This window comes from Tachysurus fulvidraco, chromosome 17 (genome assembly GCF_022655615.1).
Source record: "Tachysurus fulvidraco isolate hzauxx_2018 chromosome 17, HZAU_PFXX_2.0, whole genome shotgun sequence".
Classification (NCBI taxonomy): Eukaryota; Metazoa; Chordata; class Actinopteri; order Siluriformes; family Bagridae; genus Tachysurus; species Tachysurus fulvidraco.
Genome location: NC_062534.1, coordinates 11,350,736 through 11,556,891, shown reverse-complemented (window position 1 = coordinate 11,556,891; position 206,156 = coordinate 11,350,736). Strand labels below are relative to the sequence as shown.

Here is a 206,156-nt window from a genome sequence, read left to right as displayed (position 1 = left end):
TCGTACTATTGTAGTTTCACTCTGTTTCTTTCTGCTTCAGGGATTGTGTTCCTCTTTCCTTTGTATCATTTTCCTTTGTACAGTAACATAGTTATTGCACAATATGTAGTTTATAATCAATCAGTGGAATAGTTGGAATCTAGGCCAAAATGACTGTGGGGCATAAAGGCTTCGATTTTTTTTAACACTGTGCATTCCAGATGCTCAGACTGCTTTTATTTTTTATTTGGAACTGTTTCATGGAATTAAGCACAGAATCCAGTTGATACATGACCTAAAGGCCTACTTTCTCACTTTTTTCTCTCTCTTTTTCTCTCTCTCTCTCTCTCCTGTACAGCGATCAGTGGAATGATCGTTCCTCCAATGTAGTGGCTCCTGGGCTGCTGATGAGACACGTTTTATATCAGCTCATGCTCTAAACCCCATCAGCCTGGACCCTGAAGCTCTGCCTGTCTCCATGAGGACAAGGGGGAAAAGAAAACAAGATAAACCCCAACTTTGAAAACTCAGGCCTTTTTACAAGGAGTTTGAAATGAAGGGAATAGTGTGGGGTGTTGGTTTGATTTTTTTTCTAAATTCATTTATAAAATCAAAGTCGTTTTGAAGCGAACATTATATGCATTTTATACAGACTGTACCATACACCCAGACACACATACACACACACACACACACACACACACACACACACACACACACACACACACACACGACACTATGAAAGCAGCTTCATCTGTAACGTTCCTGTTGTACAGCAGTGAGGGGAAAATTGCGGTTCTGTTTAAAAAGTGAATTTATGTTTTATGTTTTTGAGATGTTTAAGAAATTTATAATACTGGACAACTGTGTAAACAGGTGTTTTTCTGTACAAACTAAATGAAAATGAACTCTTTATCATGGCGCTAGTCCATGGCCAAAAACTGATGTTTGCCATACATGTTGCTTTTCTATTTTTTTGTTATGTTTTAACCGCCATATTCGTAATCTTTTGTATTGCTTGTCCAGGTACATGTTGGTTTGATCATCTGTTTTTATGGACAAGAGAACAATTTAAAATGCATTCACAAGCCTTCTTGCCCACTGTGAAGAGCCCAGACCCACATCCTGCTCCCAGGGAGGAGTTCCTCAGGAGTAGAGATTTTGTTTTGAAATGAATCCATATTTATATTTGTTGAAAAATAATTTGCTGCTCATCAGTGCCAGAATCTGTAGTGAGGAAAATACACTATGAGTTGCTATGCTGTGTTAGCTTTGAAAATCTTTTTCCATGTCCTAAGGGATGTTTGTTTGAGGCACCATAATGAAGTCATAAGAAACTTGCCAATATATTTGAATTTGAACGTTTACTGGTTTAGTTCAAAGGAAAAAGAACAAATACCACAAGCTTATGATTATTACATTTTGTCCATGTGTCATCTTTGCTGTGAAGGATCAGATGAAGATGAGGAAGACGTCCGTTCCAGCTGCTAAACCAACCATGAAGAAAATGAACAGAGGATGTTACTGATCAGTCTGGCACTCTAACGGCCTGCTCTTTAAAAAGTGTTCAAACCTTCAAAAATTTAATCAGTGCTCTCTGCTAGTCAACTCTTTTGTATATATATACTTTTTTTTTTAATGGTTACCTATATTTATATATTGAAACGTCTTCTGGCAGCTTTTCAGTTCAGCCTCCCCAGTGATCTGTATTCTAATCTGATCATACTAAATCAACCCTCTCACTGACTGTAGTAAGGAAAGAACAACAGGAACAGGAAGCAACATGAGTCAACAAATTACAAACAGATTCTCTAAAATATTCATATACACGCTGTATGTAAAGTTTGTACATTGCTTTTTCTCCCCTCATTTCATTCGACTGTGTAAGTTTATCTGTGATCATGTGCTGTTGTACTTGCCACCTTCGTTTGTCTTTTTGTTTGCTTGTTTGTTTGTTTGTTTGCTTTTAATGTAAATCATGGATTGTTTGTGTTTACTTTTCATGTTTGCCATGCTCTCATTTTTTAGTTACATTCATGAAAAAAATCCATTGTCTATTTTTGTATAATTTGTAAGTTAAGAATTTGTTTCATTTTTGGATTTTTTTTTAATGTATGGAAAAAAGTAGCATCTTATTCTGATAGCATTTAGTAGTGTAGATTTTTAAAAATATATATATATGATGAATATATAAATCTATAACTTTTTTTTTCTCGTTGAGGCTTACAGAAGTTGATACTGTTAAACTAATAATATGCATGGGCTCTTCTCTCCTGAGAGTGACAGTTCCATTTTGTGTGTTGAAACCGGAGGGGAATTTTTTTTTTTTTTTTTTTTGATGAAATATGAAAATACTTTCTTTCTCTTTTGGGGTTTACTTTACTATGCTTCTCTATTCTTTTTATTTGACAATTATTTATGCCTGCTTGTATATCTGTATATTTCTGTCTTAATCTTTTCACTTTACCAGTACCAGCAGTTTAGATGCCTTAACAATGCAAGCTAATAAGCATACAATCACTTGCACAGTCCCATCGCCACCATTCAACAACACCATCAACTTACATATGGGACAGTTTTATCACATCGGAAAAAAAAGCACAAATTGGGCAGTTTTACATAAATACTGTTAATAAGACCCCCTAGTCAAAGCAGGGAAAGGGTAAATTTAGGGTTTGAGGGGAATCATTTTATTGTATAATTTTTTGTATTGGTTTGGATTATGAAGGATAATGTGGAAGCTGATGTTGTGTATGAAGAGACTGGATGATTCATATTTAATGTGTGTAGCTATGTATTTTGGAAGGGGAAATTGGAGCACTTTATTATTAATTTAAAACAAAAACTGCATTTTTTAATTTTGTTTGTGTTTTATTTAGTGTGTGAGTGGGGAAAACCCTAAAAAAAGCCATAGCGTTTAAGCCAGGAGTTCACATTTAGCTCACAGAGTGCCGATCTGATGGTGTAACTCTGCAGATGGTAGCACACTTTACTCTGTGTGTGTGTGTGTGTGTGTGTGTGTGTGTGTGTGTGTGTGTGTGTGTGTGTGTGTGCGTGTGCGTGCGCGTGCGCGTGCGTGTGTGTGTGTGTGTGTGTGTGCGTGTGTGTGTGTGTGTGTGCATATGTACAGTATGTATGTGTGTTTGTGATGTTGTCTTAGCGCTGCAGTAAGTAGCACTGACACATTTCTCCCTCTGGAGTGAGAGGTCTGAATGTCAGAGCACAACATGTTGCGTCTCAGGCTCTTGCACTAACTGTTTGCGTCGCCATTAACACACTTTCTTCTGCCAGCCAAATTGCCTGTTGGAACAATATTGCCAACAGAGCCTCAAGTGTTTAGGCTTTAAAGTGCATGGCCCTTTGTGAGCAGAATAAAGTGCTCCTTTCCATAGTGTGTTACCATCAAACACATTCCCTGAACCAATGTTGAGTTCCCATCTCTCTCTCTCTCTCTCTCTCTCTCTCTCTCTCTCTCTCTCTCTCTCTCTCTCTCACTCTCTTTGTGTGTGTTTGTGTGTTTGTGTGAATGTGTGTGTGTGTGTGTGTGTGTGTGTGTTTGCTCGTGTGTACTTTATGACAGAAGCCACTGATGAAAGAGCAGCATTTGGGCACTTCTTTCACATTCTGACAGTTTCTGAGTGAAAACAAACCTTTCCTTTTATATAAATTAGAAATCTGTGGCTGTCCTGCAATGGCCTCTTTACTCACTGTACATGTTTCCATTTTAATGATCAGGATGCACAGCTGATGAAGCAACAAGCATTTGATATAACACAATACTCAAACCAAAAAAAAGCTGGTCCCCGTTTTTTTTCCTTTCCTCTACTCTTTTGTTTTTGCTCTTGTTTTTTTTTTTGTTTGTTTGTTTGTTTGTTTTTGTTTTTGTTTTTTTGTCATGTCTTTGAATGGATCCACACTGAGCAGTTCTGTTGACAAAAACTACTGTATAGATTGTTATCATTTTTTTGGATGAAGGCTGTAAAATAACTTTTAAAATTAACAATATTAAATTAAAGTTACTTCTTGTCTGTGATTTTACAAGTATCATTTTCTTGATCCAGGTAGTGCTCCATTGCTACATGTGCAAATGGATTCACAAACTTAATCATTCCTTCATTCATTCATTTTCTTTACCGCATACTGGGATCCTAGAGACTATCTCGGGGAATTCTCAATCCACAAGCTGGGGACACCATGCACAGGGTACCAACCTATCAAAGGACACAATCTCACACTTTCATATTTAGATAGACTTTATACAGACCATAAATCCCCTTTATCATTCCTAAATGCTATTACCAGAATAGAAGAATAGAAGCCTTTATTTTGTCACATATACCTTACAGCACAGTGAAATTCTTTCTTCACATATCCCGATTTTTGAGGTTGGTGTCAGAGCACATAATCTGCCATGATACAGCCCCTGGAGAAAAGAGGGCTAAGGGCCTTGCTCAAGGGTCCAACAGTGGCACTTGGGCAGTGATGGGACTTGAACCCCAATCAACAACCCAGAGCCTTAATTGCATGAGCCACCACTTACTGTATCATTACACTATTATTATCATATACTGAAACAGTAATGAAATGTGAGCCAGGACATCACAGCGTTGCATGCTTTCAGCACTGCTGGGACGATTTGCTTTTCTGATTTGTACTGAATAAAGGAATGATGTAACTGAATAATGAAAGAGATGGGGTCAAAAAGCATGAAACACAGACTTTTACATGACAGCCAGGTTTTTAATCATTTACAGATCAATAAGATAGATTTATAGCTATGCTCTGTTCTGGTACTAATATTTCACAGTGAGTTAGTCCTGCTGTTTTAGTACACTAGTAAACTGAATGAAGAGTAAAGTGAAGCAGTGCGTGCTTCCTTCTTCAGCTTAAGCTGAGTTTTATTGTTCAAACAGCTGCTGTGTATAAGAAGGAGGAAGAGCTTTAGATAGCCATTAGCTAATGGATTATTGAGACACAACCACCACCCTCTTCACCTCCAGTGTGCACCCCTGCTGTGAGCCACTTAGCACACAAAGCCTGCTTTAAACATTATAGATCCCTGGTGTGGTATCAAGCTTCTGCTTCTGTTCTCTCTCTCTCTCTCTCTCTCTCTCTCTCTCTCTCTCTCTCTCTCTCTCTCTCTCTCTCTCTCTCTCTCTCTCTCTCTCTCTCTCTCTCTCTGTCACAGAAGTTTGCATGCAGGTGAGTGCCAATGTCACTTATCACTGATGACATTCACAGATTCTTTATAGAGCTGATTTCACCAGTCATGGTTAATGACACTGTTGATTACTTTAAAATTACATTTATAAGGGTGTTATCAGATGTCAGAGTTCAAATCTTTATCCATGTTATCACTGCAGTTCTTACAATATCAATATATCATGAACTATACCCATATAGTATTCCTGGATATACCTATCAATCCATCCATCTATTTTCTGATCCAGGGGACTTGGGGCACAAGGACTCACATGCTATGCACTCACACACCATGCAGTTCCTGGAGGACATGTAAACTCCACACACACAGGGCAGAGACAGAGAAACTAAATAGACTATTATTATAATATAAACAAGGTTTATCCACACATTCTCCCTCATTATCTCACTTACTGCTATTTGAAAACAACAACAGTAGCAATAATATAATATTAAAACAAGTTTATCTTGTGTAACATTAATCCAAAAGTAAGGGACAAAACACAATATTAACAACAATACAAGCAAGGTTTTAGTTTAAGAACACTTATGAACACTTAGGTGTTATGTGGCACTTAACCATGTTTTAAAACCATCTGCTTAGTACTGGTAGGTTCCCTTGTGCCACCAAAACAAGTTTTTAACCCATTGTGGCATGGACTCCACACGATCTCTGTGGCGTCTGGCACCAGCAGATCCTGTGTGGATCAGACTTTGTCCAGCACATCCCACACATGCTCAATAAGGTTAAGATCTGGGGAAACTGGAGGCCAAGTCAACACCTTGAATGTTTTGTCATGTTCTTCAAACCATTCCTGAACAATTTCTGCAGTGTGGCAGAGTGCATTATCCTGCTGAACGAGGTCACTGCAATTAGCAAAAACTGTTGCAATAAAGGAGTGTAATTAGTCTGCAACTGTGTTCAGGAAACTGGTACATGTCAGAGTAACATGCATATCTATGCCAGGACAAAAAATCTTTCAACAGAGCATTTGCCCAGGTTTGGGCAACATCACATTAACTGTCATCTTGCCATTTTCTCATAGTGCATCCTGATTCTATCTCTTCCTCAGGTAAGTGCTGCACATGCAACCGATCATCCACATGATGTAAAAGAAAAGGTAATTTGTTGATCCAGCCTTAATAATTTGGCCCTTGTCAAAGTGACACAGATACATACCCTTATCATTTTTTACTTCACCTAACAAATGAACTATAAGTACTGTCTGTTCACTGGATGCCAATGTAACATGAAAATCAGTGTTATTCTCTTCAGCCATTAGTGGTTTTAATGTTATGGCTGATCTGTGTACTGTAAATGATTAACTAAAATGTACCAAGAACAGATTCCATGATATAACAAGGACAGTAGAGAACGCTGACAAAATGCTGCCTGTTTAATTGGTATTGTAATTGTTATAATTATATTAATTATATGCTGAATCCACACTCTTATTTTTTTTGTACATAGACAGCATGCTTACAGTTACTGAACTCAAATTTATCGTTCTCAAATATTGTGAGTAACAGACTCGTCATGTGAACATTGTCACAAATGTCAGTCTTATCCCTCTCTTGAACTTTCATCATTAATAATTTTTCAACTCCCTAGATGTTGGTCTGACTATAGTTTTAAAACCCTGTGACATTCTTCAGGTTCACTTGTGTTCCCCATAAACCTGGCCATGGCAAGTATCAGGTTTTCACAGTACCGAGGAATATATAGCCAGCAGTTGTCACTGTAAGGTGTTCTTGACTATATGAATAGCCCTCCCCGGGCAGCATACTTTTACTTAATACTTGGAGATCAATAGAACTACATGGCATGCAGGAGCTAGCCTTGCCTGTAGCAGCAAAATAAATTTCGAAAAGCGGAGCGTCTGAGGCTTCTTGGATGAACAGCAATGGAGGATAGGGAGAGCTGAAAAGCTCCTTTGAGGGGGAAACAGGAGTCCCACCAGGGAGCTCAGGTAGATGGGAGAAAAGGGCCAACAAGGGATGAGCAAGACAAAGATGGCGAACTTAAGAGGGGAAATAAAACGAGAAAGAATAACAAGGCAAGAGAGTGGAGGGGAGCTGCCAAAAGAGGAAGAGAGACTGAAAGAGAGGGTCCTGTGAGATCTGTGAGATCAGAGAGAGACGTTGGAGACAATGGGGGAAGGCGCCAGGAGAGAAAAGAAAGCGACCAGACTCTGACTGAAATGGAGGGGGTACAGGTGGTGGTTGGAGGGGAGGGTCTTCCCAAGGGACACATGCCTGTCAGTGCACAACACAAAAACACAGGGGCCAAGCTATAGAAATGGGGAAGATGGGGAGAGTGATGGGAAGAGGGGGGAGGGACAGTGTTTCAGCCCTTTGCTTCTTTTTGCATCACACTCACTGACACATACACATGTGGTGCAGGCATCGCTTGTCTTCCTGTGTACATGGCACTCTTCAGAAACATCTTTATAAAGAGCACAGAGGAGCTGGTGGCTGGTGGCATTAGGGTTAACAAAAGATTATGGGACAAAAAAATGTCAAGACATATTCACTGTCATGTCCTGCTTGTGACTCTAGTGTTAAAATTTTCTGATCGGATGTTACCCACAAGACAATGGGAGTAGAAGAATATCTCAACACCTTGTTACATGTGAAAAATGCCCAATTGTCAATTTTCAGATTTAATTACTAAATAAAAAATAATTAGATAAAGTATTAAAATGTCATGCATTTTCCATTTTTTCAAAAAAAAAATCTTTTTTTTTTTCAAAAACATTAAATTAAGATAAATTGTTATTTTATTTCTGCTTAAATGTACAGTTGTCCCAGCCTAAAGAAATACACTCAAATAATTCTTCAAAACAATTTTTTTAACCGTTTATGTAAACATTTGCTCACTGGGTGTGTTATGACAATAAAAAAAACATTGAAAAAGGTATTTTTTGTTGAAAAAATATAGACTCATCTTCCATGACATTAAAACCACTGAGAGCTGAAGTAAATTATATTGATTGATCTCTTTACTGTGGCACCTGTCAAGGGGTGAGTTATACTGTATTAGGCAGAAAGTGAACAATCAATTCTCAAAGTTGATGAGTTGGAAGCAGAAAAATATAGGTATGTGTAAGGATATAATTGACTTTGACAGCGGCTAAACTGTAATGGCTGGATGACTGGGACAGACCTGGGTGGTGAACTGGTGAACCGGCGATAGGTTCATAGACGCACATGGCCCATCAATGCATGAGGGAAGCAAAGTGAGGCAGTGTGATGCTATGGCCAATAGTCTGCTGGGAAAACTTGGGTCTTAGCATTGATGTGAATGTTACATTGACACATAATAACGTCTGTCAGCTTTGTGCTCGTGTCTTCCTCAGTGAACATTTAAAGATTTCTGCAGGAAGGAGTTATTGTTAAGTCTGTAATTAACTCAAAAATTGCTCTGACCCATTAGTTCCTCAGGAGCTCTTAGGTTGCAAAATTTCACTTGAATATCAACCGTTGTAGAAAGGACATTATTAAGTTTTACATTATTTACTGTTCAGTGTCACCCAAATGAGGATAGGTTTCCTTCTGAACCCGGTTCCCCTCAAGGTTTCTTCCTCAGATCATCTCAGGGAGTTTTTCCTTGCCACAATTACCACTGGCTGGCTCAATAGATTTCAGGGATAGATATTAGAGATAAATTTTATTTCATTAAAATTCATTTAATTTTAAACCAAAATTTTGTTTCTATACTTCTGTATATACTTCTATGCTGCTTTGAGACAATGTGAATTGTTAAAAGCGCTATACAAATAAATTAAATTGAATTGTATTGAGTTCACATTCTACCAACCTGTGCATTTCAACAGTGTGTCCTAATGGCCTAATGGTGAATAATGCCACACTGCAGAAATTCTTCAGGAATAGATTGAGGAGCTTGACAAAGAGTTCAAGATGATGACTTGGCCTCCAAATTCCCAGATCTCAATCTGATCGAGTAGCTGTTGGATGTGCTGGACAAACAAGTCTGATACATAGAGGCCCCACTTTTACAGGACTTAAAGGATCTGCTGCTAACATTTTGGTGACAAATACTACAGCACAAGTTCAGGGGTCTAGTGGAGTCCATGGTTTGAAGGATCAAGCTGTTTTGGTACCACAAGTTTGTTTGGTGGCCGATACAATATTAGGCAGCTGGATTTAATGTTATGAGTGATTGGTATATTATTGTAGTATGGACATGAATGTTCATATTTAATGTCCTACTGACTCAATTGCATATTTGTATAAACAGTTAACATATAATAGTAATTCTTTAAAAAAAAATTCTTATTTTGTTGTATTTGACTAGTAAATTTCATTCTGGTAGGAGGCATAAGAAGAGAGCTATATAATTGATCTTAGCTACTGTTGGAATGGAGGAAAAGAAAAGGACACATTAGCACAATTTGACTGGATGATGTCACATGAAGCCTAGTTGTTCTTTGTTATGTGAGGAACACAGCGGCAAAACCTGAAGCTACTAGCGTTGTGAATTTTATGGCTTCAGATTATCCTGTCAAAGAGTCGTATTTTTACTTTATGCATCCTTGAATGGTTTTGTACAATATAGATTTGTAAAAGTGTGCCTATTTTGCACTGTAGACACTTTTTTCTCTTCTTATGAATGTAGAGAGATTTATAGCAGTATAGAGAGATACAAGGAAAAGGGCAAAGATATAAATTGAGATTTACTTCTGAGCTTCATATCAGACCATTTTTGGGCTGATAATGTCTGTATTGCATAAGCACTTTTCTTTTATTGTCTGCTACTAGTACAAGACAGACTGTGATATTGTTATTTGTGGTTTCAATTATACAATGATGAACGTTAAAGCTGCCTGCTGCTCTGCTGATCTTTATATACACTTGGAGTTTGATAGTGACACATTCTGATCGAAAAGCACACTGTTAAGCACATAATTGTGTGCATGAGATGCCTGAAAAGGATTGTCTTCTCATTCGGGTGAATTCCTGTGTTATACTTTATAGTGTACCAGGAATAAATTATTACTGAAATTAAACAAAAAAGTAGCTCATTGCTCACTGCTTTTCCACCACTTCAATGACAAAGAGTTGACTTACCTGCCCAGTACAGTTTTTTGTCTGCATCTCATAATCTTGCCCACTCAGGACCTTACTGCATCTCTTATGAATTAAAATCTCTGACTCAGGCAGAGCAGAAAGGCCAATGTGAGCCTTTTAAATGGCATGTGTTGCACGGCACAGGCTGTGGGGTGTTGATGTAAATTTGCCTGATCAGTACACCCACAGTAGGTGTTGCTATGTGCCCTCAGACTCTGAAGCATCTCTTGTTGGGTTTGATACATATTCTAATTGCCATGGGTAATTTGTGGTGAGTCGTACTTAATGAGAGGTCTGAGGGACCTAATGGATGATGGAAACTGCATTAGCTCTCACCCATGGCACCAGTGAGGGACACACGAACTCTGTTAGATAAATTCATATTATATATTTATGGGCCTTTTTGATGAGATTTTTTTATTATTTATTTATTTATTTATTTAAATCTGCATATATTACCATTCTTTTGATTGCTGTGGATAAAAAAACAAGCATTTTCTTTTCTCGTAGCTGTAGCTGCTGCCAGTTGGCAGTGATTCAACTCAGCAGATGAGAGACGAGAGATGGCTGCGTAATGAATGCAGACCCATTAGCACAGGTATCAGTGTGTTTTTAGCAGTTTATTCTTTTTTTTCACCGTAGGTAATTATTTATCTGAATGTGTTTTTATGATTAAAACACCATGGCTTTGATAAATGGACAGAGATCACAGTAAATACACAAAGCTAAGTGGTTAGGTCATGGGGGCATAGCAATAATATATTACATTCAGTGTGTTTGATAGCTGTCATAGTTTAGTGATTTTTGCCTTTAGCTTTTGTATAATATTTAGCTGCAGCTTTTGATGAATTTAAACCATTAGCCTACAAAGTTCTATTCTGAAAGAGAAAGAGAGGGGTTGTGTGTAGGGGACACAGAGACAGAGAGAGAGAGAGACTGGCATCATAGTTTGATCCACTGTGAGTAGTGGCCCACATATACCACATCATCTGGCCCACATACTGTATTACTGTGAATTCACAGTGACAAACTCATCCAAATCTGTCTAAACACAGTCGCAAGTCACACGGTGACAGAGCAGAGCTTACAGCTTTGTAACCTTTTGTGACCTTGTTTAGCCCAAACTGTAAATGACACGCAAGCAGTCTTTGTATTTGAACCATTTTTGAACCTGATTAAAAAAACCTTCAAATGTGCTGCTTACAATTGGATCACTTAAATAAGCACCATGTCCATGATATTTACATGGGAAAGTGATGTGTGAATCATTTAAGGCTCCAGCTCAACTTATGCACTTATTTATCTTCATTGTGAAACAAATGAATTTTCACAGTTTTCTATTAATCTGCTTAATCAGTGTTGCACAACAGCAGTCATTACTGTGGCACACTGGTCCGGCTCTGAAGGACGTGTGCACAGGGCCACATCAGCCGTTGATTCACTCCTAATGGGGTCACGATGGTGCCATATTCGGCTGACTGGAATCTTGTGCACCCAATTGACAGAAACACGTTGATTGATGCTTGGTGGCGCCTTCACATGTTATATATTCTATTCATTTAATTAAGTTTCCTAAGCATCATTAAGTGCCATTATATTGTAATAGGAGAAATGCAGAGTCACAAGTCGAGCTAATTTGTGATTAATGTTGTGTATCAGTGAGAGCAAACGGAAGGTTTGCAATTTAATGAGACAATTCTGTATTTAAATGCTGAATTGGTAAAAATGCAAACAGTGACAGAAATTAAGCCAATTTAATGAGGGTGGCAGCATGTTTTACAAAACATAACAAGACCTCTTACTTTGATACAAATGTGCTCGAGTTGGTTCTAAAAACAATACACAGATGCCTGTGAAAGGAATTATGGTTTATTAGGGGAGAGAGACATTTGCCTGTTTTATAATAAACAAAAATAAATTAAAAAAAATTATGTGCCTAAAGACTCATTTAGTTTGTAAGTTTTTTTGTAAGATCCCATTCTCAGTTTTACTTCCCTTGGGCATGTCTTCATACAACTCATTTGGTCCTTCCATTTCTGTTGTCTATCACGGATGTGTGTCTAATTGTGAAATATCTCTCCCCCTGTCCTCACGTCCATCTGCCCCCCATCCTCTTCTTGGCAGAGATCATGCCTAACTCCTGGCTCCACTCCTCCAGGCTGGAGGGCTTGTGAAAGCTTCGTGTTTACAGGCCCTGTTGCCCACAAAAAAAAAATCAGCTACAGATTGCCATTAATCTATGCTTGTTGCTGTTGTAGCTCAGCCAATGAAGCAGTGTGTGACCACGGCACGGCCCCATCCACTTTGGAGCTGAGGCTGCCAAGGCGCTGTTTAACCCCGGTGAGCCAGAGAGGGCACGAACATATAACTCTTCCTAATGTATTGTCCCTCTCGCAGGTCTCAACAAGCCCCTTCTGCTTGCACGCCGCTATTTGTTACCACTAATTTGACGTGTTTATGGCCTGCCTCCCTTATATTAGATACTCAAAGGAATCGATTGGGTTTAAATCGAAACACCTACAGCCACACCGGCACATCAATACAGAGATGAGTGCTTAATCTCGAGGACCAAGGAACACATTGTCCAGAGGGAGCAAACTTTGCACTTCTAATTTATGTATGTAAGTATCTCAATTACGTTTGAGTGTACATGTTTGTGCGAGTGTTATGTGCTTATTGGAGAGGTGAAGACGACTGTGATTTAACTCCCAGACTGCAGAGGTCAGAAGTCACTGTAAGGAAAAAATGTTGAATGCTGGCACGATGCTTGTCATGATTTTTATGAAGTTGTATAGCTTAATGTGACTGTGATCCTGTAATGTTGAAATGAACTTCCAAATGTGTTCCAGGCTGAATGTTCAACACTAAAAATTCACTGAAACATTTGCTTTCTACAATATTGTGTTATTTTTATATATAAAAACAAAGACTTCCAAAAGTTCACAAAAAGAGTGAAGCATTCATTCATTGCTGTCCCATTTGCTATGGGTGAATGCTATGGACCACGTCTTGCCTTGGACTGGTCTAATGGCTTCCAGACCAGCAGGTCGACTGCGTGATCCTCCATTACTCCTGCCGTCTCGGGTGTACAGTTTTAATAGCAGTACCCCAAAAGCCCCGCAGCCTTCATTTGGCCTCTCACACTGAAGCAGTAAGAGTCAGAGATCACTGCAGAGCTCTTGCCAGATTGAGATGTTTCCGACACTAAACTAAAATGTTGGAAAAAAGAATAAAATAAACAAATAAAAATCATGCTATCTTGTTATGCTTGCCTAATTTTCTGGAATTTGCTATTTCCTCTGTGCCTTGTTTTGTTTGGATTGTTTTTAATTTTTTTTCTGCAAAAATTATGATAAATGTTTGATTCTTTGATTCATCACAGGATCACAGCATGGGAATCAGAGTCTGGAAAGTGGACACTTCACGCAGACTTTCATAATAAATGAGAAGGCAGTAATTTGTCCATTGACCCTACTGCCCCTCCTGCCACAGCCATTTGCTCTGCTACTTTTTGAGCTGGTGCACTTTCTACAGCCCACATACACTCAGTGTTTTCTCTGCATGGTCTGGAGGAGGGACAGGGGACCCTGAAGAAGAGAAAATAGAGCACAAAACATATTTCAAGTTTATGAAGCTTGTTCACTCCTCACGTTCCTGCCTGATTACTCGGAGAGAGACCGCCCAAAAAAAGAAGACAGAGGAGAAAAATCCTCATCTGGAAATGATTAGTTCCTTTTTTGTCTTCATCTCAGCATTAACACAACGTGACAGGCTATAAGCATTTAGTGCCATATTTCAAAGTTATGGTTTATAAACATCTGGTGAAGCTCTCTCACGCACTCTTGGGGGAAAGGAGATCTTTTTTCCACATTGCACTGTGTTTGTTTTGGGCTCAACAAGGTGAGAAACTGCAATAATGTGAGAGGCCATTGTACAGGAGTGCAATAAGGAAGATGGGATAGAAGCAGGTATGTACCATGGCCTTTGTAAGAGCTCCAGATTCTTCAAAAGTCCTGTGGCTGGGAGCCATTGCACACACACACACACACACACACACACACACACACACACACACACACACACACACACACACACACACACACACACATAGGCCACAGCATTTAATGCCCTAGGCAGCAGGATGGAGGGCGCACCTGGCCGGCCACAGTCACTGCAATGCATGAATCAACAAGATTGATTCTCTCTCTCTCCCTCTCTCTCTCTCTCTCTCTCTCTCCCTCTCTCTCTCTCTCTCTCTCTCTCTCTCTCTCTATCTCTCTCTCTCTCTCTCGCTCAGTCCTTTACTCACTGTGTCCACATTCATCAATGACTCATGAACTTTTGGAGTCAATTTCACAGGACATTCAAACACTCTAAAATCTTCCTTTTTCATAAACATGTACAGTACCTATTTTTATTGCATATAAAATAATAACCCAAAAGACCCCAGATGTTGTTATTATTATAATATTTGTATTACATATGCATTCTAATGATATTTTAAGGTTCATATTTCACTCCAGCCATAGCCAATTAACAAAGGCCACGTTGATTTTGGTTCTAGAGAAATGTTCCTCTTTCCATGGGATGGTGTCTGATGTGCTTTTCTTGGCTTACTCAAGTGAAACTTTTGTCATTCATTCAGCATGTTTCTAAAAAAACTAGAAACTTTAGAAACCCAAATTGCAGTCGTGTTTTGGTTTCAGTATTACACTTCCACAATTACATTTCAAAACACAACCAACCTGTTTGACGGCCAAATTGAAAAACCTAAAACAACATTGTATATTTGAAACACATGCTTTTCAAATTAGAGCACACCATTATGGTAATGGGAATATGTAGTGCTCTTGCGCTGTTACAGGAGCACAACTGGAAACATATAGACTTGTATGATATAGATGGCTTTTGCTGTATATTCTGACACTGAACTCCACAGGGAGCATACCTGTGTAGGTACAGTATGCACTCTAGCTGACCTTAAATGCACAGACTCTCCTCTCTGCCTCACTCTCTTTCTTTGTGAGTGTGTGTGTGTGTGTGTGTGTGTGTGTGTGTGTGTGTGTGTGTGTGTGTGTGTGTGTGTGTGTGTGTGTGTGTGTGTGTGTGTGTGTGTGTGTGTGTGTGTGTACAGAAAAGAAAGAAGAGATCAGAAGTTGAAGAAGACAAATGTTACACTGTACTCCATACCCTATTTTTGTCCCATGATATTTTTTTGCAGAGAACTAAACTTATATCTGTGCTTCTATTTTAAATGTCTAGGAACAACAAAAATAAAGGATGGGAGGAGCAATAAAACAATGCACACATCTGGGGACCCACATGCCAATACATTTCTGTAGTATTTCATGCCGAACAAGATGTTTTTATTTTCCTGAGTTGTACTATTCATGTAAGGTCTTTAAAATCATGGACGGTTTTAGATCATGGAAAAACTTTATTTAAAAAAAAACTGTTTAAAAAAGAAACGAAAAAGAAACAAGCAATGTGTTACACCTTTTGTCAATAAAAATAATATATAGTCTATGGCTCAGTAGTTCCTGATGTGGCCTTGGGAATATCTGCTGCTCTACATCGTATATCTCCACAACGTCACTATCGCTCTCTGCCTAATACAAATCACACGCACTAATAGCTGCAGTGAAATGATGGCTTGAGTGATCCATGCAGATATCAATGGACAACAATGCTCTCCAGTCTCCACAGACAAAGTACATCTCACTGGCATGTTGAGTGGAGCTTTAGCTGGGGCTGTTTTCTTGTCAGGGGGTCTTGTTTTCTCTGGCCCAGTTCAGAGGTTTGTTTTGTAAAAAAGCCAGAGAGATACATGTTACACATGGCAACAACACACACACACACACACACACACACACACACACACACACACACACACACACACACGCACATATGGACACACACACACACACACACACACACACACACACACACACACACACACACACACACACACACACACACACTCACACACACTAAGTGTATTGAGAGTGTCCACTTCTAACAAGCTCCCAAATTTAGCAGCAGGTCTATTATCAAGCCCTTTCCCATTCAGTCACCCATCTCCATGCCCTCTCTTATTTTACCCTCGTCTGTAATAACTCAGTGTGACTTCATGACCGATGTTCCAGTGATTAAATCTCACATCTTTGTCTCCAGCTGCTCTAAGGCTTGTGCAGTACAGATGCTGATGAACTAAGTGCTAGTTCAGAGGTGGCCAGACTGTGTTGTGTTTGTATTTTGATCCCTTGATTGTAGACTAGAGCTGCTGCAACACTGGGATTATGTAATCATAAATTCTGCTGTTTTATTTGTCAGAAGGCTGAAATAGATGAATGTGTAAAGAAAATGTTTTATAAAATGGGGAGAATATTTTTTTTCTGATGATGATCTGTTTATAATTTTACAGGATGATACAATGGACAACTTGATCAAATTAGACTTTGCTTCATTTTTCTACTGTTGACAAACAAGAATACAGACAAGTACTGTACCGAGACTGTAGTGAGTAGGCAGAAGTAGACTTACAAAAGTGCACTGTGTGTGTGTTTGGATGTCTCTCTCTCTCTCTCTCTCTCTCTCTCTCTCTCTCTCTCTCTCTCTCTCTCTCTCTCTCTCTCTCTCTCTCTGTCTCTCTCTCTCTCTCTCTCTCTCTCTCTGTCTTTTCCATGTCCTGGTTGAATGCCAAACAAAAGCACCTTAATATGTTGGGAGAACGGGATTATAGCATTTTCATTGAGAACATGTGGAAATGATTCGCTTGTAATTCCTGGTAATTGTAGCTCTGATACAAGTAAGGTCTGGAATTCATTTTCATTACTGTCCTGAGTGTTTGAGCTATTATATCACATTTGCTACACAATACAGAACAATGTAGGAATTTGTAACAGGAGGGTATTTAAATGTTTGTTAAAATCATTTCTAGAAAAGCTGATGCTTAAAGGAACACATTCAAAGCATTAGTATCCGTTTCCTACTATCTTTCTCATTGCTGCCTGAATATTTGGGGTTCATTTCTGATTGTACTGGATATCCATAAGCCAAGGTGATGTAGGTAAAATGTCAACTAATCAGAGGCTTTAAATTATTTGAGCCCCTGTCTGACTGTTTGATTGACAGGTCATGAGTATCCTATAAATTCATGCAATTATGTGAACACCTCTATAAACAGAGATGGAGTTACTGGCTATAAGAACAATTTCTCTAATAGTGCAGATTGAAATAAAGTTAGGAATATCACCAGCATGGGAATGATGCAGATTATAGATGTCTTTCATTGATAGTATTCTTATCTTATGTGTACTAGTGCTCCAGAATGGTCAGTAAGTGTAAATGTTTATATACTACAGAGCTGCTAGTTTGGATAAAAAAATCCACTTTACATGACACAAAATTGGAAATGTTGAAAAGCCCTGATAATTTTGTCCCCTTATTAATTACCCTGAAAATTAAAATGGTTGTAAGACCTAACTGGAGATATAAGAGTCTTTATAAAGATGTATCATTACACAGCATGAGTCAAAAAAGGAAGATTTGAACCATCAGCAGTAATCTGTATATGGTGGTAATAGATGTCTTATAAGAAAAGTGCTGTATGACATGGCCAGATTATTCATCTCTCTCTCTCTCTCTCTCTCTCTCTCTCTCTCTCTCTCTCTCTCTCTCTCTCTCTCTCTCTCTCTCTCTCTCTCTATGTCCCTGTCTCTCAACCCTTTTACACTTCTTATTTCTTAATATATGCACCATTTTGATTGCCAGGCTATGATTTGCTTGGGGATCCCTCACTTCTAAAGTTGGATTACAGCAGAGGATCATTGGATACCTTTTCATCCATGTGCAACACGGACTTAACATGTTTTACACACAAACACAATTCACTCCTAACCTTTTATATCAGTACTACTGACTTTATACCTCAGCAGGAAGATGACTTAGTCTTGTTTATATTGAGCTTAATGAGGCATGAAAATTGCCCAATTCACCTCCCCATCTGAAGCCCCCAACTATGGTCAATTTGCTACAAATGCAATGGAACACTTAGCTCTGAGTATAATGAAGACAGATAATTATACAATATCAACCCCTCATTAGTATACCTTAACTGAGACATAATGAGGAATTTATTACCGATTTCCACATTCCTCTACCTCGTTCCCATGTCTTGAAGGCACAAAATCAGCATACATTACTTATGTTCCTGTCACCATCAAAGAAGACTAGGGTCTTTTCTTTCTTTCTTTCTTTCTTTCTTTCTTTCTTTCTTTCTTTCTTTCTTTCTTTCGTGGTTACTTCTTTCCTTGCTTCGCTATATTTCTGCTTCTTTCCCTCTCCTCTCACACCTTCTTGCTCTCTATCTCTCCTCCTGCCACTGTAATGACAGTTTGTTTTACATGAACAAGTAAAAACCCCACTTCAGGCATCATGCTGTGCCCTAGTAAAATCTTTAAATCAGTGGCTTCACAATGTCTACCATAAAATGTTAATTCCAGCCAAATTAAATGGAGCAGCAAGAGTTGTGTACTGAAAGGTTGCTTTCCCAATCGTCATTAAAAAATTTGTAAAATCACTTTCTTTCACATTTCATTCTTTGATACATTAGGTTATGAATGATAGGCCAAAGACCTCCCTTAATTGCGTTTTTTTTTTCTCATTGGGTCTCAATTTATTTCTCAAAAGCCAAAGTACACACTCTGCTTTTTTATGATTGATGATGCTGCAAAGGAGCTTCAGCTCCAGTAAGGCATGAGGTACTTTGATTAACGATGCTGCATGGGATCTCTCAAGAGCCCCCGAGAATAATATAGTTGTGTGGAAACAGCTGCTATGGTGAGAGGTAGAGAGCTCCGGCAGGAGGCGATCATGCCGAGGTCTGTGTACCTGTCCAAAAGCACCCACAAGGAGAAAAACAGCAGCACTGGCAGCACTGAGAAGATAGGATTTGGTACAAAAACTAGGATTTGGAGATGTTTCAACAATAAAGAAAAGTGCACAGAAAAATTCTAGGAGATATTCTAGGAAACTGTAATCTGTAAATCCCCAAAATATACCTGGACTTCATAGCGAATTCATGAGGGTTCATTGTGCCAGCCTTCAGTGTGACACCAATTAATATTATGTAGTGTCCAGCTCATATAGCAGACACAGTGAAAAAATTCAGTGTCTCGTATTTTGACCGAGTACATTTATTAAGCTGCAAGCCTGGGAAGGCAGATTTTTTTGTTGATTCTCGATCTTCTAGTTGGTTGCTCTTTAGGGTAACCAGGATTTGTTCAGATCAGAAATAATGGTTATATTTAAAATTATTATTATTATTATTATTATTATTATTATTATTATTATTATTATTATTATTATTATTATTCACAAACAAAACAATTAATATACACAAGTATTATTATTATTAAACGTCTATTATCTGTTTATGTGCCATGTTTTTTTTTTACAGTAGATAAGTCACTGCTTTTAATGTAAGACAATCTGTTATAAATAAAAATCATATCAAACTCATAAAATATATTTTATTATATCATTAAAATTATTATTTGACAGTGTTCAATTATCATTGTATTTTGTTGATGTGGACTAAGGAATTAGAAACAGATCAATCTTGGAATTGCATGGACAGGCACAGGTCAGGTGATCGGCCAACATGATAAATGGGATTAGGCAAAAACACTGGTATAGCAGGTAAAAATGGGGTTAAACCAGATACACCAAAATAAATACAAAGGCTTGGTATCAGAACACTAGAGAAGCTGAGTGTATACTGTACTTCACAACATGAGAATGGGTCTCTTGTGAAACGTGAATGTGAGTATGAGTGAGTGTGATTAGAAACAGGTGTCTCATCAAAATCTGGTAACTGAGAGCAAGGCAACGTGTGTGTCTGTGTTCTGGGAGTCAAGTTCAGCCATGTTTGTAACACGTAATTTATGATTGGAGTGGGAGGTCGAGGAGTTAAACAGCTGGTAACTGTTCACACCATGCTGGATTTTTTTTAACAGAGATATCAACATTATACCACATCAGTGAATTGAATTCTTTGGCAAACCACCACTTTTCTGGGCAGCTACTGATGCCACACACAAAATTTGCAAAAACATGTTTTCCTATACGTAATGACCTGCAGGAAGAGCAACAGAAAAATCTCCCTCCTCCATATAAACACTTCATTTCTTACACAGGAACTAGGACACACTGAGAAAAATGCAAATGGAAAAGAAGGTGATAGATTTTGATAATGAGACCTTTACCATGAAGTGTTGTTACACTTAGATCAATTATATATATATATATATATATATATATATATATATATATATATATATATATATATATATATATATATATATATCAGTAATGAATTACTCTGTGACTCTATGTAAACATGCAGATATTTTCATGCCCTATAGAATCTCGTTCTTTCTCTTGTCTTCTTTCTCCATTCTTTATCACTCCTTGTGTTTGCTTTGTTTATACTTGCTAGTTGAACACTAAACAAGTGAGTGAACAAAAGTGAACATACTTTGCTCCTTAATCAAATTCTAATCAAAATGAAATCTAATCAAATTAATTTTCACTTTTTTCAACTTGTGCAATGTTGTACTGAAAGCGAGCAAGAAATACACACCGAATGCATGCTTGCATCACATACATTACAAACAAACACTAAACTGGAACTAGAGACTTCATTTCACTTCACCTTGTTCTGAAACCATTACATAGTAAATAATTTTGCAGCTTTAAGAATACAATTATCTGCTATAATTAAAGTACTTTAAGTGCATGTCTGATGCACTTCTTTACTTCAAAAACTAAAAAAAGTGTGGAATGTTAGAGGCTTCATGTACTCAACAATCGCAGCTTTGCTTGCTTAGAAAAAGAGGAGAGGGGCTGCCAGGCAAGACAGCAAGATAGCTGACGACACTCTGGTGGACAAGAAATTTTACAAATTTCTTTTAAATTATGCCACATTGTGTCAACATTTTTAAAATTTACCATATTCTGCTTAAGCTGGTGGCAGCTTATACTTCCAGTTGGCAAAAAATGTTTGCAATTCATTAAGCTGATACTACTCTGTAAAATACATACACTATGTGTTGGAGTACATAGTGCATAGTTTACTACATCATTTGGGAAGCTGCTTTAGATATAGGTCTGGGCCCCACAAATAGTTTAAATGTGGGGAGAGAAAGTTGGTGTGCCAAACCAAAAGGGAAAGTGAACAAGGACTGATGGTACATATACCAAGTGATAGTTCTGATCTAAGAGTGGCGAGAGAGAGAGAGAGAGAGAGAGAGAGAGAGAGAGAGAGAGAGAGAGAGAGAGAGAGAGAGAGAGAGAGAGAGAGAGAGAGATTCATAGAAAAAGGGAGGGGATGAGAGAGGGGGAGACTCCCTATTTTGTGATGATGATGTGCCCTGCTGCCTCAGCTGTCTGCACCCACTCTCTAAATGTTTTTTTTATGACAGATAAACACAGCGATCTAAAAGGCCATTTAAAGCTGTCAGGGTTTGACAGCCATTACCCTTCCATTTATATGTCTCCATGCATGCAATGTTTGTGAGACTCAATATAAGTACACTTCCTTCTCTCTCTCTCTCTCTCTCTCTCTCTCTCTCTCTCTCTCTCTCTCTCTCTCTCTCTCTCTCTCTCTCTCTCTCTCTCTCTCTCTCTCTCTCTATGGATGTGTTTCAAATTGTCTTGCCCCATTCCCAGCCACCTTAACTGTTCTCCACCTAGCAAAAGAACAGGACCCAGTGTGTAACAGCTTGTTTAATTGCTAGTCATGTACTCGACAGCTTTGCACATTCATACATGTTGCTTTTATAAAACTGAGCTCCAAAACATTAAACAACAACATTTAATGCCAACAGCATATTTTGTTGCTTTTATTCTGCTGATTTGTTTCTTTCTTGCTTTTTTCTCTAAGCTCTTCGTTACCTTTTTTTTTTTTGGCCAGATGTTTATATCTGTCAAGTCGATCATGACAAAATTTTTGTTCAGTAGTAAATAGGAAGTACAGTTTTTAATAGATCTTAAATGATAAACATAACTATTTAGGACTGAACATGCTATATATTATAGCTATTGCTAACAAATCAATGTCTTTTACTGACATAGGTGCATGTAAGTAAAACCTTAATCTTCCAATTCCAAGTTGCAGGATTTTTTTCTATTTTACTCCTTTACCCCCATGCATTTATTCAGTTATCACAGATTCACGATAGCTGCAAGTACATATACTGACTACAAACCAAAACAGCAAACAATACAGGCTCTGAAGTCTGTGGACATCAACTGAAGCATGACTAAGAGGTCCTCAGAAACCAGAACATAAATAGTGGTGCAAATCAAAGTGAAATGAGAAACAAAAGTGATCATTGAGACTCATGACAAGAAAACTTGCAGGGGCTGATGGGAAATGTAATTCAAGCAGCAATACAGCATTAGCATGATGCCAATGTTTTCATTTTTCCACTCAGTTTTTTTTTTTTTGTTTTGTGTATGATTGCATAACTGACCAATACAAGTGAACTTGACCTATTGTTGGTGTAAAAGTATACTGCAAATGTCAAAGCAGAAACAATATTGTTTGGAGATCACAAGTTCATATCCCACAGTGCCACAGCCATGTATGCTGAACAGGGGAGATAGCACTGTCTTTTGAATGTGTTATGCTGCACTTTGATGCTGCAGAAATTGTGCAGAAATCAATCTTTGACCTCATTATTTGAATCCATTATTATATGTTTCTCTGATCATGGATTTTGGATGACAGACATTAACAATCAAAACATTTTCACATTTGTGATGCCACCACTACCAAGCTGGACTCACAGCTGACTCTCACTTCAGTTTACTAAAGGATGCTATGGTTTCACTGGTGATGCCAGACTAGTACAATATACAGCTGAAGCTTGCAACAGAATGTATAAGAAACTATGTCTTCACTATAAACCTACAATTCTAGCTGTGAATATGCTTGTGGATAAAATGCATCCATGCACTGCAATCATGCGTATTTGTCTCAGACGGAAGTTTAACACTACATTCACCATCTGACGTTTAGCTGTCATAAGGAAATGTGCAAATGCTTGTAGAAAGGTGAGCAGAAAGAACCTGGAGATTGATCAGTGAATGAATGAATGAATGAATGAGCATAATTAATTCGTTCTAAATCCCAAACGTAAAAGTATAAAAGTATGATAAATAACATTACATGATCTCAGTTTTCTCAGTATTTCACTGTCACATTATTCATTCATTCATTCATTTTCTACCGCTTATCCGAACTACCTTGAGTCATGGGGAGCCTGTCATCTCAGGCATCATTGGGCATCAAGGCAGGATACACCCTGGATGGAGTACTGTCACATTATGTTCTGTCCAATTTAAAAATTATAAATAAATAAATAAATAAATAAATAAATAAATAAATAAATAAATAAATAATGACCATGTATTTTTATGACGCTTTCAGTCATTTCACTCATTTTTCATTCCTGTCTATAATAAACTTCATTAAAGTTTATTATAGACATTTTATTAAATGTTAAAGTGACTGATTTGATGATCGACATAATTATCATTAATAGGATCTTATTTGTGTCCTGATCATGACAAAATTATATATTTAGTTTGTATATATTTTTTATTCACATAAACAGATAGTTTTATTCAAGTTTTATTTGGGTTGTCAGAACAGGGGTTATTATCCTGTTTGATTTCATTTGTCTTCTCTTCTGTTTAAATCTATTATTATTTTACAAATTATTATTATATTCATCAAAGACAGATTTTGTGTTCTAATTACTAATGGTACTGTCAGTCACTCTTACTTATGTACTATTCTATTCTTCCTCGAGTTCTTATAATTGTGACTTTTTCTGTAACAGTATAATACTTGAATGAATTTTAAACACCACACATAGCCTTCAAATCTACAAAAGGTCTGTGTTGTGTACCAGTCTTCTGGATTTTATAGATTAGTAAATAGTAAATTATTAATACATTTTTATTTGAGGTGTGACTCAATATATATGTGCAATTAAGATAATAAGACTGAGGCTTGGGCTCATTTGCCCAAAACGTTTGTACGGTGTACAATTAGATGTTTATTTGAATCTTTTCTTATTATATGAATGATGATTAATGATCATTAGCATCAACTGCCTCTTACTTTTGGCCCTTTGTATTACAATACATCAACCCTGGAAAATGCTATTATTTTTTACAAAAGCTGCACAGTGCCAACTATGTCCCAGATATATACACAAGAAAATAGAAATATATTTACTACAATTAATTTTAAAAAGAATGATTTAGTACATGTGAATTCCACAAAACATATTTACATTTTATCAAATTTTACCAGGTTATTAGCTACACTGATTATTACAAAATGCTGAATGTAGCATCTTACTGAACTTTGGTCCCGTCTCCTAACTCCAGGGACTACGGTTCAGGGATTTTGTCTGAATTTGCCAGTAGATTGAGTGGCTACTCTAAGCTGCCTTTAAGGGGTGAATGTGTATGTGGATGGTGCCCTGCCATGGACTGCCTCATGCCCAGTTTGCAGGAATAAATGCTACTTGTTCCATGATCTCAAGTTTCTTCAAAACTGAAATCGTAATCATCAATCATCATCATAAGGCTGCAGTGATCAGTGACATCCAGTCTTCCCACTGAACAACTAATGCCAAAGAACTTCAGTATCTACCTGAATCCATAAGTACATGGAGTTCAGCTCTCTATGGCATTGCTGGTGCTGAGCTTTCACGGGTCACTGCAGTTAACCTCTGTTTAGTATGTATTTCTTGGTACCCAGCTACCCCAGGGGAAAACACCATATAGACATGACACCTGTCTGTAACTCCTCTGCCATGATCCGACCCCTCAGCCAATGAGAGTGTAGATGGCAGCTTGTTTACAAAGGAGAGGAGAGTCGAAATAGGAGAAGAGTCGAGATGAGGAGAGGGAATCTTGCCAGATCATTAAGACAGCTCATGACCCAAACAGAGTCTCTGTTTCCACTAATCATCATGGTAGCTGGAAAGAAAGAAAGAAAGAAAGAAAGAAAGAAAGAAAGAAAGAAAGAAAGAAAGAAAGAAAGAAAGAAAGAAAGAAAGAAAGAAAGAAAGAATGAAAAATGCACAACACAGTATTAGAAGACACGCTTATACAGAGCTTTTCCTGATTTTGTATGCAATTCATCTCAGCACTTATTCATTTGCTAAAAACATGAGTGTTAAACAACAAAGGCTCTGCACAATGTAGTATAATGAAGCATGTTCCCTTGTATGGCATTATATGTATCATGGAATTCAGATTTCCTCTGCTCCTGCCAGTGCTGCTTTCACTGCAGGTCTATGAAATGTAGTTTCTTTCCATTTTAAATGCAAAGTAGTAACCCAGAGGCAGAGCAACAGTGCTACAGGAACAGGAGAAACAGGCACTGGTCCAAACTGTAAGGAGGCCATAAATTGACTGCTTAAAAGCTTTGTTTTCACAGGAAGCACTTGCCTAAGATGTTGTAAAATGTGCTCCTGGCCCTGTCACCACATTAGAGCACAGACCTTAACCTTGACAATCCGGTACAATATCTTCCCCACTAGCTCAAATGACACGTGTGCCCACACAGTTTCAGAGCTCTGCCAAGAGAAACAGAGGCGAATATCACACAACCAAATCTTGAACAACTACCATATGAAATAACTAAAGAGTGATCTCCCTGTTCTGTTTGAGAGGATTTCAAATAAATATTGTTATAATCATGGCCTTTTCACATTATTGTACATGGGGAGGGAGTTTTTTTCTTTACAGCATCAGAAAGACAGCTGGATCTAGGAACTGCATGGTGATCTCATCAGCCAGATCTGAAGTGGAGGGGCTTTTGGGTAATGTCTTTGTCAGGATAGCTCATTCACCACTTGCTCATAGTTTGTCAGTAGCAGGAGGACACATGTGGCTGCACTATTCCAAACAAAGTTAAAAAGAGCTGTTCAAGGTGACAGGCAGTAACGATGGCTGGGTGGGTGAAAGATGGTGGCTGGAGAGTGTAATTGTGTAGTGTACCATGCTTAACCACCACACGGATTGACAGGCGAACAGCAGATCTATGGGTCCAAATGAAATCCTGAACCAAAGGGCATCTGCAGGCAGCCTGAGAACATATAACTGCTGAACAGATATGTCTTAATTAGCCTGAGCTGTTAGGCCTGGTCACATCAATGCCTGGGTATAGAACTTTAATTGGTTGTTACTTTAAAAAGACATTCGTTTGACTCCTTACTGTGACTACATACAACATTAGTGGTACTGTATGACTTTGCTCTTAAAATGAATTTGTAAATAACTGTATGTTAGTTAGTACAACTCCAATGACTGTATAACAGTGATTGTAAGCAAGATATGCCAGTACTGGAGGTAATTAAATACAAAATAAATCATATTACATAAAAATGTGGGGTGCACGGTGGCTTAGTGGTTAGCATGTTCGCCTCACACCTCCAGGGTTGGGGGTTTGATTCCCGCCTCCACCTTGTGTGTGTGGAGTTTGCATGTTCTCCCCATGCCTCGGGGGTTTCCTCCGGGTACTCCGGTTTCCTCCCCCGGTCCAAAGACATGCATGGTAGGTTGATTGGCATCTCTGGAAAATTGTCCGTAGTGTGTGAGTGAATGAGAGTGTGTGTGTGCCCTGCGATGGGTTGGCACTCTGTCCAGGGTGTATCCTGCCTCGATGCCCGATGACGCCTGAGATAGGCACAGGCTCCCCATGACCCGAGAAGCTCGGATAAGCTGTAGAAAATTAATGAATGAATGAATTACATAAAAATGTACGCTGAACTAAGAAGTCTTCAACCTGGCAAATAGAGTTCAGTGTTCATCTTCAGTATTCAGCCAAAACCATTTTACACATTGTTGCCATACATTCAAATGCAGGTGGGCTTTAGGGATAGGCTTGTGAAAGCATATCAAATTAATTACTAGCCATTAATACATTCTGAGTGTTCCTCTGACGTGCTGCACCATGTCAGGGCCAGAAAGTTAATGGCCATAAATTATTTCCATGACCATCTCTCTGTGGATAAGCAAGTGCTGCTCTGTGTCGACTGGGAGCGATTTTGTAACCCACACAGTTGTATAGCAGTAATGGAACACGCCTCGGCTGAAATCTGCGGCTCCACATTAACCTTTAAAGCATGGGCCTGGAGCTTGAGAGTGGGGGGCCACCATGCACTCCTTCTTGCAGGAGGGGCCGTGCTGAAAGACTGCACAAGCCAGCTGCCCCTCAGTTATTTTTAAAGAAGCATTTGTCCCTTCTACTCCCCGGTGACTGGCTCAGCTAACTATCCGTCCCAAAATGCCAGACACTGCCGAACACACCTTTTGGCTCTTTACACTGAGCTCGGAAAGAACAGGCAGCTGGATAACTGTTGCATGGAATTGCGTGAGAGGCCCAAAATCCTTCAGCCTTTTTTCTAGGCCTTTGGATGGTGTGTGAACATAAATTCCTATGTCTATCTGTTTTATTATACACCATCAGATACACCATGGATATAAATCTTTAGATCCCTCGAATGTTGCATCTTTGCTGTGAAATAAAAAAATCAAATAAATCCACTCAGCATGTGTTTATTCTTCTAATCCAGCAAGATGTAGAACAGGAAATACTTTCAACATCAGGAAGTATGTGAGCCTGTGTGCACCCATTCCTCATGCACATTTAACTCTAAGCTTATAAAACCAGTAGTTGTTGTCACATTTGCCAATATTGCATTGTTCCACTTTTACAACATCGCCTCTGCAGCTTTGTTTTTTTTTTTTGTTTTGTTTTGTTTTTTAAGATGAAGACCTAATGTACCATGTCCATAAGTGCAGACATAGGTTGTACAGATCATCATCATGTGAGTTCTGTCTTTCTACATAGCCCAGCTCAACACCCAGAGTAAATATGAGTTACAGCTCAAATATCAGCTCTGGATCAGCAAACAATGAAGCCTATAACCTCATTAAAAAATTATTTATTTTCATCGCTGTGGCAGGCGAACTGGCACTTAAAATCTGTCAGCGTTGTGAAATGTCAAACGATTGTGCCATGGCATGATTGTGCCATTTTTCAACAAAAATATGGCCTATTGTGCATAAATAAATACCAGAGCCTAGTATGGAATTATAAAAATGTCACCACAAACCAACAAGTGCAGCTGATGCATATTAAGTCGCTGCAGCGCGAGAAAAATGAAAAGAAAAATGTGACGCTTAAGAGTCATTAAAATTGTATGATGTTGTTCTGCACACAAGTCAAATATGGATATGACTTCTTCCCTTCACAGTGTAGAGGAGGAATAAACAATGCAAACTGCTACATGGCCTGCTCCATAAATGTATCTAGAATAATGTTTACGTCCAAACTGATCCGTCATCAGCCAGAGCTGTGTATGGGCCCTCATCCCATGCAACTCTGCTCAAATAACATAGAGAGAGAGAGAGAGAGAGAGAGAGAGAGAGAGAGAGAGAGAGAGAGAGAGAGAGAGAGAGAGAGAGAGAGAGAGAGAGAGAGAGAAATATTCTGTTCGGCCATTTCCTGAATTCTCATGATTTGCTTCCTTTGCTCTTTACAGTGCCAGTCAAACTACAGATACGTGTCTCCACTGAAATAATATTTGATTTATTATCACATTTTTTACAATTATTACAAGCCATCTCATATTAGGCAGAATTGTTTCTAAAGGCATCTTAGAAAGCTATATATGATTTTTTTTGTAAAATCCACATGCAACTGTTTGTGGTTTTATTTTTAACATTTCATGTGATTTTTGTTTACTGTATGTGTACTTGTGTGTATATGTGCATACAGTATATTGTATGTGTATGAAATGATTGTTCAATTCTGTATATTTCTAGCTTTTGCAGATTAGACAGGGCTTTATTCTGGGCTTACATGTATGACTACAGTCAGTGCGTATAAGTGAGTGAGAATAAATGTCCGTGTGTTCGTCAAGCATGTTTCTAATTTAATACATGTTTACTTGTTTTGTCATTATTATAATATTAATATTATAAATTATTATTATAATAATAAACTATTTACTTATGTATGTATCATGATAATATTACTGTCATTTGTATTTCTTTGTTTTTTATTTCTCTTGAAAAGAAAAAGTAAAAAAATGTGATTTTCACAGCTGTTGCTATACACATGATGCAAATAAATGCAAAACTTCTGTTTAACTGATTTTAACAAATGTATATGGCAAAAAGCTGGTGATGAGCCCCTGTAATTAAATTCTGCAGCCCAAATATGTGAAGTGCTTCAGCAGCAATCTGAATTACATCAGTGGAGTCAGTTACAAAGTACGTGTGTGTGTGTGTGTGTGTGTGTGTGTGTGTGTGTGTGTGTGTGTGTGTGTGTGTGTGTGTGTGTGTGTGTGTGTGTGTGTGTGTGTGTGTGTGTGTGTGTGTGTGTGTGTGTGTGCTCTGTAATAAGTAGCTCTATGCTGCCCTCTTTTGGCTTTATGTGCTTGGGGAATAAGAAGAAGGTTCCAAGCTTGTTTAATATACACAGAGAAACAAATAGAAACAAATGAACAAAGGAACAAATATCCAAAGATTTTTTACCAAAAAAAATAAGAGACTCAAAAATTAAACTCACCTAATTTCTTGCATAATACAAAAATGTCTACTGTGTCTGGACCAAACTGTGTTTGAACTGTGTGTGAACAGAGCTGTGTGGACTCTGCAGTGTGTGGACTGAGCTGTGTGTGGACCAAACTGTGTGGACTGAGTTGTGTTTGGACTGAGGTGGACTCTGCAGTGTGTGGACTGTGTGTGGACTGAGTTTGGACTCTGCAGTGTGTGGTCTGTGTGTGGACTGAACTGTGTGGACTGAGCTGTGTTTTGACTGAGTTGTGTGTGGACAGTGTGTGGACTGTGTGTGGACTGAGCTGTGTATGGACTAAACTGTGTGGACTGTTAGGACTGTTTGGACAAAGTTGTGTTCAGACTGAGTTTGGACTCTACAGTGTGTGGACTGTGTGTGGACTGAACTGTGTTTGGACTGAGCTGTGTTTTGACTGAGCTGTATTTGGACTGTTCATGGACTGAGCTGTGTTTGGTCTGCGTGTGGACTGAGCTATGTGTGGACTAAGCTGTGTTTGGACTGTGTGAGGACTGAGCTGTGTTTGGACTGTGTGAGGACTGAGCTGTGTTTGGACTGTGTGAGGACTGAGCTGTGTTTGGACTGTGTGAGGACTGAGCTGTGTGTGGACTGTGTGAGGACTGAGCTGTGTTTGGACTGTGTGAGGACTGAGCTGTGTTTGGACTGTGTGAGGACTGAGCTGTGTTTGGACTGTGTGAGGACTGAGCTGTGTGTGGACTGAGCAATGAGAAGGATTAGATTGAAAGCTTCAATATTGGGAAAGTGAATAATGTATAGACGTGTATTTGTCTATATGTCCATTCAGTCCACTGGTGTGATGAATCCATTCACTCTCTGTTGTCCCGGCCATCTTGGCTGTCTCATTTGAGTGCTTGAGTCCCCGTGTAGACAAGGATAATCTGGCCTTCTCCCCACCACAGTGGGAAATCTTGTGCACTTAGGGAATGGAGCCCATTCCAGTAACCCTTCTTTGAACTCTCACATCAAGCCTGTTGTGAAAAACATCTGCCACCAGGAGTGACCCTCTCTAGGAGGCCTCAAGTGTGAAAGAAAGCACAAAAGAGGAGAAAGAGAGAAACGTTGATCCTGTTTTGCACTTGTTATTAGTGGTGGTTATTAGTGGTACTTAGCAGGCTTCTCTGCTTCTCACTAATAAAGGCAGACAAAAGCAGCATTAGCATGGCTGCTACTTAGACGAGAGAAGAAAAAGTAGTTTTCTCAGGCTAGATCTTACTAAGCATCCCACCAACAGAGGAGTTCGCGAGTAGCATTCAGAATGTGATGAGACTAAGAATCCTGAGGTTCTGCAAGCATTCAGACAGCCATGAGAAGAACAATTGGGAGCGTCCTGTGAGCATATGTGTGCTAAGGGTGAATTATGTAAATGGGAAGAGGAGCAGCTTGTGTGATTGTATTTAACTTGCTTATTGAAAAAGTAAGACGTATGTGTATGTGGTATGTCACCAACTCCTTCTTCCAAAAGAAAATCTCAGAACAGTGTGTGACATCAATATCCATCAAGTAATAAAGCATAATGTAGGCGGAGGGTTTTTGTTGATGTTGATAGAATGATTTTTTCCATAAACAGGTAAAACTCTTTTTTTTTTATGTTGTTGTTCATTCTGTGTAAACAACTAAAGAACCCTAAGTGACAGTGTGTGTGTTCGTGTGTGTGTGTGTGTGTGTGTGTGTGTGTGTGTGTGTGTGTGTGTGTGTGTGTGTGTGTGTGTGTGTGTGTGTGTGTGTGTGAATTTTGTTTGTTGTTTGTGAAGTTCAGTAAGCTTTTTTTCCACAGATATCAGTTTCTACCTCCAAATCTCAAGAGTCTCACCTTTGCAACTGTTTTTTATTTTGTTTCTCTGTATCCTAAAAAGATTATTTTTGTTTGTTTTCGTAAGCCTGTGGGGTTTTCTAAAATAATTAAAACAGAGGCGTAATACAGTCACATCATTAAATATTCACATTCGGCGGTCAGCCATGCATGGTTGTCTCTCTGAGGTCTTTTCACATGCTAAGTGTTAATAAAATCCCAGAAGAAATCCGACTTGATTGAAATCTCCCATGGACCGCAATGGTTTAGGCCTGTCGAGGCAGAGTGCACTCACCGTAATTGTTCCTGATGCGCTCATACTAATTACCAGCACCCCGAGTAGTCTCCCAAGATTACAGCAAGCTGTCACAAACAATGCGGCAGTCACACGGTATCGCACCGAGGGACAGAGGTCTGTCACTTTTTATTGTTGCTCTACTTGCCATGACAGTGACGACCCACTGAATGCGAGGTTAATTTCGCTTGTGCTAAAACCTCCCCAGATGTACAACGCTCTGCTGAGGTTTCTCCACATTTTTAAAGAAATCTAATTGAAATATTTTTTTTTCTGTCTGACACTTCCTTCTTGATGTTACCAGGATGGATAAATACGATTTGACATGTTTCTGAGGAGAGAAAATTCTTTAATCTGACTAGTGAACTACAGAGAATGTCTCTGGTAGCCTTGTATATTGCATGTAGATGAATTGGCAAAGCAGGCTGATTGATGTCAGGAAGAGAACACTTTAGTACAGTGCAGATATATATACTTGTATTACTAGAATCCGTCATACTGGCCTACATGATCACATCAGTGTTCTAAAAATATATGTGTATGTTCTTGCACCTTTTTCTTTGATGATAAAAGGAATAGCGCTGTCTTGCTGTCAGTGGAGAACCGAGTAGAGATGAAGATAAAGAGAGTAAAGACAGAAGCAGTGCTTTGTTCCATAAGACACTTCCAGTGACACAGACTGAAATCAAGTCTGCTTGTTTAGACCTTTTAAAAGTCACACACGTACTAAATACAGTGCCATGAAGAAGTTAGTAACATATGAATCAACATCTGACTTTATTCATGAATTTATAGCATTTTCATTTGTGTTCAAAAAATGATCTTAATCATATTTTGAACCTAGTTTACAATGTTCCACTCTTTGTTCAGGAAATCAATTATGTTCATATATCAAGTATACGGAAGAGTGCAGATGGTGCAGTGTGTGTAGTTTTATATGTAGTGTTAGACCATCTGCATGTGCCTATACTTTTATCACTTTTACTGTAGATTAAATTTCCAGTACTCACACTAATTAAGCTGACAATAACATCACCATCTGGGTCACCATTACCTAGTATTGCCTAATTAAAACATTTTAATTGCATGAACACAATACAGGTATGCCCAACCTTGACACAGAGCTTCAAATCACTTAGTCTGAAGTAGCACCATGTGTCCAATTTCCAAACGTTTCCTTAGATGCAAAAAAGACACAAAGTGCTGTGATTAAAACAAGCATTTAACATATCACATATCCCCAGTGAGTACGTTGCTCTTCAGATCTGACTTTTGCTTGACCTCTGACCTCTGCCTTGTTTGCGACTAGGAAGCAGAGTAGTGTGACAAAAGCAGCTCCATTGCTGCGCTTCCCTTTGCAAAAACTCTGCAATAAGCCGTTAATTCTTCTTTTGTGCAGGGAAATGGAAAAGATCCCCAGTGTGAGAGCAGCAGCATGGATGAAAACTAATGCATTCTATTCAGAGGATGTTTTCCTTTGCAGGATGCATGCAAAACTTTTCTTTCTGAGACTCCAAATGCCATTACAACTCAAGAAATCCAAACAACAGCCTTCAATAATGTTAAGTGGACTAAATGTTACAGGACTAAAACTCTCCATCACTGTATCGCTCATACTACAACAAGACAATATAAATTCTCCTAATGTTTATTATAGAAATAAAATTAAGCCTGACACATTTTTTGGTAGGTGCTGTCATAGTTGATTTATGATTGTACTGTGCTATTTGTTGTATGTAGTGAGCTTCTTCAACAAAGAATTCCGTTCACTGTTTTTAATTCTCCTCATTTCATCAGAATCCCACAGTTCCTCAGGAGCTCTTGGTTACTTAATTCCACTTAACTCCAAATTTGTTAAATAAATAAATAAATAAATAAATAAATAAATAAATAAATAAATAAATTATTTACTTTGACATTATTTACTGTCCATTATCACCCAAATGAGGATGAGGTTCCCTTCTGAGTCTGGTTCCTCTCAAGGCTTCTTCTTCATATCATGTCAGTGAGTTTTTTTCTTGCCACAATCACCTCCAGCTTGCACATTAGGGATAGAAGTTTGACATATACAGCAACTTAACTTTAAACTTTAAACTTATTATTCTGTTTCTCTTTTAGCTTTTTATTCTGTTTTTATACAATACGTATGTGAACTGTTAAAAGTGCTTTACAAATAAATTGAATTGAATTAATTAAATTATACAGCACTGAAAAGAAAATATAACGACAAATGAAAAGAGAAAAGCATACTGTGACAATTAATAATTAAGGATGAGGATAGCTACCAAATCTTTTGAATAAATGTTTTCACTGAGAAAATGTGTGGAATTATTTAAAAGCTGAAGAGGAATTGGTTCTGAATTTATTCAGTGTACATTGGCTCGTTCCATAATGGGGTGTGATGAGGGGAAAAGTTATAGTTAAGGATTTTATTTGATATCCACCAAGCTGTTAAGGTGGTATTTATATTGTTGAATTTTTTTATAGCAATTCTCTGTCTTTATAGTTTTGTCTACAAAGGAGATGCTCCTAATGTCCACTTCTTGAACTGAACTTTCTATTGATGTCTATTGCTAACTGCTTTGATTTACCCATTTTGGTGTCTTCAGCCTAGGAAAGTCATGTACTTAATTGCTCATATTTAATGAGCAATCGTAAAAGGCATGCTAGAAGAAAAAGCATGTGCAGTTTGTTCTCATCTCAGAGGCAGCTTTGCAATACACATTGTCCTTTGCATGTTTAGAGAGCATGAGATTAATGCTACGTTTACACTGAAATAGAGATTTTTGCTGCAACTTGCTGTACTAGGAAGTCACTAGTAGCCATTCCTATTACTGGTTGCCATAGTAATAATGTATATTAGTGGGTGACACAGCTACCACATACAATCATTATTCTTGCCGTTAAATGAAGCATTCGGAAGAGAAAACATTTGTATAATAAATTTGCAGTGTAAATATGCATATCTTACAAGATGAAGGAAAAGCAGTGTGTTCTCTTTGTCACAGATCACATGCTCTCTATTGCATCTGCACCAAGAGGCTCCATATTTTCATGAAGTTAAACCCACCCACCTCTAGTTGCCAAATGCTATCACTCATGTCTGAAGATGTCAGCAGTTCTGATTGAAAATGAATGATACATTTTACTGTCACTGGCACAATAAGCTGTTTAAAGTTGGTACTAGCAACTGTGCTACCATGACTAGTTATACCAGCCATTACCAAAATTCACCACCACTTAGGCTGCAACCACAAGCACACATTTTATACATTTATCACAAGACAATTTTATAGCAATACTAGTTATAGTGCATACTAGTCATATACAAATAATAAAAATGAAGATACAGCATATAAGTCATGTGTTCATAACCTGAATTACACCATGGGTTTCCACATATCTGCTCACAGCCACCCCCTCATATCCCACACACCATTTGATCTGTTCCATTATCAGGACTATTGATGGCCATTTATTACCAGATTCACAGTGTGATATATACTACAATATAACTGAGCAGTTGAAGGGAGTAGTATGGCATGTTCAACCATATTGATTAAATCTTTGTCCTATAGAAGGCAAAATTCCTAGGCCCCATGCCAAAGAGGGGTCAGCACAGGAATTGGACTGTGTAAGGTGCTCAAAATGTTCCAGTGTTTTTAACACTCCCCAGCAACAAGTGCTAAGGGTAAAATGCAGGTGTGCTGCCACTGTCTCATGGGACAAACTACTTTACTAGAAGACCACAGTGGAAGTGTGCATTTGAATGGGAAGATCAAGGACAGTACAGGAAGATCCTTTCTCCCACCATGTTAACACTCACCTGTGACTTTAGGTACAAACTGTAGTCAGCTTAGGTAACCTGCAGATGATTCTGCTATTTTTGTTGCCTGTCAGAAGGATAAGTGGTGGAGTATAGAATCTTGTTTGACTACTTTGTTGGGTGATACGGACAGAAAAATCTGCAGTTTAATGTGGCAAAGTCCAAGGGGCTAATGGTGAGCTTCACAAAGAGGACTACTCCTAATCATGTCTGCATTTTAATGGGGTGTTGTTTCGGAGTGCAAGCATATGAGTGTAATTCTGGACATACTAGAATGAACCATGAAGGACATCTACAGCAAGAGTAATAACCAGCACTACGTTTGGAGGGGGAATGTTATACAATACATTACAAACTCCTTTTACTCTATTTCATTCTGATATCGAGGACCATTAGTTGATGGTGTATACCACCTTGAGTGGTATAATCTACAGTAGTCTATAACACATATGGTCATTTGAATTGGTGTTTTCCAAATACTGTGAAAACAAGTTCCAACAACATTACTCTTCTCTGTCAGCAGAAGCTGTGAACATTTGGGTTGCTTTGAGTAACATGGCCTTTGACTTCTATTTCATAGTTGCCCAAGGTGAACATAAACATGCAACTCTAGTTATTGTTACTAAAGCCTTCCTGTATGTGGATAGAAAACAACCTGCTGAGTTCAGTTTCAGAAGAGATGCAGTCATGCAAGTTTTCTCCACCAAAGATTACTTAATCTAAGGCTGTGGACATGACAGTTCACCTTCCCAAACTCCAAAAGCCAATGTGTGTCACTGAATACCCAGCATTCAGTAGAGTGAACACTTGTCCCAAAGGGTGACGGGAACAATTCTACCCTCAGAACTGCCTTTCTTCAAGGTATGTATAAAAAGTTACATCAAATTATCTGACGATGTTTCACTTAACACGTCATTAAAACATTCAATCTGCATATTTTATCTTTGCTTTGGAATCCAACACCACTTCAAGCAATGGATAGTAAATGCTTTATGCAATAAATATTATGGAAGTGCATCAAAATTACCCACAAGTGCACCTGCCCACAACCTTTACCTGGAAGCAGTTGAACACTGGATGAAGACCATTACACAGGTCACTTTAGGGATGAAGAGATAATCAAACAGTCCTCCTGGGAAATGCGCCCTAAACATTCATGCAATACATTGTGAACATTTGTGGAGATGATAGTGGGCTTTAGGAAATACCCCTCAACACTACTGTACTTCCCCTCACAACATCCAACAACCCTGTGTCATCTGTGGAGACCTTCAAGTTTCTGGGCACTACCATTTCCCAAGACCTGAAATGGGAGTCCAACATAAACTCCATTCTCAAAAAGGCCCAGCAGAGTATGTACTTTCTATGCCAATTAAGGAACTATGGTCTGTCACAGGAGCTGTTGATGCTGTTCTACACTGCAGTCATTGAATCTGTCCTGTGCACATCCATCACCATCTGGTTTGGTGCAGCAACTAAACGGGACAGGAACAAACTGCAACGCACGGTTAAAACAGCAGAAAAAATAATTGCCCACTCCCCAGGACTTGTACCATACAAGAACCAGAAACCAGGCAGGAAAAACCACTACTGACACTTCGTACCCTGGACACAACCTCTTTCAGCTCCTCCCTTCTGGCAGGCGCTACAGAGCTTTGTTTACCAAAACTGGCAGACACAGGAATAGTTTCTTTCCACAGGCAATCACCCTCATTAACAACTCACCATAATTATATTCCCTGCTTCATATCTATAAGTACTGCATTATCAGAACTGTCAGTCATCATATCATCCGTGTACTGTATGTTACACACACTACTGCTGCTGTATATTGTACAAAAGTTCTAAAGTAAACTCTTTATTGTACCTGTTGCACAATACTGTTTATTTGCACTACCATGCATTCACACTTTATGTACATGTACTGATCTGTCATATACTCTGTATTCCTATTTAATACACGTACTGTCTATATTGTCTCACGTTGTCTGTGTTGTCTCGTATAGTCTGTTTTGCCTTGTCTTGTCTGCTTTTGTCCAATCTAAATGTATAGTGTCATCTAGGCTGGACTACTGTAACTCGCTTTATTTTGGGATCAACCAGACAGCTTTATCCCGCTTGCAGCTTGTCCAAAATGCTGCGGATCGACTCTTGTGTGGGGTAAAAAAGAGGGAGCGTATTATTCCTATTTTACGCTCACTACATTGCTTGCCTGTTTGTTTAAGAGTGGATTTTAAAATTTTGCTCCTCGTTTATAAATCTCTTAATGGTTTGCTTAAAAAGTTTGCTAATGGTTTATTTAAAAAGTAGTTCCTTATGAATAATTTGTTTGTTTTTTTTAAAACCTGAAGGCCAATGCCCGGACCCAAGTCCACAAAGTGACTAAACAATAATTCCATCGTCTTGCATCTTATTGCACCTATTAATTTGAAAAATATGGACAATATCACTAGCATGCAAAGAGAAGAATCTGCATCCCTGTCTACCAAACAACATTTTTGGACCCCATTTCATATTCAGCATATTCAGTGGGTCAATAAATCCAGGTATGAAGCATCAGCTTCATGATCAATAAACCCTGGTGGCTGTCTCTCAACCTAAATGTAATGTGATATGTCCCATCATGCATTGTGTGTGCACTATCCAGAACCTCATGTCATTTAGCTGCTGGTCTGTTCCTTACCACACCAGCACTTTACCACTGGCCTCATCTTATATGAAGAGTGCTCAACTTTAAGGGGTGGGGTTGTACCTTGTGGCCTGGGAGGGGTATGGTCCAAGCAGAGCTCCTTGATCATTGCTGCAGATATCTTAAACGCATCTCTAATAACAGACTTGCACAAAGAATGGTACCTGACTACACTTCGGACTAGCCTTCTAGTCATAGCTGATAGTGTTTTGCATATTAAACTGTGTGTTATAAATAATAATAAAGCATTCCTGCACACAAATCTTAAAACAACCTCTTTGACTTGAATCTAATAACAATTTTAATAAAATACGTTGAGTGATCAGGAATACAAATGTATGGCTTCAATAAACAGTCAAAATATTGTGTACATATAATAATGTGTATCTCAGTATTTTAATAATCGGAGGTTCATAAAATAAATCTATCCTAAGATCCTAAGTCATTGGATTTGTTTTTACTGTTAATGGGTCCCTTGCTGCAAAACCTTAGAGAACCCTAGCTGTCGGTTAGTTTATTTCAATATATTGCATAATAGAGGTCCCTCAGCAAAATGGGAGCTTTAAGTTTGTTAATTTGTGAATGTTTCAGTGTAGAGCTTTGTTCTCAAGCATGGTACATTTGTCAAACAGTGTCTTTCTATAACCATAAGATGATGAAGGTCAAGGTTAGCAGGTGCTTTAGTCCATCGGCACTCCTATGTGAATATACAACTCCGACACCGTCCAGGAAACTCGCGACATCCTGTGTTCCCACAGAGGGGGAGAACAAAGTCAGCCACAGAGCCTCAGGTCATGGGATGCAGTGTATATGACGCATATGCTAGAGTTTGTGTGTGGGTGGAATGAAAGGTGTCAAGAAAATAATGTGTAAAATATTTCGATATGCTGATAGTTACTTACTGTATCATACTTTTATAAGTTTGAAACCTCAAAATGTTCTTTGTGTGTGTGTGTGTGTGTGTGTGTGTGTGTGTGTGTGTGTGTGTGTGTGTGTGTGTGTGTGTGTGTGTGTGTGTGTGTGTGTGTGTGTGTGTGTGAGTGTGTGTGTGTGTGTGTTTTGCTGGTGTACAGCTGCCACTCCTCCATGCTCCTTGGGTCTGTAAAGAGGGGCAATTAAACAGAGAATATCTTTCTGTGAGCAGTTAATGAGGTTTTGTCCCAGGAGGAGGCAACTGATTGGCTCAGACTATGGACTGAGGAAAGTCAAGGGCACAGGGTGAAGCAGTGCATTGTGGGAGATGATGACATTGTGCACCAGGAGACTAGAATGCTTTTCTACGATGGCAGTCAGCAGGTTTGTTTGTGTCTTATGAAAACAGGTGCCTGATAATACAAAGCAAAATTTCACATTAATATGGAGCTAATGAATGATGGTGAATGGCCATTTCTATACCGAGTCCACAAAAAATACATACATGAATAAATATGTTTACACTGTTTTTATATGCATAACTGGTATAGTATTAAAACTGTCTGTCAGAAGTCAGCAATAGCATTCTTCCAAAGTATGCAGCATTAGCATCACATCATCATGAGAGAGTTTTAAATCTCAGCTCTGCACTCTAGTTTTAGAATGAACTCCATTATGTTTGTTTCGTGTCTAGTCTGTACTTTTTTTAATTACAATGTCACTGACACACCATATTAAATTTAAGAAAAAGCCTTTTTTTGTAGCTAATAAAAATGAATGAAACAATTCATGAGGTATTATAAATGGAATATCATATCATTAATCAAGTTAATTAAGTCTTGTCCTCCCCATGCTGTTTCTCATGGTGAGTGTTGCTGTCTCAGTGAGCATTAAATCCAATTCAACCAGCTCACACCCAAAGTATGGAAGTGTTTTCAGAGCAGACTATAAACAAAGCAATGGTTAAAAAAGTACGTTTTCAGGGACGTTTTAAATGGGTTTATTGTAGAAGAGTATCTGAATAAAAAAAATTTTAAAAAGCCACTAAAGAATAGACTCTATCAGTTTGACTGAGAACAAAATCTGAGTCTGGGATGAAAAGGCTTTAAGGCATGGCTTTAAAAATAAGCAATACAATTTAAAGCCAGTTCTGCATTCTCCAATAACCAGTAAGACTAAGATGGGTGAGATGTGCTTTCTCTTTTTAGTTGCAGTCAGGAAGCGAACTGGAGCATTCTGTACAAGTTACAAACATGAGAGCGAAGACCAGGACACAGGACTTTGCAATAATCTATTAGTGGATAAAAAGCTCAAGATCTTTGAATGTAAGAAAAGGTTTTATCTTCTGAACTCTCCTAAGCTGGAATAAACTCTAATAACAAAATATATTTTAATTTTGGATCAAAACCTACCCCTGAATTATTTCATCCAGATTCATCCAGAATGTTGGCTTGTAGGGGGCTGAAGGAATAAGGTTCAAGGTTCATGGTTGTGTATTTGTTGCATACATATTACATATGTGTGAAGTGGTCTAAATGTAATAAATATATTTAGTATTAAGTATATTAGAAATATATAATAAATAATAGAAATATAGAATACAGTTAAATATGAAATATTTTATTTGTTTGTTTGTTTGTCAATTATATTAATAGACATACAGTAAAATGATGGCTGGTGAATGTAATGGGTATAAATAAAGTGTAGAGGAATTTATACAATTTATACAGAACTATTTAAAAAATGATGTATCGCACTGTTTCGTATATTTGTGTCTGTGTGTGAGGTAGGTATTTTCTAAAAAACATGACTATAATCAGATTATTATTAGATAATTATTTTAGATACAAGAATTTGACAGCAAATAAATTATTCTTCAGTCTGTGAAACTCTTAAAACATCCCTGACAAACTTTTTTCATTTACTGATGATTGTATTTATTGTTCTTGGTTTTCCTTTTCATTCAAGCATTGTGCATTCATTTGAGAGTTTGAAATTACTGTATAGTGTAGAACTCTTAAAATTACTATAAAAAAACACACACACACACACACACACACACACACACACACACACACACACACACACACACACACACACACACACACACACACACACACTTGGGACATTCCAATGACTCAGTTATTAATTCAGTTAATCATTCTAAATCTAAAACCTAAATCTAACCTTAACTTTAAACTCAGTCACCCAGTGGAAATCTTTAAGGTTTTTTTTTCTTTAACAAAAGCTGCAGTTCTTGTGTACCTCATGGGGATCAACTAAATGTCCACACAAAGTCAAAACTCTCAGACATTCCTATTCTAGTATGGAAAGTTGTTTCCAGTCCATATACATTTTGAAACTTAGATATTAGCATGCCATGTCACTAAACATTATTTTATGCTAAAGACTCTGCTGCAAAATGCAAAATGTGCACATTTGCTTGCCCAAACCTTTACTTTCATACAAGCTTCAGATGGTTCAGACTACACAATAAATACAACAAACAGAGTCATTCACATTAACAGAGTGGTTAATAAGTAACTTTAGAGTAAGTTTTTGTTGTTTTGTTGTTTTGCTTCTATGCTTAATTGCATGGGTTTTGAAATCAAACAAGGGGCTATGAGGTTACAGTGTAGAAATTCAGCTTCATTTGAGGATATTTACATCTCTATTAGATTAGCCATATATTGTTTTGCTTCAAATACAATGTGCAGAGCTAAAACGCCCAAAAATGATGTCACTGTCCAATTATTTACAACCCAAACTGTATATAATTCAACTAACTGCAAAGGAGAACATTCTCCTAGGATTTGTGTTAATTTTATAATAGTTTAAACCCAACACTGAGAAACAACCACTGCAGCTTTCCTGACCAATTTCCACTGCTTCTACTTTTTCCATCCATTCCCAAATTCCCAAATCTTGTCCTTCTCTAATTACCATATCATCTCAGCCCCCATGCACGCCTCCTCCTTTCTTTCTCTCTCTCGCTCTCTCTTGCTCTCTCTCCTCTGCTTTCTGTCAGTAAAGTTGCCCCATTAGCCCCAGCACAGGAGTGTTAAGAGTAATGGCCCTGCCAGTGAGAGAGCCAACACAGGGGAAATAACGTTTCCCTCACCTGGCCTGGAAACCTCAGTGCAGGGTAATGAATCCTTATGAGAGCCAGGCAGGGGGATATTGTTCCCTCGGTTGTGGATGGTGGGAGGGGGAGACAGGGCGAAGGCGAACCGGGGAAATTCACAAGCTGGCTTGTTTTTGCAAGTCATTAAGTCTGTGTTAATCATCTTGGAGCGTTTTCATAAGTTTGCTGGGGAAATGAAGAAGGATGAAGGGAAGAAGCGAGAGAAAAGGTTGTAGGAAGAGGGAGTCGGTTAGGAGAGCTGATTTGTGTGGAGTAGCTGTAGCAGGTTTCCTGACATATTTATTATGATGACTTTTCTCTCTAGATAAGATGGAATCACTGCTTAATTGAGATCGCTTTAGAGGACTTCAGCTAACCACATTGTCTTGGCTGTGTTTACAGTGGCTAGAAAACATATTCGTTGTCTTATTACTAAAATTATTATAATGTGTGGTTTGCTTTGAATAAAGTTATGGCAAGAATTAAGGACTTGAGTAGCCTGGGCGGGTATAGAATTTGTAAAAATAAAAAATAAAAATAAAAAGTGACTTTTTTGGTATTTATGCTGCCTACATTTGCATTGTATGGGCATAGCCATCTGTGACTAGTTTACAAACCTCGTTAGTTTACTTTTTTCTCACCATAAAGCATTCTAAACCATAAAGAACATTATATATACTGTGTAGGGCTGAGAACAGGTCTCTGTGTTTAAAACCAAAGGGTCATAAATGTCAATGTCACTTCTTGACTTGTTGACTTTTAGTGCTGAGGATTCAGCACAAGTTCGCTCATAACATGACTATTCTTTGTGCATTGATTTGCAGCGATTCGCTAATTTCAAGTACACAAAACAGTCCTAAATTATAGCTCCAGTAAACAAAAACAAATCACTATTAACTTTTAATAACACATTCCACCAACACCTTTTATTGTTTTATAATATAAATAAATATCTTCTGTTCATGAATAAAGCCCCCCATGCCTCTCATATTTGCTTTAAAAATATTTTCCATGTTGAGAACATTTCTAATTGTGGCCTGTAAGCAGAGCTCCAATAAACCTTCCTCAGTGAACCCTGGTTCTATAACTGTGGGAGCTGAGCATCGTGATATTGCTGGCTCAATAAATCTCTACTGTTTATATAAAACTTACGTGATCCAGATGACATCATTCACATAATTTTGCCTATAATTTCTGCCACAATTTTAAAGCCCCAGTCAGGAATTACTACAACTATAAGGCCTGGTATTTTGGTACACAGCACTATAGTTACACCCACCACAATGAAGGTCTGTTTTTATGGGTTTATGATACCTCAGGCAAGTCCTCAGGTGGCCATGCCCAAGTACCTTTGTTTACTTTAACATGTTTAGTTTTTAGTAATAGAGTAAATGGTCTTTCTTTTGTAGCAAAACACTCTTATACCTTCTTGTGGTTTAGCTAATTATGCATCTGCTTGTTAAGAAATCTTCTTTTACACTCTCTCTGCAGTGGCAGAGCTGGATCTGCAATCATCATTCTCAAATGTACATTAATTTCATATATTGTGTTTTTTTTTTACTGTTACAGAGTCTGAGGTTGTGAGAAAAAACACACCCACATATCTGTCAGATTTACTATACTTTACATATGCTTCATACAGTTTTGTGTGTGTGTGTGTGTGTGTGTGTGTGTGTGTGTGTGTGTGTGTGTGTGTGTGTGTGTGTGTGTGTGTGTGTGTGTGTGAATACCTACAGCTAAGATTTCTTTAGGTTACAGGTTACTTTCTAATAGATGGCTATCCGTGTGTGTGTGTGTGTGTGTGTGTGTGTGTGTGTGTGTGTGTGTGTGTGTGTGTGTGTGTGTGTGTGTGTGTGTGTGTGTGAATACCTACAGCTAAGATTTCTTTAGGTTACAGGTTACTTTCTAATAGATGGCTATCCGTGTGTGTGTGTGTGTGTGTGTGTGTGTGTGTGTGTGTGTGTGTGTGTGTGTGTGTGTGTGTGTGTGTGTGTGTGTGTGTTTATAATTTCATTTGAGTGTCAGTTCACACTTTTTCAAAGTCAAAAAAAACACAGTTTTTTTTTCCCTCCTTATTTGTCAGTAAAACACACTTAGCATGTATTATGTGATCTCTCAGCATCCATGTCCTTGAAAATCACACAGTGACATATTTTCCTATCTTGCTCTTCCCTCAATTTATCACATTAACAAGTAACGACTCCAGATGTTTTCTCTTCATTTTTTTATTCAGCTAAATTGCTAATTGAATCTGGCTATAAAAGAACAGATGCTTTCATGCTCAGAATGCAGTATTTCTAGGTGCAGGCATGACAGGACACTGGAGAAAACTGGCTTAAAATTTAACTCTGTCTATGCCGAATGCCATGAAATTGAGCCTTAATGTATTTTAGATAATTTATAACAAACTTTTGCTTTTACAATATTGTTATACAATGGCTAAAACAACAAGACTATATTATATTATATTATATTATATTATATTATATTATATTATATTATATTATATTATATTATATTATATTATGTCTTGTGATATTATTGCTAAATTCATTTAATGTTAAAAGAAACAATTCACGTGTTGTACAATAAAGTTTACAATTTCACTACACTAAACCACACATAATACTTCTACACTGTCATGAATGTACTTGATCCAAAAGGAAACAGTAGAGAGAGAGAGAGAGAGAGAGAGAGAGAGAGAGAGAGAGAGAGAGAGAGAGAGAGAGAGAGAGAGAGAGAGAATTGATCCAGTGGGGAAATTGTTGCTACAGCAGGATACATTTAGCAACAAATATAATACAATACTGAAATAACTGAAATTAATTATAAATTAATTTATTAATTAACCTACAAAAAGAGTAATAATAATTAAAAATAAAAATCTAAAAAAATAAGAAGTAAAAAATTACTGAAAAATGAAAAGCTATAAATAAAAGATCTCCATACAGACTGTTAATGCAAGCTTTCTGACAGACAAGACTGTAGTGCATTCGGACTGTATTAAAGAGAAGTGGAGGAATACAGAGAAGTGTTAGTCAATTTCCATGATTGTCATAAAAGGCAGTTTTATAAACTGCTGAAGTTCCCATGACAAATGTGGTTAGAACAGAGAATATTTTCCTTTTTTCTTGAAAAAAAATTAACTGAGTTTTTTTTTTTTTTTGGCCACCATTTGTTTCCAATTTGCAGAAACTTTTGCAACATAGCTGTGGGTTTTCCCCATTTTACAATGCTATTACAGAACAATGTGCTTTGTTTGTAGCTTTAACTTTCATATTACTGTGTTTATCCCTGAACCATGGCCATCCCTTACTTCTCAGCTTCACTATCTGTGGATTCACGATGGGATACAGGGACTCTTTCCATACTGTTTTATTTAAGGATGTTATTCTTGGCCTCTGCATAGCCCAAAGTCAGCCCCTGGGTCTTTTTCCCAAGTGACTGAACCGCCCACATGTCATCTGTCATCTGACCCTGTCTGCTTGACAGGTCACTCATGCCTTTCCACCAGTATTGTGTGTGTGTGTGTGTGTGTGTGTGTGTGTGTGTGTGTGTGTGTGTGTGTGTGTGTGTGTGTGTGTGTGTGTGTGTGTGTGTGTGTGTGTGTGTGAGAGAGAGAGAGAGAGAGAGAGAGAGAGAGAGAGAGAGAGAGAGAGAGAGAGAGAGAGAGAGAGAGAGAGAGAGAGAGAGAGAGAGCATTCAGTCAGCTCATAACTCATAACACACACATTGCTTTAGCAGCAGCAAGATGTTGGACTTATCATTATTGCCATTTAGAATGTTGTCATAGTCACACATAATGTCATGTAAATAAGCACAGAGCTACCAAACAATAATTTCCATAAATTTTGGATCACAATACAAAAAATTACTGAATAAATTATTACTACTATTACTAATTATTAATAATTATAGCAGTAAGTTGACTACTTCGTATTAAGGCATTTCAAATTGTTACATAGGTTTACCTGAAATATATGAGTGGCAAAAGTGTGAATATTAAAAGTAGAACAAGTGCAGTAGTAGCAGTCATTTGTGCTGTGATGTGATACTGCCCCCTACTGAATTATCTTTACCATGTAATAATATTTTTGATATAATAATGTTTTTGTGTTTTGTGAGGTTCAGTTAATGATTTTTTTCTCTGTGACAAAAGGGAAAAAACTGAAATACTTTCGTAGAAGACTTTGTGGAATTAGGCATTGATAGCAGCCAAACAATCTCTAACATAGCACCTGCCATGATATTAGAAAAGTAATAATAATAATAATAATAATAATAATAATAATAATAATAATAATAATAATAATAATAACATATATAGATATATAGTAAATATTTAAGCTTTTTACATGTTTTTGAATTGTGCAGCTGAAGCAAAGGCTGATTCCACAGAATAGCTACTAGCACAAATTGCTGAAACATTTAATGCTGGCTATGACAGAAAGGTGTCACAACACACAATGCATTGCAGCTTACTACTGTACGTGTGGTGCTTCATAGCCACAGACCAGTCAATGTGCTCATGCTTACCACCTACACTAGGCATGTGAGCATCAGAACTGGTTCATGGAGCATTGGAAGAAGGTGTCCTTATTTGATGAATCAGGATTTCTTTTACATAATGTGGAAGTTCTGGTGCATGTCTGATGCTCACCTGGGGAAGAGATGGCACCAGGATGCACTATGGGAAGAAGGCAAGCCCGCAGACACAATGTGATGCATGAGGCAACGTTTTGCTGGGAAACCATGGGTAATAGCAGGATAATGCACTCTGCCACATGGTTTGAGGAACATGACAAAGAGTTCCACTGATCCTTTGAGGACTGACTGACTTAAACCATCTGCCACTAAAGTCTTGGCAGCAGAAATAACAGCATACATTTAGAGATCGTGTGGAGTCCATGCCTTGACAGGTCAGAGCTATTTTGATGACACAGAGGGAACCTACACAATATTAGGCATGAGCTGTTAATGTTGTGGCTGACTGATGTGTATGTAAATATACTTCTGGGTTTTTTAATCAAAGGTCTAATATTTACAAATGAATGAGATTTATGTGCACTATTTATATTTTATATAATTTATATATGTGCACTATTGTGGTATACCACTGTGTACACATAATCTCATTCATCTGTAAATAAAACTAAAGTCTGGCTTTGCTTTAGAGGCTGTTAAGTTTAGAAATACTTATTTTTAATGACATCCCAACCATTAAAGCTTTATTAGGTGCTCAGTGCAGTTTCTACGAATGGCTCTGTCAATCAATGACACAATTCACTTTCACTAAATGCATTTGCTCCTTTTGAAGATTGCTCTTTGCAATCACTCCATTCCTGTTTTTCTTCTAAAGACATGGAACAGTAATTGAGGCAGTTCCCAAGGGTGTGGCACATTTGGGAACATTAAGTGGTGTCTCTTGTCACATAATAAATATTTTTTAAAATTGCTCTGTTTTTGTCAGTTGTGTGCGCTTTATTGTATCGTTCTTCTTTTCTGCTTATTTGTTTGTTTGTTTGTTTGTTTGTTTGTTTGTTTGTTTGTTTGTTTGTTCGTTCGTTTGTTCGTTCGTTCATTTAGTTATTTTGTTATAGTGTGCAGGTGGCTCTTAATGCTTGTTTTCCATTTCTATCCCATGGGGGAATGTCCGGTGCTGGCCTGGAAGGGCCTCCATTTTCACCCGTCATCATTGTGGCATATTTACCAGGACATACATACTGTAAGCATGATGTTGCAGATCCTGAGAAATGGACTGTTTATTGGAGCTGACACCCAGAAACTTAAAGTTTTTTTTGTCTCACTGTTGATGTCTATCACTTGTCCAAGGTGTGTGAATGATATGGGATGGCAGATGTGCATTCAGTAAAAAGAATATACCAAAAGTATGCAAAACTTAAAGCATTGTAAGTCTTATGATTAGAGGAGTATTTAAGTATAATTTGAGTAATTTCATAACTTTAGCATTAGAGAAAAAACAGAGAAGTGACAAAAAACATTACACACATCTAAGCCTAAAGTTAAATACATGAAAATTCAATTCTATAGCTTAAGAACTTAAAAATATGTATTTATATTAATAAGGTTTCAAGTATTGCTATCATTTAATTAGGTTTGCAAACATTTTATTTGAACTTTTTCACACACAAAGTCAAAAAAGGACAAAAAGAAAAGGTATTAACCTTACAATTGTACAGCTGAGTACTCCTACGGCTGTAGGAATATTCATTTTAGCATTGTTTTACTTGATACAATTGTCCTTCTGATGGACAGTACCACTAAGGGGTGGACTTGAACATGAGTGATGGTTGGAGCCCTAAACATACAATAACATACCCCCTCAACTTGAAATTTCATGTTGTCATCTTGGGGTAATCTTCTCAACTACTAGTTCTTTTATGTGTATGATGTGATGTCATATCTACTTGATTATGATATATAAATATTGGTTAGCATATGTTTCAATGAAAATAGTGCTGCTCTTGCATGAAGTTGTTGAAGTTATCAACTGTTCACAGATGAAGACTAGAGAACAAAACTGTTCATATCAATTAAAGTCTAATGCCATGTTCATGGATTTTAAGTGGTACCATCCACAGTAATCTCTTGCATCTTTATGCAGTCCGTGTGGAGCCATCCGCAACAGCAGCAATTGGTTTCTATTTGTTTGTTATTTTCCAAGTGATAAGAAGAGCAACTAGAAGCATGGGCATCAGGATAGATCAGGCAAGTCCAGGGAGCAGAACGGGTCAGGATCAGTCGTGTCTCAGGAACAACATGTGTAGTTCTACAGAGAGAGAATATCAGATAGGTATGGCTATGACAGCATAACTTAAAGTCAGAGTCAATCAGTAACACAGACATAAGGGCATCCTAGAACATAAAGTGGCTACCACACCACCGTCAATTGTGCTGAGGGATGATGAGGGATGGTGTTAAATATCAGAGTTAAACTCTTGAACCTAAAGCTACACACAAACATTACAGAAGAATCAATTGTTCTGAGAACTACAACTTTATTGTGTACATGTCTTTCACATTTACTGCATCTTTGGTAAATGTGCAAAACTTTGTACACCAACACAAGCTTGTCTGTTAGCCATCATTAGCTGGCTATCTCTCACAGGGACTGTAGAGAACAGCATGGGAATCTACGTTAGATTGTATTGTGGACTTGATTTGACCCTGTTCCGTGCCCTTATTAACATTACCTGCTATGTTTAAATATTGGTTGGAAACAGTGTATTTCTTTCTTATGAGTAAAAAATAAACAGTACATTACTTGCTGATGCACAGCTCAACCTACACAGTTTTATACTGACAAACTTTATAATGAGGCAAGAAATATAGTAAATAAATAAAGAAATTCCTTTAAATCTTTCTTCCAAATATTGATATGGGTGCTTAGTGCTTCTGATCTAAGTTCTGATCTATCTAATCTAGTTACATGCCAGTGAAGTGTAATAAGTAACAATGCTTATTATTACTTATTACATTATAGGTATAACTAGCTTCTTGGTGCCAGATACCTCAGCACACCTTTAGTTCAGGTCTCTATAGGTCTGAACTGATTTTTGGCACAAGGGAACCTACACAGTGGTAGGCAGTGTTGTATAAAGTACTAGAAAGCAATACTTGAGTAAAAGTACAAGTATTGTAGTAGAAAAAGACTTTGGTAGAAGTGAAAGCCTTTTAGAATATTACTCAAGTAAAAGTCTTAAAGTATCTGATATTTACTGTACGTAAGTATCAAAAAGTAATTTTCTGATATTTAATGTACTTAAGTATTTGAAGTAAAAGTAAAAAGTAAAATTTCAATGATTTTCAGTAGGCATAAGAGCAGGGGCGGTTTTACGGTTTCATCTTTAGGGGTTTTAGCCCTTAGTGAGAATTTAAAACAAGAAGAGTTTTATATTATATATTATATGACTACATAGTAAGCCAAAAGTTATGGCATTATTAAATGGCAAAAGTGGACACCAAAATTTTATGCATGATGTAATGATGCCAGTTTTGAATCAAATCAGTTCATGTATGTGTGCATTCTCTACAAACAGCGTGTCCAATGAATGCAGTCATCAATAAAATATATATATATATATTCACAAGACAAAGACCAAATCAATAAATGTTATTTTTATTTAGTATTGATATTGCATTAATATTTTGTTTGTCCTATCATCTCTGGTAATAAGAATAGTGACATTTTACTGCTTTTGGTTGCTTTTGGTTGCCGCCGTTATAGATAAATGCCTCCAGCTCTGACTGCGCGTGCATGCTGCGCGTGCCTGTGCTTCTCCGTAGAGCGTGCGGACGTGCGGTGATTCGAGCGGACGTACAGTACAGTGACACCCTAGGAGCAGTGATTCGCCAAACCTCCCTTATTGCAGTCGCACACATTTCTTATGATTTTATTTTGTAGTAACGAGTAACGAAGATGCTTAGTGGAAATATGGCGGAGTAAAAGTATACATTTTATCTAGGAAATGTAGTGGAGTTAAAGTGAAAGTTTACATAAATTTAAATAGCGAAGTAAAGTACAGATACGTGACATTTCTACTTAAGTACAGTAACGAAGTATTTGTACTCCGTTACATTACAACACTGGTGGTAGGCAAGGTGTTTTAATGTTATGGCTGATCAAATAGCACTCAATCATAAATGCAAATAAAATCTAATTTAAACTTAACACACACTTGTTAGCACTTTGTTGATGTGTAATTTGGATGTCACAGATGTTGCAGTGACCTCATTAGCTTGTTGGAAAAACACTGGCACAATGTTGCTATCTGAACATAAATTGTTTGCTGTCATTTGGGATTAAAAATTGTAAGACAGTATACTTGCTGATGAGGTATTTAATCTCCATACTCTTCAGATAAACAGGTTCTCTTAATTAACAATTAATGGAAAAAAATACTTTACTATTATTTAAGCTCTAAAAATTGTATTTAAACATGGTAGTATCAGTATTAATACTAATATATTACTTCTAAAAGTGAAGTGCTACCTTGTATTTACAACATTTGGCAGATAACCTTATTCAGAGCAACTTACATTTATTTTATTTATACAACTAAGCAATTTATACAACTAAGGGCCTTGCACAAGGGCCCTGCAGTGGCAGTATGGTTGTTGTGGGATTTGATATCATTACCTTCTAATCAGTAGACCAACATTTTGCCACTTCCCTGGGAATACATGGGAATAAACCATGATGTAACAACCTCACCTGCAGTTCTACTACCTCCCCAACAGAGGGAGCCCTCTCCTGAATATTCCACAGCCACCGGGTCAAGGGTGACTGTTTAAACCACTTCCATGCTGAACTTTAGTATCAACAATTAATTGCGTACTAAGCCGTTACTTGTTTTCTGTGAGTTTGTATGTGTATGAACTTGTTCTGTTTCTCTGTTTTTTCCTGCTGTTTGGATTGTGTATTTGGATTTGTTTCCACATTGCCTGCATGTTTTCTGTTCATTGTTTTTTTGACTATGGATATGGATTATGGCTTTAGTTTGTATGCTTTGTGTGTTTTGTAAATAGAACCTCTAAGGGTTCCTTACAGAATACTTTGCCTACCTTAAATCCAGAGCAGGTCTCGTAATTTCAGGTTATAACCCTTAACCAATCACTGCACCTCCAAGAGTTGGGTATACCATCTCTTGGCACCTGAAACTGAAGCCATGGAGAATTAAATCGAAGAAGCCCTAGCAGCAGGTTTCATTTGTCCATCCACCTCTCTGGCAGCAGCCAGCTTCTTCTTTGTTGAAAAGAAGGATGGGTGGCTGAGACCCTGCATAGACTATACTGGGCTAAATGTGATCACAGTTTAGTACCCCTACGCACTACCAAAGGCTGCATGAATGGGGACGAATGGAAAAAAAGACATTTCTGACCACTAGTATGTGCTATGAATATTTTGCAATGCCGTATGGGCTAACTAAAATAACAGCGGTATTTCAGTCATTTGGTAATGAAATATTCTGAGCTCTGCTACACCAATATATCATTATGTACATAGCTGACATTTTTATTTATTCAAAGTCCATGGAAGACCACACACGAACCATATGCTTATGACTACTCCAGCACCAGTTCTATGTAAAAGCCATGATTTACCATCTTGGGGTATGTAATCAGCCATTGGGGTACAGTCTGTGACGGGATGGCCCACTCCTTGCAATGTTAAGGAACTCCAAAGGTTTCTAGAATTCACCAGTATCTATCTAAAATCCAACAAACTGGACTGGTGTGAAGCTGCATAGAAGGACTTTGACCATCTGAAACAGAATTTTACTACAGCCCCAAGCCTCCAGCTGCAGCAAAGGGGCAGCCATCAACATAGCAGTCCAGCCCAGCTCTTCCCATGTGCTTTCATACCAAGGAAGTTAACCCAGGAAAAGGCAAAATACAATTTGAGAAATAGAGAATTACTATTCATCAAAGAGGCATTAGAGGAATGGAGGCACTTGTTGGTGGGGGCGTGGTGCCCATATCAAGTCACCATAAAAGACCACAGAAACTTTGATTACATAAAACAGGCCAAGCAAAAGGGCCTTCTTCTTTATATGCTTCAATTTTACAGTTACATACAGGCCTGGAACCAAGAATAGCAAATTGGAATCTCTCTCCTGCCATGAACCTGTGTGAAAACCTCCCCCTCAAGCGCCCATTCTGCAACCATCAGTCATCAATTCCCCTGTATGTTGGGACATCATGGAAGAAATTCTACAGGCGCAACAGGCCGAAGCTCCACTCCCCAATTATCCACCAACCAAGTAGTACATGCACACAAGCCTTTCCAAAATGACCATCGAATGAGTGCACTCCTTCCCAATCTCTGGACATCCAGGTATTACACTGGCCTTCACTTACACTTCTTCTCACACCACAGCACCCCTGATCTCAGATTGCTCACTGCTAAGCCCTGCAGGCTGGTGTCTCTTAAGAGCCGCCATACAGCTTTGGAAACTGGCACATCTTTGGGTCCCACAGTTTTCCTGAAGACATTGTCTCAGAAGATCTTCTGCCACCAAGTGAGGGTGAACATCAGCCTACCACCACCAGGCCACGTGCCAGGCTGAATGCCTTAACCAAGGATGTTATCTATGATCTTACTGCAGCCATGACTAACGTCGATGGAGTGAGTTCTTGCTCTGGGCCAAGTACATTCAAAATTCACTCACGCATTAGTCAACTGGCCTCACACCCTTTCAGTGCATTTTGGGTTACCAGCCTCCTCTGTTCCAGATACCATCATACATACCAGTTGTAGATGACTGGTTCTGTAGAAGCTGTGATGTAGAAGCCTCTGCAAAGAGCCATTTGACAACAGTGTCTGTAGGGCAACCGCTGGAGAAGACCCCACCTTACTAGCCCAACATGCCGAAAACCAAGCCCATGCTATACTGGACCCTTCAAAATAATACCCTGTCATGTACAGACTGAATCTTCCATCCACTTATCGGATTTTCTCATCATTTCATGCCTTGCTTCTCAACCCAGCTCACACCTCTCCTGCCAGTGAGAGTGCAGACAGAACCAGTTGCCACTGCTAGAGATTGAGGGATCACCAGCCTAGCTACTCTATTGTCATATGAACTCATTGTCTTTGGATCTGTTTGACATACTGACTGCTTTTCTTCTATTTTGATTCTCTACTTGTTGGATTACGGCTTTGGATCGTATGCTGTGTGTGTTTTGTGAATAAAACTCGTTAAATCGATTCTAGCCCTTCTGTCTTTAAGGGTTTCGTACTCAAGAATGGCCTCACATGATTTATGCTGCCTTGATGTGCTATCAGAATGATCGTCCTTCCCACTTCTGAATTGGTAATTACTGTATGAGTATGATGCATTCACATGTTTTATTGTCAAAAAACATTGACATTTTGACACATTTTTTTTCTTTTTTCTTTTATTTTTATTTTGACACCATAACACATCAGTTAGTTATCAGCTGCTAATTTTATATAATTCAGAATGGTTACTGATATACATAAATGAACATGAATAAAACAGCAAGCGATAACATTTAACGGTATTTTCGAAAAATGAGCAACCTGTTTTTTAATTATCAAAATTGTCTCTGAGAATTCCAGTCACAATTTAAACATAGCAACCTCCTAACTGAAGTGTGGGAAAGAAATTGTGTGTTCTGTGAAACCTTGCATAGAAAGCAAACACATCTAGCTAATGACGGAACAACATTTGCAAACTTTAGCTCATGGATGTGATGTAAGGCCTTTGCTCATTATACAGACATCAGCACTTTTTGGGACACGTATCAAATCTAATTTAAATGCATGTGTACTAATGAGAGGAGGGATGGTTGAAATCTTTGTTAAGATGTAACAGAGAAGAACAACAAACAGGTATAAGCAAGAGTCATATGATTACTATTGTGCTCACTCTCTTAAGTAAAAAGTGATAAAGCTAAAAACATGCACTAGATCAAAAAGTAGTCTTTCATTTTTGAACGATACGCTTTGCATTTTACAGATTTTGCAATTAATATTATATTTATATAGTTCATATCATCATATCAGTCATAGTATATTATTTATTTGCATTTGTATTATTATTTTTTTATTTTACTTTCAAAATCCATTTTGAAATTTCCAAAATCCAATAATTGGTTTGTTGCAGATTTAGGAAATACTATCCCCACCCTTAGCAAGAGATAAAAGGAGCTCCTTTTACAGTACACAATGGACCACCTGGGAGTGGTAGAGCCTCTTTGGGGGAATGCAAGAGGATGATTTCCTCTTGTTCCACATGCAATGCACACAAAAGTAAAAGATAACCACAGTTCATATGTTTTACTGAAAGCAACTGATTACTGCAGGGCAAATGAAACTGTGCTGCTCATCTTCCTTTCACTCCTCCATGTCCTCAATGACTACTTCAATATGTCTACAGTCTTTTTCTGCAATTGATATCTGGATGAGCATAAATCCTGACAATGCACAAGGATTTGGCTTTTAATAATGTGCAGTTATTTTTCAGAAATTTCCCTTAATATTATTAAGTAACTGACCAAATCCCCCAGCTTGTTCAGCATCATCACTTCCCTTCAGATCCGCTGGCTAATTTTGCCTTATATCCTGCTCAACATGCCACATCAACTGCTCAATTAACCATCTCGGCCACCTCTAAATCTGAGGAAATACACTAAAACCAAATACTTCAGCCTTTATCTCCAAAAGTATTTAACCCTTTTACAATTTCACCAAGAAAGTCTATCACTGAGACAAAGAAAAATGAGACAGACTGAAATACCTATTGATTCATCCTTTGTTAATTCAAGACCCAAACATTTGTGGGTTAAGTGCAGTGTTGTATAAAGTACTAGAAAGCAATACTTGAGTAAAAGTACAAGTATCGTACTAGAAAAAGACTTTGGTAGAAGTGAAAGTTACCTTTTAGAATGTGACTCAAGTAAAAGTCTTAAAGTATCTGATATATACTGTATTTAAGTATCAAAAGTAATTTTCTGATATTTACTGTATTTAAGTATTTGAAGTAAAAGTAAAAAGTAAAATTTCAATGATTTTCAGTAGGCATAAGAGCAGGGGCGGTTCTACGGTTTCATCTTTAGAGGTTTTAGCCCTCAATGAGAATTTAAAACAAGAAGAATTTTATATTATATATTATATGACTACATACTAAGCCAAAAGTTATGGTAAGTGGACACCAAAATTTTATGCATGATGTAATGATGCCAGTCTTGAATCAAATCATGTATGTGTGCATTCTCTACAAACAGTGTGTCCAATGAATGCAGTCATTAATAAAAAATTATCCACAAGACAAAGACCAAATCAATAAATGTTATTTATATTTAGTATTGAATGGATTGTTTGCATTAATATTTTGTTTGTGCTACAACTCTGGTAATAAGAATAGTGACATTTTACTGCTTTTGAATGCCGTATTTGCGGCTTTCAGCCGATTAACGTTATAGATAAATGCCTCCAGCTCTGACTGCGCGTGCACGCTGCCCGTGCCTGTGCTTCTCCGTAGAGCGTGCGTACGTGCGTAATGCAATCTAGGAGCAGTGATTCGCCGAACCTCCCTTATTGCAGTCACACACATTTCTTATGATTTTATTTTGTAGTAACGAGTAACGAAGACGCTTAGTGGAAATATAGCGGAGTAAAAGTATAATTTTTTTCTAGGAAATGTAGTGGAGTAAAAGGGAAAGTTTACGTAAACTTAAATAGCGAAGTAAAGTACAGATACGTGACATTTCTACTTAAGTACAGTAACGAAGTATTTGTACTCCGTTACATTACAACACTGGCTAAGTGTCTGCATTGTAAGTTGCACCCCAGTACAAGTATATATGTGTTTTGGTATACGTTACTATAACCAAATATATTAGAATCTATACACACTACAACAACTCGGGGAATATCAATATATTTCCCTAGAGCAAAGAAGAAGAGTTTTATTCACTTTCTAAATTTGTCTATGTTTTCTGAAAAGTTTATGTTAAACTTTAAAAAACAAAAGAAAAGGAAAATGTTTAACACAGCTGTAAAAATCTGGCTATGAAAAAGGTGGCTTTAAAGATAACATCAAGGTCATTTCATGATAAATGAATACTTAGCAGTTTCTATAGACAGACACAGTTAGGTGATCAGTGAAGTTTTGTTCCTTCTCACATTCTGGGAAAACTGATTTTATTTAAAATGATATAAATGTGCTGGTGTTTGAGATACAGGTAAAAAAAAATGACTGCGGTTCATACAGCAGACAATAACAACGTTTCAAAATATGAAGGGATTTCAGTGCCACTACACATATTTTAAAAAATCATGTTTAATCAGACAATAGATTAATTGATAAATTTAGTGAATTTGATGTGAATTAAGATTTAAGTTTTTTTGAGATTTAAATAAAATGCCTTATATTCCTGTTCCTTTTTATCCAGCTCAAAAGGATTAGCTAGATTAAAGTGACCCACACACTAACAGACAGCCATGTGTTTTCATTTCATTCTTTCCTCATTTAAGCGCTTATTTGGTTCAGTTTTCAATTTCTGCTTCTTTTAACAGTGGCATAATTCATGATGGCTGTATACATGCACAGGTGAACTTCTAACGAAAAGGTGAACTTCTAACGAAAAGGTTTCATATGTGAAAATTCTTCTTTTTTTCATGAAATCATTTTTTCATAAAATATTGATTCGTTTTTAATTGTTAATTCTTTAACCACACAAAGTTGAGAAATCATAAACCTGAACAAAAATTGCAGTGTTAACAGAGTCAACGTGGAAGTGCAAGTAAGCTATTCTACAGGCTGTCCTCTAGTTATGCTATAGATTATATTCAGTATAAATAGCTAATATAAATTGGGATGAACATGTACAGGAGATAAATTAGTATTTTTAAAATATATTTAAACTGCAGTGCCTAGGAGGTCTTGACCTCCTGTCTGTTGTCATGTCATCCTTTCATCCTCTTCTATTTTTAGAAGCATATAGTGATCTGTATTTGCAGGACAGCAGGTATTAATAGTGATTTCTAATCTATTCTTCCTTGATACCCTGTAGCTGCTGATACACAATTAGGTAATGCAAACTCAATCATTAATATAGCTGCAAAATGAATTTGAAATTGTGAAAATGCGAAAGCTTTTGATAAAACAGTCATGCAGACCTTTTTTGTGATTTAGCAACAATAATAAGAATAAGCAATAAAGATGAGAAAATGCAAACAAAATCACATAACAGGTGATACAACAGTAAAAACAGTATGAAATCTCTAAATATATATTTTTTATAATCTTGACCTTTACTATGAACCTGCATATGCAACATGGCTGTGTAACTTGAAATGAAAGTGCTACATTTTCCTCTTATTATTTACAAGAAAATAATTAACAGTAAGCACTGCATGGCTATTCTATTGAAAACAAAAGGGTGGTACTTTTACTGCTCAAGATCTGGTAATATGTACTGTAATCTCAGTTATGCTTATATTCAGTACAACAGCATTATTGTAATTGCCAGTGCAATATTTATACAACAGTTTTGTAAATCAGGAACACAACGCTTTATTGCTCACACATACAAGGATTTTTTTTGTTGCTGGAAAATAAACAGAACATTAGCATAAATTTAAATATAAAAAATACAAGATAGTAATAAAACAGAAATAGAAATAGGAGGCATATACATTTGCAAAAATGTTCCAAACTCAAGGAGCCAAGTATGATGGGTGTGTGAAAGTGCTGAGTTGAGTTGTCAGCATAAAAAGAGCTATTCATGGAGCATTTCACTCCTTGATTGTGCAACTTAAACAAACAATCAACTATGGTGGTGGTGCTGGTGGTGGTGGTGGTTTTAGTGGCAAGACACTGTCAAAAGATCTCCAGGATAAAGCTGTGGACAGGCAGAGGTCACGAGATGGATACAAAAAAATTCGAAGGCTTTATCGATCCCTAGATATGCTTTTTTGGAAGTCTATTGTTAAGAAGTGGAAGGTGTTTGTAAGGAGGGGTCATGGGGTGCATGTGACAACAATATCACAAATTCTACACAAATGTGGCCTTTGGGAGGGTTGCAAAAAAAGCCACTCATCAATAGAGGCCAAATGCAGTCATGACTGGGCTTTGCCAAAATGCACAAGCCTTCTGAGGCCAAGTGGAAATGGTGTTATGATCAGATGAGACTAAAATCAAACTATTAGTGAACTTCTTCCTATTACCCTTTATTTGACGTGATATTTTTTAGGTCAAAAGTTAAATTCCTGTATTGTTTGTCATAGCATTATTGAGCTAACCACTGCTAGGAGGAAGAAACTTACTCGAAAACACAGACGATTGAAGTGATCCACACAGTGAAACAGTCCAGTGGGGTTATTCAATTCAATTCAAATTTATTTGTATAGTGCTTTTTACAATTGACATAGTCTCAAAGCAGCTTTACAGAACATAAACATAGAATAAAAGGTTATTATAAAGAATAATATAAAGATTAATATAATACAAAATTCAAGACTATTATTAGATATCTAATTGGGATTGTTGTGAATGAAGCCGCCCAGAGACTATCATGCCTTCTTTTGAACCAACGTTGTGTCGGTCAGCTGTATGGTCTGGTATTTATCAGCAATCAGGTCTGCGCTGAACTCAGAGTTTAAGATGACCCATTAGTTCCTCAGGAGCTCTTGGTTGCACTATTATAAACTACTGTAGAAAGGACATTATTTGCATTTACACTATTTACTGTAGAGTGTCACCTACTGTACATGAGGATGGGTTCCCTTCTGAGCCTGGTTCCTCTCAAGGTTTCTTCCTCATATCATCTCAGGGAGTTTTTTTTTGCCACCGTCACGTCTGGCTTGCTCATTAGGGATAGGTATAGATATATAATACTTTAAATTTTAAGTTAATCTCTTTTAAATTAATTTTGAACTTTAATTGTATACATCCACTTATTTTTATTCTTATTTTTTCTGATTATTACTATTATATATTTATTTCATTTTCTCTCTCTTCTGTTTCCATACTTCTGTAAAGCTGCTTTGAGACAATGGGAAATTGTCAAAAGCACTATACAAATAAATTTAATTGAATTTCATTTCATTTGAATGTGTTTGTATTTATCCCCAATGAGCAAGTCTGAGGTGACTCAGGCAGAAATGGCAAGGAAAAACTCCTTTAAAGGAAGAAAGAAACCTTGGGAGGAACCAGACTCAAAGGGGAACCTCATCCTCATATGGGTGAAACTGGAGGGTGTGATTATAAACATACAGTCTGATAAATCTAGTCAAGTCAAGTCAAGTCAAGTCAAGAAGCTTTTATTGCCATTTCAACTGTATATACATGTAGCTGTTGCACTACACTGAGACAACGTTTCTCCAGGATCATGGTGCTACATAAAACAAAGACAGGGATAAGGACTTAGTAAGTAGTCCTAGATACATAAAGTGCATCTGTGCAACCTGGTGCAAACAGAGCAGGACAAGACAGACAAGAGAGTGCAGGACAAAAGACGGTGCAAACAAAAAATTAAAAGACAACAGCTCTGACCAATGTAAATATTGTATGTTCAACAATATTGCGTGTGCCGAAATACTGGAATGAACAGAGTTATAGCAGCAGTTACCTGAGATATGGAAATATTTATTCGATTATCCAAATTTTTGTTTATTTTTTAAGTTTGTACAATTCTGCTATTCGAGTGCTGAATCACTGAGCAAATGTATAATAAGTTTATTTTAGCATTTCTAACCTATACCGTACCGTTCACTGATTTGATTTACACTTTCAAACTTAAACCATCTCATTCAACATGGGGGAATAACTGCTTCCGTACTTTGCGCAATGTACGCAGGTGACGTTGCAGACATCACTCGTAACCTGGCGCCGGCCCACTGATACTCACGCAGCCTGAAACTAGTTTGGGGAGTTGAAGGTTTTGCTTTCGCGACAGCTGGACTTTCCAACTATTGGATTAAAAGGGCTGGGTGACGTGTTACCGCGACGGAAAGCCTTGATCCGTTGAGTCAAGATGTTGAATATGTGGAAAGTTAGAGAACTGGTTGATAAAGCGTAAGTATTCGTTTTATTTTCGACGTTATTCCGCTGCTCAGTCGAGGCTCAGCCGAGGCTCAGCCGTTCTACCTGTTCGAAAAGAGACACGTACTCATTCCCTGACGTCACGTCGCACTTTTTGATAGTAGCAGGCTAGTTAGCGTTAGCTAGCTAATTTCAGCGGCAAGTTAATTAACCTCAGTGTCTAGTTTAGCATTTTAGCTATGGAGCTAATTAGCCCAAATGAGTAGCTGGCTTTGACTTGTTAACGACATTACTCGAGGTCCTATTGACAAGCTTATTTGTTTTCCACTCAAAAAAGGTTCACTTTACACACCATCCACCAACCAAGTTGCTAGCTTTAGCTAAAACGTATCGACGTTAAGGTCGCTATAACGACCAAATGCATTTATAACGACCAAATGCAGATCATTTATTTCGAGGTTTAGGGTTTGTACTGGACCAATTAGTCACGAAAAGCGCACAGATCAACAAGTTGGCGATCATTTTAAGTTATAGTTTATTAGCACAAGTCCGGCTAACTTAGCTCTGCTAATTTGACACTGCTAATATGTATAAGGATTGCAAGGATTGCAAAGAAGCCTGTAGTTGATTACCACTTGGGTTGTCTCGGGCGTTGCCTAGTTACACGTAAACGGAATTAGTTGTATTAATCGGTTATTATTTCCTAATCCAAGTTTGAATTGTTACCTAGTATGTAACACCGTGATGTCCAACACATTAAGAGGCAAGCACTATGTGTAGCTAGGTTGGTTTGTTGATTAAAAAGTACACTGACACTTTTTGACACATTTTGATCTGATGAATTCTAAGTTTAGTCACATATTAACTTGTTATACACGTGAAGTGTCTATCATTTCCCATCATTATAAAGTATGGGGGGGGGGGGCTGAGACAACATGGCCTACATTCGAGCTTGCTTCCTTAAACACATGAACAAATTTTTCTATTAACTACTCAGAAAAAACGAAAATGACTATGACCTTATGGTTTTGGCATCTAATTGTGAAGAGCATAATAGTCTTATCTTGGTCTTTGATATGTGTACAACAATGTGTCATGGCGAGAGTTCTCATTTCACAGCTAAGCGTCTCTGGCTATGTCCCTGTCTAAGACTCTGTGTCCCTGTCTCTGAAACTGTCTCTTTCTTTGATTCAAACTTTTTCCGTCAATCCGTCTCTGACTCAGTGTCAGGTTGGTTTCCTCCCACCTCCCAAAAACATGGCAATAGATTTTAGTTATAAAGCATCAAATCACTGTTTGGCTTTAAAGCACTTAAATGCAGTATTTTATATTTTCAAATGTTTTTTACGACCTAAATCTGGTTATGAACTGAATTAACGCAAATCTTGTTTTTGTACTAAAGAGAAAAGATTTAATATGCACATTACAATAGAGGGCTGATTTCTAGAAAAGTAAAACCTTTAGTTCACTTCCAGTTTAGAAAACTGAAGGAATTTTCTTTTCTTAAATGTCTTCTCCTGACTTATTACCTGCAGTGTAACTTTTGCAGCATGCACATGTTCAAGCCAAGAGGAACTTTCTTTATTTTTTTAATATGTAGTGAAGTCTAGTAAGAACATTTTTTTTTGTTTGTTTGTTTGTTTTATTTCACATTAGGAGTGTCACAGGAAGCCATTTGAGAATGCATGTTTTGTGCAAACAGCAGTTGAGTATTATGAGTCTTGACATCAGGGAAGTTGACAAGTCTCATGAAAGCCACTATCAGCAGGAAGTAAAGAAGCTGCAGTATATATCAATGCAACCGATCTTTGTTGTTGAAAGAGCAAAGCCAGCAGAAAATGGTCTAAAATGATCTCCTTTGAAAATAGTAATTTGAAGGAATGGTCTGCATTAGCCTGTTTACACTTAAATTTGTTTGTTCTTCTTGATCGTTGCTATCTATGTGATTTCCCAGGACTTGATGCTTTAAAAAAAATTGCAGGTTGCTCAATGCTCATCTGCATATTGCAGACTTCTCAGTGAAACAAGTGTCTACTTTGGAACAGTGGGTGTGTATTTTACATGCTGTTATATGTTCGTTAGCTTGGCTTAATCTTGTCTTTGTTACTTGGTCTCCTAAAACTGAAGTAGATTGTTGTCAAACCCACAGGGTTACATAGGATGTTCTTTTGAACCTCTTTACTCTGAAATTTCTGCAGCCACACCTTTCCAGCTCTCACTTCTTGTAGAACCTGACTGCCTGTTTTGTGTCATTCATGTCTCTTTAGTGCTTAACAGGTTTCAAATAATAACCTATGCTAAGGACTGCATGGACCTGCCCTTTTAATAAGATATATCAATACAATACAGAAAGTTATCATTTCAGCAGTGTTATTTGAACAGTATTTCTGTTTCCCACACAAATTCAGCAGGAAGAACAGGTTGTGGTTGGGGAGTGAGTAGTTGCAGTTTGGTTAAGGACATGTTAGGGGTGTTTGTGTGCAATGTTTTTAATATCTGATTCTACTTTAATAGCTAGCCACTAAACTGAAAGTAAGTGCCATTGCTAATTCTTATAATGTTTTAATAGCAGCATGCAATGCAGTGGAGTCATGTGGATTGAGGCAGGCAGGATTGAACACCATTATCTCTATAAGCCAAATTATATCTCCATTATGTGCTCATTCACAGCTCCATACATCTTGTGAAACACACATGAGCACAATTGTAAATTGTTTTAGGGGCGGAACCAAAAAAGTATATTTCTATATGTAATTGTGAGCAAAGTATGGTCTTTAGCTCCTTCCTGAGTTATGGATGGTACAAACATAGTGAAGATGGTTTGCCTTAACTAGAAGATGGCAGATTTTATATGGCCCACAGGGAAGAAGATGCTATGATGCATAGCAATGAGACCAGGCAATGTTACTCATGGCAGAATACCCCCCCCCCCCCATCAGTGAGAAATTGGAAAAGCTATGCAAATCCAGCACTGTTCCTCTAGCCTGTCAGTATCTGTAATATACCATGTGCTGTGTAAGAAAAGTTTAGATTGTTTAAAAGTGTTTAATCTGTAGAACCTGAAATGCTGCAGTATTACATTATTCTTCAAAACTGGCGCATTTAACCTACAAAATGGGCAAAGTATAGTCAAGAGTTAAGAAGTCAACTCAAGAAACTTTTATTTTTTTTATTTTATAACATTTCAGGAACAAGTTGCTACTTAAAACAACATAAAGCTAAGGACTAAAGTCCTAGCTACATAAAGTGCAACATGTATAACAGTGCGACACAAAAGACAGTGCAAACTGACAATACAAAACACTACAAGACAAATACACAAATTAGACAGAAATAGCGCTGACCAGTGTGCATATTGTATGTTGTGCAACTAGAGCAATTGTGAGTATCATGTAAGCTTGTCTTTTAGTAGGAACAAGTCAGGCAGCTAATGAAGTCTTGGAGTTGCGAACATCCCTCACCCCATATTAATAGCAGGAAATTCAAGTTGAGGTGGCATTTGCTCATTTTTATACTTTTTTCAGCTTTAGTTATGTTAATTGTTGTAATAGCACTCTCATTTCAATTTGTTCTCCAGTAATTCATAATTAGCATGTAACCAACCTTGCTTGTTTTGTGTGTTGTTTTTTTTTTCTTTTCAGAACCAATGTTGTTATGAACTATTCAGAAATTGAATCTAAGGTTCGAGAGGCCACAAACGATGACCCATGGGGACCCTCCGGCCAGCTAATGGGAGAAATAGCAAAGTAAGTAAGAGGTACACTATGTGGCCAAAAGTATGTTGATATGTGTCCATCAAACCCACATGTAGTTCTTTCGCAAACTATTACAAGAAATGCGTGTAGAATGTCTACATTTGTATGCTGTAGCATTATGTTTTCCCTTCACTGCTATTAAGGTACACAAATATATTCCAGCAACACAAAGTCCTGTGCAGAAAACATGGCTTTTTATGGCTTGTGGAAGAACTGAGGGGCCTGCATAAAGCCCTGACCTCAACCCTACTTATTAGTAGACTCCAAAATCTATGGAAAGCCCTCCTAGAATAGTGAAGTTTATTATAAATGCAAAGTATCACTAAATATATAATTAAATATTCAGCAAGCACTACAGCAAGTAATGTAGCAATGTAGCAATCTTCTCCAGAGTCCCCATTTAGATGGTTCTAGTGATCTGTTGCTGCACTTTTTTTACAGTATCTGTACATTGAGCACTTGTGTCTGTGTATCTGCACAGAGCTACATTCATGTATGAGCAGTTCCCAGAAGTAATGAACATGCTGTGGTTCAGAATGCTAAAGGACAACAAGAAAAACTGGCGGAGAGTTTACAAGGTAAATGTAATGGTTGAATATATTTCAGCATAGTCATGAGAGGGGACATCACTGTAGATTTATTCAGATGGGGTTAGTTTTCCACATAGACTTGGGGTACTCCCAGCATATCTTTTGGATTTACATTGGCAAAGAAAATCTAGCTCAAATTTTTTTTCCACCTTCACTGGACTTGGACATTTTAATCCTGACTGGGATTTCATAGACAAGTGTCATCTCTTGCAATGAGCAAAAATGTGACTGTTACTCCCTGTCTTTAGTTATTCTTTTTAAAACTGCATAAAAGTCATATATTTTATTATATCAATTTTCACCAAGCACAAAATTGCCTGTGCTTTTTATTGTTTTTTGGACTGAAACTTTTTTTTTCTCTCCAGTCTTTGCTGCTGCTGGGATACTTGGTGAGAAACGGATCTGAGCGGGCGGTCACTAGCACACGAGAGCACTTGTATGACCTGCGCTCAATCGAGAGCTATCACTTTATAGGTGAGGCAGAAGCATCAATGTAGCATGCTAAAATCTGTTTCTCACTCTTTCATTTTAGAGTCACAATTATTTTAAGATTCTATTCTATGCAAGTTTCTATCTAAGAATTGTTTAGAAAGATGGCAAGAGGTTTGTCAAAGCATTGTAGGGTTACCAGTAGATGTGCTGTTTTGCATTAAATGTTAATTCTTCATTAAATAAAGAAATATTTTCTAGCACCCATTATTAAAACTTCACATTATCAATGCTCCATCTTTGCAACCTCAAGTGTAGACTATCATTTCAAATGAAGGTGATTTCTGCCAACGGATTTCTGCAGATTTCTACTGCAGAAGTGTCATAAATATTACATTTCCAGTGCAATGAAATGTTGCAGGGGTAATTCAAGATTTAGGCCAAATGCAAAACTAGTTCCTTTTGACAATTTGGCAGTTTCATGTTTTGACTGAATTCTGCTTCATGATACTTTCGTACATCAGATGTTGCTGTGCATCAATATTGGGTTGCACAGCAGGAGGTACGGTCTTAAAGAGATTAAAGTCAGCAAGAGTTCATTTTTTCAGATGAGAACGGGAAGGACCAAGGCATCAACGTGCGTCAGAAGGTGAAAGAGATGTTGGAGTTTGTGCAAGATGATGACAGGCTGCGAGAGGAGAGAAAGAAGGCCAAGAAAAACAGGGACAAATATATTGGTGTGTCGTCTGATAGCATGGGGGACTACAGATATGGTGAGTCCTGCTATCAGAAACGATTTCTTCTGTTTTCTCTCTCACTCGTACTCAGTCTCACACTTTCGGCCTAATGCTCAGCAGGGACTCGCACATAGTTGGATGTGGATGACTGGGGAGTTGTTTATCATGTGTGATTCCATGGTGGTTTTCTGTCTTCCTTATTCTTCGATTCTCTGTTCCTCCCAGTTGGTTTGTTTTGCTAGATGAATGAACTCAGGCTTTATTTTAATAGCCAGGACTTTTTTTTTTTTTTTTTTACCAGATCACACATACATTTAGATATTTGATGTTACTGGTTTAATGTCCCTTTTAAATTTCAGCTTTTAACTATACATCAAGCTACATGTTTCTGTTATTCTTCTTTTCATTGTTTCATTCAATCATGATGAATTAATGTTTCCAACTAAATGATGACCAGTGGCACTAAACAGACAACAAAGCATTATAAAGTCCAAACCATTCAACCCAAGTAATGTTTTACTTTGGCTGTACGTTTTACACATTTGTATTTTTTTTTTTATATTTTTTTTTACACATTTTATCCAACCAGTATCTTTTTATATATATTTACAATTCACAGAAATGCAGAGTTTGCATGATCGCCTTGTGATTCAGTATTTTTGTCTAGGTACAGTCTCCTCCCCCAGTTCAAATGCATGTGCTGTAGGCTGATTGGCATCTCTAAATTCTCTGAAGAATGTAAATGGTTTTGTGTGTGTGTGTGTGTGTGTGTGTGATTGACACCTCATTCACGTTGTCAACTGCCTTTTTCTCCAGAGTCCCCTAAGAAAGGGTCCAAGCTCCCTGGCACCCTGTGTGGGAAAAGCAGTACAGAACATAGATGGTTAGGTATCTTTAAATATCATTAGGACTTGTCTGTTTAAGAAGCCAAGCAAAAAGGAATCCTATTTCTGTATGTATACAGTATCTCACAGAAGTGTGTACACCCCTCACATTTTTGTAAATATTTTATTATATCTCACTATTTCATGTGACAACACTGAAGAAATGTACAACTTGTATAACAGTGTAAATTTGCTGTCTCCTCAAAATAACTCAACACACAGCCATTAATCTCTAAACCTCTGGCCAAAAAGTGAGTACACCCCGAAGTGAAAATAAATTGTGGGATGGCCCACAGAGGCTAAATAGGGTTAGGTCTGGAGACATGCTAGGCCAGACCATCACCTTTACTTGTTTGCTGCCACACACGCTTGACACCATCTGAACCAAATGAGTGTATCTTGGTCTTATCTGACTTCTGCGACTTTGATGCAGTGTCTGGCGTGTGGGCTGAGCACAGACAAGCTGACCCCCCAACTACGTTGTTATTTTGAGGGGACAGCAAATTTACACAAGTTGTACCCTCACTAATTTCCATTGTCTCAATGTGTCATTTTTTCAGAGTTGTCACATGAAAAGCTATAATAAAATATTTACAAAAATGTGAGGGGTGTACACACTTCTGGGAGATACTGTACATAGGTAGTGCCTTGCAACATTTTTGTTGATTTTATTCCTCCCTCAGAATATGCTAATTTTATTAAGAATAAGTTATGTACACTTCCGCATTCATGTAATTTTTCATGTATTCTGTGTAGATGGTCATGCAGTTACAGTTCAACAGCTTGCAAGAAATCTTTACATCAAACAGCTTTGAAATGAAGTAACCTCCTAGTTGTGAAAGATGAATAGTGCTAGACTATTTCGAAAGAATGATCTTGAGTGACTCAGCTATTGCAGTACAATACAAAACAAACATTTTGCAGTCAGGTTTATTATCCATCTTTGAATATATCGATCTTCCTTTCTGTCTGTTCAAGGTGCTGACCGGTACGATTCACGCTCCAAGTGGGACAATGACTGGGAGAGTAATAAAGGTGCTTTCCCATTTAGTGAGAAACTGGGAGAGATCAGTGACAAGATTGGAAGCACAATTAATGACACTATAAACACGTTTCGTCGGAAAGACAGAGATGACTCGCCAGACAGATTCAGGTCAGTGCCTCGGATGGTGTCAAATTTTCTTCTACTCAGACAAGCAGAACAGAACTGACCAAATCAACCTGAGATTAGAAACAATAATTAAAAACAATAAAACAATAATTAGAAGGTTTCTTCTCTGTACTTAAAAGCTAAGTATCTTAGAATTGTCATTTGATTAAACATCACTGGGTTAGTCACTTCCTGTTTGGTGTTTTTATGAGTTATTTATTATTATTTTTATTTGCTGCAGCATTTTAATTTACAGATTTCTAAACAGATCATTTCAAAATTCATTGAGTTTTTTATCATATTGTCTGATTGTGACCAGCTGAAGTATAATCTGCACACAAAGAATACATACAAACACTTTTAACTGCCCTTTTTTTTCCAAGTGACCCAGATGAGGACAAGAATAGAGATATCCGGAACAGGCAGTCAGGCAGGAGTGAATTTAAAGATGATGAGGAGACCGTGACCACCAAAAGTGTTCAGATTGTTCAGGCCACAGAGACTACTGCCACACGAAAAAAAGGAGGCACCCCATCAAAAACTATAGACCTGGGGGCAGCTGCCCATTACACTGGAGATAAATCTGCCATAAACACAAATGCCACCAAGGTAATAAAGTTGAAGAATTTCTTTGTGTAGCCATTTATGAAATAGTTCATGTTATGTCAGAAACCATTGAAACCTGCACTTAAAAAAACTAAAATCAAATAATGAACAAGGATAAACACTGTAGTCTGAGAAGCATGGAGGAATGAATGTAATTGAATATAAAGTTGTACACGTTAATTGTTAGTCATATAGTGGTTGCTGTGGATTTTGTTTAATTGTTAAACTCTTTTTTTTCCTGCAACAGCCAACTGTCTCAGGTACAAGTCAGTCCAGTGGTGATCTGGTGAACTTGTTTATGGCAGATTCTACATCCATGAAGCCATCTTCCACAGGTTATTTCACATATATTTAATATATTTTAATGTAGCTAAATATCTTGGTGTGGAGAATGGTAATTAATGCAAGAATTAAATCTAATATTCATGGATCATCTATCTTAAATCATATTATTTGCAGCTTGGTTATATATAACTAATTTGCTGAGTTTAGTGGTGTGAGTAGTAGTAGTGTTCAGGTTGTTCTGATCCATTGCTGAACTAAAGCAAAGATACTTGAGTTCACAAAGATGAATAACAGTGTCATTACATGGCCTTGTGGTTTTGAAGGCCTGGAGTGTGTGTGCACAAAGTGTACCAGATGGGATGCCCTGTAGCCCCTGTCCATTGGAGCAGTTAGTTGCCAGGGCCAGATGTTAGAGTGGTCCCTTGTGGAGGTGGAGTGCTGAGCAGATGTGTTGTTCCCATTTCTTACTATCTCCTTCTTCACTTTCATAATATACATCAGTTGAACAGCTGCTTCTGTCCCTCAGCCTCAGTTTTCTAACCACATTTCCCTAAATCCAACAAAAAACAAGGACTGTGTGGGCAGAAAACAACCTTTATTTACTCTGAGTTTATTCATAAAGCAATGTAAAGGAGTGTCATATTTACAGGAAATAATTTTTACACTGGATATAAAAAGCAGGCTCTTGTAAGATAATGTAAGGTGGGACATGGCGGTCCCCTTTCTGTATAGGTACAGGGTTTGGGAACATGTTGGTTCTGAGGAGACTTTGTTTTAGAATCAGTTATACATTAATAATCTATTCTTTCTGTTTTTATTGCATTTCCTACTTACCTAGGTTTAAGTTCAGACCTGTTTGGAAGCTTTGCAGATTTCTCATCACCTGCAGCTACAGCTACTCTTCCTTCGGCAGCTGGTATGCATGTGTACATACTACATCAGAGAATTTAAGAATAGCTCTGTTCATTGTATTGTCATTGCAACAACCCAATAAGCAAAGAAAAAATTGTGATGTTATAGATGCAAAACAGAATATAAGCATATTAAAAACGGGTAGTTTATTAATAGCTCACACGCTTATGGAAGTCAGTAATGTTATGTATTAGATTGTTTGATTAAAATGGATTCAGTAGTTTCAATAGAAGAGAAACTTTATTCCTACCAACACTCATGCACATTTTTTTGCTCCAGCTATTTCAAGCAAGTGACACAAATGTAACAGAAGGCTGTTGGTATTTGCAATGGGGCCACTGCTTGTTGTCATCTGCCCTTTTCTGAAAACCAGAGAGCATAAAGCTCTTAAATATTGAAAAGGAAAGGGAGGGTAAGCCATATGGTTGAACCCTGTGCTAAAGCTAATGGGGACAGACACATTTCAGCTTACATTGAGCAAAACATCTCATACTATCTCCATGGTAGAAAGGGGAAAAAGTAGGACTAAATTTGATGTTCATGTGATGCCTAGAATAATTCACATTTGTCTGCAGATGCATTTTGGGTGGCTTATTTATACATATTTATACATATATGTTCTAGACATTCTAAAGTTTTTTGAAGGTGTTTCATGCCATATTAGAAGTATAAAACTTGACTTGAATGGTTTATATACAAACCTCATTTTGTAGTTTGTGACTTGAATTCCTATTAAAGCCTTTTGTCCACTTAGCTTCAGCACCTAGTGGAAATGCAGACTTTGGGGATTGGAACACGTTTAAAGATGCTCCGCCAGCCAATCCGCCTGTGAATTCTCCAACAACAGACATGTTTACACCCACTTCTGCCTCTGCAGTGCCCTCTGCTGACCTTTTTGACCTCATGGGTCCTTCTCTCAGCACCACCATCAGTGCTTCCCAAAGCATAAACTTCTCCATGACCAGCACTCAGAACACAGGCCTGCCCTTATCCAGATCTCAGGTGTGTGTAACCTCCCTTTATTGTCATGGTCATGTTTTGGAGTTCACTGATCTTTAATAAATTTGTGAATCTATAAACAAACTTTTTTTTTAATCCACTGAATGTAATAAAAGCTATATTCTTTCAGATTCAAGTATAGTAACAAGTTATTCTTGGTCTGATTAGTTTTCTTTTTTAAATAGTTTTCCCTTTAATATGCACTGATAATTTATTTCTGGTTTTACATTGACATACAGAGTTTGTAATGTGTTTCTCGATTTACATTCCCTTCACATTTTGCATCTAAAAGGCATTAGGCTATGTGGAGTGTACTGAGTAAAACATCTGAAGCCCTTTCTGTAAAATAATTAATACAGCATGTTTATAGTGAAATAGCTCACTAAACAAGATTTACCCAAGGAAAGACAATACTGTTTGAGATTTTGAGCAGGCTTTGAGAGCAGAGGAGGTTTTTAGAGCAGAGGAGCATGAAAGCAAGACAAAGGAGGGTTAACATACAGCACTGGTACAATTTCCACCCACCCCCTTCACATTATCCACCAACCCCTGCCCCCTGGGACACCCATCATAGAGACTAGCAGAATGAGGAAGAACAAGTTTGAGTCAGAAAATCATTAAACTGAAACAAAAGCCTCATGTAAAGATGATATTTGCATGCTTAAAACCTGACCTACTTTAAAATGGCAACATTTGTTTGGCTAAAGAAAAAAGTAAACCCCCACACATGCAAACAATAAAACAAAGCTTCTTAGTCATCATTGTTATAGTCTAATAACTGTCAAGAAACCTGAGAACCTCAAGAGATTTTGCTGCAATCTCTAGATTTTTTTCACACCAACCAATATTTTGTCCTTTTTTTATTCCTGCCTTAAAGAATTTCATATGCAAGTGATATAAAAAATATATTACATCCTTAACCATAACAAACTCTTGTAATTACCTTGTAAACAATAGCACCACTAGTATAGATGAATGAGAAGACTGGAATAGAATAAATTTCCCTCCTTTGTTTATTGAACCTCTGTTGTTTTCCCCTCTGTTGGGTCAGACACTGCAGAGTATGGGGACTCCACTGATGCCTCAGCAGTCTATACAAAAACAAGAGGGTAAGAAAGCCTCCATGCCAGCCACTTGGTCTGATTCCAGTGTCAACATCAGTCTGGACTACCTGGGACCCGGCATGCACCCTCCCAAACAAACCCAGCCAACACTCAACATGATGCAGCAGCATGGTAATGACTCAGCACTGTACACACTCAGCCATACAAAACACCTGCTTCTGATAGCCTGGGTAACGATCCGTCACAAAACTACCTGTAACCCCACATGCTTACACTGTCAGAGTTCTAATTGATTGTTGATTGTTAATTTGTGTAACATAGATCTATAATCTAATGACTTTAATCAGTTGTCTGAACTCAAACATACAATATCAAAAATGTTATTAACAATCGTCATAGTCATCACTTACAATGACCTCATTGTTCAATTATTTTTATATTCTAGCCTGTCCCATTTAAATATCATCAGTAATGGTAAATTATGGCAATCATAAAACAGAAACTGCTATTTCTTTATAGCAGAATGGCTATGAACACTGCAGTACACTACAAATGTTAAACTGATTAATAAATCTAACCTTGTTAACAAAATATTGTTTAAAAACTATAAAAAAAAATATTTGTTCTTTAAGACACTTGGTTTTTCTTTTTTGTTCTGTAGGAGGCCCAGTCAACATCATGACACAGGGTTTTGCTGGCATGAACCTTGGCATACAGCCCAGCCCTGCCTCTGTGCGACCCCCCGTTAACCCCATGGTGGGAAACCTGGGCATGCCACCTGCAATGCCAGGCGGGGTTATGGGTGTATCTCCTGTGGGAGGCATGCCACTCAATCAGGGCATGATGGGAATGAACATGAACATGGGAATGCCCGGAGCTGTTGGCATGGGGATGGGAATGTCGGTGCCAGTCATGAGCATGAGCCCTTCCGTGACACAACAGAAGCATGATGCTTTTGCTGACTTTGCCAACTTTGGCAAATGAATAGGAGAGATGGAGGTTGTATGCTAGGACAATCTTTCTGGAAGGCAGGAGCATGAAGGATTTTTTTTTTTTTTTTTTTAAGAGCTGCAAACAAAGAGTACTTGAAAGATGTCAGCCACCCAGAATTCTATTGTTACTTATGCAATACTGATGTGTAATAAGGTGAATCTTAAAAAAAAAAAAAAAAACGCCCTGGAGCCACATTGACAGCAAATTGCCTTTTGTATAAGAGGGAAATATATGATTGCACTTCCACTTAACATTGTTTCAAATCTTAAAAGAATCTTAACTTCAGGATCATATATGACATTGACTGGTCCAAAATATTCTCACACCTTTTATGTCCTTCCTGGGGATGCTTCCATTTGTTTGATCTGATCTGAAGTTATTTCCTGTCCTTTTCATTCTCCTATAAATAACCGTGTAAATATTATTGACAATGGATAAGTTATTTAAATCTGAGATTTATTAATTAAAATATTAATAATAATGGGGCTTTTCAAATGATGTGATTCAGTGCAGAACTATAGCAAGATGGCACGAGTGAGAATCATGTTAAGAGCAACCTCTGTGGCCTTTGGAATGGGAATATATTTTTATAGAATTGTGATCTGTTTTGCATTTTTCAAACAAATGTATATCAGTCACACACAAGCTTTGGTCATTCAATGTCCAGACATACACGGTGCCTATCAAGCTGTTGCCTATACCTTTTACTCTTGAAAATTTCTTAAGACAATATGAAATTACAGTATTTTGTATGGTACTGTAGACATTTGAGCATATATGTATGCACAATTTCTTTTTTTTAATCTCTGTTTGTTCCCCCATTTTCACTGCATGGCTAGTGTGAATGATAGAGTTTTTTCTTCTTTTTTTTTTGACCTGAACCTCATGGGATTCAGCATTTCATTATGCAAGTTGGGTAATGTTGAGGGAGTTGGATGAGGATGTATACTGAGATGAGTGAGGATCACTGTGCTGTTCCACTCACTGAGTGGTATGTTGCGTCTCTGTATTGTCCGGAGCAGGGACTCAAACTGAAGCCTTCTCTGCCATTCAAAAGCAGCACATGCAAATGACCAAATTCTGCCTTCTCTATTCTCTTCTTTCCAAGGGATTTGTATCTGTCTTTCTATTTTTTTATTATAATTTTTTTTTATTTTCAATATAGACTGTAGGGTATCTGTGTAAGATAATATACGATTGGGGTGATGTGCAGGGGCTATGGATCTTTACTAGAAAACACTATACTTTTTATGCAAATCTCAACCATCCAACAGATCTTTCCTTCTATTAAGTGTATGTCCTTACATTCGTACACTGCTTTGATTGTACCTATAATGTCTTTTATGTCTGAGATTAAAAAGTTGATTTTCATGTGAATTTTGAAGTTTTCTGTAATTAATATGTAAGCATAATTTCATGATAAAGCTAACTCTATAGAATTCCACTGAACCTTTCCTGTATTTAATGAGTGGTGTGAAATTACACAAGGCAAAGGACAAAACAGCTCAGTTAACTTTGCAGTGCTTAGTAATAAAGTTGTAAAGCGCACTGAAATTTAGAACGTTGGGCCATGGTTGTGCTTAGCCATAATATGAATATAACGTGAAGATGCTGTGCTCAGCTGAGATTTCTTGTGGTAAGAGAGTGATTGGCTGTGCAGGAGAGCCTGCATCTGGCCACGTGTGTGTTCCCATGGCCATATCATTCATGTGTGTAAAACAGCCATTTAGGAATAATAAAGATGTAAGATGGCTGGACAGAAAAGTTTAGATAGTGGAGCTATGAACAGTTTGCTAGGGAGTTTTAACACCACAATGTATTTCTCATAAGGTTCATATTAATCCTGTACTTGGGTGTAATAGCTGTAGCATGAGATCATTCTAAACCCTCTAGATCAATGGTCCAGGTCAGGTGTAAACATCTGGAGAAAAACCTTGAAAGATTTGCTGTCAAAAATTGTATGGACACTGGGGAAAAGCACCATTAGGGTTTAATCTACACCTTTTTTTTTTTTTTAAATAAAATCTGTGAGCTCTTGTTTGGTTAAAAATGTATCAACTGAATATGGAAAATATTGTTGTTTTGTCAACATGAAAAAAAATACAATACAAAAAAAAAATCTTTGAATATTAAATGTGAAATACTTTCGAGCCTTACAGAAGTAGGACCGATCATGAAGCGTAATGGCTTCCCTAATAGACTAAAATGCACTTTATATGTATGCATTTGCAATTTTTTCTCCAGGAAACATTTAGGTTAAAAAAACAGAGTGCCGTGTTCAATTTCCTACTTTAAAAGCTCAATTATTCACGCTGTGCTTTACAAACTCTACTGAGACTTGTGTCATTTCTAACAGACAGAGATTTATACAAAACTAACAGGACATTCCCGTTTCTTTGCCTCTTTCACACTTATGTTTGTCTGAAATGAGAGGAAATGGCTACTAATGGGATTTAGAGACAGGCTTTTAGTTTCAAAGTTGCTCTTATAGCATTATTGTTAAACTCTTTTTAAATGTTTTTGTTCAAATGTTTCCAAAAAGTATCTAAAATATAAGTGATGTACAGACTTTAGTGAAATATCAAAGATTTGTCCTTTGCCAGATAAACGTAACATGTACCCGGTCTCACAGCACCACCTAGTGGACATCTGTGATGAGTTTAAAAAGATCATTGCAAAGAAGTATGAATTGGGTTTATTTTCTCCATTTCTTCAAGTATGATTATATTCATATCAATATGATGCAATAAAAAAACTCCTGTCCAATAAGAACCAGAAACACTATCTATTCCAATAACCAGCTCATACAATGCTACTAGTGCTGAATATTTAGAAGCAGGACATTTTCTCCCCGGATAAAGAGCTGATTCACGTGACGCCGATGCACTTTTCCATACTCCACTCTTGGCTTAGACGTCTTTGGTCTCTGCTTTAACCCAGCACCAGATATATGAGATATGTCTGTGCCGGTCACTGCTAGGGTTTTCACACATTGTGCCAGTCTCGCCGTTGCTTGTTTGGACTTTGGGACACTGGCAACACTGCTTGTGCTGACGTGGTGTTGCTCAACACACAGCTCATGTATTTTTGAATCCCCAGCCTCCGCTGCTGCTTTGTCAGATGCAGCTTGAACTTGCAACTTTTGGAACAGCTGTAAACAGGATGAAGATCACAGATACAGAGCCATCAGAAGACGTCCCTAACCCTCAACAGAGCATAATGGCAGTGGTCTGTCATTTTTCACACCATTACTTGTAAATAATTAGCTAACTATCCTGGGAGCATAGGCATGATGCCAATCCTCACGTAGACACCCACACACTTAGGGGACATTTATAAGCTAATCCACCTACTGGCATTTTTCTAATAGAAAACCCACATCCTCACAAATTTTACACCTCAATCAGCTCAATAGCTTCCTAGTTTGAGACTCAGTATACAGTATACAAGAATTTGGCCACTGGTATCTACTCTAACTCATTACACACTGGGACACTGCTAACTTTATATATCTCTCAATTTTCTTAGCATCTCTGTACTGATACTTCAAGCAGGAGGCTGTATGCAAGCAAATGGTATTTTTTAAACCATTAAATAAATGAATCAATGAATCATTCATAATTAAGTCATTATATTCAAACAAAAAGCATACAGAATCTGTAATAAATTTAAACATAATTTACGTAGGTAATTATTTGTGGGCTACTACTCTGATAACAAGCTGACTACATCTGTGGAAGAATTTAGCTGAGAGTTCATTTGTTCATCAGATCAGGGAACAAATTGTGCCCTGTTTTTGAGGTGCATTGTGGATTGTGTAAGGGTTTCCTGATTGAGGCAAATGTCCAGCTCCCTGATCAGTTCCCTGCCTACTGAACTACAAAGCTGATTGAGACCAACACTGAGATATAAAGTCACCTAAGAATCAAACTCAGGTCCTACTGCGGAAAAAAAAAAACTAAACTGAAAAACAAAAACTGTCAGCAATTCTATAAAGACAGTAAATATTTTTCTGTACAAAAGCCTTACCCTTGTAACAGTCAGTGCTTTTTCATGGTAGAAAGCCTCTCCGAGTAACGGCTCCCTGTACGTTTCGTCCACATCCACCATCGCCTAGTTACAACACAAATGAAGAGTCAAAGCTACAATAAATGTGAGAAAAAAAGTGCATTATTACAACAAATGTAGTGACAATATGATAAATTTACAAAATAATTATCAGTTTTTTTATACATAATTGTTTTAAATATTTAATCTTTGGATTATCTGGTTTTAGCACGCTTCTGTGTTCCACTGTAAAAACAAATTCTACTGGATAGAACACACCAGTGTTGTGTATTCATTACAGAGGGTGCATTGGGAGTTTAAAACCCTAAATGATTTTCTTTAAAAGTTTTTAAAAAGATTTAAAGGATCCTAATAGGAAATTTGATCAGGGTTATAAATAAAATTTCTTAATATATATATATATAAGGGAATTAACTGAACTGTCAGTATTGTCCCTTAAGTATTTATGGTATTATTGTCCTAAGATTTTTTATTGGAATCCTAAAAATCCTTTAGAACTAGATTTTTTTTGACAAGCTTTTGACAAGGCCTCCACTCATTTCCTTCAAGCACAACACACCAAAACAAATGCTGTCTTTCAGATATTCTCCTTACGGCATATTCATTATGACACATAATAGTCACAGCTCAATATGGATGTTTAAAACTAGATATTGTCTTTTTTTTTGTTTGTTGGTGTTACCAGGTTCCAGAATTTGTCAAAAGCCACCACAAAGCCGGTACAGACTCCGCGCAGACCCTTAAACGAGCGAATGTGGACTTTGACTCGGAGACGTTGCTGGACACAGCGGTTCAGTTCTCCTAAAGGACTGCCTTCGTGCACTATGGGGGGGAGAGAGTGTAAGGGGGGAGGGGGGAGAGAGTGTAAGGGGGGAGGGGGGAGAGAGTGTAAGGGGGGAGGGGGGAGAGAGTGTAAGGGGGGAGGGGGGAGAGAGTGTAAGGGGGGGGTGTAAGGGGGGAGTGTAAGGGGGTAGAGGGGGGGTGTAAGGGGGGAGAGGGAGAGTGTAAGGGGGGAGAGGGAGAGTGTAATGGGGGTAGAGGGAGGGTGTAAGGGGGGTAGAGGGAGGGTGTAAGGGGGGTAGAGGGAGGGTGTAAGGGGGGTAGAGGGAGGGTGTAAGGGGGGTAGAGGGAGGGTGTAAGGGGGGTAGAGGGAGGGTGTAAGAGGGGTAGAGGGGGTGTTGAGGGGGGGGGTAGAGGGGGGGGGTAGAGGGGGGGTAGAGGGGGGGGAAGAGGGGGGGGTAGAGGGGGGGGGTAGAGGGGGGGTAGAGGGGGGGGGTAGAGGGGGGGTTGAGGGGGGGTAGAGGGGGGGTAGAGGGGGGGTTGAGGGGGGGTAGAGGGGGGGTTGAGGGGGGGTGTAAGGGGGGAAGAGCACAAAGAACACATAATTTTACAGTGTTTGTAAGCTATGACTAGAAATATTTGCACCCCTCCACACAGACACATACACGGCATCCTCGTGAGCACATTTTTTGGAGTTGTGCGTTTTGCAGGTCGCTTCATTCCGCTTTCTTCTGCTTCTCCAGACGGATTTTTCACCATGAGTTGTTTCAGCCTCTCGATTCTCTCTGGATCTTTTACTCCCCTTTTCGCCTTTCGCATCTTTTTCTCCACATTTTCAGGTTTCGCTCTTCCGCGGCCGCCGCTCATAAAGCTCTCATATTCCGCGAGGTTGTTAAAGCACCTGACGTGAGGGAAAGGTAAAGGGACCTGTGATGAATACAGAGCCAGCAGCGGATCAAACTCATCTGAACTAATGTCCAGTTTCCTGTCAGTAGCAGCTTCATCCTTTCCGCCGGTGTTCTGCTGCTTACACGCGGTTAAACTCAACATTTCATTATAGCAACCGGAGCTGAGCTCCTTCCTTATTTCCCTCTCACTTTCCTCCATTTATTAAAATCAGCTCAGGGGGAAAGTTTGTTATCGTGAAGCTCGAAGCTCGCGCACAAACTAATGCTTCAACTTAAAAGCTGTTACAACTATAACAGCATTAGTGACGAATAAAAAACAAAAAAGTTTTAGATTTATGCTGTAAATATTTATTTTGGTTTTCTCATTAAAATAATTATAGTGTTAAATATGTTGTTGTGGTGTTTTTTTTTGTTTTTTGTTTTTTTGTTTTTTAAACAAAGCTTTCGTTATATACCGGAAATCATACCCGGAGTTTTAACAACGTCGGACAAGCTCCATTTCAAACCAATAGGTGGCAGACCCGAGCGAGTTCCAACTCAGAAGCCGCTCGTTTAAAAACGCAGTGCATTATGTTCTGTGTAAATGACGTTATGTTGTGCCCTTCTTAGTGCACTATGTAGGGACTCGAGCGCTTATGGAGATTCAGCCAAGGAATAACAGCTACGTTAGCAGAATGGTCGTAGCTTCGGTTCGGACCTCGTTCTGGTTTTTTAATTGATTTTATTTAACTCAACACATTCATTTGTATTTATGCAGCGAAAAACTATGAAAGTATGTAAGCAGTATTATTTTATTGTTTTGGGTATATGACGTTTTCTTTGCTAGCTAAAGTGAGTTTTTTAAGCTATGATGTTAGCTAAGGTTAGCTAGCTAGTAACTAAAGTGGTTTGTTGTCATAGCATAATTAGCTTAATTAGCTTAGCGTTTTGGCTCCCTGTGAACAGTCAACGGACATATTCTGTAAGTTCAAGCTGTTAGACGTGCATTAATCCTCAGATGTTTCCTAACCTTACTGTACTTTTTTCCCCGACGTGTTGAAGTGATTGTTTCCGTTTTGTGGGAGATAATTTTTAATAGCTTGAGTAGGTTCAGATCTTTCATTCTGTTGTTTGTTGTGTGAAGGCCTACAAAGGGACTGAAGAACCGAAAACATTGCTGTAAATTAATATACACTTAGTTGATCATCTGAGGTATTATGTTCAGTATCTCACTATATGATTATATGGTTCATGTGTGTTTTATCCTCCTGTGTATTCACTGTTCGCTGATCTCTGTCTCACTTGTTGCAGTTTGCCATGGAGTTCCCAGGTCATAGTCAGCAGCTCTTGGCCAGTCTACGCTCTCAGCGTCTACAGGGATTCCTGTGTGACTGCACAGTCAGAGTTGGATCCACTCGTTTTCTGGCTCACCGTGCAGTACTGGCCTCCTGCTCACCGTTCTTCCACATGTTTTACTCTGAACACCCAGTAGGCAGCAAGTCTACAGTAAACGGTGGTCCAGAGACAGACAGTGTCACCATTAATGGAGATATAGTGACCCCTCCGGCATTCGGGTTGCTCCTCGATTTCATGTACGACGGAGTGCTACAGTTGGCAGCTCATCCACCTCCGGAAGACGTTCTTGCTGCGGCCAGTTTCTTGCACATGAATGACGTGGTCCGTGTCTGTAAGAAAAGACTGCAGGGTCGCGGACTGGCTGAGGCTGACAGCACCAGGGCAGAAGAGGGAGCAAGTGAAACTGGGGGACATGGAACAATGTATAGTGGGACATCTAGGGAAGGAAGGTCAAATGGCGAAAGGGAAACAGTGGAAAGTGGACTAGGAGCCATCAGGGTTTCAGCATCACACCCAGCCTTGTCTCCCTCAATAACACAGTGTCCCCAGTCAAGCCAGCATTCAGCATCTCACACTGACACTAAAGTAGAGACAAACGTGGGAGTACCTAACTGCATCACACACAGCATTAATCTAGGAAGTCCCGACATGGCAGACACTACTCAACCAGGCATGGACTCTCTTTCAGCAGTAAATGATTCTGGTCCAGGCTTGTACTGTTCTTCTCCTGGATCTGCTCGGGCTGGGATGTCAGCAGCTGCTAATATGGAGTCTACACTTTCAAGTCCTTGCAGCACCACAGAACCAGTTCATACAGGAACAGAAACTCTGCCCAGTGCATCCACTGTTATGGTTCTGGTTCCTGTGGAGCACAGACGAAATAGAGATTCTATTCAAGAATCAAGCAATGTGTTTAGGGTTGCCACAAATCATCCTGGTCAAAGCAAAAAACCCATGTTATTTCAACGTAATGGACATAGTGGAAGTGATGACGTGAGACACGGTGCCAGAGGTTTAAATGAACAGCCAACGCTGCGGTCAAGCTCCTGCTCTCCCACAGCCTTATATTCAGCAGGTAGAGAAGATGGTAGTGAAGAGACAGCAAACGTGAAGGTGGAGGCCATTGTAATCTCTGATGAAGAGCTAGAAGACATTGAAGATATGCCAGTTCAGGTCAGAGAGCGAAGAACAGAGAGTGATTTGGAAAAGAGAGAGAATTACGAGAGCACTAATGATGTTGAGATCACCAATACTCACTTCATACCTAGCCACACATTGATGCAGGTCCCCCATAATCACCAAGAGCCTCTCTCTTTTCCTTTTTCACCACAGGGTCCTAGTGCTTCCTCTTCTGACACACCCAGCTTCCCATCTACACTCTTCACAGCAGCTTCTCAGCAATCAGAGCAACAGACTATCTACTTTGAGGAATATCACGATTCTCTTGGGAATTATGTAGAGGATGTGCCTACATGTGCCACTTGTGGAAAGACATTTTCTTGTGCGTATACACTGAGAAGGCACGCAATAGTGCACACACGTGAGCGTCCGTATGAATGCCGATACTGTTACCGGAGTTACACACAGTCAGGAGATTTGTACAGGCACATAAGGAAGGCACATGATCAAGATTTGCCAATGAAGCGCAGCAGGACAGAAACTGACCCTCCTCTATCACCACCTCTTCCTCAGCCACCTCAAACATAACGTGGTCAGTCATACCGCACAGAGTACTAAAGCTATTGCAAAGGATAAAATTGTGCACTTGAATCTTTGTGTTGTTTTTACAGGTTGTGTTAACCAATTTTGCAAAGGACTGATATAGTTAGCCTTTAGTGTCTAAGTGAGCATTTATAGCTAAACTTAACCTGCCATTGGATAGCATTATGTCCAAAAACAGTCCGTTCCTTTCAGGACAGATCATAATCCAAATCACTGATTATGTGCTCAGTGTAGATACAAACAGAATAAGTTTTTTAAATATTTTTAACAGAAAGTATTGGAACAGCCAGGCCAATTATTTTCTGTACACTGGAGACATTTGGGTTTGAATGAGCTGATATTTCTTTTCCTTCTATTTACATCTTGATGTGATAAATAAGGTAGGACATGGCACCTTGTGTTTGAACAATGGCCATGGACATTTTTTGAAGGGTACAAAAATATTAGAACATCTGACTGTTGCCCAGTCGTGTCCTGTTAGATTTATATTTATTATTTATTTATTTATAACACTAAATAGATCTAAAGCACTTGTGATGACTGCTTTTTTTGTTAAAAATTATAATCCAGCATGCAGACCAGAGAGCTGTCTATGAAAATCAAGTCGTTTTGAAGCTGAGAACAGAGGGAAAATACAGCAACGTGGAATGTCCAGAAGATGAATAAAACTAGTTGAATACTAACAACCAGACACTAAACAGGACAGCCAAGGAAAACAGCAGCAGCTGATGACAGAAACATTACGAGAGCTGTGAAGATAAACCCCTCACAGCAGTTGGGGACACAACCAACAATCCACCATTCAAAAAAGACTTTGAGAGCAGAAATAAAGCGGCCACATTATTGGATGGCTGCTTTTGGAACAGAAAGAATGAATATACATGTTTACAGAACCTCATAATGATCCAAAACACACTGACAACACAATTAAGTGCTTCATCAGGGGAAAGTGGGAGGTTTTACACTGGCTAAGTCAATCAAACAGACTATAACCCAGTTGAGCAGCATTTCACCTCCTGAAGAGGAGACTGAAGGGAGAAACCACCCAAAACAACTGAAAGAAGCTGTGATACAAGATTAGAAAAGCATCACAAAAGAATAAATCAAGTGATATGCTAACAAAGGTGCCTTGTTCTAAGTAGTTTAACACATCTAGATGTAAATGTCAGGAAATTCAGATTTTATATATATATATATATATATATATATATATATATATATATATATATATATATATATATATTTTTCCATACACAGAAAATGCTGTTCCAATATAGGAAACAAGGTTAACACCTACATTGAGGAACATGATCATTTGAATAGCATCTTCCCTGTATTGCTTTAAGTAATGTAATGTACTGTTTTGACCTGTTTTTAAAAAAGCCAAATTCCCCTTCATTGAAAACACTATTTGGGGTAAATAGTGTACCTCACTCTGTTATGTAAATGTAATAAAACTTTTATCTTAGCTTTTTTTTTTCCAAGCACTATCTATCTACTCAGCCTGTTCTCACAGATGAGTAGATACACCAGTTTCAAATATTTTGTGTTAATACTGTGGTTGTTGACTATCACTGTATATCATTTATTATTCATTTTGTCATATTAAGTAATAACTTCATCCTAATAACTGTAGTGCTGGATCCAGAGCCTATCCTGCGAATGCTGGAAAAGACGTGGGAACATACCCTGGATACGACGGCAAATTATCAGTGAGCACATCATTTATCACAGCAGTAGTGGGCTTGTGCAAGTCTGCATGTAATTAGGTCTGTCTCATGAAAAACATCTCATCCACTCACTCAATGCTTTGTGTGTAGACACAGTTCTCTCAAATGAGACATTAATGCTAAAGGGTACAGTAAAGCACTGAAATGCTTACATTTACCTTCTGGGTTTCTATCTTTAACGTGAAATCACGGTCAAACATTTGAATGGATAATGAGTTTTGCAAACAGAAAGTGTGTTAAATATATACATGCTGTATTTATTTATCACAAACTTATAGCACTGTTTGTTGCAGTACAAAGGTACAGTTGAGGACTGGGCTCTAAAGAAGCTACACATAAGCTCATGAAATGTATAATAAGGTTTGATAAACGTTAATCATTGTGAAAATAGGTCATGTGTTTATTTCTAAATGCATAAAGATGGTTTGAGTATAAACCTGACACCTGCCTCACCACCTCAACACAACAGTAAAATTCAGTCAACATTCATGCACTTTTTAATTGAGTCACCAATTTCTTGCAAAATCACGTTAGCACTATATTTCTGTGTTCAGTCATACATTTGATCTCAAGCTCACCTTTTTTGTCCAGAATTATTCATGTGAAATAATATTTCAGCATTTTAAATTTTAAAGTATCTCAAACCTTCCGATTCTGATCTGTTTCAGGTTCTCACCATGTTAATCGTTTAGTCTGTAAACAAAACCCAGCATCTCAAATTCAGCTCTTTTGACCAAATCAAAGGTTTTGACTTCATGCAGTAATCTGTTCTGAAATGTGGTGTAGTTTTGTAGTTATTCAGATCCAAAATGGGTCCTCATTTTATTTTTATTCTAATTCACTAGATACACAAAATAAATTCATCTGATCCATGACGTAAACGTTTCATCTCAGTATGTAAAACAGCTTAATATTGTGAATAAACCTTTTAATAATTGCCGCTTGAGTCATCTACTGTTCTGTGAAACTCGGACTACTGTGTATACATATTATACAAAACTGTGTGTAAAGGCCAATGCAGACTGCATAAATATAAAAAGGATAAATCAAGTAGGTGTTCAGCTAACACACACAGGTGAAAATGTAAAAGTGTCCTGATAAAGCTTTCAGTCCTCCACTGGTGCATGTATCTGAGGAAACAAAAGTGACAAACTGGATTTGTAATCAGTCAAAAGCCAGAAGCCAGTTGTGGTCTAATCTGTCAAAAGTAAACTCACCATCTCAGCTAATTTTGGCCATGCCATTGCCATCACCACTCGATCATCTGATGTGGGAGGAGTCTCCAAATTCCAATATGTGAAATTATGAAAAACTGAAGAAACCTTAACAATTCTGTCCTGGGGTTTAGATGAGAATTGAAATGATAAAGATTAGTGCTAAAAACAAGCAATCGCAAAGTAATTTTCTTAAAATAAAAATTTCACTACCTTTAATCTACCTTTGGTTATTAATAGATGCAACAAATTGAGAATTGTTCTGGACAATGCTATGCTGTGTAATAACACTGGATTTGACTGACTTCATACACCTAAAATCCTGCACTTAATAAGATACAGCAATTTTGTCAAATGCACTTAGTCGAATCAAGAAACATGCGCATAAGAGGCATCAAGATGAAGAATCCACAGGTCCTTCCCGTGTGGAAGAATGCCAGGGAAGATGATATGAAGGAACATGATTTTCAGTAGAAGACTAAAACCTCAGCAAAATGGGGGATTTGCATGCTGTATATGAAGAATTGTTTTGCTCAGTAAGTCAGGTTGTTTTAGTCTGACAGTTCAGTGAATGAAAACGTTTCAGTTAACCCACAGAATCTAGAGGGTTTTTTGCTAACTACGCTTGAAGAAATTAATAGTTGTATTAATATATAGTAGTATTAATAGTTGCATTAATTAATAATTGTGTATTAATAGCTCTCTAATGAGGCTTTTAATAATAAATAATTCAATGCTTGAACAATGAAATAATACAGACATTTCTCACTCATCTGCCCTGTGTGATGCTGACATGGTGATTTCTCTGGCAGTTCCACAAAAGCTGACTGCCAGCTATACACACATCATGACTGCCACTATGCTCTTACAGCAAGATTCAGTGTACAATTCATTAACTCAAAGGAAAAGTAGTTCTAAATATGTTTAATAAAACAGAGGGACTCAGAGGAGAATGGCCAGACTGGTCTAAGCTGACAGGAAGTCTATAGTAACTCAATAAAGCACTGTTTACCACCACAGACAGTGAGTCTGTGCCCATGATGGCCTCAGAGTCCTGTTGTTGGCAGAGAGGAGTTGATCCCAATGTGGCCTTTTGCTGTTATACTGTAACTCGAACCTGAAGATTTGATACGTTACTATAGTTATTTGTAGTTGCTATATCCCAACCCTACTGTATAGACTCTAGAGACTGAAATTCTCAAAAGAGCAGCACTTTTTACGATACTCAAATCAGCCAATATTTCACAAACAACCATGCAATGATTTAAGTAACAGATCAAACCTTTTCTCCATTCTGATGTTTATTAACTGAAATGAGCAGGTGGTGTACAGGCGTTCCTAAAATGGTGGACAGTTATTGTATCTAGTCATAAGTTCTTACTTGTGATCTCAAAAGAGAGCCATTGGTGGCACTTTTTATGAGCTTTTACGCATCCTACCCATTTTGCTTTGACTGTATTTCTTTTTATTTTTAATACTAGTGAATGACTTAACTGCTGTCTGTTGTATACTAAAGGCCAACACAATGTGCAAATCTTTACAAAGGTTTTAAATAAATGAAGAGGTTAAAGTTGCACTTGTTTATAAAGAAAACTCAGGCTGTATCAGTATACTTACTTCTTGATCAGATGATGGTTTCTGTACCTCCTTCAGCACCAGTCCTGTGTATTCCTGAGGGTGCGTTACTTCCTGACCTTTCAGACCCCGCCCCCTAAACGACACTGTCTTTTCTACAATGAAACACACACAAACATATGACCCTTTTCTGAAATGTAGTGCATTTATTAACCATGAACTAAAACTCGCATGGACGACAAACCGTGCTTTCTCTCCTTCACCGTCGGCGTGAAAAACGTGGCCACTTGTGCAGCTCCGTCGTGCTCAACGTCACAAGGTAAAAGATGAACATCAGACTGATGGGTCTGACTCACAGAGCCGAGTTGCACCACAGTCACACAACTGTTCACTGCCATCTGAGGACACAAATACACAGGGCACATTCAACACCCCTAGATTAGCACTCTATGGATGAATTGTAAAGTAATGTCTTCTAAAGCGTATACAATTTCTATCTTGTGTATATTAAGCATGAGTTCGAATCCCAGGTCCACCAAGCTGCCACTGTTGGGCCCCTGAGCAAGGCCCTTAATGCTCAATTACTCAGTTATATAAAATGTAAGTCACTCTGGATAAGATAACTGGATGACTATAAATGAGTTAAGATGCAATTTGCGGCTAGTAAATGACCAAAAACACAACTGAGCCACAGACAGTCACATTTTCACTCGGTATATTTATGATACTGTCTGACTTTTCGGTTGCCACAATGATTCCTGCTAGTTTTAAACCATTAAACTAAATCTTACCCTTAAAACAAACTCTTCTCTTTAGGTGAGAACGCTGTTTACAAACTGCATGAATTAAAACGAGGGAGTTTTGGCGGGTGTTACAACAAACATTGCCCTCTAGCGCACTGGAGTTTAATTGTAGTTTTGTAGATTGAGATTTTGTTGTTATCGCCAGAATTCGCATTTAAATTTGTCCACTGTTGGCAACAGTAATGGAAATGTATTATATATATATATATATATATATATATATATATATATATATATATATATATATATATATATATATATATATATATGAAGTATATATATATATATATGAAGTATATAGATTTTTTTTTAATCTAAACCCGAACCTGACGTATGATGTGTAACGCATAAAATGTCCGACTAGGAACTCATCTCGAAACACGACTTGTGGCTCAAATAACATTCTGAGTTGAGTTAATACATGAGTTAATAATGTATTTAAAATATGGTCTGTGTACTACTTAAAAAAATTCTAGCAAAAAAAACGCACTTTATATCAGTTTATATGAACGATTTGTTACATTCGAACGCTAGCTATGTCGGTGACGTGCAGGTCAGCTAGTCAGAGGTAAACATTGGCGTAGTGTGGATGTGTGTCTGCTGTTTGTAAGTTTCAGTGTAATATACGCTCTTTAACGTATTGCAGTGTAGCAAGATTAGTGCAAAGGTCTACCTGCTATAGTAATAGCACACACACATACATATATATATATATACAGATTGTTTTTGCATTATTTTTTTCTTAGGATTTTAATACGCAGGGATCATGCATGTGTGTATCAGACATTCACGTTGGCTCTTTAATGTTGTTTTCATAGAGACAGCTCACAAATGGATTGCATCAGGGCTCTGAAGGTGCCACAGCGTTCTGCAGAGCTTTACAGGCAAGTGATGTCACTTACATGATACATGACGTCACCCGTTTAACACATCACTAATGTTGTATCCACGTATAAACTATATAGCAGCCACCTTCCTGTTCATTTATTTGTTTATTTTTATAGGAAACATCTGTTAGAGAAGGGCGCTTTAGATCAGCAGTACTGCGTACAGAAACACTCAGATGGAACAGTGACTCTCCCGGTCTTTCCCTGGGCTCTGTCTCACCTGGATTCTCTCACACTGCACAGCTCTGTGGATCAGGACAGCTCCTGTAAAATCGTTCAAATGCAGGTTGCCATAATCACATATATATGATATATAAGGTTATATACATGTTTTTAGATTTGTCATTGTAGGCCATGAATCCATTTACCTTCCCTGTGTTTGTTGTTTATGATCATGATTAGGTTCCTCAGCCGTCAAAGAAAAGCAAAACGAAGCCTCATAGAGACAGAATGATTGAGGTTGTGCAGGAACTGGTGGCGACTAAAGGAGTGCAGTGGAGTACGGAACTTGAAGATGACCTGCCCAGTGGATGGCAACGTCATGGAGATCTGCTTTTATTTGGTGATGGATGCTTTTCACAAGCAATCTGGAGAAAATTTGGTACGACAATTTCTTTCTTACTTTAAGGGCTAGTTTCTCTTGACTTATGATTATTGTTCATGGTGAGGTGGTTTCCATGATGACCCTATTTTCTATTTTATAGACTCATAAATAAAAAATATATAATGGTTACAAATATAATTTCATGTTTTTTCATAACTACATTTATTGCAATTTATAAATAGGAAGTAAAGGAATTCTGCTGTGTTCAGCTCTCTTTAAGTCATTCTACAAGTTTTTGATAGAATTTAGATCTGGACTCTCTTACTTGGCCATGCTGTAATGTTGATCATCTTCAAAAGCTGTTCCTCTATTGACTTGGATTTGTGCCTTGGATTGTTATTGTTCTGGAACATCATCTTCAGCTGTCTAACAGAAACCTACAGGTTTTGTACTGAAATTGTATTTGCAGATATTCATGATTCCTTCTGTATTCATTGTTGCCCCAGTGCCAGCTGACAAGATTCAATATTTGATTTTTAAGATGTTTGTTTACCACCTGCATAGATAAGGACACAGAAAAGAGCTCCCATGCTTCATTCGAGATTGGTGCTCTTTGGGTCTTGTTTTAAGACAAACCTATCTTTTCACATTATGCCTAAAGAGCACTCCTTATGTGTCATCAGACCATAAAACATTTTGCCACAAGGTTTTGTTGAATGTGAGCAGGTTTTAGGTGGTTTTTATTTTTGTAAGAATGAATCCTGCCCAATAACTCTTATATGTGACTAATATAAAATGCTTTTTAAGATACAGGGTATGACCAGCACTTACCATATATTTCAGCATCTCTTCTTCTTGGCAGCCTTCTCAATAGCTTTTCTTGTCCTCTTGTCATTTTTGGAGGACATCACATTCTTCTGTCATTCTGTGCCAACTTTATTTTCCTCTGTTTATTGGATATGGCCTTCACAATATTCCTGTTCAATGTTCATCTAATGTTTTGGTCATTTTTTTTATACCCCTCTCTTGATGGATACTTACAACAAAGAGGTTACATGTGTGTAAGCTTTTTGTGGACCATGGCTTTAGCAGTCAAATGAAACCAAGAAGATGTGAAGAAAATCTTACAGAAACAGATATTTATTAGTGGATAATCAGAATCAGTTAATTGACAGATGTATAATAAATGGTCCTGACCATGAGCTTGAATGTGAACTACTGTAGTTCTCAGTGATTATTTATGTTACCATGAACAGAAATACATGGGATTTAATATAACAAATATATACACGATTGTTAAGTTTTATAATCGTGTATATATTTGTTATATTAAATCACATGTAAGATTAAAATGTATTTGTAGACTTTTTGTTTTAAAAATGCCAGAAAATCCAGAATCCAGCTGCTTAGGCCAGAAAAGTTTGTAAGCTACTGATATCATCACATACCACAAGGGTTTTTTGATGCATACTAATCAATTGCAGTGACTACACAAAAGTAAAGATTTCTACAGTAATCGCAAAGTTTATCATGATTAGCATATCTCATATTTGCATACCAGTTAGATTACCTCTTAAGCTGGTTTCTCACAGGTCCGAGATTGTCCAATTGTGTAGGCTACAGGTTGTTACATCTGCTTTCTGTGTTCACTGCGTTTGGAAGCAAGATCATTATTGAAGCATGTCAATTCAACAGCAAACCATGACTGCCGGAGTAACACGTAAATGGTAACATAGGGAGTTTACTGTGTACCCTAGCTTATATTTATTCAGATCTTTAAAAAAGGTGTGCTGTTTTGCATTGTAAGTGTATGGAATTGTAGACGATACAGTAAATAATACTTAAATACTTAAATACTTTTTAAATACATAAATACTTTATGTAGTCAATTGGAATATTGTAACCAACAGCTTTTGAGCAACTTGTAAATCAGCATAATTTCTGAGTTTGTTATAGATTTAACATATTTATGGCCAGTCATTGTATAAAGCTGCATGGCTCTTATCTAACATATAAACCCCAGGCTTGATCACTTCATGGAAATGTTATTACATACAAGGGAAGTGGCAGGTCAGCAGTTAAGGTCCCAGGACCCCAAGTGCTCAGTAAGAGAAAAAAGTGATAATTTATTTTGAGTAATGGTGTCTTCAAAATGTAACTGCCCTGAAAAGAAAAAAGTGTTTAAGTTGCTGTTACATTTAAAACATTTGCTACTATGTTGTATATGGTAATACAGCCGTCTGGTTCTTGTTTTGTTCTCATTCTGTTCCTGTGATGTTATAGCCTTGTGTACCATTCTGTTCCTGTGATGTTATAGCCTTGTGTACCATTCTGTTCCTGTGATGTTATAGCCTTGTGTACCATTCTGTTCCTGTTATGTTATAGCCTTGTGTACCATTCTGTTCCTGTGATGTTATAGCCTTGTGTACCATTCTGTTCCTGTGATGTTATAGCCTGGTGTATCCTTCTCATCCCTGTGATGATGTTTAGCTTAATTTTGGGTTTTTCTATTTCTTCTCAGAAACGCTGCATTTAGCTTAGCATGAGAAATATACTATAGTTTCTGTTAAAAACTAGGATTTCCTCTTGTTTTTCACTAAGCAGTGCCCACAATTTGACAACTATTCCATATAGTCTGCCTTAGTTTTCAATGATTTTTTATTTATTTTTATTTTTTTTTAGTAGAAACCTATTTAGTATTTGCACAGGACCCATTAAGCCAGTCCAGTTGTTCTGGACTGATTTTATCTTTGTTCATTCCCCCAGGCTCTGAGTTGTGGTTGGCTGTTGCCCAGGCACTAGGAGTGAAGCGTCTAGCACGAAAAAAACACATTTCCCAGGATGGGTGGCGCACCCCAGTCATAACAATGCTGTTAGGAGAAGACAGCTATGTAACTCACATTGATAACCACATCAGGTAAAGCTTTGCTTACAGAAAAGTCCTGTTCGAAGTGTGAAAAATTAATAATATCAAATGAATTGGAATGAGGTGTATCTTCAACCACTTACACTTCCTAGATATGAATTTGATGTCACCAAGTGCATGTTCTCCTTCGGAAACATCACAGAAAAACTGCGAATCTCGTCCTTTGACTGCAGCGGGGAGACAGTGGTTGACCTGTATGCAGGTATGCACTACATGCTTGTTAAGCTCTGGCATACAGCCAAAGCTACACTTTGTGAGTTGAACCACAGATTTGTCTTCTCTGTCAGGAATTGGATACTTCACCCTGCCGTATCTGGTACATGCCGGTGCTGCCCATGTGCACGCATGTGAATGGAACCCACATGCAGTTTCAGCACTGCGAAGAAACCTGCACATTAATAAAGTAGCTCATCGTTGCACTGTACATCAAGGAGACAACAAACAAGTAAGAATTTGTTTTTCCACATTTGCTTCACAGACAGAATGTGAAGAGGAAATTTTACACAGTGGTGTCGACTGCAAATAGAATAACATGTTCATCATTTCATTAGTAACTAATTTAATCTGTGTACTATCCAGGGACTTGTTTGGCTAGCACATAATCTCATAATTCGGATTTAAAACATGCTGTTATTTAACAAAGAAATACAACTAATTTTTAATATGCTAAAGGAGGCTTAAGGGGAAGTTTATTTTTCAAGTGTCAGTAGCAGTCACGGGAAACGCTTCAGCATAGAGTACTCTTGTACTTTCCAGTTTCATTGGACATGATATTTTTCCTGTTTTGTTAACTTGGAGACAGGAAAAAAAAAGGCATTGATGCGGCTTTTATAGCTGTGGTTACATAAAAGATAACAGAAACCATTTTTACAGCCATTCGTGAATATTAAACATTGCTACATTTCGGGTCATAGGTTAATCTACATTGAATAATCTGGAAGAATCTTAGTAAATAAAAATGTGCAAAAAGATTGATCTGAATTATTAAGGGTCTTTTTACACCTGGTCACTTCATGTGTTTTCTCTGATCTGATTTGTTAAAACTGTTCCATTTACATTAGGTCACATAAATGCGTCTTGGCGAATTGTATATCAATCCGATCTTTCTACTTCCGCCCAAAATGCAAAAATATTTTACCTCCTTTCCGGGGTAATATTTGGTTTCTGGCGCGATGCACGACTCATGAGTCACTTGTGAGTGACGTACTTCCGTTTGGGAGGAGTATAGCACTGATGTATGTGGCTTGAACAACCACATTCATTTACACCTGTCCAGTTTCATCTGAAATGCGTCCCAGACCACCTCCTGAAGTGGTTTGAGCAATTGGATTTATATCCGTCTCGAAAACGTTTCGGAGGGCATTTAGACCTGGTCTTTTTACGATCGGATAGCTAGCCGATCACAGAAAACGCATGAACGCAAGTGACCAGGTGTAAAAACCCCCATAGTCGTTTTTTTTTCATCAGGTCAAATATGCAGAAGGTGGTGGAAAGAAAATAACGTTCAGTAACTTTTGTAAGAAGAGCAGGCAAGAAAAGCAAAGGGCTCATTAGTAACTATCACAAAAACTAAAAACAGTCGTTGATCATCCAGGTCACAGTATTAAAAATCAAGCACATGTTCAGTTCAAGTTTATTTGTATAGCGCTTTTTACAATAGACATTGTCTCAAAGCAGCTTTACAGAACATAAACATAGAGAAAGTAAACATGAGGAATAATAAAAGAAATAAGGAATCATCAAAGAAAAAGAATTAACAATAAAAATTGAAGATTATTATTAGATATATATAGTTCACAATCTGTATGTATTTATTCCCCTATGAGCAAGTCTGAGGTGACTCAGGCAGCAGTGGCAAGGAAAAACTCCCTTAAATTGGTAAAGGAAGAAACCTTGACAGGAACCGGACTCAAGGGGGACCCATCCTCATATGGGTGACACTGGGGGTGTGATTGTAATATACAGTCAAACAAATGTTGTATTGGTGTAAGGATCGTGGACTTTAGATCTCCTTAGTATCACAGAGTCTAACTGGAGATCTCAGGATTCTTAGAGTCGGCCTTGGCTCAGTGGACGTCCAAAGGCTTCGTCCCACAGAGGATGTTGGGAGCTGGTACAATGAATGGTATATGGTACATGTAAACTATGGTACATGTTACATGGTACATGTATACTTCTTGTAAACATTTGAACATTTTACAGATTCAGCAAGGTGATTGCAAATGTATAAACTGATGACATTTGTGCCATTATTTAACACTTAAATAATTTAATACTTAGACTAAAAAATTTGTCTTTGACAAGTTACTGTGATGTAAGAGAAATAAAACCCTTTTCTGCACTGTGTTGGGCTGCATCACATCACATCACATCACCTCATTATTTACCTATAAGAATATTTTATTCCTTACTCCCTAAAATGGGAACAGTACATTTACTATTACATACATTTACATATTGCTCTGCAGTTAAGTGCTATTTCCTGGTGAGGATCACTGTAGATTGTGATCTAACAGACTGGACACACAAACACATTCACACACTCATTCACACCTACAGGAAATTTAGCATAGCTACTCCATCTAACAGCAAAGAGGGAAAGAAAGCGGAGAACGTTGAGGAAACAAAACAGAAACCGGGAGAACACACAGAAACTTCATACAGACAGCAATTATTCACACGTAATAATTCTAAATAAAACATACCATTAGCTGAAGTGCTGACAATTGAATTGTATACAGTTATAGTAAATGAAGTTAATATAATTTACACCACTGACGAAAAGAGTAATGGTCAACACTAGAGTTACATTATTATTGACTACATTATGTTCAGTTTTTATAATAAATGCATTATTCAACATTGAAATATGCTGTGAATTAAATGCTTTCTGCACACTCTCCCTAGTTGTCCCTGAGTGACTTAGCTGACCGGGTGAATCTAGGGCTGATACCAAGCTCTGAAGAGGGCTGGTCAATGGCATGCCGTCTCCTGCGGAGAGACACTGGTGGAATGTTGCATATCCATAACAATGTCACCACACTTATCCAGCATCAGAACCTTCAGCCATCTTCCAATTCACTGAATGAGGGAGAGGGATATGTAAATGAACCCCTAAACGTTTCTAGAGACAAAGAAGCATGGAACAACTGGGCCAAAAACACAGTGAGCCATATCGCCCAACTTCTGAGAAGCATCACCCAAACTGAGTGGAGAACCAGCATTAAACATATAGAGCATGTGAAATCTTATGCACCGCACATAAATCACATAGTATTGGATCTGGAGTGTACACCAGTCTAATAAGTTGATTGACTGTCACCTTTTTGCGTGCAAAAATATTATTTTTTAATGTTTAACTTTGCTTAGAGCCATGTAAGCTTGAATCAAGCTTGTTACTAGTAACAGTAAACAAATGATTACAGTGGCAGTCTGCTGTGTAGCATTCATTTGAATATTCCATTGAACAGTGAAATGTGTGTGTGTGTGTGTGTGTGTGTGTGTGTGTGTGTGTGTGTGTGTGTGTGTGTGTGTGTGTGTGTGTGTGTGTGTGTCGATCAGTGTGCGTGTCGGACAGTATGTGTGTCTCAGACTGTGTGTGTGTCGGTGTCAGATACCTGCACCAAACCTCATACGGTTATAAAATTGCTATAAATTAATCGTTTTCATTTGTGTTAAGGTGTGTGTAAAATGTATCCACTATAATAAATATTGTCAATACTGTGTGTTCATATTTACATTTGTCTGAATTAGACTTTAAACCCTTCATCAGAGCTCATCTGAGCTTCTATTGTATTATAGTTAAGACATGTGGCAGAGAGGCTCCGCTGTCGTGCACCTGCTCTGTGTCGCTCTGTGTGTGTGTGTGTGTGTGTGTGTGTGTGTGTGTGTGTGTGTGTGTGTGTGTGTGTGTGTGTGTGTGTGTGTGTGTGTGTGTGTGTGTGTGTGTGTGTGTGTGTGTGGGAGAGAGAGAGAGGTGGGGGGAGTTTTCCCATCTTCCGGCATTGTACACACTTTTTCTTTTACCCAGACCTGGACGCTCGTAAGGACGCAGAAGTGCATAAAAACTCAGCAAACGTCGGTAAGTGAACCACAATTAAAAGTTACTTCTTAGGGCGTATAATAGGCGATTAGGGACGTAGCGGTAGACGCAGTAGCTGCTGTAGTTGATTTAAACGTTACAGATGACCAGTGTGGATTATGTGTGTTGTGTGTGTGTTTTCCTCTGACTTCTTCACATCGTATTCATGAGAACTTTGTTTATATTCTATAATTTTGCGGTGTGTCTGTGAGACTAATCAGATGAATTCACCTTATGTTGGTGTTTTAACTTCTTTAACTTCATCCACAAACACACCAGCTTCATCTGTGCCCTTAGCAATGTGTTGAGCTTTCCTGGTGTATTGTTTACTTCTCACTCTTTCTCACCTTTCCACAAGTGTTAAACAATGAGGAAAAACCTTGGCATTAATCATGTTATAGGATATGTCCCTCAAACCAGTTTCTCTTTACGGCTGGCTGCTTATTTTTGTCATTTCCTCACACTTTGCTTAGTAAAGTCTGGTGTATAACTGAGTGATTATTAACCACCCAAAGCGACATCATTAAATAAATGTTAACCAAAGGACTCCACCCGAACTTGTGTCTTTACAGGGAGGGAACTCTGGGATGTTTGCTTTTCCTTTTCACTGCACTGCCTGGTACAGTTTATCTGCTGCAGATCTGTGCTGTTTAGTATCTGAACATTCTTCACAAAGTTCTACACATAATTCACATAGTTTTTCAGAACCAGATGATGTCTGAATTCATCCCAAAGCTTGTAGCCCTGGCTGCGTCCCCAGCTCGTGCTGCCCATGCGAACGTGGTAACTTTTTAATCCATTTGACATTTATAACCACCATATGTAAATGTCCCATGAGTTGGGCATACAAATTTGTTTGTGGCCGACATGCAAATACAATACTAGTTTTGAAAGTATAAGTACCTGCTCTTCAAAGAGTGAGTGAATAAAGAATCTCCTCTTGTTAGTAGGCACTTTTATCCAGAATGACTTACAATTTTTTTATTTATACAACTAAGCAATTGAGGGTTAAAGGCCTTGCTCAGGAGCCCAGCAGTGGCAACATAGGTGGACCCAGGATTCGAACTCACAACCTTTCCCGATTCATAGTCTAACACAGATTAGTACTCCAACACCTTAACCACTAGGCTACTACATCCCACAACATTCTTGTTAGATCTGCAATGTTCCCAAGTTTCTGCCCTTTTTCTAAACAGCATGGACTGCTACTGTGTGTGTAATCTCAAACATGCACATGCGCACTCAGTCACACTGCTAGTACAAGTGTCATTTCTGTTGACATTAGAGATATTTTGTTGACTTTAGGCATTAGTACAGGTGCCTTTCTGCAAAACGTAAAATGACAAAAATATCAATAAAAGAAACATAACAAAACCTCACATCAACACACTTTGTATTAACAGTTACATTTTGTCTCAGTTTTTATTTCTTTGTCTATATTTGGTTATAAACAATTGGCTAAAGTTTATATATATATATATATATATATATATATATATATATATATATATATATATATATATATATATATATATATATATATATAAACTACAGGAGGTGTAAACAATCATTAATAAAATGGTAAACCATTGGCATTTCGATAATATTTAAACCTAATTTTCTTTTGCAATTGGTGTGCTAATGCATCTCGGGACAGTGCTTTCCATATACTGTACTGCTTCTTTAGTCTGCTCTTCTGAGACGAAAGATGGCAGTAAGAAACCACTACTGTGTTCATCCTGTAGGCCACTTTGGGAAAATTGAATTAAATTTATATGAAGACGAAGCTTCATTACAGCTTATTTGAAGACAAAGCTTTATTACAGCTCAGACAAGATCAGTAACAAAGCTAGTTTGTTGTTATCTTCAAATGTAATTAGTTGTGTGTGCCTTTTGTATCACCAGGATTACATCATTATTTAACTAGCAGAAAAACATCCCAAGCCATTTTTGTTTAAATATTGAATGCAGTGTAAATATTATATTCTTAAACATTGACTCTTCTTTTGTTGCTGCAGGCATATAGACCTACTAATGGTTTTTTCTAGTTCTTCACTTAAGGATTAGTATACATTTTCTGGGGTTATGTTTCTTTTCTTTTTTTGGTGAGTTAACAGCAAGCTTAGAAAGTTTGAGCTGGTGCAAGCCATGGAGACCATCAACATGTCCTTTTTGACTGACTCAGAGAGGGATCTGATCTTAAAGGTGCTGCATCGCGATGAAGAGCTAAGACAGATAGAGGAACAGCGAGTAAAGTAAGTGCTAAATGTTCACCACAATGTTTTATTTAAGAGTCTGTTCTCAGAATTATCTGGGCCCTGTGCTTTTATTAATATTGGATACCTACAGCTGTTTGTACTGACATGTGCAGATGTATTTGCACACTTGCATGCAAATAGAAAAAATAGTATGTTATGACAGTCACCCACTGTTTCCTTGTTTACAAACCAGTTGAAAACGTATTTCTATTCCCTGTTTTTTGTTTAATTATTAATTATTGCTGTTATTTTATTTTGTTACTATTTAATTATTTTATTGTCTGTATTTTATGATGTACATCACTTTGTGTTCAGCTTCAGCTATTTAAAAGTGCTTTATAAAATAAAGTATTATTATTATTATTATTATTATTATTATTATTATTATTTATCCTACACAGTGGTGCCTTCCAATTAAGTCTCCTTTTTAAAATCCAAATACATAACTGTAAAATATATACAAAAAAAGACTAAAATTAGAGAAGAATTTTTGAATTAGTGGAAAATTTGAACAATTTTTTTTTCAGAAATATTGTTAATCTTCAATCGCTCAAAATGTAAAGTAATATTAGCTGTGGATATGCCATTGGCACTTCAACACAAAAACCTTTTTTTTTTTTTTGAGTGATCAAAATTGCAATTATGGTAGCAACCAATGAAGCACAAAATAAGATTACAATTAAAAATTTAAAGGGTTACAGCTGTCAGAAATTACTAGGAAGCATAGAGGTTTTTAATAAATTCAGCACATCTGCTTACACCACTGTTTCTCACATTGATACTTCCACTTTCTTTGGGCTTCTTAGTAATAACTTTGACGCCCACTACATTTACCTCAGATTAGAATAAATGTAGACCAAGATCACACCACAGCAGTATGAGAAATTAGTGGACTGGTTACTGTTCTCTCATTTTTATCGTATTTTTGTTCCACAACATAAAGGTTTTTGTTGAAGTGTCTTGGTTATTTTGTAAAACATGCTAGTAGAAGAGTGGTATGTCCTCAGCTAATATTACTTAAAATTCTGAGCGATGAAGATTATCCATATTTCAAAAAAAGTCATGTGTATAATTGTTGATTTTATATTGAAATTAATAATAGAGGTGAGACTGAAAAACTGGTAAAAAATAAATATCATATAGAGAAAGATACATCTTCCAATTCCAAACCTTTTGCTATATAGGAGACTGAAAGCAGAGTTGCTGAATATCAGGAGGAAGGGAGCTAAGCGCAGCAATGGCAGCTACAGCGAGCACAGCTGTGGACGATGTCAGGAGCCCCTAGGTCGTCTAGTTGCCAACTCCGACCAGTGCCCAGTGTGTAAACACCAAGTGTGCCGAAACTGTCGCTCGGTCCGTGGCAAAGACTTCTGGCTGTGCAGTGTGTGTGCCAAAGAGGCGTGAGTACAAACATATAATGCATTCCTCTTAGTTCAGGCTGAGCTGAGCTCAGTCCCTTGGTTTTAATGGAACAGGTTAATGGTTAATAGAAGTACTTTTTTGATCTTTCTTCCCAGAGACCTAAAGATGTGCACAGGCGATTGGTTCTATGATCAGAGGGTTAACCGTTTTTCCACAGCTCCAGGACATGATATAGTGCGAGCCTCCCTCAGGAAGCGGCCTCCAAGTAAGTGCAGGAAACAGATACCAGACAATCAACTGTGCTTTTACTATATTTTAGAGACAGCGGATGCAAAAGATAAATAACTGTTGAACTGTAATTTCTAATATTGACAAAGGCTGTTTGGTAGGTACTGGAAACTGTAGACACAATACAATTACTTAAAAACAAAAGTATAAGACTAATAAGTTCCTTTGCCCTCTCAGCAAAGAAGCGTGAAACTACAGGGGAAGTGCTGCTGAACAGTCCAGAGTTGAACTCCAGCCAGACTTTACCAGTTCCAAGGCCCAGACTGAAGGATCTTGCTCTGGGAAATAAAAGGTAAACCCACCAGGTGAAAAGGTGGGCAAGATTTCAGTATATAGGGCAGCAGTATATATAATTTATGTATTACATTACTTTTTATTTGTTGTATTTGCCCTGATAAACATTTGTTTTTAAAATTGTCAGCACCTTATTAAGAGAAATCCCCATGAAACGAGGGAGAGAATAATGACTCTGAGCTTCATACTTGGAATACATCTCCATGTTGAACAATCCAAGTTCCTGTATAGGTTGGTGCATGTAGACTGTCCTTTTCAATGTAGATTCAGATGTTTTCTACTAACCACTTTAAAGAATTCCAAACCTTAAAATGGCCTTTGTAAACACAGATTTTTGGGTTCTTCAGTGATTTCTGTTCTTATTTGTATGTATGTATAAAGTCATTATCTTGCTACTTCCACCATGGTGCTCGGAATTATTCATGATTTTTTTTCCTCGGAAGATTATATTCCACAGTCCATATGCCAACCTATAATAACCTATGTCTTTATGGACTTTGTGCACAGTGGCATTGTCATCATTCCGGAACAGATGGACAGACAGACCCTTAACAAATTATTGGAATGTTGTTGTTTTTTTATTTGAAATTTGTTATTTTATTTATTTTCAACTATTTGACGTTTATCTGGTATCTGTATAAATATCAGGAAATGAAAGCTGAAATTCTGATCTATCGTTGCATATTCATAGATCATATACTTTTGATATTTTTATCCCTTGCATCTGCACTCAGCCCATCCGGTGAACGCCTGCAGCAGAGTGAAACAGATACGGTAGAGACTGCCAGCCTCAGCAGTAGCCGTGCTGACACCGACTCTGTTTGCAGTACTCCATCGGCACAGACATGCAGGTTTACCTAACTACTGAACAAGAAAATATTGTGTATTTATTTGTGAGCACATCAAACAGAATCTCTTTGAATTTAGAAACGAGGTGGTGAACAGGACGAGTGAATCACTTTCTAACGCATCAAGTGTGTCCTCTTCCACTAAACCCCACAGTCCTTCTGGATCCTCTGTAGGCACTGAAACTGTGAGTGAACAAACATGCCTGACTCTCCAGCCATTTATATAAGTATTGATGGACACAGCACTGCACTTTGGTGATGGTGTTTTTTTCCTGATCTAAGTCTCCTGTCCCTACATCTTGGCTTATTACAAAGTGCAGTGAAACACTGGGGCATAACTGTGACTTTATTTAGCCTGACATCACTACACTGAATTTGTTTCCATTTTTTTACTTGCATACCATAATCTCTCTTTTTACTTTTTAAAGTCATCTTTAGTTCATCAAATTAATACATCCCCGGAGTCCTTGAATGATGTTGATGGCCTTTTCAAGAAGAGTGTAAGAAGAGTGCACAAAATATCAGGTAATGTTTTTTTTTTTTATTTCGCCCACATTAAATATTCTTTAAAAATATATCATTCCAGTAATATCAGCTGTTCTCGAACTAACCATAACTGACTAATTTTAACTGATAGTTTGCATTACTGGACATTGGAGTTGTTTTGTTTTTGTTGGCAGCACCTGTGATTTCAACTAAATCTAAGTCTAAAAATTCTACATTCCTGTATCCAATTTATCCAGCAAACCTCTTAGAAAAACTGCTTAATGATATAGTAGGGAACAAAGGGAAAATCAAAATGAAAGAACTTAATTTTAAACAGAAGGCTTCACTCTGTTTGAGGAGGGAATTTTTTACACTTTTTGTTTTTTTCAGTGCATCTCAGTGCATTTGTCAGCTTAAGGATGCATTGTCCCCTTCTTCCACTCTCCCTTTAGCCCAAACGAGATTTTCTAAATAAACCCAGATATTGTAATAGACTGTGGCTAGTGTATTTAAACATATACTATATTGGCAGAAGTTTAGGGACATCTGCCTTTACACGAACTGCAGAATTTTGTGACTACTGTGCACCTCAGCATGCACAGACCTCGCTCTGTGATTTATCACTTCATGGCTGCTATTGTTGTTCCAAACTGTTTCCAATTTGTTATAATACCACTAAAAGTTCACCATGAAATATTTAGTATTGAGAAAATCTCACGAATTGACAGCAACCTATTAAGCAGAGAGACACTCATTCTTTAGAAAAATGTACGTAGAAGCAGTCTGCGTGCTTGGTGCTTGATTTTAAACAACTGTGGCCATGGAAGTGATTGGAACACCTGAATTCAATGATTTGGAGAGGTGTCCCAAAACCTTTGGCAATAAAGTGTATTTGTTTCTGGCAGAATAACCCAGCCCTTGGTGTGAAGCTTAGAACATGTTGTTTCACTGGTTATGGACACGCTCCTGATAAAATATGCTTTTAAAATTTTATATTTCTCAAAAAATCATAAACATCAATCACTGTGACATGTTAATTACATGATTAGACATATGAATAAAAAGAGATATATTAGGTATCATATCCTAAACAACTCTTGAATTCACAATGAATTTACGATGTGTTTTCTGGTTTTATTCAAAAGGTTAAATTCAAATCAGTTTATTTGTATAGTGCATTTAACAATTCACATTGTCTCAAAGCAGCTTTTTAGAAGTATAGAACCAGAAGGGGGAAAATAAACATATATATATAATAAGAATAAAAATATGAATTAAATAAATACATACATACATACATACATACATACATACATACATACATACATACATACATATAAAGTGTAAAATTAATTTAAAAATATTGTGGCAATGAGGAAAAACTCCCTGAGATGATATGAGGAAGAAACCTTAAGAGAAACCAGGCACAGAAGGGAACCCATCCTCATTTGGGTGACACTCTACAGTAAATATTGTAAATGTTAATAATGCCCTTTCTACAACGGTTTATAATAGTGCAGCCAAGAGCTCCTGAGGAACTAATGGGTCATCTTAAACTCTGAGTTCACCGTGGACTCAACAGTGATTCCTTCATGTGAAAGTCTTCGAATTATTGCTGATACAGACCAGACCTTTAAGCTGACTGACACAACAATAGTTCAAGGCATGACAGTCTCTGGGCGGCTCCAGCCATCAATCCCATGAGTTCACAATAGGATCCATTTAGCTCATTGCTGCAAAGTAAAGAGCTGAAAAGTTGAACTACTCCTTTGTTTGTTTAGATTTTAAGCCAGCCTCTGTTATGGATGTACGCTATGATGGGACTGAGAACTCTGTCGCCTCCATGGGAGACAGGAGCAAGTCAGTTCCAGGTCTAAACATGGTGAGTTTTCTCTTTTTGACTGACTTACATAGCAGTCTGTCTCATGGGATGCCTCAACTATATTGCTTTGGCATTTATGCAGTATTTCTTATGGTATATTCCTGCAGGATGAAGAGGAGGAGGAAGAGGATATTGATAACTTGGTCAGCATTCACAGAAGGACTGTGGGTGAATGCACCACCAATATGCGTGGCTCCAGTGTAAAATACCATGTTACTTGTTAATTGAACAACTCCTTTTTTATTTAAACCAGCTCCTGCAAGAATGTTTTTGCATTTTTGCAGAGCACTCTGGGAAGCATGATGAGTGTATACAGTGAGGCAGGGGATTATGACATTGTGGATGTCAGTGGGGACATCATCTTCTCTCTCCGCTATGATGAGAGCATGCAGAGTCTCTCTGTTTTGATCAAAGAGTGCAGAGGGTTGGCTTACACTGACACTGCCAAAAAGAAGTGCAACCCGTAAGTGTACACCAATAATGATGACTACGAATTGAATAGTAAAAAGTTAATGAAAAGTTTCTTTGTAAAAAAAAGTCTACACATTTTACACTGTTAATCAATGTTATTAATGTTTACTATGATTTACAAAATTATGTCACAATGGAAGTAGTAACAAGTAAAATCCAAGGCAGGTATAATTAGGGGAAGGGGGAGATTGGGGTGGGAATAGAACAGGAAGTATATTAAAGGGGGTGGTAAATGTCTCATAAATACAGACAGAATTAGATGAGCTAATAAATTTTAATCTTACGATACTTACTAGCCAGCACTAAAGGTTAAGTACTTTTGTATAACCACAGAGTTATTTATTTTATTTTTATGTTGTTTACTGTCATGAGAGTTTTTTACTTGTTTTTACCGAGTGTTTTATTAGAAACACACGTGTACATGTACACATTCATGTAATTATCTAATCAGCCAATTGTGTGGCAGCAGTATATGACATACAAGCATGTATATACAAGCCAGCAGCTTTCATTAATGTTCACATCATCCATCAGAATAGGGAAAAATGTGATGTCTGTGACGATGGAATGAGTTGTGACCAGAGGGTCTGCAGGCTGAAATACCTTGTTCCTGGGATCACATTAGAGGAGAACGACCAGACTGGTCTGAGCTGATAGGAAGGTCTATAGTAACTCTTGTAACTCAAGTAAAGCTTGTGGTGGATAAGATACACCAGCAGAAGACCACATCTGGTTCCACTCCTGTTAGCCAAGAGCAAGAATCTAAGGCCTTCATGGACACAGACTCACCAAAACCAGACAGCTGAAGGCTAGAAAAATACTGGATGTTTTTTTTTTCTGTTTAATCTACTAAGTTTTTCTGTGTGCCTTCGTGTTCTTGGCTGATGGGAGTGGAACCTGGTGTTCTGCTGTTGTAGCTCATCCACCACAAGGTTTAATGTTGTCCATTCTGAGCTGTATCTGAGAGTATGAGTCACTCATTTAAGCCAAATTAAGAAAAAATAATCTGCAATATGTCTTACATTTTAGCTATTCACATTAAGAAACTATTTTAATAATCTAAATGCAAATGTGAACCACTGTGCTGATTGTGAGAAAAAGAACAATTGTGTGTATATTAAATTAAATTCTGTGTTTTAAACCACACAGTGATCTTTCCAGCTGTTTTGCTTTGTCCCAAACTGTAGGTATGTCAAATGTTACCTCCTACCAGACAAATCTCGTCAGAGCAAGAGGAAAACAGCCATCAAACATAATACAATCAACCCCAGTTACAATGAGACTTTAAAGGTAATACTTTTCTCACATGTTGCAATACTTTTTAAGAAAATATATTCAATGACCTTTCTTTAAAAACTTAAAAGTAATTGTTGTTGTCAGGGATGCGGGGATAAAAACAAACTCAAATGCAGGATAGCTAAAATAAACTGATTTATTAACTTAAAAGAAACAAAAACCGAAATACAGACACAACAAAAGACAACAAAGACATGACATGAGACGACAAGGATTCCATAGGCAAAGTGGAACGGCTAAATAGACATGACAATTAACCACATAAGGAACAGTGCAGAGGCGGGAGGAATAAACAAGGCAGACACGTGACACAGAACAGACAAAGGCACATGGCCAAAAGTCTGTAATCCTGACAGTTATATTGGTTGACTATTGACTGATTACCTGTTAATGCATACATTCACTCCAATCTCATTTCAGACTATAATTGCTTTCTTTTTAATCTACTTCAATACCCCATTTATGCTGAATTATAATTTTTATGAGACTTCACCGTTTAAACCCGTTATTTCAAAAGCAAAGCCTCAACATTCAATCGTTGATCTTCTGTAATAATATAATGTAGATTATTTACCTCTCTTTGTTCATTTTCTTTCAAGTACTCCATCACTCGCTCCCAGCTGGTGTGTCGTTCTCTTCAGCTCTCTGTCTGGCATTATGACCGCTTTGGGCGAAATGCTTTCCTCGGTGAGGTGGAGATACCAATGGACTGCCATGACATTGATTCTGGCCAAGATGACTGTTTGACACTCAAAGGAAAGGTAGTGTAACAGATGTGCAATGGTCTAATTCAGTGTAGTTCACGCATGTTGTGTTATGTAAATTTGTGTTATGTATTTCTTTTGTATCTGATTAAACTGTGCAGTTTTAAATGTTAGTATTTTCTGTGTGCAGGTGAGCTGTCCTTTGACACGGTCACCATTTTCCCAGTACAAAGGAGAACTGGTGATTTCTCTGAAGTATGTCACAGGTACAAAGGCAGCTGGAGAAAAGCCACGAGGTGAGGGAACAGCTCTCCAGTTTTTTTCTTCCAAGTTCTTTACTTGACCAAAATGTGCACTTCTTTAAAGAAAGAATCTGGCAAAGGTGTTTACATATATTTTAAGTCATTACTTTTACAATTGTGTACTACAAAGTCAAACATTTGTTAATGTTACAAAGTGTCATAAATGGATGTTCAGTATGACCAGGGTCTGTATGAATACAACAGAAGTCTGCTGTATCTATGAAATGTTTAAGGAACTGTACAATTCAGTACAAAATAGCTTTTATGTTTCCTAATATCAACTGCTTAAAAAATCTGTAATGTAGCTAACAATAGATTGATATTTGTAGTGCTATAATGTATATAAGGACACTTGCATCTTTATATATTTTTATATTTGAGGATAATTCTTAAAAGTGAGAAGCTTGTGTACTTTCAATTGTTCTTGGTTTAGTACAGATTTGCATGCACAGGGCACAGATCAAACAACAAAATTTAGATCTGCTTAAACAACTGCTGATAGCAGTCTGATGAAAAAAAAAAACATTTTATATTTTCTTTTAATATTGTCATGAGTACTTGTATCAACAATGTTATTGTAACTTCATACCACTGCCACAGTAAAGACAAATGAGAAATGAAGTTATTATTTTTAATTTGTTCCTTGTCACCAGGCAAAAAAGCCAAAGTAGAGGATGGTGGAGAGCTCCATGTGTTAATAAAGGAGGCTAAAAATCTTTGTGCATTGAAAGCAGGCGGCACATCCGATTCCTTCGTGAAAGGGTTGCCGGATTAAATTCATTCTAATAAACATTTCATTACCTGATGAAGTTAAACTTTTTAAAATAATTGGTAATTGTAATTGGTTTTCCATAATGATACTGTGCAGATACCTGCTGCCGTCTGCAGGCAAGTCAACGAAGAGAAAGACACAAGTGGTGAAGAAGACGGTGAACCCACACTACGACCACACATTTGTATACAAAGATGTGTGTCTGGAGCAGCTAAAGGGAATGTGTCTGGAGCTCACAGTCTGGGACCGAGAGGCCATGTCCAGCAATGATTTTCTGGGAGGAGTGCGTTTGAGCTCAGGAGCTGGTGTGTGTCTAGCTATGCTTCTTTTAATCATTCAGATGAAACATTTCCCCATTATTACTACATTATATTTGATTCTAGTACACGATTCTTGTACACATAAATTACAGATAATACTTTAACTTAGTAATTACTTACTACATTGATTAGAGTTATTTGCTACAATGGCATACTGTGGTGTTACTGTGTGGTGGACTGTTTTTGACTCTGGCTGCTTTGTAGAGAATGTCATGTTAGTGTATGTCTGCAGTGCGATTGAAGGAGGGGAAGCAGGAGTGGGTGGCTGACTCAACAGGAGAGGAAGCATCTTTGTGGCAGAAGATGATGCAGTTCCCAGATTCATGGGCAGAGGGCAGTCTCCCCCTGCGTTCCTCCATGGGCAAGCGAAAGTAAAGATGCTGCCAATGTGACAAGACTAGTACTGAGCACCTGGTTTGGTATCAAATCCTACACTCCAATTTTCAATATTATAAACACTACAGACCAGGTGACCACAGGCAAGTTAACTAGAGCTATGGACTGGATTTAGAGCTAACAGGTGCAATTTTTTTTTTTCGTTTTTATGTATTAACATAAAAAAAATGCAATATTTTTCAAATTAGAATTATTAAGGCTAGAATTATTTCCTGCCTGTAATGGCACAAAGCTCAGTTATTGTAGGTCCTGACTACAATGCACAGCTTTTTAAAACAGTTATATACAATTCATTTAATAAATAGTATATAATATTTTGCACTCTTCCTGTTAGCTGTGATATGTACAAAATACTGAAGATTATGAAATACATTTAGGTCTAAAAACACAACCAATAAAAGGGACCTGAATCTGGTTAATACATAGGATAATGTTGACATCTACAATGTGTGTGACAAACACTATACATTTAGAATGCAGAATCCTCACAAAGCACAGCTTTGCTGTTCATGACCCTTAGAAGTGTTGATCATTTCTGTCTCATTCACAAAGGTCTCTGTTTAGCTGCAGCCTCTCTTGTTCCTCCTCTGTGAGAAGATACTCTTCAATGTAAGTGTAGAGTTCATCTGATGTGGTGGGGTTAATGAAACGTTCACGGTCGACACCAAGTTCATCAAGCAACACCATGTTGAAGTGGGAGCTGGTGATGTGTAGAGCCTGCCTGTAATTTACCCACACACAGAACGGAAGAGCGTTTCATTTTTATGCTATTGATTATCCTTAATAGTCAAGTTATAGTGTGTTTTAAGATGATAGCAAGTGATACTGCATATGTTATGCATCTAACCTGAGACCCTCAATGACCTCTGGCTCTAGAAATTGCTCTTTAATTCGGCCCACTTCTTGAGGTGGAATTCCTATCAGTTCAATCACCGTCACATGTCGAAGATCCAGCCCACATCCAGCACTCTAAGAGATTAACACTGACATGGTTGATATGTATTTGTATTGTATTTATTTAATGTATGTGAAAATATGGTTAATATATGGGAAATAATTTAATTGAAGCCTTAAAAGTAACAGACCTGCAGCATGGTGTTCTGAAGCTTGTAGTATTGGTCACTTGCACTTGGAGTGGACACAATGAGGAGTCTCCTCTTTTCATAGAACTGGTCGAGCAGAGCACCAGCAGACCTCACATCAGTTTTAATCTCCATCACTAATTAAGGCACAGTACCATTTGCAGTGGGTGACCCTTATTACATTGACTCTTATCAAAAAATAAACAAACAAGGAATTTTGTTTCCTTTTGGGGGAAAACACACTCTCAAAGAATATATCCTCTACAGTGAAATGAATGTAAACTGTGTAGCAGATGAGTTTGTGTTTCCCCCAATGATTGAAAACAATACATCTGCATAATAAAAATATATAATGGCCAAAATATGACTGCTTAAACATTACAGACTGCAATTGAAAAATGTATTCAAATAATTTTTAAAAATAGACATACATTTTCTATAGCAATTCTAGCTGTGTACCAGATGTTTCCTATACAATCCACCAATGTTCCCTGCAAATTAACATTATTTCACCGTGTAAAGTATTTTATGCATTATGAAAATGTGCAATTTTATTTTTCTATGATCATCATATGCAAATTACAAAATATTTTGTATATCAAATAAATCATGTATCTATAAAAATAGTGCCACATGCTGCATTCCCAGAAATCAATCACTTCTTCCTCACTCACACGTGCATTCTGCAGCTTGATCTGACCAACTGCGGTTGAACAGGCAGACTCGGGTGGTGGTGCCACTCCTCTCATAACCAGGATCACAGTGATACTCGCACACAGCTCCATAATTATTGTTGTCGGATGAGCAGCTCAGGTATCCATGCAATGGGGCCTTTAGCAAAGGACATCTCCTGACTGTGGAGCAGGAAGCCATAGCATAAGGCTAATATGTTACATAAAGTTTATAAAGCACAGGGCTTTGTAAAGTGTGTATCTGATTGTCAGTCCTGCAATTATACCTTCAACATGCACTGTAAACTTGCAGGTGGCCATGTTCCTGGCCTGGTCATAGACTTTGTAGCGAATTACATACTGCCCTTCTGTAAATTCCGAACCTGAGTCTGGTCCATTTCTCAAAATCCTGTGAAAGAATGAACATCATTAGTTTACCATTCCCCAATTTTATTTTTAGGAAGAAAATATGTTATACGTACTGCAGTGACGTGCCGGTCGTATCTGTGGCAGTGGGACGCTCCCAGGACACCGTGGCAGTCAGTTTTCCTGGTTCTGCTACCTTCACTCTGGATAAAGGACATTTCAGTTGGGGGGGGTCATGATCTGAAATAATTGAAGTTTGTTGCAACATTAACAATACAGTTCTCTGTTTTCCACATTAGAAATCTGAAGAAATTTGTATCTAATGTACAAATGTGCCCTTTAATTTCCATAGAGATTATAGGAATGCCTTTGTTAATCATGTGAACTTTTATTTTAAAATACCCAATATATCTTATCATATTATTAACTATTATCTATATTATTAGAGTTATTAGTTGTTCTGTGTATGTATTTTTTTTTTATTTTGTAAAGGTAAAACTATCAAACTAGTTCATATATACCTGCACATGTTGGCTCTGCACCACTCCAACTTCCCCCTGCCTGGCAAATACGATAACGATCCCCTTCAATCTGGTAGCCTTGAAAGCACGAGTAGTCACATTTGGAGTGAACCAAAAAGCTCCTACTGCAGCTGTATGTACCATGCTGGATGTATGGAAGGACACGGCAACGTACGGCTGAGAGAAAACGGGTAGAAGGATAAAACGGTAAAACATATTAGTAGTAGTAGTAGTAGTAGTAGTAGTAGTAGTATTAAAATGGCAAAAAGGTTAACAGAACTATAGTTGGAAATAGAAAGCCTTTATTGCCATTGTGTGGCTCTGCATACAGTGAAATATAGAGCTTTAGGGAGTGTTGAAAATAGTTTTCATAGTGCCATAGTTTCATAGATAGAAGTGCAGCACTGGAGAGATTAAAAAAGTAAGTTGATGTTCACAAATTAAAGTGCCAAGACATAAAAAAATACCTGTCTCCAACTTGATACTGTAAAATAGGGGATAACTAATGATTACAAATACAGATATAAACCACAGGCAGAGTATTTTTATTTTCTTGATAGAGAGACCAGAAGAAAGAAAGAAGGAAAACATGGATGAAAGTCAAAACACACAAAATGTCAGGTTTTTATTTTAATGTTTAACTTTAAATAACGGCCCGTTAGCTTCTGGGTAGGGCTGCCAGGAACATTCCTACCACAGTAAAGCTTTTATTTAACAGTAAATCATTATTTAATTGCAACTCTAATGTATTGTGGTTGACAGTGAAAATAAAAACTTGTCAGTGTGCAAATACTCTCAGCATTTACTTTAATAGGAATACATTTACATGTGCACATTTATAGAAGTTATCCAGCCATTCAATCATGTGGCAGCAGTATAAAATCATGCAGATACAGATCAAGAGCTTCAGTTAATGTTCACATGAAAATGTGCAATACCTATGACTTTAACTGGGGCATGCTTGTTGGAACCAGATGGGCTGATTTGAGTACATAAGAAACAGATCTCCTGAGATTTTCAGACAGTCTGTAGAGTCTACACAGAAAAAAGCAATAGAAAGTACAACACATCAAACCTTGAGGTGAATGGGCTACAACAGCATTAGAAGACAGCAGGGTCCACGTCTGTCAGTCAAGAACAAGAATTTGGGGCTGTCGTGGGCATAGTCATGGACACAAATGCACTGAAAACACAGAATTTTTTTTTATTCTTGAACAGCCCAGTTTTTGTTGGAGTTTGAATTCTTAAACAGCCCAGTTTACATGTCTGTGCCCATGATAGCCTCAGATTCTTGTTCCTGACTGACAGGAGTGGAAACTAATATGGCCTTCTGCTATTGTAGCCCATCAAGGTTTGATGTTTTTTTGTATGCTGAGATGCTTTTCTGCTCAACACAGTTGTAAAGGGTGATTAAAGTAACTGTATCCTATTGTATGCTATATCAGTTTGAAACAATCTGACCATTTTGACCTTTCATCAAAAAGACATTTCCACCCATAGAATTGTCACTCACACAATATAAGCTCGGGCTCTGTGTAAACTCTAGAGAATGTTATGTGTGAAAATCCCAGGAGATTAACAGTTTCTGAAATACTCAAACCAACCATCTGGCACTAACATCCTTCCCCCATTCTGATGTTTGATGTGAAGATTAACTGAAGCGCTAACTGTATGTGCATGGTTTTATGCAACGCTCTGCTGTCACATGATTGGCTGATTGGATAACTGCATAAATGAGCTGGTATACTGGTGCTCCTAATAAAGTGTTTGTATGTTTTTATGGTTTATGGCCCTGACTGTAGCTCACACATGCTGTGCATAAATATTATTAATATTCTAACAATAATTTAATAATTTTTCTTATGAAATAAATATTCTTGTAAAATTGTACAGGCATTATAATGAAGCGATATTTTGACTGCAGCATTTTTATATTAGATTTGGACAATGTGCCAAACAGATTTCTCTGAAATTTCTGTACTGTAACAAACTTTAAATGCTGAAGCAAATCTGAAAAAAAAAATTTTGCTTCAGGAATGAAGCAAATGAATGAGGAATAAGCAGTAAGCTAGATAACCAAAGTTTAACTCAAAGTAAAATTTTTCTTCTTTTTCTTTAAAAAAGTAGCAGAGGCAGGTAATATTACAAAGGCAAGTGAAGGAAACAACATTTTATGTCTCAGGTAATATCCAGATTTCACACTACACAGGAGGGTTAAATAATAACACTATCATCATTAAGAGTGAGGTCTATACATTTGGACAATAGGGTCCAAAGACCAGGGCTAAGAACTTCAACCATAATTTTCTATATCTCAAATGTTATATCTTGAATTTAACAGCAGGTGATGGTATGGATGTGGTAGATTCACAAATGAGGATATCAACAGTGAAAACTCTATTTGAGAGAACATATAATGTTTACCTAAAGATAATACATGAACACAGATACATGATGAGAGCCAGGAACTGATCCCAGCAAGAACTATAAGTCTATAACCCCAGAAAGTGACAACGAGATCAAGAAATTGATGGGTCAATATTTTTAAGTAAGGCGGGGGCAAAGCAGGTTTCTAAGGAAATCTGGGCATGACATGTATTTTCAAGAGCTGTAGGATTATAACATCAATCAAGTGATATGTTCATAAAGTAAAAGCTAGGGGCTGAGTTGATAAAGAGAGAATTCTTTAGAAGAGGAATGAGGGCAAGATTAAGCAAGCAGAAAGATGCATTAGATTTTGAGATAAGTCAAGAAATATAGTTTGGCAAAATTCCTCTGGTGATTTAAGACGTTTTTGTGTTTAGAACCCTCACAGGGTTCAAATGAACTAGAGACTGCACCTGAGGACACTAAAGGAATTAGTAACCCTAAAGAGAGTTTGGGGTTTGAAATCAGTGCCACGGATTACAGATGAAACATGACAGTGGAGAAGCATAACGGTGGAGAGGTTGATTGAAAAAGTCTAGTCGTTAAAGGGACCAGCTTATCAAATGTCAGAAATGACGCTAGATCCCGAGACATCCAAGCTCTGATGAGGACCGATTATCTTATGTCTAGCTGGAAACTGGCATTATTGTCACAACACAGCTTGTGGTTCACTTACTCCGGCAGTAAGCAGTTCCTGACCAGCGGCGGCCACTCATGCAGTGTATAGATGATTGCCCCAGGAGCTTGTATCCTTGTTCACAAGACAGTGAACACCGTGTGCCAAATGTGTTCCGATGGTTCCCACCACGTGGGGACGAACATTTCATGTGCCCATTGTGTAGTTTAAATGTTTGACACCAATGGGGATCTGCAGAAATAGAGCAAATTTTAAGTAAGTGTTCAGTTATGGATTCAATCAGATCAGTGTTGTTTATCCTAATTTTCTGTTCTCTGCATCTACAAGTTATGGCCTTTTGACCCTGGCTCTAATCATTTAATTTTTATAGCAATCCAATATTATATTTATAGCAAAAGCTATTTTAAAGCATCCAATATTCTGTATATCCCCAGTGAATTAATTATCAGCAAAATAACCTGCCTGAACTTGAAGGATTGTCTTCATGGCAAGTTGGTTCATCTGACCCATAGCGGTACAGTATGAGGGAACTTCATACCCTTTCAATTCTGCTGAAATACTAATTACCTCTGTTAAATGACAAATTATTTAAACTGTTGCTAATAGACCCCTACCAGGTCAGGAATCATACCGTCGCATGCTCACTTTATGGACATTTTCATTAGAGGAGCAGGAGACCAGAGAGTGAATGAAAGAGCTGCTAGGGTTCACTGTGTTTATGCCAAACTAGGCTAGGTTGAAAATACTCAGCAGCTAATTATTCGGCAAATATTTTGAATAAAATCTAATCCATTTCTGCGAATTATAAGGCAAAATGGTAAGTTCAGACAGTGTGTTCATGGTGTACAGAACCATTATCGTTGTAAAATATACTGAAGATTGGGAAGGGGAAATGTGGTTTATAGAGTGGGTCATTTCTGTACATCAGAAACTTTGTGTCCCTTAGAAATTATGATTTTGAGCTAGAAATTTTCCTGAAACCTGACAACCCTGGTTAACATTATTATCTCTTTGGGAAGCATGCCTGCTATATGGGACACAGTTGAACAAAAGTACATTTAAAACCTATAGCAGCGGTTAAGTGTGATAGACTCTTTTTGCCTGAGGTTATTTTGTCATTGTCACGAGTTCTTTGCTCATGAGCTCCTACAGATGTAATGGTTCAGGCATAAGTAAGAATAAATCACCTTTATATTCACAAATGTAACTCATTTGTTCATAGTATTATTTCCTTTAATTAGATCATTTTAGTTTAAATGTATGTGAAAATAACCAATGTAATATACATTTGATTTTTAACTATTATTAATTATACTTTTTTACAGATAATTTTATATTTTGTTACTTACACTTGTAGTCCAGCTCTGGAGGGTAATATGTCTCCTCATGCACCACATCATTGTTGCTGTTGGGATAAATGGCCCCTGAGCCTGTAAGTAAATAAATGGGAAAAAATATTGTCTGATGGTAACAGTGAAAACAGTGACTTTGGAAGAAAATTATAATGAGTTATAAAAATCTAGGTTCTGTATATTAAGAAGGTAACAGAGTGCATATGTTTAAAGCAAAACACAGCAGCCAAAGAATTTTAATTTATACAAACATCTGGTTTAATAAAGAAAAATATGTTTGAAGTGACATAATTTACTACACTTTTACTAAACTTCTTTTTTGTTTTTCATTTTTAATCTTTTTTTGTATTTATTGTCTAACTCTTGCTACCTATTCAGTGTCTATCTTATTTTTAAAGCCCAAGACCAAAACTCCAAATGAAAACACTGCAGACTAATTACATGTCACTACAGGAAGTACGGTTTTGGCATTTTGCTTTAGTGTCCAGGGGAAATTTGGAAGCTTGTCTTGAGAATGGGCTCAGTTTAGACCCGTGGAAATAAAGCTCTAAGAAGAACTGACTTTTCTGAACAGAGTGGTATATTGTCTTATCAATGCAGTAATTGTACACAGCAATATCCTTCACTGAAAATTTGAAAACGGGTTAAAAGATTTCCAACAGTGTGTTTTTGGGCATTTTGTGTATATATATGTATACTTGTGTATACAAATGTAATATTTTAACTAATAACAGTAAACTGAAAACTGAAATTTGAAAACTTACATTTTTTCTTTTAGTTTGAACCTATTCTGAACAAATTTTGTAATACAGTTTTTCCACTCAAATTCCAGCAGCTGTCAGAAATGTAGCCTGTTACCTCAGAAAACTCCTGACTTTGCACTAGTGTTCACCTACAGTATGTAGTGGATGTGAATGGGTTTTGGGAATGTGGCTTTGGAGGCATGAGTGAGGGGTATTTTAGATTTTAAAACCAGTTAACTTATGCCAAAATCTGTTACCAAATCATTGAATGACTTGGGATTTTGTTCAAGACTGAATGTTGTGGGTAAGTTACAGATGTCTAAACAGTCACAGAAAGTTTGAGGTTGGACAAACACTTTTTCAGTGGTCTCAGCATGAGGACTATATGCCAGTTTTCCATGTTCTCAAAGGGACTGGAAACATGCCGTGGTCTGATGACTGAGAGATTCTTACATACCAAAACTGTGACACAGTCTGCATCAATGACTCTGGTCTACCTTAAGCAAACACCTAAGACTAACTCCATTTGTAATTACAGTGATATAAATGATAACAATATTTATTAAACTATATAGTATTACAATTGTTACTTTCTTTACTGTATTGTTTTAAAATGATCTGACAAATTAAACCTATTCTGAAGAGTTAACAGGGACTGGTCACATCTGGTCTGCATGTCCACACTTAGCATTTCAGCCAGATAGGAGTCACTAATTACAAGGGATTGAGCTCTAAATAATATGGGAGGTAATGATACAAAGACCACAAAGGGACCGAAGATATTGTGCAGTCGCTTCTATCAACATCATACTGTCAGAATTCAAAAGTTCTTACCATCCGATGGTTTTGATTATAGATTTCTTCTAGTACACATTGAATTGCATTGTTTCAAGGCTATTCAAACAGGTAGTCTTTAAATGGCAGCTTCAGAATGATAAAGATCCCGGTCCTAGATCATCTTTTTTATGCAGAGTCAGCATTTCCAGAGGCATTTCCTGAAGCCCTCCATAAGAAAATCTCAAAGTTATATAAGAGATTCAACTGTTTTTCTAAAGAATTGAGAAAATGAGAGGATCACATCACACTGTGAGATTTTGCTATTCTGTCTTCTTACTTTAAACAGTTGTGGAGAACAAATGACGCTTAGACTTGTGTTTCATTCTTATCCATTCGGTCAAATCAGCAGATTTAAAAAGAACAGCTGTTTTTCATATCGCATTAAGGCTTGTAAAAGTATTTCCCTTTAGTGAAAGCATGATGAGAAAGAAACGAACTGGAACACTGCAATGTGATTACCGCTTTAGTTCATTTTATTATTATTATTATTATTATTATTATTATTATTATTATTATATAAATATAAATACATATACAGTATATCAGAAGTGTTCACATTTTCACTCTACTTATGCAGCAGAACCCATGCATTTGCTCTGTAACTTACCTTCATAACTGAGTCCCAGAGCCTGATATACTGTAAACAATTCCACAAACAGAAAAGCGGGGAATTTCTTCATATCCTCTTCTGGTGGAAACAGTGAGAAGAACCGAAACCACTCCCGAAAAAAGCCTGGAAGTTTCTCGGAATGAAATGGAGACCCTTGCTTGGGAAGAGTCGCAGTGCGGGATGACAGTGATTAGGGCATTAAAGCTCAGTTCCACTATACCACCACCATCGAATCTTTGTGATTCAATTGAGTCAAAACTCGCTTTGTGTGCTGATTCGATTCTTCCAAACCGAATCAGCACACAAAGCGAGTTTTGACTCAATTGATTCACAAAGATTCGATTACGGCCCAGAAGATTACGCATTTCCACGAAAGAATATCAGTGAGCAACTATATAGTTGTGCATGAAAATGTCATTGACTCTCTGTAAGTCTGCAGTATTTACAATTAGCTTGAATTTTTTTAGTGGAATATAGTCCAGTGACTATAGTTTTTGCTGAGTAATTTTACTGAGGTCAGGGATGCTCATCTAAAACCTGAGTAGTCATGACTGACTGAGTTCTAATTGCTGATTCTGTTTTTACTACACTGATTAACTTGGATGCTACAAATGACTGGATGCTAGCATTTTAAATCAGTGACTCTTTTACAAGGTAGGCAAGGATACACTTTGCTGTTTTGTCCCCTCCTATCTCCACTTTCCACCAGACAGTGAAGCAAACCTAGCTAAGGAAATCTCCTGTAATCCACCATTTTGTCAGTATTTCCACTACCAAACAAGCCATGCAAATGTTACATTACATTAAACACCCCCACCCCAACCCCTAATCAATAAATTATCTATCTGCATTTTAAATACTGCTTCAATAAGTATTTGACCCTTTGAAAAAGAGGTAGAACTAGATTATGGTTACTAGATATAGTTACTAGATATAGGGCTCGAAACAAAGCTGCAAGCTGAACTTCAGCTACAGCTCAAATCCAGCCCCAAAAAGAGACTATGCTACAAAAAAAAAAAAATTCTAAATTGTTCAGGTATAAGAAAATGTATACAAATTTGTCTTCTTTTTCTCAGTCCTTTTGTGGTAAACAAGTTACCATTGGTGCACAGTTCTGATTTGCAGGACATAATTGCAAGTTAAAATATCAAACATTGTTTTCTTTACTTTACACAAAAACATCTGCTTCATATACCCCATGCAAGTATTAGATTAGATTTGATTCAACTTTATTGCCATTGTGCAGAGTGCAAGTACAGGGCCAATGATATGCAGTTAGTATCTAACCAGAAATGCAAATACAAATATATAATGTACATATATATTATTGTACAGAGTTGAATAGAGAAGCAGAGACCAGCTCAATGCAAATACTGTAAATATTACATAATGTGATTGTGCAAATGAACAAGTATAACACAGAAGGTACATTATCAGAGTGAGGTATACTGATGCTGTAAATTATATATAAATATCAGCTTGTACATGTAAAAACCTAATGTGTAGGTGGTAAGAAGTACTCAAGAGAAGTACTCAACTTTTTAAAAACATTGTACTTCTTTTATTTTTGGTTTAATCTGTTTCCTTTTTTTATAGCTAATGCTTGACCATGGCCCCACTGCCACTGCCCACTGGGGGTCCAGTGTGCAACCAACCATAAATGTAATGATGTCTGGCAGTAGAGGAAACCTGTGAACATTCATCAATCAGGCTTTGAAAGACGGTGGTCTGGTTAGAACTACCAAGTCCACCAAAGCCTGATGTTGATGTGTACTCCCTTGTTTACTCACTGTATCGACATTTATGAGGATACAGTGAGTAAACAAGGGAGTCTTCCTTTCTACACTAGCCAACATGCCTGGGTATTTCAAAAGTCCTGGTGGGCATGGGAACTTCCCAGTTTGTGGAGACAGAGTATGGTGAACATTATAGTGGGATCAGCAGGGTGTGAGGGAAAAGCAGTGTGAAAACTAGGTTTGAGGGACACCTCAGCACTGTGAAGAGGAGAAAAGGATTTTAGAGAATGGTTAGCCACCTGTTTCAGCGATCATTGCCAGAAGATCCTCCGATGACAGTTTGTGGCACTGGACCCACCTAGAACTACGTAAGCTGCTTTCCACTATATACTCATCTTTGGCTCTGAGTAATTATGCCATACTGAGGCCAGAGATGGATGGCGTCATGACAACAGATGTGACAACTGCCTTTGCATCATTGACCGTAACAGAGTCAAAATATTCTGTCTGTCCTTATGCTTATTCCTCAGCAATGCTGATGCTGACATGAGCATGAGAAAAATTCAATTTAATACTGAGCTGATAAAACAGTCAGAGCCTCTCTCAACGAATGCTATGTTTGTAGCTGCATTGGCCGCTAAATGTAAACCAAAACCCTTCAAGTAAAAAAAGCTGCAGAGAAACTATCTGTGCCTCAATGTATGACAATATGGAGATCATTGAATGTGGTTTTAAAACTGACTAATGCAATGCCTCCAGGCTTGGAGAACTGAAAAAGGGAGAGAAAAGTCAGCGGAGTGAAGCAGAAGGCCCCACAAAGGCTCAGTGGCCTTTTTGGTGAATAATTAGGAAATGTGGAACTGTCTGCTTTCCTTTTTAGTCTTGGGTCTTGGCTGCAATTTTGTAAATTTGAGTATGCATCTGCCCATGACACATGTAGAAGCCCTGATACAATCCCTTTACCCATGCAATTGCTTACATAACAGGATTCTCCATGAGGCTAGCCTGTCTCAAAGGCCAATGACATATTCTGCACACACCAAAATTTGTACTATAGCTTATTGTGTAATCCAAACATGTTGTGGCACATGCGCCCATATGTAAGCCATCTATCCAATCTGTTTACAGATAACCAGTGTTAATAAATGCTGGTGCTAATTGTTTTAATTAATTTATACAGCTTATGTAGTGTGGATTACATAAGTGATTTTTGTTTGAGTCATCTCTTTCGGGATCCCAACTTTGGAGATTATTTCTAACAATGTCTCCACTATGAGATTCACATAGATTGTTCTCAGCAGCAATGCTTTGGGATATCATGTTGCAAACTCCAACAGAATAAATGTAAAGAAACATAAATGCTGACTGCTCTAATGAACACTTTTAAGGTACATTTTATAGAGAGGAAGATGGCACAATAGCACATAAGGGATGAACAGTGGGTTGACCAGCTGACATTCATGACATAATACACACTCAGTTCATCACTGGGACAATGATCCAGGATGGCATGCCATGGTCCTAACTCAGCACACACAGACATGTAATCCACCAATAGTTGGACAGTGAGTCTGGTTGGTGGCACTGGACCTATATCAACATTCCTGCCAGCAGTTGGGTTATGAATTATTCCAGTGCCACCCTTTCGGTGAGCTTCTGGATGATCAGGTTCAAGTTCATCCAGTGCTCACAAAGGGTCAATGAGTCATTGGGCATATGTGAATAGCCAACCTCTTTTTCTCCAAAGGTGATATTCTCTGGCTCTCAGCATGACCCCATAATCCAACTGGTTCCTGGGTAGCAGACTGCAGGCTGCCAGATGGCTTGCACCTGAATACAGAGCTCCCCTTGAGCATCCATATGCCATGGCAATACACTCAAACATTTCTGGGTATGCCTCTGCATTATTCTGGAGAGTCATACTGGTCAGCAAGAAGCAGTTTAGGAAAAAGTTTAGAAATTCAGTATACCCATAGCACATAAGAAATAAATATATGTCTACTGTACAAATAAGCAACTGCACACTGTTAATTGACCAGTCCACCATACAACTTCTGCACAGTCCCAATAAATGAAACCCTCACTTGTCACAGTAACCCAATGCTGTGATGAGTAGAGGAGATGTACTATCTTAAGAAGATATAAAAGCAGACGTACATATGACTGGAGCAATGTAATTGTAAACTGTAGAGGCTTTCAATGCTATATGGACTGTTGTGTTTGGATATATTGTGTCTAAGGTCATTCTCTTGCTGCATGATGAACTTCCCACCAATTAGGCTAAATGCAGTTCTGTAAAGACAGAATGTTTCTGTAAACTTCCGAATCCATTCTGATGTTACCGTCATGAGTTACATTATAAATAAGAATTATAATGTTTGCTATGACTCCACCACACTTGACCAATGCGCTCTTATGTTCCCTTTCCCCACACTTTAGTCATTCTGTCATCAGCTGTTGTTGTTTTCCTTGGCCAACCTGTTCTGTGTCTGTTGTTCAGTACACCAGTGGTTACTTTTCTTTTCCGGACATTCCAAATTGTATCGGCTATGCACGGTTTTTATGCAATGTGTTAAAATGGCTTGCATTTCATATACAATTATCCGATTTTCAGGGTGGCAACATATGCAGCCTTCACTGGTGAGACTAAAGGCTAAAACAGATGTTCGTATTATGTACACAATCAATATCATTTAAAAACATCGATCAGTCACATGATTGAATATTTTGCTTGCCTAAACAATTGGGTGGTCTGTGCTATATTCTATATTGTTTCAAACATATACATATAAATAAACGGAAAATCCAAGATGAAATTCTAAACTCCATTCTCAAATGCATCTTTTGATCTCAGACCCAAATGTCCAAAAGGATTTGCATTTTCGTTTGAATGTTGTTGTTTTGTTTTGTTTTTTTACACAGGGGACTGCATGCTGATGACACACGGTTCAGAAAAGCCAGATGAGAGACACCAGTTTAATAACGCTGATGACCTTGTAAAGATCATTAGACAGTGGATGCTTATTAACTTCTAAATGCTTATTAACATACATAACTCTAAGACAAGAATACTTGTACTAGGACCACAGACAGTTATACATACTGTAAGCCTTTTGATTGCACAGCATCTCTGGACGGTCACTCAGTTACATCATGTACAGCAGTAAATAGGTGTAATTACTGACACCAAAATATTTATTTACTGAAGTCTCAATTTACTCCCATTTCCCCCCACAATTACTCAAGAACTTGGTATATAAATGGTGGTACACATTTGCAGTGAATTAGAATTCATCCAGTTTAATCCTGATATTTTTTTTTCATAAATATGGTACCATATGACATATGGTTCACTTTTGTTCAAAACAGATTGAATGTATTTTAAATTACAGCCCATCATTTCTGTTTAGAAATAACACAGCATTAAGAAAGCACAGTGTTAAAGCACTATTTAGTGGGCACTAGGTGTAGAATCGCAGATCCAGACATATAATTGTTTATCAGGTTTGAGTGTTTACAAAATGTTGTCTGAGGTGACTACATAGTCTCCCAAACATGGCTAAAGTGTAGCATAGTGCTGGCCAACAAAGTTCAAGCTCAGAATTAAATCCTTTACTTTATCCCTCTATGTGATCCTTCTGACGCATTTACTCTCCCTTCACCCCGGAGGTACAGCCTCAGAAGCGTCTACGACATTTCCTTCCCTCTCAAAAGCACTTTTCCAACGGGGAACAAACCCAGTTTTCCTTCCTCCCCCCTCCTAACATCAAACGAGCAAAATCTGCAACACGACCAGACTTAGAAACCGAAATGTCTCCTCCGTCTAGAAGATTGCAGACCAAACCTGTAATAACATGTCTAAAGACATTTCTGATTTCTTACAGCCTTATATTTTGGGTAAGTTTCTTTTCGTCTAGTGCGAAACTTCTCTGAATTAGACCCTCTGCTAGCCTGTTTAGCTAAGCTCCGATGTGTAGCACACAATGAGCCTGCACGCTCACTGCGATGGATGGACGTAGAACAACTGTTTGACTAGTTGTTTTCTAAACTTATTTTAATCTGAGTGAAACAAAACAAACTATTTTTTCCCTGCATTTCTTTTCTTTCGGCTTATCATAATGAACGTCAATACTTGACCAAAAGCTTCATTTAAACGGTCCCTCTGAAATGGCTAGCTAACTACAGCATAGTTTGTTATTTCATTATGCTAGAGAAGTAAACAACAGGCAATATTCAGTCGTGTGAGATTAACGACGATAACACCAAGAAAACCCCAAAACAAAATGGAGAGGCTGGAGTGAAACAAACGGAGTCCTTTTGTTTGTTTTAAACTCGTGTCCTCATTAATCAGTAATTATTGTAGTAATTATTTGTTTGTATTATACGGAATACTTAAAAAAAAAAGTACTGAAAATGCAGTTGAAAGGTATTTATTGCTATAAACGTGGCCTTAGTGAGTTCAGAGTCCAAATTTTAAATGGATTTTTATCACCTTTACTAATCTCACCTCGTGAAACACACTGAGATGATGTTGGATTTGTTAGATGATAAAAAATATTACACAGTAAAATATAAAAGTAAAACATTTAGAATAACTAGAACTTTGCATCAGTGCTTTATTCACAATGTGTCATTAAAAAGACAACCAAATCACTAAACATACATAATCACCTAAAATATAACAGAAAAAGTATGGAGGTATCAATAACATTGATTTGTAATGTGTATGTCTTTATCCTTAGCTCATACTGTTTTAGCCTCTATACTTAGTTTCCACTGTTTGTATTTTTGTCTATGTCCCCAGTTCATCCTGTTTTTGTCTTTGTCCCCAGTTCACAGGGGTGATCCTGTTAGCAGTGGGGGTCTGGGGGAAGGTTAGTCTGGAGTCCTATCTCTTGCTAACCTCAGACATAAGCACCAATGCGCCATATGTCCTTATTGGCACGGGTGCAATCATTGTCATTTTTGGCCTGTTTGGGTGTTTTGCCACCTGCCGTGGTAGTCCATGGATGCTGAAACTGGTCAGTTCCAAAATTCGATTAAAAATTCACAGAAATGTAATAAATATGAATGAGCAAATTTGTTGTTGAAATGATATTCATAATATAACTAACATTAAAGGGGAAAGTAAAATTACTTTGTGTAGCTTCCTATTATTATACCAGAAACCAGATACTAGATTGATAGTCTAACTTTTAATTTTATTCACTGATGGAGGGGTGAAGGATTATTTATGATATGTTTTGTCCATATGTTTCTTGTATATTTTTGTTCTGCAGTATGCTATGTTTCTGTTTCTGGTGTTCTTGGCTGAACTTGTGGCAGGCATTTCTGGCTTTGTTTTCAGACATGAGGTGATTTTATTTTATTAGCTTATGAAGGTCTACAGAACTGTGATGTAAAATGGATCCAATATTAACACTATTTTCCCCTGTAGATCAAAGCAGTACTTAAAGACGTATACTGGAAGGCTGAAAATAATTACAATACTACAGATGGCAGAAACCAAGCAGTGGATTCCATGCAGGGATCTGTAAGAGTTTTTGTGTAAACTTGTCAACAAAAATGCAGTAGACCTTACAATAACTAAAATTATCTGTCTACAGTGTCACCATGTATACGGTTTACATTTTGATGTTCCAAAGGTAGAGACGAGTTTTGGTCAATAGGTCATACTCCCTAATGCCACTCAGTCAATATAGTGGCTAAGCCAAGATAACTATTTTTCAGGTACTGTTAAGTTAAATAAAGGTAGAATAGTATATATTAAGTGCTTCTTTTGTAATAATCTGTAAGTGTTAGGTGTGTGTAACTGAAGGTAATATTCGCTAAGTATGCTTGGATGCTTGCTGATATATTTTTAAATAATCATTCTTAAGCTTTTCATTTGTGTGATATAGCTCTCTGTTTTTGATACTTAATTTTTTATGGAAAAAAATGGAAACATGTTGTGCAGCAGATGCTTATTGTGCCATGCATTAGTATCTATTCTATATCATTTACAATCTTGCCTCTTTTTTTTTTTTTTTTTTGGTTATTGAAATCCATAATCATGCCAGTAATGTTGTACTCCTGTGATGTATAGCTGAAGTGTTGTGGCGTATACAACTACACCAGTTGGGGACAGACAGAGTACTTTAAGCAACATGGCATACCAACAAGCTGCTGTATGCCACTGGCTAATTGTACCTCTGAAAATCTCAAAGATCTCAAGCTGGCTCAAACTGTGGTATACCAGCAGGTGAGATTCCAGCCTACTGTCTGTGAACACAGAGTATATAAAAGTGTAACATATTATACCTAGGCTATGAAATTAGAAAATAGACTGGTAATCGAGTGGAATAGGAAAATTGTTTATGTTGTGTTTAATTGCTGCTGCAGGGCTGCTTCTCTCTGGTGACTACTGCAATGGAGTCTAATTTGGGGATCATTGCTGGAATATCTTTTGGAATAGCATTCTTCCAGGTAAAAACAAGTTTATTTTGTTTGTTTAATTTGATTGGATGCTGTGTTAGATGATGTGTGTTTATCCCTCATACAATTCCAAAACCCCTCCCTCCTGAAACTTGTGCACATGTACAATGCCTTGATAATGAATGACAGAAAATGAGTGCAACATTTGCACAAGCTGGTTTCTGCCAAGCTCATAAGAAGCTTGATAATTTTGATACTATTTGAACTTGTGGGACCAGCTTGGTGTGCTTCTGCTTGTTTGGATGTAAAGTTTGTAGCCACAGCAGCCCTTTCATAAACTATCCCAAGAAAATGGCAGTTTGAGCCTCTCACTTGCTGTTAATGTAACTGGCTTGTGATAAGCTGGCCTAGCTAGAGTACATCGTGGCTGATTTTACTAGTTACCTAGTTATCATGGCATTTCGAAAGTACAGTTTGGGAGGATGATTTACACCAGAACCTTCAAAATAAAACAATGATCTTTCAGGCAGCAAAGCAAGCTCGCTCAAGTTCATGTTGGATTTAGTATTTGGTTTTCTGTTAAATAGTAATAATTATACTATTCATATACAAAATAATTGACAGGCAGAAAAAAACACTGACTAGATCTTATTAGGACAGAAAGAGTGTTTTGAAAACTTTTAGCTGCTGATCAGTCACCAGGGCATTGATAGATAGTTTTATTTCTGTCACAGCAGTTAATTTGGTCAGATTGTTAATATGTGGTGAAACTAGATGTGCCTTAATATCTATTTTAACTTTCATCACAGCTGATTGGTGTATTCCTGGCTTGCTGCTTGTCACGCTACATCACCAACAACCAGTATGAAATGGTTTAGTCATTTCAGGTAAAGCATCAATTGTTTTCCTAGGGCTTTTGTTAAATGTTTGAATTTTTATGATAATTTTCTTCTGATTTACAGTTGAAACCAGATATTTACATATACTTCAGAAAAAAAAACACAAACTTTTATTTCTTTACTGTCATACATTAAATCAGAGTAAACTTTAGTTTTTACTTTTTAGGTATTTTTATTATCACTTTCATCAAAGTCAGAAGTATACATACATTAAGTTTATCATGCCTTTAAACAAACAAAAAAAAAACTCCAGATGATTCCATTCTGAGCTTAAGAAGCTTCTGATAGGTTAATTGATTCCATTTGAGTTAATTTGTGGCACACCTGTGGATGCATATAAACTCGCATCTCAAGCACTGAGCCTCTTTCTTTGACATCATGGGAAAATCAAGAGAAATCCACCAAGACATCAGAAAAGGAATTGTTGACCTCCACAAGTGTGGCTCATCCTTAGGTGCAATGCCTGAAGGTCCCACGTTCATCCGTTCAGACAATAATACGCAAGTATAAAAAACGGGAATGTACAACCATCATAACGTTCAGGAAGAAGACGGATTCTGAGTCCCAGAGAGGTACGTTTTTTGGTGCAAAATGTGCAAATCAACCCCAGGACAACAGCAAAAGATCTTGTGAAGATGCTGGCTGAAACTGGTAAGACTGTCATTATCCACAGTAAAACGAATACAGTACCGCCATGAGAAGAAAGGTTACTCTGGGAGGAGAACGCCATTAACCAAAACCACCATAGAAAAAGCCAGACTACAGTTTGCAACTGCACATGGGGGAAAAAATGTCCTGTGGTCTGACGAAATAAAAATTTAACTTTTTGGCCATAATGATAAACAGTATATTTGGAGGAAAAAGGCCAAAGCTTTGAAGCCTCAGAACACCATCCCAACTGTGAAGTATGGTGGTGGTAGTATAATGTTGTGGGGCTGCTTTGCTGCAGAAGGGACTGGTGCACTTTACAAAATAGATGGCATCATGAGAAAAGAAAATTATGTGGATATGTTAAAGCAACATCTGAAGACATCAGCCAGGAAGTTAAAGCTTGGGTGCAAATGGGTCTTCCAAATGGACAATGACCCAAGCATACCTCCAAATTAGTTATAAAGTGGCTTAAGGACAACAAAGTCAAGGTATTGGAGTGGCCATCACAAAGCCCTGATCTCAATCCCATAGAAAATTTGTGGGCGGCACTGAAAAGGCGAGTGCAAGCAAGAAGGCCTACAAACCTGACCACCTTACACCAGTTCTGTTAAGAGGAGTGGGCCAAAATTCCAGCAAACTATTTTAGAAAGCTTGTGGAAGGATACCCAAAACGTTTGGTCCAAGTGAAACAGTTTCGGGGGAATTCCACCAAATACTAAGGAAGTGTATGTATACTTCTGACTTTGATGAAAGTGATGATAAAAATACCTAAAAATTCTCCCTCGCTCGATTCTGACATTGAACAAATGCAAAAAATATGTTAATATTTATTGATTTAAAACAGAAAAAGTTTACTCTGATTTAATGTATGACAGTAAAGAAATAAAGGTTTTTGTGTTTTTTTTTTCTGAAGTGTATGTAAATATCTGGTTTCAACTGTACAAATATATACACACACAATTGATTTGTCTATAAAAACACAATTTTTATATTTTTATTTCCTGAATGTTGTCAAATAGATCTAACCTTGTCGTTCTTGTCTTTTGTAGGGTGGAAAATTGAGGCCTTCTGTAATGTACAACACAAAGGGAAGCCATGTAGTTTTAGATTTGTCTTTCATTTTAGAAAATCCTCCAGCTACCATTTTATAAAAGTTTCCAACTAGATTGAAGGGAATGAATTCAATTTGCTATATATGGGATCCAGTGTTTTCACAGTTCATCTTGAAGCAATTATGTGCCTTTTGTAGTTTGTAAATGAAAATTCTGTAAAGGATTTACTCAGTTTGTGCAGGTTTTAGCCAGCGTGAAACTTGTGAAGTTGTTGGCATATACACTGACTGAATTGCCTTTGTTAGTTGGTCCTAATACTATACATTTATCAGTTTAGTAAATTACAGGTTGTATCTGCAAACAGTAGGTCAAATTATTTTGAGTGGAAACAAACTAGGGTTATGTTGATATGAGGTGGCATTGTATATTCAAGCATTATTTAATGTAATATTGTGTTACCAAACAAATGAACTTCAGATCCTTCTTTATGGGTCAACATTTAATAATGAATTTGAGGTTCACTTACTTTAACACAGTGATTTATCATAATGAGAGTCAGTGTATTATAAATATATAATGCTTTTGTTGATAATCTGGCTTTATGGGGAGTTAAATAAAATAATGTTTAGTTAATGCACATTTCTATAAACACATCAACTGTGGGCACATCTGCCCTGATAGAGTGCTTAAAGAACGTCATTCCTTTTTGTGAAACACTGGCATTTCCAAGTCTGCTGGAGTGATACATAACCTGATCGCCATTATCGTTTATGTCTGAGTTAACATTTTAAGCATGTAGTGTCTGTATTTTTCTCTAGCAGTGTTAATAGTTTGCTTTGAGTTGTGTGAACATCAAAATTAATAAACAATCTTATGTTAATCTATGTTTGTGTGAAGTCAGTTCGACGTCCTTAAAAATATCCAAAACCAGCTCTGACATCAAGTACACAAGGTGGCAGCATTTAGCCAGTCTTTCCAATTCGCATACATTTTTTAAGACTACTTATGCTAGTGATCTCTCCCTCTACTCTCTCCGCTTCTCTCCTCTCCTCCTTTCTCTTCCCTCTACATTCTCCCTCTCCTCTGTCTCCCCTCCTCTCTCTTCTCCACTCTCCCTCTCTTCTCTCCTCTCTCTATTTTCTCTTCCTCTCCTCCTTTCTTTTCTCCCTCTTCTTTCTTTTCTCTTCCTCTCCTCCCTCTCCTCTCTCCCCTCCTCTCTTTTCTCACTCTCCCTCTCCTTTCTTTTCTCTTCCTCTCCTCCCTCCTCTCTCTCCTTCCTCCTCTCTCTCCTTTTGCCCCCTCCTCTCTTCCCCCCTCCTCTCTCCTGTCTCCTCTCTTTTCTTTTCTCTTTCTCTCCTCCCTCCTTTCCATCTCCTCCCTCTCCTTTCTTTTCTCTTCCTCTCCTCCCTCCTCTTCCTCCTCTCTTCCCCCCTCCTCTCTCTCCTGTCTCCTCTCTTTTCTTTTCACTTTCTCTCCTCTCTTCCTCTAAATCTAAAGTCTAAATGAATGGAAACTTCAGATATGAGGAGTGAAACAAACATGATCCGTTGCTCTGGTTGAAAACGTGATCAGTTAACAGGATTAATAAAAAGCAGTCTTAATTGTTTTAATGCAAGGGTCCTTAATGTATTTGTCAATTGTCAGTCTGACTAAATAAATATATATTATATATATTACAAAGAAATCTAGATTTGTTAGCTAGCTAGTATGATATAATGCAATATCAGCCACAGTTCGGCCAAGAAGAATAATCTAAATGATCTGAGTAACTAAAAAGACCCCAAAACGACGACAGACCAAATCTCCCTGACCAATGGCTTCGTGTTCACGTCTCAGCACTGAATGAAAGATAATGATTGGTCGATTTTGACAAGAGAGCGTCTCAATTCATGGGCGTGTTCTAAAATAAAATCCCGGTGCTGATTGGCTTACTGCGTATGCCAATCATGCTATGACTACTACAACATTGAACGAATCGCTCGCTCGCGACGAGTCAGAGCTATAAAATCCTGCTGCTGCAGTTACCGACAGAAGAGCCGTTCTTCTCCGGAGTGTGGGCTATAGAATAAAGCAGAAACTGCAAATTCAACCACAGCCCCGAGGACATTTGTGCTCCAGGTGTCGGTTCCATCCAGGTTAGTGTTCGTTGTGTTGTCTGTGTTTAGCATCTCCGTGTTCAGAGCAGAAGGGCTTGGTCACCAGGCTTGTGTAAATATTAACGTTAATTCAGGGCGTCAGTCGGTTTCATCGTCTTACACACGCTTTTCTTCTCACTCGAGATGCTTCGTAAATGAATTAAAACCACGGCAAAACAACTTTAAGCTAGTTTATACATGCCAATGAAGCTATGATCGCGGTTTCTTCTTAATCGTGCGTCTTTTCCTGATTACAGAAACGAAAGTTTATTTTATTTATTTATTTATTTATTTATTTATTTATTTATTTATTTATTTATTTATTTATTTAACCTCCCCAGGTTTTACAGCCATCTGCGGAACTAAACCCGTCATTTGTTCTAACTCTTACCACCATGATGCAAATAAACTCGGACGCCAGCTTTCATAAGCACTCGCTGCTAAACGTGATGAACCGCTTCCTCGCCGCGGCCAACAACATGGACGAGACCATCATGGTGCCTAGTTTACTGCGGGACGTACCACTGGATGGACAAGAAGGGGACACGTCGATGAACAGCAACAGCGAGCTGCCCTTCCCCAGCAAGCAGAGGGACATGTACGAACACTACCTGTTGCTGAAGTCCATTAAGAATGAGATGGAGTGGGGTTTGCTGAAACGTGACCTGGGTGGTGGCGCCAGCTTCCTGGAAATGGCAGTGAAGCAGGAGGAACAGCAGGTGCCAGACGGACCAGAAGAAGACAACAGCGACTTAGAAAGCCAGTTCCACTTCCATCTCCGTGGACTTTTTGGTGTCTTGTCCAAGCTTACAGACCAAGCAGATAACCTCACAAACCGCTACAAGAGAGAAATTGGTGGTGGGAGTCTGTTAAGATGAGACTGACCTATAAAGCTTAGCACTAGACTGCAACTTACACTTTACTGAGGGATGACGCTCAAGGCTTTGGGCTCTTGCATCTAGGCTTGACTGGAGTCTTGCATAACCTTTTTCTTTTAAGCAAGACCTAGACCAATTTCAGTGGTGGGTGTCAAAAGAAAAGCTGTGCTATTTGAAACTTAACTTAAAGGCTCATATTGCTGTTGTTCCATTAGGTTTCTTCACTTCAGTTCAATAAATGAACTACTGATCCTTTTACCATGTAGCTTTAAATGTTAGAAGTGGTCCTATAAAAGCTTGTTCCAAGTTTGGGTTGTGTTGGAGAAAAACTGGAATGCTGGTTATTCTGTTTTTCTTTCTTCACGTTTGAGATTCTGTATAATGTGGTCCTGTAATATCCCCAGGCTAAGTTTTAACAAGGCTTGCTCTTATGCACTCCAACCAGAAAAGATGGTTTGTTCTCTCCATGGAAAAGCTAAATGTTGTTGTTTGTCCTGTCAGAGTACTACTATTGCCACACTTTAGTTTTTGTTTTGCCCTAAATGTTTACTTTTGATAAATAATAATGTAATGAGAGTATAATGAATAAAGCAGACTTTTTACAGTGTTTTTTGAATGCCTTTCTCAATTAGTTGGAAACTAGCAATCTAAACTTGAATGGAGCTTCTGTCTGTGGTTAACCTAATAGGCTTTGAAAGGAATGTGCCCTTCTGCTGGCATGTTTGAACCTGAAAGCTACCTCACTGGCCATCAATTGCCAAACCCTTCCTAATTCACACATGCCTAAATCTGAAGTTGCTTCTGGTAGATTCCCATGCCTTAGCTTTGGGCAAAATGCAACCATTAATTATGCCTTCATAAACATTATTGGCCTTGTTATCCCTTACACACCTGAGTCTTTCTCCTGGCATGTTCTCATAGCAACAGTTTCCTCAACTGTGGCTGTTTATTTAACAATGCTTTCATCGTGTAATTGGGGTGTTGGCAAGAAAACAACAGCAAGAAAATCACAACCTCAATGCAAGTGTTAGACTGGAAGTTTGTAGTGACTTGATCTCTATCTTGTAATAAGTGCATGCGTTCCTGACCAACATGGAGAAAAAATGGAGGCAACGTGTTAAAATAAATTAACACATGAACATGATGCACCTTTCTGAGTATTGTAAATGTCAATCTATTAATAACTGTTATATATTAAGTGTTTTGTACCAGCTGTTTATCTAGTTATAAGCTATATAATTTTATACATACACGTATATAAACAGCAAGGCCCATTCTTTCTAGGTACAAGTAATCAAAGTAAATAACACTTAATATTTGGCAACATATCGCTTGCAATGACTATATTAAGCTTGCGACTTACTGAAATCACGAAACTATCGATTTCTTCTTTTATGATGCTTTTCCAATCTTGTATCACAGCTTCTTTCAGTTGTTTTGTTTTGGGTGGTTTCTCTCTTCAGTCTTCTTTTCAGGAGGTGAAATGCTGCTCAACTTGTGCTGCTCACCTCTGTTCGACTTGGCCAGTCTAGAACCTTACACCTTTCCCCCTGGTAATTTGGACAAGACTATATAATATCTAAAGCCTCTTCACAAAGTTGCTGTTCTCGTTAGTTCCTGGAGAAAATGTATTTGAACCCCCAACACATTGCTCCATTAGTAGTGATGAAATGATTTACAACACACTGGATTGGAGTTGCTGCAATTTTAGTTCACATTTACAAAATTCCAGTTGAAACGTGTGCTAAATCAGCATCTAAAGATGGTTGTGTCAACACGTATAAAAAGGTCACTGCAGAGTAAGCTTGCTTCTCACTCATAAACTGATCCTGCTTTACATGATCATGTTAGCACTTAAAAGGAAATGAAGAGTGTACACAGAAGGCTGTTAAAAAGTGTGGCAATATTTGAGTGGCTCAACGAGACTGCATGATCATTCAGGCAAGACATGGCACTGTGTTTCTCAGACAGCTCTCTGGGCTGTAATTATATTCTGTGACACTCATCAAAGTCAATTTCTCAACAGCTATAAAGTAAATGACCAAGTTATGCAAGATGTGCCTGTGCTGTGTGTGTCAGACTACCCAAGCACATAAACACCCAAAGTATTGGTGATACAATAGTAAGTACAATAAAGTAAAGTACAATAGTAAGGCAGATGCTGAAGTGCCTGTCGGGTTTTATAATAAAATATTTTACTGTCATTTTGCCTCTAGGGCAAGTGGCACAAGATCAGCTGATATTAGACAATGCTCACCCCACTGGCCTTAACAATACTTAGCCTTGTGTGTAGAAGGAGAGCTGTAATGAGTGCAATACAGCACAGATCCTCTGACTCAGTGCAAACCTACACAATAATCAAACAAGCCACACCTTCAGTTTTGTTCATGCCAGCACAGTGCTTATTGATGTGGCTGAATTTTAGTTTATTTACTTTAGAATTTCAGTGTGGGCTGAATTTTAGTTTAAATTCTAATGAGTGTTGGTGATCAATTTCAGTACATGGGATATCATGGAAACCATAACTTAAAAAATCAACTAAGCCTAATAACTCTACAGACTAATAGTGTTTACTTTTTTACTTTTGTAATTTTTATGATTACCATCAGTACACCTACAAATACAGTATCTACTATTTATTTTTCTGTACCAGGTATGTAACAAAGAGGTATAAAAGTATAATATGGTTATAAAAATATGATGCTATAGTTGCTAGTCATTGCACTTCAAAATGATTTCATGCAGCTGAGATTGATTCAAGACAGCTGGATACAGTAAAAGTGTAGAGAAAATACAGTAATGCATTCATTGCTCCCTATGCCCAGTCATCTGCTTTCAGACATGGTGTTTCCCAATTTTCTGATGTCCTTCCCACTGAGTTCATATTGCACATATTATGTGTCCCTTCTGCGCTTTGTCATTTGACACATCTGGTTTAACTCATGAGTCAGTGCATAGCTTCAATCAGCAAAGAACAAGCTTTGATAATGACACTTCTTTGTATCACCCTCAAATGACACAACACAAATTCTGAAAACTAAGAACTAAAATCTAAAGTTATTCATCATTAGGGCGGTGCTAGATTACAAGTAAATAAGGTATTGACAGAAGCAATAAATATAAAGCAGATTTCTTAGATGTTCCTGTCTATTTTAAGAATCCCTGCTCAAGTTACCTTGTCTGACTTAGAGCCAAAATGTCTAAGCATGCTCCGGCTACAACACGATCATGCTCTCTGTACCTGATCAGAGCAAAGAATCTGATTGGTGCACCATGCTGTTGGAGAAAGTGCATTGGTTACACAGAGTGGGTGTGGAGCTCAGCTGTAGATGTTTAGGGCCTTGGTTCCCTCCACTCAGGGTTTATGTGACCTCAGCAAATAAGCCTTCAGGTCTGACTGGTTAAATCCACTTCATTCTATCTGAGTCAGTAAACAACATGCTTTTCAAGTTACTTACACTAATAATTTTTACTTACATGGGGATATGGAAGCCTAAGGCCTCCCGCTCAAAAGGCTGTAAACTCGAATCCTAGCTCCACCAGTCTACCACTCAGCTTAATTAAATGAGATAATATGTAAGTCGCTCTGGATAAAGGAGTCTGTAAAGGAAATCTAAGCGAAAAAAGTAGCATTTTCAAACATTTCATACTAAATGGCAAAACTAGGTTCATTTTCTATCAATATTGTAAAGCAATATGAATTTTCATTTCTTTGAGATTTTTACAAAGTGATATTCAATTCTAAACAATGTGAGCTCCTCTGTAATCCTCCTACCACCTCTCATCTATCTTGCTCATTCAGCAACGATTTAAATCTGTCCAGATTTCTGCAAAACTGCTTTGTGTTACTTACATTGAACATATTTAAAAAAAAAAAAAAAAAAACTCAGTTGTGTGTGTGAACAATCATGGCTGGACAAGAGTAGAGGATTTGTCATGCACAGCACACACCGGTCATTCAGCCTGCCTACACTGCTGCAGTAGACAATCGGAGGAGTGCAGTTGGAGGGGGAATATTTTACTTAAAGTTACTGAGTTGAAATCCCTCTTCTGAAGGTAATATAAAGGGATATGTGATGTAACTTTCTTGTGATTCAGCACAAAGTGCTGCACTGGATTTGGGCTTGTATGGACAATAAAGTGTCAGCTGTGAATCAAGCTTGACAAGTACAGTAAATGGCAGTGGGTAATTAACAGTTATTTTAGTTACACCTATATATAGCCTTCAAAAATATTTCGGTGGCAAAAGTACACAGAAAGATTTACAGGCTACAGATTATGTCCTGTAAAAAAAGTTTAATAGCAACCGTTACTGAGGACATGTTCGGTCAAAGAAAATTAAAGAAACCAAACTGATTTGATCTCATAATTTGAGCACAAACACGGTATATTCTTTAACATGTATGCAGTGTTTAATTTTAGTTTTCCTTTAAGTGGTGAGAAACTTATGCCATCTTTAGAAATAAATTATTAAAATGTGAAAGAGCAGGAAAGGAAGCCTCTGTACTCCCAGCACTTCATTTCAAAAGGGGATTCTTACAAATCAATGTTTTAACAAGGAAAAGAAAGCCAGTTTGTGTATGTGGGGTTGGCTAGGGCTATGTGGGTTTGAGTACAGGGTTGAACTCCATGAACTTAGGAACAACAGGGGGAGCTTCAAGAATAAACAAAGACCAATTTCACCTGGGGCTTTGGAGTTTTCAGATGTGACACAACTGATGAAGAATTTAGAGCTGTTGAAGGCAATTCTTTAAGTTGAAGTGTCATCAATATTATTGTATTGCATTCTTCGTTACTTCTATCATCTATCTTCAGTAAGCGCTTTTATCCATTTCAGGTTTGGGTAGGATCCGGAGCCTTGCTCCATTACACCCAGTTGAACAGTGTAGTGTAGCGCTCCCAGGATTCTGTTCGGCTATTACTTTCTTTAAGTGGCAGTCAGGCAGTTTTGTTTTTATTCATTCTGAAGTCGTTTCCCTTAAGGGCATATAATTTATGCATTAAAGTAATAAAAAATGTACTAAATTAGGAGCATTTTGTTATATTATTAGTTTAAGTTAACTAAATCTGTATTCGCAGGTTATTCCTGTTCGTAATTACACGCTAACCTAAATGTGGTGTCTGCTTGGTGAGGTTTGCACCAATTTATGCCAATCAGAGAGATGAGCCACGCATCAGCTAGCCAATAGCACAGTCTAATCTCAGGGCTTTTTCCAAATTCCTTGCATATCTCAAATCTTTCTGTACTCCTTATAAAATTCTAAAATGTAGTAATTTGGGATTGAGCAGGTATATGTGAAACCTGAAGTCCTGGATGTAATCCAAGTTTGACACCACGTTAGGCTGATTATAACATCATAAATCCATTGAGGCTTTTAAATGGAATTGACAACCTACTGTGCCAGCAAACACGGACTTCGGACCCATACTGAGGGAAAAAACCTTGAGAAGTCTTTAGGCCGTTTTGCAGACAAAAGCTCTTGAAAAGACATAGAAACACAGTGAAATACCACAACCATGGAAAAATAAAAGTAAAAAATTGTTATTTATTTTTTTTTAAAAACAAAACAGTGAACTAATTTCGCATGTGTCATATTAGAAAAACAAGTGTAAAGCCAGTTCTACACCTTCGAATTCAGAGGGTGCATTAAAAATTTCTAAATTGCTCTGTACAGTGTGCCAAACGTCTAGTTTTATCATTTGAAAGATTACATCAATCGTATTTACAATTATTTCAGCTGTTATCAAGAATGATAATGACATCACTTATCGTGTCCCATAATTCTGATCCCATTTTTGTTATTGGCATCCAAAATATATTGTAGTTTTTGCATGTTTCTTGTCATGAAGTTTTTTTGGAAGCATAGTGTGATTTGTGACTGTAAAATATCTGGATAATATTTTTCCACTGACTGAGTGACAAATAAAGGGCGTTTGAGCATGTCTATAAAAAGATTGTTTGAAGGCACGTCTTTTCACAGACAAGCCATCGGTCTCGGGCCACAGTAAGGATTCTCAGCCACATAATACACTTGTATTTTTATTCTTTTAGCATATTCTACAAATTTCTAAAATTAAAAAATTAAACATTTTTAATAGCCTATTGCACCTTCAGTTAACCTTTAACTCTCACCACTGTGTTGAACTCAGCTATATTAAATCACTGCACGCATTCCTTCTGCATGCAGAGGTGTTTTTAAAGTCCCCCAGTTCATGAGTCAGCACTGCTCAAAATACAAGTTAAGTAATTAAGTGAAGTAATTAATCAATACTGAAACATGGACCATTACAGCTTTTGAATTTCACATAGACATTCTTGGACATCACAAAAATCTACTTAAAAATCTCGGACACCTAACACGTCAGTGTTAAAACTGCATCTGAAACATTTGCCGCTGCAAAACAATCACATATGGTGGCCTCTGCTATTATTCATTATTTCTAACATTAAAAATGGTGTGAAGATTACTCTTGTGTCACCAAAACAGCTCTTCTGTGGGATTGGACAAGACTGCTGTCCTACACTCACCACACACATCAATAAACGCTTAACGTCCACGACCCTGTCACTGGTTAACCATTTGTTCTTTCTTGGACCATTCTGGTAGGTACTAACCACTGCATACCAGGTACACCCCAAAAGACCTGGCATTTTGGATATGCTTTGAGCTAATACAGTTTTGTCCTTGTTAAAGTCACTCAGATCTGTACTGTAGCCAAAACATCAACTTCAAGAGCTGGTTGTTCATTTGCTGCATAATATACCCTACAGAACTTTATAAGCTCCTTGTTACCTTGTTCATACAGCAGGCTTGCAGTAAAATTTAACTACAGCTAGTGTGTGTGTCAGTGCATTTATTTGAAAGTAGGTTTCGATGATTTCAACTTGTTGAAAACTTTTTCTATGAAAAATCTGAACCTCCTGGCAGAGGCAGTTAGGTTATGGGCTGAAATATCCTGACAACTGGGAGAATTCTTGGTGCCATCTTCACAACAGCCTGCACCTTGGGGCATTAGTGATCCACATGTTCCAAATGTTTGATTTTTGTCTCATCTCTCCATAGCACACATTAGATTTCTCATGGCTATTGTGAAATTCAGGCACTACTTCTTGAGATGGAACAGTGTTTTTCCAAAAAGAGTTAAATTTGAGAATAGACAACTGTAGGAATCAAGTGAACTGTGCAAAAGCTGTGGTCGTTTTACCTCTTTCAAAATCATGCTCATTGTTTAAGGAATTTTGGATACTGTGGGCAAATTAAGTACACTTTACGTTGTAAACAATGAACTACTGAAAATATGTTAGGAATTTCTATTATTTTGGCCTATGTCAAGAAAATCTGTTTTTTAAAGTGGGATTTTTTTTTTTTTTTTAATTCAGGACATTTTCGTTAAAGGTGCCAATAATTTTGGAGAACACTGCAGATGAGTCACACCATGAACTCTCACCTCTCTGAACAGACTAATGAACCGCCTAATGACCTCTGTCCTCAGACTGTGCTTACATCTCCACTTTTGCAACTTTTCCTTGCCTCTTCTCTCCTAGAGTGTGGTAGTGGCAGTTTCTCAACAACTGGGTCAGTGGCTAAATCACAAATGGGTCCTTGCCCCTGACAGAGTTGTACTCCATCAGGAACTAAACAATTGATTTTGGACCAAATGTTTGCCCTATCCAACAGGTATATATTTAGACTCAACCAATATGCTTATGCTTCTTTACTTTCGTACATTGGCCAACTGCACAATTCCTGCTTTTTTTTAAACAAGCTTCAATTATAGGGGGAAAATACAATTGTGAGTCAAAACTGTTGTTGTGTGTTCACTGAAAATAACAATATTTTCACTAAAATAACACTACAAGGCATATGTTTGTGTTTGTATTGGTACATTTGTCCAAAAGAAAATATGGCCACCTATGTCTCTGACATAGGTGGCCATATTTTCTTTTGGACAAATGTCTCTGACATTTTTTATTTTGGACAAATGTCTCTGACATAGGTGGCCATATTTTCTTTTGGACAAATGTTTTCCCCCCAATTGTTTGTGTCCAAAAACATTGCAATCTTTCTTTAAACCATTAAGCAACATGTGAGACATGGCCAGGGTATGTATTATAGGCTTAGCTCATTTAAATGCTTCTTTATACAACCATAAATCCTCAGAATGTAGCAAAACTTGTACATTGCACTGAACATTACAAGCAAAACTTGACAATCATGCTTTATTCTGGTTGATTTCTTTTTAAAAGGAATCAGATAAACATCCCCTTTGCACATCACACAGACAAAAAAAAACCCCTTCAAAATCAAGTACTTTACGGCTTTGTGGACCTCCTTAGGTAATGAAACTAAACTCTCTTTACATTTATCACTCTTCAGTTAAATAGCATTTATTGGTTTCAGTTCAAAAAAGGTCAGTGATTGTCAACACAAAATCTATCTTAGCACCAGTACAATAAAACTGTACTTTTGCTTGTTAAAACACTGTTTGGAGTGAAGAACACAACCTTAGGGCAATGGGATCATTAATTGTACATTTCAAATAAAGCACCAACCATACAAAGCAACTTTCATATATCATTTGTCTGATACACAAAAAGTCAAATATATTAATGACTATTAAATTAAACACAAACAGTCAAACCATGTAAATAAAACACACCATGCACCACAATGCCTCACTGGTACACTGGGAAAACAAGGGATGCAAGAGAAGTCTGCTCTCATGACCTTAAACTGAACAAGGTGCTAGGCAACATCCAGAACAAAGTCCCTAAAAATATTCCACAGGTTTGTTTTGACATCTTGCTTGAACAAGGAACTTCATACCTTTGATATCAACTAATCTCTTGAGGTTTTGTAAACATAAAATGAAACTCCTCATTTATGGATATCTCTATACCTTGTCTTGAAAATCAGAATTAACTGGGTTTTAGAAACACGAAAGAATAATCCTTTACCTGCTACAGTGCAAAGAAACCAGCCAAGATTAATACAACCATTGAATATGTCAGAAGCAGAGCTTTGGTGGCAATGTGAGTTTAGGTACAGTGAGGTAAAGGACGGCAAGGCCAATTGATATTTGTTCTGGGTTAGGGGTCCTCACAGAGAGAGTGTGAAACAGGCTCTCTCATGTTTACAGAGGAACCATCTGTCCCAGTGTCCTTCCTGCCACAATGAGCTGGCCATAAAACTCTTATTTCCCCAAAATTAAACAAACAAACAAAAAAAAAATGCCTTAGGCACCTTGTCATAACTATTCACATAACCTCAGGAATAAACAAACATTAAAACATATCAATGATAAATTACAACAAAACTGGGCTCACCCTGATGTCAATATATACATATATATTTACATATACTTATAGGTTTATACATATAAAAAGATTTGAGAGAAGTTACTGGACAGTGAAAAATACCTAAAGGTTGGGAACAGAAATTTACATTGTCCACACTGCTAGTCCTCCCTTCCCTGCTGAGTGATTCCAAGGCAAGTCAGTCTAAAAAGACCCCTTCTGTTGCTGTAAAGGAAGGTAATTCTGCACGTAGTGCGTGTTCTGCGAGGATCTCATCTGTTTTTGATGAGTCCTTCTGTGTACATACAAAGTGCTGGTTTTAGTAGCAGTATCTACCAGTAAATAAGGAGTTGCAAAAGCCTGTGAACAACTACTCAGTCAGTTATTCACAGGCATTTGCTTCCCATGAACAGCTACCCATCGCTATCGGTTGCAGAGGTCGCTATCGCTATCTCGGTCTTCTGACTGCTCATCATCATCGTCATCTTCTTGTAGCAGCTGGATGGATGATCCTAGCAGTCCCTGCAACTCTGGTATGCATCGCACCAACTCGACTGTCTCTTCATCCTCCTCCTCATCAACAGGTCGCAGCTCATCTGGGGCAGTGCATGTCTGACTAATGCTCACCTGCCTCCAAAGCTCTGCCCTTGTGAGGATTACCACCTCAAACTGAGGGTACCTTGCTCGAAAGATGCGAGCTGAGACCTTCAGGCGCTTCAACACATCCATCAGTAGAAACCAGTTGCAAAAACTGTAAGTGGAGAGACATAGAATTAATAAAAAAGGGCTTATGCATGTGTAACAGTGTTAAACTTCAAGAGTTTTTGTCACTCACCCTTGTGTTAGTGATACTTGAACATGGTAGCAGGGTAATAGGGGTTCAGAGGAGAACTCAAACAAAAGGCAGTCCATGTCCTTTTCTTTTCCCTGATCTCTCCATTCTTCATTGTCTTCCTCTTCAGGTTGAGAAAGTAGGAAGTCCCAACAGGCCTTCTGATCCGTCTCTAAAAAGATTTACAGACAGACAGACTGACAAGTTAACAAACCCCTGTAAGTAGAATGTGATAATGCTCCCCCTGTTGGACATCCAATTCAGTAAAAATTGTTCGGGACAAAGGCAAGTCCCTGACCTGACCTGATGACCACAGATATGAGGCTAAATTAATTTGGTGGAAGCTCAGATTATTAATTAAATTCTGAATTATGCATTTATGAAGTTTCTTACCAAACACTGAGCTGCTGTAAAAATCCCACTGTCGACTTGGATCCTGATCATGGCGTCCTTCTAGGTCAGTAAAGTACTCTGAGAAAAAAAAAAGATACAGTGTACAGCTCTGTTTTAAATTAAACTCTATTTTGACTGTCCAGCCCAATAAATCATAGGGACATGTTTTTCTTTTTTTCCCCACATTTCTTTCTCCAAAAACATAAGTAAAATGTTAAACTATGCAAAAAATGCTACAAATGTGATTACATATGCTATTAATATGGGATCTTATCAAGAGTTGGTCAAAAACTTAATTCAAAAACTTAAGTCCAAAATTCATTCAGTATTTACACAGGTTAAGTTAAGAATTCAGTATGGGCTAAGAACCTGCTTAAGTTCATTTGTGGCACTTTAAGATTATGAAAATTATTCAGGTGGTTTACATTGATTATCTAAATTTGCTGATGCTTTTATCAAAAGGTGACAATTTAGACAGGAAATATGAAATCGGAATGTTTACCAAGGATGGACAGTCCCTGGCCACTGATCATTATAATACCAAGATTTGTATTCCTGCTTGTACAAGCAAACAGCCAGTACAATCAGCACCACATTACATCTTTTTCAAGTGATTTTCCAATTCTCCTCTGTTTTTCTATGTCATGGAGATACAGCAAAACTGCACGACAAGTGCGGGTTAAACAAAATACCTGTGAGCTTGTACTGTAACCTCAGATGTCTGTTTGAGCCTGACAAGATTAGAACCCAAAGGCTCATCATGGTTATATACAGTGGTTATTTGACTTACCTTTCAGCACAAACCAGTAGATGAAGGTGCAATAAATACGCTAATATCTTGCAAAAAAATGTCTGCATAGACCTCAAATCTTAAGATACATCTTGGGCTTAAATACCCATTTCTGTACAAAAAAATTCATACTAAAACATTTAATTCAACTTAATTATTTTCCAGCTATACCTACCCATTTATATCTACATTAGGGCATGTACTCAGAGTTGATGGAGGTGACATAAGTCCAAAAGTCACAGCAATATTTAGACTTGGATAGTAACATCTATTAAATACATTTTTGGGCTTCATATTCCAAAATTATGTAATGTGTTCTATTGTCAAGAAAACATTGCCACCACAGACAGAATAAGCTGACTATGCAGTAAACAACCACATTTACTGCTCACTTTACGTTAATGTCTTCCATAAAAAAACAATGCCTTGATTAAGAATTCTTGGACCTAAAGGGACCATACTATTAAAGAATTAATACTGTCACATACAATTGTGCATGTAGAGCCTAAATTTAATTTCAGTGTGACATATTCGGGGTACAAAAATAAACTCTAATTATAACTATGGATAAACTTTACCTTTGAGGAAGGTTTTCATGCTGGGACTTTGGGCCAGTTTAACAGCTGTTTGGCCAGAGTAGGTTGCCAGCGTTGGATCTGCACCGTGGTTTAACAGCATCCACACTGCTGCCAGGCTATCAGCCGCAACCGCATCATGAATGGGGCTGCAAGAATTCACAGAATCATTGAGTTAGTATGGTTCTGTTTAGATTAAATACATAAAATCCAGACCAGTCTCTATGGATTCACACTGGATACATAACATAGGTATTGTGTCAAGTCTCACATCTATTAACAAATGTAGAGTTTCAGCTGGGATTCTATGAGTTACTGGCAGCAGAAAGCACAACAAGGCACTTCAATTTTAATGTTAAGCAACTCCATAATTTGATCAATTATCTGACACCCAGATTAACTGTTTAATGTTTTAATATTGAATAGAACATATAAATGAATAAGTCAAGTTTGAGATCTGCTAAAAACCCACAATTAATCATGCCTCCTCTTGGCCAAACAAACTAAACTTGTTTGCACTTACCTGTTGCTCATTACATCACTAGTGACCTTTAAAATGCATCTCATTTTGTAACACACAGCTACACAGGATCAAATAACTATTTGAAATTAATAAATTTTATTTGTATAGTGTTTTTAACAATGGACAATGTCAAATCAGCCTGATTATAAAAAATCTAAATAAAAATAACAAACATTTAAAATTAAATTTTTTATTTATCCCATATAATCAGTCAATATAAGGAAAAAACGTTGAGAGGAATCAGACCCAAAAGGGACCCCATCCTCACATGGCTGAGAAATTAAATAAAAAATGTCCTTTCTACAGCTGCAACAGAACAACAACAGAATATAACCACAATGCGTAACCACAATGCGTAAATCTGCTTATTACTTATTAGATGTTCTGAAACAATCTGAAGATTTGTGTCAAAAGACAACTTTACATGTTTTCATTGTACATCAGTCCACTTTAGACAGAGTCCATTAATAAGGGTTTGATCTCTATTTATTTTATTTGTCCATAGTGTTCTGGTAGAAGTATCAAACCCTTTAACCCAAAATGTGGCATGAGTATTAATACGATGAGCCTTTAATTAATATGATTTACATGTTAAGATGGCAGGTGTGCACTGTGATTTTACTGATAAAAAATGCATCTTGATGCATCACAGCACACAATGCTATACACCTACAATGCATCTGCTGTGAATGGGCCTTTAATAGATATATCAGAAGCAGACCTGTAAAGTACAGTTGAAGTAGGCCTATAAAATTCAAAATGCATTAGACTGGCCTACTGCTGGTATTGTGTTTCTTCTGCTTACCGTGTCCCATCTTGTGCACTACAGTTGACATCGGCACCATGTTTCAGCAGCACCTGCACAATGTGCGTCCAACCACGAGCACATGCCTCATGCAGTGCTGTGTAGCCAGCATTGTCCCGGCGGTTCACCTCTCTTACATCCTTCTCCAAGCAATACCGCACCACTTCCTTTATGCAAAAAAACCCCCAAAACAAACAAAAAAAAAAACAAAAAAAAAAAACAACAACTTTTAAGCATGTTGCATTTAATTATCATACATGACAATATCTAAAATATGGCACGATGTAGTTAAGTACCTGAATCCAGCAGTATTTGTTCTACTGTGTACCTGTCAGTTATCCATCTCAACAAATACTTGTAAATGTAAGACGATCTGACTGAAAATTGTCAGGTAGCCACAAAGGAGATACCTAAATGTGTCATTTACTTTCTTATTGGTGTTGGGTTTTATATGAACAGAGATACACTATGATGCCCATTAAAGAACTTTTCACTTTGTTAATGAACTTTGTTCATTATCCAACAATCCGTATCATTCTAAGATCTGTAACATTTTAGATCTGTAACTATACGTAATTATTAGAACACTTACTTTGCTGTTTATTCTGTTGCAACATTATATTAATGCCTATAATTTTGGAATATATATTGAGTCCATTTTATTGGATGTAGGCTATAACCTCTACACAAGGGGCACATTCAGCTAAATGGTTGGGCACTGTGGCTTGGGTGAGAAGGCCTGGTGTACGGTTGACATTCCAATTCTTCTTAAAGTTGTACAGTGGACTCTTTGCAGGCCACATGAGTTCTTCCACACCAACTTGCTAAACCATGTCATAGAACTTATTTTGTGCAAAGAGGCGTTATCATGCTGGAACATCTTTGGGTTAAGCCTTTTAGTTCCAGTAAAAGGAAATCTAATTGCTACAAAAAAACAAAGAAATTCTTGACAATTGTGTACTTTCTACAGTTTGGGGAAGAACCACAAATGGGTGTGGTGGTTAAGAGTTTTCACAAAGAGATTTCTCTGGATCCCTGAATCTTTTGATGACTTTAATGTACCCCAGTGGGTGAGATTCCTAAACTATTTGTGATTTTTTTTTGTGACCGCAACAATGTTTTTGGAACAGTTTAGCATATTCTTACAAAAACAGAGAAACTGACCAGGTAAAAAATGTCATTGCTTTGAGCTATACATAACATACTGCTTCTGTTTTAATTTTCACATACTTTCTGCAACTTTGGAATTGAGGTTTACATTATGACATAACAGAAGTATAGTATAGTTATAGTAGTATACAATTTGTACCACTCTCTGGTGATGTAATGGCCAATCAATTGTTCTCAAATATTTGTATACCACCCTGTTCAGATACACTAACAAAAGTGGTAAATAAATTCAGTACATTAAAGATAAGGAATAAACAATTAAGTATTGCAGACAATGGCAAAAGCTGGGATCACCAATTTGTTACCATATGCCCTGCCTGGTAGAAATACATAAGTCCTGTGAAACACCACAAGCAGGTATTTGCTGTTCCTTAAATATATATTTGTCATGGACATATATGAAAAAAATACAATACCTGGTATCCTAGCCTAGCAGCTCTTTGTAACAAAGTTTCCCCTGCATTTTTGTTCACAATCAATCGGCGAACCTCTGGAGGTACAGGACGGATTGGTGTGGATTCTGTGATCCCGACCTTTCCAGGACCTTTCTTTTTAGGAAAAGGAGATGATGATTCCTTTGGAGCAACGAATGTAGTGGATGTTTTTTTGGCCATAGGGCTATCCTCATCTGTAGAGAGGCCTGTAGAGCGCTTTCCTGCAAGGCCCCGTTTGATCTTTTGCTGTAATGAAAATATCAGGTACGGAGAAAGAAAGACATAATATTAAAAGTAATGCAGTCCAGCTACTCAGAAAGAGCAACTGATGACCTTTGTAGGAATTTCATGTGTCAGCAGAGGGCACTGAAAGACCAAGTAACAACCAAGCACCTTCCCCCATTATAGACTTATCAAAAGAAATTATCTGTTATAAATCAGATGATATTTATCAAACAAAGAAATTTTGCCAACCTTTTTCTGTTCCTCAGCATCACACAAGTGCTTGCTCTTAAATTTTCTCTTTCCTGGAGGTTTGTCATTAAAATCAGCGGTGGATGGACTCTCCTGAAGACGTGTAACCCCTGAACGGGTGTTCAGGGACTTCTTGGGGCTGATGTCAGGATTGAAACCTTCACATGGCAAAGTGGAAGTAAAAGGAGGGTCCACATCTGTAAAAACACGGCAGGTCCTATGAGTCAGCCTTCCTATTCATTTTTACTACAAGTTGTGCATCTGGTTATCTTTGGCTTAAGTAAATATATCACAAATTTTCTACCAAATTTTCACCAGTATTCCAACTGACAATGTTAACAAACTATGCAGCAAATTCTAACACAGCACTGTCTCTAGTACATTCACTTTTGGATACCAGTCCCAATTCATACCACTATGAAAATTAAAGTGTGTGAATAAGTAAAGTATTAAACCACTGCAGCTGTAGTAAAGGGATGAATGTCAATCCTCCAAATATTCCAACTGGTGTTTAAGAGATATCAAACACACTGCTTCAAAGTCTCCCTTGAGTGTTAATTTGGGTTAGGACAGAGAATATGATTTAAAACATTTTACTACTCATCAAACAATTCAGTGTAACTTTGTACCATGTGGATGTGGTACTGACAAGGGCCACCATATCGCATCAGGATGTCACCCAACTGTATATGCATATACTGTACATGTATACTATACAATATTATTCATATACTTGCTACTTAAAAGTAATGGGTATCTGCAAGGCAAAGGTTAGTGGGACAGACAAATTGTGCATAACCTGCAATCAGTAACTGTTCACCTCGAAAGTAAACAATATATTTTAGTTATCTGTTAAAATAGCCACTGATCCTAATTATAAAAAAGGAGCTACTGTGGCAAATTAGCATATGATTCTAAATGGAGTTATGCGGCATATAAGAAATATGTGCTTATATACACTCAGAGAGCACTTTATTTGCCTTAGCCTTACTTTGCTCTCAAAACAGCCTCAAATCTTTGTATCAGGAATGCCACAAAATGTTGGTAATATTATTTTTGAGATTGTGGTCCATTTTATCATGCAAATTCTGTAGGGTTTTCAAGTGCACTTTCCTGGTGTGAATCTCCTGTTTTACCAGGACATTAGATTCAGATCTGATGACTAGGAAGGCCACTAAAGGACAATGAACACACTGTTGCGTTCATGAAACCAATTGGTGACTACTTTTCTTTTGTGACATGGTGCATCATCATGCTGGAATAGCCATTAAAGATGAGTAACTTGTGGTTATTACGAAATGTGCATGGCCAGCAACAATATGCATATGCTGTGGTATTCACATGATGATTGATCCCAAATTGTGCCATGAAAACCTTTCACGGCACCAACTCACACACAAACCGTTGACACAAAGCAGGATGGGTCCAGTGAATCTGAAATTGAGGTTGATCAGATCAAGCTACATTTTGGTAAGATTGCAGCCATAGCTTTCTTCTCTTGGCTGACGAAAGTGGATTCGGACAATCTTCTTCTATTGCAGCTGATCTACCTCAAGAGTGAGGTGGTATGCATCCTGAGATGCTTTTCTGAAATCAGCTTAAATACTCAAACCAATATCTGCATGATTTTATGCACTGCACTGCTGATATACAATTGGCTGATTAGATAATTTCATGAATGAGTAGGTGTACAAGTGTTCCAAATAAAATGCTCAGTAAGTATACCAAATAGCACATGTGATGGAAACAGAAATTTTAAGCTGAAATCAGGTTGCACATAAACTAATGTTAATTTCTTTATTCAAACCAGCATTAATACCATTCCTGTCTGTTCGATATTACTTATGAATTGACTCAGGTCATCTTTTCACATAATTAAATCTCTTCATCTTACTTATATTATTTGCTCATTGCTCACTGTAAAATTGAACCATTCTAAGAGATTCCATATAGCAGGCATCACCAAATGGCGGACCGCGGTCCGGATCCAGACCGAGTGACTGGTCTGCCCGGACCCATTGAAATTCTAATATTATCATATTAAGCATCTCCTAATTATAATCTAATATTATAAGATTATATAAGCTCTTTGATATTAATAAAAAGATAAATCTTTCTTTCATGTGCAGCTAATCTAGTTATTACGACAGGAGCGTCATAAAAAGCCAAGGCAAAAACAGATTGTTTCTGTTCTATACTCCAGAGCAGAAGGTGGCAGTAATGCACCTAATTATGCTGGCAGGACAATTACGATTCAATCTGCTGGAAGGACAGTTACATGCCCATTTCTCTCACTAGGAACGGAAGATGGAAAGGGAGTAAGAAGAGGTGGAAAGGAGAGAGGAAAAAGGGAGCTGCTCAAAGCTCTGCACTTTTCTTTTATTCAGTAAATTCTGCCCTGTTCTATTTGCCTAAGGTTTCTGTGTTATTAATGTAGTTAATGTTTAAAAAATGGGCAGCTCAAAAGTCTTTTGTTTAATTTTTTTCTTAAAGATTAAAAGCACTTTTATTTTATTCAAAAGATTCTGAATGTTTTACATTACTTGAAATATAGGCCCTAAGTTCAGGCTGCTCAAAGCTGTGTTTGCACTTTTTATTTATTTTATTCAGAAGAAATTCAGTGTCTGTTGTCTGTTACTTGACATGTAATAAAGACTACAGTATTGTTTTCCATTCAAGTGCCATACAAGTTCAAACTTTGAAAACACTTGAAATTTAACAATAAATTATATAGAAATGTATGTGTTATTGATTTTTTTTTTTAACAGGGTACACTATTTTAAGTGACAATATAAGATTCGAACCTTTGCTGGGAGGAAATTTTAGTAACTGGACCTCTTTGAATTTTAATTGAATACCCATGCCATATAGGCATGGCCATTAATAAAAAAGTAAATGTGGATTTAGATTTCTAATGATCATGCCAGAGTCTAGGGTTGCAAGGAAAAAGTTTTTAGAAGGGATCTAAATAAAACCAGTCCAGCTTATAGATTTAAAGAGGAAGAAATTTGTAGAGTCTGCCCTACTACCCATGGTACAGAGACACCCAAATGGAATAGTCTGTAGGCCAGAAGAGTAAGGATCACAGGGTGCGAAAAACAATTTCATGCTCCCAACTTTGTGGGAACAGTTTATGGATGGCCCCTACCTGTTCCAAAAGGACTCTGCACCAGTACACAAATCAAGGTCCATAAATACATGGATGAGTGAGTTTGGTGTGGAGGAACTTGACTGGCCTGCACAGAGTCCTGACCTCAACCCGACAGCACACCTTTGGGATGAATTAGAGCGGAGACTGCGTACCAGGCTTTCTAATCCTACATTAGTGCCTGTCCTCACAAATCTGCTTCTGGAGAAATGGTCAAAATTTCACATGAACACACTCCTAAACTTTGTTGAAAGCCTGAAGAGTTAAATCTGTTAAGCTGCAATAGGTGGGCCAACTCCATATTAAAGCATGTAGCAGACATCTAAAAACTTTCAGCAATATAGTGTATTACAGTAATCAGTTTGAGATTTTGCTAAAAGCTCATATCAGAAATTAGAGCATAGAAATATTACATAGAGATAGCCTTTTTTATGTGTGTTTTGCAAATGAGTGTATTTTCTAGAATGACACCAAGGCTCTTGATCTGAGAGTAGGAAAGTACCAGACAGGCATCAAGTACCAGACCAGTACCAGACATCCTTTGTGTTTTTGTTTGCCTACTGACTTTTTATTGCCATTTAATTTGAGGAAATGTTGGTCATCCAGGATGTGATGTCTTGAAGGTAGCTGGTAAGAGGGAAGTTCAGTGGATTTAAAGAGCTCAGTTTGTCTGTGCAAAAGTGGATTTGACCATTATCGTGATTTTGTCCAGAGGAAAAAAATGAATAAATAGCAATAGATCCAGAACTGAACCTTGGGTTACACCCTGTGTAAATGCAGACAACTCAGTATTGGAGATCTTAAACATCACAAATGGCTGTAGGTTGATTAGGCAGGAGGTGAGCTACAAGTGAGCAATGCAAGTAACTTGAAATTCCAGCAAGGCATCCACAAAAGTATTGGGCAAATGGCAGTACTGAAAACAGCATTGAGGTCAAGTGGATAAGGACTGACAGTAGGCCCGAGTCAGCAGCACAAGGACATCATTAGTGATTCTGACTGGAGCAGTTTCAGTGCTGTGCGAATTGCATATTGGTCCTGTTAATATTAAAGTTACCCTGATTAGAAACAGGCTTCTTGAAAATAGGTGTAACTGCTGCAGTTTTTAATGAGGACGGTACGTACTACAGGCAAAGGAAGGGTTAATTATTGCAGAAATCAGGGGAACAGTGAGGCTTTGAGTATATTTGTGGGAAATGGATCATGCTGGCATGTAGATGACTTAGATTTCTGAATCAGCTGAGAACCACAGTTATATGTTTGAAGAGAGTGAATGAGGTAATAGGTGGCAAACATGGAGTAAAAATACATTTTTGATAATCGACAGTAAATACATAATACTGTAGGTGGCACAGTAGTGTTTTTAAACAACCAGTTAGTAACAACCACACCAAACTTAGTAGAGAGTAGCTGAAGATGACAGCCTGTGGCTTTCAATTGATTAAGTGATATGGCATGGTGGTGAGTGAACGAAAGAGACTTTTTGGGGCTATAGCGTTAAGTACAGCAGAAAGGAAGTCATTCTAATGATCAACCAGGTCACCTTGGTTATTGTGTTTGATATCTTTTCCAGGGGAACAAATGCATCAAAAAGCAGAATTTCATGGCCAAAGATGGGAAAATTGGGAGAAAATATAATCTCAACACTGCAGGCAAGATCCCAAATATTGCCTTTGTTGTGAGCTGGAAAATTTATTGATGCTGGGACAGTTAAGAGTGGAGTTAAAATCGTCTTTAGGTCTTCGAGGAGTTCATGAACCAGCAGAGACTTGTGAGAGAACACTGAACAAAGCAAGTCAAGACTGTCGGCAGGAGCATATATAGTTGACCTGGATAAGGGAGTCAATAAGTTATGATCAACAGTCAGGATGGGTGCATCTGGGGACAGGGAGGTGTGGACCAAAAGGAATGAATGGAGTTCTGTTCTAACGCTGTTCCAACAAGATCCAAGATTGTGAACTCCTAAGGATATCCAAGCAGTTAAACAAATCTTGGGGAAAATTGTAGCAGCACCAGACTTGAAAAAGTTCAGTAGCTCCCTCACACACACTTACACTCACACCATGTAAATTGCTATTTGCATAATTTATTTTTTTAATTGATAAATTTTAGATTGCTTTTCTATTCGAAGTGGATGTAAAATTGTAAATCAATGCTGCCATATTGTTTGCCACATTTCTTGAATCAAATAGTTATTTTCTTTACACCCCTACTTGAAAGAAACCAGATACAATAGTACAAAATCATCTTAGTATAAAGTTTTAAAAGAGAAAATATAAACAATATTGTGTATTGAAAGAATGTTTGGTATGAACATATCCTATTGAACTTTAGTCCTTGGCGGAAATGTCCAATCCTGCCATATATTTTTTATTTATTAGCACAACTCTGCGATATACAAGTACGATTATCCACTAAAGTAAGTATGTGGCTTGGGCTTTAACTGTTTTTGGGAATTGCAAATCTTTAGAGTCCCAGCCATAGTAGCAGAAAGTGAGTCAGGATTTTGACTAGGCCACTTTGATTTTCAGAGCAGAATTTATAGTCCTGTCAATTAGTTTGCTAATCCCCACACCATCATACTACCACCACCATGTTAGACTGTTCGTAGGATGTTCTTATTGCTTAATGAATGCTATGTAACAGGACCCATGTCTTCCAAAAGTTCCACTTTCTACTAAATAAGTCAACAGAACTTTCAGCTTTTCCAGTAAGGGGATGCCACAGCGAATCATCTGTTTCCACCTAACTCTATCCTCTGCATCCTCTACATTTGCGCCAATTAACTACAGGTCGTCTTTTAACACATCCATATATGTCCTCTTTGGCCTTTCTCTTGACCTCTTACCTGGCAGCTCCGTTTCCAACATCCTTCTACCAATTTAACCACTCTTCCTCCTCCACACATGTATAAACCATCTTAATCTAACCTCTCTCAACTTATGTCCAAAACAGTCAACCTGAGCTGTCCCTCTGATGTGCTAGTTCCTAATCCTTCCTCATCACTACAGTCTCTAATCCATACAGCATAGCTGGCCTCACTACTGTCTTGTACACCATCTTTTGTCACACAACACTCCTGACACTCTTCTGCACCCACTCCAACCCGCTTTCACTCACCTCTTCACCTATAAATACTTAAACTCCTGCACCTTCTTGACCTCAGCCCTATGTAACCTCACTGTTCTACTTCCCTCCCTGCAGACCTCCACCTTTAAAGGTGTTTCGCCACCTGCTCTCTGATCCTTGATGTAACCCCACCTCCACCTTGAACTCCTCTGTCTGACCTACAGCACATCTCACTGCTGTCATACTCCTTTCCTACATATCCTGAGCTAATCTGACAAACTTCTCTGCCACTCCTGATATCCTCAAACATTACCATAGCTCCTCTATCGGCACCCTGTCAGACGGTTTCTCTAAATCCTCAAAAACGCAGTGCAGCTCATTCTGACCATCTCTGTACAGTACTTCTCCATTAACATTCTCAAAGCAAAAATTGCATCAGTAGTACTCTTTCTGGGCAGGAAGCCATATTGTTGTTACAAATATCCACTTCCTTTCTTAGACTAGCTTCCACTACTCTTTCTCATAGCTTCATTGTGTAACTCATCAATTTTTAGCCATTGTAGTTGCTACTGTACAGCTCTGCACATCTTCTTAAAGATCGCCACAAGAAAACTTCTCCATTCCTCTGGTATCTCATCACTCTCTAAAATCCTGTTGAACAATCTAGATAGAAACTCCACTGCTGTCTCTCCTAGACCCTTCCACAGGTATTTCATCTGGACCGACAACCTTTCCACTCTTGATTCACCTCAGAGCCTTCCTCACATTTCTAATCTTTGCTATTTCCTGCTCTACAATATTTAACTCCTCTCTCTGTCTTTCCCTCACATTTTCCTTAATCATCAGCTCCTCAAAATATTCCTTCCATCTTCTATGCACACTCTCCTCACCAGTTAATAACTTTCTATATCTATCCCTCTGTATCGATAATCTGTAAAAGTCCTTCTTGCCTCCCCTTGTGTCCTCGTTCCACCACCATGTTTCCTTATCTTCTTTTCTCCTTCCAGATGACATACTTAGCATGCTCCTACCTGTCTCCCTGATCACTTCTGCTGTAGTTTCCCAGTCATCTGGAAGCTCTTCCTGACCACCCAAATCCTGTCTCAGCTTCTGTCTGAATTCCTCACAACATTCTTCCTTTTTCAACTTCCACCACATGGTCGTCTTTTCTATCTTTCCTCTCCTTCTCTTCCTGACCACCAAAGACATCTTGCAAATCACCATCCGATGCTGTTTGGTTACACGCTCTACACTCTCTCCTACCACCAGTCACTGATCTCTCTCAGATTGCCTCGTCTACATAGAATGTAGTCTACCTGTGTACTCCTACCTCCATTCTTATATATAAATCTGTGTTCCTCTCTCTTCTGGAAATAAGTGTTAACTACGGTCATTTCCATCTGCTTAGCAAAGTCCGCCACCATCTGTCCTTCTAGGCTCTTTTCCTTTACACCAAACCTGCCCATCACCTCCTGATCACCTCTGTTCTTCTCACCAACATGCCCATTGAAGTCTGCTCTAATTGCTAAGATTGAATCCTCCCCAAATTGGCTTCCCCATCAAACACCTCTAAAATCACTAAGATAAGAGCAGACTTCAACGTGGAGCATAACCACTGATGACATTCAACATCACCCCTTCAATTTCTAACTTCAAACTGATTACCCAGTCTGACACACTTTTCACCTCTAAAACATTCCTCACAAACTCATCCTTCAGGATTACTCCTACCCCATTTCTCTTCCTATCCACACCATAATAAAACATTTGTGTTTGTGTTTTCCTCCTCCAATACTATGTACTTTGCTCCCGACCTGGTCTCCTCTACACACCTAAGATCTACCTTCCTTCTCTCCAGCATGTGCACCAGCTCTCTATCTTTCCCTGTCATTGTAGCAATTTAGTGTGTCTATTCTCGGACCTATACACCTGCCCTTCCTATTCACTCTCTGTCAATGTACACTTCTCCCTCCTCTCCTTCATCGACCAACAGTAGTCCAATTTCTACTGACATTCTGTAGATCAACAGTGCTGGTGGCGGTCGTTGTTAAACCGAGCTAAACCCGGGCTGTGGCTAGATTCCTGATGTTACTAAGCAATTAACCAAATTGATTACCTGTTTGAGGATCTAATTAATTGTGACATATGTAAAACAGATCAGTAAGGGGCAAATACTTTAACCATGCCACAGTACAGTAGCTCCTCATGACCCAAACAAAAGTAAATTTTATGGCTCTGAATCAAAGTAAGTTGCTCGGCATCCAAAGTCTACTGTCATTAACATATTTTTGCAGGCGGCCTTCACAAACACTTTGCTAAAACATACAATGGGGTGTTATCAGCATAACAGTGAAAAGTACCATTATATGGTACTACTTCTGGTCTATGGGTTACTTCTACTGATGTAGCCACAAGGGTTGGTGTGGTGTGCTCTAAGATGCTATTTTGCTCACCATGTTTGTAAAGGGGGCCTATTTGAGTTGCTACAAACCTCCTGTCATATCAATCTAGTCTGGTCATTCACCCTGGATCTCTTCCATAAACAAGGTGTTTCAGATTGCAGACCCCCCACAAATCAAACGATTCTTGCTTTTAAACTCGAGAGACCGTTTTGTAAAGATCCCAGGAGATTAGCAATTTTTGAAATACTCAAACCAGCCCAGCTTTTACCAAATACGTCAGCGAGATCACAGTTTTTTCCCATTTGGATGTTTGATGTAAATTGATGCAAACTAACTATCTACGTGCATGTTTTATGCATTGTGGGGCTACTACATGTTTTGCTGACTACATAACTGCATACACAAGCAGCTGTACAGGTGTGGACAGTAGAAGTAAACACAAACAAATGGGTAAAATGCAACAGCATTAAAAAAATACAGACCTTTGGTTCATCACATGAAGATCTTATTACTAAACTTTACAAACTGACAATGGTCACTCATAAGATGGTCAGATAGATTATTTGGAGAATATTCTGATTCATAGCATTCCTCTTATTCAGAGGCAGGTAGCAGTTTACTGTGATGAAGCTTGACTAAAAGACTTCATACCAATTAATATTATGCATGTATGAAAACTACATTTTTAGAATATTTTTAGGATACTAAAGATAAAGGTGAGTCTGATGCTATTTACATTTTAAATGGGGTAATTTTGACTGTAAGCAATTAGGTACTTCATCAAGATCAGTTAGAACAGTGGTCAAACAAATAGATAAATGTTGGTAGCATTTCTTACTGTACTTTGACACAGTAGTGAAGTAAACGGCATACATTATGACCAAAATGCATTTTAAATTTTAGATTTGTGTACGGAAATTGGTTTTATGTGTGTCACATATTGTATCAGCATTATATTAAGAATATTCCTTAATGAGTGGATCTTATTATTATACTCTGACACCTACTGAGTCTAATACAACCTCATTCAAGCAATTTCTTTTTAACATTAAATTTATAATCAATTATAGCTTCCTTTACAGAAAGATCACTTATGATTGGGGCTACAACTAGCATGTAATCAATCATTTATTTTTCATACTAATCCATCAGATATATATTAAAAACCAACAATGCTAAAAACCAACAATGAGATATATATATATATATATATATATATATATATATATATATATATATATATATATATATATATATATATATATATATATATTACAATAAGAATTCTTACAGAACTCTTAACGAGGCTTACTTAAATAAATTACATAGTGCAATGCAGAATTACTGACACTTGTCAGACAGTTTGTTACAGCATGACAGCATTAAAAATGAGAGACCCCTTACTATACGTCTTATTTGCATATCAATCCCCCAAAAACTTCTGAATCCAAACTCCCATCAACCACCATGTCTCTCTTGCATCTGAATCCGTCTAAGCTGACCTGGTAAAAATAGCCTCCATTTGCATTTAAAAAGAAACACTCATTTAAAAGAAAATGTAGCAACAGAAATAGATGAAATGTAGAACCTGATAATATATAAACCTTCAAAAATTCCTAGTGGTGAAAAAAGCATAAAGAATCATCTGGCAAATGGATTTTTAGGAAAAAATTAGGAAAAAAAAAAAGAAAAGAAAAATTATGTCAGCAGTCACATCCTGTGTGTCCTTGTGTGTGAGTAAACTAGTGTTGAAAACCTTTTCGCTTGTACAGTGTTCATATACAGTACATTAAACCCCAGGTCTAAAACAAGATTTTTGCTGACCTGTTTCTTCATTATCTTCATCCACAATCCTCTCATTCTCCCTGTTGGCTTCCTTTTCCTTATCTGTTACATACTCCCCATTCTGGTACTTTCGGTTCCTGCATCGCTTTCTCTTTTTTACAGAGGCCTGGTCTTCTCTCCCTGCCACCTGGGCAGGTTTAATGCTGTCTGTGTCTGCACCTTCGGGCAATGGATTAAGACGAGGCCTGCCCCGAGGTCGTCTAAGTGGGAAAACAAGACTTGGCAAAAGTAGGGAAGAAGGGGATTCTAGGGGAGGAGAAGGTGTAGGGGGAGAAGCAAAGCTCCAATCTCGGAGTAAAGCATCATCAGTACGTCGGCGCCCTCGCTTTGGCCTTGGAGAGGACACTTGCTGCAAGTTAGATTTCTTACAGGGCTGATCAGTCTTGGTGAGAAAAGCAGGATCCACCTGCATAGTTCTTGCTGGGCTGTTTTCAATATCTAGAAAAAAGTGAGGACAGACGTTCAATACTGATTGAAATTATTAGCAAAGTAAACAAAGGACATAAGCATTCAGACACTTATGTTTTGCTATATTATTATATTATATATTAATATTACTATATAATATTTTGCTAATATTATGCTTTTTGTAATTATTTATATATATATATATATATATATATATATATATATATATATATATATATATATAACATAACTATTGTGCAATATTATGCTTTTTGTAATTATATATATATATATATATATATATATAAATATATATATATATATATATATATATATATATATAAAACATAACTATTGTGCAATATTATGCTTTTTGTAATCAATATACAGCAGCAGTAGTGTGTAATCATCTGTATATTACACACTACTGCTGCTGTATATTGTACAAAAAGCATAATATTGTTATTTACACTCCCACACTATATACATAACTGATCGTCCATATTTTGTATTTATATTTAATACTCATTCTGCCTATATTGTATCTCATCATTTGCATTGTCTTGTATAGTTTGTATAGTGTCATTTATGTCTGTACTTTTGAGAGTCATGAACTGCTGGAACCAAATTCCTTGTGTGTGTCAACACACTTGGCCAATAAATCTGATTCTGATTCATATACACACACACACACACACACCACAGATAGATTGATGGTTAGATACATAGATAGACACCTGTGGTAAATTAAATCGACTGGACATGATTTGGAAAAGGAAACGCCTCTTTATAGAAGTCCTCACAGCTGATAATGCATATCAGAGCAAAAAACATGCAGAGCTAGACTGAAGCCATTTTTCAGTGCAAAACACATGAAAGCCCACTTGGAGTTTGAAAAAAGAACCTGAAAGACTCTCAGACTAAGGAACAAGATTCTGTGATGAAATCAAGGTTGAAATGCTTGGCCTTAATTCTAAATGTTGTGTCTGAAGGAAACCAGACACCACTCATCACCTGCCCAATACCATCCCATCAGTGAAGCAGCATCATGTTGTGTTGGTGTTTTTCAGCAGCAGGGCCTGGGAGACTGCTCAAGTTTAAGGGAAAGCTGAATGGAGCAAAGTAACAGAGATATCCTCAATAAAAGCCTGTTCCATAGTGCTCAGGACCTCAGACTAAGCCAAAGGTTCACCGTCCAACATGACAATGACCATAAGCACAAAGCCAAGACAGCTTAGGAACATGAACCTTATTGAACATGAGAGACCTAAAAACATGTTCACCGATGTCCCCCCCCCCCCTTTACAAAGCTTGAGAGAATTTCACACACACACACACAAAATACATGTGTATATACATGAAAGGGTCATTAAACAACGCTGATGCACGACCAGTTGCAACTTTTTCTGGGTGTTTCTTTTCAATAAATTGAGAAAGTCTTTGTTCGGCGACGGCGGCTCGGATGCTCGTATCTCAAAAATATATAGTCTATATAATAGTCTATATAATATACTCTTTTTTCTAGTCTTCTGCTGTTCTGCTTCGGTGAGCCTGTGCCCACTGCAGCCCCAGCTTTCTATTATTGGCTACTTATAGAATTGGAATCCAATGTGGTTCTGAGATGCTTTTCTGCTTTACAAAATTGTACAGAGTGTTTATCTGAATTACTGTAACCTCTCTGTCAGTTTGAACCAGTCTACCCTTTCTCTATTGACCTCTCTTATCATCAAGCAATTTCCATCTGCAAAACTGCCACTCACTGGATATTTTTACTTGATTCCACCATTCATAGTAAAGTCTACAGAAATTAAAGAGATCTTCAGTTACAGAATTACTCAATTCAAGCTTGTCTGGCACCAATTAACATAAGACAAGCATGCATAATGCAGAAAAAAGGTCATGTTGAGTTCCACTCCTGTCAGCCTATCACTTCTATCACAAGTTCATCAAAACTGGACTGGTGAAGCAAAAAATAAAATCACCAAGTCCTTTTCCAGTTTATTAAATAACAAAAACAAAAGTGTCTGTACACTTATTTCCCCAAACTGAAACAAAAACAATTCATTACCAGGTTTGCCACCAGGATGCTGCGCTATTTTAACTTTAGGACACTTTCCTTTGCGAATCTTAGCCCCACCTTCAGGGCCTGGACATGGTTTCTCCTTCAGTGGGCTCTGCTTCAGTGGGCCCTGCTTCAGTGGGCTCTCCTCTGCAATAGATGATATACCCTTGAAAAAAAAGTTTATGTTAATGTTAGTTAAATGTCTGTTATTATTTAGTTAAAGAAAAAAATACTTCTTTACATAACAATGTAGTACATAAAGTATTTTGGAAAATTTGCACACTTATTTTATGATTACATTTTGAGCTGACTTTATTTGACTACACAATTCTTCTTTGAACAAATTGGTCTATGTTCATTTTGGCTATAGTGCTGTCAATCCATGGTGGTGCCAATGGGGTTTAGCCCTTGTTACACCTAAAGAGACTCTCTGATGCAGTAGTGTTTTAGTCATTTAGTCTGTCCAGTTCTCTCAGCTTCTCATCTGCATTCTGCTAATAATACAAATAACGTTCCAAAGCTTCAACTTTCACTCTAATACCGCTGTCAACACCATCACGCTTAACATATCTACGACAGCTAATTAAATACAGTCTCGGCTGTAACTCGACACAACTGCATCATATACTGTAGCTGCATTTTATTCAAGATCTTTGAGTTAGTGGTCTCCACTACTTCTTGTTCAATAATATGACACTGAATGTCACTGGAAAATGGCAATCCTTAAGTTTGAGATACTTGAATTATAACTGTAGAGATAACCACTAATTTCTCACAGGAATAATGAAAGTTCAACATCAACCAGAATTGCTAAACACATCCCAAATATTCCAATATATACATATTTAATGTGTTTGCTTTCAGCATAAAACCTAAGTTACATATAATTAGTTTATATAAGTTTTACATGAATATATCTCACTTTTTTAGAGTTAGGGGCTTGAACAACTGTCGAACTTTCCTTCTTCCGAGGTTTTTTCTTCAGTATTGCAGCCTTTTTTAATGTTTCAGCAGAGGTCTTCTCTTTCTTCCGTGCTTTCCTCTGTTTGGTGACAGGTAGTTTTCCTTTGGAAACACTACAATTTTTACCACCATTAATTTTTTTCTCTCCTTCTGCCTCTGTTGTAATCTGGTGCTGAGGAAAGGATATGCTCTCCAGATTTGAATTAGGTGCAAGTTCGCTTTGCACTGCAGGGTTTTCTCTTGTTCTCTCCTCAGGATTTGGAGCCAGCATACTATCCTTCTTGCCAGCTTTGTTACTGGATGCACATCTTTTCTTTGGAGTACTAAGCTCAGTTTTTTGGCCTGTGAAATTTTCGGTTTGCTTTTCTTTTTTGTCATGGCACTTCTCTTTGGGCACAAAAACAATTGTGGCCTCCGGCCTGTTGACCACTGTTGCATCTGTAAACAGAGAATTGCTTCCTGTCTTAGTGTCCTGAAGTTCTGACGTTACACAGGGTGTAAAGCCAGTGGCCACAGTTTGCTGCACTGGAGGATTCTGAGACCTGCTGGGCAAGTTGACCACCTCAGGCTTCCTGGATCCCATAGATGACAGATTGCAGTAGGTTTCACCAGTCAGTGCAGTAGTCTCAAGAGCTTTCTGTTTTACTATTGACTCCAAGTTGGATAGGGGCGAATGGGTTTTCTCCATTTTTCCTTTCTTTACATTAGTGTGGGTTAGTTCACATTTATGAAACAAGGGGCCATCACAACTCAGGCTGTCTATTACCTTAGATGGTTCTTGGTTCTGAGATGAGCGCTTCTGCAAAGACATCCCTTGAAAAAGTGGTTGGTGCCACAATGGTTTACCTGGAGGTGTATATGGAATCCCTGCTTTTCCACCCGAAGTCCTAGATGATTGTGAGTTTGTAGAAGTAAACAGTGGACTGGATGAAATCTCCTGCTCTGCAGGGGTGGTAGTACTAGCAGAAGTACTACCTTTATTTTGCCCATCACTCTTAACTGTGAAAGGTGTCTTCTTGCATCTGGAGGCCAACTGTTCACCTTGATCAATAATCGAAATAGTCTCTTGCTTAGCAAATATCTGTACGTCTTCAACAAAAGCAGCATTTTTCCCATCTTTGCTACGTAAGGTAGAAGCTAATATAGGGCTTGCTACCCCTACATACGTTCCTGGGAGGTTGTTTAAGGAACCTTGAGATGAGCTTTTGTCCCATGATGCACTAGGTTCCAAATTGTGATTGCTGAGTTTTGAGGTGGATCGCTGGGCTGAGCCATTTCGTTGGGTATCTGGTAGAAGAGCATAATTAGAAACTGAACTAAAAGAGGAAGTCTGAGGCCTTTTGGATGGATGTGAATTCTTCTGAATGGGCTCAAATAAGCATTGATCAGTTGTGGCAGCTGGGCTGTTTTGACCATCCTTAATGCTTTTTTGGCGTTTGGATTTTGAAGATAAGTCAAGAGGTACATCTCTGGCCTCTGGAGGACACAGAGCATTATGTTCTTCAGTAGATGATACAGACTTCGGTTTTAAATATGACACAGAATTCTTTTCGATTGCTCTGTATGGGGGGCATTTCTCTACAAGGCTTAGAAGCCTGCTCTGAGTGGTAATGTTGGCCAGTGCCGAGCTACAGCAGATGGCAGCAGTGGGAGAGATAGTATAATGAGTCAGTGGGGCTGAGGCCTGTGTGGCCTGTTGCGCTGGGAGAGCAATAGTGTGGCTAACAGAAGAGGAAATTGTTGATTTGTGCTCTCCTGCACCTTTACAGCCCTTTGCGTTAGATCCATGGTCACATCTTCCTTTAGATGCTGATGACAGTGGTTTCTTCTCAGTAACACCTCGTCCAACAGAAAACTGATAAGGGAATGTTTTGAGCCTTGGAGTCATACTTGAGCCAGAACATGGCACTGGACTGTCCTTTTGAAACTGAGTAGCTGTGGCTTCTCTCAGAGCGGCAATCTGGCCCAGTCCTGGAGGCAAGGTGATTTTACAAAGGGAAGAAGCAAAGTTTGCAGATGGAAGAAAAGCAACAGGTTGGCCTGCTTTAAAGGTCGAACACTGAAATCCTTGTGAACGACTGATAACAGGTTGGGTAGGCCCAGTGCTCTGAGGAGCTTTTTTATTTTGGGTCACATTATTATGAACCAAGCTCATTAAGTCCTCTGAGCCAACCTTTTTACCACAAGGCCAGTGTTGATTTGGGCAGGCAGCACCTCCTTCAGCCTGTGCTTTGGGAACTTCTAATCTATCCTGCAAATGTGTGCTAAAAGAATCCGTGCTGAACACAGGAGGTTTGTTGCAAAGTTGGGAAGAAGGGACTTCAGGACAATGGTTTGAATTGCTGGTCTTGCTAGACTTGCTGGCATCAGAGCAGACCCCAGGCATTTTGCAGTCTGTAGATGTCCTCAGCTTGTTCTGCTGACCATGAGGCACGTCTCCTCTGAGTTCAGGGGGCAGTGTCTGCTGTGGATTCCCCACCATGCTCTCTGACAGCTGTGTAAGAGAACTGCTCTCTTTGCTTACCGTGCCTCCATCCCCTACATTCATTGGTGAGGGATCCACCTGGAAAACATAATAAGCAAATTTGCAAAATTTAAATCTTATTTGTAGCAAATAAGTAAATAAATAAACACTGTTGTAATAACACATATGATTATCACCTGCATAAGCGTTTTTTTTTTCTTTTCAACACAGCATTCCTTTGACTGTGTCGCAGATGTACAAGAATTTCTTCTATATATGGCACAAAGATAAAAGGACAAGGTCAATGTAAGACAAAGACAAATTCTGTAGCCACTTCATACGTTTAAATTATTAGAGTCAATCAAATATTCTGACAAGACCATGAAGCACTAAAAAAATAACAAAAACATATTCCATAAGAGACACCGTGGTGCACCATAAATTGCATAACTAAAACCAGCCATGTCTACAACATTAAAATAATTAATGTTAATCTAAAAAAGATTTATAAAAGCAAACACAAACTCAATGTGGAGAGTTTACAACCTCATGGTGATATCTGGAATATTAGAAACACAAAATTGAATTTACATTGCAATCATTTAGTGTTTCATGCATTTCATCTACTTAAAAAATGATTCAGATTGGCTAGCTAAAATCTCTCAAACTATGACATAAAAAATGTAAATCTTTGAAATCTATTCCATTTTAAAAACTGTGTACACATTTTCATACCTTTACAAAAATTACTTTTTTTTACTTTACTAAATCTCACAGGAGGCCAGGGAAAGTGCCTTTTCAGCTAAAAACCCTTTCAAATTACTGTTTTTGTGATATGTTCTAACCATATAATATATTATTGTTTTGTATTCTGTAAATTACTTTAGAAAATACATCTACAATTTTAGAGAACAAGGCCAAACAATTAACAGCAAAAAACTTTGCAGAAGTTGCCATAGATTAAAAATCAGTACAAATTTAACTCTAATGTTTAAATACTTAATTTAGGAATACATAAACCAGCCATAAAGGTATATAAAACAATTTGTAAAATAATAAACAAGCATTTATTTTTAACAAATCAGTATCTCTGCTGTCATTAACATTAGTACATTACTTGAAAGCAATTAGTTTTAAGATTGGTTACAGTGTTGGTTGGTACCAATAACAGTGTTGTGGTTACACTATTGGTTATAGTGTTAATTCTGACCTTTTAAATCTAGAAGATGACACTCTATTGACACTCTAAGATGATACTCTAAGACTTAAACACAAATAAAATGAGCTAAATTTGCTTAATCTGATTTTGAGACCCAAAGCGTGTGCCTGTGTTCACCAAGTGGACGCATTGCTCAGTGAGACAGTGAACCGTGAACAGTGACCCTACCATTATCTCAGACATGTTATAGTACAATATTCTAAATCATGGAGTAACTACAAGGTGCTCAAATCAGATGTAAATTAGGTTGAAAAACCTTTAAAAAAATGGTTTTCATAAATCTTTCATGTCAGAAATCATTTGCTGCTCTGGTATAAGCCCAACTTTCACTGTATTGCGGTGGTGTATTCCTTCATATTGGACACAGTCAAAGGTACTCAAGCTTTAAACAAAATGGCTTAGGCCTTACATGACAGTGATTCTTGCAATAAGGGCTGCTAACTGCAGACATTTTACAAGTATATTGCAGTTTAAATCTGATGGTAGATGAATGAGTGAATGAATAAATGAGTAAATGAATTCATTAATTTTACATGACGGATTCATGCTCGGAATCCATTAAACATAACATCCCCCAGGATCTACTGACTAAATGTATAAATATTTGCTAAAAAAAAAATCAGTCCATAAAAGATTTGATCTAGGGTAAATACTTCTGAATAAGCTTGATAGTGGCAGATAGTATTTGAATTTTAAAAACTGTAAAAAGTACTATTTAGATTGGTCACAGGTAGGTCATAAGTCCCATCCAAGCATTACCATGTTCCATTTAATCCAGAGAGGCTGATTCTAACTATCAAAACAACACTTATACCAAACTTGTACTTGTATCAAACTAAGGATTCAAACTAAGTACTGCAAAGCATAATGAGCAGTAGAAAATCTGAAGTATTTTAATTATGAAAAAAAAGAACAATACTTGTGTTTGGAGCTTGCAAGAATAGGAATAAATGTGAGAGTAACAGTGCTTGTCTCAATTAGAGAAAGAGGAAGCCGTGCTGAAACTTTGACTTAACCCAGTAAACAAATGTGTGTGTTCAAAGAAAAGCTTCATCTTGAAAACACACCTTTAGTAAGAGTGCTGAATGGAGGAGGTCCATTTGAGGTGTTATTTACAGTGTATCAGAAATAATAGAAGATAGCGTCCTTGTCTAAGAAAATAATATACAATATCAGGCACAAAATACAATGATTTAAAGAACATTTCATATGATTAATGCACCTTATCAAAAGCAGATCTGAAAAGCAGTAAACAGGAGTGTGAGATGAGTGTCAAATTACAGATGTGTGTCAAAATGCCTGGTAAATTGTGAACCCCCAGCAACTGGTTCCACATACAGACATGTCTGTTTGCCTGTCTGTACGGTGCGTTGTTCCTCAGGCCATGCGAGTCTTGCTAACAGACAGACTGGATCTGTTATTAAAGTTTATCGGTCAACGCGAGCTCTTATCGTCATTGAACAAAGCGTATTACTTTTGTTGATGTACCTCATTTGAGAACGATAAATTCATCTATAGACTAATCACATTAGTCAGTTCGCTGGGGTGAATCCATAGTCCGGATTCTCTCGCTTTTTTATATGGTCTGCAGGACAGAAATATAAAAGGCAGAGCAGAGAAACCCAACCTGCTCCCAGTCTCTCTCCGGTGTGTCGGCAGCGCAGCTCTGAGCTCTCTCTCTCTCTCTCTCTCTCTCACACACACACACACACACACACACACACACACACACACACACACACACACACACACACACACACACACACACACAAAGGAGACGCTACAAGGATACAGGATGCGGGATTGAAACCAAATGTCGCCTGAACACCGCCGCGAACAGAATAAAACGTGTTTTCCGCAAAATAAAAAATAAACATCTTCTTGTTTAAACTCTGACTATAGTCCACGCTCCGGACCGAGCCTGGGGAACAATCAGGACAGTACACAATACAGAAAGACGCCGCTGATCCTACGGTACAAATGTTATGTTTAAAATTAGGCCAATGAATTAAACAAACTCCTCGTGATGTACACACAACTGAAAGGGTGAGGCACACAAACACAAGGCGATGTAGTTGTTCAGAACAGGGTTTCGGAAAAGGTTCGGAAAAGCAGCAGTGTTGTTGATATTCCGCTCGTTTTGGCCACGACGGAGGCAGAAACTAACGACTCGTCCCTTCCGATGGACAGCAGTCCTGTCGATAATCAACTAAAATGCTAATAACGTCAAAGCTGAAGAAGACTGACCGCATCTTTCGGTGACCACGAGTGTGTAGTCCAACTACAACGCCTTCCTCATCGCGCAGATAAATCGAGAGAGAAAAAGCCAGACATCGCGAGGCTGAAATCACCCACATGAGGAAACATCGTACTTTGGGCTAACTCTAAACATTCACCCTTCAATGGCTGCTTACAGAATGTAGAGTGTGTTAGTTACAGATAACCAGCGACTGTTACTTGTGTCCGGTGATGTAAAGAGCCGTATCCTTACTTAGCAATGTGCTCTATGTTGAATCTGCAACATTCAGATCCCTGCGCAGCAAAGTCTCCTCGAAGCAACTACCGATATGTATTATACTGTTTCCAAATGTTAAAGACAAGCCGTGTGTCATCGCGGGGAAATATCTCCGATAGGATATTGCATTCGTCCCATAGCGGACCAATCCGGTATCCAGGGTGTTAGAACATAACACAGCCCAGACCCGATGTCTCTGTCCACTGAATAATTCCCAAAGGAAATTAGCGAGCCATATAACGATGTCAAACAGTGCAAACAAACACCAACCGGCTGGAGCCACATTAAGGAAGCTGTGGGTGCATCGAGAGTAAAGGATTTTAGTCCCGTTGGTAGAAATTCGCTAAAGATCGACGATTTTTGGGTCCGAAAGTCCGTAATAGTGGTGGAGGTGGGAGGGGGTTTAGTCAAGACAAGCCGTGCTGTAGCTCACAGGCTCTGGTCTGGTGGGAGAAAGGGGGAGATAGAAGGACCGCCAGTATGGTAGTTGTAGTACTCGAAAGCACACACACTGGCGCTGCCGGCGCCGAGAAGGGAGGAGCAGGGACTGCAGGTACCGGCATGCACCGCTCGAGTCCAGCCGCTCAAGGGGAAAGGGGATCGCAACGGTGCGCTAAACTGGAGGAAAAAAAATCCTTCAAGTAACAAAGTGGAAATATGCCTTCTATTTGCGAAAACACTACGCTTCCACAAGCAATGCAGGTGATAAGAAACACTCAACACATTTAGAAGATAGCTCACGTAATGACGGGTCACGTTTTGTGAAGTCTATTGAAAGCGGGCGGGAAAAAAAAAAAGAGTTGAAGAGGTGCAGACTGATTGTGTTCGTCTACACGCGAGCTGTGAACTAACACATGCTCCACCTTCCACATGCACAACCAACAAACCATCAACCACGATGAAGAGATAAACATATTTCATTATGGACGCTATTGTACGATCAACTTCAACCTGAAATCCTCTTTCAAATTGCCATCTACATGCTATATTCTCATGGCCAAATTCTTCTCATTCTACAACAGTTTTTTTTTTTCAAAAACACTCGTGGAATCTAATTACATAAAAGGCTAGTTCAGGTATCTAATTATTTAAGTACATGGGTAGAAATGTATCATTATATACTCATATACATGAGTATATTAGAAAAGTTATCTTAATGCACTGCATGTCAGGTTATAAATTCTCTCCATGCACCTGAAATGACTGTGAATCCAAATTTTCATTGGCTATAACCAGCGTAGAAGCTCACAAACGGTCCATAATTTGGGGAAAGGTGAACTTTACTCTAATAACACAAATGTAAGGCTGTAAAGAAAAAGATGAAAGCTCCATCTATTTGGGATGTATGCCTTTTTTTAGGTCAGCTATATAAAATAACACAGACGTTACCCTGAATGTTAACAAGGTTTATCCCTTCCTCAAAGTTTACTTTTTGTTAGTTGTAAGTAGAAATTGATGGTGAGATGGAGTGCTAATGTTAGTTTACAGCTTAAACTTGACATGCAGACAAACAGAATCAGCTAGCACCTCTTTCCCCTCCTGCTTTCAACAGATGCCCCAAAATGTGACCCATATTTACAAAAAGACATCCTCTAAATTATGTGTAAGCTACATTCTTATGTTGTTGTTTTTTTTGAGCTGCTCCCTGTTTGGAGTCACCACAGTGCATCTAAGCAATATTCTTATATCATGATTTAAAAAAAATATATAGGCAATATATTTTCCCCATGTTCATCAGCTTTTTTTTTAAAAGTGTAAAAAAAAAAATATACATAAGTTGGGGTATCAAGAATACAATGTCAGTTTCCATCTCTGTCCTTATCTTATACGTGTCAACTACTTTCACATCTTCAGCTCAAGAAGTGATTGACAATGCCACATAGAATGTAATTTACGTCATAAATACTGTGTTTTGCTAATTGCTGTAATGAATGGAACAAAAAACTAACACACTATACTGGGAGATTCCTAAGACAGGAAAAATACTTTTAAAATTATTTTGATTGGTTTCCCTAAAATATTTGAATATATAATCATATACAGCAGTGATGTTGAATGTCCTAATGAGACAATAAATATAATCCTTATTGAATTCATTCACAATTGATAATACTTAAGATTTTTTAAAACACAAGACGTCAACAAGCAACACTAATTGTTCAAGCATGCATTCTGTCTTTAAGAAACCTCTCAGTTACAGTATATCCTAAACCTTCCTGGTCATGGATTCCCTTTTCCTTTCATTTTCACACAGACTGCATCATTTGGTCAGGCATATGCCTTTGGCATTTGGCAAAACATAGTGTGACTCTACAAACACAACTTTAACAGTGTGCTAAATGCACTGCTCAAAGAATCTTTTATGTTTGCATGGGCAGCACTTTTAGGATCCAGACACCCTGAACAAGGCTTGTTTTCTTGTATGGGAGCTTAACATTTATTACTTTTGATTAATTTATTGTTAGTAACAGTTTAATTCTGAGATGGGCCCTGGATTGGATGCCAGTCCATCATAGGGCAACACACAATCACATTTGCATACTCACACACAACTAGGCGCAATTAGGAATTGCCATTCTACCAACTCGAATTTTTGAGAGGTAGAAGGAAACCAGAGAACCGAAAGATGACCTACACAAGAGAATATACAAAACTCCAGAACCCCTGCTCAGTGTCAACCTAGTGACCCTTGAGCAGTGAAATGGCAGCAAATACCTACATAAAGCTCTACTCATGATTTCTAAACCTTGAACAAATTTCTTGAAAAATTCTTTAAAATGCACAATAACAGACAACAGCATATGTCAGCAATTAGGCCTTCAATCTCCAGGGGCTGTGTTCAGCAGTGACATATTCTTGATGACAAGCAAATATTTATGTACATACAATAATAGAGGACTGATGTGCCAAGGACAGACTGGCCAATATTGACACATCTTGAACACCAAAATATATAACACTATGATCTGTGTGATTTTACTAAATAAACACATCTGTATATACGTGCTGGTGTATACGTGATGGTGTATAAGTTTCAACAGATGTGTTTAAACAAATATATAATAATAGGAAGCATTGCGACGCTAGCAAGCTCAAAATGCGAGTCTTTTTAGACGATAAGCTATTCATTTTATCACAAATCTCACAAACACAAACGTATGGCCCCAATCACAGAAGAAAAAAAAATATGTGGCCACAGTCAGAGTCGACTCTCACAGCCGACTCTCGTATTGTCTGTTTAAACATAGAAAATATAGCCAAGCGCAAAAAAGTGACTTTCACCGAAACTATACCAGATACATAATACACATATAGCTGAGACATAACAGTGCAAAACAGCACATGACACTTTAAATTTGAGGTATGTATAATAAGGGCAGAGCTGAAAGAGCTGCGACCTTTTCACTTCTGAACTTCAGAGCGTTTGACCTGTCGGTGCCTCACTACAGCACTGACGACTGAGATGTTTAGTCCCCGAAGTGTTGAAAATGTGAAAATAACGAGTCTGTTTCTCTCTGAGACTTTAAATCGAAAGTTGGGCACAAAAAAAGACAGACCTCGGAACCAGTTTGCCTGACTTGCAGACATGTAATGATATCAACCCGATTTACTGGCACGAGAAGTGTTGAGCGCAGGATCGTGTCGTGGTGAAGGCGGATCCGGGATACGGGACACTAAGGCATTACTGAGGCGGGTTTCTTCACCTCCTTCCGACGGTGACAGGTTGAGATGATGCAAAACGTTCCCATACTCACGAAATCATGATAAAGTGGCCTTAATTAAACACACCCTGGCCGCTTTGACCACGGGCTGTCGCTCTCATCGCCTTTTGTAGGCCTAAAAACACACGCCACAGCGTGTCCCAATCCACCGAAGGCTGCAGATGAGTGACCATTAGCTATCATTAGCCGCACGCAAATTTTAAACCTAACGGTAGATCCTACTTTGCTAAGCAATACAAGAGGAGACCTGGTCGCAGTTTTTAGATAACAGACCCTGTGCTAGAGTAAATCGGGACTTTCATACACTTGCGCAGGCTGCAAAGTTTCTGGAGTTGCCCGTAGCCCTGCATGGTGTTTTGTAGTGCCCCCTTTAATGCCCCTCGCCCGCCAGTAGCGCCTTTGTTAATCGCATGGTGCTGCACCGCCTGCCTTACCTCACTTACCTAAATGGCCCGGACGCCTTTTATATGCCTTTTAACAGGAGTGCTCACGAAAAGACCGTGAAACCAGCTCTGTGTTTGTGGCTCTCGTCCCGGTTTACCAGCGCGTTTTGGCGAAGGATTCAAAGGCAGCGTGAATTTTGGGATTCTCGCCGCGATATTCCCTCATCGCCAGTTCTCGACCGCAGCAGCTGGAGAAGAATATCGCGCTTCCTGGGTCCTAAAGCCTGACGACTCTACACAGGTGAGTATACGACAGACTGTGAGCGGTACTCATGAAATTAACCTGATTCGTTTATTTACACTAAACTATGTTCTTGAGTCATTTTGTGCTAGTTAAAACGGTTCATTGACTTGCATTGGTTAAAATATTTCAGTCACTGGACCATGGCGTTACGCTGTAGTGATGGCAATAACTCTTTTTTCTTGTTACCTGACCCTTTTGCTAGTCCTGTCCACTGCTCAGATCAGTGAGAGATCAGTGGATCTGGCTATGAACTGAGTTTAGTGCACATATTGTAGGCTACCATGAACTCTAGGCTGTTGTCAGAGCAAATGGACATCTCAAATATAAATAAACAGAATATTTACTACGGTATTTTACTAAAACACTCGATATAGTGTTATTTTACTAAAATACTCGATATAATGACATGGGTACACACACATTTTGTGTACCCATGTCATTGTGTTTGTCATAATAAATAATATTGGGTGTTTTTGGACTTTTATTAATAGCAATATATCAACAATATGAATTTAATGAAGATAGTTAACATATTGGGGAAAACCACTTTATTTAGAATAGGTACAGTATGCAGTAGACCTATTTCCAGACCAATTCTACGAGGGCATCTTGTGATTATGCAAAAACAATGAAAAAACACAAATAATTATCAATATTATTACATTTATTACTGAGCTCTTTAAGTTATTAGCCCGTTTGACTGGCTACATAAACTGAATGTGTTTAACCCAAAGGTCAAACTCAAAAACAACTCATATCACCTTAGACCTAATGTGTCCAAGAGGTGGATAAGTTCAGGAATAAAAAGATGAATGGCTTCAGCAAATAGGTAAATAATTATTTGACACTATATTTTATATAATCATGTTCATGAAATTAATGAATCATGAAAGTACTGGGGGGGGGGGGGGGTCATGGGGGGGGGGTCATGGGGGTCCCGTACTGTGAACCCTTTATAATAAATGATGTAATAAAATTGTAAACAGTGTTTCTTCCATGTTTTCCCTCACATTCATGCTTATTTTAAATAGACTTACTGCCCTGATCCGATTGATAAATGCCTATTCATTTTTTACATTCTTTTGATCCTTTGTTCTCAGGAAGTCCAGTGGCTTCTCACTTTGTTGCAGGAACCAAGTGAAGATCGGAGATATTGTGAAAAAGGTGGATGACAGAAAACTTAAATATTCTAACTATAAACAGGCCTCAAAGAAACACCTATAACCAACGCCATAAAGATCCTTCCACAAGTCTGTTCGATTATAAATTCACAATATGGATATTACTTTAGATTTTGGACGTTGCGCTTAATGTAAGTTTACAGCCACGTGGAACTTGAGCTCTCTTTAGAAACATATGTCATGTTGGGTCCGTTTCGACCTCATTTGCAATTGCCGCGAAATATATGAATATAAATCACGTTGGAATAAAAAACACATGAACGTCCATGTTATGGGTTTATGGGTGTTTAGTTCACAACCGGTTCCATAGTGTAGTGGTTATCACGTCTGCTTTACACGCAGAAGGTCCTGGGTTCGAGCCCCAGTGGAACCAGCTGTTTTCTCTAATTAATTCGCGCTCTGTAATAATACCTCGCTTAACGATCAACACATTCAAGAAAAGAAAATGGTAATCGTTAAACAGTATACATATTAAGCAGGCTACTTTCCCTTTTAAGTAGACCTGCACTTTAATTCCGGCCCATGCATATACTGTTCCTCCCCCAACCCATGCGATTTACAGCGGAAAACTGGACGAACACACACGCACACGCACATAGCGCGCGCGAATAAATCCTACAATGTATGTAAAAATTTAAATTATAGTTCACGACTAATTTTGGTATTATATGCCATAAAGAACAATAAGCATCTAAAAACTTAGATTCGATCGCTTGTGTAAATAACCTAAATCTCTTATGTCTTAAGTCTTAGCGACCTCTACTGTTCACTTCGTGTCAATTCACTAAAACTAATCATCTGAGTAATAATATGAGCTTTTGATATACAGGCGCATCTCAATAAATTAGAACGTGGTGGAAAAGTTCATTGATTTCAGTAGTTCACCTCGAATAGCGAAACTCGTGTATTATATTGTCTCACATCGTCTGTATTGTCTTGTAAAGTCTAAGCTATATGTATAGTATAGTGTTATTTGTGTTTGTACTTTTGAGAGTCACAAACAGCTGGAACCAAATTCCTTGTGTGTCAACACACTTGACCGATAAACCTGATTCTAATTCTGATATAAATATTGATATAAGTATACACAGATTAAAGTAGTTTAAGTCTTTAGTTCTTTTAATTGTGATGAATTTGGCCCACATTTAACAAAAACAAAAAATTGGAAATACTTCATAAGACCAATAAAAAAGCATTTTTACTGAATTGTTAGCCTTCCGAAAGTATGTTCATTTACTGTATATGTACTCAATACTTGGTAGGGGCTCCTTTTGCATTAACTACTGCCTCAATTTGGCATGGCATGAAGGTGGCATTTTTTGGTCTCTTATTTCTCATTTTTTCTTGACAATACTCCATAGATTCTCTATAGGGCTTAGATCTTGTGAGTTTGCTGGCCAGTCAAGCACACCAACACCATGGTCAAGGTCAACTTTTGCTGCTTTTGGCAGTGTGGGCAAGTGCCAAATCCTGCTGGAAAATTAGATCAGCATCTTTAAAAAGCTGGTCAGCAGAAGGAAGCATGAAGTGCTGTAATATTTTTCTTGGTAAATGGGTGCAGTGACTAAACACAGTGGACCAACACCAGCAGATGACATTGCACGCCAAATCATCACAGACTGTGGACCAGCAACTTGGGCTATGATCTTCTCCACCATTATTCCAAACTCTAGGACTTTTTTCCAAATGAAATACAAAAGTTGCTCTCATCTGAAAAGAGGACTTTGGACAACTGGGCAACAGTCCAATTCTTCTTCTCCTTAGCCCAGCTTAGATGCCTCTGACATTGTCTGTGGTTCAGGAGTGGCTTAACAAGAGAAATACAACAACTGTAGCCAAATTCCTTGACATGTCTGTGTGTGGTGGCTCTTGATTCCTTGACCCCAGCCTCAGTCCATTCCTTGTGAAATTCACCCAAATTCTTGAATCGATTTTGCTTGACAAGGCTGCGGTTCTCTCAGTTGGTTGTGCACCCTTTCAATTGTTCTGTTAACATGCTTGAATACATGCTTGAATTTGGCATTTAATGTTTGTGGCTTACCCTCCGTGTGAAGGGTGCCAATTATTGTCTTCTGGACAACTGTCAGATCAGCAGTTTTCCTTATGATTGTGTAGCCTAGTGAACCAAATTGAGAGACCATTTTGATGGCTCAGGAGAACTTTGCAGGTGTTTAGAGTTTATTAGCTGATTGGCATTTCACCATATTCAAATTTTTTGAGTTTTTTGTCAAATGTGAGCCAAAATCATCACAATTAAAAGTACCAAAGACTTAAACTACTTCAGTCTGTGTATATTGAATTTTATATAATACACGAGTTTCGCTATTTTAGTTGAATTACTGAAATAAATGAACTTTTCCACAACATTCTAAGTTATTGAGATGCACCTGTAATCATTCATTCACAAGACGCAGTTTGTTGGAAGGACCGATAGGCATTGTCAAATGGCTCATCAGATTAACATAATTGATTAGAAAATTAGTATACGAGAATATTAGTATATCTAAAGACCTGAGCTTAACTTTACAGAATCTTTACGGGAAGTTTAGTATACAATTAAACCAAAACTGGTCTATATATTTGTACTCACAAAACCGGTACAAATTTTTCTGTATTTTACAATATTTATTCAGTTTTTGCATGCTCCTGGGCCGAAAGCTGTCGTATTCACTAGTTAGTTTAAGGACTGATTTTTATACGTATTCATAAGCTGTTCAAAGTTAAAGGCAGCATCTTACATAACCTTCTCTTTGAAAGTTATGCAAAGAGATGCACCTGTAATCATTCATTCACAAGACGCTTTCAAGTGATTTATGTAGATACTGAAAAGAGTTTTAAAGTGTGGTATACTTACTACTGCCTAATGAAACAGACAAAGGTTGCTATAGGTTACAATTACCTATAGTATTTGCAACCTATAGTAAATGTATACAAATACAATGCAATGATCCCGGACAAAATTATTATTTGCATCATAAATTCCTTCGGCAAATCCACAGTGACTATGCAAGCAATGTTCCAATATCTGATAAATATTTATCTTGTCTTTAAAACTTGTGACTTCTCCTGAATAGTTATTTCCTGATGTGACATGCGTTAGCCAACAAGATTTAAAATCAAAACAAGCCTAACAGGGTGAAAGACATTCTTATTAACAAGACTATTGACAGATATTAAAGTTGTCTTTGTACCTATTGTATATGAATGTGATATGTCTGTTTTTCATGTGCACATCCCAGTTCTGCATTTGTTTTTGTAGACTTTTTTTGTTTATTTGTTTTAAATATCAGAACTGTCCAGGGTTCTGAAGCTACATGTGATCAACATGTGCATATTTACTCACTCACTCACTCACTCATTTTCTACTGCTTATCCGAACTTCTCGGGTCACAGGGAGCCTGTGCCTATCTCAGGCGTCATCGGGCATCAAGGCAGGATACACCCTGGACGGAGTGCCAACCCATCGCAGGGCACACACACACTCTCATTCACTCACACTATGGACAATTTTCCAGAGATGCTAAACAACCTACCATGCATGTCATTGGACCTGGGGTGGAAACCGGAGTACCCGGAGGAAACCCAGAGGCACGGGGAGAACATGCAAACTCCGCGCACACACAAGGCGGAGGCGGGAATCGAACCCCCAACTCTGGAGGTGTGAGGCAAACGTGCTAACCACTAAGCCACCGTGCCCCCATGTGCATATTTAATAAATAAAATACTTGTTTGAATAGTTGCAGTAATATTAAAGATATAAAACATGTCTACTGTATATGTTTTCAGATCACTAAATTGTAAAAGTCCATAAAGTGCATCTGTACATAGAGAAATTAGGATGGTAGGATTGCTGGATAATCTGACACAGAAATAAAACATGCTAGGATAATATAGTAATTTCTGGGATATAAATCCCAGTTGGGGTTTTTTCTGTAATCACAGAATGAATCATACACCATTCTTTAAGTTTCTTCTGAAGTCAAAACATAATGAAGTCCTGGACTGGTGCATTGATCTGACATCAACTGTAGCAAGAGCTTGCTGTACATCCTGTGACGATATTTTAGGGTTTTTGGAGACTTTTCTTACAATCTGCTCTGGGGTGAATTTGCTTGAATGGCCAGACCTGAATGTTTTTAAATGTTCACTGATTACAAATTCTTTTAAGATCTTTTTATATCCCTTACCACTTATCTTTCTTTCTGAAGGCTTCATAGCTCTTTGGATCTCACCATGGTAATACATCTCACTTCATAAATTAAGAGAAATCCAAACTAAATATCTGAGATTTAAATAAGACAAGCCTTCTTCAAAATGTTCTGTAACAATGTTCTAATAATTTGCACCTGATGTGATCCACCTGTAGGTCATTTTTATCCATTAGTACAAATAAATGTGGGGGTGTGCTTACTTTTTCCTCACAAGAAATAAGTTCTTTTTATTTTATTTTACAGATTATTCAGAAAGACCTTTTTATTTTATTTTTTTTTACAGATTATTTAGAAAGACGTTTTATTTGTTTATTTATATTACTTGAATCTTCCAATATTATTAAAACCAAGATAAAATGGCCATATGTTTAACTATTTAAAAAAAAAAACAGGCTTTCATGGGGTGTCCTACTTATTTCACATGACTGTATTTCATAACAGTGAATCTCTGACAGGCATCTTACAACGATGCAGCTGTGTGTGCGTGCGTTCGTGCGTGTGTGTGTTCCCTAAAACGGAAGTGTGATAATCACACTGCAACACTGTTAGCTTTAATGGTCCACTACAGGAAACGCAGCATTGTACAGATATGTCTTATCGCTGAATCATGACACGGTGACAGGAATGTGGAAAATTGTCATTTACAAAGAGTCGGAATCGACACATTACACTGTTAGGCGATAGGTGGCAAGCACGTTCACATTTTGCAGAGAGACTTTTAAATTGAAAGGAAGAGCAGCTTGGCAGCCATTTTGAAATCCGTCTAATGTTTTACCCCGTGCTTCACCAACGCTGTTTTTAAATAAATTAACCTCTTAAGGGGCAACAATGGCGAACGTAGCTACAGCCGTGGCAGCAGTTGCAGGAAGAGACCCTGCTGTAGACCGCTCCTTAAGATCTGTCTTTGGTAAATAAAAGGTTTTAACTCCCGATAAGCTAAATGTAGCATCGTCTGTCTGATTTGTGTATTTCTTTTGAAGCAAGACACCTACAGTATAGTTAATTCTGTCTGGCTAATAACGTTGTAGCACAACTAGCTGCAAAACTTTCAATTAAACGTCAAACTAGCGTTTGGTCAAAAACAAATAAAAGACGTTTGGTGCAGAATCTAAAGGTTTATAACTTCATACCAGGTCACTTCAGATATATGTATATAATAAACTATATGGTAAAGTCATGTGTTTAACCACAAACATTGTCCACCTGGTTTGTGCTAGTCGGAAACATCCCATATGAAGCAACAGAAGAGCAGCTGAAAGACATCTTTTCAGAAGTTGGTCTTGTCGTCAGTTTCAGGTATGACCCAAGAATTGTGTGCTTATGTGAAGTATTCACTGGACTAAAAATATACGCATTGTAGGTTGGTATACGACAGAGAAACAGGAAAACCGAAAGGTTATGGCTTCTGTGAGTACCAGGACCAGGAGACGGCACTCAGCGCCATGCGCAACCTCAACGGTCGAGAGTTCAGTGGCAGAGCGCTGCGTGTGGACAACGCCGCCAGTGAGAAGAACAAAGAAGAGCTTAAGAGTGAGTATGTTTACTGGAAGAATGGGGCTTCCAAAACGGTTAGATTGCCAACAAGGGTTTTGTGATGGGGTCAAATCAGAATCAGGTTTATTGGCCAAGTGTGTTGACTCACACAAGGAATTTGGTTCCAGCTGTACAGAAATAAATAACACTATACTATACAAGACAATGCAGATGGGATACAATAGACATTATAAGTATTAAATATGATTACAGAATATATGACTGATCCGTTATGTGCATAAGGTGTGGCAAATGCAAATATCAATATTGTGCAATATTATGCTTTTTGTACAATATGCAGCAACAGTAGTGTGTGTAACATATCTGGATGATTGACAGTTCTGATAATGCAGTACTTATAGATATGAAGCAGGGAATATAATTGTGAGTTGTTGATCATGGTGATTGCCCTGTGAAGTTCTGTAGTGCCTGCCAGAAGGGAGGAGCTGAAATAGGTTGTGTCCAAGGTGTGAAGGGTCAGTAGTGAAATTTCCTGCACGGTTTCTGGTTCTTGTGTCGTACAAGTCCTGGGCAGTGGGCAGGGGGGCACCAATTATTTTTTCTGCTGTTTTAACCGTGCGTAGCAGTTTGTTCCTGTGCTGTTTTGTTGCTGTACCAAACCAGATAGTGATGGACGTGCACAGGACATATTCAATGACTGCAGTGTAGAACTGCATTAACAGCTCCTGTGGCAGACCATACTTCCTTAATTGGCATAGAAAATACATCCTCTGCTGGGCCTTTTTGATGATGGAGTTTATGTTGCACTAAGATTCACATCCTCTTCACCAATCAGGAGTGCAACTTGAGTGCTGGGAGGAGTTGTTAATGGGGTTCCCAGAGGTGTGATGGGGCAGTCAGTGGGCTGGGTTGGATGGGAGGTGTGAAGATGTTGCTCTCAAACCTGCAGTAGAAGGTGTTAAGGTCGTCAGCCATGTCTTTTTGTATGTTTCAGTGATGTATTGCAGGCCTTTCCACACTGATGCAGGATTGTTATCTGAAAACCTGCTTTTCAGAGTAGCTTCTTTTTGCTATTCTGATCCCCTTTGTCAGTAGGTTCCTGGCCTGCTTATACAGAGTTTTGTCCTCCCCTCTGTAGGCATCTTCCTTGGCACATCAAAGTTTTTTCAGTTTGGCTGTGAACCATGGCTTGTTATTACTGAATTTGCAAAAGGTTTTGGTTGGCACACACACGTCTTCAAAAAAACTGATTTACAATGTCACGGTGTCAGTCAGTTCATCCACGCTGTCAGTTCCAGCCTCGAAGATACTCCAATCAGTGCAGTCAAAACAGTCTTGTAGTTATTGCTTTGCCTCACTGGTCCATCTCTTCTCTGTTTTTACTACAGGCTCAGTAGATTTAAGTTTCTGCCTCTATGTTGGAATAAAATGAACCAAACATCAGAGCTCCCCAAGGCTGCCCTGGGTACAGAGCGATATGATCCAGTGTGTATTTCTCCCTTTTGGGCCAATTAATATGCTGCCTGTATTTTGGAAGTTCAAGAGTAAGTTTTGCTCTGTTAAAGTCTCCAAGGATAATAAAAAGAGAATCCGGATTATTTTGCTCCAAGCCAGTTATTTGGTTTGCCAGTTTTTGCAGTGCATCACTCATGTTGGCCTGCGGTGGGATGTAAACTCCGGTCAGAATGAATGAGGAGAATTCCCACGGTGAAATGCTTCTCTCATTAAAATGCAAACCAAAATATAACTTTTTTTTGAAATGTGTTTTTCTGGATTTTTGTTGTTTTTATTCTATCTCTCACTGTTAATCTACCTTTAAAATTCTAGACTTATTTCTTTGTCAGTTTGCAAATGTACAAAATCAGCAGGGGATCAAACAATTTTTTCTCTTACTGTGTGTGTGTAAAACTGTTTGTCTGTTCCCGGAGGTTTGGGTACTGGAGCTCCCATCATTGAGTCCCCATATGGAGACAACTGTCCAGCTGAGGAGGCACCGGAGTCCATTAGCAGAGCTGTGGCTAGCCTGCCACCAGAACAGATGTTTGAGCTTATGAAACAAATGAAAGTGAGTAAAAGACTGGCCATTAAAATATATCTTGTTGTGTCTTTGTCTCTCTTTTTGTCTGTGCAAGTACTCTCGGTCACGCTCTCTGTCTGCGCGAGGGCATGTCACGCTCTCTGTCTGCGCGAGGGCGTGTCACGCTCTCTGTCTGCGCGAGGGCGTGTCACGCTCTCTGTCTGCGCGAGGGCGTGTCACGCTCTCTGTCTGCGCGAGGGCGTGTCACGCTCTCTGTCTGCGCGAGGGCGTGTCACGCTCTCTGTCTGCGCGAGGGCGTGTCACGCTCTCTGTCTGCGCGAGGGCGTGTCACGCTCTCTGTCTGCGCGAGGGCGTGTCACGCTCTCTGTCTGCGCGAGGGCGTGTCACGCTCTCTGTCTGCGCGAGGGCGTGTCACGCTCTCTGTCTGCGCGAGGGCGTGTCACGCTCTCTGTCTGCGCGAGGGCGTGTCACGCTCTCTGTCTGCGCGAGGGCGTGTCACGCTCTCTGTCTGCGCGAGGGCGTGTCACGCTCTCTGTCTGCGCGAGGGCGTGTCACGCTCTCTGTCTGCGCGAGGGCGTGTCACGCTCTCTGTCTGCGCGAGGGCGTGTCACGCTCTCTGTCTGCGCGAGGGCGTGTCACGCTCTCTGTCTGCGCGAGGGCGTGTCACGCTCTCTGTCTGCGCGAGGGCGTGTCACGCTCTCTGTCTGCGCGAGGGCGTGTCACGCTCTCTGTCTGCGCGAGGGCGTGTCACGCTCTCTGTCTGCGCGAGGGCGTGTCACGCTCTCTGTCTGCGCGAGGGCGTGTCACGCTCTCTGTCTGCGCGAGGGCGTGTCACGCTCTGTCTGCTATATAATATAATAAATATTGGCTTTAAAATTCTAATTATATGCATATTACATAAAATGTTGGTTCTTATGCATGAGAAAAGGTGCTGTTTTTTCTCCCTCACTTTGATTTATGCAATTCTTTTGCACTATCCAATAAATTTGTGTACACCAGCTCAGCATCACCTATGTGTGGGAAACATAATTAGCACTGTCTCTTTGTGTTTCTTTGTTGTACAGCTGTGTGTTCAGAACAGCCCACAGGAGGCCAGGAACATGCTCCTGCAGAATCCACAGCTAGCCTATGCACTGCTTCAGGCACAGGTTGTCATGAGGATTGTAGACCCTGAGATTGCCTTGGTGAGCATTATTCTAAAATAAATAACTTGTTACTTAAAAACAAAAAATGTTTTAAGATGTAAAATTCTGCTGTGTTGAAATCTAAAAGTCAAACCTATTAGCAATGCTTAAAACCTTTAGGAAAACTATTATGATGAATATTGTGTAGTATGAAAATATTATGTATTTGTCATATAATGAATATTGATAAATGCATTTCCATATTAGTCAAGGCTAACAGGTTGTTCTTGGTTTTTTCCTTCCAGAAAATGCTCCACCGGCAAGCTTCTGTGCAACCCATAAATCCAAACAGCCAGTCAGGACCTTTGCCAGTGTCTAACCAGCCTCATGCCCAGCCCAGTGCTCCAGTGTCTCAGCCCCAGGCCATGGTGAACGCTTCTCTCTTTACGCTATGTTTACGTTATCCTGTCAATCATACATCTGAAACACTGATGACCATTTTTAAGATCTTCTATATGTTTTGTTTAGGTATTTAGATTTATATCATTTGTTAAACTGCATAGTTAAAATTGACCGTTTGTTAATTATTTAGACCACGATAAGTTATAGACTATATACATAACCGAACACAAATAACTTTTTATAGCCAGGAATGCACGTGAATGGTGCTCCTCAGATGATGCCACCTTCTCAGATGGGAGGTGGAGTGCCAGGGCCAATGGCAGGACAGGGGCCAATGCCGGGACAAGGCCCAATGCCAGGACCAGGGCCTCTCGTTCCAGGAGGTATACTTGGTCACCCCTTTGCTATGAATGCGTGCAGAATTGTGCATGTCGTGTGTCAAAATGTTACTTGTCCTCTTTACTGTAGGCGGAATTCAGCCTCAGATGGGGATGCCACAAGGGGGCCCTGTTCCTATGGACAGAGGTGCAGGTGGGTGATCTTAAACCTTTGTATTTATTCGTCCAATTAAATTACACATACCAGCATAATTTTCATTAGCATTATGTCTTATGATTTGAAAGGGTAACGTTTTTGAATGTTTCATACTGACATTGAAGTTATACGAAGCAACCAGAACAGTGGAATGTACTGAACATCTTTCAAATGACAAATTCAATATTTGAATGTCGAGCATGTGATTTATATTAGAAGAAATGTCACTAGCAAGCATTTTAATAGGTATACGTTACTATTGTTTTAAAGTACATCTTTCTTTTAAGTGCAGTGCTAATTTTAGTAGTTTTAACAGTGAATACTAGCTTTATGCATTAAGCAATCCTGTCACGTTCTTCTATAATATTTAACCCTTATTTGTTCATTTATATTCTTCCTCTTATGTTAGCTTTCTGTTACTATCTCTTATGTTAACAGGTCGGTTTTGACCCGTGTATTAAATCAGTCATAAAATAGACTCAAAACAATTGTTTATCATCTGATTTGTTTCTTACCTCTTAGATACTATGTTATGCTTCCTTATCCATGAAAATTAGTTTTAATATTTTTGGTGTGGCCCACAGGACAGATTTTGACAGAATACTTTTCGTTTTCAGTCCCAAAAAAGTGGTAAAATTACCCTCAAGAGAATTAAATAAATAAATGAAAGATTACGTGGCTATTACTGAGGGGTATTAGAACATCTCTTAAATAAATTATATATATATATATTAACTATAGTAACATCTATGGTGTTATTGGTCAATTTTGACCCGTGTGTACCCATTAAAATTTTTTAGTAATTTTAATTTCTTTAAAAAAATAGAAGATTAATACAAATAGAACAAGTAATAATACAAAATGTAGATTTGCAAGGTCCAACACACAACCAGTCGAGCAAATCAAACCAATAGAAATCTATTACTTCTAATTCCAAAAAAATTTTGTGTCCAAAAACATGCATGCGTGTGTGTGTGTTTAGATGCATGTGTGGCAAAAAGTGACACTTTTAGTGTGTTCTTTGCAGAGATATATTTTGCAGAAGAAGCACAATATATATATATATATTTTTTCTGTTCTTATTGCTAGGGCAGACCTGTACTGCTTTCTTTTAGAATCAGGTGGCATCAGTGGGGTTGTGGCTGTCCTGGTTTATGATGAGACAGGGCTGGATGAGGAGGATGCACACGCTCTGATGCTTTTTGTGTTGCTGATAGCGTGGATGAGGTTGTAGGTGACCAAGACTGCGGCGGCTGGGTCTCTGGGCACCTGTTCCCTTCGCTCAATTTGCGCCTTGGCAATGGAACTTCCTAGCTCCTCAGATGTGTCTGTCTTCCGTTGATACTCTACATCATCTTCCTCCTCATCCAGGATCCTGCTCATCCATATCACTATGCTGTTTTGTCATCTGCCTCATTTTTAGCAAAGATATTATCCAGAGCTTGTCTTGTTGTAAATCATCTTTTCATTTTCGCATGCTGCAAGATGGAGATGTGTACTCTGCAAGTCACTAACTCTAAACTGAATTGGTCTTATGCATGCCTTTTGTGTCTAGACATGTCCCTCTTTGCTTGTTCATTTAGGGAAGGTGACAAACAGGCAGAGAGAGAAGCCCCTAACTAAAGCTCACAGGTTTGGGAGAGGAGCTGGCTGTCAGTGGGCTGTTGGCTGACTGTTAGTGAGCTGACAGTGTGTTTATGATTTCAGATTTGGCACTAATTATTGTAATATAATCTTGTATTATAACTGGTTTGAACCTGACCCTAACAACACAAAGGTCATAATTTCCACCAGAGCATTTTATAATTTAGTAAAATGTATTTATTTTTGTGTTATTTTGTTTAGATAGAGGATCCTGACAAAGTCAAAAAGCTTTGATGCAATTATCAAATTTATGTGGTACTTTTATGCATTTAAAACCTAAAAACAGGTCTGTGCTGACCCTAACACCAGAGGAAGGAGAGGGGTGTGTGTATATATGTATATACATGTCAGGTTCTGGTCACCAAAGAGCAGTAATTTAAGAGCAACATCAGTTCAGTGTAACTGATGTGTACTGTTTCCTTTACCTAATGCTGACCCAGGAAGCCTTCAGGATTCTCCTGTAGGATCATCTGGGCCGGCTTCTATCGAGAGGCCGCAAGGTATCTCCAGCTTTACCTCAGTGTTTTCAGAGATGAAAGAACTGGGTTATATGCTGCTCATAGCTTCATTTATAAACTGTGAAAAGTTCACGTTCAACATTTTAGTATTCAGTGCTGTTACATTGCTATGTTTTTTTTTTTTCTTCATGTAAATTTGAGTGTCTTTTTTTTGGCTGTCCATATCAGTTAGTTTGATACAATATTAGCCTTTTTTTATTTAAACTGTTTTTCATGTTTTGGTAAAGCATTAAGTCATCTACAGTAAAAATTTCATTTGATGCTTTTGTCTAAGTGCCATCACAAAATAATTTGCTTGACAAATGCATATTTTTTTTGTTGTAGTCTTTCTTTACATATTCAAACTAAAATGCAACACTTCTCTATACCTCCTCATTCTAATTTATTATACGTTAGTGTTCTAATTTGAACTGTGTGGATTTTTTCATAGTACCCATGGTAGACCCACGAGCTCCTATGCGAGGAGCACCTCCAGGACCTCAAGGGATTCCACCAAGAGGTCTGCTGGGTGATGGTCCTAATGATCCACGAGGAGGATCATTAGTAAACGTGGGAGGAGAAGTAGTGGAGCCGTGAGTATAGCACCTCTTCTAGATTGCAGTAGTCAATGCACACAGTTGGACATTAAACTTAATTTAGCTGTAGGAAATTAAGGTGACTAGTCTGGTAACTATGAGCTCTCATGAAACCTATCATTTCCTCCAATACTATTGAAATGGCCAAATTATTTGTGCTAAACACCAAATACATATACATATGAAATGCAAGTTTAGGTTTTCAGCTTCCATGTTTTTATATCTAGATATGTTTATACAATATAAAACCTGGAACCTATAGTAAATAACACTTAATATTTGGTTGCATAATCCTAGCATGCAATGAGAAAATTAAGCCAGGAGACACATTGACATCATCAAACTTTTGTTTTGGATCATAAACAGATCCTTTCTTTCCCATTATTTTGGCAGAGGTTATTTTTTTCCCGGAACCTTTGTCTCATTTATGTACTGTTTTATGATTCTTATTGCTAGAGAGTGGTTTGCCTCTTATGACTTCTCATGTTTTCTTTTTTGACTTCTGATTCCTTCTTCCTGGCCATGTGGAGGTTGTTGTCACTTGGTTGTTGTTGTTTTTTTTCTCTTCCCTTCAGTTTTCACAATGTTTATCAACTGCTGTTAAAGGCTGTCTTGTTCAATGACTTTATTCCAAATTAGCTATGCCCAGTTTTTGTGCAATGCCTCTGGGTGATTTCCCTTTTTTTCCCTGCCAGAATGGCTTGCATTTCTGCCTTAAATTGATTTCCATCTTTACTTATTCATTTTAACAAATGCAGGCTTTTTGCTCACCTTAAAAATGGATGATACAAAATATCATTTAATCCATTTACATACAAATACCAGGAAATAACAGCTGAAATTCTAAACAGTATTTTTAAATAAATTTAATAATAATAATAATAATAAATAATAAATAATTCCATATTTTTTTTATCTGTTTTGATTATTTTCAATTCTCCAAACTTGCTGTCTCTTATTAGGAATGAAGTAAAACATAAAGTAATGTAAGGGCAATCATGTTTCATTTGAGCCACATGAAGCCAGTCAGTGCAACTTTTCAAACTGCTGCTTATGTTACATCACAGGGCAATTGAAAACACTTGTATTGCAGTGTTGAACAGCCCTCTCTCATACATGAGCTCTCACTCACAATTGGAGAGTTTCACTCAGACTGCCCAGGCGAGAGAGTAATTCCTAGCAATTCTTAAGACTTCAAAACAAGTGAACAATGTGAAATCCTAAATTTGCACTAAAGTAGAGTATCTGTTGTACAGACAGACTTGTTTTCACTCACATGAACTTTAATGGCTTTTCCAGTGACTAAATTTGGATGCTGTTTTACACTCATCACTTTTAGTACATTATATGTTGGTTTTGAGACTAGGATTGTGTCTTTTGTATCAGCTGGATTTGTATCAAGAAAATTATGTTGCATCATTTTGTGCATGTGTGTGTAGTCGTGGTTACATGGGAGGCCCTCCACCGCACCAGGGCCCACCCATGCATATGGCCCCTCCAGAAATGCGTGGACCCCATGACATGAGAGGAGCACCCATGTTGGGAGAGCCCAGAGGCCCAATGATGGATCAGCGAGGTCCACCCATGGACTCTAGAGGTACATAATAATATGATTTTCACGTTTTGTGTGACCAAACAAGCAATTTTTTACATAAATGTAACCCTTCTTTTGTCATTTTATTTTAAAGCTGCAATTCCTTCAGGTCGTGATCCCCGAGCTGTAGAAACTAGGGGTCCTGTGGCAGGCCAGCGCGTGCCTGTAGCGGGTGGAATGCAGAGTGCTCCTTCTCATGGAATGCCATCAAATGCTTCTCAGTCTGCCCGACCTGTATGCCTTACATTTGTTACTTCATTTATTGATGGATTAAGTATTTTCAATTTGTAAAAACACTCTTTGTTGACAACAATCATTACTTTAACAGGGTCCTGCACCTGAGGTTTCCTCTCAAGATCATGAAAAAGTAAGTGTGGCACAAGCATGTACTCATTAAACAAATGTTTGAGTACAGATTATTAACATTGTTATTAACATTGGTTACCTTGCATTTGGCACAGTGTGTTAATCTAAAGCTCAGAGGCCCAAATATGTTCTAGCATCACAATTTTCCTGTGAATAAATTTCATAAGGACATGTTTTGCCATGGGTGGAGCTCACATCTGGGCTCAACCTCACTAATTCTTTTGTTGCTGAATGAGCAATTCCCCATTGCCACACTTCAATATCTAGAGGAAAGTCCTCCCACATGCATAAAAGATGTTTTGATAGTGAAGATTGTGAATATTTTTTTCTCATCTACTGTTGGTGCCTGGCAGCCCCTCCCCTTTTCCTCTATATAAAAGCAAAGCTGTGAGTGCATGAAATGTCCAACATTTCACACTTCATTTTCTTGTTTAAATAAGTGCATCAAAGCAGAGACTCAAAGCAGCCAACTGCTGCAATAATGGCAGTGTGAATGTACTCTTAATTTTTTTCTCTGTTAATAGAACTGATGGCTTTGATATTTTTCCCTAGGCTGCTCTAATTATGCAGGTCCTCCAGCTGACTCCAGAACAGATTGCCATGCTTCCCCCTGAGCAGAGGCAGAGTATCCTCATCTTGAAAGAGCAGATTCAGAAAACTGCGGGGGCCCCATGAAAATTTTCAGAAAATTTTTTCTTTTGTTTGTCTGATTTCCTTCTCTAGACAAGACAGAATAATTTTGGTTTTTGAGTGTGTATCATGACTTAACATTTTTTTGTTGTAAGCTGCACCTTAACATGCCATTGTAACATGGGTTTTTTCCAGGAAGTTTCCATTTCTAGGAATTACTAGGAACCTCAAAACAAATTTCTTCCTTGTGTTTTTATTCCGGATGTAAGCGTACAATATATAGGCTTATCTTTTCTGTTAGTCATTAAAGGTTAAAGATGTATTATTTGTTCATTACCTGGTGTCTGGGTTTTTATTTTATGAAAGAGCACCTCCTGCCTTGAAATGCGGGGGGGATAACCCTGACACTAATACTGAAGAACCCAGAAAAGTGCATAGCTGGAATTTGTTTGCCAAAGCAGCTGTTTGTTTTGTTGGTAATTTTTCTTCAATAAAAAAATGACAACTTGTGGCTAGTGCAAATAGAATCAACATTTCCTGACAATCCAGTTGAAACCAATGTGCTTAAGGAAGTGATTTATCCATATGACTTATCTAATGTGTCAGTAATGAAATGACTCATCCAAAGAAACTTTGAAGATACTTATGTTGTGCAAAAGCTCAAATATGCACTCAAACTGCAAAGTAGAGTAATGTATATGTTTAATGAATGAATTCCTTATTTTTGATACTGTGTTGAGCCCAAAACACCACACTTGTAATATTCATACCAGATGACTTGTCTAACAAGGCAAGAAACCACACACAAATCTAATAAAACATATCAATGAATTTTAGTTGCTTACCTGCCTTCACTAAAATATTTAATGCAGATGTGTGTCAAAGTAGGACAATACAGAATAAACACAGGCTATATGTGATAGTCGAGAAAATGCATTGATCAGCAGTTTAAAGTCATCACTACACCATCTAGCTCAGGCACTGCAGAGCCTATGGTTTTGTTGTATTGAACTTTTAAGAGATTTTGTGTCTTCAGTTTCTAAATTATTTCAGCGCTCCACATGAAGGTAGACACTGACATTTTGATAGCTCAGGCTGGAAAGGGAAAGGAACACCGGAGAGCTTGTCCTTCTGGTTCAACTGGTTGCTTGCAACAACAGCTCAAAAGTTCTCTTTGTTAAAGTAAAATCTGGTCTTGCGCAGATCGACATCAGAATATTTCACACATTTCTTTTCCAAAACTTTAGCTAAGGTGGTTGGGCCACAAAGGAAAGTACCAACCACTGACCTGTAAGCACATATAAGGAAAGAGATTAAGTATATATTTTGAGACACAAATAATGTGGTCATGTTTTCACTTTAAGACTTACGAAGGGTTCTCTTGTCGAACTTGCTCGAATTCCTTATCCCAGTTTGGTCGTCCATAGTGAGTCTTCTGCTTCAGACCAGTGATAACATCAGTGTCTTTATCAAAATGCACCATTACATGGGCTGCCTAGAATTACAAAATAAGTGGCAACTGTAACACCGCAACACAACCTTCACATTTTGTACTGTACCTCTATGGTTTATATCATGGCAGATACAACGGACATACATGTGTATGGTCCCATCCAGTGAGGTAGAGTTTGTAGGTAAGAAAGTCCTTCATGCCTCTCTCCTCCATCTCCTTCTCAAGCACCTGAAGCAAATCTGCAAACCACTCAAAGGCATGTGTCTCCCTGCACAACCAATAGAAGTAAATCTGTAGGGAACAGAAACACAAGTGAGAGCTGTGCCGAGCTGACAGCAGTCTGCTCAATTATGCCTAGGACAGTGAAATATTTTTCTGGTAAGTATTGAGAAATAAAAGAATTTTGGTCTAGTTCTATTGATATTGTTATATACTACTAATCAACCATTTCTTAAACCCATCATCGGCTAGTGTAGTGTTAGAAATGTAATGTACATTCATACCTTTCTGGTACGTAGCTTGGGGTTGGAATCTTTAAATTTATACCAAATGGACTTCAAGATGGAAGCAAATGGAGTCACACCAATGCCAGCACCTACTAGCATGCTGACCTCGTAGTCAAACACATCTTCACTGGCTGTTCCAAATGGACCATCCACAGCTAATCTAAAACCAGATAATTAGCTTTGAACTACTCTATAGGATTATAGGGACTGTAATATATAATTGACTATTATGTTGTAGCCAGTCATTTGGCTTATGGGAGCATTGTCAAAATGTGCTTTAAAAGCATCAGCAACAGGAGAACAGTACAGTGTGTTGGCTTACTTAGGTCCTTGACTCCCATCTGGTAATTTCTCAACCATCTTGATGAGATTTTCTGTCCAGTCCCCAACTGAGCGGATATGTAAGCTGAAGAAGTCCTCCTCAGGGGCCGACGTCATTGTAAACGGGTGCCATTCGAGTTGCGAGATGGATGGACAGTTCAGAAAGACATACTGTCCAACATCCATTTTAAATCCAGCCTTCACTAACTGCAGCTCCAGGACTTTGGATGGATGCATTACAATCTAAGAGTGCATATAATACAGTTCCACTGTTATAAACTGCTTATGCTTTCTTCTACCACGTATGTTTCAACATTAATGGGAGCTTACCTTTTTGTAATTTACAGTCTGAATATAGCGGATAAACCGCAAAAGCCTCTCGCATAAGTAAATGATCATAGGACCAAGCACCCACATCCAAGTCTAGGAAGGGACATTAAATAGAAATGGAAGTTACACAGAAGAAGTGATATGTTTCTACAAGGAAGTACTTTTCATAAATGTGAACAAATCAAATCAAACAATTTAACTACCTGGGGAAACCCTCCTGCAAACTGAGGAACAGGACATTCAGCAATGTGACCCCATTTCTCTGGATAATCTTTGCAGAAGGTAGTGTTGTGATATGGCTCTGACAACTGACTTCGCACAATACGCCTGCATCAGAAGCAAATATAACTTTAGCAATTCATTTTCTAGCAGGCAAATACAATTCCTACAAGCAATGGCATAAGTTATTGAATGCCTCACCCTGCCCCGTGAAAAACCAGGCCTGCAAAGAAAATGATGAAGAGGTGGTGAGTGTACCAAAACACCTCAAAGTAACTTCGCCGTATCACCTCCATTGATGATGTAATCATAATGATAAGAGCGAGTGTGATCACAACTCCTGTAAGGCCAGCAATGGTAGTGAACGCGAATAGGAGTGGGGTCTAGGATGTAAACATAGAACTGCTGTTAACGACATGTACTTACAGACACACACAGATATTAGAAGCATAAAAATAAATGTAGAGAATTTTAACGTTTGAAAGAAGACACAGATAGTATTCTAATTAAAATATTTCATTTCAAGTGGTCAGTTTCACCATTGAGTCAGATCGGATAGGATTGAGATAAGTTGATTCCTCATCATCATCATCATCATCATCATCATCATCATCATCATTATTCCCAAGCATTGAGAGGTTACCAGCCAGGGGACCAAAAAGTCCCTGACGGCTACTGATGAAACGTTCAACATTGAACAAATGGGCGATGGTGTGAACCGCTGGACAGTGAAAAACACAAGTTTTGTCATTAATGATTCTGTTCACTCCAAATTCAAATGCAGATGCCTTCAACAACATGCTAAAATCTATGCACAAAGCATTTATTCAAACTTTCAGTCTACACTGTATCGATGTGCATTGCTAAGAAAAATCAGGGTATAGCTGATACTTATAGCTGAGGTATTCTGCCCTGACTGTACAATGTCTTTTCCCATGACATTTCCCATGTCATGTGAAATGACATGACTACATACAACAAGTATAAGTTTGGGACATATAAAAAAAGAAAGAAAAATACCTGTGCTTGTTTACATCATATAAAATTTGTTATTTTTGTAAAATAAGAATCTGTAATATCTCACTGTCTATTTGTCGAGTGTATATATACCAAAGTATATATACCCTTGGTAAATACTTATTAAACAACACTTTTTCCGCATTGCACCGTAGGTGTAGGTGTTTTAAAGTCCTTTGCACGTACACTGAAAACTGAGCTGTATAAATCGTATCAGATATAACTTCTTAAAGGAAATGTCTGAATTACACAATAATTGTTCTGGTAACTGGATCTCTTCTAGGATTAGATAAATCAGTAACATTTCCTGTTAATTATCTATTTAGGACACAGCAGAGTTTACCAGTCATCAATGCAATCATGTAGGCGACCAGTTTGTGGAATGTGAGATTTTTGTCCAGCTGTTTCCGCAAGGTTCGTCCACAGCACTACAATGAAGAGAAAAGCAACACTGTGTAAAAGATCACAGATTAATTGAAATCTATAAATACCACACTCAACAAAATAAAAAGGCTCTCCAGACATTGCAGGTTCAATGTAGGTTTGAAAACATGTATGATTATATGTGAAATATTTAGTTCTTTAGTCTGAATCTACCAGGCTACAGCTGTAAAATGCAGTGGTCAAAAAACCCTAAATTTTTCGTGCTTAATATACTGTTCCTTGAAGTCTATGAATAGATAGACTGATGTTATATGATTCCTACATGATTATTATTATGATTTAATGGTGAAACTGTTATCCATATCATCAAAGCTCAATTTTAACCAATCAGTTTTGAGAATACTAAATTACTTGGCTAATACTATTTCATATGGCAGACTGAAACTTATTAACTTTATAATTTAATAATAGTATCAGTGTTGTTTTTATATCAGTCAGGTCCAAATGTTTTCCCAAATAACTCACCATGAAGGAGCCACGTATCAGAGACAGCAGGTTGCGACACACAGGCAGGAGGATGAGCATGCAGTTGAAGTTGAGAACAGCAGCAGGAGCTCTTGCCCAGGACAGTGCAGACTGAAAGCCAATATACATACTTCTTACAATTTAATCTATTTTATAAATGCCACACATAAAGAATGATCCATTTAGATTAAATTTTGATGACCTCTATATTGTATGGTGTACATCACTTCTGAACAGATACAAAGTAAATATGTACATTAATCAAGAAATACCTTTTCCCTAAAACATAATTGTACTACTTTTTGTTTTTTGTTTTACAATTTGTAGCTAAGGTAAACATGTGCACCCTAAAACATTTATTGTTCTACAAGAAATTGAAGTAACAATACGGATGAAAGCAATATTATTCAGGTAGGTTTTACTGTCATTCCCCTATATAACTTCTACTGTATACATACACATGTTTCTCCAGGACCATAAAACAACACATTACAGTACATAAGACTAAACAGTAAAATGCATTCAGGACAATACATATACATGACCTAAAATGAACATTGAATGTGGAGTTACAAACTGTAAAATATATGGTAGTAGTAATGTGGTATCAAAACATTAAACAATAAATAAATTTTATATCGTATTTTAAGGTGTAAATTGTTAAAGTATTGTTGTGTTCATGAGAAGTGTAAAGTGTGGCTGTTCTCCTACCCCGATCAGCTCACGGGTGTAGTAGTACTGAGACCCCAAATCATACAACAGATAAAATCGTACGAACAAGAAGATGTTGATGCCCATCCAGACCACCTACAAACACAATCACAAGGTTTTATAACACAATCTGCTGTTGTCTCAGATTGAATGATCTTGCTGAAGAATTCTTCAGTATTCTGCTTAAATCTTGCTTTGACCAAACAAACAGACTGAAGTGGTCAAACTGGTAAATATATATGTGTCCTTTCTTACAGCTGTATTCTCAATTATTAACTAACTTGAACAAATAAGCACAGTTATAATGGGATTTAAAAAGTAACTTATCCAGCATTATCATGACACTTCAGAAAATAATTTTCCAGCTGCGGAAAAAGACTGTCTACCAGTTTGGCCGCTTGTTTTCAGCTGGTTTGTTAAACATTGTACACACTGTGGGTTACAATGATGTCAGGTGCTCTGATGTTTCCCTTCTTTCACATCGCGACTCTAACTTTGAGATGAACAAAAAACCTGGTACATTTTTGTCGCGTAAAGATCTCATATGTGAAGTATTTAAAAACAATAATCAATATTAGGTCTTACCAAAATAAAGGTCTCCAATCCGTGGTTTACAAGCCAGTTAGCCATGTTTATTAATGTGGTTAGAGAGAGGTATCTTCAGCTCGACTCGCAGCAGGTGTGTGTGTGTGTGTGTGTGTGTGTGTGTGTGTGTGTGTGTGTGTGTGTGTGTGTGTGTGTGTGTGTGTAGACTCCGCCTCAGGCTCAACACGGAAACTCTTGGCGAAAATATAAAATCAGAAATTGACAGGTTTGTTACTTTTGAAACACTGTGCCTTTTTCCCAACCCTTTGTATACAGTGCGGAAGGGTAATTATGGTTTATACCTCAATCCGGAAGGTGAAAGCAGCATGCTGGTTTAAAGCAAACAAAAACAACTGGTATGAAGTTCCGTCTATAATAAGATTATAAAGACACACACACGTTTGTTAGATTTATCATTTAACTTTTAAGGTTATTTTCTGGTTAAGATACACGCTGCAATAGCATCATGTCCACTGCCATGATCTGCATTTGACCAGAAAGATACAATATGTAAAGCATTTATTATTTTGTAATTTAAAACTGCGACATTAAATCATATGATAATATAATTACTTTTATCCTGTGCTACTTCTCGTTTAATCATATAATGAGTCCACCATGAGTTTTTCCCTTTACTACACTTGCCTCTGGCTTGCTCCTTGGGGATAAATATACATTTTTAAACTTTGTCATTTTCAATTGTGAATTTTTATACTTCAGTAAAGATTATTTGAGATAATGTCCATTATTAAAAGCACTGTAAAAATAAATTTATTTCATGCTCCCTCAAGTGTAACCCTCAAAAACCTCTAATCACTTAGACCAGAAATAGAGTTTACAGCTATTTCTATTAATGAACAAAAGAAAAAACAACATACCTTAAATAAAATACACTCAAGTTAGACATTCAAAAAATACTTTATTAATATTATATTCAAGTTACAATCAGTAGAGTCACAAAACAAGCAAAATCTTTTTTTTTTATAAAGTTAAGATGATATTATTTCAGCACTTAAAATCAATATCATTCATATAAACAGAAATCTTTCTAGTTTTACTTATGCAGGAAATCAACAGCGTAAATCTGAGGTAAATGCACACACCTAAAGTATTTGCCTTCCTCCATAACTTACGGGAAAATGATTTTCACAGGAAGCCTCCCAGCTTATCTCTGTGATATGCAAGGTTCAAAGTGCACTTAAGGGGAATGAATGGCTGGCTTGTAGTTTTACGTAAAGGAGGGGATGCCCCCAGCTGATCACGTAAACTCCCTTCTTGAATTAGACACTTGGCCTGTTTTCAACGTACCTGGGCTAAGTACTGACTTTTCAGCCCTTTGTGAAGGCTGTTTGTGAATCATCTCATTCTTTACAACATTCTTTGGTATGCAGCAGCCAAAAAACCCCAGCTCACTACAAACTTATTCCCTTCTAATGCACACCAAAATAGTGAAGTCTAAAATTAGAGTAGTGAGGGTTTTTTTTGTTCAAGGCCATTTCAAGTCAATTCAAAATAGTCATGCTTAGGATACTCTTAGTATTACACATTATTTGTTCTTAAAATGAAATGGAGCAGTTTATTAATAGCTCACACTGCTCTTATCAAGGCTCACATGATGTTCCTGATCAAGGATACGTGCAAATATGCTAGGCTTAAGGGGAGGCCAAATATGACCAAATAAATTACAGGGACAGGTCAGGCTGCCTCCATGTCCTCCAAGATATCCGTTTCTTGCAGCCCCGGCAGAACTGTGAGGTCTGGGGTTGGTGGGACCTGTGGAACCAGTGTGTGCTCTTTTCTCCAGCAGCAAGCACAACGCAGGCAGTCTTCCACATTATGCTTAAAGAGTTTGCGTGCTGGGTGGCAGAACTGGTAAAAGAGCAGCATAAAGAGCACAGCAAGGCCATAGCACACAATCAGCTGCACAGCAAGCAGTGGCGCACACACATACTCATAAAAATCTGACTTAAAAAAGTACCAGGCAACAATGAGTGCCAGATTTTCAATGAATCGCAGTGTATAGTATACGGCCAGGCGGCTCCAGCGAGGCTGTTTCTCAATTAGTTCCTGCTCGGCCAGGTTCAACTGCACAGCTGACCAACAGAAGACGTTGATGCAAGCGTAGAGCAGTGTAACCAGGCACAGCACCACACATGTGCCAAGCTTGCTCAGGTTCTTCTCTACATTCTCAGGCAGTGAGGCTCTCCGTGCCCAGAACTCCACCCATGGCTGGAAGAAGAAGAATAGCAGGTTGGCAAGACCTACCGGAATCACCCAGAACGTTAGGGCTGTGCTGAAGAGTACCAAGGAGGTGACCCGAGTGGCGATCTCTAAACCACGCCACAGCACCATGCATAAATATGCACCAGGCTTCAAGCTCACTTTGTATTCGTCATAACGGATCTGGATTGCCAACACGCTGCACACCAATGCCCCGTATGTGATTGAGATCAGGGAAATGATCATCAAGGCAACTGGAAAAAATAGGAGCAATTTAGTGCATAAAACATTAATATACATTTTACTTGCAATAAACTCTTAGGAAGGAAACATTAATAATTAAAATAATATGAATCATTATTTACAATTTTTTTTAAAGACAATTAAATGAAATATACTGTGTGTAGATGTAGTTCAATACAAATTCATTATTTCTAAATGTAAATATTTATTTCACTAGTTCATACTAATGCCTTGGTGCATGCCATAAAATAATTAGATCTCTCAGTCATCAAAAAAAAACATCAGTGATCAAAACCAAAAAGAACATCTTATTGGACCATCAGAAATTACTGAGTAAGACAAGTCATATTAGCTCAAACAATTTTTGAGAAAAAAAAAATCATTGAATATTTTAATAAATTTTCTTAAATTAATTATTTAATTCTGAAAACAATTTACTGATTTATTTAAAAAATGAATTTGATCCATCTTTGAATTATCTCTGAATTGTTTAATTAACAACAACAACAATGACAACAAAAAACCTCACGTCTTGCTGGAAGGATGTATTTCTCTTGAATGGCAGCATACAGCTGGAGAGTGAGTTGAGGTGTGGAACCAAGGAATGCCTGGATGACAGCTGTGCGTTTAAAGGCATCACGGTGGACAGCCAACTTGCGCTCTGAATGTCCAATCTCCCATTCCATGGGGGATCCATAGGCTTTGCCGTTTTTTAGCTTCATCTTCCTTGTGATGGTAACATATGGTTCCTCCTTTCTGCCTGCTTTGAAGTAAACTACCAAAGCTTCTACACACCTGTAAAGAGGAAAGAGAAATCTGACTGGGTGTGCAATTCACAGACCACTAGTGATAGTTATACCATTACCTAGAGTGTGGACGTAAGTACTAAACTAAAGAAATAAAATAATAATATATACACTTAAAGTTATATAGTTAAATAGATCTTGCAGAATCAGCAAAAAAAAAAAAAAGAGGAATATAAAATTGTTTTTGCTTTTATTATTTAGTACATTATTTGCTTTTTTCTGCATTGTATAACAATATTCACGTTTCCCAAAAGACAAAATAATAATTTATAATCTTAGCTGTATTTTGAAGACAGCTATTGTAAGAGTGTTTGTATGGTGGTGCAATAATCACCAGTTATACTAGTGTACATATAATGGGTTAAATTTACTTATTCTTTAAACAGAAAAAATGTTGTCTGAATTCTGTTCCACATTCTAATAGTGTTCAATTTTAATAAAACATACTGTTAAGTAATAAGAAAAATCACATTCCTAGTTTGAACACTAGATGTCAGGACATCGTTAAACCAATTTGACACATTCACCGACTCTCCCTTCACCAAACACTACTCGTGTTATATCCTACGTTAGTTACCTAGATTTTGAGATGGAGACGGCAAAAAAGATATTTGGCAAAATTTATATTTTATTCAATGCGTTCAGACGGTGTGGTTCAATCTGTCGGGATCAGCTGTTTATGAACTGCCTTTTCTTTAGCCGTGTGTGAGGAGAGCACTGATACACACACAGACTCGGCTCTTTTTGTCCGGCTTTCTATTTCCCTCTCATGACAGTGAACAACAGCAGACATAACCTTTGCAATGTGCTTCGAATCTCCACAAGACTTATTTGACAGCAGTTCTTTTTTTTACAGGACTGTTACAGTTACAATTTATTAAATAGTGAATGAGGTCTTCAAAATCTTCATTTACAGGACACCATCTTCATATACAGACCATTCAACTGAGGAACAAACATTCCCATTGGTTTCACTATGCTCCACTATGCAACATGCACTCAGACATTTAGCAGACATTTAGCTTAACATTTGAATCACACTACTTTATGTACCCCCAGTACTATATCTAGCAATATCTATTGTTTTCAGTTGAACATGAAATAAATGACAGAAATCTACTTAAACTTTCATTTGCCCAAACACTAATTCCACCAACACTGATGTACATGTTTAAAAACAAACCAGGCCATATACAGACAAAATTAGTTTTTATTTAAAGCACTCAAAAAACTGTTAAATGTATTGTCAGCAACCCCAGTGCCACAGTCTGTAACAGCAAACTAACTTTATCAATTTTTAAAATATACATGATAAAAATACTGACCTGATTAATTAAAGTTGCTTTTAAAAACAAACCCATGAATTTCATTGCAATAAGAAGGGAAGGGAAAAAAGCTAGTGCACAAACAGGCTTTGGATTATTTATGGATACATCAACAAACATGGATCTGGAACATTTGTTAGCATGTTTTTTACAGCTGACAAAATTCCATTAATACTGGCATTTTATTTTAGTATCTGTCAAAGTATCCGACTACTACTATGGCCTACTTGTGCTATACATCACAAGAAAGCAACTCTGAATGAGAAAGAAATACCACAAACCTCACAAGAGTTTAACAGCAAACATGAATGCATTATTGTACAATCCAAAGAAAACAATGTGAAATGATCTTTATAATCCAGCCTAAAATTATTTATTTATTTTTATTATTTATTCACAACATACTGAATCCTTACTGAATAAAAAAAGGTATCATTTATGTGTAGGTGTGGATTCTGCCTGTATTTCAAAAAAATAATGTTGAAAATAAAGTTGGCCTTTTAGAAAGGTTCAGTATAGTAATAATTACACATTTTCATTGCTTAAAGAACACATTTTATATCCACTATTGTGAGAGGTGCTCTTAATTTTAATTTTATAAATTTATCAAAATATTCTGAACAATTAGAATCAAGATTTAAACAGCACAGTGGTATAATACTAATGTTACAAGATGTTGAAGAGGTGGAGATGCTAACTGCCTAAACTGTTTTATAATGCAGGACTTGGGTTATAATTATTTAATTAGAAATAGTGCAGGTCTTATAATGCATAGTATAATTATAGTTCAGGTTATTGTAAATGGGAGCATTTGATTATCCTATGTGAATGCAATTAAAATTTTGCAAGAATAAATTATTTTTATGGAATCAATGTTAATGGATTTACCTACAGCCAATCTGCAGGTCACTGGTTTCATGTAGGTTGCTTTGAATGTCACTTGATGGTGGAGTTGGTGTTTGCATAATTTATTTATTTGTTTGACTCGCATGTGAAAGATTTAAATGTGACAATGGTCGTAAATCAGGGTTTAGTAGCCAGAGACTAAATTAGGAAATTGAATGTTTTGACTGCTGTAAAAGACCTATGGTACACAACAAAATGCAATAGTTCAATTAAATGATGCTTTACAGAATGTAGCTGGGGTAGCTGCAGTGCGATTTTTATTGTTGCTCAGGGTTTTGTAGGCCTCATTCAAGATATAATATTGATGGCAAGCCAGCAAATCAACAACTCAACTATTGAAGAACTCTTAAGCTTTCAAAATCGAATCACTTGATATCGCTTAATACAGACAAGCAAACTTGCATCAGTAATGTTTTTAGCGCAATTCTGTCAGATGTGGGTCTGCCTTCTGGGAATTCCTTCTGCTTAACTGACAAGACAGAAGTGATTTCTGATTACAGGGTAACACTGGATGGTCCTTCTGTTTCATCATTTGCAGCAGTAAAAGATCTTGGTGTGATTATTGACCCTGGTCTCTCATTTGAAGCTCACATAAATATCATAAGGGTAGCCTTCTTTCATCTTAGAAATATTGCTTTTTTTGACCTCTAGGTTGGATTATTGTAATACTTTACTGGATATTCCAGTAGGAGCATAAAATCAAGTTCCAGTTAGTACAGAATGCAGCAGCTAGAGTCCTAACTAGAACCAGAAGATATGAACATATCACCCCTACTGTATGTTATCCTCATTGCATTGGCTCCCAGTCAAATTTCACGCTGATTATAAAATACAATTCCTGACCTACAAAGCACTTAATGGTCACGTGCCACAGTACTGGAGTAATATTTTGGTTCTTATGATCCGTCACGCCTACTTCAATCAAAAGGTGCAGGCTATTTGGTAGTAACTCAAGTACAAATTGCTACAAGGGGGCAAAGCTTTTTCTTACAAAGCCCCACAGTTATGGAACAGCCTTCCAATTATGCCTCTTTTCCACCGGAAAGAACCGGGTGCTGGTTCAGAGCTAGCGCTGGTGCTGGTTCAAAGTTGGTTCCACTGGCAAACCTTCTAAGAACCGGTTTGCCTTTTCACCGGCTAGAGAGCCATCACAGCGCCGATTGTGACGTCACTGTGACATCACTATACTTTAGCGCAGCAGCGGCAAACACAAACACAACAATGGCGGATGTTGCTTTACTGTTAATGCTCATGGCTTTGCGAACATACATTGGCATCCAAACGCGGCAAATAAAACGTGTACATGCAGCTCCGTGTAATCTGTATAAACGGAGGTTGTAATCGATAAAGTACATAACGTTATTTTATCATTAACAAAGAAAATTTAGCCTTAGCATGTAGTTACCTACTATCATGTGTGCTGATAATGTATCATATTGCGGTAAAGTAAAAGTGTATTAAACATTAGTAAACTTAACGTACATTATCAAAAGCTCTAACAGTAGCCCCGCCCACAGCCCCGGACACAAGCGGTTCTTAAGTCTAGACCAGCAACGTTTTGGTGCTACTTAAGAACCACTTTTCCTGGTTCAGAGCCGGTGCTTTGGCGGTTGAAACAGAAAGAACTGGTTCTAAATTAGGCTCTGGCTCCGAACCAGCACTCAAATTGCCTCGGTGGAAAAGGGGCTTTAGTGTTCGGGACACAGACACAGTCTCGGTCTCTGAAAACACATTTGTTTAGTCCAGCTTTTTATAAAAAGGACTGTTCATGGGCAAAGAGTGTTTGGTGAACTGGGCTGTCTGGATGCTGTCACCTTACCACCCTCGCAAGTCACTCAGCTTTGCAGTCTGTGGAGTAGTGCAACGCTTTATGCTCCAGGAAGCCCTCATGTCTGCGTCACCCTCTGGCTCTCCGTTTTAGTTAGGTAATCTCCCTGATTACATACCTAAACTTTTTCTCCTTTGTCTCAAGAGAGCTATACATGCCACTTCTGAGCTCTCAGTGTTATGAGTTCCTAGTCTCCATGGTGAACTCAGAGTTTGCGCTGACCCTTTAGTTCCCCCAACAAATTATCTTTTGTACAAATAACTTCAAATTTTAAGTTTTACATACTACAAATTCCACATTGTGCTCAATTATATTTTGTTCAAATCATTTATTGTTCATATGCATAAAGAATTATTCAAAGCTGACTTAACCCTGAAAGTTGTTAGAACCTAATGTAATAAGTAGAAATACAAATAATGATAGACTAAAAAGATCAATTTTTAATATTTTTTATAACTTCTATAATTAAATTATTGCTGCTTTAAAAAAAAAGAGAAAAGTGGGGGTGAGGGGTGGGGGCGAAGGGGTGGGAGCAGTGAAAACAGGAGAACCATACAAGTCTGATAAAGCTTTTCCTTCTTCGTAACTACTTAATACTGCTAAAAACTAAAGTTTGTTTGCTAGCTACTGACATTTAATTTTAGATATAAATTTTATATTCATACACTGCTCAAAAACTTAAGGGAACACTGAATTATCATAGTGTAACACCAAGTCAATTAAACCTCCAGGATATCCTCCTTGGGAATCTGCCCAGTTACGAAGCATAATAAAAAGTGACAGCAGGTGCAAAACAGAGGCAACAACAATACAACTGGTGCAGGTGGTGTCCAAAAACAACTGCTTTCTCCTTATCCTCCCTAACTCACCTGTCTCTAGTTTTTTGTTTTGTTAGGGTCCTTGTCACTTGTAGCAGTACATGCAACCAAATCAGGCTGTAGAGGTAGTCCATCTCCTCCAGGGTGGCCCATACATACATGCGGTCACATGATGGTTGGAGGAGTCACCCAGCACAGTTTCAAGACCAAGGAGAAGATACTGGGAGATGGGCTGTTAAACAAGGAGATCTGAACAAGGCTGTAGAAGGGCAACCTGGATAAGCCTGTAATCATTTACTGACCATTGTCACATCATTTTGTTCTCAATGAATTACACAATGTAAGTAAAGTCTTTCAACTTGAATATTTCATTCAACGAGAGCCAATGTGTGATTTAAGTGTTCCCTTCAAACAATCACACAAACCAAATCACTCTACCCCTTCAAATACACTGCCTTCTGTTTGTGCATTAAATAAACTTTTAGTTTATATGCTTCTACTATAGAGACTATTGTGGATAGATATTTAGATAGAGTTATTATAATATAATAACATAGTTATTGCTACCTACTGTACATCATTATTTTAGGAAATTTACTGTATTATGTATATACAGTTTCAATGTTTTGCTCAAAATAGAAACATTTATTTAAATTATGTTTTGTTGCAATTTTTCAGTGCAATTTTAAACAAAAATGTTGATACAACAAGAAAATAGCAAATTGAGAAAAGGTAGCTTAATCTTGTACAAGCTTTACAATTCGAAAAAGAAAAAATACTCATAAGAAGGATCCTATTGCCACAGTAAACTTGTTTCCACATGTCTTATTACACTAAGCAGAAGGGAAAAACTGAAAACTTTAAACAACCAGGGTTGTGTAACATTTTCAATAGACAATCAACAATCCACTGATCATGGTTTTTGAGTCTTTGTCATTTCTAATTAACCTGTCTGGACTTCAAGAGTAATAAATCAAGAGTAATAAATCTGGCAAGATTTTTTTCCCCCAATGAGTAGTGTTAAAAGAACATGGCCTCAGTCCTCCCCATAGGCTTAGTTTAGACCTGTGAAAAAACAAACACAAGGCCTTGCATGCAGCATTTTTTCTCATACAGGTAATGCCACAATTTTTCCATCTACCAATCACATCAAAATCTGATCAGATTACACATTAACAAAGCGGTAGAAAATGAGTGAGAGAGAGTGTTAGAATTGTCAGAAATAATCCAAAGTTAATGGGTAGGTTATGGGAAATTGTTGCTTTTATTTTTTACATCAACTATCTAGTGAATTATGTCCTATGAATTTTTGAGGCTCATTCTTAATAAATGAAGAAGTCTTAGTCTATTTTTACCATTAAAAATCTGCATCTGAGTAAGGGAAATTGAAATGGGTCAACAATCATGTGCTTTTTGTTTTTAATGAAAAATACATTTGCATTTCTAGATCAACAGACAGGTTGTATAACATGATATGGGTGCTGTGCATCCATTTAACATATTGATTTACACAGTGTTTTTACCTTATTAAATTAATTGTGCTCATAACAGGTGCCAGTGAGGCTTACAAATAGGTAGAAATAAACTAATAAGTTGTAAATATCTACCATTACAGATTATAAAGTAATCTTATAATTGTTCAGCCATAAAGCATTTTTGTAGATTGCAGTGATTGGCTCAAATTAGGCTTTTTTTTTTTAATTCCCACTATAATGTGTCACATTTACACACATGTGCCAAATACACACAAGTATTCCAGACCAGATTATTTGTATGGAATAAAACCAATTAATAAGTATTTTAGAATTGATCCTGTTAGGATGGTGCATTTGGTACACTGGCATATGTGGAGGTTTTGTTTGTGGAGATATTGTATTTACTCTCCTAAGATTTCCTTGTTAGTGGTGTTTATTTTTATTTTAGGTTAAATTAAGGTAAAGAATAATCTAATAACTAAAATAGCAAGATTTCTAAACCCAGACGTGTGTGTTCTGTGTGCAAATTATTATATACAATGTGTATTCAAAATAAAGTAAAACTATTAAAAATAAAAGCTAGTACTCTAAACAAAAAGAACAATAGTTTAGCGTCCTACAGAACAAAATAATGCAAACTATGCTTTTTTTAGTTGTTGAAACGGCCTAATAACTGACCTCGATTCAACTAAACGCGACACATTGGGAGGTGTACAAGGAAATTCCTTATATTACAGTGCGTTCCAAATGTGACAGCGCATGCGCGAAACCAAGTTAACCAAAAGTGAAATACAAAAGTGAAATACAAAGTGAACTCCAGCAAATAAACACTAAACCCCACTTTCACTGGGTATTTTTCGTAACGAAACGCTTGTTCGAATCATTTCTCATCTCAAGAACCTGAAATAAACCGCTTTTCCTTGTCCTTTAACTCACGGGCCTCTTGCAGCAAATCTCACTTGTGGTATAAATTTAGACTTTCCTGAAAGCAACGACGCTTGAAAACTATTTTGCGTAGGGTGCGTTTCAGAAATGGTTCAGAGGAAACTAGTCGTTTAGCAGGTATGTGTTCAGTGCCCTGGGAGAAAGAAACCTGATAGACCGCGCACACGGACGGACTGCAGACTGGGCGTGAGCGCAAGCTGGGACTTTCATCATGTCAACAATCAGAACGTCCACAGTGTGCTTAGATTTCAAGGACATATTAGGGGCGTTAATGAATTAAAACAGTAATACAACAATCCAAAGGCTCGTATAAGCCCTAAGGGCTAACGGTCAGAATCATTTACACACTAGTTGGTAGAGAAATGTAAGTTTTATAGATAAAGCTTATCTACAGTTACCCTGGAGCGGAGTAAGTTTCCCCTCTATAGAGCTAATTTTATTAGGATTTTTTGTGATAGACCAACACAAATTGGTACATAATTGTGAAGTGGAAGGAAAATTATAAATGGTGTCCAAATTTTTATACAAATAAATATCTGAAAAGTTTGGCGTGCATTTGTATTCATCCCCACTGAGTCAATAATTTGTAGAACCACCTTTCGCTGCAATTACAGCTGCAAGTCTTTTGGGGTATGTCTCTACCAGCTTTACACATCTAGAGAGAGAGAAAAATTTTGCCCATTCTTTGCAAAATAGCTCAAGCTCAGTCAGATTGGATGGTGGGCGTCTGTGAACAGCGATTTTCAAGCCTCACCACAGATTCTCGATTGGATTTAGGTCTGGACTTTGACTAGGCCATTCTAAAACATGAAAATGCTTTGATCTAAACCACTCCATTTTATAGGGTCATTGTCTTGCTGGAAGGTGAACCTCCGCCCCAGTCTTAAGTCGTTTGCAGACTCTAACAGGTTTTCACCTGATTCACCAGATTGCCCTGTATTTGGCTCCATCCATCTTCCCATCAACTCTGACCAGCTTCCCTGTCTTTGTTTCACAGAACAGCTGTATTTATACTGAGATTAAATTACACACAGGTGCAGTCTAGTTAGATTTTAGTTAGGGGTATCAGAGTAAAGGGGGCTGAATACAAATGCACACCACACTCTTCACCGCACACCACACTCTTCTTTATTTGTATATATATATATATATATATATATATATATATATATATATATATATATATATATATATATGAATGACACCATTTATGATTTTCATTCCACTTCACAATTATGTGCCACTTTCTTTCGGTCTATTTCATATAACCCCAATAAAAAACATTTTTCTTTTGGTTGTAACATGTCAAAATGTGAAAAAGTTCAGTGGGTATGAAAGGCACTGTACATGTAAGAAATTCACCGTCGTTGCTTTGTAACATGATCACGTGACCACACACACACACACACACACACACACACACACACACACACATACCTGATAATCGGTCCCATCTGGAGCAGGTGCATAAAGAGCACAAGAGGACGATCTCTCCCCAAATCCCGGTGCACAAAAGTTAAGGTCAGCTGAGTGAGCACAGAAGGAACCAGTATAAAGGTAATTGTCAAACCCATCCAGATTACGTCGTCGCTTGTGTGGTACATGCTGGACAGCACCGAGGCACATATAAACTCCGCACAGTAGAGGACAGTCGCCCATAGCACGCTGAAAGGGGCATGGATTTTGCTGTGGTTGATCACCATCACAACGCCGTTTTCATTTGGTACCACGACGTGCTGTGGGATCTCCGAGATGTCGTCCTCCACCGTCTCGTCCATATTGTTCATATATCCCAACGACTTCACATCAGGATTGTGTCCGTGGTTACTTATCATTTCAATAAACAATAACACTGCTGACTTTAAATATAAACACCCACTGTAGCGTTGCCGAAATACTAATTGTAGTGTTTGTCGAATGTGTTGGTGTTCACGTGGCTTTGATCGTAACTCCTCATTCCAGCGATTTATTATACAGTGCAGTTGGAAATTGATTTATTTTGCCAGCAATTATGATCCTGTTTAGCCGCTGCGAATAAAGAAATCCATCACCAACTTTTCAATCTAAGTAGTTGTTGTTCGAGCCAAACACGTACTCAGTAACCAGTGGATATTCCCGTTGGTGCCAAAGCGTCTTGTCTCCTCCGTCAAAAGGCGTTTAGGATCTTGTTGTTCGAGCACAAGGTCCCCATTAAGCCATTTCAAATCAAATCGCGCACAGAAGTAATATATGGAAGCGTAGCGTAAACATTCCACTACAGACTTCACATGAATCTATTTTGTTAGTCTGCTGTTTATGATCAGCACAACCAGGTGTGTCTCAACATGCGCTTCCTGACAGTGCTCTATTACTCCTACGGGTCCCTGCGTCCGCCGGTTAAAGCCCCATATCATCCTTGATAGCACCCTATGGCTGCCAAAATCCAGAGCACCGGGGTTGAAGTCATCATATTTACATATTACGTAGTGCAACATTTTGCTGAAGTTAAATCATTTTGTGACTGGTAGCTATGTTCAACATAACTGTTTAACTGTTTACATGGACATAATTCATTTTTTTTTTCAGAACTGCATTACCTCACCGAGAACTGCACTACCTCACTTTTTATTGCCTCTATTAAG

At 37.9% G+C, this 206,156-nt stretch overlaps 14 protein-coding genes and 1 non-coding gene across 34 annotated transcripts in view; 9 read left to right on the top strand and 6 right to left on the bottom strand.

Annotated features, from left to right (window-relative positions):
* ebf1a (EBF transcription factor 1a) overlaps positions 1 to 4,012 on the top strand; it is a 101,974-nt gene extending 97,962 nt beyond the window's left edge. For all 3 annotated transcript variants that reach the window (XM_027135639.2, XM_027135640.2, XM_027135638.2), the window contains one exon: positions 338 to 4,012. Coding sequence is in view for 1 of the 3 variants with exons in the window: in XM_027135640.2 (XP_026991441.1) it covers positions 338 to 369 (32 nt within the window). In the remaining 2 variants the exon portion in view is untranslated. The remainder of the gene's footprint in view (positions 1 to 337) is intronic.
* A 56,977-nt stretch (positions 4,013 to 60,989) lies between these two features.
* Positions 60,990 to 74,923, top strand: clint1a (clathrin interactor 1a). Its single transcript, XM_027135062.2, has 12 exons — positions 60,990 to 61,175; positions 64,784 to 64,888; positions 65,379 to 65,475; positions 65,853 to 65,961; positions 66,525 to 66,689; positions 68,516 to 68,690; positions 69,071 to 69,296; positions 69,541 to 69,628; positions 70,417 to 70,494; positions 71,245 to 71,492; positions 72,541 to 72,724; positions 73,215 to 74,923. Exons 1-12 carry the CDS (start codon positions 61,135 to 61,137, stop codon positions 73,535 to 73,537), a joined length of 1,839 nt encoding a protein of 612 aa, XP_026990863.2. The 5' UTR covers positions 60,990 to 61,134; the 3' UTR covers positions 73,538 to 74,923.
* A 1,303-nt stretch (positions 74,924 to 76,226) lies between these two features.
* On the bottom strand, positions 76,227 to 79,596 carry lsm11 (LSM11, U7 small nuclear RNA associated). The gene is made up of 4 exons (XM_027135066.2): positions 79,060 to 79,596; positions 78,297 to 78,436; positions 77,576 to 77,659; positions 76,227 to 76,697 (listed from the first exon to the last, which is right to left on the bottom strand). The coding sequence occupies exons 1-4, from the start codon at positions 79,499 to 79,501 to the stop codon at positions 76,362 to 76,364; spliced, it is 1,002 nt and encodes a 333-aa protein (XP_026990867.1). The 5' UTR covers positions 79,502 to 79,596; the 3' UTR covers positions 76,227 to 76,361.
* A 213-nt stretch (positions 79,597 to 79,809) lies between these two features.
* On the top strand, positions 79,810 to 85,029 carry zbtb3 (zinc finger and BTB domain containing 3). 6 transcript variants are annotated; one of them, XM_047802012.1, is made up of 3 exons: positions 79,810 to 79,991; positions 80,593 to 82,348; positions 83,996 to 85,029. In XM_047802012.1, the coding sequence occupies exons 1-2, from the start codon at positions 79,938 to 79,940 to the stop codon at positions 82,342 to 82,344; spliced, it is 1,806 nt and encodes a 601-aa protein (XP_047657968.1). In that variant the 5' UTR covers positions 79,810 to 79,937; the 3' UTR covers positions 82,345 to 82,348; positions 83,996 to 85,029. The 6 variants fall into 6 exon arrangements, with proteins under 6 accessions (XP_047657968.1, XP_047657967.1, XP_047657972.1 ...); XM_047802011.1 differs by lacking the exon at positions 83,996 to 85,029 and adding an exon at positions 82,930 to 83,827; XM_047802016.1 differs by lacking the exon at positions 83,996 to 85,029 and adding an exon at positions 80,426 to 80,493 and having other exon boundaries at positions 79,873 to 80,074; positions 80,593 to 83,827.
* Positions 84,569 to 87,827, bottom strand: rnaseh2c (ribonuclease H2, subunit C). Its single transcript, XM_027135067.2, has 5 exons — positions 87,670 to 87,827; positions 87,123 to 87,276; positions 86,921 to 87,033; positions 85,307 to 85,426; positions 84,569 to 85,219 (listed from the first exon to the last, which is right to left on the bottom strand). Exons 2-5 carry the CDS (start codon positions 87,274 to 87,276, stop codon positions 85,196 to 85,198), a joined length of 411 nt encoding a protein of 136 aa, XP_026990868.2. The 5' UTR covers positions 87,670 to 87,827; the 3' UTR covers positions 84,569 to 85,195.
* A 177-nt stretch (positions 87,828 to 88,004) lies between these two features.
* On the top strand, positions 88,005 to 95,761 carry trmt12 (tRNA methyltransferase 12 homolog). 3 transcript variants are annotated; one of them, XM_027135932.2, is made up of 8 exons: positions 88,005 to 88,089; positions 88,500 to 88,565; positions 88,686 to 88,854; positions 88,971 to 89,169; positions 91,879 to 92,029; positions 92,131 to 92,240; positions 92,326 to 92,483; positions 94,946 to 95,761. In XM_027135932.2, the coding sequence occupies exons 2-8, from the start codon at positions 88,513 to 88,515 to the stop codon at positions 95,339 to 95,341; spliced, it is 1,236 nt and encodes a 411-aa protein (XP_026991733.2). In that variant the 5' UTR covers positions 88,005 to 88,089; positions 88,500 to 88,512; the 3' UTR covers positions 95,342 to 95,761. The 3 variants fall into 3 exon arrangements, with proteins under 3 accessions (XP_026991733.2, XP_026991730.2, XP_026991731.2); XM_027135929.2 differs by lacking the exon at positions 88,005 to 88,089 and adding an exon at positions 88,101 to 88,249; XM_027135930.2 differs by lacking the exon at positions 88,005 to 88,089 and adding an exon at positions 88,206 to 88,287.
* Positions 95,762 to 95,992: 231 nt separating this feature from the next.
* sytl4 (synaptotagmin-like 4) lies at positions 95,993 to 109,523 on the top strand. 3 transcript variants are annotated; one of them, XM_047802038.1, is made up of 17 exons: positions 95,993 to 96,119; positions 98,237 to 98,374; positions 99,562 to 99,777; positions 99,895 to 100,004; positions 100,205 to 100,319; positions 101,056 to 101,172; positions 101,249 to 101,354; positions 101,598 to 101,694; positions 103,437 to 103,537; positions 103,645 to 103,737; positions 103,822 to 104,000; positions 105,196 to 105,298; positions 105,904 to 106,065; positions 106,199 to 106,304; positions 106,964 to 107,072; positions 107,179 to 107,387; positions 107,635 to 109,523. In XM_047802038.1, the coding sequence occupies exons 2-17, from the start codon at positions 98,268 to 98,270 to the stop codon at positions 107,775 to 107,777; spliced, it is 2,073 nt and encodes a 690-aa protein (XP_047657994.1). In that variant the 5' UTR covers positions 95,993 to 96,119; positions 98,237 to 98,267; the 3' UTR covers positions 107,778 to 109,523. The 3 variants fall into 3 exon arrangements, with proteins under 3 accessions (XP_047657994.1, XP_047657995.1, XP_047657993.1); XM_047802039.1 differs by lacking the exon at positions 95,993 to 96,119 and having other exon boundaries at positions 97,711 to 98,374; positions 103,645 to 103,701; XM_047802037.1 differs by lacking the exon at positions 95,993 to 96,119 and having other exon boundaries at positions 97,712 to 98,374.
* srpx2 (sushi-repeat containing protein X-linked 2) lies at positions 107,943 to 117,312 on the bottom strand. Of its 2 annotated transcripts, XM_027135927.2 has the most exons (11): positions 117,042 to 117,310; positions 116,432 to 116,646; positions 114,852 to 114,932; positions 113,542 to 113,733; positions 110,439 to 110,615; positions 110,034 to 110,157; positions 109,839 to 109,960; positions 109,555 to 109,734; positions 108,884 to 109,017; positions 108,646 to 108,767; positions 107,943 to 108,519 (listed from the first exon to the last, which is right to left on the bottom strand). In XM_027135927.2, exons 4-11 carry the CDS (start codon positions 113,690 to 113,692, stop codon positions 108,339 to 108,341), a joined length of 1,191 nt encoding a protein of 396 aa, XP_026991728.1. In that variant the 5' UTR covers positions 113,693 to 113,733; positions 114,852 to 114,932; positions 116,432 to 116,646; positions 117,042 to 117,310; the 3' UTR covers positions 107,943 to 108,338. The 2 variants fall into 2 exon arrangements, with proteins under 2 accessions (XP_026991728.1, XP_026991727.1); XM_027135926.2 differs by lacking the exon at positions 116,432 to 116,646 and having other exon boundaries at positions 117,042 to 117,312.
* Positions 117,313 to 122,403: 5,091 nt separating this feature from the next.
* On the top strand, positions 122,404 to 128,676 carry tspan7 (tetraspanin 7). 3 transcript variants are annotated; one of them, XR_003438954.2, is made up of 9 exons: positions 122,419 to 122,677; positions 123,613 to 123,801; positions 124,060 to 124,134; positions 124,218 to 124,313; positions 124,866 to 125,021; positions 125,162 to 125,245; positions 126,004 to 126,081; positions 127,794 to 128,025; positions 128,114 to 128,676. XR_003438954.2 is itself a non-coding variant. In XM_027135934.2 (8 exons), exons 1-7 carry the CDS (start codon positions 122,591 to 122,593, stop codon positions 126,070 to 126,072), a joined length of 609 nt encoding a protein of 202 aa, XP_026991735.1. In that variant the 5' UTR covers positions 122,404 to 122,590; the 3' UTR covers positions 126,073 to 126,081; positions 127,794 to 128,676. The 3 variants fall into 3 exon arrangements, 2 of the variants coding, with proteins under 2 accessions (XP_026991735.1, XP_026991734.1); XM_027135934.2 differs by having other exon boundaries at positions 122,404 to 122,677; positions 123,613 to 123,654; positions 127,794 to 128,676; XM_027135933.2 differs by having other exon boundaries at positions 127,794 to 128,676.
* A 1,074-nt stretch (positions 128,677 to 129,750) lies between these two features.
* mid1ip1l (MID1 interacting protein 1, like) lies at positions 129,751 to 131,416 on the top strand. The gene is made up of 2 exons (XM_027135935.2): positions 129,751 to 129,931; positions 130,273 to 131,416. Exon 2 carries the CDS (start codon positions 130,327 to 130,329, stop codon positions 130,807 to 130,809), a length of 483 nt encoding a protein of 160 aa, XP_026991736.1. The 5' UTR covers positions 129,751 to 129,931; positions 130,273 to 130,326; the 3' UTR covers positions 130,810 to 131,416.
* A 7,599-nt stretch (positions 131,417 to 139,015) lies between these two features.
* bcorl1 (BCL6 corepressor-like 1) lies at positions 139,016 to 170,527 on the bottom strand. 5 transcript variants are annotated; one of them, XM_047802299.1, is made up of 13 exons: positions 166,175 to 166,783; positions 164,751 to 164,834; positions 162,662 to 162,734; positions 159,960 to 162,563; positions 159,044 to 159,203; positions 156,547 to 157,005; positions 146,104 to 146,300; positions 145,612 to 145,875; positions 144,026 to 144,192; positions 142,701 to 142,846; positions 141,333 to 141,410; positions 140,943 to 141,111; positions 139,016 to 140,858 (listed from the first exon to the last, which is right to left on the bottom strand). In XM_047802299.1, the coding sequence occupies exons 3-13, from the start codon at positions 162,665 to 162,667 to the stop codon at positions 140,531 to 140,533; spliced, it is 4,578 nt and encodes a 1,525-aa protein (XP_047658255.1). In that variant the 5' UTR covers positions 162,668 to 162,734; positions 164,751 to 164,834; positions 166,175 to 166,783; the 3' UTR covers positions 139,016 to 140,530. The 5 variants fall into 5 exon arrangements, with proteins under 5 accessions (XP_047658255.1, XP_047658256.1, XP_047658253.1 ...); XM_047802300.1 differs by lacking the exons at positions 164,751 to 164,834; positions 166,175 to 166,783 and adding an exon at positions 170,355 to 170,527; XM_047802297.1 differs by lacking the exons at positions 164,751 to 164,834; positions 166,175 to 166,783 and adding an exon at positions 170,364 to 170,519.
* Positions 170,528 to 172,088: 1,561 nt separating this feature from the next.
* trnav-uac lies at positions 172,089 to 172,161 on the top strand. The gene has a single exon. It is a non-coding gene; the product is annotated as a tRNA-Val (tRNA).
* A 4,553-nt stretch (positions 172,162 to 176,714) lies between these two features.
* On the top strand, positions 176,715 to 187,427 carry cstf2 (cleavage stimulation factor, 3' pre-RNA, subunit 2). 2 transcript variants are annotated; one of them, XM_027135630.2, is made up of 14 exons: positions 176,715 to 176,906; positions 177,217 to 177,295; positions 177,360 to 177,529; positions 179,422 to 179,558; positions 180,596 to 180,715; positions 180,961 to 181,083; positions 181,302 to 181,440; positions 181,526 to 181,588; positions 183,676 to 183,735; positions 184,184 to 184,325; positions 185,768 to 185,925; positions 186,017 to 186,156; positions 186,251 to 186,289; positions 186,841 to 187,427. In XM_027135630.2, the coding sequence occupies exons 1-14, from the start codon at positions 176,828 to 176,830 to the stop codon at positions 186,961 to 186,963; spliced, it is 1,572 nt and encodes a 523-aa protein (XP_026991431.2). In that variant the 5' UTR covers positions 176,715 to 176,827; the 3' UTR covers positions 186,964 to 187,427. The 2 variants fall into 2 exon arrangements, with proteins under 2 accessions (XP_026991431.2, XP_026991432.2); XM_027135631.2 differs by lacking the exon at positions 183,676 to 183,735 and having other exon boundaries at positions 176,733 to 176,906.
* Positions 187,428 to 187,603: 176 nt separating this feature from the next.
* nox1 (NADPH oxidase 1) lies at positions 187,604 to 193,126 on the bottom strand. Its single transcript, XM_027135627.2, has 13 exons — positions 192,970 to 193,126; positions 192,385 to 192,480; positions 191,674 to 191,784; positions 191,108 to 191,192; positions 190,287 to 190,468; positions 189,949 to 190,130; positions 189,732 to 189,855; positions 189,529 to 189,621; positions 189,200 to 189,441; positions 188,875 to 189,037; positions 188,516 to 188,662; positions 188,289 to 188,413; positions 187,604 to 188,206 (listed from the first exon to the last, which is right to left on the bottom strand). Exons 1-13 carry the CDS (start codon positions 193,012 to 193,014, stop codon positions 188,080 to 188,082), a joined length of 1,722 nt encoding a protein of 573 aa, XP_026991428.2. The 5' UTR covers positions 193,015 to 193,126; the 3' UTR covers positions 187,604 to 188,079.
* A 742-nt stretch (positions 193,127 to 193,868) lies between these two features.
* On the bottom strand, positions 193,869 to 205,893 carry xkrx (XK related X-linked). The gene is made up of 3 exons (XM_027135953.2): positions 204,973 to 205,893; positions 195,962 to 196,227; positions 193,869 to 195,443 (listed from the first exon to the last, which is right to left on the bottom strand). The coding sequence occupies exons 1-3, from the start codon at positions 205,368 to 205,370 to the stop codon at positions 194,665 to 194,667; spliced, it is 1,443 nt and encodes a 480-aa protein (XP_026991754.1). The 5' UTR covers positions 205,371 to 205,893; the 3' UTR covers positions 193,869 to 194,664.
* Between the last annotated feature and the right edge of the window lie 263 nt (positions 205,894 to 206,156).

Bases quoted from the DNA above. Each gene is read 5' to 3' on its own strand.
- clint1a (XM_027135062.2), top strand. From the start codon at position 61,135: ATGTTGAATATGTGGAAAGTTAGAGAACTGGTTGATAAAGC. The intron at 69,629-70,416 runs GTTATTTCACAT...CTACTTACCTAG, and splicing joins CATGAAGCCATCTTCCACAG to GTTTAAGTTCAGACCTGTTT. The intron at 72,725-73,214 runs GTAATGACTCAG...TTTGTTCTGTAG, and splicing joins CAACATGATGCAGCAGCATG to GAGGCCCAGTCAACATCATG.
- lsm11 (XM_027135066.2), bottom strand. From the start codon at position 79,501: ATGGAGGAAAGTGAGAGGGAAATAAGGAAGGAGCTCAGCTCCGGTTGC. The intron at 78,437-79,059 runs GTATGTGTCTGT...TCCCCCCCATAG, and splicing joins TGTGCTCACGAGGATGCCGT to TGCACGAAGGCAGTCCTTTA. The intron at 77,660-78,296 runs GTAACACCAACA...TGTTGTAACTAG, and splicing joins TTGACAAATTCTGGAACCTG to GCGATGGTGGATGTGGACGA.
- zbtb3 (XM_047802012.1), top strand. From the start codon at position 79,938: ATGGAGATTCAGCCAAGGAATAACAGCTACGTTAGCAGAATGGTCGTA. The intron at 79,992-80,592 runs GTTCGGACCTCG...CACTTGTTGCAG, and splicing joins GCAGAATGGTCGTAGCTTCG to TTTGCCATGGAGTTCCCAGG.
- rnaseh2c (XM_027135067.2), bottom strand. From the start codon at position 87,276: ATGGCAGTGAACAGTTGTGTGACTGTGGTGCAACTCGGCTCTGTGAGT. The intron at 87,034-87,122 runs GTTTGTCGTCCA...GTTTCATTGTAG, and splicing joins GGTGAAGGAGAGAAAGCACG to AAAAGACAGTGTCGTTTAGG. The intron at 85,220-85,306 runs GTGAGTTTACTT...TTGTTTCCTCAG, and splicing joins GGCCAAAATTAGCTGAGATG to ATACATGCACCAGTGGAGGA.
- trmt12 (XM_027135929.2), top strand. From the start codon at position 88,218: ATGTCGGTGACGTGCAGGTCAGCTAGTCAGAG. The intron at 88,566-88,685 runs GCAAGTGATGTC...TTATTTTTATAG, and splicing joins CGTTCTGCAGAGCTTTACAG to GAAACATCTGTTAGAGAAGG. The intron at 88,855-88,970 runs GTTGCCATAATC...GATCATGATTAG, and splicing joins GTAAAATCGTTCAAATGCAG to GTTCCTCAGCCGTCAAAGAA.
- sytl4 (XM_047802038.1), top strand. From the start codon at position 98,268: ATGGAGACCATCAACATGTCCTTTTTGACTGACTCAGAGAGGGATCTG. The intron at 101,173-101,248 runs GTTTACCTAACT...CTTTGAATTTAG, and splicing joins CCATCGGCACAGACATGCAG to AAACGAGGTGGTGAACAGGA. The intron at 104,001-105,195 runs GTAAGTGTACAC...CCCAAACTGTAG, and splicing joins GCCAAAAAGAAGTGCAACCC to GTATGTCAAATGTTACCTCC.
- srpx2 (XM_027135926.2), bottom strand. From the start codon at position 117,114: ATGAAGAAATTCCCCGCTTTTCTGTTTGTGGAATTGTTTACAGTATAT. The intron at 110,158-110,438 runs GTATATATGAAC...CAATTATTTCAG, and splicing joins TGCAGAGCCAACATGTGCAG to ATCATGACCCCCCCCAACTG. The intron at 108,768-108,883 runs GTCTGTTACTTT...TTAATCTCTTAG, and splicing joins TTCAGAACACCATGCTGCAG to AGTGCTGGATGTGGGCTGGA.
- tspan7 (XM_027135933.2), top strand. From the start codon at position 122,591: ATGTCTCCTCCGTCTAGAAGATTGCAGACCAAACCTGTAATAACATGT. The intron at 124,135-124,217 runs GTGATTTTATTT...TTTCCCCTGTAG, and splicing joins GCTTTGTTTTCAGACATGAG to ATCAAAGCAGTACTTAAAGA. The intron at 125,246-126,003 runs GTAAAAACAAGT...CTTTCATCACAG, and splicing joins TTGGAATAGCATTCTTCCAG to CTGATTGGTGTATTCCTGGC.
- mid1ip1l (XM_027135935.2), top strand. From the start codon at position 130,327: ATGATGCAAATAAACTCGGACGCCAGCTTTCATAAGCACTCGCTGCTA.
- bcorl1 (XM_027135755.2), bottom strand. From the start codon at position 166,040: ATGTGGGTGATTTCAGCCTCGCGATGTCTGGCTTTTTCTCTCTCGATT. The intron at 162,564-162,661 runs GTGATAATCATA...TATGTTTTCCAG, and splicing joins AAAAAAAAACGCTTATGCAG to GTGGATCCCTCACCAATGAA. The intron at 157,006-159,043 runs GTAATGAATTGT...ACTTTTTTCTAG, and splicing joins GCATCCTGGTGGCAAACCTG to ATATTGAAAACAGCCCAGCA.
- cstf2 (XM_027135630.2), top strand. From the start codon at position 176,828: ATGGCGAACGTAGCTACAGCCGTGGCAGCAGTTGCAGGAAGAGACCCT. The intron at 176,907-177,216 runs GTAAATAAAAGG...GGTTTGTGCTAG, and splicing joins CTCCTTAAGATCTGTCTTTG to TCGGAAACATCCCATATGAA. The intron at 177,530-179,421 runs GTGAGTATGTTT...CTGTTCCCGGAG, and splicing joins GAACAAAGAAGAGCTTAAGA to GTTTGGGTACTGGAGCTCCC.
- nox1 (XM_027135627.2), bottom strand. From the start codon at position 193,014: ATGGCTAACTGGCTTGTAAACCACGGATTGGAGACCTTTATTTTG. The intron at 189,622-189,731 runs GTAGTTAAATTG...GTCCCTTCCTAG, and splicing joins TTGCAGGAGGGTTTCCCCAG to ACTTGGATGTGGGTGCTTGG. The intron at 188,207-188,288 runs GTAAGTCTTAAA...ATGTGCTTACAG, and splicing joins GTTCGACAAGAGAACCCTTC to GTCAGTGGTTGGTACTTTCC.
- xkrx (XM_027135953.2), bottom strand. From the start codon at position 205,370: ATGATAAGTAACCACGGACACAATCCTGATGTGAAGTCGTTGGGATAT. The intron at 196,228-204,972 runs GTATGTGTGTGT...TCCTCTTTACAG, and splicing joins CAGATGGGACCGATTATCAG to GTGTGTAGAAGCTTTGGTAG. The intron at 195,444-195,961 runs GTGAGGTTTTTT...TATTTTTTCCAG, and splicing joins ATACATCCTTCCAGCAAGAC to TTGCCTTGATGATCATTTCC.